This window comes from Nyctibius grandis, chromosome 19, assembly GCF_013368605.1.
Source record: "Nyctibius grandis isolate bNycGra1 chromosome 19, bNycGra1.pri, whole genome shotgun sequence".
Lineage (NCBI taxonomy): Eukaryota > Metazoa > Chordata > Aves > Nyctibiiformes > Nyctibiidae > Nyctibius > Nyctibius grandis.
This window is the reverse complement of record NC_090676.1, coordinates 3,442,479-3,725,843: the sequence shown is the minus strand read 5'-3', so window position 1 is coordinate 3,725,843 and position 283,365 is coordinate 3,442,479. Positions and strand designations below refer to the sequence as shown.

Sequence of the window (283,365 nt, the reverse complement as noted above, 5' to 3'; positions counted from 1 at the left end):
CACAAATAAGCATACGGATCCTCACCTAAAGGAGCCTCCCCCAGGTTCCTTCAGTTTATTCTTCTGAGCAGCAGCTACTTGTGTCGAAACAGTGGCAATAGCTTTGTTTCCAGGTAATACTGCTGGTTTTACCACAGGTACTGCAAGAAGAAAGACAAGATTTGCACTCCGTCAAATTTGTAGGAGACTTCAGATTTACAAGCCAGTCATGGGCAGGAATGGCAACAGGTCTGGTGCAAAGACTTTACCTTGGTAGTTTCTGTCAGCATTTCCCATCTAAAACAGGATCCTCCCACACAATTCCAGTACCCAAACAATTTATCTGACTGTAAATGCTGCCCTCGTGTATGTGTATCCCCAGCCATTACACACTGAAGCTTTTAGCAGTAGTACACAACCATCATACAGCTACAGGGCACTTAAGAACTGACATTCCTAAACCAGACTTCAGTTAATGCTATCAAATACAGCATATATCAAGTATCTTGACCTCTTACCTGTCTGAAGTTGATTCAGTTGAATTTGAGGAGTAGTGAGCATAATACGACTATGTGGTTGCCGCAATGCTACCATTGGTGTCTGTGTCAGCGTTACCTGTGGAGGCCTTATCAAAGTCCCTGCTTTTTGAGACTGCTGGATAACCTGCAAAAAAACAAGAAAAAAAGAACTGTAAACAATCTGAGAAATAACTAAGGCCAAGAATCAGGTGGGAAGAACAAACCCTAACAATCAACTTGTAAGTTGTGATCTTAACACATCTGTTCATTAATCTAGAATCAGCAGATTTTAAGGTATTTAAACATTTCTTTAGATAAATTATACCTTACAGGAAAACTAATATTCTACTTTCTGTGATACAAAAAAGAAATCAGTAACCTATTTCTATTTAAAAAACAAACAAAAAAAGAAAACCACCCAAAAAAACCCCCACACATCTATAATCACAAAGGTCCAGTTAAAAACTTTCTACATGTGGTTTCTACATTAGAGATAGAGAGGCAAACTGGATCTGCCTGAACAAACTCTAGAACTAAAAATAATAGAGACATGATAACAACGCAGCCAGTTCCACACATGCTGTTTTCATCCAGAACCAGCATAAGCTACAGCTGTGTAGCTTTGTACTATTGGATTGTCAGGTCAGACTGAGTCTCAAACAACTGCAGCCACACTGCTTCTGAAGGTGAGCTCATGAAAGCAGGGTTACGTCGCAGCTACCATCAGAGCCATTTTTGCAAACTCGTCTTCTGGCTTCAACTAGTTTCAGAAACGTACTTTCAAACTACCATAAAGAAATCTACCAACTGCCTATTTTGCAAGCTCCATTTCTATAACCCTGCGAGTCTGTCTTTTGCTACTTTTGCTACTATTTTATATATTCATTTAAGGTAAAGGCCAAATTATTTTCTTGTAAATCCAGCACTAATTAGCCGATGTTCAGTTTTACTCCTTTCCTAGGTTCCTAACCTCTTTCTATAATACCCAGGTTATAAAGGCAGTAAGACCTATATAATGACTAGTTTTTCTCTCAAGGTAAGTGAAAAATATTTGTGGATTGACAAGAGAGATCTCTGCTTTTCATTTTATGTGAAAATTTCTGGACAGAGCAGCTCGAATGAATGCTGAACATTCTACAGGGAACGCTGAAGTACTAAGTAGCAAAAAACCTCTAATAATTTAATAATGTATATTAATTAATACACATCCTAGAAAAAGTTTACATTCAGACACTGCTTTGCTATGCGAAGAGGAAAAAAAGGTGCTGCATGTTATACTGTTCTTATCTGCATGCCTGGGAAAGTTATTCTTTCTCCTCTTTTGGGGTAATCTGTTGTTAAGACTTAAGAAATGGGGCACGAAAGATCCTCCAGAACACTGCTCTCTCATGGATGTGCAGTGATTGAGAAAATCTGCCAATATTTCATGCTAAAATAGGAATAATATAATACTTTAATCAAGAATGGATTTTAAATTATACTTTTTTTTTCTTAGTAGCTAGCTTCTCTAAAGAGGTCAAAGATCTCTGATTGAGCTAAACCACCAATTTAAGAAGGAGAAGTCACCGTATTATCAAAAAACCCTGTGCAATAACAGATGATGCACTTCAGCTTACGTACCAGTGGTGTAGACTGCCCTTGTTTACTAACACCAACTTGTGTAGGCTGAGTTAGGCTGATTACAGGTTGTTGCAGAGTACTCGTTACAGTTGCAGTCGCCTTCCCTGCTGTGCGCTGCATCGAGGAGCTCAGAAGCACTGCCGCAGACGGAATCGTTGCTATCGTTGCTTGCGTTGTTGGCTGTTGCTGTTGACTTTGTTGAATGAAAGCTGCAGAGTCTGGTGTTAGTTGTCTCAAGGCAGGTAAACTCCTCTGAAAAGAGGAAAGGAAAGAATTTGCCTGAGTGTTTTAATCTTAGATCACACAAGAAAACATTAATTGTAAAAAGCAATGAGTTTCATTTCCATCCATTGTATCAGTCTGTGTGCACCCGAGAAAACACGACAGCAGGGCACACAGAAATACCATGCTACTTCACATTCAAAGCTAGATAGTGACAGTACCTTTAGCTGTGGAAGCTTGGATATCATGGGCATCTAGGTTATGCAAGCCTGTCTGGAACCCCTGGTACCTAGTTAACAATCCAAGCCCGTGCTGCCTTCCTCAATTGTGTTCGTACACACGTACCAAGCTAAAACATGTGACGGCTTAAAAGACATACTGCAACACTGGTGAAGATTTCAGAACAGCTCAGAGACCACAGTGTTTTACCAGATTCTTACATTAGTTGTTTTCTTATGGTAACAATTTTTGTCCTCATGAACAGCTCAAGTTTGAACAAGCATTTATGAACCCAGAAATGTCAAAACACACCTACAACTATATCCCTTAATCATACATTAGTCAAGCAGAGTTATACTCCCATACAGTGATGTTGTACTCTCTCTGATTTTCACATGATAAATGTTTCGGAATAAATGTTATTTTGAGATGTGTCCAATTACTATAAAATTTATGGCAAATGGGATTTATTATTGTGAGGTGACAAATTTCCTGTTCAACCATACAAACAGGTATATGGCACAGACAAAAGAGCAGGAGTTTGTCTAGAAGGTAGAGTATTCTGTATCATTCAATGCCTTGTTTTCTTTCTAAGACTAAAAAGAGGATAATAAATCAATTTATAGGTTTGGTGCTATGGAAAGAAACTGCTTATAAGTCATAGAAAGAAAACTTTTTGGATTTCTCAAAAGAGCTACAATGTGACACTATGGTAGAAATTGCATTATTGACTGTGCCAATGAATTATAATAACAAACTCTCAGAACCAAGGGAGCAAAAGTCTAACCAGGCACCATTGAAAACTTCCATTTACACCATTTTGGAATTCCACCCATACTGGTAAAAGACGTGCTCGTGTTCATTGCTGCTAATACATAAGCACAGAAATAGATAAGGACTAGTGAACACAAATTACCTTCAGGAAAGGCACAAGGTAAGGTTGAGGTGAAGAATTAAGTTCTCTGTACAGTCTACTGGTAAAGTCTTCTGGTTCAATTTTTCCATCCTTCAAAACAGAAAATCCAAATGAACAAACTTGTAGAAATTAACTTTTACGGATATTCAACAGCAAAAAAATGTTTAAGTCTTAACAATTTAGTGAAAATAAGTGGTTTACCATCCCTCACTATTTTTAGTTATCAATAGCTCTATGGTAGTAACTAATTTTACCACAAATTTCAACGAGTAAGACCTACAGTCCCATCTTTCATTTTCTTCTTCCCATCTTTTGGTCAATTTTAAGAAACATCTTCAGTTGTTCTCACCATTACAGGAATGTCCTAGCTGTAGATCAAAGAGCCGGGTGGAACCTACAGGAACACTTCATGTGACCTGCAATCAGGCACCTATCGATCGCTCAGAACAGCCGGGCAGCCCCATCTCTGCTCTTCTCTTTTCCAAAGGTACTACAGTTCCTCCATTTCAAATAACTAAAGCTGTACCCACCATATGCCCAAAGGGCCGACGTCTCTCACGAAACTAAATGTGCATCCCTCATGGGAAGATACACTTCGAACTTTGGTCTTGTGACAACCTCTCGTTATCAAGTGATAACATCTGGAATACACAGCTCTACCTTAACTTAAAGGTTGCTAACAACTAGGCTAAGCAATACTAGTACTCATTCTATAAATACTAAGTATGTCAAGCTTTTACATTACCTTCAGATAGTATCACTTTTTTTGTAAAAACTTGTGATTTATGACACTCAGCTACTGCACTAGCTGCAGTGTCTTCCCTCAAGTACATAACTCATCTTTTTATTCACTGTTTTACCAATAAAAAATGTAGAATTTAAAGTCACCATTTACATTACTCGCATTTCAATTTAACTCACGTTCTCATGCATGAATACAAGCAGTAATGTCTCATTTACAAGCTTAAAGGAAAATGTATGCATATATTTTAATTCAGAAGTGAAGTTTCAATTTGATTTATCTCAGTTTTTATAATGTCCCTCCTCTCCACAAAATCCCCTCCCTTTTGAGTCTGAATTTGCCCAGGTCCTGCTTCTTACAACTTTTAAAGAACTCCTCTTACCAGCAGGTTCTGTACCAACTCTTTCACATTAGCCGCAGTCTCTGTAGACTGTTTTCCAGATGATGCCAGTTTTATTAATGTGGACAGAAAGTTTTTGCATTTCTTCACATTTTCCATAGTTTCCTGTTATGGGAGGAGGAGGGGTAGAAGGGAAACAGTCAGAGAAGGGAAGATAAACTCTTTTCAATACATGATCTGACCACATACTCTGAGAAATAAACTCCTCCTTTAGTTCATCACTGCAGAATATTATTTATAGATTCGTGTCCCTCACCACTTAAGACATAATCAGACTGAAATTATTATTTTGCCTCATATGTACATATGTATTGTACATTTTTGTTATCAAAATTTAATAAATTATGATTCTTAACAAAGTTAGGGAACACCAAGTATTTTAAGAATGGCATGTTGTGTATGTGAAAATACGCGTTTTAGCAGGACAACAAACAGCAAAGCTCCTCCTTCCCAGGGCATAGCGTAGTGCACAGATTCTCCCTGTTGTGCAGCCCTGGAAACAGCATCTTGAACTAGTCTGTGCCAACTTCTTATCCCTTCTCATACCGATTCTACTCTGCAGTGCTGAACAATTCACTTTTCTATAAGATACAGCTAATACGTTTTAAAAAATGGAGTGCTTTACAAACCGTCATCACAATCCAAGTGACCTGTGTTCATACTTTTAAAATTATATGGTTCTACTAAAAGTTTATCTTTTCAAGACCAATCGTTCACAGAACTTTTGCATCTTTACTACTCTCCACTCTGATCTGTTGTGTGTGTATATATATATGCATGTACACATATACATACATGCACACATGTACATGTGAGTGAACAAAAAAGGATTCTAAATGCACTCTGGATCTTACTGTGGCAGCAGTGGAGGTTGCTGTTGTTCCTTGCACTGTTCTCTGAGGAGTTCCAGTTTGCACTGCTGTTGCTGTCCCCAAAGTAGTTGTTTGTGCAGTACCACCCAGAACAATCTGAGGCTGCAGAGAATACAAACAAAGATTATTTTACTTGGAACGTACCAAAACCTGTTTTCCTGAACCATCAAACAGAAAGTGAGCCACAGGACAGTAGAACATCTTTCACAGCTGCTATAAAAAGAAGTTACTAATCTGCCATCTGTTGCAGTGGAAAGAAAGAGCCACCAGATGGCACGAAACACTACACATTCAAAACCCAAATCCTAAAAGTTGATTAAGAATTGCATGATTTTTGGTTACTGAATAAAATGGCAAAATAATACCATAAATATACCCTCACACACTGTGGTTTCAAAACAGAACTAAAACGAGTACTAAATTTCTGTGAATGCAATAGCTTTTTTTTGCCTGTTCCCTTAAATGCCACTTTCAAAGGGAGGAATTTCTAAAAAGACATAACAGATAGAAAAACTCGGGTCTTATCCAGGTCTTTTTGATGAACAACGGGGCAAAACATTTTTCTAGTTTTGTAGACAAGTTGGTAATTCAAAGTAGGAATACCACCTTTAAAGAATCAACATTGTAAACAAGAACTTTTCATGTACACAGTTCATTCATGGACTTCCAACACAGTCTAATTTCTAATGACAACCGAATCAGAGAGACAATAATTTTTACCAAGCTAAAGCTAGCTCTCAGAATTATAACAAATCATTTGTAAACTTGCTCTTTATACAAAGATGCACAAGAAAAGAGGCTCCAGTGCTGCCAAAGCTAACTTCCATTGGTATTTTGGGATACAGAAAAGGAGACAAGGATTTAATTTGTCTCATTTTTTGAAATTAGGATAAATGAAGTCCATGGTATGCTCATTACAGCAAAAAATATGCAGATGGAATGATTTTTTTGTCCCATATAACAGCAGTGCAAATTAAAGAGATTCAGTTAGGTAAATTAACTCTTAGATCTGGAAAGATCACTAGCATCAGCAAAGGCTCTCTGAGGGGAAAAAGGTTAACTGGATGCATAGCAAAACCTTCATGTTTTAAATTAAAACGCTCTAATCCTGCTCACTCAAAGGATGAAGAAAGCACAATGAAACAGATTAGGCGACAGAAATCATATTGTATCATTGCTGCCTGGAAGTCATGTGGAGAATTTCACACTTTTGCTCTGTGTTTTAAACTCACACTACCACCCCTCAAAAAAAAAAACCCTACAAGAAAGTCTATCATTAATACAGGCCAGACTATTAGAAGAGAGCCCACATACTAAGACACCGCTATTTATCCTTGAGTTCTCAGAATCTCCCTAAGTACACGGACCAAAGCAGAGACTCGTGTAAGAGGGAGAAGGCCTGTGGAACAGAAGGCTACCAGTGCAGTCTTGTCTGTAATTGTAAATTCTGCCGCAGGATTCAGAGGACTACAGATCCATCACAGGAATAACATCACAGCTCCAAACCCAAGGGGAATTGGTGTCACTTTCTTGAGGCAGAAAGCATAAAGGTATTTTATTTTAGCCAGTTCTGTGATTATACAAACTAATAACAAGATAGCTTTAAATATATGCACATATAGGTATAATATGAGATAATAATAACATACATATAAAAATTATACATATACATCCAAAATATAAAGTAAATTGAGATCTGCAAATGTTTTAGAAAATATAATCCAGAAGATGTTTCTTCCATGCACATAGCAATTTTATTTCCTGTATTTCTGGCAGTCTCAAGCAGGTCTTCAGCTAATCTTAACAACTAATGTATCTCATGTATACGTTACTTTTCTACAAACTCACTTGCACAACAGGAGGACGCTGTAGCGTTGTTGTGGGTTGCACTGTTGTTTGAGCCTGAGACACTTGCTTGATAATAGTAGTTGGTGTCACTTGTCGTGCAATAATAGGCGTTCCTGGAGCCTGGGGAAGAGGAAAAAACCAAACACATTAGTTCCTATATTTAAATATAATCTACCTTATCTAGTATTTTGTCTCTGGACAGTTGCCATTATTACAGATACAGAAGAATGCATCTGGACCACTATAAAACTGTGAGAAGGATTTTTAGTCTTGAACGTCACGCAGCTGTGCTGATCTCTGTGTACATATACCCATATCCACTTTTTTCTTTTAGTCTTATAAAGAATAATGATTCTTTGGGGAAAAGACTTCTACACATTAACCATATATGGTCTTGAATGGTCTTCTTTATATCAAACAGTAACAGAATTAGGAACAAAACGCAGTGCCTATGCTCTGTGGAAAAGCCTGTACAGCACCAGTCTGGTCAATGGTTTCTTCACATCACTAACATCATACCTTACTTCCTGGTGTATTCTTTACAGGAAAAAAATCTTAAGAGTTTTTAACACCACAAACTACTGAACTAACCTGCACTGTCGATATCTGCACTGGAGGAGCATTAGTAGATGTGGCAGGACGAGGAGCCATAGTATTTTGAGGCTGCGACTGGGCATGTGCCTGTGCTTGCATCTGCGCCAAGGCTTGCTGAGGGATCATCAGCAACTGCCCATTCTCGCTACGTACAAGGACCATGCCTGTTGAAAAAGAAATTGGTCAAGAAACATACATCCTTTTCAAATACGAAAACATATTTTTCAGGTTCTTTATCCGAGTTGGATACATATGGAATTAATGTACTGTTAAAGGACTACACAGCTAACAAAAGTGGTTTAGAAGAAAAGCAAAATACCCAGCTGCATTATCACACTTTGTATAGAATAGCTTAATTACAGAAACACTCTTTCTCTAACCAAAATGCTCAGTATGGTGTGTAACAGAACACACAATGAGTTGTATTCGCTCCAACCAAAAAATTCCATGTGACTAGAGGTTAAAATTAGTAATCATGTAAAAATCCTACCTCTCCTACCTAAGAAATTTGTTTTATGAAACACTGCAAATAAAATAAAATCTTGCCATTAGACAAGATCCCTGTTACTTTTTCATTAGTGGGCGGGGGGGGGGGGGGAATAATCAAACATAGGCTTCACCATCAACACAATTGTCTAAGTTCTAAATTAATTTTCCATAACAAATTTAGTAATGAAAGTGGTTATAAAATCATCATCTTTCTCATGTGCATCTGCAACAGACTGCATTGTGCCATGTTACACCCCAAAGGAAAAATAAAATGGAGAGGGAAATGAGGCAGTCGTTCCCTGCTCAGTCACTCAGATCAATAGACTTAACCCCACTGCGTAGCTGTAGGGTACCAGATTTTAACAGGCAGATTGTCAGACACTAGTCTCTCTTTCTTGAAGGCACAAACAGGATCTGGACAACATGAACTGTTTCTCAAGAGCTCATTCATTCAGCACGCCTCAGTCAGTCCATGAGACCCTCAGGACCTCATCAGCTCTCAAAAAGCCACCTAAGGAAACAAACTGGGCACTCAGAATTAGTTAGTCTTTCTCAGCAACAAACTACAGGAGCAAACTTCACCATGAAAATCAAGAGGCACTACTAAAATCACAAAGTTTTTCTTAAGTGCTGTTGAGTGAATAAAAAGCCTATACATGTTCCCCAACAATATGTGGAGATCTGGTCTATGCCGTCTCAGAGCATGACTACTTCAAAAGAATCAGGCTTTTATTTGCTTTTCTATTCAGATGAAGTGCTGAAATGCTTATAGATGCCTTAGACAGTTTTCTTGGACCATTTGAAAATTAGGATTAAACTGCAAAAATCCATATACTGATTTCTACAAAAATGTGTTCAATAGAAAAACAGATGATATTAGTTGATTTGCCCCTAATTTTTTCCTTACATTCTCTACACTGACTTTCTGTTAATGAAGCAGAGTCACAGAGATGTTAAACTAATTTTCATTAAAAAAGTGACTTTCAATTGCAACTTATTTAGAAGTGTTAAGGTGGGACCACAATGTGCTATGGGCAAGAGTTATCCAGAAACAAATATTCTCAGACTGTTTTTCTGTAGGAAAGGAAGAGGGGGGGAAGCTTATTTATACTCTTGCAGACTGTAGAAATAAACACTCTCAGTTTAGCTGTCAAGTCCAAAAAAACATTTTCCAAGCCATCCCAAAAAGTAAGGTCTTTTCTCCTGTAACTTATGTAGGGAGAAGCATTTTCATTAAAACAGCAAAGCCATACACCACCACCACAGCTTACAAGAAATTTAAAAACCTCAATAGTGAATACAGAGCTTGATCCTGTCAGCAGCTCATTAGAACCACCACTACTTTCTCACCACCAGCTTCACGCTACAGGGAGGGGGCTACTGACAAAAAAAAACTGAGAAATTCAGTATTTTAAAGACTAGAGAGTGACCTACTACTACATCAAGCTCATTCTTGCACAAACAGAACTCGGCGTCCTCTTCCAATGTGCAAGCACAAAATCTCGGGAAATGAACTCATGTTGCCCATTTTTGTCATCCCTCATAATAATCAGCTGAAGAAACTAAACACTGAATCAGTGGAAATCTTCAATATTATTATAACTGAAAACATCAGTACAGTGGAAGTCTGAATAGAAGAGGAGCTGTTTTCAAGTCAATGTCAAATACTAAGCCTTGCTGATTTCCGTTTAGTTTCTAGCAATTGAAAAGCCCCAATGCAACTATATATGCCTGTGCTTTCAGAATCACAGAATGGGTTGGAAGCCCGTAAATGTCACAGCATTATACTGACATCCCATAAAAAACTTTTTTCTTAAAATTCACCATTTTTGGGCTTTCCTAGGGTATTCTAGGGCTAACATACCATCCAAATTCTTTAAGAGTTATATATTTTTTTCCTTACAGAAGCAACATAAGAGATACTAACTCTAGTTTGGGGTTTGGGGGGTGGGGGGGGTGTGGGGTGTGTTTGATTTTTTAAACTTCTCTCTCAGTGCAAAAGTGACTAAAGTTACTTGAAAGTGCCAACCCAAAGCAGCTCTGAGAACCTCCAGAGCATCAGGCACTGGTCCACAGCTCTACGCTACCTGTTCCAGTCTCCAGCTGAATGCACACATCAGGCTCAAGAAGGGGTCTGCACTACACATTAGTGTCCTGCAACAGCACAACCACCCCTCGGGACACCAGTACTGTCAACTCACCTTTTTGCTCCCCAAAATATGAACAAGAAGAGAGAAAAGAAGGGAGATAACCACAAAATGAAGGCTGGCTGCCCCTGAAGAGCAAGCGCAATATCTGAGCAATGACATATTCTCCCTGAGCTACAGGCAAAATTAGAACGTGCCCACACATAACACAGCACAACTGCTGGAACAGACAGTTGAAAAGCGTATTAACGTGAGCTTTAGAAAACATATCAAGAAAGTTCAATTTTTAGCAGCAGACATACAAAACAATCATGCGTAATTCAAACCCTGACTCTAAGCACTACCCTGCTAGATTTCTACCTACGGGAAGTCTGAACCTTCCCTGAAGTATTGAAGTCATAATAAAAAAGTAATTCATACAAAGCTACATTCATACCTGTCCCTATTTAAGTAGTTCTTTTATACTGCACTCATATTTGATACACAGTTATTTTCCATTTATACAGTTGCTAACACGTCTTGAAGTTAGTGTCTACCACTGATAGATAAATTGCTGTGCGCGCTTAATGGGCTATACACAAACATAAAGACAATTACACACATCAGACCAGTCTTGCATAAACTTTAATCATGGTATGAAGATATAAGACATTTTACCTGCTTGAAATTATATCTTATTAGTACATGGGTGATTTCCGAAAAGGTGTAAAAATTCAGACCGTGATGAACTTCGTTACAGAAATTTCTGTGCAGAAATTCACCAGTCACACAGGGTGCGGACAAGTAATTTTTGACTGAACACTTCACACCTCTCCAGCATTGCTGAGAATTCTTTAAAAAGGGAGATGGAGCTGCTCTCTCAGCTTCTCTTCCTCCAGCCCAACTACAGACTCTTTTCCAATCCAATTAGCTAAAAAAGAAACTCACTAACCCAAAACTATACCCAAGCTGGCATTAAGTGGATTTTCAGTGAAGTTCAGAAAGCTCATTGGAACTAACTTGATTAAGAATTAAAAAGAAAGTCCCATTTATTTTCCACTTCTAAACAAAATCAATGTAGGACTACAACAGCCCCCTCTCTCCACACATACATTAACCGTCTCTCAGTTGATTCATTCGTTGCAATGGAAAAAAGGAGGGGCTGACAGCCACATGTGTAAAAAAACAAACATGTCTTTCTCTTATGTTCCAAAGCTTATATTTTAAATATTTAAAATATAAGTACCATAACCTCAAACTCCAATGCATAAGGGTGCAAATGCCGTATGAACCAGATCAGAAATGAGTACCAGGTACTAGAGGACAGCTAGAATTGTACCAAGGTATCTCACTTCTCTAATTAAATTCAGCAACATATTTAAAGTAAGGATGAAAAATATCTTTCTGTTTCAAGTATACCATCCAGGTTTTTGTTCCACAAATGGATGAATTGCTATTTGAGACCAAACAGCTAGATCATTGGAAATGTTCAATTAAGAAAAGGTGACAACAAAACTTGGCCACTTTAAATATCTCTCTGCCTTCTTTTTCCTAGAAAGTCTGATCATGTGTACTCTAAAACCATACTCACTATTAAAAATGCAAACATTCAAGCATTCTTTCCAAGTCTCTCATTAAAAAACTAATTAAAATTAAAATTAATTACCATTTTTGTTAGAAGTTAGAGGCTTAAGAGAATCCTGAAAGAGGCTCATATTTTAGTTTGAATTTAACAATTCATCATAGCTCCAAATGAAGAATTAACAAAATTGAGTTGGATTGCTCCTTACGCCAAACAGACTAGTGCTCCTGACTAGCACCATGGTCATCTCACGTGTTCTTGTTTTGGAGACCTTCCCAGATCTCTCCTGTTTTCGAGAGTGTTTGGATGGAAAACTTCATTATTATATGATATAGCTGCATGATTCTACACTGTGTCGTCTTTGCCTCTTGCTATTTGCATTTCCATTTGCTAATGGCATTTCCATTTACTAAGTGTTGTGCTTTGGGGTTTTTGTTGTTTGTTTGGGTTTTTTTTTTTTAAATAAATAAAACTTGTAAAATCACGCACTGGAATAAAAAGTGAAGAGCTCTGGCCATATGACATGTCAGAAAAAGACAAACCAGGCTTTTCTTCTAATGCTTTCCTCTTCCTTCTTTCTTTGAAACATGGCTTGGCTTAGCAAAGACTAAAGAAAAAAGAATTATCAGAATAATAAAGAATAAAAAAATATTCTGCAACCTTTGCAGACCACTGATTTTGTGCATAACTCCTGAGACATACAGCTTTCTTGCTAGAGAACCTCTACATCCAAAAAACCCAAACCAAAACAGTTTCCTGTTTTGTTACCAGTTTTCCCTGGTAAACCTAGACTAACAATATTTATAGGAGGTGCACTTCCCAATGACAGAGTTAAAACTTTCTGCAGATATAGCAGGCATCTTCAGATTACTGTTCTGAGGAAACACACAGTCCAGTAAATTGTCACCTCTGACAACCACACCTAGCAGGTAGCCACTCAAACAGCAACACGTCCAGGTGTCACCCTCTCTCAGAATAAATGCTCCATTTCTCAGGGACTCCATTCACACGGTAGGTGACATACTGAGAGACTTCATCTACAGTTAGCAAGCACCTAACACAAGGACCATACAAAGGTATGCCCATGCTTGTCACTGGGCACACCATCATGCACGAAGGAAAACTCTCGTGTATCTGTGACAACACCTCTCTTTCTGATGCAGATACTGAACAGAAGGTTCAAGCTTACAGATTTTGTTCATGACCTGCAATGTAGCTCATGATCTAATCCAGATCAACTCAGAACCGTCATTGAGGAACCCAGACTTTTAATAAGTTCCTTTTTTTAGTAGCTGAGACATGACAGAAGAATTAATGGATGCGTGATCTTTAAATTGCACGGAGAATACCCTCTTCCAGTCTCCTGAGGAAATTCTCTTCTTAAAGTAAAAAAGTAACTGAACTTTATTTCCAGTTAGGGACAGGGAGAACTGTTAGGCACCAAAGAATCACCTTCAAGACACACACATGCTGATGTTCAGAAAGAATGTCCAAGCCTAAAAGAATAACTAGAGGATTGATGCTTCTGGTGTAGGAAATCAAAGTCCTTACAAACATCTCTAGAAAACAGGGTTATTGATCATTAAGTCCACTGACATCTGACAAATCTTCAAATCCTAACTAGATTTGCCAGGAAAGTTCACTAAGAGGTTACCTTAACGTCAAAGCAGTTTGTGCATTAAGCTCTCAAGCTCATACTCATTTGTGGCAAGATGCTGCAAACGTTTGACATGGCATAAAAAATGTGACAGTAATCATAAGCAAACTGTGCCATATTAGCAGAAGAAAGCTTTATAATAGTATCCCTTCTGTACTGTCAGAAGAGACATTGTTGCAACAAAAAGGAAAACAAGTGTCTGTGAGGTTATGCAAGTTGGTATCAAAAAAACCCCTACAAAGCAAAAGGGATGAGTCAACGCTCTGTAGGTGATTGGATCAGGCTATACAGAGACCCTGGCACGACAAAACCTTTATAAAAGGACAAAGTTTCCAAGATTTTCCCAATACAAAAAAGCTAGAAGAATACTGGAGAGACAGTTGGAGAAAAGGACAGCTGCCTATATAAACTACAGGAAGAACTTTCAGCAGAAGTGATACATACGACAGGGTCCCTTATTGCAGAAAAGGAAACGATAACCTAGTACTGACATCAACGCTGTCCAACAATCCACCATTCCTCCTCTTATGATAACTCACCCGCCTGGAAAAGTCCTCAACATATAGGAATGGGAGGCCAGGAAAAGAGGGAAGAACCTATCAAAGTCTACTAATCCACTGCAGCTCCATGAAAATCTGGGCAATTAAGGGAACCTCCTCTAACACAAGACAACTTTTAGCAGATTTAGAATTATTTACGTACGTCAAAGAGGAGGATCTGTAATAAACCAGCAGACGTGTAGCAGCTCACAAAGGACAATCTATACACCAACTCATTAGAAACAGTGATTACAAATTACGATGAACAGCACAGAACTTTAAACAGCAACACAGCTGTGGATTAGATGTTATCGAAGACACATTATTTTGTACCTGACGAGAGATGTGCACCACCCCATTAGATGCACTGTCTTAGTTTAGGTGCATAAACCTCAGGTGATCTGTGCTGAACAAAAAATCCTGAAAAAACTCTTACTTGAACTCTCTTGCCAAAGTCTTTCACACCATCAGCGATCCAGGCTCTTGGGTTTCATGAACAAATGTGGTTGGTTTGTGACTTCCATAAAGGTGTCTTAGCCCCACAAGGATAACAACAGTGCTTATGGAGAAGTCTACATAGTGCAGGCACCAGCTCCTGCAAACCAGCTAGCTGAGAAATAACCCACCACTATCTGTAACTTCACCTGCTCCAGAAAGCGCTTGCACTGCGCACTGGCACGGATGAGGTCAGCCTGTACAAACATGAGTTAGTAGTAGATACATTCCCTGCTGAGTTGCAGGTCTACAGGCTATAAAACTGCCAGGCGGTGATAGAGCTGTCCAGCACACTGGAGCAACCTGAGATCCTGTACCAGATTCCCTCACATCTTTTTTGAGAGTAACGGGCACCCTAACGCAGTGAATGCTGAGGTTTTGCACACAATTGTACTGAGAGCACACAGTGCACACCATGCTGAACACATCTGAAAGGTGCCTGTTAAACATTCAGCACCTGTTGTGCTTAAGGTGAGCTACAACTTGGCACAAAAAAACACGACTGTCAGGTGTTGCTTCAGAGCATCTCTAATACAAAACACTTGGGAGTCTCCCCTGACAGGCACTAAACATTACACCACCGTGAAGACTGGCATGGCACAGAGTTTTGGGCAAGAACTTACTACAGAGCTACAAAAGCACATCACTCCTTTCACTTTTCAACTCATGTCACTCTGGAATAAAGTCAAATTTTACCCACATACAATGCCTAAAAGTTTTGGTACAGCACTAGTTTACCACAGCACTCCACTCCATTTGCCTATCATCACTCTCCCCACATGCCCAATCTGCACACACAGATCATAACTAACGGTTATGGTCTGTGAAATGCTAATTCTTGAACAGCTGATTTACGATTATTGCCAATGTAGATGAAAGACACATTCTCAAAAATCATCAAGAATCCTGACTGCAGTGCTCAGAAAATGTATTTTGCACAGACCAAGTGCGCAAGTTCACAGTATGAAAAACTGTTTGTTTTTTCTTACTAAAGAGTCGAAAGACAAAAGAAACTCAACTTCATAGTAAAAGCTTTTGGTTACTCTTACTATGCAAGAACTCAGTTTCAAACTACAGATCTCAACTGTACTGCCTGAAAAGTGAAGAAGTGAATCATTTGTAAAGTATTGATTCACATGTCTTAAGAATATAGTTAAAGGAATAATGTCATGCTGGAGTGCCAAAAAGCCACTGTATTTAACAGTGATCCCATATGGAAAAAATCTTACCTGCTCAGTCGAAAAGGTGTGTAAGAAGTGTTTTGGGAAATATGTCATTTTATGTAGCAACAATTGACAAATGCTTCAACAACAATGTGATTTGAAACTATTCTGACTTTTCTGGAAAGCTATATTCCTTGAAAGTGTGTTAACACTCCTTTCAAGTCACGCATACAAAGCCAAAACACCAGAGTGCTCTGTCAAACTGCAACCCAATCATCACACAAATCTGTCTCTAGTACAATGCAGAAAGAACTAAGAAAAACCACTATCAAAAGCTAAACCAATTGCTTTAATTATTGACCTTAAAGCGATTCAGCTTTAGCTCTGCTATTAATTTCAATATACTTATATCAAACAACAATGCAATTATACCAAAATGGGATTTGTTTTTGAGAAAGGAAGACACAAAATAAAATGTCACTAATTATTTTGATGCGTTATTCTAAATAGGAGATTTTAAAACTCAACTACTCTTCGTTTCTGGCAAACAGTTTGTCTATACTGAGGCACATCAACACTAGTGCTGTTCAAGCACCTGATGAAATGGGAAGGGGCAAGCTACTTTGCATTTACCACAGTCTGCACACAAATACTTAATGAGGAATAATGCATTAAATCCATGTTATCTTCCTTCAAAAAGCAACACCCTAAACCAAGTCCATGAAAACCCAAAAAAAAACCGTATTTCTTTAATTTGTCCCCACTCTGAAGGCCCTACTCTAGGTATACACCCTGTGTAACTTTAGCAGTGACGAAATCCTTTGCTGATGCCACCTTTTCACCCAGAGCTGTGGGGACCCAACATTAGACAATTCCATGGACTGACAGCTACCCAGGGCAGCTCAGTGGAAACGTCCCCTTCAAACCCTCCTCTGCAGAAACAGCCTGCGATTTTGTGACTCTCTCACTGCCAATACAGAAGTTATTCTGCTTTGAGAATATGCCAAACACTGTGCCTGTGAGCTCAAATACAAGCTATCGATGTGGACATGATATTACATGTCATTTGGCTGATAGCAACATTTATTAAATAGCACTGCTTTTTCAGTTAGCCTGAACACAGAAATAAAAGTATTTTCACACCTGTAAGCTTGAATTCAGAAAGCTTTTAAACAAAATCAAGTCTAGTTTTGATTTTTACTAACCATCAAATGCACAGTCCTGAGTAATGACTAAGCTTAATGACTGGGTATGACTAACACTTATAAATAATTAGTGCCTTCCCTCCCCCTCCCCCATGGAGGAGAGTGAAGGAAAGAAAACCCGATGATACCCTGGAAAAAAGGAAGAATGAAAGGAAATAAGAAGCTGACGTTCATGGCATGAACACTTGTCTCTTCTTCCAGTCCACCCCTAATACTACTGCAAACATGACTGCACATACGTTTATTGAAAATTAACAGCTCCTCATGCTTTTCTATAAACTTCTGCACAGTTTAGCCACTCTCAGCCTTCCTACTCCCCCGACCTCCTCCACTGATCCCTCAGCAAACACTTTTCTGGTCACCTCCATTGACTCTTTTGCCACAGGTGCTGCAATTCCTCAGTGCTACTCCTTGGAGTTGGTACTTCTGACTCATGTGAGTACAACTGGTCCCACTCGCCCCACCACCACTTATGCTGAATGCACCTGATGTTATTATGTCCCAAGAGAGGCACTAAATCTAACCCTCCCCTACAGAAATATTAAATTAATAAACTGAAGGAAGGTGTGAAGACAGCTTACTGCAGCCTTGCTGCTCCCTCAAACCACTTAAAGAAAGACTAAAGCACGGCACCACACCTCATTGCTTAGTTTTTGTTTATACTCCGGTATCTAGAGCACACATTTTTCAACTGAATCTATACTGGTTGTCTGTACAGAGTCTATCCAGCATGTGCTTTATTCTGTACTAAAGTACTATGATGCCTTTTAACAGTTCAACTACTCTCAGAAGCATATATCAGTCAAGTTCTAATCATAAGTCAGACCATTTTTACTAGAGAGACTTACTTGATTCAATACACATCTTAGAACAGTCATGCTAGCCATGTAGAATAATATTACCTACAAGTTTTATGTTACTAGTTCTCTAGGTACTGGTTACAACATATTACTGAAAAAGATATTTTAGTAATACATTTTAAGGAAAAAAGCATCAAAATTAAAAGCTGCCTGGTGTTCATAATTTACAGTTCTAACTTATAAACAGAGCTCTACACTGACAAGAAGTTATTCAATTTTTATCAGTATAGTTTTTCAAATCCCACAAAAAGAGCTTGGCAACTGAGTCGAACCTTGCACTAAATCCTGTACAAATACACAGTAAAAGGACTGTCCTTGGGTAAAAGGATTTATAACCTATTTATGCACTTTGCTGAGAATCAGCCTTTTATGTTCAAAGTGTAACTTTCTGATCACTGGTAATACAAGTACAGAAATTCACCTTTTTAAAATGTTATTTCTAGTCTGACAACAGTTACAGAGCCAAAGATTATCTACATTTGTACAACGCCTTAAGACAGCTCTACTGCAGTGCTGAACTCTGCCTATACAGATCTCACTGCAGAAACAGGACGCAGCTGTGTCAATTCCTTATCATTATCACTTCTTCCTTGATTACTGATGATCTATACCATTATAGAGTGATGATAATCAAGGTTTTGTTCTCACAAAAAAATATTCTCTATTTAAAAAACCCTTAGTTAAAGGCATAAATAAGGCCTCAAGAACAACTATTTCAGTTTACATTAAATATTACACTAAAGACACATGAAGAAAATTACTCCAAGACGGGAGGCTTTGTGGTAAAAACTTGGCTCTCAATTCCTCGAGACACCCGTACCTCCAGAAGACGACCAGCATTTCTGGAAGGAAATTATCACAGAATAGAACGGGGGTAAACATTTCCAGATCAAGCTGAAGCAAAACTGTCCTAAAAGGTTAAAAAAACCCCAACCAACCATTTGCTCTGTTCCTGTGTCCATGGTCTCAATGAAAAAATGCCTCATCTAGTTTGAAATATGAGTGATCACACGGTCTTTATAGCTGTTTAATTACAGCCTGGCCTGTGTACAGTTTTTATGCTTCTCTCAACATTTGAGCTGGAAATGGGACACAACCTCCAGTGAGGACACAACCACATCGTTGTAGAAGATGCTTACTGTATAAGCTATCTTCCTTCTCTTACGAGGAAGCAGTATGCAAGCGGGCTGATACAGCAAAAACTGTATCCAGACAAGAAAGGTTTTACAACTTCCAAGAAACCTGTATCAGTATAAATACACAATGTGTTGCATTGAGGCAAGGCCTTAATTAGTTTAAAAACAAATTCAAGTTAATGCATTAACAACTTACAACAACACAAAAACAAAGCCTGAACATCCCCACAGCCACACCTCTCTAAAACAACTGTGTGCAACCTGTCAAAGGGACAGAGACGTACTGAGGCTTCGGGCCCAGAAGTGCATGAGGGAAACTTCGGCAACGTTCAGCGATCACAACTATTTGTGCACAGGAACATCCCTGTGGCCGTGCACAGAAAAAGCCCTTTGTAACTCGTGAGCACCACATACTCTCTCTAGAGTTTGGCCTTCCTTCACATACAGCTTTACAGTTCATAATACAACTGAGATAATGGTCTACTAAGTACGACTAAAAATTCCTATCATTGACTTCAGTTGTGAGAAACAATTTTCAAAATCATTTTTTTCATGCCGCTACCTCTTCAAATCTTCTTTCACAAGAGATAATATGCCTAACACAAAAAGGTTAAACTTGCTAATGCTTACTGTCTTCCAGCTGGCAGAAGCTGCCTTTTTAACATCAAGCAACAGCATCAAATTCAAGGAGCAGATTCAGACAGATAAATGGAGTTATAAACATTCATAAAGTTTCAGCACAGAGAACAAGCCTGACAAGAGTAGTTATTTTCAGGTAAAAATGCTGATTTCAAGTATTTCTGACAAAAACAGCATACAGTAACAAAGAAATGTTTAACATGTTGTGTTCACAAGTGACTTCTATGTCTAGTTCCTACCAAGCAGACTCTTAGTATTTGATCACACAGTTTTTATGAGAACAGAAAGCTAGAAAGCAAGCTTTCCACAAGCCAATCTCTTCTCTTTGCTAAAACCCGCTCAGGCTAATATCCATATTTTCAACTGCTTTCCTGAACTACTTCTCACACTTTTTTAGGATTCTGTTTACCTACAATTTCCCAAAACAGAGAAGACACACAATAGTAAGAGTTTTCATACACCAAACATTTCATTTGAAGGGAGTTTGTGATATCTGCTAATTTGTGTCTTATCACTGCCCAAAACTATTGCATTTTCATCTCAGATTGCTAACTTTGCTGCCGCATCCTCTGTTAGTAAATGATTCAAGTCCTGGGCAGCATCCAAATTTGTGGTCCTCAAACCAAGACACTGCATTTTAGAAGTAACCCACATAGATTTCCAGAGATGGAAAACTTGTTTAGCTCACCATGTAACTTTTGGAGTAGCAGAGTGCAAAATGGCTCAAAATAAATATCATTCACTTCTGGTCATTGACCAACAAGCTTGATCATAAGCCTAGTGACACACCAAAAAAAAAACCCTGAAAGACCACAGTTTGAAGTGTAGATAGGCATATGATATAAATCCATATGTGCTCTTGCGAAGGCTGTTGGGAACATCAGCATTTTCCACAACAGAACTGGACAATATGTAGTCAAAGTTAATAGTTTTCGTAGCTTAGTGGAATCACAACTACATTCCCATTAGATGCCACCACTTAAAGAGACACCCTTATCAGACATGTAGAATGAGGCATTGGTTTGCCTCATGACACTCATTTTGACAAAAACAAAAAAATCCTATCGTGCAGCCCTCTGACTTAAGTTCTTTGGGGTACAAAGCTAAGCATGCACGATTCCTCAGTTATGAAAGTTGCAGTAAGAACAAACACAACTTTCAGTCTGGCGACATATGGCAGATCTTATGTAGCAGATTTCAAATAAAGCAGAATGTTCCTTTTGCTGATGCATGATTTGAACATGAAATCCACCCCTCACCCAGAAGAGTTCTGCAGAAGAGATCCACAGTTATCTTTCAGAGAGAGAGATACCACTTTATGCGCCAAGTACAGGACTCCCGAGCTCTGATCTTGGCAAAATATCGATTCCCTCATGGCCTTGGGCAAGTCAGAACTTCTCTAATTTGTTCTTTCCCCCAGCTCTAACACAGAGTTCATACTACTGTATTTACCAACCACACAGGCATGCTGCAAGGATTAAGTTTTGTAAAATGCTTTGAAAATAAAACACACTCTAAGTACTATAAGAAGCTCCCATTATCATTGTGCATTACCGACATCATTTCTAACAAAATACAGCCATGCCAACACAGTTAACAGGCATAATATTGGCAGCACATGCAACACGCAGGGAAACTACCATCAGGATATGTTCGAACTCGCTTGCTAGTCAGTGAGAAATAGAAACAACCACATTCCACTACTTCATAGTATTTCTTCTGTTCCTTTCTATATTTCTTATATTATGGAAGTCTGTAGATTTCCTCATCTATTTATATTCCTAGTTACTTTAGGCACTTCTGGGGTAAATGCTTCAAGTACAAAGTAACCCAAAGAATGCCGCATTCAGTATGAAAAAGTAACAGAAACTGGTTTACAACGAAAAGATGGACTGATTCTTCCCAGCTTGCTGCCCTTCTCCTTCTTCTATCCACTCTCTTTTGCCTGACAGCCTAGCACCCCACCTCCTTATCGAAGGAAACTGAACTACTTCTGTGGCAGTTATTTGTCAGTGACTCCAACTCCAAAAAGTATGACTGCTCGAGCTAGAAGGACCTGAACCCATGCTTTAAATTAAGTATGTGTTCAGTAAGTTTTCCCATCCTAAAGCCACTATAATCAAGGCCTAAGTTAGAATCCTTCCTGGATAGCTAACACAAGCTAAAAATCATTGGTTTCTACAAAAGTTAAGTTTCCATTTAACACTAAATGAAGTTCCCGGCCTTTAAGTCCATGAACAAAACCTTGATACTGCGGATAGAAGTAGGCCATCCTGCAGGGTCTGAAGATGCACAGCACCCACGTTCGTCCATGTACCCCTTGCTTCTAGAAAGCACCAACGGAATGTTTCCACCAGCCGGCAGTTAGGTGGTAGTTAGGTTCGGAACTCCCGAACAGTCCGGTATGCAAAGGAGCCGCAGCAGTTTCAGTTGGGCAACGGCCCATCCTGCGGTCACCACGGAAACGGCACATGAGATGCCCTCCAGAAAGCAAGCAATGAAGAAGCCCAGCCTCATCCTCCATCATCAACTACTGGCAGATCCAACCGAGTTTTGTGAAAGTAATAAAGAAGTTTCATTATTAGATACAAAACAAAACGGTGACAGCAGTTGTACTGCACTACTGCGTTACCGATAATGAGAATAGTGGTCGTGATCGCAAAAGTAAAAACATTACATAAACTATAAAGACAACCTGTCCTGTCGGGGCAGGGGGGAAGTCTTTAGGATCAAGCTAGCAAATTTTCCTAAGTACTAACATTCACTCAGAAGGTAAAAGAAAAGAGGGGGACGGGGGGAAGTGAAGGTTTCTAGATTTCAGTTTCACCTAAGCTAGCAGAGAAAAACTGTCCAGACCTACCAGCTCTATATTGTTCTTATCGTGTACCTACAGCACTCTCCCTGACCTGCTCCTTTCTTTAAGCAGGCACCTTAAAAGCTTATTATGAGATGTTTGTACATAAAAATAAAGCAGAAGAGAGTAACAACATAAAGCATCTGCAAGAATAGAAAGCAAGTCTTTGAACCCTCAAGCTGACAATACTGCAAAAGTAAGCATGAGCTCATAGACACTGGTTTTGAAATTGTGTTATAGCATTGCTGGAGAAGACAGTACTTTGAAAAGTTATTTTCAAGTACACAAGGTTTGTCATTTTACAAGATGATTCTACCATGTGTCAGCGATGACCTCTAAACACTTGATGAACTCTTACATTGCAAAAGATTAATTTTAGGGCATAACCTCAGTTACGTTTTTCTGCAGACTCTTCTGAGCATCTGTAACAGCAGAACAGTGACTTAATGCTTTAACAAACTCACCAATTTCCTACCTCTTACCATATTATTGTACACAACACATTTCATATTATTGCTCGAAGTACTCCGAAACAAAGAACTTAATACAATTTATTTTCAGTCACAGTTTCAAAAGATGTTGCATCTTTAAAGTATCATTGTATAAAGAGAAATTTGCATTCCCGCTCCCTAGAAAATTATCTGACAATATTTTCTTGTCTTTGCTAAGAAGCTATAAATAAGGTTATTTTTGGACCTTCATTACCCAGATCTGTCCAACTGGATCACAAAGTTCCAAACACGGGCTCCTGAAGAAAAGACTAAGCACAATAGTCCTTTTCCTCAAAGATGTCTGTAGTGGAAAACCATTATTAACACACAGATGCTCTGAACAGTCCAGTTTCTTTGAGAAGCAACATACCAGAATCCAGTAAGGTCACAACAACTACAGCCCATTAGCTCTTCAAACATCTCTAATTTGGTCAACGTTGTTGCACAAGAACCTCGATGCAATACAAAGCATTATTCTAAAAGTAATGTATTTTAAAGAGTGTTGATCAAGCTTATTTTCAACATCCTCTTAAGAGAACATTTGAAACCTTTCGAGGTTTCTAATTTTCAAGTCTCAGGTTAATAACACTCACATTTTATATTCTGCTTTCCATACATGTGAAACTAACTGTATTTTGGAGAGCTAGAAACAGTAATTCAGGGTAAGAAAATAACTATAAAACATGTGCTGCTTATTGGTCAAACCTTCCATATGAGTTTTTTTCTAAGCATTTGTAAATCTTGTAAATCTAAGTCTTTGTAGACTTAGAGCTATTTCATGCACTAAGTCTTGCCACTTCTTATTACCACACACTATTAACTTTTAAAAACAAACTTGTGCATGCAAATTGGATGCACACAGTAGATCCACAGCATACAAGCACTACAGTTGCAGCTTCATTCTACCAAACTGCTTTTACAAATCTGGCCTATGATGCTGTAATTTGAAGCACAATTTCAAAAGCACAGTCATCTATTCTCCTCTCACTCTGAATGCATATGCACTCTACTAAAGATTAAAGCAGTTGCACGTGGCTAGACTTTCAGAGGTGCTTAGCCCTTGCACCTGTGAGACATTTGTAAGAGCTCAACATCCATCAGTTCTTAAGTGTTCTGGAAGAAATGCTTTATGCAAAACATTGTCAAAGTTGGCTACTTTCTCAAGGTATAAAAATGTAAACCAAAGTAATATAAAAAAAAAAAAATCTGTTCCACTGAAAAGAAACCTTTCCAATATTGTTTGTCTCATCATGCAAGAACCCAACTTCCAATTCCTACGTATTCAGTCATGTATACTTGCTTATTTTAAGAGTCACGCTATGCTTTTGTAGTTATAAATATTTTTTAAAGTGTAGGACAGACAAGAAAAGTGCTTAATAAAAAACCTCAAGTGTTTAGAACATACATTGTTTTACTTTGATCTATGGAGACCTCCAAAGGAGCAATTTATGGTCCAATTATGCTTAAGGACTGGCAACACTGCTTCTAAGAGTAACACATTTCAGTATGCTATGGCAGTTTGAAAACATCAGCTACCTGGAAAAAAGGTCCCACTGGACTCAACAGTAGCATTTTTCCCATAATCAGGTTTATAATGCAGTATTAGCGAAAACGTAGGTATACGTGGCAATAGACTGTAAACCTGAAAAATCCTTTGATACACTGTGGCAATAAATAAATAAATAAGTCTTTCCCAGTCTATCCATTTACAATTTCACATTAAGCACTGGGATTTCAACGTCTGAGTTTTACTGCTATTTTTTAAATCAGCAACATGTGTCATTCAAATTACTCATATAGGGAATAATCTACACAAAAAAAAGTGAGGAATATTTATGCCAGTTAGAACTCAGAGACACAGAATGTTTGACAGACTTCATCAAACTACACAGCATCACATACCATAAATAGCATATTACAGAAAAAGATGGTGTGTAGTAACACAGTATGGTTTCTGATCTACCTTCTGTGACAGGTGCAGTGCTTTAAGGTTGGTTCAGCGTTTCAATAGATGTATTTTTACTAAGACCAATTGAAATAGATGATACACAATCACCACCGATTTCATTCGGTACTAGTAGTAAAATTTAATTAGTTGTTCTTTGTATACTGCCCTGAAAACTGACTAGTAAGAATACAGCTATTACTATATATTATTAAAAAGACAGGAAACTATGTGTAGGTTCACACAAGTATTTTCAGTTAAAAATGAAACTGGATACAAGTACAAGCCTGGTTCAAAATAACAGCAAATATGTAACCCTAAATCTCCAAACCTAGGATATTTAAGGAGGGACAGAATAGTTCTCAGAAAATAAATGCTTCTCATCCTGCTTTTTACTCACCCACTGAGTTCAGGACTAGATTCCTTGTCCAGAGATGCTCAGCACTAAGCGTGAGACTAGCTACTACAAAAGCTGCAACCCTAGACACAACAGGGTGAGGTAAGGACATAGGAAGACTGCTTTTGTATCAGAACTCCAGTGACTAAAAAGACCATTATAAGCTTCAAAACTGTGAGTTTTTAAGTCAGACTTTGAAGGTATTTAAAGCAAAAGAAGGTAGTTTTCCTATGTTGCATCTGCTGCTTCTCTATTCACGAGTGCTCTGTGGTACTGGGGGCATGCAGGGACAGAGAGGGAAGTGAACACCACGTGAAGGTTAGACAAACTACTGACAAAACCGCCTTAAAAGTCAAAATGCCTTACGTGAAAATGAAATAGCAACATTTCATTTGACAATATTCCATTGTCACGCTCTGGCAGTTTGCAGCTTCATCTACACTCACATTGTAACAAGGATACCAGGCAGAATGATTTTCAAATTATTACTGTTGAAGTCACCCAAAAACGTACGCTAAGTAGTGAAATGCTACTATTCTACTACTCAAAACCAGACAATTCTCATTGTTAAATGTAATGCCTTTTCCACAATTAAACAGCAAGAAATCTTATTTGGATACCTTCCTTCCTGCAAGAAATACACCTCCAAAATAAAACTCCTCAATCCTCTTACTTACCTGGCGGTAACTGAAAATTCTGAATGTTAGTTGGATTCTGAGGTGGCTGAGGCAAACGAGGTGCTAAAACTGTAGGAGTCAAAGTTGCTCTGATTCCGCTCGTAGTTGCTGTTGGAGTCCTTGGCAGACTTTGTGCCACCGTATTGGCAGTGCCTTTAGCCATGCCCGTGGGGGTGCCAGGAGCTGCAGGAGGTATCCCACCAGGATTGGGAGCAACATTGGAGATCCCAGCTTGCATAGTTTGCCCAATAATCATGTTACCCCCTGTAGTACTGGGCTGGCCACCAGTAGCCAGCGTCTGCTGTTGGGATACTGCCTGGACAATAGTTTTAGGAGACTCAGATTTGATGACCTGTGTGGCGGGAGCTGCTGGCACAGTGGAACCAGACTGGCTGTTCACAAGCGATGTCTGAAGGGAAACTCCAGATCCCACAGTGGCTGTAGCAACAGCAGGAAAACTCCCCACACTGATGGTTGAATTGATCACAGTATTGCTCCCATTTTGAGTGGCTGCACCAGCTGCAGCTACTGTGGGTCCCGCTGTGTGAATCGGTGGCCTCACAAGCGTTACCGTAGGTGCCGCAGTTCCAACACTTGGTGGTGGCTGCGAGGAGATAACTGTGGGCGAGGAGGAAGATGCAGAGGACACAGCAGTATTAAGGAAAGAAGTCTGGATGACAGTGTTGGAAGCTGACGGCAAAACAGCGTTAACAGTATTATTTCCTTTCCCCACAGATCCGGGTCCATTGTTAACGAGAGGGGCAACAGCAGGTGCAGAAGCGGGGTTAGCAGTCACAGGAGTCCCAGAGAAAGCAGCACTTCCTGTATGGTGAGAGTTCATCACCACGTTACTCCCATTCAGAGTTTGCACTGTTGTGGTCCCAATCTTGCCATTCCTGGTGGACAAGGCAGTCGCCATGGTGCTGATAACCACTGATTTGCCCTGACTGAGGGTCCCTGGAGCAGCAGTGACTTCAGATCCTCCTGCTGCTGCAGTGGTGGTGCTGGTGCTCGTTGTGGTGGCTCCATCCAGAGCTGAAGTCTGGGACCTGGTGTTATGATTAATAACACCCCCTTGCACTCCTCCTGCTCCTGCAAAACAACAACAAGGTTAAACAGAGAAAATGAGCAAGAAGCGAAGCCCAGCGAAAAGAGAATGTTCTCCCTCATCACCAAGTCTTGTCCACCTCCCAGGCTGCCTGCCCGAAGCCAACAAAACGGGAGAGAGTACAAACTGAAGATGGCTTTGAAGACATTATCTTGAATCCCCCAATTTCCCACCCAAGACCAAGAGATTGAATATTAATTGTAACACCCCTGCTTTCAACACTACAGCAAGACAAAACAGGGAAAACAGATTTGATATGAACCAAGGGAAGGGAGAAGGAAGATCATCTTGGACCTCTTCCCCATCCTAGAGCCTGACATCACATTTAGCCACAGAACTGCAATTGCAGGGAGGGAAAAATGGCAATGGAAGACACGTTAATAAGACATATTACCTAGGCCCAGCACATGTTACCCTCTAATCCTTTCATCTCCTACAAAGTAAGTCAGTTTGATCAGGACGCTCAACAACAGCAAAATATGAAAAAGTGAAAGGAAAGAAAAATATCAAACTGGCAAGATAAGAAGTATTGCAAGGCCTGGAGTAGGTTACCAGAAGACCCCTCCACATTATTACAGAATTGTTCTCCTGGATCTGAAGTTCCCTCAGCCAGAGATAGGTAAAAATAAATAAATAAAAAGCAAAGCTGGTTTTGAGAAGGGACAAGATGATGTAGCTTCTTGTCCTGAATAATCCTCATGCCCCTTGATGAGGCCTGGTGTTATCTCAAGTACAGTCACACACAATCCGAGGTCCTGGCCCTAAGGAGACAGAAATGGGAAAAAAATAGTGACAGACAGATACCGAGATGCATGTTATAAAGGTTAAGGAGATCCTCCAGAAGAGCTTCATTGATCATGACAGAAGGTCTGTAATATCTTCTTACACTTTAGCAACAAGAAAGCAAGCAAAAAAAGAAAAAAATATGGGGGAGATGGGAGGAATTGCACAGAGATTCTGGGGAGACTTTTAATTCCCCTGAAAAACAGCTTCCCTCCATTCTCATGTAGTGAGCCCTCAGTCCCAGCCTTCACACTATCCCCCTACAATCTTCACAACACGAAGAGGGGGAATATTCTCAGGTAGCTACGGAGGAGGGGGGGGTGGGAGAAGACATTGTACAAGGTGGGGTGCTGTGGCCTGAATTCCCCCCCTTCCTGGGACCCGGTGTTGTGACAACACCCCCTTGAGGGCAGAGGAGGAAGGAGAGGTGTTGAATGCCCCCTCCAAGCCCCTGGAACAAGGGAGGGGGTGGGGTAGCAATATCCAGGCAGGCAGATATTGGGGGGGGAAGCATTTTGAGGGACTTCCTCCCCTCGATATCCCCCCTCGCTTCCTCCGCCACAGGAAATAGGTGTCATGATTAATAACACCCCCTTGCACTTCAGCAACAGAGAAGGGGGAGGGGAAGGAGCGTTTACACAGACAGCTAAGGCGGCATTATCGAGAGGGAATCCCCCCCATAACCTCCACCCCTGGAAAGGGAAGGGGAGCAGTCACAGACGGCATAGGAGGCACAGCCATTACCAAGGTGGTGGGCTCTGCCTCCCTCAGCCCCCTCGGATTTAAGAGAGCCCTTTTACACTCCACCAACAAGGGCAGGAAAAGAAGAGGGGACCGGCAGAGTCACAGACGGGCATTGCCGGCTCGTTCTGCGGGGACGCTGCCCCCACACATGATAAAACACCCTCTAGTAAGCAGAAGCGAGGAGGGAAAATAAAGGGGAGGGAGCAGAGGCGCGGATACACACCGAGGGGGCATGATGAGGGGAGGCTGTCCCCCATATGATCGATACCACCCTTTGCACTCCCGCTCCTGCCACAACGAGAAGGAGGAGAGAGGGAAAAGGGGGGAAAGCAGTGAGGGAAGGAGGCAGCCGGAGCTGGGGAGTGGGGGGAGGGGAGGGCCCCTCTCCCTCGGAGCCCCCCACCCCTGCCCATGTTACCTGCTTTTGTGATCTCTGGGGCACTCAGTCCCATCTTGCTGCCGCTGCTGCTCTCTGTTTGGGCATTAGCATTGCCTCCTACTACTACTCCTCCAGGGCTAGGGCTAGGGCTGCTGCTGCTACTGCTGCTGCTCACAACATGGTTCCCCAGCAGCCCCCCAGCGGCCCTCAGGGGCTCCTGCGCCTTGTGGTGCTGGTGGTGGTGGCCGGAGGCCGCCAGCTGGGACTCCAGGGAGCCCACCAGGTCGCTCACCACCTTCTCATCCACGTCCGTGTTCAGGAAAACCTCATCCAGCAGATCCGAGCCCGCCGCCATCTTTTTTTTGGAGGGTTCCTGTGAGCTGCTCCCTCCTCCCCCCCCTCCCCTTTCACTCCTCCCTCCCTCCCCCCACCCCACACACACACTCGGCCCCCGCCGACTGCGCAGGCGCGCGCGCCCAGCCTCACATCACCGGCCGGAGAGGGATTCCGCCCGCCGCTGATTGGCCGGCGGCCGCCTATAAAAGGCAGGGCAAATGGCTGCGAGCGCTTAGTTGGGGCCCGGGCGGCAGCGGCCCGGCCATGGCGCGGCGCGGCGGCCGGGCAAAGGGGGCGGGCGGCGCCGGCGGGCCGCGGCTGTAGGCGCGGGCGGGGCCGTGCGGGCGGCCGGCGGGGCAGCGGAGGCGGCCGACGGTTCTTTGTCTGCCTCGGCCCAAAATGGCTGCATGTTTCCCCGCTGCTCCCTGCGTCCGGGTCTCCCCCGCCGCCGCCAGTCTGAAGGGCGCCCCACACCTGTGCCAGCTGCGTGTAACTGATCCACCGCCGGCACGGCGGGGGGGGGGGGGGGAGGGAGGGCGGCCGAGCCCCACGCCCAGCCCCGGGCGGGGGCAGCGGGCAAGGAGGGGCGCGCCGACCCCCGCACCTCCCTCCGCCGCTGGCAGAGGCGGGCTGCCCCGGAGCGCTGCCAGCCCAGCCGGCCGGGGGCTGCCCCTCGGTGCGGCCGCGGTGGGTAGCAGCCCCGCCGGCCGGGCCGCGGGGGCGGGCGGACGCCGCCGCCGTGTGCCAGGCGCGGTCTCGGCAGGCTTCCCTCCGCGGCCTGAGCAGCCTGACTCAGCACGGCGGGGCCCGCGGCGGAGGGGCTGGGGCGAGCGCCGGGAAAGCGCGCCCGAGGAGGGAGGGCGGCTGCGATTTCAGCGCTGGGAAGGGAAAAGGGAGAGGGGAGGGGAGGGGATAAAAGCGAGGGAGATCCCAATTTTAAACGGTCCAGTCGCAGCTCCCAGCCCGGCACCGCGAGGCGGGGGCCCTGCCGCGCCGGGGACGATCCCCGCCTGTGTGTCAGCGTGCGTTACACCCCCGCTGCCGCTTAACCCTTGGGAGGGGAGAGCCGTGCGTCTGCAAAACGGCACTTAGCGGGGAGCCGTGCGCCCTGCCGCCTGCCCGAGGGCTGCTCCCGGCCGCAGGCAGGGCCGCGCCGCGCCGGGCCTCGGCTCGGAGCGCCGGAGCCGGCTGGGGGTGCGGTGGTGCTCAGCCAGGCGCTGGCTGCAGGTGGACATGTCTTGCAGAGCGGCGGCCTTACTGTAGGGAGCTGCACTTTGACCTTCTTGTGCAACCATCATAAAGGAAGTAAATATAGTTAAAGTAAAAATACAACCTGCCTTTTTAATAAACGCTCTCTTTTGCCAGGCACTGTTTCCCCAGAAAACTGAACTGTTGGAACAATATTAACTGAAAGATAAATCGTAACATGTGGTAAGTTTTAAGGGGTATCAAGCTTAAAATAGCACCTCTTATTTCAGTAGTATAAAATAAGCTTTGCTCTTACGTATTGGGAATGGGTGGAATTAGAGGCTGGAACCATGTTACAGTGGGACCGACTCAGCACCTGCTGACGCCCTGGCTGACAATGCCCAGAACTGACTGGCCTGATAGCAGACTGAAGGCTGCGAAGGTGGAGACTTGGAAGAATAAGAGCTATGAGTTATCTGCGAGAAGGGATTGCTTTAAATAGGTCAGAGACAGAGTATTCTCTACTTAAGGTTGCCCAAACATGGGTGTCAACGCTTCCTGCATTACATATTTGTGGTGATCACTTAACTTGTAGTACTGTAACATGAATTAAATTGCTCTGCTCACTAGCTGGCCCCAGGAGCTATGGGAACAGTGCTGAAGTACTGTCCCATGCCTTACCCTGCCCCCAAATATGCAAACGTGTCTACAAGGGAGAAGCTGTTTGCCAAAAGCTTGCAGGGGAAACATAAAAACTGATAGGTATTTGTTCTTAACATATAGGCCTCAAATAATAGGGTGAGTAAATGTCTTTAAATCAAAAGTCTTAGAAACACAGTTTATGGTAAAGGGATATTACTCTTCTAGTTTGTCATGTCCTCCTCTCACCTGCAGTAGACTTTGGCTGCTGAGTAAAAATTACAACACTGAGCCTTTCCTAAGGCTCCAATCACTTCACCAGGTGGCATCACTAGGAGGTACTGCCTAACTCCTCCGAGAAGTTTTACATTAATCTTTTATTGTTGCTCTCAAATGTTTTGTACTCTGCAGCTTTTCTCAGTCATCATTTGAAACAAGGGAGAGAAAGAAAACGCCCTTTCCTTCTCTCTGACTTTTAACTTCCATTTTATCAATTTTTGCCAACTGACAATGCTGCAAAGTAGCTGTGATATTACAGACATTGTTGTAGGTCATGTTGCCCATGTCTTACAAGGCAGGAATGCTGCTCGAAGCAGGGCTGTCCCGACCAGTTTGCTGCTGCCACAGTCGAACACATTGCTAGTTTTAGCTATGGTGAAATTCTATAAGCAACATACCAAGGAACTATCTAGAATAGAAGTCTGGTCACATTCCCTAAACAGTGGAAGAGTTAATCTACATCAGCTGCTCAAATGATTTATTAAGGGTAAAAAGCTAGACTTAAGCCAAAACAGCCTGAAGGTGCAGAGTGGCTGCACGTCTTTCTTCCATGGCATCTAACCAGGAGCGCAGCCCAGCGCTGGGCCGCAGCGCCAAAGAGAGAGTGACAGGAGAGACGGATGAAATTATCAGATGGCAGCAGCAGTCAGCATGAAGGGTCAGAGCAGCCTCTAGTCTTCTACTGCTTGCATTCTAGGACAGCTTGAATGTAGTTTACAGTTGCATACAAAACTAGAAATAAAAACCTAGAAATCTTCGTGTCCTTGTTATAACACTCTCTTTAGTGTACCATATGGCACACATACCATATTAGGGAAACAACTGTACAAAATTACAAGAGCCACTAAGATTCATTACAACTTGTTCATTAAGTGTGTAGGATTCATTACTGAATATTTTATCTTTTCATACTCTCTGCCTCTTTGACATCGGAAGTAACTTTCTAGACTGGATTCTTCATGACTGGGATTCCAGCTCCTCTCTACTGTACTGCTCACCTTCTGTTTTAAATGGTATAAAAGAGAAACTTGCATAAGAATTCTAGTATTGGATTACTGGTAATTACCAGTGTTGGTGTAGGAATAGTCAGACTCAACATACAGTGAATGCTATGTATTTCACCCATGAGCAATTACATCAAAAGGTCTTGAACATTACAGGTACGTATGGATTCTCTCTACTGTCAGAGTAGAAGCTAGCAGGAGCTGTACAGGAAAAATGGAGCGTAGCCTGCTGCTTTTAGTATATTATTATTTAAAATACTTATTTTTTTCCCCTAGAACTACCCTATGTAGATCATGGCACAAAGACTGTGTCTCAAGATACAAGTGTTAATGCAATTCTCTTTCTGTTTGTTTTCTAAAAATGTAGTTAGCCCAGAATTCATTACAGGAACATCGGACAGAGGTGACAGCAGTATGGATTATGGTGATAAGGGACATATCAGAGAAGGCTACAGATGGTTTGTGAGGAGAGTTGCTTTTGGTTGGCTCTATGCAGCTCCTATGAGTCTTAACTGACCAGTCAGAATCCTAAAGTCCCATCAATAAACAGATGAAAAACTGATAGTGATATTTTTGACTGGTGATTTTTTGCTCTCCTTTCCTGTCCCTGTCTCTGCTCCTTACCCAGCCACTGATCTTTTAAAATGCTGAAAGGTGGGGTTTAAGCAGTAATACCTTGATTCCACAAGTTCAGTCAAACAAGATGACAGAATCCACACAAATTTTGGTTTTATTCAGAAAGCTTCACTGGCCTCGTAGCCAGTATCCCACCCTGCCTTTCTGCCTTGTATCCCATTTCCAGTTTTTCTTGAGGAGCACAAGAGCTCACTGGACAATGTGACAAGTACACAGTGTCAGGAGGAGACAAAGGAACGGAGCCCTGGTTGAAGACGATGCAGTCCTATGCAGAAGCTCCCAGTTGGTAAACTTGGAAGTCTGTGTGCTGATTCCTCTGCAAATGGGTGTCAGTCTGCACTAACAAGCATACAGCAAAAACAGCAAGACTTCGTATGCGCCTGGAATACAAATGTTTGACAATCTGTAAGAAAAATATTCCTGTTTTAAATATTTTAATTTAGGGGTGAATGCAGTCTTACTACAGACATGCACATGGAGATAAATAAAACGATTTTAGTGCCTCTTTGCAGTCTATGCACTTTACTGTATTCTCCTTGGAGTCTCAAAATATTGTTAAAGTTTTGGTAAAATCATCCCGTGTACTTCGGCTGTCCTTAGGTGAATCCCTGAAGAGTCTAGTGCTGCTAATAGTCAGAGATTAATATTCAAAATTAAGTATGGTATGCTCCAGGAAAATGTCTTAATCCTGGCATTGTAAAATAAAGAGAGGTGAACAGTAGATTTGGAAAGCAACTGTACAGTCCCTTTTTATTTTATGATAATCATACCTACCTACACTCCTATTTCCACTTAACGACAGTGTCTCTCCTGATGCATACTAGACCATTTCTGCTAGCTACAGAAGCACCAGCCCTTTGACTGCAATTCAGTGTTCCAGACAGAACACCTAGCACAATGCTGCTATGAAAGAGGTATGGCAGAACCACCCACTTAAATAACTGTATATATCTGCATAACAGTTACTGGAACTCCAGAAGTGGAGCGGAAAAACAAACAACTCTTCATAAAATATATTTAATTATAGTGAGATATGATTGAATAAATACATTATGTGACAGCTTAAGGGATATCCTCTTTTTAGAAAGAAGGTATTTAACAATACCTAGTTATTAATTGGGAAATACATAGAAAATATCTGTTAGAGAGAGAGTACTTACAAGCTTGATGTTCAGAAAGAAAAGTTAGCTGAGCACACAACTGCCTTGGCAATCTTCTCTAGTTTTTGTGAGACAGAAGACTCTCTCACTAATACATGCTACATGCAATTCACATGGGGGTTATTTAAGTACGGCTGTGCTGAGGCATAGCAAAGTCCATGCAACTCAACATCCTGTGCCCAAAAGAAGATGCACAGAGAATATACTGTGGCATAAAGTATTATTGTTTAAAGGCTTTAAAGGCTTTACAGTATAACAGAGCTACGGAATAGTCTTTCCTTCCCAACTGCTCTTTAACTCGTCATGCTTGTTACCGCCTGCCAAGATAGGAAGTATCAAGACTCATCTGTAAAGGAAGAGCTAGGGAACTTTACTCAGAAAAAGGAGCACTCGTATAAGAAGATGAAAGTTTCCAACTACACACCCCAGCAGCTAGCAGATATTTTTTAAAGCAAATCTTCTGAATGGAGATTACTAGTAAATGTCCAGAGTTATGTCTGTGGAAGAGACAAGAAGCAGGCATGTCAACAAAGATTTGTGGTTTATCTGTTCTGAAAAATTTCTTGTGCAAGTCTACATGATTCATGGGAAAAACAAAATTATTAAAAGATTAGTGGTCCTTCTGGTCACTACAACTAGCATCAATAATTTCACATATTTTGAATTTAGCAAATTATTAGAACTGACTGGGCAAAATGAAAATGCTTTCCTCTAAGCAAATTAAAGTAACTTTGGAAAATTAAATCACTATTTCCAAGGGATACTCTGACACAGTATGTCAAGAAAATGTGTCTACTGATGGGTCTCATTACTGGAAATCCAATTTGCACATTTTACAGTCAGGATTTGTTATAATATGTTTGAAATATTTCTTTTTAGTGAGAGGTGACTTTGGCAGTTTTTGCTTCAATTGTTCTGGGATTCTTTGTGAGCAAAGTATTACCCTGCCAGGGATGTTTTCTCAACAATATACCCTCAGACAACCTAAGCAGGATACTAATACAATGGATATTCCAGTTCTAGACTCTTTTGTGCCCTCTTAATTCAGAGTTTTTCTAGTTCTTCCCTGAGCTTTCCAGCATCATTCAATATCTAACATTCTCTCCACCAGTCCTCACTGTTTATTTTTTGAGCAGTGCAGATCACTGGTCCTCTTCCTTCTTTATTCCTCTTCTAGATTCCAATTCTCTATCTCCCACCAATTTAAAAAACAATGGACAAATTGGTCTGTTGCCTCCAGACAAAGCTTGGTAGCTTGCTGCGGTCAGAAGGTAGCTTCTGTTCTACTTACAGCTCTGTCCAGCTTCACACATGACATACAGTAATGGTCACTCGGGTCACTCTTAAGAGGTTTAGTTAGAATGACTTAACTTGAGATGTAAAGGCCACAAAATTTCCGTGTCTATGTCAACATACTAACTGTTCTCTTGTCACTGATTATGCTGTATGTGCTGCTGGGCATTGCTTCCTCATCTCTCTAATACTCTTCTGTGTATTAGATTCTAGGGGAATAGTGATGCTATTACACTCTCCGTTCTGTGCATCGAGAGCAGAGCAGCATGCACTCTTAAAACTGGAACTCCTTAAAGAATTGAAGACTGCTTGATTTTTTTCCAGTCAATACCATGATACAGCAATCTTAGATCATTGCCTTTTTGCCCCATCAAAAAGAGCTTTTACTGGACACTTGTTTAACAATTGACCAGTTATGGCAATCAGTGTTATCCTCTTTCTTTATACGCTTCTCTCCGCTCACTCACCTTCAAAAATACATAAATAAAAATAAATGAAAGAACTGAAGATAATCTTCATCTCGTTTGTTCTTGGTCAGTGTCAAGAACAGGTACAGTTAATGCCACATCAGTCATGAAACAGCAGTTGCTGTAGATGAAAACATTTGTCCTATGGAATTTGATAGGCATTTGTTTTATCACAATGCCTAGAGACTGTAAGTTACAGGAACAGAGCCGGACACATTCTTTGTCCCTATGTCCCCATCTAAATCATTCAATAGCCCCATGGCACCCCTCTTTTAAAATAGAGGAGTTATTTAAAAAGAGGATTGTGTGTGTGCCTGAATATACACATTTTATACACAACATATAATGAATATGAATATACACAACAACAAGAAATGCCAAATGAAACTAACAGGCTGAAAAGTTGGTAAAACTTTCACCGTATGCACAATACATGTCAAAATCCAGATTCTTGTAGATTTGAACTGGAAGAATAATCACATGTGCAAGAACTTCTAAAAGTTGTCTTCGGATTACAGAAATGGCTAAATCATTTTCCCTGCTCCGCCTCTAGTTCGTAGTCTGCCAAATGCGCTTACCAAGCCTTATGGGACGATAGGATTCCTCAGAGCAACCTGACTAATCTTAGTGACATTATAAAGAAAACAGACACCAAAGACACAGAACTGGAAAGTGTAGACAGAAGAGGTATGGAAACACCATCATTTAGAGAAAAAAAATGAAAGAAATCTAGTAAAGGAGGTTTGTTTTGGTTGTAATGAAATGAGATTGTATCTAAACATTTTGTGGATTTGGAATGCAAAAAGTATGTAAGCAAGAGTTTGCCAAGTTTTTTTTTAATGACTTCTCTGTAATAACTGATTAAAATAAATCATGCTGTAGCTTCTTTATTGAGCTGCCTCAGACTTAATGAAAACACAGCACGAAAGGCTATTATACAAGTTGTTTTTTTTGAATTCTCCAGCAGTCATTTGAAATATCCAGCAGTTAGGGATATTATTCCAGACTATAGGTTACTTCCTTACACTACCTAAAATATACTCTCACTATCAGAGACAGAGTTCAAGGACTTGCCCCTATTCCTTTAATGAGCTTTTGCTCATTTTTGAAACTCCAAACAAATTCAGTAACTCAATTAAATATGGGATGTGTTCCCACACTTGACAGAAGAAACTAGTACGTGTTTAGAAGCAAGTCAGACAAATATTTTCTCTCTCAAAATACAAGATGGGAAAAACTTCCAATCCAAAGGAAATGACACACCCAGATGGAGGGCCAAGTTTTTTTATGTTAAGTTGTTTCTTATTGTCAGTTTTGTCTGTATGGAGTTACTTGCAATACTCTTCCATTACCACAGAAGTATAACAACATTGCCGTAACTATTACTTAATTTTCTAGCTAGGACAGTAAACCTATCCATCTGTGTAAACTAACCATTTATTAACGACCAGACAAAATGGCAGGCAACAAATATAACATCTTGTTTAGGAAAGATGATTAGTTAGGGAAGCAATAGACAATTTGTATGGTCTTGTGTAAGAAAGTCAAATTGTTTCTATGAAACCATAAAACTTGTTTCTCTTAATTATTTTCAGCAGAGCAAAGGAGGGAGCTAGTTTTGCTGCTCTGTACAGTTTAGTGGGCCAGTAAGTTTACTCACTCATTACTATTCCTTGACATGAAGCCGTTTAAGTAGAATTGTATGGCTTGGCAGCCTGAAGCCATCCCTGCTACACCCTCATTCCCAGCAAGAACCCATCAAATACAACATCCCTGTGACTTTAAAAGCTATGTGAAGTTGCATACTGGTACCTGTTGGTATGAGCATACAACATGCTAGCTCTTACTCCTGTACTATTAACAGCATTTCCACTAACTCAAAGAGAAAAAAAAAAAGCCTGTGCAGGGCCAAGTTGCCCCTTTCCTAAAGCTTTCCTGACATTAAAAAAGATTCACAGAAAACAGAACCCTTAAACCTTCTCTTGCAGTTTGATGTTTTTAGGTGTTCTAAATTCAACCTTTTTAATTCAGAAGGATCATCTCTCCTACAGGAGCCACATCGTGCTCTTTTATATCTGGGTGGAGTAGTGAGCCACCTGCATCACACAGAGACTGAATCACTAACCCTTGCCCTGTAACGACCAGAGTGCGTTATTATCCTATTACAGCTCAGATAGTTATTTGAAAATTTATTCAGTACTATGTCACTTTGGGCTTCCAGTTCATTCCCTTGCAGATGCAAATATCAGATTTCTTTCAGTTTAGAAGAAAAAAAGATACGTTTTTTTCTAACTCACAACCTCACCCTCAACTCTACTTGGGGTTCTTTCCACTTCATCAACAACAATTAAGATTCTTCAGACCAGTTTATGCTCTGAGTTATACTTGCTCAAACCTTTTGCCCTCAAAACATCTTACTAACAACTGTATGTCCCAGATAGACTTTAGAAATTTGTCACAGGTGATGTCATGGGCAGAGTAAATGCTGAGGATGCTGCTGAGTAAAATGCAGAGTCCAAGATGAAGCTGTGAGGCTCTCTGGAAAAAAACTAAGCATGTTAATATGCATTAAGTGAGAAAATTGAAATGCCAAATCTCAAATGTCATTATTAGGGTTACTTTACAGAACAAAAATGTGGTTTAAAAGTGCACTAGCTAATAAAACCTTTGTCATCCATCAAGTAATAGAGAAACGAGGTATGAAGTACAAAGAATGCAAAGGCTTTGGAACAGTAAAAGTCAGAATTTTCAGGTGTATGTGGAAAGTTTGCACGCAAACACTACAACAGTAAGGAGAAGCGCGAGTTAGAACGGACCAGCGAGAGAGATACTGCTGTCTTATGTGAAGATTGATTTACAGTTTAGCTTCTAAAATGTGAAGGAGATTAAGTGCCAGTTTATTGCCATACAAAAACAAATTACTTTCTGAAACTGCACTAACATCCTATTGCTATGAATTACCTTACCATTCTTGGTATCTTTAACCTAAACCTGAATGAAAACCTATAAATTCCAAAGCCTGTTTAGTCTTATTTTAAAAAGTAAAATAACAAACATAAATGAAGAACACCACCCTAGCAGATAAAACAATGACTAATAGTTCACATCCTAAAAGTCATTTCTGAAACATGCCTTTTAAAACAAGTCCAAGAACCATTCAAGCTATGAAAACTGCAGCAGATGTTCTGCAGGGAAAGAACAGCATACTGCCGAGTGTAGGTAAAATGATACGTTGCCTAGCTGAACAGAAAGCAGCAGAATCTACTAGTCGTTTGTAAAACAGGTAAGGAGAGGGAGATTCATTTCTTTGGCTCAAGAACAGAGTCCACTATAGAGAATTAATGCAAATGAGGTCTCTGAACAAACACATCTGATAAAGGAGCTCTTTCCTCTATGTTCTCAGCCCAATGATGTATGTTGTCCTATGATTTGATTTGCACTTTCAAGGACTGGACGGCAGGGTCTTGGTTCAACCCCATTCAAGCCCCAGTGCTGATGAAATAGTGCTCAATAATGATAGCCTGAAAGTGTTCAATAATTTGTAGAGAGAAAAAGAAGTGCAGAGAGAGAAGGAGGAGCTCTTAAAGGCACACTGCTATGGAGCCTTCTGGAATTATAGCCAAACCCAATCAGTAAAGATAGATTTCTGTACAGGGAATGGTGACATTTGCTAGTCTGCAACATCCAGGCATCTGAAGTTGCAGTGAATACAACTTGTACTCTCCAAAACATACAATTTTGTTCTGAAAAGACAGTCCACAGAGCGATGTATCAGGCTGTACTCCCATCTGCTCCTTAATCTCTCCACTGAGACTACTGTCAAGTGTACCAAGTAGGTCAGTTGTGATAGTCTAGTTGTAACTTGGACTCTTTTCAGCCTAGAAGTGGATTTAGATCATTGGTTATCACTGCAGCTCTTGAACCTCTTGGAAAGTTGGGCATGAAGCTAAATACACATCTATATAAATATATACATCTTATGCTCCCACTTAATGTATAAACCTGAAACCCTACAAAATCTTTATTTGCAGACTAATCCTCTGCAGCGTTTTATCCCACAAAGACAATTTTTTGCCTCCTTTCTCCATTTATTATCTCCTATTGGCCTTTCAGCACAGTCTTCACTCCACTTTTTGCTTACTTCATGCCTGAAAAACCTTTACGAAATCCCACTTTCATCCCATCCCCTCACACCAGTGCATCTGTGAGAAGGAAACAGAGGCTTGCAGTTCACTTCAGCACAACACTACCCAAGAAAAAGCAGCCTATGCAGCAAAAAAAAAAAAAAGGCAGCGATTTTTCCTAATGGAACTTTGTGTTTTAGGCTATGTTCAGTGCTCCCCACTGTCCTAGATAGACAACTATCTCTCTTTATGCCCTAATTATTTCTAAACTTAGGTCTGAATCCTCTTACTCATTTGAATGGGAGATAGATGCCTAAACACCTTTTTTAGAATCTAGGTCTGGCTTGTAAGACTTCATCCTTCAATTTTTGTGACCAAACTGCAAACTTCAGCTTCGTCAGCCTTTTTTGTATCACGTACATTATCCATTTACCTGTCTTCATGAAAGGTTCTCTTAAAATTATCTCCAGCTTCCACATCCGTGAATAAATCACCACCTAGTTAGCCAAGATAACTTCATCTTGCCATTTGTGATTCAAAAAGCCTCAGTATAAAAGGTATTTGCACTTCTCTAAATGCTCTGTCACCCCATGCTTCAACAATGAAATGAATCGCAACAGCAAACAGGATTTTGGGTTGTATTCTTGGTCTTATGTTAGTACTGAGTACGGTTTTTAGTCTCATTTTCACAGCTTGTAAAGTAGACACTGTAGTGTAGCGATGTGAGTGTGAAAAAAGTCTGGAATAGCAATTTGAGTTCATTCTAATAAAAGATGTTATGCACGTCCAAGATATTTCAGTTTTGTAAAAATAAGTAAATGTATGTTCCCTCCTTACTCTGTTGCATCAGAAGTGTCCCAATGACTTCTAACCGCCATAGGTTCAGGTAATCAAACACAACTTTTATAAGTAGGCCCTATAGATTCACGAGGTACAAACAGCAAAGACTGGGCAGGTCAGAACGGCATTGTTGGCTTACCCCATAAATCTAAGTGGATATATTGAACCTATCTTAAAAAACTGAAGAGTTTAGAAGTCAGACTGGTAATTTGAATCTTCCACATGGAAGTGCTACACAAATAGAAAAATTCTCCAGCATTTTTTTTAAATTTTACCATTGTATTTTCACAAATACAAAAAGAAATTATCATTTTGCATTATAGTAAAGAACTGTCTTTCCCTGTAAAAATGATTGATTTAGCAGGGAGAAGAGTAAACTGGCTACAGTATGAAAAGTGGTACTGAATGCATACATGGAACAAGAAAATAAAGATACACTATTTTAATGTGAGTGTATTTATAATAAAGCTGTTGAAAAAGTATAGATTAAGAGGCCGTGAAATCTAGTAGGTAATTCAAAATGCTACTTTTAAAATCTCTATAGGAAAAGCTTAATCTCAGATGCTGACACCATACCTTATAAAGTCTGTGTATCTGTACAAAATAATAAGTTTGTTTTCAGCCAAACTCATGCAAACATTTCCTCCTCTTATATTTGTGTTTCATACAGTTAGAGCATTGAAATAAACAGCAATGCCCAAACTGTGGTCTTGCTTTGACCCTTTTGTGGGTCTGGATAAGAACTTTAAGCTCTCTGCCATCGCATCCTTACTGGTAAAATATATTTTGTCTTGACTGTGCAACACACTTGGACTGCTGAGAAATGCAATGGAATGATGCAGATTTATGCTAGCTCCACTAAGTACGCAGCCGAGGTACTAATTAAGAGAGCCAATCCCACACAAGCCTAAAACTATGACATTTTATAAAATATTTCATTTAAATACAGGAGTTAAACTGATTTTAAGTGTGATATATGGGGGTGGAATGAAAGATGTCAAAATTGAAATGTCTGAGGCACAGACTCAAAACTGGGAAGACAAGAAAGAGAGGAAGGGGAGAGAGGACGAAACAGTATTACATGTATTACAATCTCTGTATTTATTTCTGGAATAAAAGAGAACACCACTTATTGTTATGATGGAATTCTTTTCAGAAGAGATATCGCTTTTCCTGAGATGTAAGACAAACTAATGTAATGAAACATTCTTTCCTACATACATCATTGTATCTCTTTTTCTTAGACTGTGGGAATGGAGAAACTAATTGTATGAAGCACACATTATCTACATAAAAGTTACCAAGTTACTTATTCATGTTTCTATTTTTTATTTTAATTTCCTGAGTTCCTTCTCCTTCCCTCTCCCTTTTATTCTAGGTTCCTTCAGTTGACTTTACATGGTTTCTCCTTTATTCTACTTTCTCTGCTTTTCTTTATTTAGAATAAAAACACTTACATAGATGGATCATTTTTTTTTTTCCTTCTCATCTGTCCTGCATCTTTTCAGTTCCTTCATCTTTTTCTAGTCCCTCCTTCATTCCTGGGCTCTTTTCTACTACCCATTCCCCGCACCACTACAGAATCATGTTCTGTACTTGATGACCTTACCTTCCTTCCCTGCAGCTACCACATTTTTCTTTGAAACTACTGGTATGTTTCTAACTTTTCTTCCTCTAGGGCTTACATGTTTATCCCTTCCTTTGTATCATTTGTTTTGTTTGCCACACCCAAATTCAAATCTCCGTTCCACTTTCACCTCCTCCATTTTCCATGCTAGTCTCTCTCTTCCTTTTGAGGCCCTAACCTTCCCTGTGCCACCTCTGGTTATTTTTTCCCCCAGCCAACTCCTAGAATTTCAATTCAACCACTGCAACCATTAGCTGCCATTTTCCTCAGCTGCTGCACATGTCCTAGTAATTCCTACTGCCACCAACTGCAAACATATCCCACTGTCCCCAACTGCAAGAGGTGATGCTTCAGCAGCCAGTGCCTGGCTCACTTGTTCCAGCAGCTGGAGCTTGTTACAGATGTCTTTCCAACAGCTGCCCTCTGTCATTAACTCTTCCAGATATCAGTTCATCTCACATTGCCATGGATGTGGCCACCAGCCACCACGTAAGTGCTCTCTCACCATCATACAGCCCACAATTTTCATCATTGCTGTAAGTCACAGGTTTCTCTTTTAGCTACTATGAAATGTCATTAGATATATCGGTGGTGACCATCCCAAATGCCACTACTTGCATTCCAACTGCCATGGGAGTCTACTTTGTTCTGGCAACAGAGGTTTTCTGTAAATGAACTAGCTATGTAGTTACATACTCTGACTGTACCGTACCTCCAGTCTCCAAAGACCACAGTTACCAGTGGTCCAAAATGCTGATCTATGAAAGTTGTGTCTGCTGCTATCATGAAGTGCAACTCTGCTAGGTTTCTTCCTAGTACCATGATGAACTGCAATTGCCTTCTTCATTTGAAGCCAAATATTCCCTCTTCACATGAGGGATGCCCAGAATCGCACACTTGTCATGAATTTACACAGTGAAAGATGCCCTTTCATTCCCCCTTTCAACACTTAATGGATGAAGAACTGTATATTTTAGCAGAGTAAATAACACTAACAGGGCACTTAAAATGTCAGGTGTCATATTACTTCTTGCTGATCACTTGTTATCTCTGACTGTTGTCAAACAAAAGATACTGAGGAAATTCATTACAATAAGAGTATCTTCCAGGGGCAGGTCGATTTATGGCCATGATGATTATAACTAAAATTCTATATGTTTGCATATCTCTCCTTACCATTGTATAATTCATGCCACTTTGGTCTATTCTTCTCTTTCCATATTGCTTGAATTATTCTTCCAGCAGGATCCACATTGCTGTATTGGTAGGTGCGATTGCCCCTTTCTCTTTCCTGGTATTTAAAAAAAGAAGTGAAAGGATAAAATAATCATAATACCTTTTGCTGAATACAGAACAAAACACTGGAGCTAGAGGTGCTTATGACTCAGTGACATTTTGGTGTGCATAAAGGAAAAAACGAGTTGAACTGAATAACCCGGAGGCCCATTTACCATTTCTAAAAAGTATTCTAAGAGGGGAAATAAGGAACATGAAGTTAAATATATTGTGGAGTTGGAGAATATAAACCAAAAGAGGGAGTACTGCTTCTCTACCTTTGGTTGCATTGCCTATACTGCCATCATTTTTCTCATTCAAAGTAATTATTTGTGACTGCCCTGGACTGAGCATTTTATTATTATTATTATTATTTCTTGCTCTATTTTTTCTTCATTTGAACTTTTCCACATTCTTAAACTAGACGCTCCTCATACAGGGGAGCTAGGTGAGTTTTTTCATCAGGGATGTTTCTAAGCAGTAATTTGCCCGCTAAAGGGCACTGTTCACTGCAGTAAAAAAGGAATCTTTTCTTGCTCTGTATAGGTTATACTTAAGACCTAAAAAGATTGACTTTAAGGGCTTCCTTATTCAAAAATACTATTTGCCCTATTAGTATATATTAAATATTTTTTTAGCAACTCTTTCCATGCTGGAACAATGAAAATTTAATGAGACTGCACGTGTGTCCATAAGGGAGAGTGAGGAGGAAAGCATCTTCCCTGTTCAGACAGGGAGATCTGCTCTCCAGGCTGTATAAACAGCATGAAGAGTAGCACCATAAAATACATAAGGTCACAGGGTGGACAGCTTGGGGCATTTGGAGAACAGCTCTCCAAGGCATGGTGTGCAAGGAAGCAGGTCGTTGTGACATGAGCATAAACCTGTGGACTGCATACTACTGTGTCACTGTTGTATCACTGATGGAAGACATGTAAGCAAGGCATGGGCGCACGCAGCTCCAGCAAACCTCTTTACACTTAGACAATGGCTCCTGCTGTATTGTCTCCAGCTGCTGGTTTTGAATCTTATTCATTTGTGTCACACAAATTAGTGAGATTTGTGCACTCTGACCTGCTGCCCCTAATGTAACTGCCCTGCCTGATCCCCATCCACCCTCACGTTGGTTAGTGACTTCACCTCCTGTGACTATGTTTGCCAGATGCTACCGGTTGTCTCTCACTGACCCGCAGATGGAGACGGGGAAATCCCGGGAGACGCTGCACTGAAAGAGTCATTCTCCAGCTGCGGCCTAGCATTGTGGTCCCTCTGTCAGGGCGTGACTTGCCGCCATCGGCTAACCGGGTGCCTCCCATCTCGCCTGCTGAACAAAGGCCTGACGGGGCAGGCTCCCGGCACCCAGCAAGGGCTCTTCCAGCACGCAACCGGGCTCTTCAACCGCCACGGCACTGGAAGGAGAAAAAGGGGCTCGGGCGGGAGAGCGTTCTCGTCAGGGCACTGCTGCAGCTTGAGGCAGCTGGCGTCCGCGGGGAGCCTTGGCGCAGCCTCTCCGCTACCGAACCCCCGGGGGCCTGGTGGGCAGCGGGGCGAGGCGAGGCGGCTCTCAGGGCGGGAAAAGCTGCCCTCAGTGCCCGGCTCAGCGTGGGGTGGGGGGGGGGCGATCCCCCCCGCTCTGCTTTATGTGACAAAATCGCAGCGACACGAGTGAGCGGGCAGCGACACACGGCCCGGCTCTGTCAGCGACCCGGCCCGGCCCGGCCCGGCCCGGCCCAGCGGTGCGGTTACCCGCCGCCTGGCCCCGCCCCCCGCTCTCCCCTCAGCCGCGGCTCAGCGCGGGAACGGCGCGAGCGCTCGCCCCGCCTCGCCCCGCCCCTCCCGCAGCGCACGTGGCACCCGCGCCTGGGCTGGTCACGTGACGCGGGCTTCCCCCTCACCCCCCTCCCTTCCCTCCGCGTCTGACCCCGTCTCCCGTCTGGTCAATAGCAGGCGGCGGCGGCGCATGCGCGGAGGGGCCGCAGCACGCCCCCGCCCGGCCCCCCCCCAGCCCGTCTCCCTCCGCCCTATATAAGGCGCGCGCGGCAGGGCTCCCGGCTCCGCAGTCTGCGTGGGCGGGCGCGGCGGCTCAGCGCGGCGGTGCGGCGACCCGCGCGGCCTCCTCGCTCCCCTCGGCCCGGCCCGGCGGCGCCATGAGCTCGGGGACCCCCTACATCGGCAGCAAGATCAGCCTGATCTCCAAGGCGCAGATCCGCTATGAGGGCATCCTCTACACCATCGACACCGAGAACTCCACCGTGGCGCTGGCCAAGGGTGAGGCGGCGCGGGGGGGGGGGGGGGTGGTGGTCGGGCCTAGGCTCGCTCTGGCGTCGCGGCCCGGCGCTCACTGAGGGGACGCGGCGGGTCCGCCCGCCTCGCCCGCCCCCTGCGTCCCCTGAACAATGAGCCCGGCCTGGGCGAGCGGCGGCCGGAGCCCGCCCGCCCTGAGGGGCCGCGACGGGGCCCGCGGCTGCTCCGCGCTTGCGGCCGAGGCGGGGTGCGGGGAGCCGGGGGGCGGCGGAGCTGGAGCCCCGTGCCTTCAGCGCTGCTGGCTTTCCGTGAGTCAGCATTTGGGAGGCCGCTCCGCGACGCGGGGATGGGCACGGGCCGTGGCGGGGGCTTGCGGTGCCTCCCGCGGGGGCGCTTGGAGCCGGCGGGCAGGGCCCGGGATGTTGAGGAGCCGCTGGTTTTCACGGGAAGTTACCAGTCCCCGAAAAGGAAGATGAGCTGCCAGCAATGCTGGCTCCTCGTACTATTGTCAGAGCCAGAAAGGTGCTGATCTGCATCACAGTTCGTTGTTTGGTTCCCCTCTCCTGTCTGTACGTGGATGCCTGGAGGTATCTCGGTGCTTGGCTTGAGCAGGGCCCCAGGGCAGTGCTGGTGAAAACAGTTGCTGTTGATGTGTCTTTGTTCCTTTCATAATCAATAACTGGACTCTGCTCAGGTGAAAAGGGTGAGAGCTCGCCTACAGAGTGCTGTGGGGTATCTGCACGTGCACCTTACAGGCTGCTCATCAAGGCTTTGCATCTTGTTTCCCTGTAGAAATAGTGATCTTTATCTTCTACTTAAATGGTGTAATTTGGGTTCAGTTGTCACCTGCGCTGGGAACTCCCATATTTACTCTCAGAAAAACCTGTCCTGTCTTGTTTAGTCTCTCAAACAAGACCTTATTTCTGTATTGCTTTTAATGTCCAGCTTGGGTACTCCAGCTAATGTGCCTCAGCTTTTTCTTTCTCTGTGTGTTGTCCTTTCCTGTTCTGGGAAGTTTACACCTTCATTGACTTCAGCAACCCATCAGGGTTGTCCACAAACCAAACATCTTTTGTTTTAAAAGACTATCTGCTGGCATGAGACACTGGCTTGCCTGATTCTCAACTATCCTCAAGGCAGCCTGTGCCAGAGTATTTATTCAGTATAATGATGTTCATGTGATGCTGGACATGAGTATTTTACACCTATTAATGTGTATTCTGAAGTTAAAAATGTGAGTTTTCACAAATTCGCTTCTTTTCTAGGGACAAAGCTATTTATGTTAGTGTTTCTCTCAAAGTAATTGAGAGGTTGCAGGAAGGATGCAATTCCTTTCCTGTATGTGCAGGAAGGTCTTTGCCTTTACCCAGCAGCAATGGGTAAATGGTTTCTTGTATAGTTCTGGCTTCCACATAGCACTTGCTACTTCAGAGCTCAAGTGGCGTGTTTCAAAGGCGTCTGTGATTAAAGTGCTTTATGGTGTGAGAAAGTACATGCTTTGTATAAGATTTCTGGCAGTTCTTGTATTTATTGGTCTCTTAGTGTTCAGTTTTGATGAACTGGAATGCCTAAGAAGTAGTTGTTACAATAGATGGAGAATACATTTTTCCCTACTTAAAGTGCTGCTCTATAAACTTTACACTACAAACCCTGCTTTTCATTTTAGCTCAGAGGGGTTTTTAAATTTAAAGACTTTATATCAAAATTGTTGATCTGTTCATAATTGTGACACTAATGTTGAAGTTGGTGACAGCAATATCAACCCTGTGCGTAGGGGGGACCAGCGGTTTAAAACACTTGATCTCTAAAGGGCTGGAAGAACCATGAATTACTGACAGGCAGTTGAAGTTGTGCAGATAGCTAGTAAATTATTATAGAGCCCTAGATGTCACTGTTCAGGGCTTGGACAACTTCAGTATGTAATGTAAGTGTTATTCTCTTGACTTTTATCATCAGAGTGATATAAACAAATGTTTAGGTTGAAAGAGACCTCAGGAAGGAATCTGGTTCAGCCTCTTACTCGAAGCAGGGCTAACTTCAATTGATTTGTATTTGGTTCCTGTTAAATCTCGACATATGCACAATATCTTAAACACTGGAGAAGGAGATTCCATGTGCTTAATTAAGCACTGTAAGAAAGTTGCTGTCTTGTTAGATGCTAAACTTAAATTACAAACAAAAGAAGCTTAAGCCCATTATTGTCCTGTTGGCAGCGAACAGCAGAAACTTACTCCCCCTTCTGTAGAAGTCTGAAGAAACTAGAGGTTTTGAGCAAGAAATATACACATAAGCTCTGCTTTCCAGGCATCCAGTCACCCTTGTTATGCTTCCTGACCCATTAGAGATCTAGCTCAACAGAGCCCTACGCACGAGTACAAACTGTGTGGTAGAACACTAGCTGCAGCGTGGTGTGGGATTGATTTTTGTGGTCATCTGTAAACAATAGTCACTGTAACTCTTCATGGGAGACAGCCCTTCAGACCTTCACAGAAACTTAAAGCTGTACTTTGTGATGTGCCAGAAACTGTTAAACACTTAAAATGCAGGGGCAGGCATGCTCAGCTCCTAGAGCCCTCCCAAATGCCCTCACTGCTGTTTTTTCTCCAACAAGGACATAGTTTTCCACGTTTTTAGTTAGAAGCCTTGGGACCAGCCAACTGGGAAGCTGCTTGGACAGCTTTGGGCTTTGCAGGTCATGTGTTTCTCTATGTGGAAGCTGACAGGCTGATCCTGGTGCTCAGAGAAGATGTGGTGCTTTCCAAGCTAGCCATGGGATTCTGCAGTAGTCCCCGGATAGCTTTGGTATGTCTTGCCATGAGCTATGTGCTGTAATAATCTAATCTTGAGCAGGGTTCTCAGTGGTACTAAAAGGCCACAAGTATTGCCTTCAGTTTATAATCTGTTTCTAGTTGACTGGGTTACAGCTGTAATGTGATCAAACAGCAGCTGGAGATCTGAACTTGGAGAGGTTATATACCCTAGGAACTAATGGAAGGCGGTCCTTCAAAGGAAGCGACTGACAGCTTGTCCTTGCACCAGTTAAGATTCCCTTCCAGTTAGGTGTGAGCTGAGGTGCTAAACAACATCAACATGATGGGGCCAAAGGTTGGCACTGACCCAGTGTACCTGAGCTTACTGCTCCTTGTGAGCTGACATATGTGTTGAACAGAGGTGAAGACTGCTTGTGGCACTAACTGCTGCTTGGTGGGGGAACCACCTGGACACAGCTTTTCATCTCTGAGAACAGGACTGTTGATGAGTAGTCCTGTCTACAACTGTCAATACTCCTAGGAAGTTAGTAACAGTATAGTATACCAGGGATGCTCAACACTGGGGTTGAGTGGAGCTACTTTTTGCTGCCCTTTTTCTGGGGAAGTTGTGGTGCTCCCTATCATCCAGGTGACAGGGCTGTCTGTGCTTATATCTTTCCAGCTGTGCAGTGGGAGTGGCAGCTGGCTGGCACATCACCACAAACTGACATGGCAGGTGCTTGTGAAAGGTCTGTTAAGGATGTAATTTGTAAAGGTACTGCAGGACTCATGGCATGTCCTGGCAGAGAGGTTGAGTACTTCTGTGGTAACCTGTTAGAAGCAATTGATGCAACTCCCATACAGAATTCTTCTATTGGCAGAAAGCATACATCAGACCAGTATGTGCTGGTGCTTATCTGAACATGAAAACAGAAAACAACTAGACTAGTAAACTTGATGAGCTTCTGTAACTTGTGGCTGAAATTTCAAGCTTTCATATGTCAGTGTCTGATGTAACTATACTAACCTGTTTTCCTGCACTAATAATTTAGTAAGTCTGAGTCTGACCTCTTCCTCTTTAATGGCTGAAATTAATTTATGCCTTTACATCGTAGCTGCCACACAGTCAGCTGCAGCTTTTTTCCACTCTGATGTATAACATCACTGGTTAGTACCTGCTCAAGTGTTCCGATAGCTGGGACTCAGTAAAGCCTCAGTAGGCACTGGGGTTTTGGATTTATCACTAAAAGCTTACTTTGTAATCAGTGGATGTTAAATCATAAAACCAGTGGCATGGAGTAGAGATAATTTTAATAAAAGCTCTTGTTATTGATAAAACTTTACCTCTATCTGTATAATAAATCTATGAAACCAAAGGTGCAAATTTGAGCTCTAAAGCCTTCTAAGATTTATTTTTTTTCCCCCTGCTGCTTCAGGGGCCTCTCCTGTGGTCTGTTGCAGTGGCAGTTGTCTCAAGTTGAATGCTTGCATAGGGCAGGGGCTGGGGAGGGAAGGGGAATATGGCAGTACAGCACTGCGGGGGAAGCCCTTGGTTTTGGAGTAGGATTCTTCACTCCAGCTGGTCTATGGTCTTTACCTTCACAGCTTGATGTAAACAAAACTGTTTATACAGGCTGCTGAAAGCGTTGCATTTGAGGGAACAGATGTGTGCAATAAGGAGACTCAGGGTTCTGGAGGTAACCTTATTTTTTGTTGTTACTTTTGGCAAGTACTACAAGAGTACGTTTTAATTGCGTAAATCTTAACTTACACAGTGCTGCAATGGTAATACTGGACTAATAGTAATCTTTCTAATGCTCAAGTGCGATCCTTTGGTACTGAAGACCGGCCCACAGACAGACCTGCTCCTCCAAGAGAAGAAATCTATGAGTACATTATTTTTCGAGGAAGTGACATCAAAGACATCACTGTCTGTGAACCTCCAAAAGCTCAACATACTCTGCCACAAGATCCTGCCATTGTTCAAGTAAGTTAGCCTGAAGTATTGATAGAAAGCTATGATAAAACGTTGATGATGAAAAACTTGATTTTGGTATAAAGTTAGAAAAATGAAGGCCAGTAAGTATCTCCAGGAATCTTCAGATTGAAGCATCCTGAATTTCATTGTAATGTTTAAAATAGCAGCAGCATTAAAGACTTCAGTCAACAAAAGCCAGAGCTAGTTTACCTAGCTGAGAATGCAGGAAAATCATAAAGAGGTAAACTAACCCTTCTCAGTATTTACTTAAACTTTAGTAATGCTGTACATGAAGTAGAGAATCACTGCCAAAGCAAGCTGACTTCTGGACACTGTAAATGGAAATGTGCTTTGTCTTGTTACAGTCTTCACTGGGCTCTGCCTCTACATCATCCTTTCAGCCACATGTGCCTTACAGCCCGTTTAGAGGTATGCCACCTTACAGCCAGCTTGCTGCCAGCTCTTTACTTAGCCAGCAGTATGCAGCTTCATTAGGTTTAGGTAAGTAAAAACTTTACTTGCTGGAGTAAAGGTACAGTCCTTGTATGCAGCTACTGTAAAACCAAATAACAGTAACTAATACCAAATTCCTTGCCAAGTGTCAGGCTGCAACAAACAGTGAATAACTAGTTAACAGCTTTGTGCAATGATCTTATTGCAAGGAGGTGTGCATTTCACTTACACACACAGACAAAAGAAACAAGCAAGCTAAATAGCTAAAGTTTCTTTCTGAAAGTAATGCGAATACCTAACAGTTGAGGCCAGTTCATTTCTTACCCAACATGCCTTACATATACATCACATGTAAAAAGAACTTGTATTGCCAGAGAGGACTGTAAATAAGCTGCTCTAATGCTGTTCTAGAGATTCTTGTATCTCTTTCCAAGTCCTTCAGATGTTTCACTACCTTGTATCTTATCCATATATCTTTGCTTTCTCTTCTTCCCTCTATCTCTTTAGAGAAATTGGTAAGCCCTCCAGCATCAGCAGCTGCTTCCAGCCCTAGTTCTTCTCCGTCTCCACAACCTGTTTCAGAGCCTGACATGTCTTCAGAGCCCCATCAGCTCTCTTCCAAGGGTAACAGCAGTTTGAGGACTCCAAATATTTGGAAGAACTGCATGGCACTTGCAAACACTCTGTTCTTGTTAACCCCTCCTAGAATGATAGTACTTATATGGGTAATGCTAGTAGAAATAGTTTGTTCTCAGCTGGTTTTGCCTTTCATTATGTGAAGTATTCCTCCTGTCCTAGAAGTATCAATTAGAGAGACAGGAGAAAGACAAAGTACAGGACAGCGGATCCTCTTGTGTAAGTATCAGGAGAGGGCTGAGGTTTAGGGATGTTGATGTGCTGCGTCCTATCCAGGAACATGTCTCACCATAGAGACTGGATGAGGAATTAATTTGTCTTTCCTGGAAAGACAAGCACACTTCTTAAATTGTGGGTGGCCTTGCTGTTAGAGACCTAGGTTAATAGAAAATTGAGGAGTATTGCTGTAATTGAGGAAATATTGGGATAGATTCCGTGCATAATGGGGCATAGTACCTTGTCAAGACTTCCCAATTAGTAAAGCATGACTAACAGTAAGCAATTTCTGAGTTGTGGTAAGCTGAGATAACATAGTTCTGGGTGCTTGCTTCTGTGTGTAAACACTTGTAAAGGAGGTTGAGTAGAGATACTAGACTGACCATCCTCAGAGCAGAGAGACCAGGTGCAGCCTGCATTTAATCATGGTAATTAGTTTCATCTGTTTTTAACTTAAGCATGTATGCTTGTGTTGGCATGAAATTATTTTTACTTATTCTCTGGTTTTGGCCATCTATCTGTACATACTTTCTCAACATCCTGGCTAAGCTTTGAAACTTTCTCATGTTAAACTTGCACAGCAGCTTTGTCCTACTGAATAATCCTTAGGATATGTCTGTCTTCCTTGCAAGTTTTCCAGGTGTACATTAACTGGGAACCTGCATGATGTTACCTACTGGGTATATCTCATGTGGACTTGTGTGACCCAGAAGTGTCAGTGGCTTGGTTTGTGTGTACTCTTCAGCTTTTCACTTTTCTTGCTCTTAAAGTATATTCAGTTAAATTTTGCTTCCAAGCAGTTCCTACGCATAACTACATAAGCCTGTAGTACTCCAAAACTTCTAATTAAATCTAGAATGCAGTGTTTCTTCTGAGTACTGAAGACTGTCACTTTTTAATATAATTGGTGTAAGGTATACCAAACCATGAAAAGTATTTACATGTTTTGTAGTGTGAATAAATAAGCCTGGATGGAAGAGCAACAGAAGTCTTGGTAACACTTTGGCCTTGACCAAGAAGGAATTTAAAAGGGTAACTTGGAGATCCTGGTCTGGTTTCAGGTTTTCTTTGTCTGAAAGCTAACAATAAGCAATGAAGTTGAAGGATTTCTAAAAGCATCTCACAAAATGGGATATAGTTGAGGTGGTTAAGCTTTGCAAAACTTTTTTGACAAAGTGGGGAAGCTTTCTTGGGCAGTTTCAAGATGGTGGATTGTTGCTTCAGATTTAAAGTATCATGTGAAGTAAAATCCTGCATAACCAAGGATACACCTAGAAATTAGAATTTGGTATAAACTGTCTAAGGGTCTGACCTGGCTTTCTTACCTAATGTGTGTCTAACTTGGTTTAAGAAATAAATGGGTAGATTTCCTGATTTTAAGGCTCTGGATTGAAGAGCCAAGACTCATATGGCAGCAGTACCTTACCTAGTGTATATGCCACTTAAACATAGTGTGTAATGATAAACACTCCAGGTTTTGAGTAATTCTTGACAGAACGGTTTCTCCATAGAAGTGGGTAGGGTTTGAACAGTGTTGGCACATTTTCTGAGAGGCACTTAGTCATTGGGATTTTTTCCAGGTGCTGGCTTTCCTTCTGTTCACCCAGTCCGCAAAAGCCCCATGGTAGAGCAGGCTGTTCAGACTGGCCCAGTTGACAACATGAATTCACAAAAGCCACCCCCAGTGAAAGTAACTCCAGGGGTTCAGCGCAACGGACGGCAGGTTCCACAGGGCACCAGTAAGACAAATGGTATGTGTGCACCACTTCATCCTTCAGTGCTGTTCTGAAGGATCATTCGAATGTGCATAGCAAGACTAAACTGTTTCAGTTTTGTTCTTATGCTCCTTTATTAAGTTTATCCTTCTTGTTCAGTAGATACAGTTCAGGCAGCACCTGTGCAAACCCAAGGACAGGTGAATGATGAAAACAGAAGGCCTCAAAGGAGAAGATCAGGTAGGTTAACCTGACACTAAACAGTCTCTTTAGCTTATAAAGGCGAATACTGTTAATTTCAGCGAAGGATTATCGGACAGAAGATTGAGAGCAAAATAAAGCTTGATAAGTCTTTGAGCATCTGGAGATGCTTCCCTATCAAAATAGGTTCTGGAGTCACAGAAGTTCAGAACATTCCAGTGACAGAGTTTTAGTGTCTTTTCTAGAAACCTGAAGGTATGTTACAAAAATTGATGCTATGAGTTGGCAGCAACAGCTAGATTTCTCTCAGTCCTGAAGTATTTTTACTGGGAAGGGCAGCCTGTTTAAGAACTTCCAGAGTTCTTACAACTGAGAGGAATATGGAGCCCTTGCTTCCATAGAGCAGAGTTCTTATCTCAAGACTGCAATTTAAGCACGGGTCAAAAGGCAGTGAAATTAAATTCAAACGAATATTTCTGCCCAAGCAAAACGAGAAAAGGCAGGAAACAAAACTCAGACTCTGAGGTCTACAAATCAGTTTGCCTGAGCGCAGCACTGTGGAAGGGGTTATGTTACAGCTTTTCCAAAAAGGAGTTGATAGCTTCTCAGTTGGAAACCAGAAGCTGTACGCAGTAGAAGCTCCTTTTGTGGGTAGATGAGTCTGGGGTGGACTTTCTGAAACCAGTGACCTGCTCCTTTTCGCCATCGTGACAGGTTTGCAGACTCATTACAATACCATGCTTGCAGAAGAATAGCAGACAGAAAAGATAGTTTTCCCCACTTGCCTCAGCTTTTCTTGGCATGGTGCTTGTTCTGATTTCCTCTGCTCACACTGGAAGGAAAGTTGGGTATGCTCTGTCTCAATGGTAAGACTGTCATCCAGGAATGCTCTTCAGAAAGTTAAAGTATTGCTGTAATATGTCTTCTACAGCCAAGTTCAGAAGTTACTTTCAAAGAGGTGTGGCCTAACCACAGGACTGGAAGCCAGAAACTCCTGAGTTCTACCCTTGGTTTCCTTTGGTCTTGAGCAAGTCATTTAACCTCCCTGCATGTTACCAAGTGTTTAAACTCTCCTACTTTCAGGAAACAGGAGAACCAGAAACCGTTCTAGAGGACAAAACAGACCAACTACTGTGAAGGAAAATACAATAAAGTTTGAAGGTGACTTTGACTTTGAAAGTGCAAATGCACAATTCAACAGAGAGGAGCTTGATAAAGAATTCAAGAAGAAACTAAACTTTAAAGGTTTGTGACTTTGTTAAATGTGAATTGCCGAGCTAGTAGTAAACACTGCATAGAGAAACCCGTTCTGAGAAACTGCATGATTACATGTGGCAGCATCTCAAATCTTGTTTGAGGGAGCAAGAGAACAGATGGCTCTTCACTATGCATCAAGGAAGTGTAATATGTTTTATTATCTTCAGATGACAAAGCAGAGACGGGGGAAGAAAAAGGGGACCCTGGAGTGGCAACTCAAAACAATGACGGTAATGCAGAGGAGGACCTCCTGGGACCCAACTGCTATTATGATAAATCCAAGTCTTTCTTTGACAACATTTCTTCAGAACTGAAATCTAGGTGAGTATTTTCTAAAAGCTTGCCTTTTTAAAATGCAATTTTAGGCATAGAATTCTAGAGATAACCTGTGTCACAGGGTTTCATTATTTAAAAATCTTAAGAGTGCAAGAAAGTCAACAAAAGAGTCTTTAGAAGGGAGTACTACCATACATTTGATGGCTCATGAGTGATATTAACCAAGCTTCATGCAGTGGGATCAAACAAAAAGCAAGGATTTCAGCTGATACTGATACACTTGCCTAAACTATGATATAGGAATTTCCAGTTCTGTTTCCCAGTACTGACTTTGAACCCATTGATTTTAAACAAACTTCTTATCTTGTTTGTGGGAGGAGGCATCAGGGTCATGCTGTGCTGAAGATGGTGCAACTTGCAGACAGGAGCGAGCTAAGCCTGGAGTCTGGGCAGAGAGGAGGTCAGGTCTGTCTGTGGAAATGCATTAAGTTAAACATTGGGAATATTACAAGAAAGCTTCATCTTTTGCTGCTGATGCTGATGTTACCAACTGCCTGGTGAAGTCAGACATCCCTTTAGTGTCAGTATGTGAAATCCCTTGGTAATGTTTGTGCTTCCCTTCAGCCAAGCTTTCTTCCCTGTGCTCGCTGTGCGGTGCTCAGGGCCAGGCAGGCTCTGAGGCAGGAGCACACCGGTGCTGGGGAGCTCCCTCAGTAGCAGCCTGACGAACCTCTGTTGTGACAGGGCTCCTGTGTTTCTGGAGAGGCTTCACTGGACTCAGGAGTTTGTAGTTTTCAAGAAACAAGACAGGGTTTGAAATGCTAGTAAGACAATGTTCAACTCTTTTCTAGGCCCATCTTTAGTTTTACGGTATGAAAGTAGCTTACAAAAGCCAACAGCTGTCACTTCTAAATCCATGCTTAGCAGAGGAATTGAGTCAGTGAGCATGTGTATGCTGCAGCTGGTTCTTGTTGCAGTCCAGTCCAACAAAACAGGGTGCTTGACGCTTCCTAGCTGAATGAGTTGGTGGCTATTTAATGTTTGTATTAAAGCTGAATGCAGTCTTGTTCAGTTCTAGGCGTACCACGTGGGCTGAAGAAAGGAAGCTCAATACAGAGACATTTGGAGTGTCTGGACGGTTCCTTCGTGGCCGCAGCTTTCGTGGTGGATTTCGAGGTGGAAGGGGTAGCGGGGCGGCGAGGCGAAACCAAACCACTCACAGAGCTGGTACTGGCAGAGTGTAACTTCAGAGGCAAGTGTTTTAGCAAGATAAATGTGGTCTCTGAGCCAGCTTGGTCTCCTATTCCTTGCCTGAACTGTCTGTGCAACCTCTTTTGCTCTCAAGCCTCATGGATATATCAAGAATTGTCACTTACTGTGTCTGATCGATCCTTCTAAGTGGTAGAAGGAAATAGGAGCAGTTTTAAGGTGTTCTTTAACATGCTGATTGTTCTGTTGATTTCTTGGGCTAGGCTTCTGTCTGAGAAAGCAAGAGCTGCTTGTCTGAGCTGAGGCTTTCTAGCTAAGTATTGCAGTTGATTACACGGGTGTGAACTTTGCTGCTTTTCTTTTTCTTGGGAGATGATCCCCATGGTATCAAATCTAATTCTACCTCTTTTTCTGAATAGGTTCTACCATCCCTCCTGAGAAGGTGAAACTGTATATAGAAAGAAAACAACCAACTGCTGCACTAATGTGGGAAAATGGTTCATATTGTTTACTGTCTCAGCTCAAGCGACAGAACTTCATGTACTACTGCTTATATTCTGGACTTGTTTTGGACCAGCCAACTGTCAGCTGGAATATTCTTTGGAAGAGGGAATGTGTTTGGGGTACCTTCTTCAGGGTGTCTTTTTTGTTTGTGTTTGTTTTTTTTTTAAGTGCAGACTAACTTACACAGTTCTTCTTTCTGGGTCTCTCAAAGGCTGCTATAGTCTAAGCTTAAAAGTAAGACTCCTTTTCTGAACCCTGAAGAAGAGAAATCATGCTATTTTAACATGGAACCAAAGCTCACGTGAAAATAAACCAGCTATAATTTGTTGGTTCTGAGTAACCAAATGGATTTTTCAGTGCTGCTGGTCTCACTGTTCTTGGCAGCAGGTGTGAAGTAGCACTTGGCATCTGGAAGAACGGATGCCTGGTGCTGAGGAGTTATGTGTATTGTCACTTGGGAATACTGGATTGTTGATCATGTAGTAGTGTAACTGACTGTACAACTGCTTGTCGGCTGGTACTAACGTGGAGGTACTGCAGGTTTACACAGAGCCGTGACTCTCCCTGGAGCTGAAGGGTGCTGGGTGCTCCTCAGGGGCTTGGGGATCCTTCCTGGGTCAGGGCATCAGGAGGGACAGCGTGCTGTGCCCTCGGCAGGACAGGAGCGGCCAGTGACTCCGCTCGGAATAAAGACGTTTTGGCTGTAGTTGCCTGTCTGGGAAGGAGACCCAAAGCTCTGACTTCTTGCCTGGGTTTGTACCTCGCTCCTAGGTAGTACCGAACGCCAGCAGTTCTCTGTACAGTAGTAGACTGTGGTGGAACACTATGGAATGTTTTCATTAAACTAGGGATGGGAGTCCATATAATGAAGCTTAACAGATGGGCGTGTTTCATTTGTTTCCTCTGTACCCCCCATACTGTAAATAGTTTAGTTGTTTTTCTTTTGTTTTTAAAAATCTGTATGTGGGGAGAGGGGCTGGGAGGGGGGTTATGTTTGTTTGCATGAATAAGTGGGTTAAATTGCTGTAGGCATGTGTCCCTTTTTTGGTTGGTAGGGAATTCTGTTGAAAAAGCACCTTGACGACCGAACCCCTTACATAGCTAGAACTTTTTAGTTACGCGTTGACCTAGGTTCCTGTAAAAGCTTGGATTTATTTTTGTAGGACTTTATTGCTAAGAATTAGAACATAGCAGTGGGGCTGCTCTTTGGAGTAATGTAAATTGTAATTATAATAAACATGTAAATGTTTCATGTTTCCCTCCTCCTTTGTTCTGCCCGTAGCTCGGTACCATCAGTCCGTACAGCTGGTCAGGTGCCTGTCCTAGCAGGGCTCCAATCTAAATCAGATAAAACCGTACTGTAGAGTTCTGGGAAGCTGCTGTGTGGTATTTGAAACGGGCTTAATGGAATGGTGCTGCGAGAGCCCAGGTGGCTGTGGTAAAAAGAGCAGTTGTTAACTTCTGTGTAATAATGCCTTACTTGTGTTCAAGGCAGCAGTTCCCTGTGGTTCTACAGTAAAGCCCCAGAACTAACCCATAGGACACAAGCGTGGTTGCTGTCCCTGCTGCAGTTACTGTGCTGTGGAGGCAGCCCAGCCTCTCCCAGCAGAGCGCTGTGCCTGGCTCATCCTGGTGCGAGGGGACTGATGGCTCAGCCCCTGGGCTAGTTCACTGCGTGCCCTTCACCCCCAGGAACGAGCCCTGTCAGCTTTCAGGTGACAGTTTCCCACATGAGGGAACAACGCTGGTAACTTGTGCAGGAAGCCAAACACAGCTCTTGTAAATTCAGTCCAAGGACTGATAAATGAAACAACACTCCTGAGCAGGGGAGCGCAGCGCTGCGGCTTTCCTGGCCTTGGCTCCTGGGCGCTGCCCTGCCCACACTTGGCAGCGTTCAGCTGTAAACAGCCGAGTTGTGGTGCGAGAGGCTGGGAGCACGTGAGCGTCACTGCCGGCGTGTGCCTGCTGCCTGGAGCTGCCTGGCTGAGGTCCCAGCACCTTCCTGGGGGCTCTGGGGTATCCTGGGGTGGGGGCTGCTGCAGCTGAGCTCCCTCTAGCTGGGGCCTGGCTGTGCCTCCTGCCATCTCTGCCTGGCTTTGTACCTGTAAAACCAGGTGTTGGCTGTCACCAACCCCCTGGAGAGCTGCTTTCAGGGGCTGTTCCCCTTCCACCCTTGCCTATAAACAGGGACACTTCTACAATGAAGTGGCACCTACTGCTGTTGGCAGCAGGTGCTGAGCCTGGGAGGGGAGAGCTCCGGAGGTGGAGAGGCCTGAGGCTTCTCTGGAAGGGGAAAGGGCAGCACGAAGCACTACAGCACAACTTGGGGAGGGTCTTGCCAGCTGCCTTATGGTGCTGGGATGGTGACAGCAGATCCATCTGCTGGAAAGAGCTTGTCAGTGGCCTGAACTGGAGAGCAGAGATGCCACAGTGTAAATACCTGCCTGAAATGAAACTCCCCATTCCTGGTCACAGCTCCTTTATAGGCTAGTTTTAAAGCATGTGAGTAGAGAGTTGTCACCTGACACCTTCCCATGTGTATATTTCTACATTTATTACATGATACATGTTAATGTCTGCAGTGAGTTGATGGCACAGAGCCGATCCTGCCTCTCAAGAGCAATGTGACTGCAGTGTGCAAGGCAGGTCTGTGTGTCCCTTACAGCACCTGAGCCATCGCCTGCTGCTGAGGGGAAGAGAGAACCAGCTCACGCTATTGCTGGGTTTAACCAAGTCAAACCCAGCTCCTGGGGTAATGAACAGAAGCAGCAGTGTCAGGGTAAGTACAAAAGGAGAACCTAGAGCAGAGCATTACAGTTTAACTGCGGTGGATGTAACATTCTTTATAAGTATTTTTAGCATTAGGAAGCGACTGGTCTGTAAAGCCCCCAGCAGGCGCTCACAACAGCAACGCTTTATTCTGAGCCAGATGAATCATGCAAGGTCTATGCGAGCACCACGCCATGCACCTCTGCTGTGACAACACGCCTGGGACCTCCCAACACAATCCCCCACCCCTGTCCTGTCCCTCAGAGGTAAACCCCACCCTGCTGCCCCCAGCTTGTGTCCAGACCCCAGCCCCTGAAAGGTGAAGATGCCAGTTAAGGAAGAAAAAGCATAATTCCATGTTAGTGATGTTGAGGCTGCAGCACAACCCTTGAGGTGGCCACTTAACCAAAAAACAGGGGGGGAGCAAACAGCTGAGTGTGGAAAAGAATCATTAAACAGAGTGAAGTGTCCAAGGAAAAAATGCAAAGTCTTTGTCCTTCAATGGGTCACTACTGCTGTTTGGTAGCCGACCACATTATCCCAGGTAATTAAAATCCAAGGAACAGACAGATTTTTTTTTTTTAAAATAACAGCTTTAAAAAAAAATCAGTAGGTTTATTGTAGGTCTCAAGAGGGGCACAGTATGAATAAGTAGAATGCCTACACGCTGTCTCTACAGAATAACCCATCACTGAATTAAAAAGAAGCAGCTAAGCAGTTGCATTTCATTCATCATGATGTTTTCTTCTGTTTTTTCTTTTCATTTTCTTCCTTTTCTTTTTCAATTTCAGCAACATACTTCTCAATTTCTTCAGGGTTTAGGATCTAAAACAAAAACACAGGTGACCCTCAAGATACCGATACAACTTCGAGGCTTTTATTGAAGCCATTCTAGTTCTGACATGGAAACAAAGCGAACCGGGATTTATCCAGACACAGGTACTCTGTGCAGACACAACAGCATTCCTTGGCCACCAATAACAAGCAGGAGTATTTGCCAGGGCAGAAGGCGAGATTAAGGGCTGGCAGCTACTGTGGATCACCAAGGACAGGAGGGGAGAAAAGCAAAACAAAGGCCTTACCTTCAGCGGCTGTTCTCGCCTCATCACTGCCAGCTCGATGTTCTTCCCACCAGACTGCACAACCTTAACCCGAGGTAGATGGAGGATTAGGAGCGTGTCACTTCATTAATTCCAACAACCCCCTTTGAGGCCTTCTTAGAAGGGGAACAGATACAGAGGGGGAGTATTTTGCTCATTAGCTCTAAGCTCCTGACTCCAGTAGCAGTGTAACTCCCCAGAAATAAGGGTCTTTATTCTGGCATCAGCACCCTCGGTGGCTGGTGAAGAACACCTCACTGCCACAATCTCACTGGAGGTATTTTCTGTATTTTGAACTTCAATACAGACGTAAAATATTCTGCGTATGGTTTAGCACATCTTCGGTGTGTTGGTTTCGATGCCCAGAACTGCCCTCTGTTTTCCTCCCCAGAGAACTGCTAGTAAAGTCTGTCTAAGCTGCAGAAACTGTTACCTGAAATATTCTGACCCTTGGATTTAACCCCACCCGTGGCTCACACTGAGCTGTTTCCAGACCCCTGTAGGGTACTTCCCTGGGACATGCAGGGAGATTGTCATGTACTCACATTTACAAAGTTAATCCAGACATACAGGGGGAAGTCACACAAGGGATCTGAGACAGACTCACCTCAAGAAGAGCCTTGATGACGAGTTTAATCGTTAGATCATCTGTTTCAATGGCTTCATCAGTATAGTTTTTCTCCAGGAATTCACGCACAGATTTGGCTCCTCTGCCAATGGCATTAGCCTGGAAACATTGAGGGAGGAGAGAGGATGAATGGAAGTTTAGGAAAGACTTCATTTACAGAATAAGCAAGGAATAAGAGTTGTGCAATTACATAATCTGAAAACATTTTGTGATCACTATGTGTTTTTCAGGAGACTGAACATGTTACTTCCCATGTGTCAAACACAGCTGTCAGGCACAGGGGGGATTGGGTTTTCTGGAAAACAGGACAAGATTTCACAAGTAAAGCTAAACTGCAGACTGCCATTCTCAGTAAATTTGATCATCAAGGGGTTTTGCAGCTGTGAGCCAGCACCACTGGCCAGTGAGGTCTCATTTCTACCCCAGTCTCTCTTTAAAGGTTTAAAGGAGACATTAACTCACCAGTATTTCATTACATCTCCACAAAAGAATGAACTCACCTTCCAAGCATGGTATGTACCGGAGGGATCAGTCTGGTACAGCCGCGGGGTTCCATCGAAGTCAAATCCCACGATAAGAGCAGAGATACCAAAAGGTCTGCGGCCGTTGCTCTGCGTGTACCTCTGATTGGGAAGAAGAAATAACACACACTTCAGAAGCAGTTCTAAAAATGTTTTTAGAGCGGAAAGCAACCACTGTAGAAGTTACAACCAGAAGAGCCACCAGAATACTTGTACAGTCAGGATTCTGTGTCTCACAGAGGGCCCTCAGCAAGGGCAGTGTCCAGCCCCTGTCCCTCACACCCACTGAAGCTCGCTGCGTGATTGCAGTTACCAGGAAGGATCTCTCTTGGCTGCTGGGCGGTGCTGAGGGCCAGGCAGCAGAGTCTGCAAGGCCGGCTGTAACGTTCTGCTCTGACACACGTGCTTGGGAAGCCAAAAAAGGGGATGATGACACCTGAACAGAGTCAGTTTTCACCCCTGATTTGCAACAGTTCCATCAGCAAGCACAGCACCCTCTGCAGCGATAAGCAGGCTACAGCACAGCCCGCGTGGCAGCCCTCCTGCTGACACCAGGTTAGCAAAGTCCTTGCCACATCGCAGGCCAGAAGCATCCACGAACAAGGAGGTCTGACACCACCAGCACCATTGCAGCAGGAACTGGGGAAGGTTTATGGTTTGTAACAGTTTTAGAGAAATCGTCAATGTGCCAGAATAAAAGACACAAAAGTGAGATGACTGTAAAGGAACCAAGTGAAGCTCTGGACAGTGGTATGCTGCTCCGGCAGGGCAGCGATTGTGACAAGTTACACTATTATCATCAACACTCTACTAACACGTGGCTCTGCGTAAGTAAATTAGACTTTTTCTAATCCCCCACTAGTTGCTGAAAATCAGTTTAATTCACTGGGAAATGAATAATTTTATCCCAGAATGCAGTTGGGCATATTTTGACACTGTAATTCATTTTAAACTGATGAATATCAAATGTAAAATATATTAAGCACTGATTTCTCCCCTCTTATCCATCCCTGCAACAGCTTAGTAGGAGGAAAAATGAACAGGAGCCATTTTGACAATAACACAGCACCATTGTTAGGAGAGTGAATTAGAGCTGGAGATTAGCAGAGCGTTCCTGATGATATCACACATGTAATTATGCAGTCCTTAAAAGCACTAATTAATTTCTTCATCTTTGGATTAAGAAAAACAAACAGTAATCAATCCTCCTGCTCTATTACTACGTCCCTATTTCCAATAAACACCTGCAAAGTGTTTTGTTACACTGATCTTTACCAGCTGAGCAGAACAAGGCCAGGGTGGACACTTCACATAGGGTGAAGGGCTGTTCATCAGGACGTGTTTTTAAGCATCTCTGTGCGGTCCAACGTACCTGTTTCAGACTAGCAATGTAACGCGTGATGTACTCCACGGTGACAGGATCCTCCACTGTAAGTCTGTGGCTCTGACACTCCACACGAGCTCTATTTATAACTATCCTGGCATCGGCTGTCAGCCCTAAAACAACAGCGTATGCTTAGACTCATGCTTCATACCCTACGCACAAGTAAAATGATGAGTCTTGTCCCAAGAGGCTCACAAGGTCTGTGTCAACAGCAATGAAAAAAGCAAAAGAGAGATCACACTTTTCCAGGGTTTGCTGAGCAAGGAAAGCATTTTTAAGGCAACAGAAAGAAGCCAATGTATCAAAATAAGCAGAGGATGTAGTTTACAGCTTTCATGTTTGTGAGTTAGATACCCAACACACGCAATTCTGAACCCGATAATCAGAGTATTACTGACAGGAGAACAGCATTCCATCCAACAGCAAATTAGCAAAGCAGTCCAATTCTCACACACGTGGGGTTTATGTTTTATGCAGTTCCCCCCCAGCTTTATCTGCACAGCAAACCTTGACCAGCTGATGAGGCTACAGCAGCACGGTGTTGACAAAAATGAGCGTGACCCTTTGAAAAACTTTTTTAATTTATTTTTTTATTTTACTATTTTAGCTAATGATGCCATTTTCAAATGACAGCCTTGCTTGTGTCCGAGAACTTCTCTACAAGCTTGTGAACCCACCTGCGTGTACCACAACCCTCAGCTAAGGAAGCAAGGCAGCAGACGGAGCTGAGCCTACCACTCCTTCACTCTACATCCAAACGCTATTATTTTTGCTGGTTAAATCAGATCTCCCCTTAAAGCATTACTAACACTGACACAAAGATTCTAAACTACTTGAAGAGAGAAGAAACCTCCTGAAATACATTTTTTTTTTCTCTCCCTTTACGTTTTTTTTTTTAACTTTCATGCCTCCTGTTTAAGCTCTGGACAATGGAAATTAAGGCATTTGGAACAGGAAGAATGTGGAACTAGAATAGTTACGCTTCAAATCCAGAGCTGTTCATACAGAAGGAGGCTTCTGAAACAGAACAGAGGAGATTTCTGTTTTATGCAAATTTAGCTTGTTTGGCTTGGTGCATGTGGGAAAAGGTCCCATAACTGACAAATGTCTCTTGTGGCTCCTGTAATATGTATTACTACTATATTAATAATAATATATAAAAATATAAATATTTAATTTTAAATATATAAAATACATTAAGTAAATATATATATAAATTTAAATATATCTATTTAAACAGCATATATCTGTATTTGTGCCAATGACACATCAGTTCTCAGTCTTCATCCTCACATTAAACCTAGAGGACCTCAGTAACTTTTACACGTATTTCCTCTCATTAGATCATCATCTCTCTCTCTCTCTCTATTTATCCATGCAGTGGGCTACTCTTATTTAAAAAAGAATAAGCAACTGTGGAAATACTCTCCTTCCCCACCGTCCTCAGCCAGTTACACTAAGTATTTTATCTTCTCAGAATCCATAAACATACCCAAAGGTGCTCCAATAACTGCCAAAAACCCTGAAGGGATCATGTACCTGCAAAAGCCATGCAGACATTGTCATCGAGAGCACAGATCTTCCGTACGGTTCTTTCATCCTGGAGTTTTGCCACAGACTTCTTTTCCACACCAAGAACAACAATATCCTTTCCTCTTACTCCAACCTTCAAGACATTAAAAGAAGAAAAAAAATAAGTTAAGCTAGGCCCAAACAAGATGTAGCTGCAGACTTCACTGAAATCGGTAGGGAAATAAACACAAAACCGCCACACTGTAAACATTATTTCAACTTGCAGTCAATATTTTATTTCCCATTGCCACAACCTGGAGAAAGGACTGATGTAACAAAAATTGCATTAGATTCCAGGGTGCAGTTTCATAATCACCTTATATCAATTTAAATCTGTGTGGCTCCCAAGAGATACATTCCCACTCCTCTTACCAACTGCATTTTCCCCAGCTCTCCCCAAAACCAGCATCTGTGGTTCCACAGCCACAGAAACAGGATCAACAAGGAAACTACCACTCCAACTGGCCCACTGGTATTGCTCAAGTCAGAACCCAAAACACTGAAGATTAGACCACGTAAAACCTATAAGCAGCCTGTCCATAGCTTGTTGTAATTCATACTTTGAATATACCTTTTCCAACATCAGGGAGGGAAAAAAAGAAGTTGCCCTTTCCCACTGATTCCCACTGCTTCTCATAGGGTGGTGGGAATAATTTTTTCTTACGGGGTGGCCCTGCTGTTAGTGTGTTATAGATGTTTCCAAAAACATTAAATTCAACCAGCTACTCAAGAGAGAAGACAGAGGTAGATTACGCTGCACGTTAGCTCCACTTTTACAGTGTTTTTAATTTATGAAAAAAATAAGAGCTTATTGGGCACTAAGTCTTGTCACATTTATTCCCATTCCAAAGGCAGTAAATTTTCTTCTGGGTATTTTGTTATTTGGATATTAATACTTTTTTTTTTTCCCTTTCCTCCCCCAAATTAAAAAACCCTTCATTGAGCAAAAGCTTGGGACAACTGCAAGCTAGGAGCCAGAAAGCTGCTTCTACGTGCCTTTACCGACACGTTTCCCAATCCACTGGGAATTTGCATCTGGCACTTACCGAATCACGGAGCAGAGGACCCGGACCCCCACCCTCCCGCAGGTCCGCGGCAGCTCCGCTCCCTCCGGAGCCGGCTCTGCTGACCGGCCTACCAGGGTGCGCAGCGGCTGTCAGCACCCGGACACCCACCCGTACTGGGCCTCACGCTCAATGCACAAAACCTCCAACACTCCCCCCCAAACCCCACAGCACGGGCCTGCGGCAGAGCCGAGCTCCACAGACAGCGCGCCAGCCGCGCTGAGGGACGCGGTGATTTTTAAGGCAGTTCCGAAGCCCGTGTATAGCCCGAAGGCTGCGGCGGCCTCAGGGCACCTCTCTGGAAGCAGGGCACGCCGTGCCGGACCGCCCTGCCCCGCAAGCCCGGCCACACTCGTGCCGTGGGCCCGGCAGGCCGGGGAGCGCGGCCGGGGGCAGGCCCCGCTCCGGGCCTTCCCTCAGCTCGGCCCGGCGCACCCGCGGCCGCTCCCCGCGCTCACTCACCGCCGTGGAGCCCTTCTTCACCGCCTCCTGGGCGTACTCCACCTGGAAGAGGTGCCCGTCCGGGGAGAAGACGGTGATGGCGCGGTCGTAGCTCATGGCTGCGGCCCGTGCGTCCCCACGGGGCCGGAACCAGCCGCCTCCCTCAAAACAGCACACTCATCCCCCCGCCCCCCGCGCGCCGCGCGCCGCTTCCGGAGCCGCGCGCCATGCCGGCCGCACGCCGACGGCGCCCCCTGCGCCAACTCCGTACGCTGCACACCCCAAAGCCCGGCGCGGAGAGGCGGGACCTCATCTACGCTCTTAGCGTACGGATCCCGCGTTACGCATCCGGCGTAGTAGGCGGCCGTCTCCCCGCGCTGGCGCACTTGGCGTACACGGTGGCGGCCGTACGCAGTTGGCGCAGCCGGCGGCTGCTGGCGGAGGCAGGGAGCTGCCGCTCGCCTGCGACAGGAAGCCCGGCGGCAGGGACGCACCATGTGCGTCTGCCGGGGAGGAGGCGGGGGGGGGGGACGAGGGCGGCCGCCTCCCGCCCCCTCCCCAAATCCCCGCCGCCCCCTCCCCGCCCCGAGCCGGCGGCGCGGGCGGCGGGGCCAGGGCGGTGCGCGGCGGCGGGCGGTGCGGCGCCCGGGGCTCCTTGCGGGGCGCAGATCGTACCATCTGCGCCGGCTCCCCTCCCCGCGCACTGCGGAGAATCTTTGCACGGCACTAGCAGCCAGATAATAACAATATTATTAGAGCCTGGAACCGATAATATTATAGACACATAAAAAAACCCCACCATGTCGGTTGCCTTTGCTTCTGCTCGCCCAAGAGGCAAAGGGGAGGTCACCCAGCAAACTATCCAGAAGGTAAAAAAGCATGCTTTTATACAGACCATTTTAGACATTTATTCCGTCCCTGCTCCTGCAGCTGAGGAGAGGCGGCTGATTTCTAGGGCGATCAGGAAAACTAGTGAATTTGCCAGAGCTGCAAAGATGGACAGCTGGAGAGAGAGGTGGGGGAAGGAGGAGGAGGAGGAGGTGGAACAAAGCAAAGGTGTTGAGATCACTGCAAGGAGAGAGCGAGAGAAGGACTTAGGGAATAAAATCGGGACGGCTGCTCGCAAAGGGGGAAAAAGCTGCCAATAATACCTTGGGAAATCGCAATAAAATCTGCAAATATATTATTGATTTCTGATGGTAGGTCAGCTTCTGGCCCCAAAAAACACCCAATCTCAAGAATGAATTAAGATTAAATACTGAATTTGCAAGGGTTTTCTTTTGTATTTGGATGCAGAATTTTAATGTCTCAGAAGACAGAGGGAGCACCGATCACTGGGATTATTCATGTGCTGTTATTATTACTTGTGATGTGTTTGTTGATGTTTAATGACAAATGAAGGCTTTGGAAGATTTTCTCTGGAGAGGAGATCTCCGCATAGCTCCCCTGTGGAGGCCAAAGCAGAGGGTGCCTAGTTGGGAAGTTATTGTTTCCTATTTCGCAGGATTGACAGCGGGGCTGCGCACACATGCCCGACAGCCCTTCCTCCTGCACACAGGAACGGTCGGGAAGGAAGAGCCTGGACATGTCCATAAAGAACATGCATGGTTTTACTTTGACCGCTATTTGTCATTTCTACTTCTGCCCTATTTTTGGCGCGTTCCCCACCGCAGAGGTGTTCTGTTTATGTTGTGTAGGGCGGTGGGAGAGAGGGGTGTATGTTCTACACGGTCCATTCGTAAATAGTGACCAGTGAAGGAGCACCATGGCTAATACGGCAGTGAAGCAGTGGATCATCAGTGGGTTTTGCAGCCAAACCATTATTTGGTGCCAATTGATGACTTCTAGGGGAAAAAACCTCAGTGGAAGACTGTGACAGAACAGAGAGTAACACACAACAAACCGCCGTAAGAGAGCCTGAAGAGATGACTTGAATCTCAGGAGACTCTTTGGAAACTAAACCCATCTTGTGTAGCTCTTGCAGCACATGTAGTATTGTCAACTGATTAATTTTAAACACTAAAATATTTCAGACTCAGTGGGTAAGTTTTTTTCTAACCTCCAGATTGGCTGGGGTCAGGACAGAATTCCATCATTCCGATAGTTTGTACTTAAAACCATGATGGTATCCACAGACAAAGGGCAGCCAAAGTATCTCCAGGTTGATTTTCAAGCCCTTTCCTTTTGCATGTTCATAAACTTTATGGTAGCTTCCAAATGTTATTTCTTTACCAATAATGTGTAAAAACATTTCCCATCTCAGGTACGTTTGCTGGCCTGTTACTTCAGGGCTGTTCATCAATGTCGGGTTGTTGGCAGTGATTTTCTGTTTGACAAGCAGTGATGCTGAGGAGACCTGCAGGCGCAGTGACTGGATGGGCTTTCTTGTCAAGTATAGAAAAGGGGCAGTGAGAGAAGGAGCAGGTGCTGGGTGAGGAACTCAAACAATCCTCATCAAAGTGAGCTTTGTAGAACACATACCAATTTCTTGAGAAAGAATATTATTAGTATTTGCATTTGTAACATATAAGCAGCTTATTTTTATTTATTAACTCAGTTTTGATAGTCTTCCAAAGCTGTTCCTATCCCAGTACCAACTATTCCTAAAGTAGATTTCACATGAAGGAAGTTAAGAGCTTTTGACAGGACAGCAGTGGTGCTGGTGCTTTAAAATAGTTCATCAAATAGCATTTACAGGGGAGTAAATTTCAGTTTCTTCTGTATAATGGAGACCAGAACTCAGTGCTTTTTTCCTAGTAAGTTAGGAAGAGCTATTCCCAATTCTTTTTCAGTAAGCAAAATGTTCTTCAGCTAATTGTAGAAGCACAGCCCTTTTCTGGCGAAGATACCTGTAACATTGCTTGGACTTTTGCTGCTGAATACGTATCTTAACTGAACGTGAAAATATTGTCAGTGGCATCTGTTGTGGAAACTGAAAAGGACAGCTTTATATTCTTTGCAAATTCTATATACAGGATCTCCACTGACACAGGTGAAAATTCCATACCACAATGAGTGGAGAGCATGAAACAAAGAGCTGCACAATGTGAATCAGGCAGGAGTATTTTCTCTTAAAATTATACGCTGCAGCTGGGTTGCCATGTGAGCATAGGCACGCGTGCAGGAGGAACATGGATTCTTGACTGATATGGTTCTGTCAGCGTTCGAGAGAGCAGCCGCCGACCTGCCATGGCAGGCCACAGCATCGCCTCCCTTCCTCAGACCCTCGCTGGCCTGAGCCGTGGGGGATCACTGCACGTTCCAGCAGTCAGAGCCTGTGGTGGACAAGGGTGTCCAGCAAAGTTCAGACCGACTTGCACGTGACAAGCAAGAAGCCGGACAAGCTGAGTTCTCTGAGGGAGTGCCTAGCTAGATTGCAAGTGCTTCAGAAAGACTCTTTGCTCATTTTCCTACAATCTAGCCCTTTGTTTGCATCTGAATGGGTCACGAATTTGTTCTGATCAGAACACATACCTATGCAGATTAATTCACGTTTAGCTCTTATGAAAACATTTTATTCTTTCCTCAAGAGTTCTTCTGTCCTGATGATACGGTGGTTCAAAGGACCAATCTTGCAAGCAGTTAATAGCAGTGGTACCTACAAACTGTATTACATAGTGAGTTTGTGCCAGAGACAAATATAAATTTGTAAATACTGTTGTTATTTTTCCACTCATTTCCCAGCAGGAAGCTTGCCACATTCACAAGAAAGCTGGGGGAAAGAGACCAACTATTGTATTTGAAATCTGAAAACAAATCAAAGGATATTTCAAGGTTTTAATTGTATTGTAAGTTCATTAAATAAAGGTCAGTGGTCATTTTGTCCAGCAGCTCTGATCTTCTTGGAACAAGTCAGTCACTAGAATTTGCTGAATGAAGCTAAGCTAGCAGCCACTGATACACATAAATTAACTGATATATAATTACTCTGTGTTTGCATTTTAATTCCTCCCTGTATTAGAACTGAACTACCCCGAAGGAGATATTGGGGTGTAATTCTCTTAAATGTGGTTCCAGTAGATCCAGTAACGCAAGTTTTATACTTCATCAAGTTCAGTCTGCACGTGCTAGTCCTGTGCAGGAAAACTAGTAGGTTTAAATTGTTTGAAAGTATGTTTCTTATTTGAAAGTAGGCAGGTTAGTAAAATCTGAAGTTTTGGAAAGGGTCGGGTGATATTTTAGAATGAGGCAGAGGTATTTCAGTGTGAAAGCATTTTCCTTCTTACAGCATAAAAATCTATCTGCCATTTAAGGAGCAAAAAAGGTAAGTCCATTAATTCTTCTGTGTTGGGTATTTCAACTGACTCCTCTAAAGATAACAGTTCATAAGTGAATGATTTGAAAAGCACAATCTTGTGGCTCAATAACGTCGTGTGTAGGTACTTTGTAATATCCCAAGGCAACAAAACTGCACGAAACACCATCCACTGCCTAGAAGGGTGAGTATGGAGTATCACAAAAACATGGGACTTTAATATGAGTCTCTTAGTAACGTGTTTTGATGGAATTTCTTTTACACAGATGCTAGATGAAAATCACCACCTAATACAATGTATTATGGATTATCAGAGCAAGGGGAAAACTGCAGAATGTACTCAGTGAGTATTATGAGTTTTAGAGTATGTTCGAAATTATTGGTGTACTTTTGCTCAAGAATGGTACTATGAACAGTTCTGTTCACTGAGAAAATAGTTGGACTATTCTTTTAGATTCAGTTGTATTAAGAAATGTATATTATTCTTGGAAGAGGTTTTTTTTCTGGAGTATTTGAATATTTAGTATTTACAATATTTTTAACAGATCATTTATTAAAATAATCATAAACAATCATGGTTATTGGACCACTTCCTCTACGCAGATTCATTAAATACAAGTATAATCAGGTACAAAGTTAATAACACGTTTTCCTCAGAAAGTAGCTAAATGTTAAGGATCAGCCATGTGGTTATCTATGGCTACAACAATATGCATGTAGACATACCAGTTTGTGTCACTGCTTACTATTCCTTATCTTGAAAGCAAAATACTTTTATAAACTGTAGGGGTTAAATCTCAGTCAGGAAGAAGAGCCAGTCTGCCCCATGAAAGGTCAAGTTACGGGGCCAAACCCAGAAAGCTGTAGTTTCAAAAAAAATGTCTAAAAAAAGATACCTTTGCTAAAGAAATCACATCACTGTTCTCTGGCTTTATTTTTGCCACTTTTCCCACTTCCCAGCCATTTTCCCCTTATCAGAAGAAAACTCATGCTAAAAAAGCATTTTCTCTTGCCTTCTTGGAACCCTCCCTGTTTCCAAAAGTTTGACTCTTCACTTTGCTCGGTGGCACAGCTGTTAGTTTGCTTTTAAATGCCCTCCTGTTCTTTATTATGAGCTTTTCCAGTTCATTGAGAACTGTGAAGAAGCATCAATGGTTCTGGTGGTGCTTACTTGAGTGAACACTCCAGTTAAGAGCACTCTTGAAAAAAACATTGTTCTTCTCAGCTTGCTGCCAGGGCAAACAGGTTTTGGGGTTTGGAGTTCTGGAATTTCATTGCTACCAGGACCCTTGTTAAACAGAGGAAGGAAAAGTGGCTAATTGTTAGAGCAGCTGACTGGGTGTCAGTACTCAAAGACTGAGGTCCCAGCTCCACAGTTCACTCAAAGTGCTTTCAAAGGAGAGTGTATTTTACCTCTCCCTTCCCCCAGGTTTACCCGTGTGTAAAAGAGGTGTTGAACACACTGATCCTTGATGAAAAGCATGACAGCACAGATATAGGTCATTACCATTGCTATTTATTACGACAGATGAAAAGTGGGCTAATGTAGTTTAACTAATCATTTGTAAAGAGCAAAAAAAAAAAAGAAAGGTTTGGAATTTTCTGTATTTTTAACCCTTTCCAAATAAGCTTTACTCCTTATTCTGTAGATACCAACAAATCTTGCACAGAAACCTGGTTTACTTGGCAACAATAGCAGATTCTAACCAGAATATGCAGTCCTTGCTTCCTGCTGTAAGTACCAGTGCTACCATCAGATACATTTACTATGCTGGAGGGAAATGTTGTTTGATTCTGTTACTGATCACCGTCAAAAAATATTCTTGCTAAATGGATTGATTTTGGAGGCATCACACGTAACACAAAATACAGCATAGCTTTATGCTTGACAAAGGTCAGTTTGTCAACGCACTTCTGTATTGTCTTTGCTAACGCGTATCCTCAGCAGCTACATTCTGACCAGCACAAAATGAAATTCATGTAAGTACAGAAGAATGGGCACAGAAGCCAGGCTCTATTATAAGCACAGTTTTAAGATCTTCACTGTGCTGCCTGCTGGTTTCTCTCTGTCATGCTGAACGTCATTCACACACAGTAGTCAAACGAAGAAAGGTTTACACAAGCAAGCCCTAAAAGTGAAGGAAGCGCACATTGAGTTGTGGTAGTTTTTAGTCACTCAGGCTAATGCGGGGGTTATTATTGTTCTAATTAAAACCTAACGAAAAGTTTGCTTCTCCTCCTTGTTATTTGCAGCCACCAACGCAAAACATAAACTTGGGCCCAGGAGGAATGACTCAGAGTGCATCCAACCAATCTCTCCATTCACAGAGCAATCTCAGTGATGCAATTGGGACGGGCCTTCCTCCTTCCTCCCTCATGCAGAGTCAGATTAGCAATGGTGAGCTTCGGTCCCCTTTGTGCTGCTTTGCTGTTGCTTGGCAACAAAATCATTAATGCAGAATATACTTACAGAGCTGTAAAAGACCTCTTCTAACTCACCTTTCAGGCATATGGGGATTTCAGGCACATGCTGAAATCATCACAAAATGGCTACAGTCAGTAATGATGTTGGCTTCTGCGAGGACTCCAATCTGCTTAGTATTTCTGTAGGGGAAATTAAAGACTTTTTTTTAAAAATGCGTAATGAAAATCACCAAGTAAAGCATCCAAGTTTTTAGTAAGAAAAATTATACATTGTGGTATTTTTCTCTTGAAAGTGGTGGGGTTGGCCAGGGTAAAATGGAATTGCTTGCATGAGTAACCGCACAACTAAGCCTTTAGATTGCAAAGACCTTCCAGGATACATGCCACCTTAAAAATAATTTGGTATTGCATCAGTCTTTGTCCTCTACAGAAGCTTGCAGAGATTGTACTACATAGCCAAAGAGTTTGCACAGACATTTCATATGAATAAGATAATATACTTTGTCATTTTTTTCTTTTGTTCATGCAACTGAAACTAATTGAAAGAGAAAAAAATATTTTTTTACTCTGTGCGTTTTATAGTATGAATAATCTGTTTATTTTGTAGTTCATAGTTATTTAGTCAGTTCTTGTTTCTGTGGGTCTTTCCTAGAGTGATAGACAGAGAAAACAGTTTATGTAAATAGAAATATCTGATTGTAAAATCACAGACCTACCTTGGCAGGGGGACTCAAGAGCAGATGCAAGCCATGAAATTACTTCTGACTTTTTAAAAATCTATTTGTGGTCACGCTGATAGTACCTTTTAAACTAATGGATGAGGTACCTACTTTAAACAGTTTCAGCTTGTAAAGTGAACTTACTAAATTTATCTGGGCCTTCTTTTTGCAAGATTTATTACCTAGTGTAAGTATTATAATAAGTCAGCCAAAACATTGTTTTGTGTTACTAAGGATCTACGTTTTCAGTGCTGTTGTTGCCGGTTTTTCTTATTTGCCCCCCATCCTCCAGTTCTTTGTAGTTATTTAGTGCTGATTGAAAGAACCAGACTGGCAGTCCTGGAGACTCGAGACATCCCTAGAACAGAAGCAGCCAGGGCAGTTTACCCCATGTTGCCCCAACCCAGTACTAAAACCCAGCCTGAGCTGTGGGGGTCTCAGGGTAGTTTACTCTCTGCCCAGACACTGAGACTCTGTCACCTGGGTAGTGCCAGGGATTTTATCATGAAAATCTCATTCCACTGGAAATCAGGCTGAGGACATAGCTACACTTCAAAATGAAGGTGTGACTGGGAAGGCAGTAGCTTGCCTCTTCTGAGTAGCCTCAAACAGCAGCAGTGACGGCATGTGCTCTGCTGCTAGTGCCTGCTGTGAGAACAGGACCCTCGCACCCGTGGGCTTGGGGACACTCCCCATGGTTGCCAGTCTCTACCGCTACTGTCTCTGTGCCAGCTAGAACCAAGTTAGCACAGCGATGCTATATGACACAGCAGTCTTGACATGCAGAGAGACTTTGAGACTGAGAAATTATTTCACATCGGTCAACAATCGTTGGAGTTTTTTGGGAAATTAGGAATAAATATGCACACACAATTCAAATATATGGGCTCTAGTACTTGTGAAAATTTCTCATCTAATGGCAATAGAGATGAAAGTCTGTAATGAACAGGTACAGCATGGTAAAAGGGGGAAGAACAGCAAAGAAGACATAGAAGCCACTACATTTTAGTCTTTATTGTCCTCAGTCAGGACTTTACAGGAGTCACCTCTGCAGGACAGTAACCAGGTGATTCCCTACATACATGATAACTCTCTGTAGTGGCAGCTAGGTCAAATGTAATGATAATTCTGTTGATGGGGACAAGTTAAAAACCAACCCACTGAGATTTCCCGTAACCCACCATTCACAAGTCAGTGATTCTTCACACCACAGCCCTGCAGGCAAAGCCAGTAGATTCAATAAACCAACCAGTGAAACTCAGCTGCCTCTGAACAGAATTGGGCCCAGCTGAGAATTTTAACTGTTCAGGAATCATGAGTGAGGCCTTTCAAAGAAAAACCCAACTGCCTTAGATTCATTAAAGTATGAAAGAGGTTCAATGCTTTGTATTTATCTTACTGTTTTAGTGTTTTTATTTAAAGACTTTTGGTCATGCTTTCATATTTTCCCTTACAATCACAAATTAGCCAAACCTTTTTTATATAATAATCTGCAGCAAATTTTCTAGTTTTGATGTCTATAAATATAATTAAGAGTAATTAATGAGGTTTGTACTAAGAGAATTAGACGTATTTTTCAGAGGCTGTAGATACACTTAATAACTGTGAATTAAAATATCGTTATCTAAACATTACAACATAATTCCGTCTCTTCTAGGGATTCTGCATGTTTTCCATTCTACCTAAATTAATTTAGATTGACAACAATACAGTTGAATTTGGATAGACAACAACAAATACTATCAAGATAGTAACAATACACAATGAGAACAACTTTCCAAAACTCATTCATAAAAGTATTTACAGCAACAAAAAATAAGGACCAGGTTCTCCCCAATTTTAGTTACCCAACAGCAATAGAGTTTTTAGAAATAAGCATACTGCCAGGTAAGCAGGATGATAAACTCAGGATATAATTGGAGCAGTCTGATAATTACATACTGTGATGTTGGAAGGGGAATACTGTAATAACAGGGATTATGATGGTGACTTGGAAAATTTATCTTCTGAAAGTCTGAGGTACTTTCAGTCAAACTTCAGGAAAGGGAGAGACAGGCTTGTCCTCTGAGGAGAGCGTCCCTTGGCACTGCCTAAGCCCCAGCGATGAAGGTTGGTCGGTTATAGAGGAACCGAATGGATGCAGCAATGTGCAAAGTGTTTCCCAGCCCCTACTGTGCCTTCCCATTGTCACCATTTGTGTGAAAGGGGGAGAGGAGCCAACAGCAGGACAGGAGGAAGGAAAGGACAAATTTCAGAAGACTGGGATGTTTCCAGAGTCCGTGTATTTTCTGAAGTATCTGAAATTACTGGCATTTGTTAATTCTGCTGCCTGGGAGGATCTGGTTGTAGGGCATTGCTGCTGGTTTTGTTCTTCCTGTCTGCAATTCTGTACAGCCTGGATTTGGCTGCCAGGAAGAGGAGGGTCACTCTAACTGTGCAGTAGGCAGTTTTAATTTGTCTGTAGATAACAGAGAATTTTAATAATGAGGATTTTTTTTTTGTTTTGTTTTGCCTTATCATAAGGTATTTTAGAAAGGCCGCGAGGGCTTTAATGCTCACTGTACGTTGCCAATAATAGCACAGATTTTCTTGTTGCTCTCTTTAATTTTTCTAGGTCCTAATCACGTGTCTATGCAGCAGTCAGGCCAGAACACTATGCCCACGACCTCTCTGAGTATGACTGTCAGCAGTCATGGAACTGGGCCTGGTTATAGCCATACAGTGCCTGCATCTCAGAATGTGCCAATGCAAGGCCAGGGGTCAATAGGCAATTATGTCTCTCGAACAAACATCAACATGCAGTCTAATCCAGGTAAACTCCCTCTTCCTCCTTCTGGGCCAACTTGACTTTTCAGTGACCTCAGAGGTTTACCACACATGAATTTGTTCTGTAAATATTTTCTGTAGACAGTGACAAACATACAAGAGGAAAAGGCAGCTTTAAGACATCTGAATTTCGAGGTGTCAGGCACCAGTGTAAGTCAGAACAGTTCCAGACTTGCTTTAACTTAGACCGACTTGCTATGGTTTGCAATGAGTTGGGGAAAAGAGGGTTAGCTAAAAGTGCAGTAGCACTATCTGATAGTAGCACTATCCCTGGCAGCAAATCCCACAACCGTGGGAGGGATCTGAGAAGCACCTTTGTCCTAGCTGAAAGAGCCTGCCAAAGAGTATTACAAGTTTACTGTTTGTACATTACTACCCCATTTTTGTAAATTTATTGATACTTCACAATGCTTTCAGGGCATAAAAAGACTAGCAGACAACTCAAGAATTAATCTCAACTTGTAAAAATGTTTACTACTGAGTATTGGATGGGATGTCCAATGCTTAAGAATTCTTTCTGACAATATGAAATTTAGGGATCAAATAAATCCTAGCATGTCTGTTTATTTAAACTGTATAATCATCAGGTATATAATAAGATGGAAGTAGAAGAAATAGTTGATTAGAAAAGAAATGCAGCAATGAATTAGTCAGGAGGTAGAGAGGAACAAGCATCACTTCTTATTTCTTTCTTTAATCCTACTCTAATAAGGATTACATTCTTTCAAATAAACTAATAATAATCAAGGCTAGATGCATTTTTAAATATCTGACTGAAGCAAATGGCAAGAACTGACCATGGAATAACATCCTTTCCAGATTACAGTGCAGAAGAGTTAAATATGTGCAGTAGGAAAACATCTCCCCCTGTGGAAAATCCACAGAATTATCAGGATGCACGTTAGTTGAAGGTTTTAACTTGTTTCCAAAGAGACTAGGGAGAAAACTGTCACATCCTTGTAGAAAACAGTATTTTCCATGTACATTGTAGTCTCCATGATGCACCAGCAAGCAGCAACATCACATTACAACTCAGCACAAGGAGGGAGCCAGCATTACCAGGGGCAGTCCTCCCTTGCCATGATGAGTCAGAGCAACCAAGGCAACAGCATGATGGGGCAGCGACCAATGGGTCCTTACAGAGCTTCACAGCAAGGTAAAATCTATTATTAGATTATTGATATAATACTTATTATTAGATCGATGATATTCGGTCCATCCGGTGGGGTAGGTAAGTCACAAAAATTTCCAAGTCACATTTATGAACAGGGAATCCCATGCGGGAACACAGGAGATCTCAAATGGTGGAAGTATCATGACAATCAGATGAACTTTAATCTGTTTTCAAGATTTATCTATTTAATTATTTCAGGTGTTTAGAAAAATAATTCTGTCTAAAAGGGATCATGTATCTCTAAAGAAAAGATGAACAATTTGATATACAGCTTACTCAAGCCACTGGGAATCTTTTCAGTTCTTTCAAATGGTATTGGATCAGCCGTAACATGGCACAGTTAACAAGGAACACATTTCTGCAAAGAAGATAATAGTTTGCCAGCAATTAGTACGAAAAATTAGGCCAAGGAAAGGAAAACACCAGAGGATAACTACCATGGTCTAAGACCTCTCTGGAAAAGTTCTAAGAGGTAATAAAGCTGCTAGACTGATTCTAACATAAACTGAATTTTGCTAAGAAAAAATGAATACATTAATTAAAATATATTTAATTCTGACAGTGTTATTGAGCATGGAATACATTCCTGTGCATTCTAATAACTCAGATTAGTATATGAAATGTAGCCATTACTTTCGGTATTGCCACAGAAGTAAGTGGTTTTAGGACATGTTACTGACCGCTGCGTAATTTCAATTTCAACCAGCTTTTTCTGAAAATACAAATTTATTTCCTTTCTCTAGTGAGCAAAACATCTTTGAAACTGCTCTCAACATACATAGCTTGTTTACTTGTCCAGATGTAAACACTCTTTTCTGAAAAAAAAATATAGGTAAGAAAAAACCCATCCCTTAGGAGTTCACAGGCTCAGTTTGCTCTCTCTTGTCTCTGCCTTGCAGGTTCCTCGCAGCAGTACATGGGTCAGGAAGAATATTACAGTGAACAGTACAGTCATGGACAAGGCTCCTCTGAACCTATGAATCAGCAATACTATCCAGATGGTAATTCCTCTGAGCTGTAGTCACTGTAATACTGATAAAGCGTAGATCAGCATGACTGCCACATTCAAGGACATGGCAAACCCATTACAATTCATTTCCAATTTAAATGATAGAAAATTCTAATCCCAGGGCATGGGAGCCTGCACACAACCATACGCGTCAGTGCATCCTGCTATCCAAACTGCCTCAAAAAGAGCACAAAGCCAAGTTTGGATTAGTGAATGCAAGAGATTTATCCGTAGGTGTGACTTTCCTTGTTATGTATTTGACCTCCTAAGTGGTCTGTGTTTCCTCTTACCTCATCTTTATGCATAAACAGCTTCATAATATATCATTCAACAATATATCTATAGTTATATTAACACTGTATCTGATAGATCTTTGCAATTCCTTGTAGGACATGGTGATTATGCCTATCAGCAGTCATCGTATACTGAGCAGAGCTATGACAGGTCATTTGATGACTCTACACAACACTATTATGAAGGAGGTAGGAAAATATATTGGCAATCTTTGTAAACCAAAGCTTTCATCCCCTAAAACACAAATGAAATGGTTATGAAAATGTAAATTATGACTTGCAATTTCTGCATCACTAACTGCTACTTAGCTATTACTCAAGGAGTGTCCAGGAAATAGAATTTAGCTATGTTTAGCATTTTTATACCATGACTGTATCAGACCATATACACAGTATCACGTCAGTAACTGTATTGTGAGGCAGTCATGCTGTGGAGCCTTGTGGGATCACTAACAACTTGTGCACAGCCTCACATTCGGTACAAAAATGATCCTCGGTTGTAGCTGAGCCAGGTGGAATTGTGGCTATGGATATTGAACTTCCTTTGCAGTAAGAGAAAAGACTTCCAGGATTATCAGTATCCTCCACTCTTACAAAACTGTTTAACAAACATTTTGTATAATGCAAATAAAAATGTCTGTATTGAAGTAAAAGATTAAGCTGACAAAGATAAATAACGTGCTGCAGTCAGAAATGGGGTTCAGAGCTGGAAAAAATTGGCAGCCATAAATGGAAATTTCTCTAAAGTAAGAAAGCCTACTGGTTAACTCCAGGACCAACTGTTTTTAATCTTACTTAATTCACCTTACAAATTGTGAAAAACAATGGCTTAAATGAAACTAATCTTTGAAAATCACCAATACTATGAGTTTACAATTCTACCACTAGAAAACTCTCTCAACAGTAGTATGTCAGTAAATTCAGTGATACTATATTAAGATATCTGAACTCTAAAGTAACTGCAAAATATTAACTTGATTATGATACAGCAAGGTGGCATTTAGGAAAAGCAATGTCATCTGTATAGTCCCTGTTCATTTTGTTGTTTCAGGATACTGCAAATGGAATTTCCATCATAGGTATTTAAAAAAATACCAGTAACAACTAGATAAGTGGTCTTTCTGGGGTATATGAATATTCATCACTATCTAGAAGAAAATACAGTGGGAGGTCTTCTTGAGAAACTGGCTATGTACCCTGGCACCCTTATCTTTGTGACTCTGTTTTTCTTCTGAAACACTTCTAGGGTAAAAAAAATCCTTTGGAGAACAGGTTGCTTGTTGGTTTGTTTGTTTAGTGATGTGTATAAATAAACAACTCTCTCCTGTTCAAAAGAACTAAAAATCACTGAATAAATAAACATCCTGATTGGCAAAATGCAATCATCTGTTTCTGAAAAGAGTCCTTGTCTATGAGTTCCAGACCAAGGCTCCTTACACCTTTGTTTTCCTTGTGATTCACATGCACAGTGAAATACCTGCCTCATCTGTAACCAGACTATTTCAATTTTTCCCTCTTTAGGAAATTCTCAGTACAGCCAGCAGCAGGCAGGATACCAACAGGGAGCTGCACAACAGCAAACATATTCCCAGCAGCAATACCCAAACCAACAAAGTTACCCAGGACAACAGCAAGGATACGGTAAGAAAACTGTCACTGACCAGTCAAGTGTTCGCAATGCTTCATCCTGGTGCCTCCATTCCTAAGCTAATTTCCTTGATTAACCTTGGACATCCATGTACCATTTCTGCTGCATCTCCCAAACGTGATGGTGCTTGACCTTGAACTGGCAATGTTAACCAAACTTGATAAATTGATGCTGATATGAACAGCAAATCCATTTTAGAAATGTAAGATCTCATGAAATAGAACCTACATGCCTAAAAAGTTAATTAAATTATTAACACCTGACTCTGCAGGACTAGTAGATAGTTTGGACTACTCAAACCAGATATAATCTGTGAAATTAAACCCAAAATTCAGTTTACGATATTAAAATCTGGCCTCCTCTTTTTAAAGGTTCTCCTTCATAAAAATCCACCAATATTGCTAAGAAGTAAGTGCACACAGCAGTCTGTACACAGAATATAGAATCCCAAATAAAAGGAAATCAATATCGCTAGAGGGCAGGTCTAGGCAGCGTTTACTCACAGTTCACACTCGCAGACCTTACTTTGTTACCATTATGTTTTACATTATGTTAACCATGAGAACTGCCCCTAGCAAATCAAGCCTTAGTAATAGATTTCTCTGTCTTCTTAGGTCCTGCACAAGGAGCCTCTTCACAGTATTCCAGCTACCAACAGGGACAGGGGCAGCAATATGGAAGTTACAGAGCTTCCCAGACAGGCCCATCCGCTCAGCAACAGAGGCCTTACGGCTATGAGCAGGTAAATTGTCTAAATCTCTGCTATGAAAAAGCAGATTTAGCTGTTAGCTCTGCGTATAAATCTAGCTGATAATTTGGTGCAGACTGGTGATACTTCAGTGGGTCTTTCAAAATTCATAGACCAAAAGAAATTGTCTAACTCACTGTTTGTAAACCTCTGATATATTATTCTCCAACTTTTTTATTTCTCTTTTTTATAGGGACAATATGGAAATTACCAGCAATAAAAGAATACAATCCTGTGTCAGATTCATTTCAATAGTATCTCCATCTTTTGAACTGGATGTACAGGCAGTTTTGATTAATTGTAATATGTTGGTTACCCCTTAGCACAAAGCAGCGTCTGTATGTGAACAGTGTTCATTTCATGCTGGATATGAAGCAGTGCACTACTGGTAACAAGACAATGCTTTAATGGTTTGATATTTGGTGCTGTGTATAGTACTGTATGTTGATACAACGCAGAAGTTTTTCATTTACCCCCCTCCGCCCCATTCTTGATGTTTCTAAATAGCTTTAGGATCATTTGATCACAGTTGTGCCCCGTTCTGAAAACAGACAGGTGGTTCTGCAGTCTGGCCCAATACAAAGCCATTCCGTCACATCTCGGTCCAGGGAAGTATCCTGGGGTAGGTTATTGATCTTTTTTTTAACTGAATGCGTTGAAGATTACCTGCCAGCCTCTGAAATCCATGGCTCAACTTCACTTCTTAAGAATAAGGGGATGGATACATTCCTTATGTGAAGACAGTTCTATGCTATGTGTTAAAAATAAAATTAACTTCAACTTCTGGCGTACCTACCAGGGCTAACTACCCAAGTCTTAGAATTCAATAATCTGCATAAGTCCACATTTCTGTCGCAAAAGGTACAGAAAGAGGATCAAAACCTATATTCAAGGAAATGTTAATCACTAGATTATATATCCGTGTAAACTAAGGTATTTCTATCATGGAAAGAAAAATAGAAGGGAGCTCTGAGATGTGCCGTATCAGCCTACTGGACGTCAATATTGCTTCCTGTTCTGCTTAGCTGAGAAAAGTATCTGGCAAAACTCCAGTCTTAAATACAGTACTCCAAATTTTATAACTTGCATATACATTTTCATGCCAAATTTTGCAAGCAGGTGGCTGGCATCCTTCTTTATTTCTGATTCTTCCATTGCCCTTGCTCAGATGTTCCAGCAAGCATTATAACCATAATATTGTCTGGTTTTTTGGTCTATTGTTCTTACAGCTCATCATCACTTTTATTTTTCTTTTGTAGCTTGACAGAAATAATCCAGAAGTAAAAGAAAAAAAAAAATCCATCTTTATTGCAGATAGGCAACTAAATTCAGCTTTAATTGTGAAACAATATTATGCATATGGAGAGGGGAACTATTAATGGGGTCAACCAGTGAGAGAATACCTATAGAGGGAGAATTTAGAAATAAAAACTAGTGTTATGTAAAAGCCAGTATGAACAATGTAAGTCACTTCTATTCAGTTTTATATGTTCCTAAAAAGTGTTGAAAAAAAGCACTTATAAAGTGCTTATATAAGTGTTGAATGAAATACCATGTCCAGACTTCTCTGAGGCAAAAGGCTAGGATGACTGTACTCCATGAGCATTTTTTAGTATGAGATTAACTGCAAATTTACAATACAGAGTAAATACACCCTCTGTAGGATTTTCTCCTTTTCTTTGTCTGAATTGGTGTATTTATGGGATTTCAAGTTCTAGTACTTTATATTTTGAAAAAGCAAGACAACAGGGAAAAGATCTCTCAATTCAGTACTTTTTTTCCTGTAGAGGAAAGCCTTTAACTGGACAACTAAAGGGTTTACTATTAAATGTTGTCCAAGCACTGCCCTTGCTACATTAATAATTTTAATTACTGATAAAATAGAAGAAATTTTTTTAGTCCTCATTTCTGTCATTTTTCCTGCTGGTGTTTTCATACAAATAAGTGCTCTCAAATAACAAGGAACAGAAAGGAAGTAAGATTGTTTTCTTTACAATATATTAATATTACAGGTAGCCAGAAGAATGCAGTATTGTTCTTTGCCAGCTTGGAAATATGCCTTTTCTGTGGTTTTTGAAAGTGCTGAAATACTTTTGAGAGAATATGAACAACACTTAAAATGAAACAGCAACATTACATCAATCTGAAATGTCTTACATTAAGAACTTCTTGAATGTTGTGTATATAATGTATTTGAAAGAGCACTTTGGAAATAGTTTGTACATTTATTTCCTAATTTATACATGATTTTTGGTGTTAATATTTCTAATTGTTAATAACAAAATGTTTATTTAATGTGTTGTCCATTTTTATGTATTAATGTGGAAACAAAGTGATGCCAGCATTTTGACTTCTTCCATTAATTGTATCATTTTCTGTTTTGTAATACAGAATGCTTGAAAATTGTTTAGGTTAAATATTATCTGAAAATGAAGTTGGTGGTATTTTTCTTACGACAGACTTTTGAATGGAAAGAACAGCTAAAGGGAGATTACTGAGGTGCACCTTCTCTCCTACTTCTCTGATACAATTCATAGATAATTATGTACGGCAAAAGCTTCTCCCAGCTTTCAAATTATATGCAAAGATCAAACGCTCTGTGTGTGCAGAGTGGATGTTAACACAGAGGCAGGTAGGACACACTGCGCGGCCCTGAGGGGAAGGGATCCCAAACCGGGCCCTCCCGGGCTCCTCGCCGCCTTGCCGCACCGCTCAGCCCCGGGCTGCGCAGGGCCGCTCCTTCACGGACTGATTTAACCCTCACGGGAGCGAGCTGTGTCCGGGAGATTCTAGGCTGGGACACAACAAGTACCACGGGCCTTTGTGGGCTACCCCGGTGCCCAGGCTCGACACCGTCCCTGGCGCGGCGGGCCGGGCGCCGGTGTGTGAGGGGCAGCGGCGCGCTGAGGGCAAGCGCGAGAGACACGGCCGGCGGCCGCGGAACGCGCCTGCCCGCGCTCCCTCCGCAGCGGCGCAGCTGCGCGTGCGCGCGGCGGGGAGCGGCCGGGGGCGGGCGGGTCCCAGCGGCGGGGCGGGGCGGGCCGCGGCTGCGCTGTCCGGCGGTCCCGGCGCCATGCTGCAGCGGTGCTGCGCACTGCTGGGTGGCCGGGCTGTCCCGGCGGCTGCCGGCCCTGTGCTGCCGCGGTGCTGGGCCCTGCTGGGCGGCGGGCCCCCGTGGAGGCCGGGCCTCCTCCTCCTGAGCCCGGTGCCGGCGGGAGGGCGGCAGCTGCCTTTCTCCACGACCTGCGCGAGGTGTTCAAAGAACAGGCGGCTGAGGCAAAAAAGAGCCATATCGGAAAGGAAACTGGTGAGTCCTAAAGTAAACCAGCTGTTGGTGGGCAGTGCAGTCACCTTGCTGGGCGGTCGCCCCCCAGGCAGGCGTCAGAAAACACCTCACCTGCTCCGTGCCGTTGTCTCCTCAGAGTGATCAAATATATACCCTTGATGTGAGGGACCGTCTTTGTAAAATCTCACCAACTTTCTGAATAGTGACGAAATTAGTCTGCCGTGTGACATTATCGGTGTTCGGGGGGGTGATAGTAGCGGTAAGTGTGCCTTGAGCCCCAGCACCTCTTGGGCTGAAAGCATCCATAGGTCGAGAAAGCAAAAAAAGCCTCACGTAGCTTTAAAGCTAAAATATTGTTTTATTTCTCACTGTCTTTATAGTCTTGCATAGTAGTCAGCTGCCAAATAGCATTTTATATCAGAAAAACTGCAGGGTCTTAGAACTTTTTCTTCATATTCTTTTTTAAATTATGCATCTATGGAAAATCTTTCTAGTGATCAATAAATCCTCCTACTTAAAGCAATAGTTTCCTTTCTCGCCGTGTGGTGGTGCCAAATACTTTTTAAAAGAGGCTTTTTAAGACATCACTGGTCATAGTGTAACTTTAATTATCAAGAGTTAGGGTGTTTTTTCATTGCTTATCTTGGTACCATAATACCAATAAGACTTTTTCTCCCTCACATACTGTTTGGGCTATTTAATTAAAGTGACTGGTGTTGCTCGTTCTCATTATGAAGTCCTTTAGTAATTGACAGAATTTGAATGTTACCACAGCCAAGGTCATGTTTTCTCTTTTCATCCCAATACGTAAACACCTTCACCTACTTACACAAATGTACTTCTCTAATATTTTCCCTTGGGCATCTAAGCCCACTTTCTGGAGACAGGTAAATACCATCAAACCTATTTTGCTGACAAAATACTGAAACATGGTGCAGCATAATTAGTTTGCCAGAAGCCAAATATTAAGTTAACATCAGAAATAGAGTCAAGATCTGGAATTCTCTTTACACTGTTTTTTTAGCCCTTGAACAGCTGGTTGTGGCATATATTAAGATTTCCTCTGCTTATTCTGTTTGCAAATACTTTCTATTCTTTGTCTTTAATACTTTTCTTAATTGTTAGAAGATTGGAAGTTTGCCTTAATTTCATCACCTGGTATAGAAAGTGTTAATCAGTATGAGAACATCCCTCCCACACATGCACTATGGCTTTTTTTTGCAAATTTCAGTTCACTTTAAAGAAGTAAAAAGTTTATGCATATCATGTTTTGAAATTTTGTTTTCTTGAACAGGAACACAGTTACTGAGGGATTTTGGCTTACAGTGTGGTAGTTCTCTTGAGCTACCTGTCAGCACTATATAACTGTATTAATAAGGTACTTTTCCTGTTATGAGTTCCCTTAATGTGAATTTTGCACTTTTGGTATCTCAGCTGCTGCATTAGGTTATATCCACGTAGCCTCAGGCATGTACTTTTAAGGGGGTTCTTAAAAATTCTTGAAAAATGAGATTTATCTTTACTGTTATGCTTAGTATGCTCTATTTAGTTAATCTGTGAATGACAGCAGAATTCTGAATTTTTTTTGCTGTTGAATGGAACTCATCATGACATAGCAGGTCTGCATATTACTAAGCTTTGCAGAGCAATCAGCTTGGGAAGATGACTCTGATAAACTGTACTTAAAGGGTACAAAACCCGTCCTTGTTACAGACACGCTATTTTGTGGATCACCGGAAGGTGCGTGTGGTTGGAGGACAAGGAGGAGGAGGGGGTCATTCTTTTTATAGTGAACCCAGAAAAATATTTGGAGGTCCTGATGGTGGAAATGGAGGTGATGGGGGTCATGTCATTTTGAAAGGTAAAACTCACTAAATTTGTTTTGTTTCATGTTGTCTTTGTTGCTTAACACCCCACCCCAATCCCCTCCCAGCAAAAAACAACCCTACAATATGTGTGTTTGGTGGGAGCTGGTAAATGTAAATGTCAAAAATGTTAAAATGGTTATTTTTGTATAAGATATCTTTGCTTTTTAAGCTTTGTCCTGAGCTGTGGTAACAGGGACATAAATGACACTGACAGCCTTAGAAAGCATTTTGAAAATCAAGATACTTTGCAGACATTTTAGTGGCTGGTGCCTGACTATGTTATGATAAGGCTGAGATCTGATCAAACTGTACTCTTAAGATGGATAAGATGCCACCACCCTGCTGCAAAATCTGCTAATCTAGCAAACGAATTTTCCAGAGTATTTTGTAATGGTTGATTTTGGAATGACCATGTAATAAAGTGCATGGTTAATAAACTTAAGTAAAGGCAGTTAAACTTCATCACAATTTACATTGATATTAGTTTTCCCTGATATTGTTGAGACAGTAAATAGGATATGAATTCATGCAATATTCAGAAAGGGAAAGAACAGTCAAAAGGTCGCTCTTCTCTGCCTGTCCTACTAACACAACGCATTTAAAATATGCATATTTTGCTCTACAGCTGACCAGCAAATGAAATCACTTTCTTCAGTCCTCTCCTTCTATCAGGGTTTTCATGGAGAGAAAGGAGGAACCAAAAACTGTTACGGAGCTAATGGTGCATCCGTGTATGTTAAAGTAAGTAAATGAAGGTTGCATGCTAGTGTGTTAGCCCTGTATTAACATCGCTGATTTTCAAGCTGGATGACCTTACTGTGAGAAAATCTCATGTGCTTTTTTCAGGGAGCCTTGTGTGCCGTCTCTGCTGAGACGGGGCTGCTTGGCACACAGGCAGATCAAGCTGCTTTGAATTGTTTGCAGAAATTAGACTTCTTTGGAAGGGACCTCTGGCCAAAACAAATACGATTCTGATTTGCTTTACTTCCTAGGGGTCATGTGCCTAGAGCAACCAGAACACAGAACTTCTTAAATAGGAGCAGACTTTTTTCCTTCATACTTTTTTTTTTTCCTTCAATGTGCCTGTGTTGGTGCACATCTACGATACGTTTCGTAGCTCGCTACTGTGATTAGGCTTCTTTGCATAAAAGGAGATAAAGAGGATTATGGTACTGTTAACATTTTAATGAAGTGTAAATGTCTGACTGTGCTGTTTGGGTTCAGAAAGTGAGCCTCATGAAGTACACTTCTCTTTTTGGATTCCTCAGCTTGAGAATACGGAGGAATGATTTTCAGCAAATCTGAAATCAGCTGGTAAAGGATCTGCTGAAGACAGCTCTGCTGCAGACTTTGAGCTTCAGTATAATGCTTGTATCTCTCTTCACTTTAAGGTCCCTGTAGGTACATTGGTTAAGGAGGATGGGGAAGTTGTGGCTGACCTCACTCAACACGGTGAAGAGTATGTTGCAGCTTATGGAGGAGCTGGAGGGAAAGGTAATCGCTTTTTTCTTTCCAATGAAAACCGAGCTCCAACATTATTCACTCCAGGAGAGCCAGGTCAGGAAAGGGTGCTCCATCTGGAACTCAAGACAACGGCTCATGCAGGATTGGTGAGTGTCGCCGTGGTTCTTCAACTTCCTTATCATCGTAGGGTGACACTTGACTGACTGAAGAAATAACGTTTGATAACATTTTTGTTAGCCTTTTGGCTTGCTTTTTAGAGATGCAACTTGATGCTTTCTTGCTGTTACTTGGTAGAAGGGTGTCCAAAGTGATTTGCAGAGCTGTCACTTTTTTGCTACTTGACGTCATCCTACTTTCACTAAAATCAACACTATGTAGAAAAGCAGTGTGCAAGATTCATCAGTGATTAACAGACTCACTGATGATGTACAGCAGGCCTTCTCTGCCAGTTCTGCAGATGAACAGGATGGAGAGTTCCTCTAAATTAATTTCTGTTTTCTTGGGTATTTTTGAAGAAGAAAATTGATAAAGTTCTAATAATCTTCTGTTTCATCCCTATATTTCTCTTTTTACAGATATTAAACATTTGACTTTGTTAGTTTAGCATCCTCTGAAATAAAAATACTATTTAGACATGAATGCTAAGTCAATTTAGGGCTGGTAAGCTGGTAAAGCAGTTAAAATTATGCTTTGCTGGAAAGAGTTCTTGCTGTAGTTCAACAACTGCAGAATAACTGTCTGGTCTAGCAGAATTTTGTGAATTTTTTTAAAGACTAAAAAAAGAGTTGGCATTGATGGATCAATACACTTAATTCTCTGACCAGCTGGAAACTCTGGTCCACTTCTCACGTATTTGGCACTAATTTGGAAATCTGAGATGAATCTGTTCTGTTCTTCACTTAGGAATTCAGTGTCTGACATCAGCAAATAGGAGAATTTAGGATTTGATCTGTTTTCTTCTGGGGATTATTTACCATCTCTGTAGCTATCATATATCAACTATAGGATATCCCAGAGTAACTTCATTTCCGGGATAGGTTGGTTTAAATTCTTGCCCTCTCCCCAGAAGGCCAAGTTTCAATTTAATTCTTTGATGTCGAGACTATGAAAATCCCAGACCTGTAGGCATTTTGGTTACTTGTTACTGAATTAGGGACAAAGCCAATTCTGAATTCTTTTGGAAAATAATAAATCGGTTAGAAATCACAGCTAAAGTGGGAAAAGTGTCATAACATTATTTCAGGGTAAAAGAGATCTTATGGTGTATACCCTTTTGGCTGTGAACAAAGTAAATACTTAAAATGGCACAAAAAAAGTTAAGGGGACCCTTGTATGTTTGATCTATTTAATGTTTTATTTATATGTGTATTTTCTCATAAACAGAGTTTAGGAGAGACAAAAAAGGGAAACCAGGAAGCTTTTCAGAACTCGGTACACAAAATCAGTCTTGTAATATTCATGCTGGATGACCCTTGCCACATTTGCAGAAGCTTACAGGTTTTTCTTGTTGGGATTGACCTAGAACTGTGGCTTTAAAGAGTGTTTGTGTTCCAGGTGGGCTTTCCCAATGCTGGCAAATCATCGCTTTTGAGAGCCATCTCCAGAGCGAAGCCAGCAGTGGCTGCCTACCCCTTCACAACCCTAAATCCCCATGTCGGCATTGTCCACTATCAAGACTATGAACAAATAGCAGGTGAGAATTGTAGCACGTTGCGTGTACCTTTCTAGCAATTTGTATCACCTGGGTTATTCTTTGAAATGCTGCAGGAGTAAGTTTAGCAGTTCTGTAGAATTCTTGCTAGTTCTGAAGAACTTTAAACCAAACAATACTGAAAGCCCATTTCACGTTCACTTATATATGCCCTTAATAGCAAACCAGCAATCTGTATTCTGCCTCTACTGGAATAATCTAAATTTAGGGGTTTTAAAAGATAACAGCAGCCAAACTTAACATGAGGTATGCTTTAATATTGATACATGGAGATGTAATTCTAAAAGTACTTGCACTGGCCAGTGGAAGACTGGGTTTGGTTTGGGTTTTTTTATTAGATGTGTTGGACTCACTGTGGAATTTCTCTCATTGTAGTTGCTGACATTCCTGGCCTAATAAAAGGTGCTCATCAAAACAGGGGCCTCGGCATGGCCTTCCTGAGGCATATCGAACGCTGCCGCTTTCTCTTGTATGTGGTGGATCTCTCTGTGTCTCAGCCATGGATTCAGCTGCAGGACTTAAAATACGAACTGGAACAATATAAAAAAGGATTGTCTGAGAGGCCTTGTGTTGTCATCGGGAATAAGATTGACCTTGCTCAGTCCAGGATCAATCTGCCACTCCTTAAAGAACAGATAAATGACCGGGTCATTGCATTGTCTGCATTGAGAGGAGACAACCTAGAGGAACTGTTCTTGCATTTGAGAGAACTGTATGACACTTACGTGAAGACTGAACAAGCACGAGGGCAAAGCCCGGTCAAATGGTAGGAACCAGAACTACTGTGAACTGTGCCAGAAAGAGGAAAAAAAAAATCTTAGTTTGATTAGATTGCATCTGTGTGGTTTTGGCTTTATGGGTTGTTTTTTTTGAAATGCAAAGGGCACAGCATGTGGATTTGTTCTGGACTGCTGCATTGGAAAAATTTTGTTTGTTTGTTCACCCTTGAGGTGTCTCAGGTGTTTTACAATAAAATTTGAAAATTGTAATCATGATGGGTCTTGAATTGGAAACCTGGATCTTGTTTGGCATTAGATAGTTAATTATGGAATGAAGAGAATGTTATCTAGTAGAAATGACTGAAATTCAGGATCTGCAGGGGATGCTGGCTTGCTTTCTTAATCAGAGTGAAGTGACTTCTCAGTTTTCACTAATCAAAAATTCTGAAAGAAAAATAAGGTGGTCCCATGTTTATCTGTTTTTATACCATAACCACTTTCAGTCATCTTCTCTTAAACTTTTCTCCTGTTTTGTTGGTGGGGTTTTTGTTTTTGTGTGGTGTTTTTTTTTTTTTTTTTGCAGAGGAGGCACAGCTGCTCAGTATTTTTAGGGAGGAGCAGCATGAAACAGCTTCAACTAATGATTGAAATTATTTCCTCGCTAGTATAAATAATTAACTATCCTTAAATGTTGGCAGCAGCTAAGTAGCTGTATAAACTAGCCAGGGAACAGTCATTTGAGACTCACTTCTGAGTTCTTCAGTTTCCTTGAGGAATCTCAGGCAATGTTCTGAGAAATCCTAGGCTTAGATACTCCAAACAAAAGAAAAATACTGTTCTTTGCCTTTTTTTTCTATGTCATTTTGTGGACAGTGTTCTTAAATTTTGTTCTTTAAGAATTCAGAAATCTTCATTTAGAACAGTGGGTCTATGGGCAAACCAGGTAATTACCTCTTGTAAATTCACATTCTGAGTATTTTTATTTGTGATCAGGTGTGGCAAGTAATCTATGCATTATAAGCAGTGATACTGGTATAAATATGATCAGGAAAAAATTAAAACAAATATTAAATCCCAAAGTCGCTCTCATGTTTTGTTTCATATTTGCTTCATCCCTGGGATTTACCAAACTGAATTACGTAAAGTTAATATTCAGTTCTGTCCTTCTGTTTGATTTTGTGCAGCATTTTTAGGCTTCACTGTTGTTTTTCCTTCTATTGCTACGTCTTTTTCAGCCACATTTAATAAAAGCAGGAGAAGATTGCCTGAACACAAAAGCTGGTGCTGCTTCTTTGCAGAACATTTGATACCTACAAATACTTTGCTCTCTCTCTGACTGTATTTTAGTATTTGGCAGTCTTTGAGAATGAAGGAAGCTGTTTAAAAGCGTCTGTACTCACAGGAGCTTTCACCCTTACTTCCTAGTGCTCATGCAACCTCAGTGCTTAGAGTGGAGAACGTTTGTGTACTGATGTGCAAAAAGCACAGCAGGTTGCTAGACAGCTTAGCAGAATGTCCTATTGATCATGTAATTGGTTTCTTTGTTCTTAACATTTCAGCCACCTGTTGTGAGATGACACTACCAAGTTCCTAACCACATGCTTACAGGGTTCAAAGAGGCTTTACAGGAGCACGTACTCCTTCATCTGTCGATGGAAAGTGCCAAATAGCTCCAGCTTTAGTGTTGGAACAACTGTTGTAGGAGCTTGAACTTACTATACTTAATACACATCTACACCAAATGAAGTAACCTCATGCTAGTGGTCCCTGTGTTAATGCCAGACACAAGGAGTGGCTGCACGCTGCAGAGCTCAATGCTGGGTTAATAGCTTGGGTAGCATTTCTCCATAGTGCTCCTTCAGATTTGGCGTGAAGGTCTCTTGCATCCCATTCTAATTACGAGGTACAGAACTGACGAGTAACCTCTGGTTCTGCTGAAAGTAAATTATATATAAAGGAAACTTTTTTTACATCTAGGAACACAGGAGAAAAAATCAGGTTAAGAGAGAGAAGGGTGAATTGTTTCAGAGAATGACGTGCTATAGGATTTCTTCCCACTTTTTTTTTTTTGGCTGGGGTTGGGATGGGTGGACTTGTTTTAGGTTTCAGAGGGGTTTTGGTGGCTTGCTTCTGCATGGCTTTCCTTAACTAGCTTTTGATTTCTTCTGCTGAAACTGATGTTGTCCTTGATTTTCAAGTTGACAAGATGGAAATAGATGGGGGATTTTATTTCTCATTCTGACAATAAGCCTCATTTTAGTGTGAACTGAAGTCCAGTCTATTTTATATTTCCTAAAGAAGCTTGAGCCAGAACTTTGTTTAGCACTTCACAGTTCTAGTACTCATCTTTTTGATGCTTTTTTTTAGTACATGATTACAACAGTATTTTAGTGCTAATTGTGTTTTTTTAATATTTATTTGCGATGTTCTCCCCCTTTGTAGGTTCTTGGAAAGTGTAGAAGGTATCAGTTGAACAGAAAAAGAAAATGAAATGTTGATGTAAAAACAAGCCTTAAAAAAGACCACACTTTTTAAACATATGGATATTGAGGACTCATTGCAGTATGCTAAATAAAACATTGAATCAGTGTGTTTAAGCGTGGTATTTTTTGCAATCTGCTTTACTTATATGGTTTTGTTAAGCATTTTTTTTTGTATTATGTAATATTTTTAAAGGTGCATCAGAATGTATTTCCAATGAATTGAACTGACAGCAATAAAAGTGAGACCCTCGCTGAACTTCTGCTCAGTGGTTCTGCTCTGCTGCGGCACCGTGCCAGGAGGAGAGCAAGGCTGGCCCCCACCCTGCTTCCAGTACTGGGGAGGCCAGGCAGGTAGCACTGCTCGGGGGCTCAGTGAGGGGCAGGAGATGCAGGACATGCCACGAGAGGCTGTGTAATGTCTGTAATTCATTTGGATAATATGTGTGCTTAGAGTCGTGATATTAAAGTAGCAGTAGGTCACCAGTTGCTTGAATGCAATGAAAAGTGAAGGCTGCCAGAAGTGTCAGATCTCACTTGGTTTCTTTTTCCATTGCAAGGAAAATTTCTTTCACTATTGTGTGTGTGTTTATTAAGCCTCTTCACAGTGATTTTTATTGGTAAGTGAGTTTGTGGTAACTGAATAGTTGCTCTGACTTGAAAATGTTTAAAAAGTCATAACCTGTTGCTGGAACTAGATGATCTTTGAGGTTCCTTCCAACCCAAACCATTCTATGATTCTATATGATTGATTGAAATTACGGAATTACAGGAACTGCTGTGAACCAGCGATGCTAGTGCTGGTAGAACGGGACCTTGCCGTAGTTGGCACAAGCTACTGGATACAGAACACCAGTTTAACTTCCTTGCCATCTTTTCTTCCACAGGATATTGCTAACTGGGCTCATTGGCCAACACCGGTAATGTGAGGTTGATGTTGGGACCAGAGGTTAGATGTGTTGCCAGTGTGCAGCTTAATGAGTTATAAATTGAATGGCAGGTGGTATATAAATAGGGAGCAGAAAGGCTGCTGGAATGCTAATGTATTGTTTGAACTGTTAACTCTGCAATGGAAATTAAAAGACAATGGATGTATGCTGCAGCTTAATCTTTCTACAAATGTCATTGTGTAAAAATGGATTTTTCCTAGTAGCAAGATTACCTTTACCTTGGGAGCTGTTATTTTTGGCGACACCCTAGCCCATAATCTGGAGACTGTTGTCTTGCATACAAATTATGAGAGGTGAGGCTTTTTGGGAGAGGTAGTACATTGTACAGTGTGTGTAGGGAGAACAGGTATGGTTGGAGCTCACCATCTCTTCAATAGATCTACAGCCGTATCATTCCTGTGAAAGTTATATTTTGGTTTTGGACCACTTCTGTTAATAATGAAGTTCATCACCATTTTGGAAATGGGTTTGATATAAATTAAAACTTCATCCTGATGTTGCTAAGCTTCATCCCGATATTGATGTGTGCCTGGCCTTTAAAGAACAGCTTTGTTTTCTTCTGTTCGTCTTCCATACTGCAGGTTCCAGTGCTGTTCCCCATTAACAAGTTTCCCCTTCTTGTTAAATAGGGATTAATTCAGCCGACACTACAGAGGTCTGGAAAGACTGAAGTTATTAATATTTGGAGGGGAGGTTATATATGTGTGCCAATAACGATAAGGGATGATTTTGCAACTCTTGATAAGAGAACAAAGCTGCCTTCAGGCTGCACTCTGCATTTTTCTCTGTGCAGTTCTAAAATTTATTATGTGGCATGTGCCCATTTTTCCGAGATATAAAACATAGCTGGTAGGACAAAGGAGAGAGATTTTTATCAACCTTGGTTTAATATTGAGGTTGTGTTTGTCCTTCTTTTTCCCACGGAGAGTAATTTTTCATCTCTTCTTTCCTGATTGAAATAGAATTGTCCAAGGAGGCCTTAACTGCGTCTGATTTCTTATCCACAGGGTTGTTTTTTTTATCCTCTGCCCTTGTTTATATGAAATATTGCTTTGACTCCTTGAAGTGTGCATTCCTTGGTTAGGCTCTATTCTTTGCTTATCGCTTTAGGCTCTATTCTTTGCTTATCGCTATACTGTTATGTCTTCAGGATGGAAGTATTTGTGTATCATGTATGTATTTCCTGAATGATGAGTGAAGACAAAAGACTAGCCATACTACTAAACCATAGAATTATGGTTTAATAACTAACTCATGTCTGCATGCTCAACTTCAGTAAGAGGTAATGGGTAAGGCTGGCTACTTTGTTACAATCCATTTTATGCTGATAACATTCCATTAATTTTAATTGGAGTCACTTTGGTTTACTGCAGTGGTGACCCAAGCCTAGGTGGTTGTTTTTGGTTTGGTTTGGTCTTTTTAACCTGAATGCAGCATTGCAGTAGCCTCAAATTCTGTTATTTTATGTTGTGGTTATTGGGTAAAATAAGACACAAAACATGAAGAGCCTTGTGCCTATTCACATATGCTGCAAATGTTTTATACAGACTAAATCACCTTTTAAAATGCACGCTTTAGAAATGCACTTAGATCCAGACTTAGCACTGATTGAAAAGCAGGATGAAAAACTAACTGCAGAACAAATTCTCTTTTGTTATTGAAATCCTCAGTGGGTGCCTTTTTGTCTTTGTAACTGGTAGCCAGTGTGTAGGTAAGAGTCAATATTTTAGAAAATGCCTAGGGGTTTGGATTGGTTTTGTTGTATGGAGAAGCTTGGTCATAGTTATGAAGGTTTTTCGTTTGAAACTTGACATTTGGTTCCTCAGTGCTTAATTACCATTGAGACTGGAACATCACTGTTTTCCAGAGATGTGAATCCCCACCCAGTGCTTCTTTCGTACACACACTAATCAACCATGGATAGAAGTTATCTATTCACTGTGTAAATGTAGATAAATTAATCTTCCCCTAGAAGTGGAAAATGCTTATGAAGAAAAATATTTGCATGTGGCAATGTAATAGCTAAAACTAGTTGTCAAGAAGACATCTGTGATATTATGGATTAAGTATCCATATTTTGATTATCTTATTCATGAAATCATACTGTTTTGTGGCTGTCCATTTCCTGTTGTTTTCCTCTGTTACAAATCAGGATGATGAGTTTGGGCAGCTGGTTTGCTTTGTCCAGACAGGACACACATTTATCACATTTAAAAATAAGCTGGTAAAAGGTCACTGTATTAAATCAACATTTTTTTACTGCATTATTTTAGAAAACGTTTATTTTCTTCATTTACCCACCCCCACACCAGACATGCAATGGAAGTTTAAAACAGTAGTTCAAGTCAACAATTATTGGGACAGTGAGTTCCATCTATAAAAACAAAACCTAGTAACATTTAGTAAGGGCAGTGCCAGAAGTTGTGGTTTTGAAGCTTGCCCATCCATGCAATGGGTTAAGTCCCATGCTGGCTGTGCAAGGTCCTTCTGGCCCCTGTAACTATAGATGTAAAAAATGTATTTTATTTTGGTAAGCTAACTCATCTCTGTTTCTACATCAACCGAAATTTTCTAGCTTCATTAACTAATTTATCGCCATTAGGAAAATGGCTTTGAGGGATGAAAAGTTCATGTGTTTGACATCCTATTTTATTTTTTTTTTTAATATTACAATACCTTACATTTGAGAGTGATTTATTAACCTTCTTTCACTGAGAGAAACTGAATCCCAGGAGGCTGAGGTCCAAATCAGGCCTGGCTGGGAAGAGCCTATGTCCCACTGAATTCTAGAAATTTTGAATTTAAGTATCTGTTTGGATTTGGACCCCAGTGACTCACACAGGAAATCTGTGGCAAGGCAGAGGACCTGGAATTGGGAAAAAATTGAGTGTTGTGCTAGTCCTGTAACACAACTATTTATTTTTATTCTAGATGCCTTGTACAAGCGTAACTTACAGCTAACCATGTATGTCATATTTGCATTTGTAGCCTCAAAGTGCTTCACCTAAATGTGTGCAGAGAAGCCCAGAAACACACAGCTCGCTGAAGAGCTGCCCAGTTCAGCATGCTGCTTCACATCTGCCCTCCCCAACAGTCTTCAGTTTCCATTTTACCCTCTTCATGGTCTTGCAGGCTGCTTTAGCATTAGGAGCTTCCTGTGAGCCAGCTCAAGATATGTCCTTGGTTTTTATTTTTTTTTGGAGTCATTCAGGATGTTTTTCACAGTAAATAAAACTTGATTTGTAGATGGATAGCAAAAATTGCCACGTCAATAATGTACAGCTTATTAACTGGTGCTGCTAATTAATGTAAATTACCACTAATTAAATGTTCTAAAGATAGTGATTTTTTAATGCGTATTAAATGTATTGAAGTGGCTTATGAAACTGATCAACACAGAACAGTTCTAGAATTGTATATTAAGTCTAAATTAAGTTAGTGCTACAGAAGTTAATTTCCTAACGTATTTAGGCTGGAACAAAACCACTAATACATTTAACTAACCAGGTCGCTTGATGAATGAGTGGACAGTTGGAAATCTGCTTTTAGTGAATATCCAAGCTAAAAAATAGCTATATTCCCACTTTCATGCTAGTAAAGCCTGAGTGCTTATATATTATTGGAGAAAATAATTGCAGAGGATCACAGATGTAATTGAATAAAGAAGGAACTTGCTCACATTTTCTCAGAAAATATTTTATGCTTGTTCTTGTCTTTGATAGTTAATATATGTGTTTTTCTAAGGCAGTGTGGTAGATCCAGTTGGCGCCCAAATGCCTCTCCAGAGATTGTTGTACAAGTTGCATTTAGGCTTGTACTAAGTTTGTGGTTTGTGTTGTTTTGGTGCAATTTGGAGGCAATTCTTCTGTTGTATTACTTGCTGATTTGATAACTTGTCATGCCACACTTGTAGGTGATTAATACTGATTAGAAATTTTTCCTATTTACAAATAGTGATTGAAAGGCACTTTACCAAAGAGATGCATAGTGATGGTACTCAGTGAATTAATTGCTGAGGTGAAAACATGGGTATTAAGGTGAGTTGATCATAATGACCTTAAATAGTTGATTTCCCAGTTCTTAGTGTTCTGTTCAGTACTTGAGCTGGGGCAACCTCTCAAGACATGAATGGAGGAAGGTTGTATTTCTAGTTTCTCAAAGGAAATTACTATAAACCCCATATTCTCAGAAACAATTTTTGAGATGGTGCCTTTGAAACAGAGGTCAGGAGCACATGGGATTTTTGAGGGGGAATTTCTAAGGGATTTCAGCTCTTTATCTTTCTGAAATAGATGAACTGTTCTGCATACTTCAGTCTGCATGAGTTCTTCCCAGTGAGAACTTCAGAAAGGGTATGTTGGGCATTTTGGTCCTCTGCTGAGGTTTTAATTTACCTTGTTGCTGTATACTTGCAATGACAGTCATCCGTGCATGTTTGACTTCAGTCTTTCCCTTACCCTAGAATTAGCTATATGTCAGCATTCTTCTGTCTGTATAGTTCTGTAAAGTACTTTGCAACCTTCATTTTGATTAAAAGTATTAACGGCAGCAACAAAGGATCTTCTTGCTCGTTACTTTCATGAAAGCTCTTGAATAGCATCTTAATTCCTAGTTCTCAGAGCGCTTAGCATAGGCTTCATGCAAGTATTTTACATATTATTTTTTCCCTGTATATTTTGAACACAGGCTGTATCAGAGATATTAAACAGTGCTTTAGCTGTAATGGTCTATTAAATTTGTGCTTCTCGGAGTGTAAATTATTTTGATAATAGAGGGTAATTGATGTGCTTTGTCAATCCGTCATCAATTCATGAACACTGCAGGGTGTACGTACAACCTCATGTTCAAGGAATTATATATGCAACTCCCATCATTGTTTGTTGTTCAATAAACAGCTTCTAGTGACTAAAGCTGTGTATTAGCTGTTACTTAACGGCTCAAACATTTGCCAGAACTGTCACTGCCCTTCTAGCAGAGAGCTTGTTGTTTGTGAATGCTCAGAGAGATCTTGAATGAAATTATTAACTACTTTGCAATCAGTTTTCCTTCAGCGTTAATTGTGCTGCTAAATCCTAGGATAGTGTTACAAACCATTCAAAAGTCAGTGTCCCATCTCGGGTGCATTTTTATGCTTAAAAGAACCAAAGGCCAAGTTGTGGGCACAGTCTGCCTTTAAAAGCTCTGGTTTTGCCATGAATTGTGCGTTTACATGCACCGGAGGGATACTTGTGATGTTTGTACACACACACCCCACAACTACCCACCTTCATACCCTTCCCTTGCAGTCTCTAATACATAAATCATTTTATGTTATGGCAGGGGGTCCTAGGAATTACTGACAGGTATTTGATGTGTAAGAAAAGCCTTTACAACATAACAAAAAAGTCCTGCTGGGTGCATCTGAGTCATTTAAATTGTTTCAGGTTGTAGAATGTTACAAATGGAAAAATAAGAGTCATGTTCTTCCCTCACAAATGTGCATGCATAGCTCTGCCTACAATGTTTGGTAATTGGATTAAATATTAGTTCCCTTTTGTACCCAGACCGTGCAAGCAGCTTGTAAATTATGGAGTAAAAATGTGGAGCTTGTAAATACCTAGTAATAAGTAATACTCATGCGTCCTGGACTGTAGCAATAAAAATGGTGTGGATTTAAGGAGTCATCAGCATTCCTGAGCTCACAACAAGAGATTTAGGGACAGACCTGGGTTTTCTTGCCTTTGAGGTGTGTACAAGTCTTTGTCTCCCAGGTAGCAGTTGGGCTTGTTGAAGTGAATGCCGGTGATAGTTTTATATCTCAATAAAATGATAGTACCAGGTTCTAGATAGTACCTTTCACCCTGCAGAATTCCTAGTTACTTTTCTAAACCCCATAATCCCTTAATCCTGCAAATACAACTATATTGGCAGAAAAGTATGTTGTGTGATGGTAAGGAGGAAAGGAGGGGATTTAAGTCAAGGTTAAGGGAATGCAGAAGCGCTGGGAGTTCCCTACTATCCCCCAGGACATCTGTGAAGTCTGGCATGAAAAGCTAGCTTTGTGGTGGTAGAAATGGAGAGCGCTTCTCCCTTTTGTGGCACTCATCCAGCGTGGCTAGCGAAGTGTTTTTATTCTTGCCTGCAATTCCCACAGCAGAAGTAAAGATAATAACACTCCATATTGTGTTCCATCTCTTTGCAGAATGAATTCTGTAGAGTGGAGGAGGTCTCTTTCAAGACCGCGTCTGTACTGCAAACTTGTGCTGTTATCACTGCGTGGGAGCTGGGATTATGAAAAATTAATCCTCCCTCATAGAAATCATGTTGTTAAACTTTATTTCTAGCAAGGACACTAACGTACTGTCTTTCCATCCTAGTTCTGCTATGAAAAGGGATGATCATTTAGGAACATGGAAGGAAAACCATTAGCATTCTTTCAAATCTGAATATAATCACATCTTCCTGATTGCAAAGCCCATCCCTCTCAGCAAATCTCATTAATTATCCCAGACAGGTGTTCTTCAACAAAAGCTCCTTGCGTTCCCTCCTCTTCTCTAGCCTCCTACTTGAGCTAATGAAGCTTCAGTGATGTCTCTGGAACAATGGAGCAATTTATATAACTGCAGGTTGGGGAGAACAAATAAGGAATGGTAATTGAGGAAGGGTGCTGAAAAGAGGCGGTGGGAGCAAAGTTCCTCTATCTGTGTAAAGAGATCTCTCATTACTGGTGATTAGGGAGGAAGCGTTACAGAGCCAAAAAGAAAGTAGCTGTGCTGAAAAATATTCGTTGATAGTTTCCTGATATGCAGACACTGCTCTGTGAAAGGACCACAGACCTCGTTACCGTGGCATTTACATCCTCAAGCTATGGAGTGTAGGTTTGCATTAAGAGAAGGGAACCGGCCTTACCTCTGCACAGGTCTTACGGGAAGCTCCTGAGTACAATTTACATCTGCATGAACGTTGTTTACTGACAGTCCATGCATAAATTGGATACTTCTCTCTGGAAATAGCTGGGTTTCTTTTCTGTACAGAAGCCTATGTGCTTCCACAAATATCTGATGCATATTCATGACAGCAAGTCTTCTGGGGTTTTTGAAAGCAGGTCCTGCCTGCTCAGTTTATGTCTAGACAATAGGAATGGGGCATTTTTGTTAGCAGGTATGGTAGCAAAATATGGATAGAGTTGTTTTGCCAGGCTAGTTGACAAGAAGCCCTACCTTGTCTAATGGTAATGTGTTTTCACTGTTCGTCATTTTCACTGTTTACCATAAAATATTTGGCAAACTTTGTATAAAAATACTTTATTGGGATCTTCAGAAGGTAGCAGACATGAGGAAAGGTACGAGCAGGCTCAACAGTACATACTGACAATTCTCAGTACACTCACTTCAAAGGATGTATTTTAACCCATATATAATGGTCTGACTGAACGTGTCACAAGACTGAGATATCATATACACAAAACAAGACATGTTTTTGTTTAAAACCCGACTTCAGACGACAATACAGATCTACTCAACAAATGTCACTGGCATAAAGTGGGATAGCATTTTCTTTTATTCCTAGCAGCAGCCAAAAAGCAGTTTGCTTAAGACAGTGCAGTGTAATTGGCAATCACAACATCATCAGCTTTTGAGTGCTACTTTACAGCATTTGGGTTTCTATTTGTAAATGTAGTTTTCAGACTTATGATCTTGAGCTTCCCAGTACAATACTGTCAAATACAAGCATTTACCATGGCAACTAATTATGTGTTTGTATTAGTCTATCACTGAGCAGTGCCAACAGAGATGGGCAGTTGAAGTGTTTCGCTTTATGGTTATATTACCTCTGTTCCCAACGAGGTTACACACTAAATGGGCAAGTATGATGAGCATGAGATGGGAAGCAGAGATAGAATGCCCAAGATCTCACGTTAAGATTGAGGATAGAGCCCTGGTCTCTTGAATCTGGTGCTTTATCTGTGGAATTAGTTGCCTGCTTAATAAATCAATAGATGTTTATGTTGCCTGGATCAGCTCAACCCAGGTCTCCATGCAAATTATGTATTTTAAAAGGAAGCATGCAAGAGTTCTGGAACTTGCTGAAATTAAGAGGTCTGAAACTAACTTAAAAAATGGAACACAAACTTCACTTCTCCCAGTGCTTGTCATTCTTGAACACGTTGCCAAGAGAGCTAGATGATCTCCAGAGGTCCCTTCCAACCCTTAACCATTCTGTGATTCTGTGAGAGTATTTTTAAGATCCTGCAAAAGAGATTTTAAAATGTCTTAGGGTCATCATGAGGGAGACTGTGAAGAAGCTGATACCCTGCAGGCACCTTTCACGTAGGCACACTTCGGGTCGGCCAGGGCTCCCACGTCCTGCAGGGCCAGGGGCTGGGCTTGCTCCTGGTCACAGTTCCGGGCAGGAGGGAAGCTCCCCTGTGCTGTGGGAGCACTGGTCGGTGTGTGGCTGGACGCAAAGGAAATCGGATCCGTTTTCAGCAGGGATGAGGGAATGCCAACAGGGTGCTTCAGGATGCTCAGCACCTCTGAGAATGGCTGCAAACTCCTTAGGGCAGAGATTTGTCCCTTCTTGGGGAGGGGAAGGGAAGGGACATCTATCACAACAGGGGTCTAGATGATGGCTGTAGCTGCTGTAGCAATAATGATAAATGAGGTTCGTTTTTCTTTCTGTATCATCACATACATGTAATATCTTAAGTGTAAGGAAAAAAAGCTCCCATTTACAGGAAAAATCAGGTCTGCAAACAGGTAAACTGTAGTTTAGTCCAGTAGTTTTAGGTTAGGTATTTATTTTTGTCAGCTTTTATTTTTCGGTTTTTATTTTTCTTTATTTTAGCAAAAGGCTGGTACCGCTCTGGCTGACTAGGTGGCAGCAGAGCTCTTTGTGGCACCTGCAAGTGGAGGACAGAGATTTCACTGCCTGTGGTTAATGTCAAAAAACCCTTACCCTTCTATTCTGCGTGATTTTATTGTTGATGGACTAGAATAAATTAAAGTGGACTCACTGCTACCTTCCTCACATGCCCCGGACCGGTGCTCCCAGGTTCTCCCAAGGAAGCTAGAGTACTTTTCCATAACACAGGAGTATTAAACCAAGGCTCTTCTCATCTGCACACAGGGCTGGCTTTACTTCCAGCGGTTCTGAAGGGGATCGTGAGGTTGAACCTTTAGCTTCTTGGGACAGAAGAGTTTAATAAAAGCTCTTCTGAAGCTGTAGTGGCAGAGAGGGTACAGAATAGGGTTGACAGCCGAGTTGATCCACAGCAGCCAAAAGGAAGTCTCATACCAGTAGTCAGAGATGCAGTGGCCATGGCAGCCAGCACGGATGATCATCAGGAGAGTGTACGGTGCCCAGCAAATCCCAAAAATGCCCACGATGATTGCCAGTGATTTAGCCACTTTCTTATCTCTAGAGAGCCTGAAGCGTTGAGTCATGCTCTGGGACACTATCTTCATCCGTTTCTCCAAGGACAGAGTGGATGCTGAATTTTTACAGCTCTTTTTGTTGCAACACTTGGGTTTCTCAGAGCTCTCAGAGCTTGTTGACAGCAGGTCTTTGGCACCCAGGCTGGCAGAGGAGGCTGCTGCTTGAGCTTTGCTCTTAGAGAGGTCGAGGGTTTCAGCTGGCTCCTTCTGCTCCCACTTACAGCATTTCAAAGCAAGCTTTTCATCTGGGCTCATTTCTATCTCTTCAGTGAAGGACTGGTCGTGCACTTCATGGAAAATATCCAGGCGTATTTTGGTACGCTTCTGTATGTTCAGGTAAATGCTCAGGTTGAAAAACATTACACTGATGAAAGGGGTGAAAAACTCCAGCGTAGAGGCTGTCATGAGAAAATACCAGTTGTAGAAAAATTCAGCGTAGCATTCCCCAGTGGGTATGATACTCTGGCCCGATATATACTCCCAGCTGATAATGGCAGGTCCGTAAAGCAGGAACGCTAATACCCAGACCATCACCATCTTCAGCACTGCTTGCTTGGTGTTGCCTTGCTGGGCTCTGTAGGCGACCTGCAATGAGGAAACCTGTTCTTAAGTATGGCCACACACCCCAACTGGCTGAGGCTCTTCACAAATGAACCATTAGCATTCCTGGGAAAGTTGCTAGGCAATATCCCAGCAGTCTAACAAATCCGTATGCCATAGCCAACAGGAACAATTGCTAGATAAATCACACTCCTGCAGGGAAGACTTAGAACCCTCATCTTGCAGCTCCAAAATCAGATGTGGCGTCTGCTTAGTGGAAATGTACTGCCTTGCTTGGAGCCCGGCAGTCTGCTGCACCCCACTACTTGCCTGAGTTGTCCCCAGCTACTCTCTGCAACTCATGGGGAGCAGCGTGCCTCAAACTCCTGGGCTAGGCAGGCATCTCACTCTGGCTCTCTCTGAGCCTCGTAGCTAATCCATGTTGGAGTCAGGGAACACGCAAACAGCAATGGATCTGATCCACCTGCGAATTCCTCGTTACCCCCAGCAAAAGGCTGAGTGTTTTCATCTCATCATGTACCCAGAGACCTCAGGGCAGTGCCCTGCCGAAGCTGGTACTGCAATCTACTGCCTCGGTAGCCAGGGAGAAGCTGGGAGTCTGACTGCAATCCGCTTGTTTGTCCTGGAGATAATAAGCCCCTGCAAGTTTGTAATAGGTCTGCTTACCTCGCTGACTCACTTGCACACTACTATCCAGTCATCTGGGAACACCTGCACAATGGGGTCTGAGCCTTAAATGATTTAATTATGCCAGAAATACTAATCTGAAACCACAGCTGAATTACGTATTTGTGGATAATTATTGCTTTCCATCACCAGGCTGAAAGATTCATAATTTCTGGGGGATTCAAAGAGCTTTTAATTATTGCAGAGAATCTGGAGACTAAAACAAGAGGAGAGTTATTCCCCCCGCAGCTGCCATGACAGGACTCACCGCTCTTGTCACCGAGAGGAACCTGTCGTAGCTAATCAGCACGATGTTGAAGACCGACGAGGTGCAGAGCAGGTAATCAACCACCAGCCAGAGTTTGCAGAGGCTTCTCCCGAAGATCCACCTCCCCGTCAGCACATAGGGCACGTACAAGGGAATGCAGAAGGCACCTGCGAGCAGAGGGCTCCGTTGGCATCCAGATGCTGGGGGGTCTGCAGGGTGGCTGCCCCCGGGGGGGGTCCTGCCCCCGCCCCGCAACAGCCCCGCACTGTCGGCAGCCGCTCGGCCGGAGGGAGCAGCCGGGGGGTGTCGGGAGGGGACCCCGGATCTGCGGGAGGTGTCGAGGGGACCCCAGGGCAGCCGGGAAGGGGGCAGCCCGGGTGGCCCTGCCCGCCCCGCTGAGTGCGGGCTGCCCGCTCCCCTCTGCTCGCTCCCTTCTCCCCGCTCCCCTCTGCCCCTCGCCTCTTCCCTCTGCCTCTCCCCGCTCCCGTCTCCCCGCCCCGCCGCGAAGTTGCTGCCGGGCCGTGCCGGGCTCGGCGGAGCCCCGCGGGGGCGGCACTTTACCCACTAGGAAATCCGAGATGGCCAGGTTGAGGAGGAAGAAGTTGTTCTGGGTGCGCAGGCTGGAGTCCGCCACGAAGGCCAGCATGACCAGCGCGTTGCCGGCCACGGTGACGGCGATGAGCAGGGCCATCAGCGCGCCCAGCGCGGCCGTGCCCGCGGCGGCGAAGCGCCCGGCGCCGCCGGAGCCGTTCACCGCCCCGCCGCCCTCCATGGCCCGCGCCGCGCCGCCGCCGCGGGGCTGCCGCCCCTCCCCGCCCGGCCCGCCCCGCCCCGCCGGGGGCCGCAGCCCCGTGCTGCCCTGCGGCCGGTGGGCCCGGCTCTCCAGCCCTCCGCATCCCTGCGCCCCCCCGGAGCACCCCTGGATCCCCCGGAGCATCCCTGCATCCCTCCGGAGCATCCCTCCATCCCCCCTTCCCCTCTCAACCCAGGAGCATCCCTGTATTACCCTAGAGCATCCCTACATCCCCCCCTTCCCCTTGAACTCCAGGAGCAGCCCTGCATTGCCCCCAGAGCATCCCTACATCCCCCCTTCCCCTTGAACTTCAGGAGCAGTCCTGCATTATCCCCAGAGCATCCCTCCATCCCCCCTTCCCCTCTCAACCCAGGAGCATCCCTGTATTACCCCAGAGCATCCCTACATCCCCCCCTTCCCCTTGAACTCCAGGAGCAGCCCTGAATTGCCCCCAGAGCATCCCTACATCCCCCCTTCCCCTCTCAACCCAGGAGCAGCCCTGCGTTACCCCCAGAGCATTCCTGAATTGCCCCCAGAGCATCCCTACATCCCCTCTTCCCCCCTCAACCCAGGAGCATCCCTGTATTACCCTAGAGCAGCCCTACATCCCCCCCTTCTCCTTGAACTCCAGGAGCATCCCTGCACTGCCCTCAGAGCATCCCTACATTCCTCCTTCCCCCTCAACCCAGGAGCATCCTTGAATCCTCCCAGAGTATCCTTGCATTCCCCACAGAAACATCCCTGCATCTCCTCGAAGATAAAGGCCATGGGAGTGCTTATGGTTCCTGCCTTGGGGTCTCTGCCTCAATGGAGAGGAGCGGAGATCAAGGCTTAGCTTGTCTTTTAATCAGAGGTGAGCCGGGAGTGCTCTCTGGGCAGGCGGAGGAAAGAGGGTGATGCCTTTGACCCTGCCCCTCACTGGCAGCAGGAGGAAGAGGTAAAGTTGCCTGGGAGCAGGCAACTCTTTACCAAGAGGCCATGCCACCTAGTCTGCAAACCAAGGAGCCCTTGCCCACAGTCCCCAGCTCCAGGGAGATGATTAATGCTCCCTCCTCCCTCCACTTGTTTAGCTTCTCATAGCTAAAGAGAATAACTTTTGTTTGAGTACTCTCTTCAGTTGGCACTACTCCAGGATGAAGGTACCTACCGCTGTAAAACCCCTGTGCACGGTGCCTGCTCCAGAGCACAGGAGTGGAAACGTCTTCATGGGTGTCGTGTCACTGGGGTAGGATCAGCTCACCATGATCACCGTGTCTGGAGAATGGCGTGGGGATGTGCAGGGCAGCAGCACTGCAAACCAGAGAAGGATACTGGCCAGAGACCCTGGCCAAGCGCATTTCTTTCTGGGGAAGCCTGATAAGTTGTGTACATTTTTGAAGAACAGAGATCAACAAAGCAGAGCAAGAAAATCGTGCAAACCCAGAAACATGCACGAAGCTAAGGCCCAGGGGGTTTGCTGCCTTCTGATTACTCCAAAAGCTATTTTCACATCAGGAACTGTCACAGCCTCGCAGAATTCCTCTTCAAACCCACTACCATGTCCACTATCTTGATAGCAGATGCCAGTCCTGCTGGGAGGAGGCTGAAGGGCTCTTTTAAACCACGGTAAATCATTTGCAGCCAGCAGAGCCGGGAGGTGAGAGCACCCCTCAGCGCAGGCACGGAGCCTGCCCAGTGCTCCCGCAGGGGTGGCCTTTAGTGGCACCCACCAAAGGATGGCCTCCAGCAAGGACCAGCCCTGTCCTGTCCCTTAACTTGCCCAGCACTGAGACAATATGCTGGCTCTGCGCTTAGCTCTGGGCTTTCTTTTTCCAGGTGCTGTGCAGGGGCAGTGCAGGCAGGTCATGCCAGACAGGCAGGCAGCCCTGATACGGTGTGTCCCCTTTGTCAGGGAGCCAAGTGTCCCCAAGTCACTCCACGAAGCAGAGGACTTGGTCCCTGCTGCTGCCCCGTCCCGATGGAGGATGTCACTGCGGGCGGGAGCCGCGGGTGGGAGAGCAGAGGATGCTGCGTGGGTGAGAAACTCCTGGCTGGTGGGGTAAGGGCTGGTGGGAGGCTTCGAGGAACTTTGTGCGTGGCTTCAGCGCTGCTTTGAGGAAGATCAGATTTAACAACACACCCGACTGAATTCCCACGGGGTGGTGAGCAGCCCGGCTGTGCAGCTGCAGCATGGCCGCAGTGGAGAGGACCTGAATTTTGTGCGTATCATCTCTGATGTGAAGGAGAAAGGGCTTCTTTTCCTGCTTAATGACCCCACAGACCACTTTCATTCTGTGACTGTTTGTGATCTGGTGTTATTTGTAATCTCTAGCTATTCAGACAATCGTTGGTATTCACTGAAATGTTTACACATTCCAAATGATTGTGTGCATGTTGCAGCGTTATCGCTGGGAGCTGTTTGTGTTTGTCAGCTGTCATCCATTATTCAGAGTTTTCCCTGTCCAGATAGAAGCAGGAACCATGCTCCGTACCTAAGGTACTTTGTCTTTGCAAAATGTAATGTGGACAAATCTCAATTATTGTTTATCTGGAGTAATTTGCCAGGAGCGTTAGAAAAACAAGAGATGACAGTGCTGAGCAGTTTTCCTGGTCCTGATGTTTCTCTCTTGCTTCAGCAGAAGGACAAATAGATTTCTAAGCTATTTCAGGAAACATGCTATCTTGGTAGTAAAACAAAGGAAATCGCCAAGCCTAGACAGGGTAGTTAAAGCAGATTACACACAGACATGCAAGCAGATGGTACGATAGCTAACGTTTATGCAGTATACATGCCACATATAGATATCCCATGTGTTCATAAGTGCTTATACATGTTCCTATAGGGTGTATGGTTCACCCTGCAGTCACACAATCACAGAATCACAGAATCAATCAGGTTGGAAGAGCCCTCTGGGATCATCGAGTCCAACCATTGCCCTGACACCACCATGTCGCTTTTTTCCTTTTCTTCTGCCTTTCATCATGGAAAATGTTTATTCAGTTTGGAAAATTCCCTTTTTTGAGATCCCCTCGCAAGTTACCAGCACACGTGGGTAAGGGTAAGGGCAAGTGTGGCAGAGAAAAGAGATCCTAGAGTGGCTGAGGATGAAATCTCCAGAGGAGCCCTTGAGCTCCTGCTTTGCCAGACCATCAAGCTACTGCACAAACAGGGAAGCCAACCCCCAATATGAAATTTTTACACAGACCATCAGAGGACGGGACACAGAAAATGCCAGGGGAGCATTTCCCATTCTAGAGATGCCTTTGCAGAGAAATGCTACTCTCTGATATATATTTCTCTTTTAAAAACAAAACCAATCGCAACGTGTCTGTCAAACTTGGGGAGTTATTAGGACTGAAAAATAGCATGGCAATCCAAACCTGGAAGGGACATCATGAAATCAGGTGTTAGGTGTGCTTCATCCTGCTGCTCAGGCAGACCTCAAAACGACTGCTGCTGGTGGAAGAAGGTCTTTTCCTTGCCATATTGCCAGGGACTTAACTAAGCAAGTTTAACATTGGATAAAGATGATGATGACAGGAACAGTCCTCAAAAACGCTAAGGAATACCCCGTGAACCAGCTTTCAGAAAGGTCAGAAGAGCACTGACATCTCTGTTCTCACAGCAGCCCATGCCGAGAGCCGTACTGTGCGACACCAACGGCAGCAAAGCCACCGTGTCTCCGAGAAGGACCACAAACGCCGGAGGTGAATTGCCCCCGACCTGGGCATGGTATGTGTCCATCTGTATTCAAAACAAGTCCAACACTTTTTCACTTCTTACTTTTCCTTCCTTCTTTCCCCTCCTTCCTTCCTTCTTTCCCTTTGTTCCCATCTGTAGCTGTAACATGCAAATCCAAACTCCCAAAGAGCCAAAAAACATCCTTTAGCGCAGGGAGACTAGTTAGACCTGTCCCAAACTGCCGTCACTGGTTTTGGCTTCTTGGGAACTAACTTCTTAAAATTACAAATCACCTTGTCATCAAAGAAAGGCATATTTCTAGTCTTGGCCAAACGAACTGCACTTTTGTGAGCATGAAAATGCTGAGTTTAACTTCTCTGGGGGAGGAAAACACAGCAGGGCAGGATGAGTAATGCAGTTAGTAATGAAGTAACTGTTTGATCAGAATTAACACCTCGTTCTTGTCAAGGCCAATTCAATATTGCATTTTTGAAATGAAAATTTCAGAGCACAAGGGGAATAAAAACAAAAGTCATGCTGCATCTGTCAGCTTGGACCGAGTTGACGGCGGCTGTTAAGACCAATAGATGTTTTCAGAGAGAGACAGCAGGGTCTGAATAACAAGACATGATATCCACACACAGCTGCTACCAACGGCGCTGGGAGCATTTTGCCACGTGGAGGAATAAACTTTAAAGCTCTGTTGAAAAAGTACCCGTTGAATTTGGTACGCCATCAGGGGATGGTTTAAGAAGCAGGGCTGGGCTTCGTTCCTCCTACTCTTAATGGCAGTAAGTGGTGTAGGTTAGGAGGGACGTGAGGACATTGGAGAAGGACTAAGCAACTTCTAATTGGAGCCAGTGCTGTTCCCAGGCAGATGGAAAAACAGAGTGGCTTAGAGAAATGAGCTGGGTTTCTCTGGGCTTTGGTGCGAGCTGCAGCACAGTATGCTCCTTAAGGTTTCATCAAACTTTATAAAACTTTGTGACATTCAGCAATTAGAGGGGTAGAGTTTAAGCCCACTTATGGAGTCCATGGTTTTCTTCAGAGCTACCACCAGGTTCTCATGGGAGAAGATCTACAAATGTCAGCTCCCTAGCTTCCCGCTGGCCCGCGGGGTCGGGAGGCAGGGAACTCGTTGGTAACCTCATGTAATATTTAACAGACTTCCTGGGCTAATTAAGTATATTACTTTATATAGTAACTAACATATCTCTAATATTATCAAAATTTAATTCAGTTTAATTCATTACTGTTGCTCAACGTGGGCCCAATTGTCTTCTCCCTTACAAAGATGCAATCGCGTTAGTTCATTGTATGCATCAGGGAGGACAACGTAGCCCTTGTTCTGCCATATCATCTCCAAGCACAAATGTAAAGACAATTTTGCTCTTGTCTCTGCATAATTTGACTGAACCAAGAGAGTTCCTTCAGAGGCACGCTGGCGTAGCTGAGAGCAGAAACTATCCCCAAACTCTCGATCAGGTGTTCAGTGTCTTTCAAGCTGGAGGGTCCTTCAGGCACAATATTTGAGGGGTTCTTCTGTAAGTCAAAGCTTGGATTCGCTCTCTGGTACTTACTACCCAAGCATATGATGTTGTAAAAGCAACACAGCACAGAAGGAAAGGTATTTCTCCGAAGAGCAGAAGGCAAACAAGATCTTTGTTACTGAGATCAGGAAAATCAGCAGTCTAGCCAGCTTTAACTTGTTTATTTGACCATTCGACTTTCTGCAAAGCCCCTGATAATGAAGCCTGGTATCTCCAGGCTGATGGACAGTGTCTAGCCAAGAGAGACTGAAGTTTGTTGTTATTCTCTCCCTCTCCAGTGACTCCTCTGAAATGATCCAGTGGTATCTGCCCAGGTCCTATATACAGCACTCTCATTCACCAAGGCATCCTCTTCAGGAGAAGTCCCTCTGCCATGCAGACAGGGCAATCTCCGCTGTTCCAGGCTGGGCTGCATCTCTTCTCCACTGTACCAGCCCTCATCAGCTCTGCTTGGTTCTCTGTCCCAGCCCCTGGGAGCCACCATGACCCTTCTTTTCTGTGTTTGAAGAGGCTGGATTCTGCTCAGCTCCCCATCACACATTTGCTAGCAGAGGGATGCTGCTCTCCCCGCCTGCCTGTTGCCTTCCAAAGCCCAACCCCCGGTCGCCTGCAGTCTCCAGATCAGTCTAATTTAGAAAGACCTTCATCTGTACATGGATTTTCCCTGACTCCTGGCTTTTCTCATAAAAACCCTTGTCTCAACCCCATCTCTTGCTGCTCATGACAAAGCCAAGCCTGCCCTTAGATCTGCCTAACAAAGGCAGACAGAAAATGTATTTCATATCGAGCCTTGGCGTGCTTATTGTATTCTCCTCTATTAGCTACTGCTCCAGGTCCTGATCTCTGGTTCCTCATCTTTTCAGGCTTCCTTTTGATGTTTCTTATAAGGCAGCAGAGACTAATAGAGAGTATGTCAGGCATCTGACTACAAAAGCACAGGGAAGAGGGATTAAAAGGGACACGGTGACAGGAGGACGACAAAGCGTTTAGGAAGCATCAGCTTTCTGCAGGCGAAGCCGCAACGATGCTCAGGATGGTTTTGCCTGTGCTGCGATCTACTGTCCTCCCCTTCCAAGCCCAAATCTACATTCCAGGAGCTGTTTTGGTCTCTAGACAAGACAGTCTCTTGGAGTCAGATTTGTGCAGAGAGAAATAGTCCAGGGCAAAGGAACCAGAGCTCTCCTGGGTCCGGAGAGGAGCTGAAACCCCCAGCAGGTCTGTTTATTGGGCTGGCTTGCAGAGAGCAGTGTTTTAGCAACAAAATCCAACTCCTCACCCAGCCTGGTGTTTGCTGAGCTTTCTGGGCTGTTCCTCTGTAAAAGGAGGGAGTTTCCTGCTGCTGTAAGTAACAGGATTCTCATTTTCTTGACTGCATTTACAATACTCCTCTTCTTGTGAAACCGCTCAGCTAAGCCATCTCGGGGGACGCCGAATGCTGCACAGCTGCCCCCGAACGTAACAGTCGCTGCGATCTTAGCAGAGTTCACAACATCCTGGAATGAACAGCAGGAAAAAATAGGAAAACCAAAAGTTCTCCTCTCTGCAATAAGTAATCGTGTCCTGCCAGCACTGACCTCTGCCTAACCAGGGTGCAGCTGCGCTGGAGGTGGGAGTTGGGGTGCTGGGAGAAGCCGAGGACAAGGAACAACGTTAGACGCCTCCGGTGTGAATTAAGAGACTGAATCACACAAGAGCTGTAGGAAAACAAGTTGTGCAGGAGCCAGGTCTTCCTTCTGGAGAGCATTTGCCGTCACCCGCCTGGTTGTTCTCTGGCTCAGCATGGCTGGTAATGCGCAGGGTCGCTGGGTGGATCCTGTACCTCCAGGGAGGGATCACAGAGCACGGCGATAAATAAATTGCATTTGCTCAGGTACAAGATTAATTGTCCAAATACTTTTTCAAACAATTGTGTGTAGAGGCACGGAACAGTTTTCTGAAATGCAGTTAATAATTCCAGTTGTTAATAATGCACCACAGGCAGCTGATGCTCTTCCCAGTGCCCACAGCCCGGCTCTGCAGATCCCACTTGTTTGCAGGCAGGTGGGGAAGGAGAGGGCAGTGATTCTGAATAACATTTCATGTGACACTTAACATTTAAGAATGTTACGGCATTGTTTTAAAGCGCTTCACCAGTTTCAAAGCAATCCCGTCCCAGCTTGCACGTACAAAAATGTGCTCGTTTGTTTGCACGTGTCAATGTTACACGTGTGATCTCCTCAGCCTGTCACAGCCCTTTTTTGAGCATCAGCACACACTGGCAGGCTTTTACATCCAAATTAATTGTGCAAAGTACCCAGTATTTTGAAAAGCAGTTCCTAAATAGATACTCGCTATTGAGCAAGAAATGAAAGCAATTGGGAAAGCACACGGGTTGCTATTTACAGCAGCTAGACTTCAAAAAATCTTAGCAAGTTACAGGCCCTCTTGAAAACAAGCAGGAAGTATTCCATGGTAGTCCTTTAATTCAATTATCATGATTAAGATTTTTTTTTTTAAATTATACTCATTTTGCAGCTCAGAGCAGCTGAAGTCATCCTCCCTCCGCTGCCCTGGCCATGCAGTCCTGCACGAGCAGGTCGTGAAGAGATGGTCAGGACTGATGGGGCTGCAGGGGGATGTGCTTCAAAAAGCTCTTCTATTGCTCTGCTCGTCATCTTCACAGCTCCGGCCCCTGCGTCAGGCTCAGGGCAAGTGCGTAGCAGTGGAAAAAGCAGCGCAAGGACAAGGAGGAGAGAGGATTGTGTCCGTAATTGCTGGCCTGTAATTATCTGTCATTGTGTATTCTGTTAGCTCTTCCTGCTTCTCATTAGCATAAAGCCAGGAAAATATTTAATTGCAACGCCGCTCTGTCTACGGCGTTATCTGCAAGCAGATCAGATCAAATCAGCCTGCCTCGTGGGGAGCGCTCAGCTTCCCCAGGGCAGCGGGGTACGGCTGACGAAGATCGAGAGGCAGAATACAAATCGCAGGGTGCTGTGCACCAGCCCGCAGTTACACAAGCGCTGCCTTGAGCAGGCTCTGCTCTGCTTTCTGCTGATCACTTGGTGGAGGCAGAGTGCCACATCCCAGGCAGGATCCCAAAGCATTTTCATAGAATCATAGAATCACAGAATCGTTTCGGTTGGAAAGGACCTTTAAGACCATCGAGTCCAACCGTTAACCCAGCACTGCCAAGGCCACCACCAACCCATGTCCCTCAGCACCATGTCTACATGGCTTTTAAATACCCCCAGGGATGGTGATTCCACGACTGCCCTGGGCAGCCTGTTCCAATGCTTGACAACCCTTTCCTTGAAGAAATTGTTCCTGATCTCCAACCTAACCCTCCCCTGGCACAACTTGAGGCCGTTCCATCTCGTCCTATCGCTTGTTACCTGGGAGAAGAGATTAACACCTGCCTCACTACAACCTCCTTTCAGGTAGTTGTAGACAGCAATAAGGTCTCCCCTGAGCCGCCTTTTCTCTAGACTAAACACCCCCAGTTCCTTCAGCTGCTCCTCATCAGACTTGTTCTCTTATTTTGCAACCTGAAGCTGATTCTCCAGAGTGAAACCGTGTGAATCTGAGCTGCTGCACGTGGAGTGACCAGCAGTGGAGGCAAAATTACCCAGACTTGACCTGAGATCTGGTTTCCAGTGCAGTGAGAGATGCAAAAGCTGCCCCTTCCTCAGTCCCTGCTCCTCTTGCCCAGGCTGGAAGCTCAGCTCAGGCCCAATTCAGCCAGGCTTGGACCAGCGGCGGCCCCCGAGGTGTGGGTTGCCCATGTGCGCAGGTCGTAGGTGAGTGTGGCTTCAAGCCTGCTGAGCTGGCTTTGTGCTGTGGGCAGACACCTTGGTACCAGGGGACTTTAGAGAGGGCTCTGGCAGCATTTTTCCCCACGGTTTGTGCCATGAAGTTGGGTTTCAAACCAATGCTCTCTGCTCCCATCTGCCCTCTTCCCTGCAGGTAAAGGAGTTTTTCCATGCCTTGGCCAGATCTGTGCTCACCAGCCGATCTGATCAGCGAGGGTGGTAATATTGACACTATTACTCTGGCATATGAGCCTGAATGTCTAAGCCATCACACATCTCCGCAGCCACCTGATCTCCTGCGCCGATTCCCACAGCCTCCGCGCTGCCGCCCTGAAACGCTGCCACCAGCGTTAGACATAACAGCGGACTTAATTAAAGGGTGGCAGCCTGCCAGCATCCAAGAGGCAGAGCTGAGCTGGCTGCGCTGCTCTCAAAGGGGCGTTTTTTTAAAAAACCACTGGGAAATAGCAGGGCAAGCCCTGCTGCGCCGATGCTGGCATGGGTCAAGCATCTGTTTTGCCTCAGGTCCGTCCCCTGGGAAGAAGCACCGTGTGGGGCCTTGGCCGGTCCCCAATCCTGTGGCTGACTCTGCTCCCGGGATGCTCACGGGGACCCTTCCCAGTGGGGTATGTGGCAGGGTGTTGCATCTCATCTCCATCCCGCCTGGCTGGAGGGGGAAATGGAAAAGTGGGGTCCCCCCATTTGTGCAGGCTGGGGTGGAGATCAGGGGAGCTCTGGGCTTTTCCTCCGCATCACTCTGTGTGCGACAAGGGGTTGCAGGTGGTGGGCCACAGCCTCGTGCTCTGGATGTGCGTGGGCAGCGAGCTGAACACACAGCCCTGCTTCCCTGCCCTTCCCGAGGCCACGTGCCGGCTGACAGCGTCGGGGCAATCTCGATGCTGGTGGATCCCCATGGATGGATGCTCTGGATGCTCGCTGCCCCTCCTCACAGGACAAAAGCACTTTTGCATCTAGAACTGAGGGCGAGCAGCTGCACAAAAGCAGGACGAACCAACTGTGGGAGGAGGAAGGTAAAATCCTCGGGTACCACTTTGAAGCAGGCAGATCCCAGTGGCACATGAGCTTGGCAGCTCTAGGCAGATAACAGACAATACCCTGATGATGGGAATGCATTTAGCTTTGTGCACCACATTGTGTGAATGCCTGGTTAAAGAATAGCTAATCCAACAAAAAAAAGAAGACCAGAGCAATAGAAATCAGCCTTTGGTTCCTGAGTCATCACTTTGCTTCTCACTCAGGATTTGGTCCACTCTGTGTCCAGAATAATTACTAAGCAAGTTCTGATGGAAGAATTTTATTTACCCAGCCTCAAAAAAGAAGAAAAGAATCCTTAATAGTTGATTAGATCAAAAAAGCATTATTTATTTTTCAATAAGTGCTTTAGATGTAAGATCAATGGCTTGAGGTTGATTGATAGGAGTTGTTTGCAAAGACCTTAGATCTAATTGTACTCAGGCAATCACATGGACTTTTTCTTTGACTAATACTAGACACCATCCTTCTTGTACAGATGGGGGAGGTACCAGAAAATAGCAATACTTTGCATTGGAGAGTTGCTCAGCAACTGCCCCATATTATTTTTGAGTTGTCCCTGAGTACAGCCTCCTTTCTCTTTGATGTGTGCATAATTTGTGTTGCTGCTCCTTCTCAAAAAAAGACAATATTTTAAAAGAATTGCATCTCTATTTGCCACAAGCTTTCTTTTTTTTTCCCCCAAGCACAACCAAAGCCTGATGACTTCAGGGAAAGCAGTGCACTTCTTTGCAGAGGGGAGGAAATTAAGGTCCATCTGCTCTGCTAGAGCCTTTCATGGGGTATTGGGGAACCTGGGCTCCTACAGACGTTTAGCATCTGTTTCTGTACATGGTCCACATACGATATTCAAAGGCAGAATAATGGTGCTTAGCTCTTGCCACTGAGCTGCCACACAGCTGGGTTTGGGCAGACGAGCTGGTACTAGCACTCCCATTTTGGCAGCCTCTGATTAAGAAATGGCGACAGGGTGATTTGTCTGGAGAAGAAAGTGCCAGGGCTGGGATTTCTCACCCTGCTGTAATCCCAGACAGAGCTTGGCAAGGAAGGCATTACTCTACAGTCCTGATTTGGAAGGAGCATCCCATCTTGCCAACCAGTTATTATCAGCCCAGCTGATAAATGCCTTTATGTGATGCAAAAAGTGATCCACCCCTGAGCTGCTCCTCCTGACCCAGTGCTTCATCCGTGCTCTGGATGACACAGACCCCTTGTGGGCCCAGCAGAAAGGAACTTCTGGTTGTTGTGGTGTATCTGATCCTTTTCTCTCTGTCTCATTTATTTTCTGATACTGCCATGCACAAGCAGGTAACAGGAGATTTGCACTGTGGTTTGGTCTCTCCTGGATACCACACACAGAAGAAGAGCAACAAGTAAAACACCAAGTCCCTGCAATATGAAAAAATCCTCAAAAAAAAAATAGAGAAGAAAATAACCCATGAATTTAAATGGCATTTGCAAATATGAGTCAGGAGCATCTTTCCTGAAATCTCTAGACAGCAGCGCTGTACAACTGCTGCCAGCTACACAGACTAAAATGGGAACAATTCGGCGAGGGCTAGCACAGCCCCTGCTCGAGGAGGACACGCACGGCTCCTGAGCCAGGTTACACCCCCGCCGGGGGATGTCATCAAGGGAAACAACCAATTTCATCATTTCTCTGTGGTCTCAGAGTAACCCCATTAGGCAATCAATTACCCAGGCACAGCTGCAGAGCCACGCGCAGGGGTTCCTTCTTGCACTCCTTCCCCAGTGACGGGTGGCAGAAAGTAGCTGGTTTGTTCTGCTGGTATTTGACCAGGTACCCCCCAAAAGTCTGAAAAACAAAACCCTGAAACTTTGAATGCAAATTAACACCCGAGGCAGCAGAAGGAAGAAAATTTCTGCACCTAGTAAAAATTTCAGCTTGAAAAGGTCTAAAAATAGACTTTTCTTGCCTCGGGAATTCTAGCCTTGCCTTGTAGCTCGTGGTGCTGCAGATTATTGCATTCATAATTTAAATGTTGGATGTGTATAAAATTATTCACGTGGGAGTTATTCAATTTCTGGTAAGTACATTCACATTAAATAGCGGCTGCACGTACAAAAGGTAGAAAAAAGCCCTTCCACTTCTGTTTGCCCGAAGTGGGGAGAACAAGTGCAGCCTCACAAGGCTGCTGTTGTGAGCAGATAATCTTTTTTTCCTACCGAGAACCGGACAAAGTTCACCACGGCTGAAAGGGCACTTGTGTCTCCTCCCTGACACTTGGCATGGGGCTGCTTTGGATGAATCCCTCCCTGGGATAGAAAAACACCCAGCGCTGATCCAAGCGCTGGCAGGGATGGCTGTTTGTCTAGTTGCCAACCGTTGCATTTTGTCACCTTGGTGCCTGCAAATCTGGAAAGCCCAATTTCACAGTGTCCCTCTCCGGAGAGCGTACCTATTCCCCTGTACAACTGGATAGAGGGTTGAGCTTGCTGGGCATCATCAGGTGGACCATGTATGGCACAACCCAAGTGACGGGTGGGTGGCTGCTCCTGTGCTCACACTTGGTGGGCTGAAATTTCTTCCCTGACTGTCCCCATCGCTTGCCTGGCTTTCCGGTTGCCTCTGTGTGTTTGGTTTTGCCTGTGCTCGTGCAGACGTGTGCAGGAGAACTTCCTCCGGTGCTGCCTGGTGAAGCAGTGGTGGGGTATCCACAGGACCACAGTCTGGGGCCATGCACCCAAATTTATGAATTTGTATTGAATAGATGGGAAGAGGAATAGACGGGAAAGTGATCCACCTCACAGCGGGTCCTGGATGAGTGGAGGGTTTTGCCAAGGCAGCGATGATGGTAAGTGACAACAAGCCTCACTCCAGCCTTTAATTTGGAGGCAGGAGTTGGGGTTCCCTTCAAGGTCCATCCTTCCCGCTGCCTGAAATCCTACTCTGTGCTTCTGGAGTGGATGCTCTGTGTTTACAGCAATTGAGAGCTGGGGTTGTTCAGCCTGGAGAAGAGAAGGCTCTGGGGATACCCTATTGCAGCCCTCCGATACTTAAAGGAGGCTTATAAGAAAGATGGGGACAGACTTTTTAGTAGGGCCTGTAGCAATAGGACAAGGGGGAATGTTTTTAAACTAAAAGAGGGTTGATTCTGACTAGATATAAGGAAGACATTTTTTACAATGAGGGTGGTGAAACACTGGCACAGGTTGCCCAGAGAGGTGGTAGATGCCCCATCCATGGAAACACTCAAGGTCAGGTTGGACGGGGTCCTGAGCAGGTCCAGACCTGTTTCTGGTCTGTGCAAAACCACTGACAAAAAACAAGTGGCTGCATCTGGAAGAGGCATCAAGGGAGGATGGTTCAGCTGGACCCATCTTGAGCTGCATCATGGGCAGAGCCCAGCTCTGCACCTGAGGGGCTGCAGCAGCTCCAGCACTGCAGCAGCCTGGCAAGAAGTCCTGGCCGTGCCCCACTAGCACGTTGGGGTTACTGGGACACTTGTTTGCCAGACAGCCTGGGGGTTTCAGTGGGTTGTTTTTTGTGATGCTGTTTTAATTCAGACAGCGCAAGCCTACTAATGAATCACGTCTTGGTCAATTAGAAGTTTCCTGTGAGTTGTGCCTTCTTGGATGTTATTCACACCAGTGTAAATGCCGTGCTTGGAGCCAAAATTGAGCTCCGCCAGCCAGGGAGAAACCCTCCCTAAGTGTGAAAATGAGGAGAATGCAAAATCAGCTTCCCAGTGACAGGGCTTCGATAACGCGAGTGTGCTTTGCAACCAGAGCGGCTGAGCGCAGGTGGAGCGGCTTCTCCTCCTGCCCTCCCAGCCAGGTCCTCTCCCCCCGGGTGACGAGGGATAAATGGAGCTGTGAGAGGGGCCCTGGGCAGTGAGGCAGGCAGAGCGGTTTCTCACTGCTGGGAACCCTTAGCAGGCAGCCAGCTGGCAGGGCTCCGTCCTGGAGCAGGGTTCTGGGGATGCGGGCGCTTGTGCTCAGTGCTTGGGAAACGCCACTGCCAACCCAGCCAGGCGGGCACCCGAGGACCGGTCCTCTCCTTACAAAGCTCGGGGGTTGGATTTTCACTCCCGGTGAACACCTACCCTCAGCTCCGCTCCCTGGGTTGTGCTCTGGGTTCAGGACATCATTTCTTTTGCATGGAAATGGGGACAAGGAGGGATTTTATCCTTCTTTCGCCATCAGGGTGAGGGAACTGCTACTTGCCAGCTGCAATTTCAATCAATCTGCCTTCATCATTAGAAGCTTCTAATTTGGCACTTAGCTTAGTTAAGGTAACAAACCTTGTTTTTCCACAGTGCCCAGACTGAGTCCACCTCACTTTTCTGTTACCAAATATACACACAGTAATCAAAATGATTCATGGTGCTTTAATAGACAGAGTAGGACAGCCCCTTCCTCCACAACAGGGTCCTTTCTTCACTCCTGACGGCCATTCTTCCACCTCATCACTTGTTTTCTCCCGTTTTCTGAAAGAGCTCCCTTGGACAAAAATAATGCTGGACATGTAAGACATCATTGTGAATATCAATGAAGGGTTTTTTTTTTTCTTTTCCTTCTGCTCCCAGTTCCTCCTCTGGGCTGAAAGTAAATCGAGTCAGCTGTAGCTGACACAGAAGCTGATGAGGGAGGCACATTAGTTTGTCTGCCTGTCGGGGATTTCTTTTATAGCAGACTTCAGATCCAGAGCCAAACTTTCCAACTCCATCTGGGACAGGATCTGGGACAGGATCTGACTTTCTTTTTTTGTTGTTCATGCTCAAATATCCTATCCATTTCATTCATTTTTTTTTCCTGGAATTTCATAATGAGATTCTTTTTATACTTATTTTTAAAGCCAGTCTGTAAATTAGTATCATTTGTTTTGGGCAAGTTTAGATGCTAATTTTCAAGCACAGAAAATACTGAGGCAACATAATATTAATCTGGATCTTATTTTGATGGATGTATGTGAATTTGTAGTTACTAATTAGTTTGTTCTAGTGGTTGCCTAGGGACCAGTGAATAGGACTTTGTTACATGAAGTACAGGAGACTGTCCCAGCAAGTAATATGTGCATATAAATATTTGCTGGATCAAAGGTGCTAATTTCACAAAGCTAAAGAAAACTACATGCTGAATTGATTTGGAACTGTCTATAGTGCATCAGTAAAAAAAGCTTACAGTCTGCTGCACCCAGTGGTTTTGGGGTTTTATTTTCTGTTTTCAGGTCTTGCTGGCAACCACAAGTGGTAAGGTTAAAATCCAGGGATTTTTTACAAAATTGCAGGGCTGAACTGGCCTGAGCCCATTCCCAGGGTCAGTAGATGCCTGAGCTCCACGCTGCATCGTGAGGAGGTGGTACCTCGGGTGCAGGAGCAGTTGTCTTCCTGCTGTGATCTCTGCCAGCCCCAGTGGCTCTTCCCCATGCTGTGGGGCATGGTGTAGGTGTGTCATCAGGAACACCTGAAAAATCCATGTTCACGCCACAGGAAACACTCCTCTGCTGTGTGTTCATCCACCAAGCTAGCAAAAGGGAGAGGGAACTGGTGCTGACTTGGGGAAATACCGTGTTACTGAATTAATAGTGTCTAATTCACTAAATAAATAACTTAATGAAATTAATTTACCCAACATCAGCAACACCTCCATATTACCTGGGCAGTAGAAATCTGTTCTGCTTTCTGACTTAGCATGGGGAGTATCTAAAAGAAAATATCGCTCGTACTGTGGGCTGTGAGGAGCATCCCTTCGCCCTGCCTCGTGCACACCCATCCCGCTGAGCCGCTTGTGACGGGTGAGATCCTGGAGACAGAGAGAAGTTACCAAGGAAGCACTCAGGTTAAATTTTACTCACACGTCAATTCTGATCTTGCATCAATAAGTATAATTAGCTTCTATTGACTTCAATTTCCAGAAAGAAAGCATCACACAAGGCACTGAATTAATCTCTGATGTAAGTACTGCCATCCAGAGATAGAAACGTAGACCAAAGAGTACAAGGGTAACTTGCCATGCTGCTGCACATGCAGCTAAAACCAGACATTGTAATTAATTCTAAATAAGATGCTCTTGTGGCTAAGTTTGACAAATAAACCTCTATTAGGATATAAAACATCATTGATCGTTGGCAGATCAACTGGCGGCAGCATGATGGCGCGTGGGCACTGGGAAAATAGAACATCTTCAGATCTGCTCCTGAAACAGAGATGGCTGAAGCTTCTGGGTACCCGGTGGGAGCACTGGGCTCCACGGGGGCTCTGGTATCCCCCTGCGGTGCTTCCCAAACCCTATACCAGTGTGCGGGGGATTGAAGCTGGGAGTCAAAGCTGGTCCATACCCATATTCGCTGCTATGGAGAAGCAAGAAAACCATGGACTTTCATCCCAGGGAAGGTGAGAAGGGATATGGAAGCAACCTAGTTTTGTCGAACTATTATTATCCCCAGCACAACCTCCTGTTCATCTCTACTTAGCTCCAGGAGCGGGAGATTCCAGGGCCAAAAGTCATATCTGGAATTAGAAGAATTCAGGATTCAGCAGAGGGTAACATCTAGACTTTGGGAGAAAGCATGGGTTTTCAAGAAGCTCTCTGTCTTATGGTGGAAAGCCCCTTGTACGCTCAGCATTGGGCTTTGAAGCTTTCACAGCTTTGACCACAGAGTTTTTCAAAACTTTATTTTATACCGAAGACAAGTGGCTCAGCCCCTGAGCTGCCCTCAGCTCAAAGGGTGCAGCTCCCAGGGAAATTATCACTGAAGCGGAGGATACAGGCTGGCGTGTCTTTTCCTTTCCATGCCGTTACAAAGAACACGCTTATTCAGCCTTTTAACAGACTGGCTATTTCTACCTATTCAGCTTTTGCCATGTTCCTCATTATTTATGGGTTCCTTTTTCTCTCGAATTGCTTTTCTTCAAGATTCTGGTTAAAATTGACGTGGTTTCAGCATTACCATGTTTTTCACTAAAGTCTTATCAGTGTTACCAGTGTCTGCTTTTTTAATGTCTTTTTTATATTAAATAAATTTATGTGACACTACCTCATTCACAATATCTTCCCTTTTTTAGTGCCAGCAACTAAAAACACATCATCGTCAACAGAAGTCGTAATGACTATCATGAGAGATGGGGCAGGCTATAGGAGGAAATCTTTATTATTCAGATTGTGGAAGATTTGGATGTTTCCCGTTTTGCAAAGTGGTGTCTGGTTTACTTGTATCTGGATGCAGCCTCCTTTCCCTTGGGAGGAGGGAGAGCCTGCCACTGCAAGCTCTTTAAGGCAGAAAGTTTCCTTCTATTCCATGTTTGCAAAGCCTCCAGCACGGCGTGACAGGGGTGTGCCATTTTATAATTATCACAATTAATAATTAACAAGAAAACTGCAGAGAACAGGATGTGAAAACCACCATCTCCACCTGGGCACCACGAGGTCGTCCAGGCTGGTACCTGCCCTGATCTGGCGAGCTCCTGCCCTGCAGCCAGTACCACCCGATGGGCCTTAACCAGATGTGGGCTGTGCTGTCCTGCTCATCCTCTTATGAGCTTTGCTCCTTCCCCACGTCCTGCTTCCACATCCACGTCTGCCTGTGGCTGGTGGTTGAGGGTGAACCCAAACCTGCCCTGTCCCTGTTGGTGCTTCGATGCACAACCTTCTTCTCCCTTGAGCACACTTATTTCCATTTCCTTTCTCCACTAATTTTGCAATTAGTGATGGTACATTTAATCAATTGTTTTGATACCTCAGGGCTTATCTGCCCAGAGATATTTTGGGATTCCTACTCTGCTTTTAGTTCACACCCTCCCTTAATCCAAATTAGCTTTCAAGCGTGGACAAGCCCCGCACTCCTCTGAGATGAAGATGTTGGTAAATAAGCACATCCAGCCCAGAACTATAAGGACAACGCTGTGTCTTTGAAACGCTGTGGAGGCACGGTGTGCTGGGAACCCCGGCCTCGCGCTGCAGATGGGCACGGCATGGAGGAGGGACCAAAGCAACACCAAGCAGAAGATGCTGGAGCACTCGCTGAATGAATGGGTTTGGTTTTGAAGCTCTCTGGCAAGGAGTCGTGGTCTGAAAAGAACTTCCCATGGCAGAGGCAAGCACTCGCCCACGCATGTTGGGACTGCAGTGGCTGCCTTTGGCCACTGGCTTCTTTGGAGGAGGAGAGAAGAGGCATTTGTCTCTGCCTACATACAACTGGTAAAAGACAATCAGTATTTTTGCTGTAACGTGCCACATTTCCTTGCATTATCTCCAGATCACAATGTGGTTTGTTTTTCCATTTTGCCCTTCCTTATTCTGTCGCAATCCAGGTTTTGTACCTCTGCCGCGGTGACAAGGTTTGCTTGGATCAGTTTTCCAAGCGGGTTGCGTTGCCCCGCAGGAGGGGAACAGTGGGGTTTATTATAGGTGGAGCTGATGGTTACACCTATGCCTGAGACAGTTGCTCAATACTTTCCACTGTAAACCCCTGTTTTAATTACTTTTAATGTTGCAAAACTTTTGCCAGGAAGGCAAAATTTTCCATGCCATCTCCTTTAAAAGGTAACTGCTCTCTCCCCTCATTGCCAACACAGTAGGGAGACAAATACAGAGCTAGATTCTTCTCCCTGTCCAATTTTGGGGTTTTGTGATTTTAGATTGCTAGCGATAGCCTGTGACTATTTAACAAAGCAAGGAATTGTCAATTAGCCTCGGTTTTGCTAAGCATGGGCATTTACCTCAAATGCCCACGAAATGCCTGGGAGAAGGATTTCTGTGGCAGGTTCAGGATGCCTTCAATGAAGACCTGAAAAAGTTACACAAATTCAGTATTCCTTGGTCATCTAATCAGTGGATTTCTCTGTCCATGATCCTTTTGGAGAGCTCTTCCAGATCAGCTGCTTAGTCATGACAAAGGCCTGTTCAGTCAGAAAATAATTTAAATTCATGTGTACTTTCTGTTTGTGGGCCTTTGCTTAAAAGCTGCAGTAGAAATACATCTGTGCTTAATGTTGAGTCTGTGATGTTGAGCAATCCAGAAGTGGGTTGCTGAATCAGGGCTCACTGGAAAAAAAATAATCACTTTTCTGGGCAAATCAGGAAAATCTTAAAAAACAGATTTGGAGTTATACAAATTATCCTCTGCTCCCAAAGATTTGTATTCCCTAAAGATGAGTCCAACAACACCTGCCTTGCAACTTCGCCTGGGTGAATGCAGGGGTGGAACAACATGTGGGTATGTACAGCAAGACTGGATCCAGAGAGACCGATAGACATCCTCAGAGCCAGCTGGGCCGACGCCAAAACACTCCTCAATCCCATCGTGTGTGGGAAATTCTCAGCGAGGATTTCATTTAAAATCTTACATTTGTGCCAGAGCAAGGCGCATTACCACTGTTAATTCGTGTCTCGGATATCGTCAGCGTGTGGCTGATGGCCAGGAGCTGCCAGCTCATTTAGGAGGGAGTAATAACTCCAGAATCAACAGTGTGGCAGGTAAAGTGCTGGGGGAAGGCAGGAGGGAGCCATGCAGCCAAGGAGTGGTTCGTGGTTTTGCTGCTGCACCTCTGCAAATACACTTTACACAAGTGCAGATGGAGGAATAAATCCCATCACAACGTGGGGCTCTGCTGCCATTCCTACCTCTGACCACCACCCTTCCTTGCAAGGTGCCTACAGCAGATAACCCTTCACGGTGCTACGTCTGCGGCCGGTCTCTGGCCAGCAGCAGGAGCTCTCACGTGGTGCCCAAACCCTGGTTTGCAGGGTTTGAGTATCAAAGGTAGGAGAAGATAATTTTGAGGATAAATATTTCTGTGACTCATCCCCCCCCTTCACTCCCTACTGTTCTTTATTCAGGCTCCAGCTTGTCATTCTCCAGTGGGTTTTGTTCACTCTTGTGCTGGACCCTCCTGACACACCCTATGATTTTCTAGGACAACAACGTCTCCCTCAGCAATTACATCAATGGGTCATTTTGTCTTGGTGATATGAGAAGTACTTCATCCAGACCAATTGGTTTCTAGCTCCTCACAATGGATGCTCGTTATCTCCGTGGCTGATCTCCTCAAGCACCTCACTCTGTGCATGCTTAGCAATCTTTTTAATTTTTTATTTTTTTCCTTTTAAAGTCGTGGTTGCTGGATCGAATGAGATTTAATTAGATTTTTTAGCTTGCAGGTATGAAATAGGAGGGAAGGAGACATTTTGATGGAAAAGAGTTTAAAATCTCCGATCATGGAAGGAACCTAAGCGTATGTGAAATGAAACACCTTGCAGACTCAGAAATGAGAAGGTGACTAAAAAGAGCAGAACAAGTGTTATCTGAGAGAAAGGAGTCAAATTAATTTTGAACTCTTGACTCACAGCTTTGATACTTACATCAACACCTACAAATAGTCTCATTTGCTTTAGCATGCCAGTAATGACTGAAGTGACAGGGACTATTACGAACCTGCCTCCAGACACCTGCTGTGTATGGAAAAGCATGAGTTCAGGGTGACACAAAGGCACCTGCCAGCTTCTCTCCTAGCAGGGTACAACCCTAACGTGTCAGCTACCAGCCCATGGCTTTGTTGACCATTTCTCTGGGGTTTCCAGATGTCCATTCACCTGCTCAGAGCAGCAGCGCTGGCTGCAGCTGCTTGTTGGATGGGCAGATGGGGGGAACTCAGGCTACTCAGAAGACACATGCTGGTCGGGAGGACAGGGAGGATGTTGGAGCTCACTAGCCAAGCCCCAAGGCCAGCAAAAACATTAAAAAAAGGACAAAACTAGTTAAAGTCATAGCGATCTAAAGCATCCTGGTCCACTCACATCCCTTCTAAGTGCCCCATAAAGCCCCACGGTGCTATACACGTCCTTGCAGACCATCATATCAGCCCACCCCAATAAACCAAACAATGAGTGACAAACACTGATGTCTTCTCCCACCCCTGAACGAGGATGACACTTTATCCTTCAAGGTTATGGTGAGCCGAGCTCACCGCCGCAGCTGGCGGACGATGGAAGCACCCACAAAGCACAACCAGCCGATGTCGGTACAGCACGACCGTGTGTCTCTGTGCCGCGGAGGCCGCGCCGCCCCCTCCGAAAAGCGCCCGGTGAGGCCGCCCTGCGCGGCGGGGGGTCCCGGTGCCGCTCTCATCTGCATAGACCCGCCCCCTCCGACGCGCCATTGGCCAGCGGCCTCCCCAGCGGTGGTGCGGCCCGGGACTGTAAGGCTCGACCCCTGATTAGCATTCTCCCCGCCTCCGGGCGGGTGACGAGAAACCTGGTTCGTCACTTCGGCGACGGCGGGGCGAGGCCGCGCTTTACGATTGGTGGACCGGCGCGTCACTCCTCCGCTGCGAGGGCCGCACTTCCGCCTCGGTGTCAGCGGTGCCGGGCGGGGGGGCGTGTTGCGGCGGGGCCGTCGCGGGAGCGCGGTGCCAGGTAATGCCGCCGTGCCTGCCCCGGGGCGCGCCGCCCCGCTCTGCCCTCCCCGCCCAGCCGCTCCCCTCAGGGGGGCTCTGCTCCCCCCACCTGCCGCAGCGGCGTCCCCGCTGAGGGAAGGGCGGGAGCGCCTCCCCCAGCCCCGCCCGGGCCTGGCGCGGCCCAGCCGGGCGCGGGGGTCCCCTCCCCGGGGGGCCGCTAGCGGCTCCCCTCAGCGCTCCCCTGTCAGTCTGGCCGAGGGCGGGGCGCGGGCCGGGGGAGCGTGGCCACCCCAGCGCTGCGCTCCCTTCCCCGGCGGACGCGGCATCCCTGACCCGCTCGGGTGTTTTCTCGGGGCGCTGCGAGCCGTAGGCCCCGTGCAGCGGGTCAGTGGCGTGTGGGACCGGGGCGATGTTCCCCTGCACGGTCCAGCGGAGGCGGCAGACCCCGGGTGCCCCGAGCTGCCGGCTGGGTGACGGGAGCGTTTCTCAACCGCGGGGCTCTGCTGCGGGGACAGGGGAGGCAGCGGGGGCTGAAGGACGTGCTGTGCAGAGCGCGGGGTGCAGGTCAGTGCAGCTCTCTCAGGCCTAGTGTAGGGATTTTTTTTCTAATTTTATTTTTTTTCCTTATTGCTTTTGGAGCTGGGTGGTTTAGCAAAGGAGTCTGCGACACCCAGTTGCCAAGATGAATGCGTTGAGCTCAGCTTCACCACGATACAGGAGCCTCAAGGGGCCTTTCAGGCCACAGCTGAAGCACAGCGAGTAGTTAGGATTTATTTGAGTTTGGTTTTTTTTTTTTTTTTTGTTCTTCAGTTACCTACTCCGTGTTTCTCTTACAGAGCTCCTGAAAGGGAGACAAGCAAGATGGGAAAAATAGCAGGAAAAAAGGCTTTTTTTTAAATAACATGCCACCAGAACTTCTGCATGGTAACAAAGGTATAAATTATGTTGCCATTTATTTAATTTGGATATTAATCATGTTTGTGCTATGTGTATGTTTGGATTCAGGACTCCTTTTGGAAGTGGTTTGTTACTCTGCAGCATTTGCAGGCCAGAATTTCAGATGTGGGTTCGAAATCGCTTTCTGTTTTTTATGTCTGCTGTAGCCTTGTGTTTCACCCTCAGAAGTATCTGCCAAAGCATGTTGAATGCAAGCAGATACTGCTTTCATTTACTGTGCATTTTCTCAATTAAAATGCATAGCCTTCATTTAAGCTTTCAAAAAGGGAAAGTAAAAAGGAGACTCTTTTGGATCTGCAGTGTAGATCAGCATTACCGTACACTTCTCACAGGGTTTCCTTTTTTAAAACTTCGGCAAGAAAAAATAAATTTGTTTCATTCCAACTTAACCTTCCAAAGTTCAGTAACTCTGTGTTCACATTGACATCTAGGGGCAACCGCATATGTGTCGTCTTAACCAACTTTAAACCAGTATGCTCTGGGACTTCTAAAACCTCAGGGTAATTTCTGGAAGCAGTGACTTGGGTAACTTCCAAATGGTGCCATGGGATGGAAGTAGGAGAACTGGCTAAACTAGCATGGAAGCAAGAAATTCCGAGCAGTGATTTTTTTCCCCTAAGTAACCCCCTGGGTTTTCAGTTACTGTAAACATAGCTTTTCTTAAAATAGTTGTCAAGTCATACAAATGTTTGACCACGTGACAGAAAGTTGAGGGCAGTCTAGGATAAGATCAGGAGTGATTCTTAATGTTGCTTTCCTAAACCAACAGCACCTCATAATGAACTTGTAACTTCAGGAAGTGCTTGAAAAGAAACACTGAGACATATGCTCTCTGGGAATAAATATGCATTTTTCTTCAAAAATAAAAACATATAACATTTTATAACGTTATAAACAGAAGACAAAAGTTCAAGATAGAAAATGATGATTAGACAACAAACTCTATGCCTGCAAGTAGTTGAAGACTAGAGAGATTAAAGCTTGCAGTTGATGCAATACTGAAAAACCCTGTGGTGCGCGTAGTTAATTGTTTGCTAACATCTATGTGATATACTTGATTTGGTAACTGATCACGGAGGGTAATTTTCACTGTTGGATGGTTTCTTTAAACCAATTTTAATACTGTTGCTGCTTTCTACGATATGTACTTGCTTAAGCTGACAGGTCTTATGATTGAAACTGGTATTTCTTTCAGTCTTTCTTGTTGTGAATTCTACTGTGTGAACTTCACACATGCTGACCTAGAACAAAGGTGGAAAGCTGAGCTTTCTGTTATTTTAGTGTTGGCTGGAAAACATACCAGTCAGGCTTTTTCCCTTTGATAAGGCTATATTTTTAAATCACTGTTTGTAGTGCCAGTCAGATGATTTTTTTTTTTTGCTGTTGTTTGAAAGCAAGAGTCACATGTAAGTACACTGAATTTTTAAGCATATAATTAATTAGCTTTGGTATTTGAAGTAACTTGTCCTTGAACAATGCAATGTTACATCATGCTACTTGGTAACTAGAACTTCCGTTTACAAGTTGGCATTTTTTCTAGTCCTTCACTCAGAATCAGTTTTGGCATCTGAGTCACGAAGATATCTAGGAGATGTCTGTCTTTGACGCTAATATAATGTTTTAAAATGCTTAATGTTTAGTCTGTTCTCTATGAAAGAAGTAAGATGTTTGGTTCTCGTACATTTTTGGGAAAAAATGTACAAAATCGGATGTGCAAAGAATAGGCATTAAATATGGAGTACTCGACATCTTGAATGTTCTTGCTGAGTTTGAATATGTAACTGATCACAGGGGCATCTTCACCTAGCTGAATAAATTGGAAAGTGAGAGCAATGAAAGAGTTGGTCACCTTGTATCTGCCACTGTGGAAGATATGGGACTTTGACATGTTTCGTGTTGCAAAAAAAATACAGGTTATGAGTTCTATCGATTCTTTTATGGTTTTTATTATTTTATGGTATAGAGCACTATAGAACTGGAATTAAAGAATACATGATCTCAGTCCTTGAATTCTTAATAATTACTATGCAGAAGAACGTATGATGATGTAATTATTTACTTTGTATTCTTAAAGGCTCGTAATAGCAAGTTGCATGAGAGCAGTAAGTAATTAGAATGTGTCAAATGTGGCTTAGCATTACTTTCAGTTACACTCTTCAAAAATTTGTTGTTGATTCAGTGCACAAAGATAATGTCTTAATTTTCAGGATCAATAAGTTACAAGAATAGACTGAGCTTACTTAAACTTTTTTTTTTTTGTTAATACAGTTACAATTGGAAATTCATTTTCTGGTCTAGACAGATCCTTTAGATTATTTCAGTATATTTTATTATGCACATAATTTAATGAGACAGATTTTTAGCAAATTACGGCAGCTCTCCATTCAGAAAATGCAGGAGGCTGGATAGCGTTGTCCTCCTGTGATTGTTTATAGAGTGTGCACAAAAGGTGAATTGTGCCTGCAGCTGCAGAAATACATCTGGACCTTTTAGTCTTGGCCCTCTTGGTTTTATGGTCCAAAACTTAAGCTGTATATTGCTGTGTTGGACACGTAAGGTCTGTGCCTGGCATTAGACTGAATGGAAACCTTGATCTGTGGCATGCTGGTTGAGTTCAGTTCCTCTGCGCTGCTTTGCAGAGTTCTAGATGCGATGAGGGTTGTGGCTGTTGGGATGCTGTGAACCTTTGGGGCAAATAACTTTATTTACACGGCCTTACTTTGTCTTAAACGTAGTCCTAAGTGCTGTGCAACCATTTTATTGTCCGAGTGGGTTAATGTTACCGAGCAGATAGCTAGGTGGGTTCTTTATTAAAACTGAACTCTAAATAGAGATATTTGTCCTGTCGTGGGAAGTCAAAGTTTATCCTTTTATTTTTAAAAATCTCTTGACAACAGCTGATAGAGTAACACCCTTATACTGGAATCCATTATCTACTATAAATGTAGCTTTAAAGGAAATTTAACCATAGTAGAAACTCTGACTTTCTAAAGCTTTTGCAAATTTGTGGTATCATCTTAAAACTCTTCAGCATATAGTCTGCTAGCTGTGAGTATGAGCTCGTGCTGCAGAATTTCAGTGCGTGAGGAGTTGTGGGTAGGCATAAAAATACAGGTTCTTGTGCTGTAAGTTTTGTACTAGGTTAGTCAGCTGTTGTCGTCCTGCTTTATTTGCAATATGATTGCTATCATAATTAAGAGTCTCCATGAAAATGATTTGTAAGATACATTGTAGAGAATAAATGTAAAACTACACCTACACAGAGAGAATGGGTCCACAGAGACAAAGCTTTAAAAGTGCCTTTTAGTAGGAAGACCTATAAACTAAACTTGTAACTATTTTTACTGTTCTAGGGGTTTTCTCCAGTGATGTTACATGCTGTAATTGTCTTCACATTCTTAAATTTCAGTGATCAGTTTGTAGGGGTGGTTACATTATGATGAGAAATACTCAAGCATATTTAATTTTACCTTCAAAATAAGTTTTGGTTCAAAGAGGAGTGTTCATAAATGATTAATTATACATCAATTAACACTTGTGACCAAAGCCAATGTGCTTGGAGTTATTGATTACTTTCCACCTTGTCTCTCTTACAAATAAGATGAACCAAATCTTTGAGAAAACTAGTGAGAAATAACTAGTTTTACAAGGCAGTGTTGAATTACTATTTTTTTTAACAGTGTGGCTAGAAATGAGCTAGTGTATCAGTCATGATCAACCCTGGCATTATGCATCATGGGTAGGGAAGGCTGTAAACCAGAATTTTGTGATCTTTTATAATTGTGGACAATGAAATAGTTTCCGAGGGAAGGCTACAAAATCCAAGGAATGCTGTACCAGATGCTTTCAGGTAGAAAAGTGTCTCAAATACTGATGTAGTGTTAAAAAAAGGAGAACGTTTATAGAATGCTGTGGGAATTCCAGTGAAGCGTTTTACATCAGAAGACATTAATCTGCTGGAATCAAGTTTCCTTGGGCTTTTTTTGTTTGTTAGGTTTGGTAGAAGCTCTGTGAGCTGGTGTCCTCAGCCAGAGAACAGAATTTTTGGCTGAAGTGAAACTGGGGATAGCTGTCAGTTCGGTAGGGGATTGAGCACTATACTGCTGGGGTATTTTCTGTCCAGTTTCCTCTGTACAATTTTTATGTTCAATAAATAATGCTTCAGATAGTGCTGTAGCTTTGTGCTGGGGGCAGTACTCAGTGTGTGGGACAATTATTGTGGTTTGTTCTGATGCAGAAACAAATTTTGTAGCCTGAACTCAGTTGCAAACCAGACTTCTAGCGTTTCAGTTGGCTCTCATTCTTGTGAAATATCACCAAAAAATCTGTATTCCTGAGAGAACAGAACCTGATTCTCTCTGCCATAAATCTGCTTGGCTCATATGTTCAAAGCTAAATTTTCAGATGTTCAGTTTGCTGCCACCATTGTTTCAAGTGCTTTAAAAATAAGTTCAGCTAAACTATCGGCTTAGGATGCTTCGCTGCTTTGGTTCTGTTGTGGGTTGACCCCACAGGCAGCTGAGCCCTGCACAGCTCCCCTCCCTGTGGGATGTCGGGGGGGATCGGAAGGGCAAAACTGAGAAAACTTGGGGTACAGACAAAGACACTTTAATAAAGGCTGAGGGAAGAGCCAAATAGAAATAAAGAAAAACAAGAGATGCAAAAGCAATCGCTCGCTATCGGCTGACACACGTCCAGTCAGTCCCTGAGCTACAACAACCCCTGCAAAACTCCCCTCCAGTTTTATTGCTGAGCGTGGCAGTATGTGGGAGGGAACATCCCTGTCGTCAGTTCGGGTCAGCTCTCCCAGCCTCTTGTCCACCCCCAGCCCAGACGCCGTGGAGGCAGAGCGAGAAAGGGAGAACGCCGTGGTGCTGTGTAAGTACTCTTTGGTAATAAAACATGGGTGTGTTATCACCACTGCTTGGGTCACACAGCCAAAGCACAGCACCATACTGGCTGCTAGGGAGGAAGTTAACTCCATCCCAGCAGGACCCAGTACAGGTCCTCAACTGTCCCCAGGGCATTTGATAACTCCCAGCTACATTAAGGCCTATAATAGGGATAGCTGCAACCTTCAAAGAAATGGAAGAGTGAGTGTGGGCCAGGTCTTCAGCTGATCCTCTTCACTCAACCTCTCTGCACTTTAACAGACTGCAGAAGGAGGTTGCCCTTCTCTTCCTGTGGATGTGGAGTGCATTTCATCTTGCCAAGACATCTTGATGGAAGATGCTATTACATTCAGACTTTGGAGTAAGAAACAGATTTAACTTGGTAAATAAAATCCTCTTCTGGATTCTGCCATCTGTGTAGCTGTTCTCTGGTTGAAGAGATTTTAAGTGCATAACAATTATGGCAGGTATCTAAATTGCCAATTAAATTGACTTCTTGGCTAATTTTTATAGATGCTTTAAATCCAGTGTTGTTGGTAACCTAATTTCATGAGTCAATTAAGATTCATCCTTACTGCAGCTTTCATTCAGAGATGAAACACTGCAGTTTGATGCTTTCAGGAGATGTGTATGAAGCAAAAACACATGAATATTTATCTTCTAGTTCAAGCTATTTATTTCTGTCCCTTGAAAACAGCTATGTTTTATTTCATCTGGCAACTCAAGAGAAGGTAGGGTTGGGTCTTATTGCACCAGACGTGTTGTACGACTGTTGGGTTTTTTGTTCTCCTTTTATTTATTATTTTTCAATGTCAGCATGAAGGATGTGTATATTTGATCTTCTGCTGGCTCTTCTGCATCTCTTTCTGGACAGAAGGTGCATCCTGAACCCAGGGTATCAAACTAATGAAAATGCTGCTCTTTAATCTACTTAACAGCATATCTTAATAAACAGGGCATGGAATGAGTGTTCCTTTGTATGAAGCTAATTTTAAAATCTGTCTATGTTATTTCTGTTAAATTGAGCTTGTGCCCTTTTGACCCATTAAAGCAAAGCAAAAACCTGAAAACTGAGTCTGTTTTCAGAGTTCATGGGATTTACCTCTTCTCTTCCTCCCCGCCCCGTGGCAATACTTGTGCAATATTTTTATCACATGAGATTTGACAGAAAGTTTCCCTTTTTTTTTGTTGTGAGGAAAGCCTGACTTTCTTTTTTCTCTTTTTTTTTTTTTTTTTTTTTTTTTTTTTTGTTCCCCTTTACTTGCAAGTATTCTATTTTCAAGTTAATAAACTTAATTTGTTTTAAAATTTGCTGTGGAAGCGCACATGCAGCAAAACCTTGCTAGGCATGTGAAAAAGCTGATGAATGTGCTAGTTCATTAGTTCTTTGGTGGCACTCTAATTCCAGTATACTGAACTTCTGACACCCTACCTGCTCATGCTGGTGAATGTGTTTATTTTCATGACTGCTTACTGTTTCCATACTTGGTTTTACTTAAATGCTCCTTGATCTCACAAGTAGATTCAGTGTCTGTATGACGAACATGACCTAGTGTTTTGTGTGTGTTTCATAGAGCTACAACATGTGCTTCAAGAGTGAAAAAACCAGGATTTGTAAAGGTAGTAGATGGTGTCAACGAAGCAGTGGCTTTCCAGAATTGCTGCATGATGTGAAATTTCAACTTCAGGTCTGGAGGAATAAGACACTGCAGCTCTAGTCAGCCAGCCAGACTTCAAAACTGACCTTGCTGAACTGCATTCCAGTCAAATTAGCTACTCCAGCTGTACATGCTTACCTTTCTATAGAAATGTAAATGTTTCTTTAAGGAGGAGTAGCTTTTGGTTAACCAGCTGGGTCTTTGGTGAGGATTAACATAGAAGAACAAGTTAGTATAGAGTAGCTAGTTTTGTTGAATTAACTAAGTCATAGTAATTGCATGTTTAAACTCTTACTGGTTGTTTTGAACAGGTACTAATGTCTGTTTTTTTTGGATTGATCTTAGCGACACAGGCACAAGGTGTTTTTTTTTCTGTTGAGAAATGGAATTTGAGAAGGAGCAAGCATAGTCAATGACACATTTGTGGCATCACTAACCTATCCAGATAAATGGCATAGGAGATTTCAACTTTTAGTACTTGATAGAGCTGTGAGCAAATGAAATGATGTTATGGACAACCATTACAGGTCATCTCCACAGCCTCACCTGGCATATAGGTGTGGAGAGTACAGGTGCCAGAGAGCAGCCTTTGGTGGCTCAGCAGGCAGTGGATCTCCACATCTTTGGTTTCAGAGAGAAGCTATGAAGGTAGAACCTCTCTTTCCAAGGAGAGCCTGCACCTCTCCTCATATAGACACTCACACGCATGTCACAGAATGCGTTGAGCAAATCAGATCCTTTATAAAGTGACTGCAAAGTCTTGCGCTTTTGTTGTCCTGGTTTAAAAAATAAATTCATGTGGGAGGAAACGGTTTAAAATAGGTGGGAACTGTGCAAAGTCTGGGGCTGATCTTATTGAGGCTGTACCTCTGGAAAAGAGTTCCCTGTGCCTTCTGCTGGGGACTGTGAGCTTGTAGAGGACCCTACGATCTGCGCAGAGTTAAGCTTTTGAAAGCAAAGCGTGTCACCTGAAGCCAGATCACCTGCTACAAGTTCCTGTGGAGTTACACCTTCAGCGCAGTGCTTGACAGAGCACCCTGACATTGTTCATAACCAGCTGATTGACAGGTACGGTCCGACTTTGTTCCTTCCTTCGTCGTGGGACATTAGCTGTCACCGTAGCGTGGGTGGTATGAACAGCTACATTCTCTGCATCAAGGCTGTAAAGATCACTGAGAGAAGCAGATTTTCTCCTGAGAGTGAGCCTCTCAGGATCCGTCTTAGTACGTGTTGTGACCATTGGTGTGCCATGCATGTTTAGGGACAGCCCTTTCTGTCTGTGACAGACGTACTTCTGGAAAGCAGTATGTCAATCTTGGTAATTCCCTCCTCTGTAGAACCTATCCCAAGGTGTGCTATGGACATGGTGCAGGTATTTCCTTGTGTTTCTGCAGTATTTATTGCAGCTGCATGCTTTGTTTCATCCTTTGCCTTTGCAAAACATCCTCATGTCCTTTAAGAAAAGGACTGTCAGTCATACAGGAACGCGTGAACCTTTTCTGATTAAATTGTGAGAATTTAAAGGAGTTTTAATGAGTAGCTTGCTTTTGACTAGTTGTGCAGCCCTAATGAGACCTTTTAATCACGAAAATACAAACCAGACTTTGTGTCCACGGGACTAATAGTTGTATTTCCATCCCTTACCTGTTCAGGTTTTGGGGTTACTTGTTTGGGACCAACATGGCATTCTTATTTCAGCATTGATGTCTGCATTTCTAAATTGCGTTACTGGACAGCACAATATCTTGTTTAACCTGTTTGCAGATGGCTTTACATCACCAAGGTGCAAAGCCTATTTCAGAGGAACCAAAATGTTAGTCCTTTGATTAGAAGTTACCAGAAGCTCTTACAGGTTGTTGACTTTGCATACTATGCTTAGCTTAACTCTTGCTAAGTCTGGTTTTGTATATTGTAGGCATTGGCATGCAAATAAGCAAAATGACTAGAAAAACTAGGTTCTCCCCAAATAACTTGTTCAACACTTGCTTCAGTAAATTATGTTAAACTTTGTTGTTTTCTGTTAATTGCTTTGGCACTCACTTTAGATGTCACCTCAAAGAGTAAAATTCTGTTGTGAATATTCCGGACAACCTAGTATGGAGAATTTCTCAGAGCAAAGTACAAGATAATACAGCCTGCAGAACAGATTTACCAACCAATTATGAAGTTGTGCTGTTGTGATGGGTATTATACTTTTTTTGGATATTTTTATCTGTTGTCCTTCACTTCATGCTTCAAAAATAGCATCTCTCCTGGAGGGAAATCAATCTTTTACAAAAATAAAAATAAATGTGGCAGTTTTTATTTTTGCACACAAATCTCATAGTAAAGCCAATTAGTATATACAAATCCATAGCCTTAAATATGAGGAAATAGATAAGCTTTGTCACTTATCTTGTAAACCACAAAATCTGGGCTGCTTGTGGTCAGGGTGTGTTGTCATCATTAAGCTAACGAATTTCCAGTTTGCTTAAGATGCCTCTACTTGCAGCTTTTTACTGTGGCAACGCAGCTGGGCTGCAGTCCTCAGGCCAAAGCACCTTTCTGGGTGTCCACACCTTGAGTACCCAGGCCCAGCCTGTTAGTGCTGGCTGTTAAAGTGAAGTCCACAAAGATCATTTTAACCTGTAAACCAGCAAACCCTGATTGCTGCAATAGTGCTCTCTACAACCAAGAGCGAGTGAAGTCCTGTATGGGAAACTGTTACATTCCTGATGATCACTATGTATATAAGAAAATATATAAATGTACTTTGTATTTCTTCTGTGCTGTAGGACTAAAAGATGTGAACATGATACGATGTTTATGCTTTATGAAGGATTTTCCAGGGTGGCAGTTAGTCCTAAGCTCCTGAAGGTCTGTCTGACGCGGGAGTGTTGCACCCTTCCTTGAACGGCAATTTTGATAAAAGCTGGTAACTACAGTTGCTAGTGTGTAAGTGGATTCTTTTGGGCACATGGTGGGCATGGAGGAGGAAATACAGATTACAAATGCTGAATATGAAGCAAACAGGATGTTTTTGTCTTCTGCCATTTCAACCTATTTGAAAGTAACTTTTTGCTGTTGCTTTTAGTAAGAGAAAAGGACTTAATCTTAGCTTTTTGGCTCATGAAAGCTAAATGCTGTTAACATTTTGTGGTCAGCTACATGGAAATTCACATTAATCTCTGCTAGGTAAAAGAACTGAATGTAAAAGAAGTGATATGAGCGTTAAGTTATTCCTAGTGTAACTGATGCAAAATACATTACTTTATCCTTTTAAAAATGCTCCTAGCACCTTAGGGGAATTTGCAACTATTATTTAAAGTGACTTCCATGAATATTTTGTTCTTTAGGTGATAGTTACAAAGCTTGTATATAACTCACAGGGATACGACTGACCTTTCATTTTCAAATAACAGTGAGCTTAAGGTGTGGCGTGAGGTGCATATCAGGAGAACACAGCATCGCTCTTGCTTTCGGTTAACTCAGGTCTTTGATTCCAGTTACTTCGTTTGTACTTGGTGAGTGTTTTTATAGGAAAGCTTCGTTGTCTTTGTAGTGAAACTGCATGTTGTGTGATGTAGTTCCACTTCACAAGTCCTTTTGTAATGTAATTATTATTGTGCAGGAGAGGGGAGATGAGAAACTGGCATTCATCTGTATGACCTTGTTTACTCTAAGGCTCTTAATGATAAGGTAACTGGCAATTTTTTAAGTCATAATTTTTATTTCTTAGTGCCTTCTATACAAGACTGTAGCATACTGGAGCTGCCGTTATGAAGCATCTCTGGAGCTTGCAAGCTGATATGTAATGTGGCTGTGTTTGGACAGGGACCCTGAGGCAGTGTGCTCTTTGCATTTGAACTGAACCGGGATGGGTTTTGAACTAGCTCTTTTTTTTTTTTTCCTTTTTATGTGTTGCAGATAGATAGAAGGCTGTTTCAGAACAGAATCCCATCACGTGAGCTGTAAGCAACAACAGGATAGTCCTGCTGCAAGAGCTGAAATAAAACAATAGAGACTAAACATAAAAAGGGAAGATGTAAGAAAACATGGAGAAAATGAGGGAATTGTAGTGCTGATCATGAGAGGGCTGTATCTTGTGCGTATACAAGTTTCCTTCTGGAAATATTGGCTGCTGTTTTGCTAGAAGGATGCAATACCTGCGGACAATTGAAACCATAAATGTCTTGCATGTTCATGGATGCAGTAGCTTGGAGGGTTAAAGAAGCCCTCTAATGTAGCTTCTTTTTTGGCAAACTAGTGGAGTCATTCCAGCGTGGTGATAATGGCATCTGGGTTGAAGAGTTGTCCCGAGATGTCGAGTTCCTGTTTTCTGTAGCAATAGTTTTCTTTGGATTCCTTCTTTCCACCCCCATTGAAAGGTTTACATAGTTGCATCCTCAAGGACAGATTTTCCACAAAGATACGACATATTTGGAGGCCTTGGAAGAGATACTTCCAGATATATTGCTGATGGGGCTGGAAAGTTTGGAGAAACTGTAAGACTGACAGCAGCTTTGGTATAAACAATAATTTTTTTTTTTTCAGAGTCAAGGACTGCCTCCTGCTAGGGGAGATAACGCAGGGACAGGTACACTGACTTGTACTTACAGTACAGATTTAGAACAATGTAATCAATCCTGCTGTTTAGTTCACCCAGAAATCTGAGCTAGCTGCTAATCCTGAACCAATTGTTAGTTAAGCAGGTTTCTCCCTTTCTTTGCTTCTGTGGCAGCATGGCTGCTGCTGGCCTGAACTGCCTGTTATCTTTTTGAAGTGAAGCTGCTGCTCCTTTGCCTTATGCAAGCAGAGTGCTTACTGACAGCCTTGCATTGGAAGGCTTCAGACATACATATCTGACTTAATGTTTTGACCTGTTGCATCCTTCCCTAGGAGAATGCAGCACTTTGACAGAAGTAAGTCAGAAACTCACTGGTGAGCAAGAAAGTTGAAGAAGGTTTAAAGGTCTGTGGCTGGAGAACAGCACAGGAAAAAGGGAAGGAAACTATCATCCAGCTGAGAGCAATTGCAACAGCACTGTAGCAACAGCCAAGCAGCTGCATAAAGTTTTGTCCTTGTGGAGGTGAGGACTTGTAAATAAGAAATTGCTGAAGATTATGTGGAAGCTCAGATACTCGCCATGATGCAGAGGTTGATATAAAATCCTATAGTGGCAAGCAAAAGAGGGAGTTCCGAAGGGAAAAGTGACAAACTGAGATATGTGGCCTTGACAGATGTGACACTTCAAGGCGAATGCTACTTTCATTAACTTAGATGAGTTCCAACATAGGCTATTTTAGCTCCTCCTTATGAATGGAGAATTGGAAGTACTGTATGTGTGTGAGACATTCAAATATCTTTTGTTCTGGGCAGTGAGGTAAAAAGACTTGAAATACAGGAGGAATAATGCAGTTTGATTTCTTGGAGAAAGGAAGAGAGAAGGAATTGGCTTCAAACATGGCAAGCTTCTACTAGGAATAGAGTGCGCTTCTGGCTTTGTTTCTCTTAATTGGAATGGAATTGTGCAAATTATAATTACTCTGGAAAAACTACTGTCACAAAAGCAGTGGGATCTTCGAGGATCATAAAAAAATTGAGACTGACAGATTGAGGTTATTTTGGAGGAGATATCGATAGCATTGCCATGCTGTCGTTTAGCATTGTGTACTTGGCTCGTCATTGGTACCTGATGAATATTTGTAAGAGTGCAAACTAAATTTTCTCATTATTCTCCTTTGACTAAAATTGGGTGAAGTAAAAATGTTTACGTTACACCATTGCCAACCATCTGGAAAAAATCTTATTTAGTCTATCCATAAAGTAGAGCTGGAATGCTTCATAAATCTGTAAGTTATTTGCAGTGTGCCTGGCTTTACTGAGAAAAATTTTGCTGTTTCTTTACACTCTCCCTCTAGAGGGAAAAGTCCCCAGTTGTCTCTTCAAGAGTTCATAGCAGTAGCCTGATAAAACTTCTCTAATGCTCACTAGATGCTGATTGCATGATGTACAATAAGGCCCCAACATTTTTATGCAACAGTGAGATTTTGAGGTATGAGGTTCTCTTTCTTATTCCCAACTTTGTGGGTTAAGGATGTGGTAAGGCGTATCCTCTTGCTGAAGAGGAGAAATTTTGTTTTGCCAGCTGTCTTCCTTCAGTTCTCTGCTCCTTATAGCTGTACGTGCCTGAAATTTAACTTGCAGTAAATAAGGTATATTTTACAGTAATGTATATGATGTATTTGCATATAGAGAAGTGTGGCATAGTACATCAGCTATTCTTATGGTAGGTAGTATTCATCTTCACAATGACTTTGGTATCAATGAAGGCTGTTTACTTACGAATGCAAGAATCCATCTTTTGCCATGGGAAGAAATAGGAAAATTAGTATTTGTCAGGTGTGGATGTTTGTGCCCATAAATGTGGAAGTTGCTAATTCTGTTTCCCTGTCTTGTCAAATAGATCATCTAAAGCAGCTGGGTATTTGCAGCAGAAGACTTCAACAGCACACAGATACTTGATCTCTAAATCAAGTTCAATGATGCGTTAGAGGAAGCTGGATTGGCTGTACAGAGATTTCATACTGAAGGATGAATAGTGAAGAAGAGTTTTATGATGCCGTTACGGGTGAGTGGTGGGCACAGTGCCAAAAAAAAAAGAAGAAGAAAAAAAAGCTCTAAACTGTATTGTGTGTGTGGTGAAGGGCTAGTAATATGCTGCTGTTAAGAAATAAATAAAAAATAAAATACTGTTGGTAAAACTTGTGCTATCTTCTGTAAAGAAGAAAGGAAGAATTATAATTGAGGTTCAGACTTGGAAATGAGGGGTTTTTTATTAAAGCTTAATGCTGGCTATTATTTGCCTTTAGTGGCAAAGTCTTGCTTTCATTTTCTGTAAAATGCAGATAATTTAATAGCAACTTGAGAAGTAATGCTTTTAACGCCCTTTGAAAGGTGAAATATCTTCTGTGGATTATTTTTATTGTTATTTTATTTATTTTAATGGAAAACTTATCCTAAAGAATTGAAGTGGAAAATGTTTTTCTAGTCAGAAACAAATTACTGTAAAAGTATGCTTTCAAGATAGGGAGCCAAAAGTCTTTGCAATCCAGTGTTGTTTCTAGAAAAGCAAACATGAATCACTTCACACTTGAGCAGTGTATCAAATAGTACTTTTCTTTGAACTAATAAGGATGAATGGTTATTTATAAGAGCCTTATATGGTTTTAGTGGTGAAATAAAACGCTTGGAAGTATTTTAATAGAAAAAAAAGAAATCCTTTCAAAGATTTCAAACAATTTTAAAGTCTTCCACTTAAATGTGGAAATCCTGTAAGAGGTGAAATGAGAAATGCTGGCAATGGTGAGTGCAGAGTGTTTAATGTAGAATCACAGGATTGAAAAGAGAATAATGGGACGCATGAAAGCTGAAGGAATGGAAGTAGCATGGTAGATACAAGTGGGTAAGGTAGACTTAGACATGGTTGGTTGGAAATTCCTATCAGGAATAAAGAGAGGGGACATCCACTTCTAGAATGTGAATCTGTCCTAAAGAGACCCCTGGTTTTTGTTGTAGTGGATTTCATTTCTCTGGCTTAGAAGTTTCCTGCTTCTGACGCTGTCCCCATCACATCCAAAAGACACGCTCATGTGATGGAATTGCATGCTGAATGGTTGGGAATCATCCTCCTGGCAGATGGTTTGACCCTGACTAGATGATGATTACGCTTGTAAACATGCAGGGTGGACTGTGTTATGTAGGTGATGAATCAAGTGAGTGACCAGTGAAGAGTTTCCATGGAGAGAAGTTTCTTTGCGTTCAGAGGTTATTAGCATTGCTGATTAGTTGGGCACTTGACATCCTTACTTCATGAATGAGTACTCCCCTTGGGAATCTCTTGGAAATGTTACCTGTGGTCTCAGTTCTTGACAGCAGAGCATCTGCTTTTTCTCAAGTACAGGACGTAGTCTTCTCTGAGACTGGATCAGGTAAAGTGGTCAGTCCTCTGGTGGATTTCAGATTCTTTGAAAGTTTGTGAGATGGGGAGCACAGAGCTTTGATCACCTGCCTCTAGCCTATGTCACCTCGTGTTTGTTCATCTCATCGCAGACTTGTTAAAGACTGTGTGCCGTCAGGTTCTGCTGTGTCAGAACTGTATCCTTCATTCATTCTATCAGGTATCTATATTTGCCAAAGTGTTTTGTGAAAGGATTGCCACAGAACAGGAAAATGCTGGACTAGTTACCAGGGTAATTTATTTTTGACAAACATGAATAGTTTAGTTTTGCTTTTTTAAATATTAACCCGCAGTTCTACGTGGAAATCCCCTGTTCTGTGCCCACGAGGTTAATGTGGCCCAGTGTATTTGTGAGGATATTGCCCTTCTGTTTCCTATTGCTTGGCGGCTGTTCACTGTAAACTATTGCTTTCACCTGGGGAGGAGGAAGTGAGGTATCTGCTGCTCAATTTATGTGTTTTCATAATGTCTGGATCGAACTAAATCAGCAGATTCTGCCATCATGTTTAAGTATTGTGGATGTTGTGAGAGGCCAGCCTGCCTCCTGTTGGAGCCCTGCGATACGGCTCCGTGCTGTGAAGATGGACTTGTTTTGAAAAGTGGAGAATGATAATTTCTGACAAAGGAAAAATTACCTCTCACTTCACTTGCTGTCTGCACTTTCAGCATGTTTATCCTTATTCTTCATGCCCTTGTTAGGTCTGAAGGTTCTCAGTACTATGCTGTTTGATTCCCCTTCTGTCTCGAGTGACAAGGCTTAATGAGTATGTAAGGAAGTTGCTGACTGTAAAAAGGGGTGGTTTTGTGTCTTTGTATATGACTCAGGGAACAGTGTGCCTCTTGGCTCCCTCACAGGTGGATGTATAGCGTAGTCTGAGTGGACTTCTTTCATTTGCAGGATGTGGAAGAAGAAGGCTAAGAAAACTAGAGTTACTGGCAAGTCACTTTTCTTTAAGCTCTTGAGATAGATTAATGTTGGCACCCAACTTAAGTATTTGATTTTGAAAATTTAAGACTTTTTAAAAGCTTTTGTTTCACCCTTAACACACATCAGTTGGGACTTTTAAGTTAATTTTTGATATTTTATTTCTGTTTGTAGTCCCCTATCCCCCTTTTAAAATCCCCATTTTTATCCTCACTCCCAGTGGCTCTTCACTATAAAAACTGTCCTGTAAGTAAAACTTACCTATTCGGTTTTCCAAGTTCAAGGCTTTAGTGGCAGCTGGAGAAAGACTCTCTTTGTAACTTAGAAAAACTACAAAAAATCGTTTCAGTAAACTGTTTTTATTCCAAATCAGTACTTCCTCTGTGAAGAACATTCTCTGGATAGTTCTTCACAGAACTGTAATACTTAGAACTTTTGAAACTTTCTCCATGGGCTTGTAGTAGACAAGCCAGCTGATACTCAAGATTGAAAGTACAGTTGAAAGTCTAGTGATTATCTAGCTGTGTACCCTGGTGGTTTTGTGTTGTTTTTTAAAGTGATTAGGTAGAGATGCACTCTAATAAAGCAGAATTTACACTTCTGACGTATCTTATTTTTCTGGAGCAGGGATTTAATTTTTGTTGTTTGTATGCAAGACACTTGTTTGAATTGGCATTTATTTACTTACCAGTGATATATTGTTCTCCATAAATAATATCTATACCTAAACCTAAATTCCTGTTGTGCTGTACAGGAACAGGGTAAAACAATTCTGAATCATGGAGAAACAGAAAGGCTGGTGTGGATAAAAACAAGGAACATTTGATAGGATTGGCAAGGTTTCAGGTACAACGTAAAGCTGTAATTCCAGTAACATTTTTCATAACTGTTCCTCTATAAGCCAGTTGACTATTCCTGTTATGAAGCTTTACTTTTACATTTAGGTGTGTTTATTTCATTGAAGTGCCCATTAAATGTGATGCTGTTCCTTATGTTGTGTGCGTGTGTGTGATCAGCTTTCCAGGTGAGGGCAAGTGTACCAGAAAGCTCATCTGTTTTTTCCAACTTCATGAGTCAAACTAATAAAAGTTGTTCCATTATGCCTTATGGTGCTTGCCTTTTCCATCTCCTTGTACTGTAACAGGCTCCAAAAAAGCTAATATGTGGTTAGAAATGCCATTTCTAAAGGATAAATATTTTGTTGTGCGTTGACTGAAGATAGGCCTGTGGCTTTTTAAGACAGGTGTTTCAGGGTAATCTTCATTTTAATGACCTGAACATATATATGACTATCATACTTCCTGATTAAGTACGAAGACTGCTAAGGTGTGGTTATTGCTATATAATTACAAGCTTGTGACATCAAAATGTAGGAGATGGTTTAATACATGACATCACCCATTACACTTGCTATTTACCAAATAAGATCATATTGGTGGTACTTCCACGTGCAGTTTTGAATGTTATTGTCATGGTCTTGATCAAAAAATGGTCTTGATTAAAAAATTAGACTAGTCATTAGACTAAAATCTTGGATTGTTGGCTTAGTCCAACTTGTACTTAAGGCTGCTTGATTACAGGAGCTTGTGTTCCTGTAGATTCCTGTTGGTTTAACTTTTTTATGGTTAAAGCTGTTCAAAGCACGTTGTTACTGGGGGTGCTGGCATTTAGTTACAACGGTGTTTCCAGTCGCTACCTACCGAAGTGAATGGAAATGGAGCCACTGACTGTAGGTCACGCTTTGGGTCGCTTGCAGAGCTCAAGGAATGATTCATCTTGGTGTCCACAGGTTCTTGCTGTAACCATTAGGGAAGTGTCATATGGTTTGCACATGTGGGTGGCAAAAAGAAGTCAGATATCCTACGTTTCTGTTGCTCTAGTAGTCTGGATGTTTGCTGCTGGATTGTGAAATGGCTGTTTTCTCTTGTTTTTTTTTGCTCCTTGCCTGTTAGCAGTATAAGTAGGCTAAGTTAAATTTTTTTTAAGGTCTTTGAGGAAAACTACATAACTGAACAAAATTACTGTAATCACACTGCAGCTCTGAAGAAGAGACAATACAACTAATCTCATTAGGAGCTACTGAAGAACTTGTAAGATTCTAAATGGGTTTTATATTCAGCAGTGTTGAGAATGCTTGATTCTAATGCAATATTTGGCTCTAAATACTCTTGGAAATTAGGTCACTTAATAAAGGGTTTTCACTCTGATGTTCTTGAAAATAACCTGGTATAAGTGTACTTAACGCTGTGAGGGTTACAAAATGTGAGTGGCACTTTGTGGCTCCTAAGAAAACTGTTGCCTTATGGTTTTTGTACAGGCTTTGATTCTGACAATTCTTCGGGAGACTTTTCAGAAGCAAATCATAAAGTTGCAGAAATGCTTGATCTAGATCCACACCAAAGCAATAGGACTGAAAAGCGTAACGGAGAGACAGAGATTCAAGAAAATGGACTTAAGAGACACAGGTAAATACGTAGTAAAAGAGAAGTGAGTACGTACTGGCTCACTGTCTTTTGGGGCATTACTGTTGTCATTGGAAGAGGCTGTTTCTCTGGAATTGAAAAGACATTTCACTTGTCTGCTTCCTATGTCAGCTCTAGACTTTGCTTCCTTTATAAATTAATTCAGTACCTACAAATGAAAATGTCTTGTTGTTTAAGGGGCTGATACTGAAAGTTGTTTCTTTTCCAATTACAGGACATCACTACCTGCCCCAATGTTTTCTAGAAGTGATTTTAGTGTATGGAGCATATTAAAAAAATGCATTGGACTGGTAAGTTAGCTTGGATGAAACGCCCTGATGTTAGGTCTCCTAACTTCAACTGGTTAATTTTATTGCTAAAATCACAGAATAAAACCTGGTGCATTTTGTGTTTTTTTTTCTTTAGGCAACATAATCTTAAACTGCAGCTCTCTAAATCTCAACATTCATTTACTAATGGTACTATTTGCTTACTTGCTTTAGCTGTTGGAGCATGTGGATTTGCATTTCTAATGCTGTCCTATAAGAACTAGACTAAAGCCATTAGAAATATAGTCAAATACAGTCTGTTTAACACAATGCTCTCTTCTCTGCTTTTTTATTCCTTACTTAGCAAAATGTGATTTAGGGCTTTATTTTGGTGTGTTTTGTGTTATCTTTTTTCTCCTCTGTAATTTAAGTGGTTTGTGCCAAAAAATTGCTTTCATCTGATTGACAGAATAGAAAAGTTTCAGATCTGTTGGAGTTTCTTAGAGAGCCAAGTGTAAGCTTGGGGTATTAACGGTGCGGCATAATTGTATCATAAGATTTACTCGTGGACTCAGAAACAGAAATTTTCCCCAGGTCTTCTACTATATCCAACCAAACTTGGCTGTTTAATTAAAAAGTTGCACTCATGACTGAGCACTAAAGCATCATTTAAGACCTGGGGAATTGGAAATCTCTGTGTGAACTTCATGTCTGTCTCGTATCCACATATGAAACATTCTGATGCAAATAACAGGTTGCTTAAGTAAAGCCACTAAACTTTTTGTTAGAGCAATCCAAATCCTATTCTTTATGTAACTGTTCCTTTTAAAAAATAATTTGTGGTTACTTCAGTAAATAGCTAGATTTTATGCAAATAGGTATGTGAGAATTTCAAAGGAATGTGTGGTACTTAAACATCAGTAATGAACTGGTTGGCACATTGTTGCTGTTATCTATGGAAATTTTAACCTCTTCTATTTTTTGTAGACCACAGGATAGAAGGTAACATTTTTCTTGAATTTACTAGGTTAGCTGGATGAGTTTTTGATGTTTATATTCTTTCAGATTGCTAATAGAGTTCTGCAGGGCTTCTAGCCCCTTTCAGCTGTAGCACTTAGAGGTCTGCTGTAGGCTTGCCAAATGTGTTTTGATTAGTGCTACAAATAAACTAACCCACAACTTATTTTCAAAATTCTTGTTGTTGTCAGTTGTTAACTTAGTGTTGCGTCTAAGAAATTAACTTATCCTTTTGTTACCTAGGAGCTGTCCAAGATTACGATGCCTATTGTCTTCAATGAGCCATTGAGTTTCCTTCAACGGATAACAGAATATATGGAACATGTATACCTCATTAATAAGGCTTGTAGTCATGCAGACCCTCTGGAAAGAATGCAGGTAACAGCTATCACCTTCTGGTTAGTTTAGAAGAAGTTTTTCTCTCCCAGAGTCTTTCATTTTAAGACAATTTCTCACTTGAGTGCATTTCTTTCTCTGGGGCTATCATAAGAATGCCCATATTTGCCTGTCTAGACAAGTTTCTTGTTTCATTTGGCTGTATCAGATATTTGTGACACTTTCATACTTGATGCTGTGCAGAGTTTGAACCAAAAGTCTAGCGCAGGAAAGTGCCACAACTGATGATGCCCAAGGACCCTCAGCCCTTTTCAGGGCTGCTTTAACTGTGACTCCTCTTGTGGCTTTGTGTTGTGAAGATGAAATCTTGGCTTTAAGTCACCCTAAATTGATTTGTTGAGCGGCTCCACAATTTTTAAGTTACTGGATGAAAAATTGTTTTGACAGAGACAAGCTTTACCACTCTCTTCTTCTCCAGAACTGGTTGTGGTTGGGAGTAGAATATAGTACCTGGTTGGTCTCACAACAGGGAACTGAATATGGTGAAACCAAGCCTGTGTACATTAGGTACTGGTATTGCTCATAGCTCTGGTTTTACCTAAATGAAACTGAAGTGTGTATCTTGTATTCTCTGTTTGTGTAGTACATAGCCCTACTTATCAGGCTGCAGGAGCTTCTAAGTGTCATTTATACCTGGTATGATTAAAAAAATCTCATCTATGTTAGAAATAATGCTTGCCTGACACTAGGAAAAGCAAGACTCTGTTTCCAACGAGCTGAGTGTGGAGTACAGTCAAAATAGAGGAGAAATAGATTTAAAAAACCAGGCTGTCCTCTTGGAGGTAGGTGCAGAAGCATGGGACAGAGTGTAACCTGACAAAATTTACTACAGAAAAGAATTCCTTTTGGAAATGAGATTCTTAGGAACTGCTTATATTTCCTTACTTCTATATCGCTTATCCTATGACTTACAAATGTTTTGGCTTTAAGCAATATATAGCGCTTTCTTTTTGGAAGAATAATGAAATACTGTAATGTGCAACAAATATATTAAACTTACAGTTTTAATGTATTGTTCTCATGACAATGTGTTCTTAATTTGCTTATAGGCTGTAGCTGCTTTTGCAGTTTCTGCTGTAGCTTCTCAGTGGGAGAGAACTGGCAAACCATTTAACCCGCTGTTAGGAGAAACCTATGAATTAACCAGGTAATAATTACTTTAAATTGGGAGCTGGGGCTATTTGTGTTCTTGAGTTAGCAGACTCTCATACTAGTTTGGTTGTTTATTCCGTGAAATAAAAAAAAAAGTCTGCTAAAATATATTTCTGAGGATAGCTAAAATTCTTTCACCCAAACTGTCTCAAAATCTTTGAGAAGTTGTTATAAAAGCTAATGATTTTATTTCTAGGTTTAGGCAGAATATTCTTTGAATTATGGAGAGAAAAAATGGTCTATGTTCTTCCACCACAGACATTTTCTGACCAGAGACTATTAATTAATTTAAATAGTGTTTTGCTGATCATATCAGAGGAGTTAGTTTGAAGAACTTTGGGCTTGCTTAAATAAATGGGTAATAAGTCTGCAGTGGAGAGAAGACTTTTCAGTCAGACCTTCTCCTGCTGCCCAAAGAGTTTTGGTATTTTCAAGAGTTAGTTCAGTGAAACTTCTTCAGATGCCTTTCTGGGTAGAAAGTCGTTTAGGTGTTTGAATGTGGGTTGATTTTGGTTATGAAGAGAAGGTGTTCAGAGTACAATTTCTTTCATTTCATTAATTGTAAATATGTCATGGAATTAGAAAAGGAAAAGTCTCACCTTCAGTTTAATCTAAAAATCCTTCAAACTTTTTTAAAGTATCAAGTAACTCTTTTCTCTTGTAACATTTAAAAAAAATTTCTGTTTAATGCTTTTTTTTTTGTTGTTGCTAGGGAGGATTTAGGATTTAGGTTTATATCTGAGCAAGTCAGCCACCACCCACCTATTAGTGCATTTTATTCTGAAGGCCTCAATAAGGACTTTATTTTTCATGGATCAATCTATCCCAAACTAAAATTCTGGGGAAAGAGTATAGAAGCGGAGCCTCGGGGAACAATTACTTTGGAGCTTTTGAAGTGAGTATAAGTACATACCTTTTTTTGTGTTGGTCTCCTTAACATTTACTTGAATAAAGAAGATAGGTGATAATCATCCTGTTGGCTCTTCATAGGTGATTATCTGAAAACCTCTTGCCAAAGAGGTTGTAAGAATTTATTTACAAGTTAATTTTCACTGCTTAATTTCAGGGCTTTGTTTTTTTAAGTTATGCCGTGCTTGTATAGCTGTAGCAATTTGATGCAGTTTTTCTGCTACGAAAATTAGCATTTCTTAATGGCATGCTACTGAAAGCTAGTTCTGTGAAGGCATGTAAAAACAGAGAAGTAAAATTCTATTACTGGGCTATTCAAGCTCTTCTCGCTTTTAAATATTGTTGTTGGTTTTGATTGTGTGCGTATGTTTGTGTGGAAGGAACTGTGTATTCAGAATAGCTGTTCTATGTGACAAGGGAACGTGAGAAACTTGTCAGGATTGCCTTGTCACCTATTTAACACTTCCTGTGTATGATCACCTTCCTGTTAAAATCAAGAATCTCCAGATTACTCCTAGGCTTGTCTCTAATTGTGCACATCTCTCATAAATTATGTGACTTTCCGTAAGCTGGTTTGTGCCCTGGTGGCACAAAGACTCTTGAGCTTTCCCAAGTAGGGCACAAGGATGCACTAGATAATAGTCGCAGAAGAAGCATTCTGCAATTGAATACTTAAAGGTGCTTTTATAAAAGCTTTCCTCAGGCCGAACTTTGAGGTTGTTTTGAAATATCTGCTTATGAAACTTCTAGACATTTGGTTTCAATAAAGAGTCAGCTTGCCTGCCATATCAAGCATTGACTTTTCCTGTGGTTTCTTTTGAAAGTATCGTTTATTTGTCGAGCTGCTGGCATCTAATATTCCAAAGCTTTTAAAAGTATGAACTGGTCTTGGTATAAATGGTGATGGAAATAGAGGAAATTTCTTCTGAATGTAGAAAGAACTCTATGGATGTTAGTGGAGAATGCAGATGTAAATAAAGTTTGTTGCTAGAGAGAGAGACTTTATTTAGAAGGCTATTAAAATTCTTGCTCTGCCTAATCAAATTACAGGGCACAGATTTAAACTGGAGTCTAAACGATTAAAGCATGCGTTGTAAATGATTGCTTCAAGTTAGCAGCAGAAGTTGAAATCAAATTTTGAGCCTCTCAGTGTTGATTCATACCATTCTGTTGGTTTGAGTAGTCTGGGAACTGCTCAGGGCTTGAGTGAACAAGGAACTGTTTAGGAAGCAAAACTGCAAGTCAGTGTTAAGTACTGCATTTACGTTAACCCTGACTATGTTTTCAAAACATACATTAGAAAACACACTTCTTCCTCACTTCTCCAGCACAAAGAAGTGTTTCAATTTATCAGCACTGTCCATGAGTGTCTTGTGTTTTGTCCTATGCTATACAGCTTTTGGTGTCAAGTAGTTCATGAATAAAAATGTGTGCTAAGGCTGGTGGGATGAATCTGGGGGTTGAAGAGTCGTCATTGTTCTAAAGTATGCTTGAAGACAATTTGCTGTGGAAAATAGTCAGACTTCAATGATCTGTTCTTTTCTGTCCTGGAAAATGACGGACTGGTTGGAAACAAACAGGAGTGTTCTCTGCGTACTTACTGGGAATAGAAGTACAAGGCATTTGGTACAAAGAGGACACTGCTTGTTTCTGTATTTTTTTGTATTTATTTTAATACAAAATTTGCAAACTTTCCTAAGACGGATTGATTGGCAACCAGGTAACTTCAGCATTTCTTTTACCAGCGTGGAAAGATGCGTGAGAACAGATGGCTTTGACTCTGCCCAGCTAGCGATAATAGGAATCCTGTTGTTTATAATTTTGGCTACTTTTAGAATAATGTCTTTTAAGGATTTAGAATTTGTTAATTCATCTTTGTAAAGCTTTTTACAAAACATTAGAAACAAAATGCAACTAAGTGGAAAATTCTTCAATTCTAGGACTTTTAACTCCTTCTCAGTAAATCTCTGGGAAAATGATGGAATTGAGTAATAAATTGGATTTTTAAATGTCATGTTTATGAAGCTTGAGTATAGTGCTATTGTGTCCCACTGGTGTTAAATAACCAACCAAAAAAACCCCAAACCACACACACACAATTGCCTTCAGTGCCACTGGAGCAGGCCTCGTATACCGACGCGGAAACTCGCGGCATATTTGTGGAAACCACTCATGCAGTTTGCTGCCTCGTTTTGCCCTCTATAGGTTCAAAGGTCTTTACCACCCAGTGTTTGTAAAAGGAAAAATTGTTTAAGTGGGTTAGTCTGACCAAGCCTCGAGGAGGAGTGTCTTCATATCAAGCCTTTGTCAGAACTGGTAGTGACTAACTCTCTGCTGGAAGGCTCAAATACTTATGCTCAGTGCTTTTTTATCACAAAAAGGTACTCTCCAGATTATGATAGAGACTTACAAGAAAGAGCTTTAGGGAGAAGTTTGCAGTGCTGCTGCAGTAGTTGAATAGAAGACACTGTTACGCATTAGTTTGTCAGTCTGGTTCTCCTGCAAGTATTATGTTTTATCACATACACCTTTAAAAGTGCAAAGGAAAAAGATTAATTCCTGAACTGCTGTTTATGTGGGCTGGAATTTGTAATCAAAAGCACAGCTTACTATTTCAACTCTGTGAGAAGGAAGAAGAATAAAGGGGATATCACTTTATTAACTTGCACTAATGTTTAGATACAACACATGGTTGGCTTATAAAGAAAAGTCTGTTTCTTTTCTGTTTTGAAGTTAACTGCTGGGTATTCATAGGAGTGCTAAATATTTAGCCCTGCCATGAACAGAATTGAAAACAGGCTTACATTCAATCTCAAACTCAAGAAAATTATTTATTTCTCTGTTTTCTTTACAGACATAATGAAGCTTACACATGGACAAATCCCACCTGTTGTGTACATAATGTAATTATTGGTAAACTGTGGTTAGAACAATACGGAACAGTAGAAATTGTAAATCACAGGTAATGCTAATCATGGAACTGAGGGTTGGCTTATAGGGACTGGTGCATGGTCACTTCTGTTACAAAGTGGAGAGTTTTGATTTTTGTCAGATTACACGGGAAGCTTTTGTTTTGTAGGTCCAAAGTCTTGCTCTCCCCCCAGCTTCTGACAAAAATTCATTGGACTGGGCTTAGTATCTTAATAATATTAATGAAAAGGCACAGGGCTAGATGGCTTATGGGATACAAAGATCTTATGTTTGTGAGTTACTCATTCAAATTCAGCCTTGTTGACAGAGAAGAGAAATTAAATTTAACTCCAGAACCATTAAATGGAATAATTGTTGGAGGCTTGCATGAAACTCAGAAGTATGGTCATGTTTTCGGTTGGCTTTCACAGGCTGATGTATTCATGTGCACATTGAATTCTTTTTTGTCATTTTTGTGGAATTTTAAAATTTCTGTGCTTTTTTTAATGTCCTGGTCAGATAATAAACCATAGGTAAAGAACAATAATCATATAAATAACTACCCCCCAGCTAACTGTAACTGTATGAAAAAAGCTAAATAAGGTAAAAAAGTAAACTTACTAATGTATTTAGGACCTTGCTTCTTTAAGCATGTACTTATTTCCTCTGCAGTACCGGAGATAAATGTGTCCTTAATTTTAAACCGTGCGGGCTGTTTGGGAAAGAGCTTCACAGAGTGGAGGGATACATTCAGGACAAAAAGTAAGCGATAAAAGCCTCTTGGCCTCTCTGTTTCTGAGCACTGTGGCATTTCTTTAGTGCTGGCGTAGCGACCACAACTGATGTGACTGCAAAGTTGTTAGCAATGCTAACTCATTTCTGTTCTCTGTGTCAGTATTAAACCCCTTGATTCTAGGATGATAATTTTAAGCATTATTAGAAAAATTCTCAGTCCAGTCTTTGGAAATAAAGATATCCAGGGAGAATGCAGAGTAGTTGCAACTGATTTCACTGTTGTACAGTCACAATTCCAGTCTTCAGTTTAAAATAATGAGAATATGGTTAGTAGAAATTTTTAATCAAACCCAAGTCTGTTTTGTGGTTCTGAGTCTCTATATTGTAAACTATTGGCTTTATTGCACCCACACTCATTGTAACAGTGGCAAAAGCATGCGACTAAGTCAGGAGGATGTGTTCTGCAGGACTGAATGCCAGAAAGACACGAATAAGCTGAAACCTTTTCTTTGTATTATCAAATATCCGACTTCCAAGAAATCTGCAAAGAAATGTAAAATACAACAAAGAAGGAAGCTGAGTATTTAATATAGATCAGAATCTGCATGACTTGGCTTAGAAAGCTTTAGAAGAAGCAAAAGCTAAGTCTCCTTTGCTTTCTCTGCAGCAGAAAGAAGCTGTGCGTGATCTATGGCAAGTGGACAGAATGCTTATGGTGCACTGATCCCACCACGTACGAGACTTACAAAAAGAATGAAAAGAGAGGTGGTGAGCAGAAGAAATTGAAGCCGGTAAGATTAAGGATTTTGTAGGGAGAAGAGATACTGAAATACGAGAAATGAAAGGAAAACATCATCTTTATGGAAATGGTCAAGTGGTGGTGAATGGAGGGTTAAAACAGTCTGTCTTTTGGTAGGGGTCGGATGGGAGCAGTGTTAGTCCCATGTGCAGGCATTGCACTGTGAACTTGTGCAGATTTCAGCGTGAGCTGCTGGTATTGAAGAGAGCTCATAGGAATGGCGTTTGCTTAGAGATTTGTCAAAGAGAAGTCGTCAAATAATCAACCCCCAAGCTGATGGTGTCCCGTCCTTGAATGAGAAAAGTGGCTCTACTGCCAAATCCAGATGTAAAAATACTAGGATTTGGGCATTAAAATATATATATATATATATATATATATATATATATATATATATATATATATAAAAATAAAACATGTTTTTAAAGTCAGTTCTGCAGCCTTTCAGAATTTATGATATAGACAGCCTTGACAACAAAGGGGTCTGGAAACATGCAGAGTTTTTTCATCACATGTAAGCAGTGTCAGGCAAGTTACCACCAAAGCCTCAGTATTATATGGAAAATGCAAAATGTTGTATGGTGCAGCAGAGGACTATTGGGTTTCCTGATATCAACAGGGTCTTGCAGACCCTGGTTGCTCTTTGGAAATCAAAATGATAAGTTAAACAGAAGCTAATCACTCTTAACGTTAAGAGGCTCAAACTTTTATTAAAAAGTATTCACATCAGAAGAATCTAGAGCAACAACAGGCCTTGGTTTTGGCTCTGGATTCCATCACGGTACAGGCTTATATTTTGAATTTTTTTTTAAATAAAGGTTCTGTTCATCTTATGAAAGTCGGCTCTTTCTTTCCTTCCTTCCTGTTGAATCTATATTTAGATGGGGAACTGTCTAAGAGTAAACCAGATGTTGACATGGAAAGTAGCCTAAAAAAGTGTTTTTAAATAACGAATACTTAAACCAAATGATTGAAATTAGACTCTTGACCATATGGAGCTGTTTTCTAGTGTATAAAACAGGCCCTGTTTAACTTAATAGGGTATTTTTGAATAAAATAAATGAGTCATGTCAGAGGGGGCAGAAAGGAAAAAGAAAGGGGGTGGGAGTGAGAGGCAGGAGGAAAACTGTGATACTGTCACTTGAGGATGTTATTGCCTCAAACTTCCCTTCTGGTTATTGTGGTTTTAAATGGTTTCTCATGGTGAAATCCTCTGAAATTCCATAATGTAGTGGCCTGTGTCCTACAACAGTCAGATTCTTTCAGATTCTGAGAGCAGCCTCGTGAAGAATACTGCATTGGATTTTATATATGCATTATAGCAGTGCATCTGGTAACAAAGGAACTTGGAAGGAAAGACACTGTATTTATAAACTTAAGTACGCAGTCTTCATAGTGAGAAAACTGGTAGTGATAATAGTTATTAGAATCTAGATCGATTAAAAATGAGAGGAACAGTATATGGAGTGAGGAAAAGCAAACATGAGGGCTGAGGCAGAAGTACAGGAGAGTGTTTAATATCTCAAATTTGAACAGATTCTTCAACAGTCACTGTGTAACTCTAGATGAAACTGTCCAATTTCCCTTTGTTCCCCTGCCAAATGTTATCTCTGTTTCAGAGTGAAGATGTTATTAAATCTGAAAATGATGAGGCTGATGATATGCCAGAGGTTCAAGACACGGTGCAGTTCATACCAGGCAGTAAATTGCTTTGGAGAATAAATTGTAGGCCACCAAACTCATCACAGGTAACTGTTCCAGTCAGTCTGTGTATTGCTATCGCTAGTGACTTATCCAAGGGAACGTGAGTAATGTTCTGAAGCAAAGAGTGCTTAAAAAATTAAAGCTGTGATTTCCATCCTCCTCTGCCATTCCTTGTCCCTCCCCTTCAACAAAAAAAAACCCTAGTTTTGTATGAACCTAACCTTGCCTTCAGGGTAGCCAGTGGGAGAAGGTTTGACTGAGTAGCTTCTCTTGGAAGTTCTATTATATCTATTCGACATAGGGAACCTAGTGCCACTTTGCCAAAAAATAACTTGTATGTTATCTTTAATTTGCTTTTAAGATGTACAATTTCACCAGTTTTGCTGTGAGTCTCAATGAGCTAGAAAAGGGCATGGAAGCAATATTGGCTCCTACTGACTGTCGGCTGCGTCCAGATATCAGAAATATGGAAAACGGAAACATGGGTATGTGTTTGCTGGAGGAAATGCTTTCACATTAGTAAGTTTTGAGAGGGATGACTGGAGGGAGGTTGGTTGCTACGGGAGCACTGTCTTCAGCTTTTCATTGCCAGAGCAGCCTGAACTCTTTTTCTTCTCATGTTAATGAATATGCTTTTGAACAATGTATGATGTCTGTCTTCTCCCAGAAGAGTCTGGGAGAGCTAACGTGTCCAAGGTGGATCCCAAGACTGCTGTCCTGTGTTACGGTGTATTTGCATGTTTGGTAATTTGGGGGCACTGGCAGACGTACTGTCTTGCTCTGGAGTCTGTCTGGAAAGACATGTGGTGAACAAACATGCTCTGTTGCTCTGGCGTTTATCAGAAAAAACACATGGCTAAATAGTGAAAAAATCACTCTTATGCCTAATCGAAGTCCTTTCCTGCTGTTTCGGTGCAGTGTTTGTGATAGATAAACCCTCAAAATTTCAGTGTCAACTCTGTGTCTGTAGTAGCAACTTTTCTGAAATGACAGGTTTAGTTTTTTGTTGCCTGAGGTTTTCATTGTTCAGTGAGATCGTGTACAGCAAATGTTTTCTCTTGCTTTAAATGAACTATATTTCATTTCTCTGCCGTCTTTTCTGTTTTCTGCATTTTTGTTTCTGTTTTGCTGAGTAACCAATTTCTCTTGAAATGTTTGTTAGATGTGGCTAGCAAAGAAAAAGAGAGACTAGAAGAGAAGCAAAGAGCTGCTCGCAAGGAGCGTGCAAAAGATGAAGTGGAGTGGCACACACGGTAAGGGGGAAGGAAGCTGGGCATTTGTTTAGTGCTCGGAGTGTTTGGTGTACTGCTTGAAGTGTTTTTATTCGAGGCCATGTGTGTTTGATTTCCTGCATGACAGCACAATTTGTAGAGTCACTTAAAGCATTTGCTGGGTCAACAATTAAATAGTGTAGCTGGAAGCAACATTGCTGATAACTTTGTCCTAGAGAAATTATCCAATAATAAATGCTGAAACCTGTCATAATTAACTATTGTGGTAATGCTGGATTTTTTGTTTTGTTTTATTTTTTTAAAACCTACAGAGGTCATATTTTTGTTAGAATGAATAAAAGGTTAAGTCTCATCTCTTCTTTAACCAATTCCTGTCCAGCTTTTGGCAGTTGAGTAAGACATTGTGGCCTTCGAGGGCCTTTTATTTTCATACTCTTAGGACTTCTTGGCTTGGATACTTCAGAAATTGCTTTTTTGATTGCATATTCAAGTGACTTCTCAGTCATAGAATGCACCACAGAGTAATGTGTGGTTTGGCTCCTGCCCCCACTGGTTGCTTTTTGCAGATGCCAATGCTGTGCAGTCAAGCGTACGCTCACAGCCAGTTACCCCAGGTGCTTCCTTCAAAGGCAAGAGCTTTGGGATGCTCCCATGATTTCATGAAATTCAGAAGAGAAGGCATTCTCTTCCCAGAGCCTGGAGGAGCAGCTACATAATTCCAGTTAATGCCTTTGAAAATCTCTTCCAGGGAACATAAAATTGTTTTCAGTCAACGTGGCTAAAAAGCGAGCATCTGTTCATGTTCTGTGCAGAGCACAGCTCCATAGAACAAGACTCTTTCCTGTTTGGACAGGCTTACAAAAAGGATCGTGCAACTGATTTTGCATTCTTTTAAAGTAAAAATTAATTTATATCATCAATATATAATCTAGAGCATCAATGTTATTTTTATTTGGAATAGGATAGCAATTTTATAATCCATTTCATACTCCTCCTTGATTTTATGTAAGAAAAATATAAAAGAAGGTGCTTTACAAGGTGGTAATAATTGTGTCGGAAGTCTAATGCCTTATTTTTCATGTTCAGAATATTTCCTGAGAATTTTTTTCCTGATAAGAAATACCAGTGTGTTTTTACAATGTTTTGTGAAAGAAGCAAAATGGGTTGTTTTCCCTTATTAATAACTGTTCACTCTCTTTGCTTTTTTCTTTTTTTCTTTCCTTTTTCTTTTTTCTTTTTTTTTTACAGATGGTTTCATCAAGGCACTAACCCATACACTGGGACTTCAGATTGGCTGTACTCAGGTGGCTATTTTGATAGAAATTTCTCAGACTGTCCAGACATATACTGAAGTTATGGAACCAATTGCTCATCTCATCTGGACATCTAGTTACTAGATTTCATTCCAAGCCAGTTACTCTGGTTTTGTTGATAGCAAAAACCAGCTTTTCTAAGTAAATTTTAACAAAAATTCTATCAGTCAACAATCAAGGATTTAATTATCACTAATGTTGGATTGCCAAATATTTAAATACTGTTGCATTCTTTCCATAAAGCTGCACCTGAAATCACCATGTTTTCACTAATTTTCAAAAGGACCTTTGGTTCTTCCTTTTTTTTTTTTTTCCCCTAGTTTCTTTGACAGGAAAGATACCGCTGTATCTGGTAGAGCACGTAACATCCTTGAAAACTACGTAACTTAAATAAAATAAGAGATAATATCCTTGTTACTTAGTACAGTAGTGAAGAATCTGAAGTTTTTGGAACTCGGAGCAGGGATGAAAAGTTAATACGGTACCAACAGGATCAAACCTAGTACTGTCGGTACTCCCCGTGAAGAGATGCATGTGAACCTTCGTACGGTATGTAGCACTACGTGGGGACTGGAGCTCCTGGCTCCTCTCTCTCAATACGATTCAGTAATTTCAGAGACTCGGGGAAACAAAAACCAACCTGAGCTTCTCAAACTGTAGTTGTCTGTTACAGAGTCTTCACAACTTTTGGACACTGTGAGCATTAAACTGTATACCTGTGATAAAATTACATAAAGCATACGTTAGGAGAAGGGAAGGGTGCATAAAAAGTGTGCTTTTTCTGAAGTCAAATGCTGTTCTTAAAATACGAGAAGCTTCGGAAGCAATTGTAGGAATGTGGAGGTGGTTACCATGTAAAATATATTGCTTGCTACCACTTGGAGGCTTAAATCTTCTGCACTACCTTTGGCAGCTTTGGCACTCTGTATGCTTCTAGACAAAACTTTTATTTGGAAGCACTTTGGTGTGTGTATCCACACAGGTTCATGTTTTGGGGAAGTTTTGGTTTGCATGTTTTTCATTATTAGGTCATGTCTGTTTTGTATGTTGTGAAAAAGCAGAATCAATTTAAAGCTTTGGCAGAGTTATACCTATTACAAGTTTTCTGTGAGCACGTGATGTCAAAAAGTGGGATTTTTTTTTTGTTCCATATCAAACCATCAAAGCCATATAATACTAGAAATAATCAATTACTGAATTGATGCATTCATTTTCTTTCAAGTGGTACAGTTCAGGAGTAAGGGGGGAGAGAGGCTTGAAAAATCAGGTCCAGTAATTAAAACTAATCCTAATGTTGCTGCTGCTTTTATGAAAGTTTTTAATTGAGTAACCAGGCAAAAATGGAGAGCTGCTGCACTGCTGTTGAGTTTGCAGTAATGCAGAAATTGCTGGTATTATGCACCAGCAACTTGAGGCGTTCATGGAAGAACCGGTCTGACTGATGTCCAAAACATCTGTGGTTTCACCCAGAGAGGAGATTTTTGAAGTGCTTCTCTCCCAGCCACAGGATTAAAAAGCAAAAGAAAATTAACATACTCATGGAGAAACATTTTTTTTATCAAATCATGCATCTAATGATTGAATCAACTTTAAATTTTTTGGGAGATTTAGTTGTTGTCTTCATTGGAAAAATAAGAGAAGCTGTAAAACTTCAAGGCAGTAGGTAAGGGCCTAATGTGCTTGTGGCAACTTTATTCCGTTGCCAGAAACCATACTTCGTGTTGATGGCAAGTCTGCAGGACTCGCAAGCTGGGCTTGGCAGTGCGGTGCAGAGAATGGGTCTGTATTCATTCCCAGTAAGTGCACAGACACTTGACTTTTTAAAAACATTGCTGAGCCATATGGGACAGCATAAAAATACTTTTATAAAGAAACTGAACTTTAATGACTGTGCCAAGCACTGTAACCCCCTTTGCAAACTCGCTGCAAGCAGCGTAGGGAACCCTTTGTCAGGTGAGGATTGAAAGGATTCACGTATTAAGCCAGTTTAACATCTCATGGGAGTTTAAAACTTGCTTAAACTAAATAGTATGTTTAATGCTGGAGTAGTGTTTTTAAAACAATACATAGAAATAGAAATTGCCTGGATGGAAAAACTGTAGAGTAATCGCTAAAGAAATACTCTATAGGAAGTGTACAGGTTAGCATCCCTCTCGTCTAAGTTAGGATTTAAATTCAGAGACCCAAAGCCGTCTCATTATGCGAAAGCATGAAAAAATTGTAACAACGTGTTTAATCCAAACTTCAGTATAGAATCTTCATGGGATTTGAAAAGAAACTGGGAAGATTTCTAAAGAACACTTCACTAGTTACGTCTTTACCCCTTTTCCCTCTTCCTTTAGTGTAAAGTTTTTAGTAAAATTTCAGATTAGTTCCAAATCTGTTTTTTTAATTTATTGTTCTTCATTGACAACACTTACAAAATACTTCCCCCTCACTGCCGACATGTCTGTGCTGGGCTAGCTGTGGGACTCCTAGTGCTCGGAAAGTGGAAAAGTTTTATTTTCAATGCAGATCTCACCTTTACGTGTCAAAACATTAATAACTTTGCACCTTTTGAAAGAACGTCACTTTTATAACTTGATTAAACACTGTATATAAGATAACTGTGTTAGTATATGTTAATACAGCTATGTAGAGAAACCATCTAGAAATTATAATACTTAACTCCCTTTGGGCCTCTAGATGGTGACAGAGATTTTGTTAAGCGAGGCTTTTGAACCAGGGCAGCTGCCTGGTAGGGCAGGAGGATGGCTGGGGGTGACTCTGCCTTTGTTCAGCCAGCACCGGGGCTGTACTTCTTATTTTTACCATGATGCTTATTAGATGAAGGTGATTTAAATCAGAGCTTTGACCACCCCTGCCCTGCCATCGAGGCTTTTCCCCCACCCTGGGTGGACTTGGTTCCGTAGCAGCCTGGTGCCCTGCGCTGCGTCGGGCCTGGGAAGCGTGGGGTAGTAGTGGCGAGAGCGAGGGGCATGCGGCGTGGAGGTCGGGTTGGAAACCTTCAAGGTGGCTGGCGTGAGTGATGGCAGGGAGGCCAGGGGTGAGCTGGGGCAGGGGAGCGGGTGGACTTGTACTGAAAAATGTAGTGGAAGTGAAAAAGTAACTTCATAGTTGCTGTATAGCGTCTGCCTTTGTGTCTTTGAGGCAATGTCATATTGTAAATTGGGAGCAGCTTTTTCAGACATCAAGCATTTATATAATTATCGGTACCCAGATTAATGAGGACAGGAAGCACGTACCCTAAATTACCCAGAAAAAAACAGAATTAGCTGTATGTATTCCTGTGTAATAACTAAAAAGAATGTCAGTAAATTTTTTGCCAGAAAATGTTTTTTAAAAACAAAATCAAGAAGGGGGGAGGCAGCTGCTCTGCACACTCCTGTTGGGAATAAACCTGCTGCCTTGCTGGGCCCTGCACCGACCGTGGGCGCTGGTGACACGCTGCAGCTCCAGCTCCTCCGAAACACCCGAGATTTGGGTCATCTGCACCACAAAGCAATACCTACAGTCGGTAGAGGTAAATCTGCCCCACGCCTGCTGTGACCCCGGGCAGGTCTGACAGTTCCCGTCCCGCCTGGTGAAGCCCCTTCATGCCCCGCACGTCGCAGCAGAGAGAGCCCTCAGTGAAATGGATTTATTTTTGTAATATTTAATAGCCGCCGCTCCCCCTCCCCGTTGCCAGCCCTGGTCTGTACAGGTCTGCGGACACAACTGTTACGCGGTAACGCTGTAAATGGCAATAAAGGTGGTTTTGGAGACGAGCCGGGCTGCGGCCTCTGCTTGGCGGGGGGGGCGGGGGCGCCGCCATCTTGCGCCGCCGTGACACAGCAGGGCGCGCGGGGCCACCGCCCCTGACTGACAGCCGCGCCGACCAACCGCGTGGGGCGACGGGAGCGCCCGCTGCCGCCCTGCCCCGCCCCGCGGCGGGCGGGGTTCCGGCGCGCGGGGCAGGAAGAGCGGAGCGGCGGGGCCTGCGGGCGGCGGCGGCAGGTACCGGCGCGGGGGGCGGCGGGGCGGGCCGGGCCCGGGCGGCTCCGCGGCTGCTCCTCGGCGGGCTCCTGGGGGCTCGGCCCGCCGCCTGCCTCGGCGCTCGCTGGGGGTCGGCTGCGCCCCGTGCGGGGACGCGGGGTCTCCTGCCGGGGGGCCCTGAGGGGACGCGGCTCGGCCGCCTCGGGGGGGGCCCGGCTGGAGATCGCGGCCTCTGGGCGGGCGGGGAGCGCCGGGGGCGGCCACGGCACGGCGGGCGGCCTGAGCGGCACCGGGCCGGGCAGTGCTGCCGGCCTGTCCCCGCGGCCCGGCGTGCCGCAGCCCCGCTCCCGGCTGGTGTGAGGGGCCCGGGCCGGGCTCCTTGCGGCGGGGCCGGGTCGGGCCGGCCGCTGCCGGCGGAGCGCTCGGATCGGGCAGCGCGGGGGGGCTCGAGCGGGCTGGCAAACGACTGCAGAGTCATGCAGGCCGCCCGCCCGGCCGGCCGGTAAATGCTCTCATCGGGAGACACGGAGCCGCCGCGGGTGAGGCCGGGCACGGCGGGTGCTGGGCTGTGAGGGGGCCCCCGCGCAGGGTTGCTCTGGCACGGCGCAGCCTGCGGTTCTCTGCTGAGATGCTGAAGCAGGAGTCTGAAGGTCAGCATTACAGTGGGGCTTCTGCCAATTAAAACGTCCCTGATCCCGTGAACCGTGATATGAACCGAACAGGGAAGCGTCAGGGGGAAGGTGGTTTCATTTTCAAGTACCTTAGCAGATACACTCCTCTTTACTAGTGGAGCGTCCTGTCTTCATCTGGAGTTCTGCTTTAGCTCTTGTGGATCACCCTGAAATCCCTCAGGCAATGAGACAGGTTCTTTTTGTGGAGCTGACTTGATAAAGACTGAAATTTGATATTGAGAAGAGAGAACATGGGAAGGTTTCTCATGGTGTCTGCTGCTCTTTCTCTCTTTCCAGGATGTCTTCAGGTGCATTATTTCCAAGCCTGGTGCCAGGTTCCCGTGGCTCTTCGAGCAAATACCTGGTGGAATTTCGGGCAGGGAAGATGTCCCTGAAAGGCAGCACTGTAACCCCGGACAAGAGAAAAGGTCTTGTGTACATCCAGCAAACTGATGACTCCCTCATTCACTTCTGCTGGAAGGACAGGACTTCAGGCAATGTCGAGGATGTGAGTATGGTTTTGTGTTCAGTGCTGAGGCATTGTCACGGTCTGTCTTGTTCTTGTTCCGCTGGCACTGCTGAAAGAGCTTCTCTGAGACAAATTAGGATGAGAATGCCACTGTGGCCTGACAGACCTGCACTTCCAAATCCTCTCTGCTCCTCAGAGCAGGTGGAAGAAGGTTTAGGGAGGAGGGCAGAGATCTTTGGGAGGCTAAAAGGAATATTCATGTATTTCCTCAAACCTTTGTTTCAGGATTTGATTATTTTTCCTGATGACTGTGAATTCAAGAGGGTACCTCAGTGCACTACCGGCCGTGTGTATGTATTGAAGTTCAAGGCAGGATCAAAACGACTCTTCTTCTGGATGCAGGTTTGTGGGAAGCCAATAATAAAGGTCTTGGAACAAAATACTTCCCATTTGCCTTGTACCAAGAGCAACTTTCTTGCAGGAGCCGAAGACGGACAAGGATGAAGAACACTGCCGTAAAGTGAACGAGTATCTCAACAATCCCCCAATGCCTGGTGCTTTGGGTGGAAATGCCAGCGGAGGCCACGAGCTCTCGGCGTTAGGAGGTACAGTCTATTCTCTGCTCCTTCACGTGAGAGGCTTTTTTAAAATTTATTTTTTAGAATGAACACTTAATAGTTCCCTAGGAAAAAATTCCTGATGACTGTGGAGGGTGAGTTGGGGACAATGTTAATACCAGAAGTGTAAATGTGCTTTTAGCGAAATAAACTGTGCTGTTATAATAGGTGGAGGCTGAAAGTTAAGACTGCCAGAAGAAATCTCTTTGTTCCCAGTAGATTCTCTGGAGTCTTACCTCTATGAAGCCAAGTTGCATTTATCTTTTATGAGCATCATGAATCAGTAAACACTTGAAACTGTTTTTTTCCGTACAGAATGTGATGCCAATTAATCTCCTGCTGTTTGAGCCGGAGTGCTGTGAAAAAAAAATATGTGAATATGTTGTGTTTCAGAATGTTTTTGTTTTTAGGTGAGGGTGGCTTGCAAAGCCTTCTTGGAAACATGAGCCATAACCAGCTCATGCAGCTGATCGGACCAACGGGCTTAGGAGGACTTGGTAAAATGCTTTAATATCTTTACGCCAAAATGGTATTTTCTCCTGCCAGGTTAAATCTTACCTGACGATATTTTCAAGTAGTGCTGTGGATTTGAATAGCGCTGCTTTCACATGAGAAAGCAAGGCCCTGCCTCAAAGATGAGCTAAGGGGCAAAAATAGGATGCAGGAAATGGAGGGTACCAGGTTCCACACAGCACTCATCTTAGGGCTTGATCTGCAAGGAACGTCAGTTCTGCTCCTTGCTCCACTGAATCTTCTGCTTTTCTTTTCCTGCTTTTTTCCACCCCTCCTCTTCCTCCTAAATATTCACTGGAGCAGGGACTGAAAACCAGGGACTCATCCCTGGTGAATGTCCCAGGTACCAAGCTGTGGAGTTGCTCACGTTGTCTCCGATCCAGTGAATATTTGTGTGCACAGTCAAAAGAGTTCAAGAGGAAGGCTGGAGCGTACCCACCCCACAGCACTCTCTAGGCAGAGGAGTAAGGCTCAGATTAGGGCTTTCTCTCCTGGGCACACTGGGGAGAGCTTGGATCACCACGCTGTTTTTCTGGAGGGGATGAGAGGTGTGTTGGAGTCCCTGCTTTGGTCTGTCCTTAACGCTGTCCGTGCTCCAAGCCCAACAGAGCATTTCCTGAGAAGTCAAACCCTCGAATGGATGTAGGCAAAGTAACACTTAGCAGGTGGCAGTGACTAAGGTTCTGTGCTTAAGCTCCAAAGTCCGTTTTTGTGGATCTGGCTCGTGTCATTTTAGCTTCAGATGCAAATCTCATGTTGGTGGGATGTTCAGATGCAAATCTAATGTTAGCGTTGGAAGATTCTGGATTTTTAGGATATGTTTGGAAAAGATCTTCCTTCTCGAAGCTTCACGTGACTCCTGAGACTGTCTTCCTCTTCGTCTCAACACTTTTTCTCAGCAGCTCTTCTTTGCCTTTATATCTAGCTATAAGACAGCTCGACACGAAGCTCACTACAGTGACGCAAAGAAAACCATCTGCTTGCCTCGGCAAACGGTGGTTGTGGTGAATCTGTGGATCTCTTCCCCCGGTAGCATCTTGTTCTTTTGCATCTGGTTTGCATCTCTCTCAGGACTCTGCCTTTATTGCAGAGCTCCTGCAACAAAGGAGCTTTCTTGCTCCTGGATAAACTTTCCTAGCAAGGACAAACTGAGTAGAGTAGCGTGTGGTACAGCCTGGTTAGCTTCACCCTGCTGTCCCTGTCTCTGTGGAAGCTCTGTGGCTAGTGAACATAAGTTATGGCTCCATGGGAGCGGGTCCTACACAAAGGAGGAGCTGGTGGCTGGTGCTCTCTGTGACCTCAGTGCTCGCAGCTTCAGTTAATCACGTGTTGGCTCATGGAGCGCTTTCATTCTGTCCTCTGCTTGCAGATAGTTCCCAGGAGGTGAGTGATGAATGCAGGTGCTTGCGTAGGGACGTGTATCTAATTAGATGTGGTACAAGGAACCGCTGGTGGGAAGCGTGTGGTAAATGGAGCGTTTGGCTGATGTGGCTCAAAGGAATTGTAGGGTGGCAGTTGGTCACTGACAGCTCCTGTAGACCTAGAAGCCAGGCCTTTCCCCAGCTCTTTTTAGCTGATGTTCTTGAAGCTGCGATAAGTCCTTGGTAGTTGGGATGTGTGGATGAAGGAGGCTGATTCTGATTTCTTTTACATATAGTTGGTTTCCTGGTGGCTGCTCTACTGGGAGCACTTTGTGCATGAGGTTGTCCTTACTTTGCTCTGCCTGCGAAGTGTTTCTGCTGCTGCATCTCTGCGTTAGGTTTGAAGCTGCAAACCCCAGGTGTATGGACAGTGGTGGTGACCCAAAGGCTGCCTCTGTACTTCTGTGAGGCCTTGGCTTTAAAGCTTAGAGAAAAGTTGGATTTTTGGGAACCAGTAGATAAGATAAGGGCTGTGTTACAATGATCGTGTGTATACGGCACAAACTAAACTGATTTTATCCTTGTGTACATCTAAAAATTGAGTAATTTCTAAAATGTGCAACTCTCTCTAAGGCAGTTTTCTAATAGGGATGCAAGATCAGAAAATGAGAGCTGTTTATTTACAGAAGGGGGTGGGGGGTTGGTCTGGGCTCTTTCACTCCCTCCTCCTTTATTTTAGCAAATAAAACATTTCAGGTACAAGAGTGACCTCTCTAGAGCAGAGAGGTACAAAAAACCCAAACACATTTCTAAACCTGTTCTTCTTTTATGTTTATGGAAGGTGGGCTGGGTGCACTGACGGGTCCTGGGCTGGCCAGTCTGCTTGGCAGTGGGGGACCCCCGACCAGCAGCTCATCATCAAGGTAGGATGCCCATCTGGTCTGGGTTTGTGGTATTTTTGTAACATAAAGTTGTCGCTTCTGTGGGAGGCGTCGTGGCCTATTGCAGAGGAAATGGGATGGGAATTAAGATTGTTTGTTACCTCTCTAAAATGAGGGTAGGAGCTCTTCATATTGTAAAGGCTTGAAAAGAAGCTTTTCAAAATACAAGAGGCAAAGCTGTTTTTTTGCAGGGAATTAATTGTCCGAATTCCCTCCTCCAGCTCTCGCAGTCAGTCAGCTGCTGTGACACCATCTTCCACAACTTCTTCTACCCGTGTAACGCCTGCCCCGTCCGTTCCCGCGGCTGCGGCTGTGACCAGTCCGAGCCCCGTACCCAGTTCGGGTAATGGAACCAGCTCAGCCACCAGCCCAACCCAGCCCATTCAATTGAGTGACCTTCAGAACATTTTAGCTACTATGAATGTGCCATCTGGAGCAGGAGGACAGCAAGGTAACGGTGTTCTGACCAGCTGTTGGATCCAGGAGTCCTTTGGAGCTGTTTTACTGTCCTATCCTGTTCCAAATTGGTTTGAAAGGTCTCTTAAATTTTTTGGGGTTCTTTTTTTTCATTTGAGTACTGTTCTTGACTGCTTCAAGAGCCTTATTCTTCAGAACTGAGAGGGGGAGAAGGGGTGCTAGCAGTGTGCTAACTATGTTTCAGTACTTCCCTGACTAATCATTTGATTTACATGACAAGATGTGGTGTTTTGTGCATTGTCTAACAGCCAACTGTTTATTTTTCTTCCTAGTTGACCTGGCAACTGTTCTGACTCCCGAGATAATGGCTCCCATCCTGGCCAACGCTGAAGTTCAAGAACGGTTGATGCCTTACCTTCCCTCAGGGGAATCCCTGCCGCAGACTGCAGAAGAGATTCAGAACACCCTGACATCTCCTCAGTTTCAGCAGGTGGGTGCCTGTCTGTCACGGGAAGGGCAGGTCTCCTTCCCTCTCTCCCCACGCATCACAATTCACCTTGCCCTGCTTTTCAGGTTCCTGACACTGTTCAGAGTAGGAAGTTGCTTGGTAGAAGTGGAAAGGAGGGACATGGTTGAATGGAGCACTAGTTCTTCCTTCCTGCAGTCACCCAAGGGCAGATCAGAATGGTGGTTTTTTTTTTTTCACTTTTTCTTTTGGAATTGGGCTTTACATTTCTCTTTACTATAAATGCTCTCTGGACAATGACAGGAGTAGAAGCAAACATTATTCCCTTGTCAGCAGTCTCCATTTCAAGTAACTGAACACATGGAAGGGAAGATAGATACGCTCACGTTTACAGCACGACATCCCTTGTTTCTCTTGAAACACTAGTACTTAATTCCAGGACCGTCTGTGTGTGATTAAAGCTGGTGTATTACAGGCCAGTTTGAACTAGTTACACTGATTGATTGAAATTGTCAATTTGCAAAATTTCAGTGGCTAAGATGACTGTGCTTAGTTTAAACTATGGCAGCTCCTTTGTGCAGACAAGGCTTGGAAGTGAGGGATGTTTTTAATTGGTGCTTTGATAAAGTATCTGCTAAGTTTTCCATGCACTGAACTGACTGGAGGTGATGTCGCTGTGGTTTGGGGTGTTGCTCAGTCTAGCGGGGCTGAGTTTGTGCTTGCTGGCATCTGGCTGGTTAAGAGCAGACATTGGTCCTCATTGCAGAAGCTGTGCAGGGCCTGTGGTGTAGCAGCATTTTTTTTTTTTTTTTTATAAAAGAGAGCAGCTGCTCCCAGGCTGGCCATACGGTTCCCGCACCGTAACAAGGCTGCTCTCCTCACGTGGGTGATGCTGGAGAAATATGTTGCAAACTTTTTTCCTTGACCCTGTTTACTCCAATTCACAGGCATTGAGCATGTTCAGTGCTGCCTTAGCTTCAGGACAGCTTGGCCCACTAATGAGTCAGTTTGGCTTACCTGCAGAGGCAGTAGATGCAGCAAATAAAGGAGGTAAGTCTTGGTGCTGTTGGGAACACGGTGAAGTGCTTTGGTGGGGTGGTGGGTGGTTTGGGTTTTTTTTTTGCACTGCACACAGCCATTGAATGTGGAATGTGATGATTAGCTCCTGAGTAAGTGTCAGAAGCCAACTCTTGCACTGTTCCTTTTCACAATGAAAAGGCAAGCGGTGCAGGGGCTCCCCAGCAGCCACGGCGTGATGTCAGACGTGCATTTAGAGAAGTCAGGGTTCTGCAGCCAGATGTGCTGAGCAGCCTTGGTGGTGTTTTCTGGATAGAGACGCACACACTCTGGAAACGTCATAGTCACTATGTTCAGGACTGCCTTTTGTTTTGTGGGAGTCTTTAATGAGTCGAATTAAGTGCACAGCTGTGGCCTGTAGCACTAGTGGGAAGGGGGGGTATCAGTTTTCTCTGGTGAGCTTTTAGCATCCATTCCATGACACAAGTAATTCTGGGCTTAGGCTGCCCCTGCAGAGAGTGAAGTGCAGAAAACGCTGGCTATGTCAGGGAGATCCACATGTGTGTTATGTATTAGAGGAGTGTAAGATTTTCTTCCCTGCTAATAGATTCTTACTAAAGCAACGACTGTTTGTTTTCCAAGTAATGAAGCTTAACCTTGTGTGGGCATCAAACTCCATCCCAGAAAGTGCAAAGCTAACTAACTAATGTGTTTAACTTCTAGATGTAGAAGCGTTTGCCAAAGCAATGCAGAACAGTGTCAAGTCAGACCAAAAGGAAGGAGACTCTAAGGACAAGAAAGACGAAGAGGAAGATATGAGTTTAGATTAAGTTATTTGCTCTTCCTTACAGATATTCCTAGATACTAACTTAAGCAACTGCAGTAGAATTACTAACTTCATATTATGCTTATATAAATCTACAAATAAAGGAATTTTCTTTATCTGCCATACTGTTCTTAGTCTATTTAACATGCACTTAAGCAGTACTTGCTCTATTTTCAGGGGAGTTGCTTCCTGTTCAGTTTTGATGCTTTTGACAGCAGAGTGCTCCCACCACAGCTGGCACACCAGGAACTGTGGCAGCAGCTCCTGGCGGTGCTGCCCGAGGGGGAACTGCTTGTGGCAAACACAACTCCACCATCCCTGCTGTGCCACTTCCTGAGGGCGATTATTCCTCTTCCAGTTCTGCATCAGTCTCACAGTTGCTCTTCACCAGTAATGTGAGAGTAACATAAAACTTTATTCGACTCCAAAGTATGTACCAGTTGATTTACAAAGACCTTCTTTAATACTACAACTTAAAAACAGGTCATAATTACATTGGTTGAAGACGGACACGTTAAAAACCCATTTTACAATATTTACCCCTCATAAAAAAACCCCACAATATAATGATATAAGTTATAAGTCCATTTCAGAAGCAAGATTTTGTCCCCAAGTGGCTAGATATATATATACACACACAAATATATATAGGACGTGTAAGTGCACAAGTGAACTAGGTGTGTCTTGGGAGAAAAAGGTTCTTTTTCAAGTGAAGACTGTACTACACCAGGCATGAGCGAGGCTGAGCAGAAGGCAACTGCTGGCCGGGTGGGTGAGGACCAAGTGGCCCCTCACACCCAGCCCGACTCGGAGGTAACCTTTATTTCTTCCCTTTCAAGCAACACCTTCTTGCTTCATGCAACAGGACTTTTGTCAGTGTATCTACTAGCGCTGAAAGCAACCGCAGAGTCAGAGTGGTATTTGTGTCTTTCTGCTTTCCCTCAGCAGCTCCCCTAGCCTATTTTGTTTGGGTTTTTTTTGATTCTTATAAATTAATCTGCTAAGAAGATGCTAATTCTGTGAACAGAATTTTGTCCAGGTTCCCCCTTGCAGAGCTCTTTGTGTAGCAGTGCCAGGTGAGCTGGGACTGCCCTTGGGAGGAGGTTAAATGTATCCCTTGCTTATAAAAAAACACATAAGTGATGGAATTAATCCAGTTTGTCCTAATTGCATTTATTATAAAACAGAAACTGCCTCCAGCCTTTAGCAGAAGACAGTCTGTGACCGATATTAATAGCTTCAAGTGTTCTGTGAACTATATCTATGTGCGTTTTAAGTGTGGGGTAAAGGGAACAGGATTTAGGACACGCTGCACAGCTGCTGGGCGCTTCAGCCCACGCTCTGCAGAGGACAGCTGCTCTTACCACGAGTCCTGTTGCAGATGCTTGACCACCAGGGAAGGACTCAGCCCCGTCTCCACACCCTGCTCCAACTTTTTGGTTATATTTGTGAAAGACGTCCCCGAAGTGCCCCCTTCTCCCCACCTTCCTCCCCTGCCCTCCTTCCCCTTGGATTCGTGGCCCCTCTCTGGTTTTGGCCCCAGACTTGCGCCCGCAGTCACTGGAGATCAAGGATGTCCGACCACAGTTAATGCTATCAAGTAGGTGAGGTCTGGGGCCCGGGGAGCAGTGCAGCTTGCCGTCGGTCAGGCTGGACATGGAGGTGCACTTACTTACAGCACAGGGCAACCCTGAAGGCCCACGGAGCCCCAGACAGTCCTGGCTCGCCGCAGGTCCACGTGGCTCCGGTTAATCACCAGGTTCCTTATACAGCCCACATAAGGAGGGAGGGCAGGTAGCGGTGATGCTGTGCTGGCCTTGTCTGCCTCTGAGGAAGGAACAAGTGAAAGCAAGCGTTAGTCTGGCTAAGGAGAGGGCAGGGGATGAAGTACCTCTGTCCTGCACCTGGAGTAGGATCTCTCTTGGCTTTGGGGTATTTTGTTCCAGGGTATTTTTGTGCGTCTTTCCCAACTCACCTGGCAGCCCTCCCACGGAGAAGGTCGCCCTTGCGCTGGGCGCAGGAGGCTGGCTGGGGCCCACGGTGTAGTTGCCTTCCGTGTCCACATCAACCTGGATTATGTTTTTCCATTTGGTAACTTCAAAAGAAAACAAAGGGTCAGTGCTGCCTCCTCACCCGAAGAGCAAGTCCAGCCCACCTCCTCTGGCACAGGCCAGTGCTGGAGCAGAGCAAAACTCCTGCGAGGGCCAGAGGACCTGGCCTGGCTCTTGGGAAACACCCTGTCCCCTCTGCCCGCCAGAACTGGCAGCATTAACATGATTAATGACTCTTAATGAGGAAATGACTTAACAGCAGCTACAATCTCCCAAATTAAGTGCACACAGGTGGGAGCTGGGGTATAAATACCCGAGGAAGGGCCCTGAGCTCTGCCCAGGAGACGTGGGCTGAGCAGCAGGAGTGGAGCCAAGCGCTGGCCCTCACTACACCCACGATGGTGTCACCTCACCTGCGATGCTGTGCCACTGCCCGTCGCATAGAGATGGGCACGTCACTGATGTGGAGAACTCATCAGCCCCAGCGTTTGCTCTCACAGTCACCTGGTGTGTGAGACAAACCAGTTAGAGCCCAGCGAGCTGAGCGGGACGGGCAGGAGATGGCCGCTGCCTCTGGAAACCTGTGGGGAAGCCACCCTCCCGCTACCTTCGTCTCCTCCAGGTACAGCAGGAGATGGTGGCTTCTCCTCGTGCCGATGTGGAAGATGAGGCCAGAGGCACTGCGGGGCCGGACCTCCAGTGTCACCTCCAAGTCCTGCTCGGTTGCCACTGCATCAGCTGGAAGAAAAATGCTCCTGGTGAGGAAGGGGACGAGGGACCTCCCATGAGACACGTCCCTCCCCACCCCAGGGCCATGGGAGCCAGCCCAGGCTGCTGTGGGGTACCTAGGACGACGGACCCGCCACCCGCAGCGAAGAAGACCCCGCTCTCCAGTGCGCCCTCGTAGCACGGCGTCACCCCGAAGGTGTGTGAGGGGGAACCCAGGGGCCTCCCGTCCAGCTGTGGGTTCCTCAGGCAGCCGTCGAAGCTGGAGGCTGATGCGACCTGTGGAGAGTGGCCACCAGAATGAGTGCGGAGGGGCCAGAAAAGGGCTGGCACAGGGCAATGCCATGGGACTGGGAACTGACTGAGACACAGCCATGCCATGGGACCACCAAGCCCTTACCGGTATGTGAGCCTTGGCTTTTCCAGCCGGGATCCCCCCCACATACAAGGGGGTCTGGGCCACAAAGAGCCCCGCAGTGGCCACTGCGGCATCCTGGGCTCGCAGCCCGTCAATGACCAGCTGGGCTCGGCTCTGGTCTCTGCTGAAGAAGACCTGCAGGGACCAAAGGTCAGTGCCAGGGCTGGGGGCTTCCTGGGTTGGGAGGAGCCCCAGGGCAGCACGACCTCAGCCCGGAGGTTCTGCCAGCCCTGGCTGTGTTTTTGCTGTCCCCTTCACTCCCGTGGGACTGTGGGTGTCCCCTGTGCCACTAGAAAGCGATGCCCAGAGCAGGGCTGCACCAAGCTAACCCCTGCATGGGCACCTGGTGATGAGGGGCTCAAGGAGGACCTGCTGAGCCCAGCCCTGAGCTCACCGTGTGCCACCGCCGGTCCCGGTACTTGTCTTTGCTGCGGATGCGCAGCCGGCGCCCGCCAACATCCACCAGGAAGACAAAGCGCCCGTTGGAGACAAAGAGAGCCATGAAGGTGCCCCGCTCGCCCGCCACGTAGAAGAGCAGCCCGCTGGAGGAGTTCAGCTTCACCTCCAGGGAGAAATGGGACCTGCAGGGACAGGGGGGTGACGGGAGCACCCTGCTCACCCACAGCTGCAAGGGACACCCGCTCTCCAAGCGATGGTCCCCGGGGCCAAGCATGTGTGGGGTGGGCATGGGGTGAGCCTCACCTCCGTCCAAAGGAGGCTGGGATCTCCTCGAACTCCCAGCGACTGCCTGGGGCACCCCCGAAGCGGAAGGTCCCCCCGGCTGCGCGGGGCTGTGGGTGCGGCTGGCAGAGCCCGTCCCGGTCGTGGCGGCGGTCCTTTGAGGCAGGCTTGCCCGGCCCCTGCATGAGATGCACCAAGGAATGGAGTGAGGGGAGCATCGGGGTGGAGGTGCTCAGCGCAGGGGCAATGGTGGCATCTGAGGAGGACAGGGAGGAGCACGGGGGGAGTTGTGGCAGCAGCTGGTACCTTGGGTTTCCGCCTGTCCTTCTTTGGAGTGACTCTGAGCTGCTGCGGCTGCTCGCCCCAGGGACAGCTCATGGTGACGTTGATGCTCTCCACGTTCTGCTGCAGGTCAATCACCATCTGTGGCTCTGCTGTCCTACACACAGGGAGAAGGGGTCCGCGTCACCGGCCAGCCAGGAAGGGGCTGAGCCCTGCTCTCTGCGAGGGGACACGGCAATGCTCACCGCTTGACGAAGACGTTCCCGATGCAGCCGGTGAGGTTGCTGAGGGCACCCGGCTCTGCCGAGCCCCCCAGCTGGAAGAGCGGCCGCCCGTTCTGCCGTCGCTGCCGCCGGCCGGCCCCGGTGCCTGCTGCGGGGTCCTGCAGCTCATCGTCCACGTAGAGCCGGACCCTGCGGGGGACGAGCAGCGTGGGCTGAGCGGGTCCCCGGGGCCATCAGCACGCCAGCTCCCACGCCCCGCCGGGACACGTACCCACGGGCATCGCTGTAGAAGGCCACGTAGTGAGTCCTGGCATCCGCGTAGGCATTCGCAGTGGTGACTTCACTTTCCAGCAGGTTCAAGGTCAGCTGGCCCCTCTGGAGGGACACTTGGCACGTCCCCTCCTGTAGAAAGCATCACCCCATGCTGCTCAGCAGCTGAACCCCAAGGAAGGGCCCATTTCCCCACCACCCTCTAGGAGCTCAGGGTGTAGGTTTCACTGTGGATTCGCCCCTGGCCCCACCAAACCCCCCCACCCCCTTTCCCAAGAGGGCCAGCACCATCCCCAGAGCAGAGGCAGATGTTCCTGCCCTGCTGCTGGGGTCCCCGGGGGCTGTGGGTGCCCACCTGGGTGGCATGGTGGTAGAGCAGCCCCTCGCGCTGGCTCGTCTGGAAGCTGAAGCCACTGTAGAAGTCCCGCAGCCCTGGCACGTCCTTCAGGGCCAGGGTCAGGTAGCCATGGCCGTGGACACTGACTGAGCGAGCCACCTGCAAGGGACACCGTGGAGGTGAGGCGAGCGCCTGGCCCTGGTGTTGCAGGGGTGCTGGGAGGGTGACTGAGGCGCTTGGGTCCTTGCTGGTCTGGCCGGGGTTATGGCCAGCCACGGGGAGCACCTCGCCACAACCCTCCCACACCGAGGACCTGGGGGTTTTGTGCTTGTTTCTGTGTGAACAAGGGGAGATCGGGCCTGTCCTGGGGGTCCTGTGTGCCCCTTCCCTCACAGACCCTCTCCCCAGGCTGCCAGGGCTCTGCGCTTACCAGGAGGTCCGAGGTGCACCCGTAGCTCACGCCGACAGTGCTCATGCGCTTCAGGTCGACGTATTTGCCGAGAGCCTTCAAGCCCTTCATGCAGCCCCGGATGGGCCCCCCCGTGGGGAAGAGCGCTTTCAAGCTGCAGGAGAAGCAAGCAGTGTTATGGGGACAGCCCCAGGCAGGACCCAGCCCTGGGCAGGATCTGGCCCTGCAGCCCTTCAAACAGTGCCTGGGAAGGACCCATGATGGCCATGGGTATCTCCAGTGGGTATCTCCAAGGCTGCTCCAAAGCACCCAGCATGGCAAAGGAGGACTCAGTGACACCCACCAGCACCTCATCCCTCACCAGAGATGATGACCCATCCTCAAAAGCTCACAGTGATGGACAGGAAACCTCCCCCCAGAGCTTCAGCAGGGCCCCAACAGCCCTGGATGTGGCTGAGAAAGGGCCAGGGCCACCACCAGGAACACTGGAGGGGCAGATGTGGACTGTCCCACCCCACCACGGGCTAGACCCACCTGGGGGGCAGCACAGCTGGGGGCACGCCACCCAGGTAGTAGGAGACAGCGTTCTCCAGGGAGTTCTCCTGCTCCACCATGAAGATGGTGAGGCGCTCCAGCCGCACCAGGATGCGCTTCTTGTTGTTCATTTTAAGGAGGAAAATCTGGATCTGGAGACAGAGGAGAAAAATGATCCGCCAGCCTGGGGCAACAAGGTCCATCACAGAGGGAAGCACGAGGTGTCCGGTTCATGGCTCTGAAGAACTTCTTGCAGCTCTCCCCCACCAAAACCAAGGGCCCGAGTGCCCCCTGACCCTCTGGACGAGGAGCCCTCCGAGCAGGCGGCCGTTCCCCCTTACCGCTTTGTTTGTGGTGCTGCTGATGGTGAGGGAGGAGGAGTTGCTGCTGGGTTTTGCCATCTCCAGGCCGGTGCTGAAGTCATAGTAAAGCACCAGCTTCCCGTCCCGGATGGCCAGACACAGGAACTGACCCTGGGGGAGGCAGGACGGACACTCAGCCCCACGTCCTGGTGTCCAGCACACAGCCATGGTGCTGAGCCCCACCTGCCCTTCAGCACCGGTGGGAGCAGGTCCCACTGCCGGTGCCTTGCTGCATCACTGGGACAATTGCTGGGGATTTATCTGCAAACAGCAGCCCTGTGCTGGGGCATAGGGGTGGCACCGCAGGCTGGACACGCTCCTCGCAGCACTGCCTGCTCCAGTGAACCCTGGCCCAGCTCGGAGGCTCTGTGCGTGGGCGCTCGTGGAGCTCAGGGGAGTCCCTCCAGCACCAGACAAGCAATTGCCTCTGCTGTGAGCTCTGGGTCCAGCCATCTCGTGGCTTTTAACAATAGTGCAGAAATGCTGCTCCAGGCAGCAGTGCCACCTCCAAAGCCCTCTTCTCCCCGAGGCCCTGAACTGGGAATGCCTGCAAGTGGGGCTGGGATTGTCCTAGCCCACTGGCTGAGGGGTGAAGGCTCCCCAGGGGAGCAGGCACCTGCCTGATTCTCCAGGAAGAAGAGGATGCCGTTGTAGGAGACCACCCGGATCTCCTGCTCGAAGCGCTTGGTCGTGCCAAACTGGCTTTCAAACTTGATCTCCGCGTAACCGGTGCCATCAAAGTAGGAGCCATCAGTCAACCAGGGGTCTCCTGTGGACTTGGACCTGAGCCACGCAAGGAGAGGCCCAAGGCATCACTCCAAAGCCAACTGCCATGCTTGGGGGCAGCCAAGGGTCAGGGTAAGTGCCACGGACCAGAGCTGCTCCTGGCCTGGGCACGGTGCCCTACCTTGCACAGGGCTTCTCAGCGGTGGTATCCACCTGGAAGGTGCGTTGGAAGTTGTACAGGCTCACCACCTCCTCGTTCAGGGTGTCCAGCTCCAGGCACCCACGGTAGTTGGGATAGTGCAAGGTGGGAGGAGGCTGGGGATGACAACAGACAGTTCAGGCAACTTTGATCCTGGTTTTCCCATGAAATCAAGGGGTTTCCACCCAAGAAGCTCCAAAGGTATCGCTGATACCTCCTAGAAAACCAAGCCTCCCTCCCAGCTGCCTGTCTCACCGTGAAGCTGGAAGGGTAGCCACCCACGTAGAAGACCACGTTGCGTGGGTCGAGGTTGAGCAGCCCTTGCTCCCCCTTGGCCACACTGTCTCCCTTGGTCTCGTGCACCGTCTGCCTCTCCACGATCACTGACATGTGCCCATACTGCAGGATCCTGCAGCAGGGAGGGATGGTCAAGACAAGGGGAGGCCCCCAAAGAGGAGCAAACACTGCCCTCCCTCAGCAAAGGGCCTCCCCACACAGCGAAGACACCAAAAAAGGGTGCTGTGGGAGCCCCCCAGCAGCAGTGCACTGAAAGGACCCCAGCAGCAGTGCACTGAAAGGAGTCAGCACTCGTGTTATCAGCACTGCCACAAGCCTGAATGGACCCTCCATGATGAGCTTCACCTTTTCTCTCCTGCAGGAACCCCCAAGACCCTCCATGCCCTGGTCAGACACCATCTCCCTGCTAGTTTTTTTGAGGTATCATCGTTTTGGGATGACTGGAGAATGGAGTCCACAGCACCTCTGCAAGCTCAGGGCCTGCCTGGGCCATCACTCTCCTACCTGTTGATGCTGATGGTGGCAAACTGCTCTCCAATCTCCTCGTCGACGGTGAGGGAGGCTGGCTCCTCCTTGCCCAGTCTGTAGATCCACTGCACTTTGCGGTCCTTGAGCACGATGCCCAGGTAGTCTCCAGTGGCCTGAATGCAGGGAGAGACAGGGCCACACGCTGGCACTGGGGACAGGCAGGAGCACCAAGCGATGCTCTCCCTGATGCTCCCAGGGCTGTGCTGGCCAAGCACCCCCCTTCGCACCGCTCTCCTCCTCCACCTCCAGCCAGGCCGACGGCTGCCCCCAGGGAGCAGGCAAAGGGAGAGGGGCTGATGTCCAGACGTGATCCCCCATTGATGGTACCGACACGGGCTCCCGCTGCCCTCCTCCTGCCCCCAGCCCTGTCTCACCTCCCGGCTGCCCAGGTACAACACGAACCGCCCCTCCTCTGTCCCGTCCTGCTGGCTCCTGGGCTCGGGGTTTTGGATGTAGAATTTGAGGGATGTATAGGCTGCCAAATCCTGCAGGTTGCTGGGCACCCGGACCTGCACACCTGAGCTGCCGTTGAACTTCATGGGGACTTTCACCTGGAGGGACACAGATCCAAACCCACGGCACTGAAACCGCTGCTGCTGCTGCCTCTCTTGTCACGGCCAGCCCTACCAAGCCTTGCCTGGTGGCCCTAGAGCTCTTCTAGACAGCCCTCCATTTTACATACCACCCTCAGGTAAGCCCTCCTTCACCCCAAGGCCCTCGCACCCCATGCACAGCCCTCACCCTCCCACGAGCCCACCTTGCTGGCAGCGTTCCTCGCCTGCGTGATGAGCTGCCGGATCCGCACGATGTTCTCTGACACGGTGGCGTTCTTGTTCCTCCTGTTCTCCAGGCTGCTCAGCTTCCCCAGCAGCAGCGGGATGGTGCTTTCCAGGCTGGACACTGGGGTTGGAGAGGAGCCAGGGGTTTTGAAGGTTAGTGAAGAAGGGAGATGTAAAGCTCGGGCAGTTTCGAGACTCAGCTGGGAGCAGAGTCACAGAATGATCCCCTAAATCCAGCAGCCTTGATCTGGGGCTGTGAAAATGCTCTAGTGCGTGCAATCTCCTGCAGTAAAGGTATAGGTGATATAGACACTGCAGGGAGAGGAAAAAAATGAAGGGACAGGACTTAAAGCACCCAGTATTGGCTGCTACCTCCCTCTGCTCTTGACCTGGAGCTGCAAAGCACAGCTTCCAAAAGCACAGAGCTCTCTGGGGACATCTGTCCGTGCCCTGGCTCCTGACAGACCCCGCCCTGGTAGCCCAGCAGGCTCAGTACTCACCGGATCTCCTGGCATCCTGGACTGCTTGGTTCAGGTCTTCATTTCGAAGGTCTCCATACTGGTCTTTCCACTCATCCAGATTCTTCTTCATGGTGCTCAGAGTATCCTCCACCCTCGCCGCTGTTTCATTGGCCTCGGCAGCTGCCGCTTTGGCGTTCTGGATTGTCTCCTTTGTGTCCTCTGGAAAGAAAGGAGAAAAATCCCTGGGATGGCGAGGAGAGGGGAGGAAGCACCCTTGGGTCACAGCCTGGGTGTGAGGAAGGGAGCAGAGAGAACCAGTCTAGCTACCCCAGGACAAACCTTGGTCCCTGCCCAGCGTGTCCTGCACAGATTGGAGCTGGTTCAGGAGCTGCTCCTTCTTCCCACGGAGGTCAGCCAGCTTGTCCTTTGCTGCCTGCAGAGTGCCTTTAATAGCTGCAGTTAAAGAAATGTGTATGTTGTGTGTTGGACCTCTGTCCAGCCTGAAGGACATCACACCCTGCAACGAGCCTCTCTCACCCTCGTTGAGCTTCCTCTGCTGTCTCCTCACAGCCTCCTCCAGGTTGCTGCTGTTCCTCTTCAGCTCTTTAGAGATGGCCCCGAGATTCTCTGATATGACACTCTGTAAAACAAACGTGCAGTGCCTGGGAGTCTGGAGGGGAATTCCAGCCTCCGGCCCTGACTACACACAAAAATGCTCATTCAGACAACTGCAGCGGGGTGTGATGGAGAGACCCAGCACCTGCCCCAGACATAGCAGAGGCTCTGCTCGCTGGCACAGAACCAAGTGCTCACGCTTCAGAGGGAAGGGGCAGCAGAGCCCCACATGTGGGTGTGAAAAGCTGGAGAACCCTTGAGGGAGCTTGGCTTTTGCTCATCTTGACGGGGCTCCCCACAGCACGTACCATCAAAGCCTTGCCCGCGGCCTCGTCAGCATCGTGGGCTGCTCGCTCGGCTTTTTTCACAGCTTCAATGATGCTGGCGTAGGCGTTGGAGGCATCGATCGCCCGCTGGATAAAGCCATCCTGGTTTGTGCCCTGGATAATGCTGCGTTGGAAGACAAAGCCATCAAGTCCACAGAGACTGCTCAGACTAGGCTCTTGCCCATGCCCCGACAGACAAACCCCTTTGGGTTCCTCATTGCACGTTCTCCAGGATAAAGTTTTGGAGATGGCACCGCGCTGCTCCCCTGCCACGGCGTGGGGCTGCAGTTTCCCATCCCCAGCTCTGGTAGGAGATGGCCTGACTACGGAGTGTCAGGACCGGTGCCTCACCTAGACAGGTTCCTTGCGAGCTCATCCAGGAGCCGGGCATGCTCCTCCGCCTGCTCCACGATGGGGATCTTGCTGCTGGCTGGGGAGAACTTCTTGACCCGCTCAGTCAGGGGCAGCTTTGCCCCATCCAGGTGGGCTGCCAGCTTCTCGTACGCCTGCAAAGGACACACATCACTCCTGAGGGCCGCCACCCCCTCGCACTCTGCCCATGCCTAACTATCTCCATCACTCACCTCCTTTGCATGCTCCATCTTCTGTAGGAACTCGGAGACCTGGGCCAGGGAGTCCTTGGCCATCCTCAGGGTCTCCTGCACCAGCGCATACTGCTTTTGGAGTTCACGGCTCTTTTGCTAGACACACAGACGCAGGGTTAGGCACTGGCAGGGCCGGGGTAGGTCCCCCCTCACCGCATGGCAGTACGGGACCACCTGGTGAAGGTCTACCTGACTCTCCTCCAGGTTGTTGCGGTTCAGGCTGTTCAAGTCCTCCGTCTGCCTGGTTTTGTTCACGGCCTCGTTGAGGGCGTCGCGGAGATCCATCAGCTGGGAGCTGTGCTGTGCCAGCCGGTCCCGGATGCTGCTCACCAGGTCCTGGTTGGAGTCCCAGCGGGCGTGCAGCTCGCTCTTCACCCGATGCAGCACTGAGGATGGAGGAGACGAGAACTGTTGCTAATTCACCCGCCTGTGTTCAAGGGCTCTTTCTGTGCTTGCCTGTGGAAAAGCCTGGTTCTGGTCTCACTTGGCAGGTATCAAGGCCAGAAGCAACCATCTTCCCTCCCTCTTTCAGCCTGGACAGCAAAGGATCTCATCCAAAATTGTCTCCAAACCCTTAGTGCTGGTGAAAGGGATGAGATCTCTTTCAGAAAGACACCCAGCCATCCCTGAAAGGGTCCAGATGGCGGAGAAACCTCACCTGAGACCTCTTCCAGTGCTTGATTACTCCCACTGTGAAAAATTAACTTATTTCTAGCAAGGGCCAGTTTATAATTCCCCTTTCAGCTGCCTGTTAACCAGCAGCGCTTGCTCCCCGCGGCACCAGCATGCCCAGCGATGCAGTGGGGCTTTGTGCGGGAGCCCGATCCAAGCCCTTGCTCCTACAAGGGATATCCTCAGTACGGCAGAGCTGCTGAGGGTGGGGGGCTGCTGGCTGTTACGCTGGGCCCCTTTCCTGGGACAGCGAATATGAAGAAACATGGGGTGACTTGTTTGCATCCACGAGGAACGGATACATGACGGTAACTCCTGGTTCTATGGGTTTGGTTATCAAACAGAACTACCAGCTAGGAAAATCTGCTCTGTAATTCACCTTAAGGGAATAGGAACCATCAATGCAGTGTCACAGGGACCCTAAAACTACTGTAAAACTTGTTGGGAGTGCCTGTTAACAGACCTCTCCAAACATGACTGTGACATGTGCCGTGTTCATGGGCTCCACACCAGGCTTCGAGGAACGGCCAGCCCCAGCCCTGTCCCCTGCCACTGAGCCAGACTCACACTTCTGAGCCTCTTCGTGCTCGCGCCTTGCCAGCTCCTCCTGGCTGCCCAGGCTCCGCTCCTTCATCTCCCTCAGCATTCTTTCCACCTCGGCCATCTTCTGCCGGAACTCCTCAGTGGAGGTGGTGCTGGCGTTGGCTGCCCCAAGCCTGGCCATCTGCCGCACCAAGTCTGCAGAGAAACCCAGACCCCCCGTTAGCACTGACCAGTCCAGGTCCTTCCTCATCCCCTGAGATCCTGCCTCTCTTACACCCCCCCCTCAGCAAGCTGCAGCCAGCTTTCACACAGCACTCGGGCACCCGAATTGCTCGAGGTCACTCCGCGGTACCGCCCCACATCTCTGTCCCCTTGGCTGTTACAGGAACGCACGCTACATCCCAAGCATCTTTTTGCAGCTTTACCTCCTCTCCTACATCCAGTCACTCCCTGTTTCGCTGAATCTCTCCTGAAGCAGCAGTGCAGATTGATCCAATTTTATACAGTTTAATAACATTTGTGCAAATTTAATGTGTCTTCTCCAAAGTTTGTGTTTAGCCAACCAGCTGGGACTCACAAGGAGCCTGGTCTACCTGAACAGCCAGAATTCTGGAGGCATCTCCGTTACATTTGTTTCTCCCCTTGTTTTCTCCACGGCTCGCTCTAAGTGACGCAGCACTGTTTGAAAGCAGGAGCATGGCACTCCCAGCAGGAAAACCCCACAAAGCAGAGACCCTCCTGTACCCACCTGCAATGCCTTTCTGAATGCTCTGGATATGCAGCAGGAGCTGCTCCCCCCTCTGGTGAGCCTCCCTCGTGTGCTGCTCGATCCGGGTTGCTTCTCTGTGAGTCATTGTCATCTACAACAAAAACCACCGGCTTAGCTGAAGTATGGGATTACATTTTATGTGATCTATCAGCAGGGAAGACGTTCCCAAAAGGCACGTAAGGCTTGGGAATGTGCAGCTTTTGAGGTCCTTGACCCATGTCTCCTCCAACGGCCTGCCCTGTGCTGCTCACCTATGATGCCTTTAGTGATGCTCTTATTTAGCACCTTCAGAGAAGCACAAGCAACAAACGCAGCTCCAATGCAACAGGCTCTGGAGCCTGAAACAGTCCTAAGACCACAGAGGACAGCACTGTCCTGCGGTCCTAACACGGGAGAAGCCCTAGAGCCTGGAGCCAGGCCCACCTGGGTCCTGACCAGGACACAAGAGATGGAGGGCTGCAGTTTGGCCATTCAGAGCGTAGACACACGTGGACGTACGTATACACAGAGGCAGTTTGTCCATGTAGCTGCCTGGGGACATACGTCATCAAATAGAGACCTTGCCCTCTCCCTTAGATTAAGAGCAGGCAGTTTATAAATCAAATCAAACCTTGCTCAGTTTATAAGTTCTCTGAAGACACAACTGATTTTTTTTCTACTTGCCAAAGGCGTTGCTGTACTGAGGCCTCCAAGGACTATTACAATAAAAAGGGTCGACTCATTTGACCCAGGCTCTTCCTGCCACAGCATGGATACATCCAGGATGGACCTGGATGTTTATGTTCCTTCCTCAAGTGCTTCTTCTATAAATGACATTTTATTGAATTTATTTTTACTGTTTAAAGTTGGAGTTGCCTCAAAAGCAAGTAATAAATCAAGAAACAACCATCAATATCATGAGATGTTTCACACTCCTCCAAGGGAGGAATGCAGGTAAGGTAGCTTGAGCATCTGAGAAACACCCTGACCCCTAAGCCTGGTGCTGCCTGGGCAGGAGACCCATCCTGCCTGAACTAGGCTCCTCACAGCCTTCAGAGCCCTCATTTTAGGTAAAAGGAGACTCATGCTCTGGCAAAAGAAGATGGAGAAATACCCTACTTTGTGCTGCAGCGCGTTCAGGTCCTGTGTGAGGTCCACGTTCTCATCCTCCAGCTCGTCAGCCCTTTGCCTGACCTTGTTCATGGCTCTCCGGTACTCACGCAGCTGGTTCTGGAAAAAAAGAGAGCCAAAATCAGGCAACGGGCCAGGAAACACGGGCAGAAAGCGATGTTAAACCTTCCACGTACAGCAACAGTCGCCATAGTGCTGTTGAGACCGTGGAGGCGAGCCCAGGCGACGGAGCTGGCGTTGAGGTTGACCAGCTGGCCACGAATGGAGGGGAAGGACGTCTCGATGCTCTGCAGATCCTCCAGCAGCAGCAGGACGCAGCTGTCGCACACTGCCAGGGCAACGGGGCGGTCAGCACAGGGCCCGTGCCCGGGGCTTCCCTCGCCTCCTGCCCCAGGACTGTGCGATACAGACCTTCACACCTCATGCTGTCCGGGCCGTTCGCCACGGGGATCTCGTAGTCGTGCGCGCAGACGTTGCACTGCTTCCCTGTCAGCCCGTTGGAGCACGTGCACTCCCCGGTGCGCGGGTCGCAGGAGCCCCCTCTGCACTCACACTCTGCCGAGGTTAATCACAGGGAAACACCCGCGGCATCATTTTGTGCTGTTGCCACCCCGGAGGGAAGGGAAGGGGTGGGTTTATTTCAGCTGTGCAATTGCATCCCTGCTCATCTATGCGCCGCTGCTGGGGGTTGCGCTGTGCAACCCAGCTACGTGCCCAGGAACTCAGACAGCACTCGGGTGTTTTCATAGAATCACAGAATGGTTTGGGTTGGGAGGGACCTTAAAGACCATCCAGTTCCAAGCCCCTGCCACGGGCAAGGACACCTTCCACCAGACCAGGTTGCTCAAAGCCCCATCCAACCTGGCCTTGAACACTGCCAGGGAGGGGGCACCCACAGCTTCTCTGGGCAACCTGGGCCAGGGTCTCACCACCCTCACAGCAAAGAATTCCTTCCTAATATCTAATCTAAATCTCTCCTCTTTCAGTTTAAAACCATCACCCCTCATCCTGTCACTCCATGCCCTTGTAAAAAGTCCCTCTCCCGCTTTCCTGTAGCCCCTTCAGGCACTGGAAGGTGCTAGAAGGTCTCCCTGGAGCCTTCTCTTCTCCAGGCTGAACAGCCCCAGCTCTCAGCCTGTCTCCATAGCAGAGGGGCTCCAGCCCTCTGAGCATCTCCGTGGCCTCCTCTGGACTCGCTCCAACAGCTCCGTGTCCTTCTGATGTTGGCGGCCCCAGAGCTGGATGCAGCACTGCAGGGGGGGTCTCCCGAGAGCGGGGCAGAGGGGCAGAATCCCCTCCCTCGCCCTGCTGGCCACGCTGCTGGGGGTGCAGCCCAGGACACGGTTGGCTCTCTGGGCTACAAGCGCACGTCGCCGCTTTAACATTTCCACCTTTAAAACTTCAATTACCACTCGTGCCACCAACACCTTGTCCCGCTCCTCCCCGCGCGGGACCCGCCGCCGGGGCCGCAGGACTCACTGGTGCAGCCGCTCTCGCCGAAGCCCCAGTAGCCCGGGGCGCAGTGCTGGCACCGTACGCCGCCGACGCCGGGCCGGCACCGGCACTGGCCGCTCTGCGTGTGGCAGCTGCTCCCCAGGGCGCCCACGTCGCAGTCGCACCGCCGGCAGCCGGAGCAGCCCTCGAAGCCGTAGTACCCCTCCTAGGGGAAAGCAGAGCAGTGGGTGCCCCGTTGGGCAGGAGGGCAGGCGTGTGTCCCTCCTGGGGCAGGCTGAGCCCGTGCGGGACCTCCCTCTTGCTTTCTAGGAGTGTTTTGATCAGCACAAAACTCGTATCAACATGGCAAAGACGTGGAGCCCAGACACACCCCAGCGTTGCCTTGCAAACCCGCCCTGGCCCTGCAATGCCCACGCTAGATGTGGGCAGGGAAACGGGGTTTATCGCAGCTACTGCCTGGGCTGCAGCTGAACGCTGACTCTACCATTCACTGCGGATCTTTAACAGGCTTTTGCCACGCTCGGGCACATCACGCAAATCCCAACGTAACCACCTGGCTGCCAGCACTGCTCTGCTCACAGGCCTGGGGCCGCCACACCGGGGCTGCCCCCCGTCCCTGTGCCCGGGGCAGGCCCTGTCCCCGCGCACGCGGCCCTCACCTCGCAGCGGTCGCAGTGCTGCCCTGTCACTCCGGTCTTGCAGAAGCACTGGCCCGTTTGTGGATGGCACGACTCCGTCCCACAAGGTGAACAGTTGCACTCTGCCAGGGAAAAATGCACCCAGTTACATGCCAAGGAGACTGCTCAGCCACTCACAAACCTTATTCCTGACAGGGAATCCTATTTCTTCCTTATCTTTCACCGTCAGAGCAAAGACAGAGCCTCTCTCCTCTTGGATTTAGAATCATAGGATCACAGAATGGTTTGGGTTGGAAGGGACTTTAAAGCTCATCTAGTTTCAACCCCCTGCCACAGGCAGGGACACCTTCCACTAGACCAGGTTGCTCCAAGCCCCATCCAGCCTGGCCTTGAACACTGTCAGGGAGGGGGCACCCACAGCTCCTCTGGGCAACCTGGGCCAGGGTCTCACCACCCTCACAGCAAAGAATTTCCTCCTTATATCTAATCTCAATCTCCCCTCTTTCAGTTTAAAACCATTCCTCTTCGTCCTATCACTCCTTGCCCTTGTAAAAAGCCCCTCTCCAGCTTTCCTGTAGCCCCTTCAGGTACTGGAAGGTGCTAGAAGGTCTCCCCGGAGCCTTCTCTTCTCCAGGCTGAACAGCCCCAGCTCTCTCAGCCTGTCTCCATAGCAGAGGTGCTCCAGCCCTCTGATCATCTTCGTGGCCTCCTCTGGACTCGCTCCAACAGCTCCGTGTCCTTCTGATGTTGGTGCCCCCAGAGCTGGATGCAGCACTGCAGGGGGGGTCTCACGAGAGCAGGGCAGAGGGGCAGAATCCCCTCCCTCGCCCTGCTGGTCATGCTGCTGGGGATGCAGCCCAGGACACGGTTGGCTTTCTGGGCTGCCAGCGCACGTTGCCGGCTCATGGTGAGCTTCTCGTCACCCATCACCCCCAAGTCCTTCTCCTCAGGGCTGCTCTCAATCCATTCCACACCCAGCCTCTATTTGCTCGTGCCAACAATTTATTCCCATGACACCTGCCCAGGGCAGACCCCCTTTTGTGAGCCTGCCCCTCCTCCCCGCCCAGTGCCTGCTGCCTGCCCCACTCACGTGTGCAGTTCTTGGCCACCACCGCGTCCCCGTAGTAGCCATGGGCACAGACCTCGCACCGCGCGCCGGCCGTGTGGTGCATGCATCCCGTGCAGGCGCCGGTCAGGGCGTCGCAGCTGCTGAACAGCATGTTGGGGTCCGTGTTGCCGCTGCAGTCGCAGGGCTGGCACGAGCTGCCGATCACCAAGGGATTGCCGTAGTACCCTGGGGCACACCTGGAGAAACAGGGGAGGTCAGAGCATGGCCACACACTGGGGGATCCGCATGGCTCACGCCTGCACCGTGCCTGAGCCTTGTGCGATCACAACAGTGCGAGCACCCAACACCTGCAACTGCTGCAGCCCTCGGGGATCTCAAAGCGCTTTGTGTTTTGCCTCACGCTACCCCAAAAGGTGCTTTACCACAGACTGCAAGTCAAGGCAAAGCACAGCTAAGTAATACACCCCCAGTAACCCACTACATCAGCAGTGGCAACAGCAACAGGGCATCTGCAGGCTGAAAAGGATTAAAGAAATCCTGCCAGAGCAAAGCACACTGCGGGCAGAGCCAACCGTTCCCTTTGCAGCCTCTATTAGGACAACTTTACTGCTGCCACAGCAGTGGCTGCACAGGACTCGGGTGTGCGTGGCCTCACAAACACGGGTGCCGTCACCCTTACCGCTCACAGCTGGGGCCAGCGTAGCCGGGCTTGCAGAGGCACTGCGTGTTGGAGCCCTTGTGCACACAACCGACGGCAAAGCTGAAACGACAAGGGGAGAGCAGGAAGGTGCAGTTACCCCTGACGTGGTGCCAGAGGAGCTGATCACTCGGTGTGGGCTGCTGGGGCCTTGGGTAAGAGGCCATGGATGTGGTTTGGGGCCATGGACAAGGCTGGCATTGGGGCACCCACCAGTGCCCTGATATGGCACAGCATGCTTCCCAGTGGTTAAACAGTGCAGCCAAACAGACAACCCCATCCAAGGGTGCTTACTTATTGGAGGCAACTGAGAGAGGGCACGGACATCCAACACACTGCAGGGGTTCTTCACCAGAGTGGCTGCCCACGTAGCCATCCTTGCATCGCTCACAGTGGTCCCCCTCCGTGTTGTGCTGGCAGTTCTGCAAGGAAAAGGCGGGCTGCGGGCTCAGCACTGACAGCAAGAAAGGGTGGGTTGCCCAAAGAATTCCCCACCAGGTATCTGGATGCTTCAGTCCTTCCCCTTTCCCAGAACTCTCTTTCACCCTAAGCTGACCCTGAGCAGGACCACCCCTGAAATGGCATGTGCAGCAAATGCTCCAACCCAGGCACAGTCCTGCCAGCTCAGTTACTATGTGAAGAGCTTTTTAATCACATGTTACAGACCTTATAACTCCAAAATACCACGCTATTTCACTGCTACTTACAAGGCATATCCCAGAGCCCGGCAGGCACTGATCCGAGTGGCCGTTGCAATGACATGGGATGCATTTTCCCAGAAAGAGCCCCTTGGTGTCCCTGTAGTAACCTGGAGCACACTCCTGAGCACAGAGGAAAAGACAGAAATCTGAAAAACAGCCCAATACATTCAGGCAAAGCAAAGAGACTCATGAGTTTCCAGGACAGAATTCCCACAGGGTTGTACTGATGGAGAAGAGATTAAAAGCAACAACAAAGGTTTTCCAGTGCAGTTCCTTCCTGCTTCTCGTCAATAGGAGATTAACTGGCCAGACAGAAGGACCTGCTCTCTGCACCACCTGAATGGTTTCTCCACCATGCCTCTTCCAAGAGGGCAGATGCAGCTAACAAACCTCTCCCAGGTGTACTGTGTTGTGGTGGGAGGGGAGCCAGGAGCAGGCTGCTGTGGAGGAGCCTAGGAGATGAAGTTCCTTCCCCTGGCACAACCCGAGCTGTCATTTCAACTGAAGCCCTCGGGGGTCAGCTTGGAAGCTGGTACTCTGGCACCACGGCTTTGCACACACATCCAGACCCCGTGGCTGCCACCTGCACCAAGCAGGAGGGATGGCCGGGACCCAGAACGTGACTGTTTGCCTCCCCCTCTGCCTGGAGCAGCCCGGCCGCTGCCACCCTTACCTGGCAGGAGTCCCCCTGGTAGTTAGCTGGGCAAAAGCACAGCTCCACATTGCTGGCGCGGACGCCTGGAGCTGTATCTGTTGCCACCTCCAGGACCACGCGGCGCAGGGACACGGACGAAGAGAGCTGGGAGAAAAGCGCCCGGATCTGCAGCTGCTCCAGGTTGGCCAGCACCATCATGAGCTCCTCTCTAGACACAGGGTTGTGCGTCTCCGTGTGCCTGAAGTTACCCTAGTGGGAGAGGACCTGGCATTACCGACCCCTGAACAGCCAGCCCAGCCTTCACCTCCCCGCTGTGGGGATGTCTCTCCTTTGCACAGATGAAACAGCCCTGGATCTTCACAGCCAGTTCTGCTGCAATAGGCAGCACCTAAAATACTGAGCTCAAAGCAATTGTCCCTTCTTGTATCAGCACTAGCGTGGCCAGCAGGACTAGGGCAGGGATCATCCCCCGTACCTGGCACTGGTGAGGCCGCACCTCGAATCCTGTGTTCAGTTTTGGGCCCCTCGCTACAAGAAAGACATTGAGGTGCTGGAGCGAGTCCAGAGAAGGGCAACGGAGCTGGTGAAGGGTCTGGAGCACAAGTCTCTGAGGAGCGGCTGAGGGACCTGGGGGTGTTTAGTCTGGAGAAAAGGAGGTTGAAGGGAGACCTTATCACTCTCTACAACTGCCTGAAAGGAGGGTATAGTGAGGTGGGTGTTGGTCTCTTCTCCCAAGTAACAAGCGATAGGACGAGAGGAAATGGCCTCAAGGGGAGGTTTAGATTGGATATCAGGAAAAATTTCTTCACTGAAAGGGTTATCAAGCATTGGAACAGGCTGCCCAGGGAAGTGGTGGAGTCACCATCCCTGGAGGTATCTAAAAGATGAGTAGATGTGGTGCTGAGGGACATGATTTAGTGGTGGACTTGGTAGTGTTAGGTTAATGGTTGGACTTGATGATCTTATAGGTCCTTTCCAACCAAAACGATTCTATGATTCTGTCTACACGCTAATCCTGCCCTTTCAATAGCATCTGAACACTTGGTACGCACTTGTGAGTGCAAACTCACCTCCACCAGCTGCAGCTGGCCTTCATGGGCCTCCCCTGGGGATGGGTAGGTGCCTTCCAGAAACATGATGCTCATCTGATTTCCCTGGGAAAAGTAAGGAAGGTGTCAGTGACCACCTCATCCTGCTCAGGCAGTAGCGGGGGGCACCAGGGAATTTCTCGGGCTGCACCTTCAGGATCACATCTGGGCGGGACTCCATGGGAATGAACACGTCCCCCCTCCGCGGGTTGGAGTGCAGCTCATAGCGCAGGTGCCCACCATAGGAGGAAACCTAAGGGAGAGACAAATTGCTGCAATGCTGACACCGAGATGGGTCAGAGCTGTCCATGTTCAACTGGAGCGTGAGCAACGCCGGCCTCTCGGTGGGCGTGCTGCTGGCCCACGCGTTGGTGGGGTCAGGGATGTGCATGAACGCTGGTCCAGCTGCCACCGGGCTCTTACCCGGTCCCCAAGGTAGGAGCTGGGTGCAACCCAGTAGAGCTCCTGGTAGGCATCTGGGAGGTTCTTGAGATCAGCGTGAAGGAGCTGCTCCCGCAGGCGCAGAGTCGTCGGCACTTCCTGGCGGTCGCTGCTCAACAAGAGCCACCCATTCATGTCAACGAACTGTGGGGGAAGAGCAACCGCAGATCTTCTAGGGGAGCTACAGAAAGTATTCGGGTGCTGATGCTCCAGAAGAGCAAGTCCCAGAGCAGCAGAAAGGATGATAACAGGCTCACAACCTCACACGCATCCTGATGAAGGCACTGGAAAGCTGAGCACCACCCCTGCCTCCTTCCTGGCACAGTCCCCCCACGCCATGACTTCCCACACCCTACGAGACCCAGAGACCAGGAGAATGGGCTAAAAGTGGGAGATGGGCACGGGGAGACAAAGATAACCTTCCTCACAGTGTGTCTTCCCGAGGGGTAGGACTAATGCAGGACAGAGACCCGAGGGCAGCCAGGAGCCAGGCGGATGAGGGGACAACTGAGCTGCAGGCTCTGGTGGCCCCGGCCCCCTCTCACCTCAGCTCGGTGCTTCTCCGCACTGCGGCAGCGATCGGTTGCACCAAAGCAGAAACACTTGGTGCAGCCCTTGGGGTTGCTGGCGTCCAAAGAAAACGTCCCCAGGCGGCACTGGTCACACCTCGGGCCCTCCACATTTTCCTGGAAGACAAGCAAAGCTCAACAGTGTCAGCAGCTTCTCATGAGGCCTTAGTGGAGGACAGAGACGGCCGTACAGAGTGATCAGAGCATAATGATGGGATGCTGAAAGACGATTAAGCAGTCCCTGAACAGGTTTTCTTGCATACCACCCATCAAACATTAAATTCACCTGGAGAAAGCACTTGTGAGCCCTGCAAAGGGGCTGGAGCAGGCAGCTCAGCAGCAGTTTGAGTTACTGCACGCCAGACACCCACAGCCAGGGCAGGAGAGTCAAGCTGATGAGAAAGTCACCGCGTGAAGGCATCGGAGGACTGACCTTGCAGTGACACTGCCCCGTGACCGGGTCGCACACGCTCGCTTCGGTGCCAGCCTGGTGGCAGTCACACCGCTGGCAGTTGGGGTAGTGGTAGTAGCCGGGGGCACAGAGGTCACACTGCCGCCCGATGACATTGGGCTTGCACCTGGATGGGACACAAGAGCCACAGCGTTAGAAACCTCTGCCCTGGGCTGCTGTGCAGGGAGCAGCCGGGCTTCCAGAGCGTCACCACACTGGCGCTGACACGATGTCGATGAGGGTTTCCCCATCCTGCCCGTTTCTCCCCTGCCGCCTGCCGACACGTCCCATCGCTCCGGCACGGACCAGGGATGCTGCCAGCCGTGCCCAGCGCCAGGACGGGGCTGCCTCACCTGCACTGCCCGCTGTCCACGTCACAGCCCGGCTCCGTCAGCTCCTGCACGCCGGGCCGCGAGCAGTTGCAGTCCTCGCAGCCGACAAGGGGGTGGCAACCGAAGGTCTGGGGCTCGCAGACAACACACTCCGGCTTCAGGGTGTGCGGAGGGCAGATGCACTGCCCCGTCACCTCGTCGCAGAGACGCGTCCCGCAGTCGCAGGCTGGAAGGGGCAGAAAAGGGGCTGTGTTTGGGGGAGCGAGACCTGGGCAGCCCAAGGAGAGCAGGAGGCAATGGATGCAGAGCTCAACCACTCTGCGGGCAGCTGGGCTGTTCTCATGCAAGTGGAGCCATCACAGGGCTGGAAAACACAGCCACCTCCCAAATCAGCCTCAGCCCTGGAAGAGGCAGAGCAGCAAGTGCTGGGAAAGCAGCGCAGGAGAGGGGACAACTCACGCCTGCAGTTGGGGAAGCCCCAGTAGCCGGTGGCACAGCGGGAGCACTCCCGCCCGATGACGTTGGACTTGCAGGGACACTGCCCGCCGAAGGGCTCGCACTGGCTGCCCCGCGCCCCGGCCTCGTGGCACCGGCACTGCTGTGCCCCGTTGTTGTAGAAGAGGGAGAGCGAGATGGCAGAGTCGCGGCAGAACCTCGATGACGTGCTGGGGCTGCAGGGGAAGGCAGGAGGAATCATCTTGCTGCACACCCTGACAGCCTCCCTACCACCCCAAAATCCAACAGGATCTCCTACAGCAACGGGTACTGAATCAGTGGGAGGGAGAACCTGTGACACTGAGATCTCCCAACCACCCACAGGTTTGGCCATTAGATAAAGAAACCCTTAACCAGATCCCTCCCCTGCCACACACGTTTTTGGGAAGGGAATGGGTTTTTGCTCCCTGAGGAGTGTGCAGCCTGCAGACAGCAGAGCAGCCACCCAAAGCCAAGGGTCTCACTTGATGTAGAAGCTGTTGATGCCACAGCTGCTGATGAAGTCGTAGGACTTGTCCAGGGGTTCCTCCTGCAGGTACTGAGAGCTGTAGCTGTCCTCAGGCACCACGAGGATGTAATCCTGCAAAGCAAGGACAAGATGGGTGAGGCAGACAGAAGTTCAGAAACTCAGTGATGGTGGGAAACATTCCTGTGGTCACACAGTGACAAAGATCCCCCAGGACAAACTCCATCCCTGCCGGAGCCACGTGGCTGGAGCCTGGTCCAGCATGGCCCAGGAGCTTCCTGGAGAGAGCCTCACCAGCCACAGCTGCTTGCCCTCTGGCACTCGAACAACCACAGTCAGGTCATTATCTGTAACATCCAGGATAATCTGGTCCTCGGAAACTACCAGGCTCCGGCACCCGTAACCATGTGGGCAGAAAGTAGCATTGGTCTGACCTGAAAAGACAACAAACCTCTTGGTCCCTCACTGCCCTTGCAGTCCCCATCACACCCTCCCGGGTTGGAACAGATGAGTCTCACGTTATCTTTGCACTCCTCAGTGAATCCACAGTTACCCTCTGGCATCAAAAACCTCCCAAGGCTTCTGCCTGCTAGCAGCTTGCCCCGGGTCCCCGCTCTCCTCACCTTGCCAGATGCGCCCACCGTTGATTAACACTTCCACGGGGAAGGTTGGATGGTTGGGCTGGTAGTAGTGCAGGATGAAGGCGTAGCGTCCGAGGGTCTGTATCCGGCTGTTGAACCCAACAGCAGCCTGGCCCGAAACAGGAGAACAAAGAGACAAAACCCCCACATCTGATGCCTGCACTCATGGCCAGCGTATTTATTATTATTGCTTAAATTTGTGCTCTCACTGCACAGCTGTCAGGTTACAGACCGCCAGGTCTTGAGACTTTTGGTGAATCGACCCCTCATGTCTCCGCACTCCCCCCTCTAATGGTGTCACCTGCAAAGCTTTTCCTGGGAGCCCAGAGAACCAAGCAGGGGCGGATGGAGATAAGACAGGAGAGTCCATGGGAATTACAGGTTCAGGAACAAGCTTAAAGTCCAAATTAAATTCTGAAAATGCTAATTGCCAACTTGCTAATTGTTAAAGCTACTCAACAGAGAAGGAAAACTTCTCCCTGCCCCAGGTGTCCAGTGTCACAGAGCCAGCAAACCAGCCCACCCCACACCCACGCCCCTACCTGCAGTGGCTGCAGGAGGATGAGCTCTGCAGCAGGGTCCAGCGCCGTGGGGGGCCGAGGCGCGGGCTCCACCGGGACCCCCGCGAGAGCCACGTGAACAGCCTGAGCCAGGGGGACGTCAGGGGCGATGGGCAGAGCCTGGGCCCCCTCCAACACGATCGACTGAGAAAGCTTCATGAACCTCGAGGGAACGCAGGAGCTGCTGCAAAACAAGGAGCAAATGGGATGTAAAGATCTCTGACGGAAAGAGAGAGGCTCCGGGGTGCTGGCAGCAGCAGCACGCCCTGTGACACCTGGCAGGTGACGAAGCACGTCTGCCGAGGGAGAGCTTTCTACCAGGACCTCCGGGGCTCTGGGACAAGGGCTCAGCAGGAAGAACAGGGACCTTGCACAGGCCAATTCCTGTGCAAATACTGATTCAAAGCAGCGTCAAGATTACGGGTACAGTGAGTGTCTCTTGCTGCATGTGAGCAAGCCCAGGGAAGCCTCTTCAGGATGACACCTGAGTGTGTCACAGGAGGCCGTGTGGTGGCCAGGTAAAGGACCAGCCTGCCTTCCCGTCCTCACTCCATTCCTGCCTGCTTGGTGGACAAGGGGCAAGGCGCTTCACCTCAGCCACACATTTCTGGGTCAAGAACTGAAAAGGCTCCAAACCCGAGGGGGAAGCAACTGCTTTGGGAAACAGCCACATTCATGCTAAAGCCCTGAGGGACCCGAGACTCTTACCTGTTGGATGAGAACATGCCATGGACGCTGATGCAATGCACCTTCGGCTCGATGAACTCCATGGTGAACTGCGCCATGGGGATGAGGTACACTTTGTGCTGCCGCACGCAGAAGAGAGAGAGGCCCGGTTACACGCCAGCCTCCCTGGGAGCCCACAGCAGTTCCTGTGCCCACCAGCGACCAGGCTGACCACGCTAAGCACCTCCTTAGCAGACACTTCACCTAACACACGGCAGGTCACACCTCTGTTTACTGCCCTTTCTTCCTTCCCACAAGCACTAAGGCATTCAGGAGCTCCAGATATTTATGGGATTCTTCTACCCTTGGCTAAGCGACTGTGAATGCCTTCAAGGTAGAACAGCAAGAGGCACTGCCACACTGCTGCAGAGCTCCCTCTGCAAAGAGCACCTGCTCCTCTCTGTCTTCTCCCAAATCCCAGCCCCATGATCTACTTCAAAACACACCACTGACCACATTTTCCACCTTGGACTGCTCACGACACAGACTAAGGTGTAGTATCCAGCCCAAACAGGACTAGAAAACCCTTCTACAGGCTTGGTACCACTCCTGCCTCTCTTCCTTGCAGCCTACCAACAGGGCTGCCCTCGCAGGGAGCCTTACCAGGAAGAAGTCAGCCAGATCAGACGTGAACCGAATGGTGGCCTCTGAGGTAAGTTCAAATGTTGCCATGCGGCTCTGGGCATCTACAGCGATCCCTCGACAAAGGAAACTGTAAGAGAAACACGTATTTTGAAGCCAGCCTTGAGCAGGGTCGTGACCCATTTCTTGTCTTGCCAGCTATATATCTTGAAGGTATTTATAGAAAGTCCCTGTAAAACTTTTGATGCCTTTTCTGGCAAATCACACGAGTGCAGTTTCCCAAGGACACCCCAGACATTTGTTTCCTCTCACAAAGGTTGCACTCAGAAGTCAGACACTTTTACAGCAAGGGACAGGGTTTGACCTGCACCAACACAAACCAGCCCATACGCCACCCCCTAAATCTGGGCCCCCACCAACGTACCCAGCTGCAAACGGGAGCAACAGATCATCTCCTGGCAGAGGCACCAGAGGACTACGTTGGCACAGGCAGTGTGCCAGGGATGCCATGTATTTCCCAGGGATGGACAGTCACTAAAACCCATGCCCAGCTAGAATGAGTTTGGACGTACACAGCTTAGACGTACAACGCTGAGGCACCGCTTTGTTTGTGTGATAAAGCAGCAAAATCTCAACGGGGGGAACCCGTCCTTGCCGTGTCAGAGGACTGAACCCTTCTCTGTCTCAGAGCTCACCATACCTGTAGACACACGGGTAGAAGATGAACGTGCCCTGCTGCATGGCTAAGTGCGGCGAGCTCACAGCGATGCCCACCGTCTGCAAGGCGTTGGTGTTGGCGTACTCCACCACCAGCACGTATTTCCCGGGGTGGGCAACAGGCAGGGACAGCTGGACTTCCACCTGGAGAACAGAGAGACGGCTGAGCAGGGGTCTCCTGTCTCACTCCCCATCGTGAGCATATGTAGGACGTCTGCACTACAAACCAGCCTCCCCTGCAGCTGAGGGGACAACGGGCCAACTTTTGCCATGTACCACGTGTGTCCTGGCAAGCCCTTTGCATGCAAGACCCTGCTTTTGGGTGCCTTGAACAACAAGGCACGCAAGCACACAGCTGCAAGACTGAGGGGGCAACAGTGGGGTGGACATGGGTGAAAAGCCCTTCAGGTAACCTGCCCAGGTGCGTGTAAAGCACCAGTCGGTGGGAGCAGAGGGATGAGTGCTGCAGTGCCCGCGCGAGGGACAGAACACAAGTGTCACTCACGTCGCTGCCGCTGCACATCGCCATGCGGGGATGGGAGGGGGTGAGCTGCTCCGTGGGACACACTCTGGGTAACCGGTTGTCCAGCCTGCACACGGCGTCCACCCCTGATGCCGCAGGGAATCCATCCACAGACAGGTACTTATACAAGAGGCAGCTAAAAACATTAAGAATTGCAAAGTATGGTTGTTACACCACGGCTGTAAGAGCCAAGAGCACCCATGCAGCCTGACCCCAGCTAGATGTGCAAAAGGCTTTGGTCCAACATGGAGGCTCCACTGCCCAAAGGAACATCTCTGGCTGGTGTGGAGCAAGAGACTGTCCATTACAGGACCCGTGATAGCAGCAACAACAAAAACCTTCTCCCCTTGCAATGTGCTTTATCCTGGGGACCACTGCTAGAGTAGAGGGGACAACTGGTGTCCAGAGCCCAACCAGCCTTCCTGCCAAGATGGACAGAGGTCCTGGGCAGCACAAGCAGAGGCACTGAGATGCTCTAAGCACTACCAGACTCTGCCCATTTGTTTTAAACAGTCCAGCAAGACCTAACTCATTGTAGCCACCTTGCAGGGCTGTTGACTGACATAAGACCTGGCACTGGGAACTCAGCCTAGCAAAGGAGAGGGCTGTGGTCTTACTGGTTGAGCTGGCCCTTCAGGGTCCATAAGAACACACACACTGCCTGCGCCATGGATGAGGAGATCTCTGTGTTGGTCTTCTGGCATAGCACAGGTTCAGCAGGCTTTACCAGCCACAGCAAAATGCTCCACTAAGTAGTTTTATTGCATCCAGACCCTCACAGAGCGTGGTCGGTATAACCCCAGGCCAAAAGGAGCTGAGTAGGTCCCACACAGCACGAAGACGTGGAGGCCCTTACTTCTGGGTGGCTTGTTCTGGGGCTGGCTGGTAGGTACATGGCTCCGTGACCTTTAGCTGCAGTATGGGAGCTTCATAGTACGAGCTGGGTAGCAAAACCAGATAGTCCTAGGAGGAGAGATGGGAGAGTCGGTTATGGTTGGGACACTTGCCCGCAGGGAGCTGCTGAAGCCCCCTGTGGTGGCTGGAGCATGGGGGCTGGTCCTTACCAGCAGCACACCCTCTGCTTCAACAACCAGAGACCAGGTGTTGGGGTTGAGTACGAAGGGCTCCCCAAAGCTGGTCTGGGGGACGGTGACAAAGGCTGGCTCCGTGCTGGGAGCAAAGACAATCTGCTTGGTCTGCTCTGTACCTGGAGCGGGAGGGATGAGAGGCTGTGAAGGGACTGGGATGGAAAACCTGGCGCTGCAAACTGGAGGCTACGCTCAGGGCAGCAGCTCTGCAGCGCAGCGGGGAGTCCCAGGCTCCTGCTCTCTCGTCGGCGCTGCCGTAGCAGATGCACCACAATCCCACACTGTCCCGGAACAAGACACATCCGCTCTGAACCTGCTCAGTAGCTTAATAGGAGCAAAAAAAAAATCAATCACTGCAATCCTTAATGCTAATCCACAGCTCTCGGTGTGCTCTGCATCCCTGGATTGCAAAGCATGGAGCGTTGCATGCCAAGGAGCGTTTTGCCAGCTAGAGAAGGAAGGAACTCATCTGTGAGGAATTTATTCTGAGACAGACAAAAAGAATTGCCCAGATACGCTCTTCCTCAGGGATATTCCGACCCCAGCTCCACAGGCAAGGCACCTGTCTTCTGGCAAGCTCTCAGACCCCCACGCTGTGCTCCTGTCTTTCTTGCCAGCCACGGACTCTGCGCCCCAGATTTAGACATTAATTTCAACTGACGGGACAGAACGGGTTTAAATTCTGATCCTGCTGCTGTCGAACAGCTCCTTGGCTCAGCTGACACAGTCCCATAACCTTTGAATTTATTAAATTTGATGCAATAACGATACAGCAGCTAGAAGCAGGCTGTCTGCCTGCCCAGCAGCCTTGGGAGCATTTTGAAGAGCACAGGTGAGAGTACGGCTGCACGGCGAGCAGATGAGATAAAGAAGGACGTGGGGAATGCGGCACGCTGACTATGCATGTGTGGTACAGACATCAAGGCATAATGCAGAGGGCCAGAAGCTAAAGCAAGGGCTTGTGCTACTGCTGGGATGGGTCAGCCCCTTCCCACGTGTGCCAGCTCCGTGACAGCCGAGCCCTCGCTTTCCCAGATGGGAAGCAGAGGTGAGGATGCAAGGAATGAAGAGATTTCCCTGAACAGGCAATGGGGTAGATTTCTTCACAAGCTGAAGTTTCACATCCCTTTGAGATGATACATGACACAAACTGAGATGGCTGCTGGAGATGGGGTGGGAGAACCTGGGGTGGGAGAAACTGGTCTGCAAATCATATACTCAGAAAAGGCTTCTGTTTTTGCAAGCCACATCTTCCAACTTATCTTCTTCCCAGGCTGTTTGTCCTTTACCATGTGAAGCCCATTCCACGCAGGCAGAACGTGGCTCAGTATCTCTGGAGCCAATCTGGCCCATCGAGGAAGCTGCCCTCCTGGATCCTGCTGCTGGTGCCTCAGGCTGGCAGCTTCCCTTCAGCACTAGGAAAATCAAATGTCGCTTCTGAGCAAGGAGGGAAGCACATTATAAGGCAAACGAGCTCTGCTGCTGGATAGGACAGATGAAATACTTCCTGAGCTTTCATGGAATCCTAAAGCACGAGCATGGCTCATGCTTCTCTTGTCTTTCTGCTGCATAATATGACTGGCCATAAAAGTAACCAGCTATTTATACCTTCAAAAACATAGTAAAAAAATAACATCTTGGCATTTCAAACCTTCCATATCACATCAAAGGCAAAACACCTTCTATGTCAACTGAAGACAGAGGAGAGCACTTCACTCACTGATAAATTATGTGGCTGGTGTCAACAGCCTTGTGCTGTGCACATACGGTCTGGAGGAAGAGCTTCAGCAGGACGATGCGGCTGTAGCATCACAAGGGGTAAAATCAATCAACCAGCCACCCATGGGGGCACTCGCACGGCCCCAGGGCTGTCCCCGTGCAGTCTTGCTCATATTGATTCCCAGAATGTTTGTTGTCCAGGTCTCTAGGCTTGTTGAGCCATCTTTTGGTGGCTCTTCTTCTCCAGCAGCTCATGGCTTGGTGAGAAGACATTGCACCAGAGTGCAACGCCTGTGTAACGTGCAGTTCCACTCTGCTTCCAAAGCCCACAGCATGTGTGAAGCCAGCAGCCTGGTCTGGGAGACGCACAAGGCAAGGGCAGGACTGCCAGAGTTTGGATCCAGTTCCCAGCACTTGGCCCATTCTGGTTTTGTGGAAACTCAGCTCAGTTCTGCCTGGGGCACTGGGGCGATCTTGTCCCATGCTGGAAAGGTTGCATCGAATTGTACAACAGCCTTATCTCACACCAGCCTGGCCAATAACGGGCCTCAGTACGGAGCCCCAGGCCTGGGGGCCAGCCTGCTGCTGCTTTGTTAAATAAAGGGGGCTGCAAACTCAGATCAGCCTTTCCATTGGAAGGGCAGGACTAACGGGTAAAGCCATATGGAACTGTCTTCTGGAAAGGATGATGCAGGAGGTTGCCTGGGATGGGGAGGAGGTGGCGATGGCGCAGGGGAGCAGAGCAGTCTGGGATCCTTACCTCTCCTTCGTGGCTGATAAGCTGTAATTTTGCCATACACAGTGGCCCCTCCTGAATTAATATACCTCAGGATGACATGGAACAGATAGAGCTCTGCCTCCTTCACGTCTACAGTGACTCTGATTTTATTCTGCAAAAAGCAAAAAAGCACACGGGGCACACGTCACTGGGGGGGCAGCTCCTGGCCGCTCACCCGCTCTGCGGGAGAGCCTTACCCGCCTGCCTACCTGCCTGCCTGCCTGCCTCTCTTCCCCCTCCCTTGCCATCCCATGGCACGGCTCTGGCCGGCCACCTGAGATGGGTACACTTGGGACTGGCACACCTGGGGCGGGCACACCTGGGGCGGGAGAAGGGGCAGAGGAGCAGTGTCGCAGCGTGGGATGCTCTGAGTTAGTCTAGAAGTGAAAAATGCACTTACAGTTGCCACAAACATTAAACTTTCCTTCCTCAACGACCGAGACCCTCCCTTGCACACTGGTGGGCCCCCGGCTGACGTAGCGGAAGACGAGGCGGAAGAGGTCGGGGGAGGTCACATTGAGAGTCACCACTACCTTGGGCTGGTGGGAGAGAGAAAGGGGAGAGAAGCAGAGCACACCTTCAATTACCTCCACCGCCGACAGCCAGCAGCCCAAGCGCAGCCGCTCGGCTCACTGCTCCCCAAAGCGACATGCCACAGCGCGAGGAGGGGACAAGCAGCACTGGCCCCGCTGCACAGCCACGGCGCGGGCGCCTCATGACGCCGTCCCTTTTGGGGCCAGCAACCTGCCTGCGGGGAGGGGGTGGAAAGGCTCTGGAAGATGCTCTGGGGCGGTTCGGCTATCCTAGGGCATACGCCAGGCCAGAGGAAAGGTTTTAAGAAGTTCTTGGTTATCGGCGTGTTGCTTTTGGGCTTAGCGTGCCGTAACCAGCCAGCAGGTACCGAAGGCCGAAGCGCCTGCCCTGCCGCTGGCAGGGCTCTGCCCAGATGCCTACAGAGGAGGCTGCAAACGGAGCCCGTGCCTCGTCCCCAGGAACCCGCAGAGCCAAGGACCGGCGGTGCCGAGGGAGTGTGCCACTGAGGGTGCGTCGGCCCCCCGCCTGCCTGGGTGAGGGTCAGGAAGGCTCCGGTCAGGAAGACTCCAGTTAAGCAGATGCTTAAAGTCCTACTCACTTCAGAGAGATCTAAGCGCCTGCTTAAATACCCTCCTGCCTACAGGGCAAAGCTGGGCTCTGCCCAGGGAGACTCCTCATGAGGGCTCGGTGTTCCTCCAAGCTCCACTTACACAAGTCTTCCCACTGGAAGGATCTTGCAGAGAGGAAACTACAGCTGAGACCTGCCAGCAGAGAGCCACGTGCCAGCCCTTCTGTCAAGGCCTAATTCTATCTCAAACGCCAACACGGGATGCAAAACAAAAGCCATCAGCTTCAGCATGAGCTCCATCTGCACGCTTTAAGGCTGGGAGCCTACAGGAGTTAGTCGCTTAGCTCCTACCTACGAATTCAATGGGAAATGGCTAACACATTTGGCCCCTCTGTTATTTTACCTACGCATGGAAAAGTGAAGGAAACTGAAAGTACACGCACCAGAACAAGGAACGTCTTACACAGGATGAGGCTGTCAGTGAACTGCTGCCCTGCACCCCACCCTCAAACGCACACACAGAGGCAACACTTCCGCAGGGGCCATGCAGAAAAAGAATCCACCGAGGAGAAAAGAGGGTCAACAGATAAAACAGCTTCACTTGTAGGGCTTAGGCAACTCCACGTTAGTGTAAACCATCGCTACAGCAAACCATCTAACAGCGAGAGCAGAGGCAGAATGGTAACGAGAGGTCCAAGCTGAACGTGGCAGCTAAGGAGGAGCCAATGTATTTTTGGGAAAGGGAGGGAAGGTTATGCCAAGAGTTGCAGGAAACAGCGGACTCAGATGAAAGAGCCACAAGGAAACCCAGAGACAGTGTTTATAGACATCCCTATAAGTAACCATCAAGCTACTACCTTTGTCTAACCGGATTAGGATGTCAGGGGATTCCCAGTTTAGGACCTTTCCCCTCATCAGTCTATGCCGTCCCCAGCACTACAGGAAGTATCTGCGCACACGGGCTATATATACACTGCGCTGTTTATGTTGGCCATCGTGTGACTTGGGGCGAAAGACGCGTGCCAACAGCACGTCAGTCCTCCAGTGGCCGCATCCTCCCAGGAGACCCCGGGCGTACCTGGATGGAGGACATCTGCGCATATCCTCGCCAACTGAAGCCCTCGAACTCCAAGGGGTTGTAGCCGAAGCGCACGGCCCGCCCAGCCGGCGTGGTGCCTTCCTCCAGCTCGAACTTCAAGTGGTGAAGATCAGGGAAATAATGGTCCCGCGCGGGTCTGGGGAAGAGAGGGAGCACCGTTACCTGCTGGGCTGCCTGGAGGGAGAGGCAGGAGGACACCTCCGCCAGGCACGCGGCTGACGGGGCAGCGAGGAGGTCCCCATCCTCGTGGTGGCCGAGGACACCGCTCCCGCAGCAGAAGGTGCAGCACCCCAAGGTGCATCCCCTGCCAGCAGCTTACTGGGTGCAGGTGGGGCCGCGTGTGCTGTGCCGGCAGCGACAGGCTCCGCTCTGCTCCTCGCAGGACGGCCCCAGGGCCCCGCCGACGTCGCACCGGCAGCCTGCGGGCAGGAAGCGCCTGTTTACATTCCCGCCGCGCTAACGAGCCCCAGTCACTAATCAAAGGCGCGGGGCCGCTATTTTTATTCCATTGTATCCACTTTCATATTGGCCCCGGCCCCACTTGGATCAGCTCCTCTTCCACCTCAGCACCGAGCTATTTCCAGACGGCTGCGGGAGGAACAAGGTCTGCAAACCCTCAGGGCCGGGTGCCGCAGCCCTGCCATAGCCAGCCAGCCTTGCTCCTTCTTCCAGCCCTGCCAGGACCACATGGGCCGGATCTCATCTTCCCCTGCTTCCCATGGGCATGATGGAGAGCAGCCAACCCCACACGTCCATGCCCACCTGCTCCCAACAGGAGGATGGGGTAGAGAGCTGCAAGGACGTGGCCAGTGGTTAAAGCACAACAGTTTCTGGCACCCAAGGGGGGCACCTTTCCTGGCCTTTCATTCCCCAACCTGACGGACCTGTGCCCAGCGGTGGCAAAAGCATGAACTTGGGTCTCCAAATCCACAGCAGGACACAGCCCCTGCTCTGGGCCATGGTCTGATCAAAAGCAAGAGGTGGGACATCTCCTGCCCCTTCCCTCCAAGGCCAACCGTCAGCTGGTATATGCAGAGCCACTTTCTCCAGGGTCAGCTCTTGTGGCCCCCCTCCTTCACCCAACACATCACGATGGGGGCTCACCTTGGCAGCCAAAGTAATTTGCGTTCTCCAGATTGAAGTAGCCATCTTTGCATGCCGAGCACAACTGGCCGCAGACGTTCGGTTTGCAGAAACACTGCCCGTCGCCCTAGAAGAGAAGCAGGCACGGAAGCTCGTTCCCCTCCACTGCTTGTCATGGCTAAAGCCGTTTCTCAGTTATTTGGGTCCTAGTCTGACACACTGGAGAAGCATTTTGAGTTTGATGCTCTACACCGCTTCCTGCGCGTGGGTGGGCCAGATAAGGGCCAGATAAGTTAAATGACCCAACAGTGCAGGCAAACAAAAATCCAGGCATCCTGGGCCAGACTCAGAAATATTTAGGTGCCTAATTTATGACAGGTCTTAATCTTATGTTCTCATGCAAAACCCAGACTGTGGTGCAACCTTTGAGAGCTCAGCGTCAGGACGGGCCTCTCCAGCAGCTGCTGCGAGAGACGGAGTTGGAACGCTCCCTGAGCACAGGCTCGGAGGTGCCTGGAGCAGCGAGGAGCAAACCCACCTGCTGGCACTCCGCGATTCCACTGGTGGTGCCCCTGGTATCACACTTGCAGCCTGGGGAGAGGAAGGTGAACAAGAGAGCCAGAAGATCAGTCAGCCCCTGAGCAGAAGCCTGATGGGGGACAGTACCCACCACACCAGAGGACATCAGCTGGGATAAGAGGAGCTGGGAAGTGGTCAAGCAGAGGGTAGCACTGCACAAGGGTTCTCTCTTCAGTTTGGACAGTTACTGTTGAAGATACAACTACCAAAGCCATTTGCCTTTTCTGCACGTTTGGCCATGAAAAATTAAGTGTGCAACGTCTGCAGGGAGGGCTGAGAATGGCACAACTCATTGCATGAGCTCTGTGTTTCATCCCAAGCAAAAAGCTCGAGGCTCCAGCCTTTCCCCTCTCCAAGCTGGGGTTAGCCAGACCGCTCCAGCTTTGACGTGCCACTTCAGGGTGAAGGAGGAAGGAAGGGCATCGCTTCCATCCAGCCATGATGGTTCCCACTGGCTTGGGTTTGGGTTTTGCACCATTACAGCACGGAGGGGACCTTTTGGGGCCATGCAAATGCCTTTTTTCCTTACTCATGCAGCCATAGGGGTTCTCTGGAGTCAGGTTCCAGTATAAGGGCTTGCATCTGTCGCAAGCTGGGCCTTCAACGTATGCCCGACACGCGCAGGAGCCCTGGGGAAAGGGAGGGGAGAAAAGAGCCGGTGAGAATTTGCAGCGCTGTGGCTGAACATGGTGTCTGCTTCTCTGACGTGGGGAATGGCTGCTTTCGGGCTGTGCTGAAGGAAGGACCTGGCCCAAAGTGACACAAAAATGACCTGGAGGGGTTGGTGGGTTCATTTGATACTCACCAGAGCCAGCGAGGGGTCTGCAGTCACCAATCCTGCTGGGTTACAGGAGCCCACTAGAAAAGAGAGGCACAAGGAGGTATTTATAAACAGAGCTCCCATCCTATTCCTGAAGGGGGTTATTTCTGCCCCTGCAAAGCTCTTGGGGGATGATAAGCCCATTCCAACCCAAACTATTCTACGATTTACCAGCCCCACACCGCTGTGTCCCAGGACACCGGTGTCCCCCCACCGGGGAGGGGGAGGGAGGTACCTTCGCAGTGCGGGAAGCCGTAGGCGCCCGGCTCACAGCTATCGCAGCGCAGACCCGTCACTCCGGGCCGGCAGCTGCACTGCCCCGTCTCCTGGTCGCAGGTGCTGTGCAGGGAGCCCTCCCGGGAGCACTGGCAGGCTGCAAGAGAGGGGACAGCAGCTGCTGGAGCCGCAGGGCACAGCGACTCCGGCATTCAAGGTTTCCCACCAGCAACCTTTTGTCTGCCTGACCTTCACCACCATCAAAGCAGCCAGAAACATGGGCTCTAAATAACGTACACACTCACTCTTTGCTTTTGCTTAAAAACACCCCATCTTTTACAGAAAACAAGAGAAGCTGCAGTGTTTATCACACCTATTCACATACACTGATGTGTGTTTTGGGAGTGGGGGGAGAAGTTCTGGTGAAGGACAAGGGAGGTGGTGGAGTCACCATCTCTGGAGGTGTTTAAGAAAAGACTGGACATGGCACTTAGTGCCATGGTCTAGTTGACAGGGTGGTGTCAGGGCAACGGTTGGACTTGATGACCCCAGAGGGCTCTTCCAACCTGACTTATTCTGTGTGATTCTGTGTGAATGTGTGATCTCATCCCCAAAAGGTCAGCACCCAGTGACAGATCAGACCCTACCAAAGCCACTTTGCACCCAACCCCCCCAGAGCAGCATTCAGCCACCAGGGGCTGTGCTGCGGACGTTGTGCAGGGGCAGCAGGCCAGCACTGCAGCCATGGCACTGCCGGCAGCCCAGGGCAACGGCTCTGCGGCTTCCTGCACGGCCTGCCCGGAGAGATCCTGCTGCCCTATCGCGGGAAAGGTCAGCGAGCTGCTGGGGAGCTGCCCGTGCCCTCGTGCCCCACCGGCACTCCTCAAATCCATGCCAAAGGGGATGTTTTAGGCTGACACCGCCAGACTGGCTAACAGGAAAACATTGTCCATAAAAGAACAGATGAAAAAAAAAATAATTAGGTTCTCCTCTTCTTTCCTTGCTGTGACTCCTCTACAGCTCTGCAGTTTGGACACTGCTTTAGGAGACAAAAAAAAAAAAAAAAGAAGTGACTACTGAACTCCTGTGAGACCGTTTCCTCCGTGCCTCCAGCCTCTTCAAAGGCATATTGCCGGCATCAGACTCTGCCAGCAGCGCTCTGCCAGCTGGCCGCGGCTCAGCGTCCGCATTCAGTGTGGTGCAAGAGGATGATGCTGCTCTTTTGTTGCTTCAGGGAAATCGTATCACAGATTATTTTTTAATGAGCAGTAAATTCTTGCTGGGAGACATAAGAGTACATCTGGCTTCCAGGCGGACTGCCGACACAGAGGGAGCTGGGGACACTCTGCCCAGAGCTGGGGAGGGCTGTTCAGAGTATCTGGGGCCACGGGTACCTGCCACAGGCACTGCTCAGCCCTGGCACCAGCAGCTCTGCTCCAGGGGAGATGCAGTGCCCGGGGAAGTGGATGCAAAGCTCTCCCCAAGCCACCAGGCACCTTGAATTTCGGGCTGACATGAAACCCCAAATCCTCATCCTCATTGTTCACCCTCTTGTACAACCACACTCCTGTTGTTTTCAGCACAGTTGCTCCTCCTGTGCATTGGCATGAACCAAGGTGGAGTAAGCCCTGAGGAGCCTGGATGTGCCACCCGAGCCACATCTGAGCATCTCATGGCACCAGGGTATAACCTGAACACGTGGTTTGAGACTTTCCTTACCCCACTCAGACCCTGCTCTCCCTGGCTGCAGGCACTAAGCCTGAGCACAGGCAGGTGCAATCCAGCACAGGTTTTATGTGCACTTGCACACAATGCTTTCGGAGAGAGAGTCTGAACCACAGCTGCTCCCCAAGCCATACTCTGTAGGTTTGTTTCTTAATAGGTGGCTGGGTTAGAGGCCATACATCCAGATTGGGTTTTATTTCCAAACCGAGCAGGCAGACCCTTCCTGGAAGGGGATACCTCCCCTCCCTCCCCAGAGATCCTACGGTCATTACTCACGTGTGCAGCTGGGGTACCCGTAGAAGCCCAGGGCGCACTGGTTGCAGGTGTGTCCCGCAAAATTCACGTGGCATCGGCACTGGCCCGCTGGGCTGCAGTTGTTGTCCACCGCACCCCGGGAATCGCAGGAGCAAGCTGTAAGAGCAGGACAGAGCAGGACTCTCAGCAGTCTGATGAAACGTGTGATCCGTGGCCAGTCACTGCTGGTCTGATTCAGCCTCACAGGAATTAGCCATTTCCATCAGAACTAAATTAATTTCTTAATCTCCTGGAAAGAATGCCAATACTTTCAAGCTAGAGTCATGGCCATACCAGGAAAATGCCACTGAGGGTTTTTTACAGCCCACTCAACGTTCCTCAGCAGTTTAGTAGGTTAATGCACTAAAAAGACAGACAAAAAAGGCATAAGCTGAGACACCAGGTCACAGCAGGGTTGTGATGAGGAAGCGTGACTGATAAAAACTGCTTTGTCTTCCAGGCTTTGGCATGATCCATGACCTCCAGAACAAGCCTGCCAAACTCACAGTGCAAACCCCAAGCGTTTTGATTTTGAGAAACACCAGTCTCGCAAAAAACAGGCACATTTTTCAGCAGGTGACAGACCAGCAGGAGCTGGACGGTGCTGCCCTTACCGTAGCAGTGGGGGTAGGAGTGGTGCCCGGGGCTGCACTGCTCGCACCGCGGCCCCGCAAACTCGGCCCTGCACAAACACGTCCCGCCGGAGTCGCAGCCTCCCGGCAGCGTCCCGACCGCGCTGCAGCCGCACACTGCAACGGAGAGAGACCGTCTGCCCCGCGCCAGGAGCATGGCACAAGCTCAGGGCAATATGTTTTTTTCCCTGAGTTTCTCAGATGGGCATTTAGGTGCTGCTCTAAGCATTCAAACCATCAATCCCTGCCCCTTCCATATATCCTCCAACACCCACAAAACCACTTCCCAGCCCTCCTTCAAAGCCCTGCCAGCAGACTCTGGCTTTGTGCCACCCACCCAGGCCCACGGGGGGACAGATACGCACGCTGGCACAGAGGGTAGTTGAAGTAGCCAGGAGCGCACTGGTCACACAAGTGCCCTTCAAATCCTGTTCGACACAGACACTGCCCTGTCTCGCTGTCACAGGTGCCATCGTACTGACCGGGGCCGGAGCACTGGCAGGCTGGAAAGCAACAAGGGCACTAGTAAATTAACAGCTTCTTAGTCTTTCCCCTTCCTAGGAAAGGAACCAGAACGCCTGTTCCTCTGGGGTAGAAATGCAGTCGCTGGAGAAGCCAGGGGGGACACAGCTGACAGCAAGCACGCCCAGCCCGCAGCTCACATCCATAGGGAACGTCTCAAGAGCCCCCCGAGGCTGGGAGGATGCTGGAGGGTCAGGGCTGGGTGGAAAATACCAGCAAAAGCCATGGGAATTTGTCACTTGGAAATCGGGCCGGAGAATTCCTCCTCTGGACAGGGAGAGGCACGCCGCTCCCCAGCAGCGAGGCGAGCAGGGCGAGCTTGGGGCCGCCGACCCTGAGGCACTCACGCTGGCAGCTGGGTCCGTAGTAGCCTGGAGCACACTGGTTGCACTGTGCTCCCTGGAAGTTGGGCTTGCACACGCACATCCCCACCCGAGGGTCTTTGCGACAGGCGTTGCCTTCCGTCCCACCGGCGTAGCAATCGCAGTCTGCAGCGGGGACACACAACATGCAACACCGCACACGGCTGTCAGTTATCCCCGCTGCTGGGCAGGGGAAGGAGTTGCCATGAGAAGCAACAGCTCAAGCATTTGCCTCCTAACAGCCTTCCTACCAGATGCAAAGGTTTTTGCCCTGCTCAGGCGACCAGCACGCCTGGCTCGTGGGGTCACAGGGTGGTTGGGAGACCTGAGCACGACACAGAGATGCACAGTGCTTGCACCAGCCCAGGCACGGCTGATTTTGTGCAGCACTGCCCAAGAGCTGTGTGGGAATAACCAAATAACCAGGGTGGGGGGTTTGGGGTTTCTCTCTGGTCACTCCATGCTCAGCTGCATCCGAGACCTTCCTGCTGCCAGGGCAGGTGGGTGCTCGGGGCCAGCCCTGCCTTCACTGACCGCACCGGTGTGGGGTGCTGGGCTGGGAGAGGGAAGGGCAAAAATAATCCCAGAACCAGAGGGAGGGGGAGGTGGGGAAATGAGAAGGGAAGTGAGAAATTCCAGCTCAGGAAAGAAAGCCCTGTCTGGAAGATACTTTTAAATATCAGAAGGAAGGAAAAGGTTATCTGGAGCGCAGCGGGGAGCATGAGACAGGGGAGGACTCGGTGGGAAAAGAGATGAAAAAAAAGCACAAGGGAGGAGATGAAGTGAGAAGAATGAGCATCGGGGAAGAGGGAGGCAGAGGGGATCAGGGGTGAGCTTTCAGAACAACAGAGAACAGGACACAGAGAGAGCAGCCACCCATGCACACTTCCCAGGCACGGACCCGCTGTGCTGCCCACCGCATGGCAAACGCAGGCACGGCAGGACAGGTTTGTATCTAAACCCAGAGGATGAGATTTGGGAGAACCCAGCTTTGGTTCCAGCTCAGACACAGCCCCTCTGTGGTCCTGGGGGCTCCTTAAAGGGAGGCCAGAAGGGACGTACCCACATGGCTTGGACCCCAGAAAAAAGCACACAATCACACGGTCACTCTGGGCTAGAGTTTCCCTGTCTATAAAAAGGGGATCATAAAACCTCCTTTCCCCCACGCCTCAGCTGCCTCCTCTCTCAGAACCACTCTGTGTCAGGGCTGTCTCTTACAACACATGTGCCCAGCGAGCTGAAGACCTGATCTTGCATTGGGTGGTGAGATATAACAGCAATAACAGCATAGTGATTGCCAAAGCAGCCAGGAAAATTGCACTACTTACTTATTATCTGTCCCGCAGGGAGCACTTGTTCTCCAGTATCGTTGTGAGCGAAAGCTGGAATGGCTGCGCAGAGAAAGAGACATTGCACTGGTCACCACACGTGCTCAAAGAAATCCTGTCGGGATATCAGTGAGGTGACAGTCCCAAAGCTGAACAGGCTGAATGAAAATGTGGAACAAAGTGCAGACATCCCACTAAACCAAGATCTGTTACAACCATTTTTAACCTGGGCTCTGGAAAGATGTCTTTCACAGAACATGAGAGATGAGACTCCAGCCAAGTGGGAAGCTCCTGTTGACTCCAGTAAGTCAGGTTCAGCCCAGCTCAGTTCTGGTCCAGGTTCCACCAAAGCCAAACATGGGCTTGTTCCCACCTGCAGGAACTCTTCCCGGCACAGGCATGCCATGTGGCTGGGGAAAAGGCCCCTGGAGAGCAGCCCTAACCAGGGCTGTTGGCCCCTCCCGCACCCGCTGGGTCTGTGGGTCCCACACCTGGCCACCCCACACCCCAGACTTACGGTAGCAGTGGGGGAAGTTGAGGTATCCCTCAGCACAGGCATCGCAGTGCTCCCCGGTGTAGTTGGGCTTGCAGTAACAGCGGCCCGTGAGGTCCTCGCAGGTGCCATCGGTGAAGTCAGACTCACAGTTACAGCCTGCAGAGAGGGACAAGCCAGCAGCAGTTGTCACTGACTGAGACCCTTGGCCAGCCATGAACACCACAGAAGCATCACTACAACACAGAGCCTCTGTGAGAGGCCTCACCATCTGCTGTCAATTCTCTCCAAAAAACCAAAAAGTGCAATTTTGCCTCTTCAAAAGGGATCTGGCTTAGAGGAACTGCTCCCACTGTGCTTGTCCCACTGCAGGATCCCAAGTGAAGCAGCACAGCCCCAACTTGATTCTCCAGGAGACCCCGGTGTCCCTGGAGAGGTGGTGGTGGCACAGTGCCGTGAGGACGCGGTGCAGAACAGCTGATGTGTCACAGCTACCAGAACGAGCTGGGCTCCCCAGCAAGAGGGATATAACCCACCGCTGCCCAGAAATCCCTGTCTTAAGGCACGGGGAGCAATGGTCTGCAAGGGCCAGCTGAAAGGGCACAGAGATGACAGCTAAGACTGGAGTGCCCTGCAGGCAACAGCAGGGGAAACAACACGTTTTTAGCTTGTTCCAGCCTTAGAACATGCCACCACTTCTGATTTCACGGATGCTGCAGACACACACACTGTCTGCACGTACACATGGCTGCATGCCCACGTACATTTATTTCCATGGGCAACACCAGCTGCAGCAGGAACCGCCCACACAGCCCCATCTCTTATGGTGCTGAGCTCCCTGCACCAGAAAAATCTCTCAGCCCAGTCCTTCAGACCACCTTCCCCAGAGTCATCAAGTCCAAGCAGGCATCTACAGCCTGCAGAGGAAACCACACTCACGATAGCAAATGTAGGGAGAGTCAATCGGGTGGTCAGGGGACCGGTAGTATCCTGGGATGCACCTCTCGCAGTTAATGCCAGTGGTGTGATGCTGAAAGACAGGGGGTTAGAGGGGCATCAGTTCCTCTGCCCGCAGGATTCATGTTCATCTGCCAGATTTACTAACAGTTTCCTCCCACCAAGAAAGCACAGCTGAAAGACACTCGTTTCATGCCACTGCATGACTTAACCAGCTCACAGTCACCTGGGGAGCAGAAGAGCTCCCTTCCCACTGTCACTGGGAAGCTCAGAGGCTAAGGAGATTGGCATTTTAATAGTCAGAGAGATGGCAGCACCTGAACACTGCACACTAGGCAAGGACTTTCCAATACGCTCAGCACCAACCTGTCCCCCCCAGTGCCTCAGCAGACCCAACCCTAAAGCATCAGAAAGGGAATGGCACTACCCAGGGGACAGCTAGGAACCCAAGTGCTGTTTCTGTTACTGCTACATGCTCCTTTAAACTATGGCAAAGAGACTAAATTTCCAGGGAGAGAGCTCATTAAGATAGCAGAGGGTATGGGATGGGGTTGGTGGAGCTGCCAGCATGGCTGAACTCCAGGGTGACAGCAGAAACAAACACAAGAATCTGCACCAGCCGTTTCCACGGGAGCCCTTCAGGTTTACCTGACAGTCGATGCAAACGCCTCCCCCTTCAAACTTGTCCTCGCGACTTCTGCTGGCTTTGTGGCGATCCACCTCCGGGTCGTAGTAGCAGTCGTAGGCATGGCCGTTGCAATTGCAAGCTGAAATACAAAGAGACGTTAGCTAAGCCGCAAGTCCACGGAGGTCCTTCAGCCACCAGCTGGATCTCAAGACATGAACTCCTCCTCGTGGGTTTGACATTGAGTTACACCTCAATGAGGAAAGATGCTCGAAGGCATCTGGGGGATTACACGATCACCCGAGCTCCCAGCAGTCTTCCAGTTCAAAAGCACAGAAGCAGCAACCCTCTTACATAGTCTGCAACCAAAAAAACGCAGCAGGCACAAAATCAGGAGTAAAATATGTGCAGGCGTGTAGAGACGAGACAGAGACATTACCCAACTCCGGGGCCTCACGCAGTCTGGTTTAGAGGGCAACGTTCTCGCCTCTTTTATCCCACCCGGGATGGAGATAAGCTGTAAAATTCAGCTCATGGCAAGGGTGCGCTTTATAAACCCCCAGGATTAAGACCCAACTCTCCTTTGCCACCCCACGTTTATAAGAGGCCGTGTGATGTAGCTACGCTCCGTGCTCTGCAGTCCCAGCACAGCACAAATTCCTCTGTCGGCATTCACCAAAGGTTTCTCTAGACAAATAAAGATGTCCTGTATGTAAACACATCCAAATGTAATTCATCTTGGAGACAGAATTGAGCAACGAGACTTGCCTGCACGAACCCTCGGACACAGAGGAGGAACTGGAACAGAAGCTGAATCAAAGTCCTGTACAGACCTACTGGGCCTCCCTCCGAGCACAATTAACCACCACACAAACCCTCCTCTCTGCAGCACCAGTGATCCCCATGTCACCCAGTGCCACCCACCACAAACCCAACCATTTCGGTGAGCAGCTCCGCTCCGCTGCAACACGGTCAGTCCGTGCTTTGCAAAACAGCCGGGCGAGGAAGGCAAGACCCAGCTCCAACTTACGCTGGCACTCGTTTGCGCTGTCAGCAGTGGCCGGCTTCCAGGGGAACTGGTTGTAGCCGGGGCAGCAGCGATCGCAGGACCCGCCGCAGGTGTTGTGCTGGCAGTCGCACTGCAGCCTGCAAGGAGAGGGACCACGTACAGCCAAGCCTGTGGCGACGACGGGGACACACCACGTAACCCTGCTGTACTTTACTGTCACTAGTCAGATACACCAACAAGTGACATTTGTTAATCCAAATATTCCTAAAAGAAAGGTCTCTAAGGTATTTTTTTTTAACTTTTCAATTGCTGATTATTTTTTTTCTGAGCCAAGCACAAAACTTTGCTCTTCCATTGCCATTCTCTTCCTTTTTTCTCCTCCACCATCACTCCTCTTTTCTTCACAGGGAGGCAAGAATTAGAGAACAATCCGTGTGCCACTGCCTAGCCAGCCCTACGGACAACACAATGTGAAATGGCTGGAGGTGGCAGTGGTAGAAACCTCAGCTGAAATAAATTATTTGAGAGGGAGCTGCATGGTGCAGGGACACAAAGATGTCCCCACCACTGCGCAGGGGCAGCGTGAAAGGAATAAACGGCAGCCCAGAGCTGGAGAGGGATGGGGCCACACGGGGCCCACTCGCCCCTCCCGGTATACCTGTGCCTGCAGAGAGGACGGCCATGAAGTTTGCATTAAGTCTTGGCCCCACATTCCCTGTGAAATGCACCTCCTGCATTCCCCAGCCGGCACAGGCAGGGCCGCGCTGGGCAAACAGGCGGCTCCGGAGGCGCCAGGCGAGAAATCTCATCGACATCGACCCACAGATCCACGTCCCTGCTCGACCGCAACGGTGATTCATTAACATCGGTGACATCATCTCCAAAACTTCCACTTAGCAGAAGGCGATCCCCATCCAACACAAACGCTTTCTGTTGTATTAGACTTATGGATAATACAACATGTTCCAGCTTTTATCTGTACAATTACTCATTTCCCCTCAGGGCCGGTCTGCCACTCCCATCTCTCCCTCCTCCAACGCTTTTCCATTTAAAAGCAGAGTTTAAAAATAAATGTAATTTTTTAAAACGTTAGAAACAAATGGAGCAGTCATTCTGGGGGAAATGCAGGGGTGCAGACACTCTTCCACAGCTGCAGTGAGGCAAGTGTCATGGTTTCCACTACATGTATTTTTAAGATGTGGAACCTGCAAGCGTATGTATAGTGAACAGCCAGAGGCAGGAGCATGGGGCAAGCAGACTCATTTTAATAAAATATGGGATGATCTGAAAGTTCGGGGGGATGCGGGCAGGACCCACACTCAGCATGTTGGCTTCAGCCGAAGGGGTTGAGAGGCAGAAGGTCCCAGCCCTGCCCCCAGCAGACATGAAACACTCTGCCACGGTCAGCCCTTTGAGCTCTCGTGATGCCCCGTCCCCACCCGCATACGCTGGCTGGGCTGTGGCTGGCAGAGTCCAGGCATGAAACCGAGCCCCTGAGAGGCTGGCTGGAGCCTAAGGGGCAGAAACGAGCCCCCAAACATCCACCAGGACGTTGTTGTGTTTTGCAGACCCAGGAGGGAGATACAATGCGAGACAAACCTTGGCCATGCCTTTGTAACAAAACCACCCGCAGAGCTCTCACCTGGCTCACTACCACCCAGCACTTCCAAGGAAACAACATTTAATGTTTTGGGTTTTTTTTCCATGGCAGCAGCTGGAGATCAAGATTAATGTCCATATACATAAGTGTGGAGAAAGACGGTCACTAAGTCAGGGAACTCATAAACCTGCTGAGCAGTGTTAATCTCCGCGGCTAGAGGACGTGGCTCCAGCCACACAACCAGTCTCTTTCATGTTCAAGATGTTTGAAAAGCACTGGTTCTGTTCCCAGAATGCAAAAAGATGGCACTCAATGAGTAAAGATGCACATTTCACATGGAGGAGCAGCTATTTATTTAGTCTCTGCTGTCCAGAGTTAGCAACAGCCCCTCGGAGAGCTCATTTATCACGGCAGCTTTACTGCACCTTGTGCCCAGGCCGTGCTGCTAATGAATTATGGACAAATGTGTGTAAGCTACAATATTTACATGTTTCATTGATTGAATATATACAAGGAAGAAGAGGGAGCGGCTGTGTTCACATAGCACATATTTCCTGTCGTCCTGCCGTATAAAATCAAACCACAGCCTTCCCACTGGAATTGATGCTCAATAACAGCGACTACAAACAGCTTCCAGCGAGCAGCTGTGTCAGGGCTGCGAGCAGCACACAACCGCTGCAGCATCTGCATTTGGCCTGGACATCTGAGCAGCACAATGAAGAAAAAACCAGCCCCTTCCTCTAACTGCTTCTGACTGTACTGAGGGAAAACCAGCTGCCAAAGGGACTCGTAGATGGCACAAATCTCCCAGCACACACGGTGCTCTCCCTTCCAAAACAAGAAAGGACAAGCTAGCATCCCCGACCTCCTCCCGCAGCCCTGCCTTCTGACCAGCCAGGCTGCTGTCGTCCTTAAACACCATCTCACTGGTTATCTTCAGCATCAGGCACAGAAGCAGCAGCTGGACTCTCCGGTTGTCTCCTCTCTTGGTTTGTGGCATCCGTGATGGGGCAGCGAACCCAGGGAAACAGCTGCTCTTATCAGACAGGCGCAGAGCACTTGCAGGGTCCTCCTGAGCTCACACCAACAGCAGCCGCATGTTAACACACGAACCCTGTCTGAGCTCACCGTTTTCAACATGCCAGGTCCTCGCTGATGCTTATCTCACTGCTCGCAGGGTTTGCCAGGAGAAAGGTTTGTGCCTGATCCTGCCAGCGTTCACCTTTAACCAGGAGAACTTTCCTTCCCTCTGCTGAATTCAGCCCATCTGATCTTGGGGCAAAGAGAGAAAGTGCCAAGGACCCTCGAGGAGGCTGTATCTGCCCACACGCTGTAGATCCTCGCACACACACATTCACACGGGGACCATACACACTGCCAACTGAACACAGCTGGATGTGCAGCCTCCGTAACTTGGCACTTCACAGGAACTTTCCGAAGCTGGATAAACATTATCATTTATGGCCAGGAAGTCAGCTCACGAACATGCTCCATCATGTCCTCAAGTCTTTGCCAAGATTTCTAGCTCACCTCACCTCTATCAAAGTGCTCATCCTGCCTTTCTGGGCAACAGGCACAAAAAACACAGGCATGTGTAGAAGGCAGAAGTTAAAATGAGAAGCAGAGACCTCCCAGACAGGCTGAGACATAACTGGGATTTTTAATAGGGCCAGTCCAGTCCACATTCCTTCTCTCCCTCTCTGCGTTTCCTTGCCCTGCTGCTATCACACAGCAGCAGCTGAAGAGGCAGGACACGTGCGGAGGGACACACCGCACTTCGTACTCAGGTGGGTGGCACAGATCGCTGCAGGAATGGTGTGTTTCTGACAGCCCATGACACGAAGGGACAGTGTGTCTGAGCCCCAGCTGCCTCTGCGATGCCTCTTGCCATGGCAGGTATCATCGTGCTGGCTCCGTGCTACATCAGGGCAGGAGCGGTGGGACGACTGCCCGCTTCAGCAGGACACAGCTGCTGCTGGAGCCTTGGAGAACAGCAGCATTTCACTAATTACTCACTTTCTCAACTGCAAGTATCATATTTCTGCCGCCTTCTCCGTGCTCCTGGGCTCGCTGACAGGGTACAGCAATGCCATGAGAAGTCCTTCCATTTACCCAGCATCTTTGTCCTGATGGATCCCAAAATGCTTTACAGATGTTAAGCACTGACTGTACAAAGCACCCAAGTAGGAAATGTTTTCTCCTCCCGGCAAGCGCAATCTGCTCCGGGTGAAATGCAACAGCTGCTTACGAACATGTGCTGCAACATTAGAGCATGGTTTGGGGCCAGGAGCGAAGATGCCAAATGCATCCAAATGAGAGCGGAGGAGGGGAATTCTGGGAAGCAGAGACAGTCGTCAGCAGAAGTGGCACTGAACAAGGATCCCAACACATCTCTCCTCCCTTCCTGGAGAGCCCTGAGCCATCAATATACCCAAGAAATGGCATTGCATTTCTGTGTTAAAGAATCACTTTGCACCATGAAGCCCTTCTGCCCTGGTACACGGGTGTACCGTGCTTACAGCAACATCAAAGCCTAAAACTAAACCAAGGAACTGTACATTCAAATATTTATGAACTTCCCTTTGTCAGAGAGTTTGGCACACGAAGGCAGACTTGCTCACCAATACATCTTTGTTTTAATACTTAGCAGCTTTAACCTTGGCTGGGACTCACTGGAATTTTATTTTAGGAGATCCAAAAGCTCTACATGATCCTGATGAGAAAGAAATATAAGCTTCCCTCATCCAGCTGAATCTACCCATCCCTTTCATAAAGGCAACATTCAAGCTGCAAACAGATGGCTAAAAAGCAACACTTTCGTGGTCTTTGGCATTTCAAGTTGCCAAGGCGGATGGGAAGAGTCCATGAGCCAAAACATAACTCTTCTGCAAAGAGTAGCTGTTTAGATACATACATAATCAATTTATGGTTCTTATGAGTGGAAGTGGACAGAAGAGTTTCTCGGGAGATCATTTATTTATGACAGCACTGCCCCGATTCTGAAGAAGCCACGTGGAAAGCAAAAACTTGTCTGAACAAGTTCAGAAACCAGCCCTGGGCTTTGACGAGAAACCTCCATGTTCAACAACAGTATCAGCTTTGTGTTCCCACCCTCCCATTCCCCAGCCCTGTGCTCCCATGGGGATGGCAAAGTTGTGGGCAGGGAAACCAGGGCAGGGAGCTGATCTGGCTGAAAAGCAGCCTGACAAAACATTTAATATTTGCTACCCAGTTTCTGATTTGTTCTCAGGGCACAGTCATGAACGGGAGTGTTGGCACAATTACGAGCTCAGGACAGGACACAACTCTCACTGGTATCTTCCATTCTTAGCACAAGAATTCAAATGTTTTTGCACAGAACTGGGACTTTGAAAAACGTACCTGTAAGGGTCGTTAGGGTCTTTGGCATCGCAGACATCTGCATGGCCGTGGCAGACACAGCGCCCTCCAATGCTGATGTCTTTGATGCTGTAGTAATACTGAAGAGCACAAGAAAAGTTGGTCATTAATATCTTTACAAATAAGCTTCATAACTGCTGTACGCAGGATTCAGCAGGATTTTATCCAGTAAAATTATGTGTTGGGATATTTCCCTTACAGTGACAAGGTGGACCTTGTAGGCTGCAATATCTGCCTATGGTAAGACCCAGCACCACTCACAAAGCCCATTAGCTACAAGTCGGGTCTCCCAGCACAGCCAGAAAGCCACACGTGACACCAAGAGGTGTTGCCCAGTTTCACATTGTTGGTGCTAAGCACAGCTCTTCCCAAGCAGCCTCCAGCTCCAGCCATGGCAGCAGTGGCAGCTGCTGCAGATGCCTGCAGCTTGGGGAGCACAAGGACAGAGAGACTAAATCCCCACGGGCAACATCCAGGGATGTCTTCTCCCCAGAGGTGGCACACACAGCCCTCGAACACCTCCACCTCATTAGCAAGAGGCATCAAGGCCGGCCTTACCCTCCTTGTCACCGTAGGGTCCCTTAAAGCTTTGCCCATCAGGTGTCCGAGCAGAGTGTTTGTCTGCAGGAAGCGCAGTCTGATGTTGGTGGCTTTCGTGAAATTCCGCAGAAGAGGAGAGTAGGAGAAGTTCATGGCTCCTGGGCGCCCATTTACCAGAGAGACAACAATCTGTGAACACAAGGAGGGAAAAGAAATCTGTGTGATCCTCCAAGATGGGAGGAAATTAATCCCTCCCTCAGCCGAACCCAATCTTCACCTCCCATCATGACAACTGAATCAGCTCCCTGCCAGCCTCATTGGATTTAACGGAGTAGTTTCAGTGGCATCCAGCAGTCAAGAGGGAACCAATTCATAGCAGTACCTACAGTCACTGAGAAACCCTGGAAGCTCCAGGGGATGAAAACGTGCAACTGCTCACCTCCCCGTTTTCTAAAGGCACGATCCGGGAGTACTCAGTAGTGCAGATGGCATGGTCGTCCCTGGTGATACGATCCACGGTTTGCAGCCCAAACTTCTCAATGCAGTCCCTCTTGGAAGCTGTTCATCCACCAGAGATGAGCAGGGGAAGAGAAAAGGAACAAGTCAGAGCCCTCTATTGATTTTCCCACACTGACCAGAGAAGGGTGTACACTCTTTGTTAAGCATTTACTACGTATAGATTGCATTGTCTCCTTAATTCTCTCATTGCTAACATACGTGTACTCCACTAAGGCAGGGAGTCACTATGAGAGTAACAGGCATGGACAGAAACCCCCCCAAATCACCTCACTGCAGTAAATGAGGAAAGTGAGAATGGCCATTGTACCTATTGCAACCACCTGCAGAGGAACCCACCCCTTCATTTTGGCATTAAGCTCCCAGTTTAACCAGCTTAGGCTCTAACCCTGGTCTGAAAACGCTGCCTTGCTGGCACTGGGTTTGCTAAGCTGCTTCCACTGAAGTGAGGAAGGGCTGTTTGCTGCTGGAGCTCTGCTCCTCATGTAGGAGGTTGTATCATCATGTTCACGGGGCTTCTTAACTTCTTGGGTAAGTCCTGAAGAGCGAGTCAGCACAGAACCACACAATGGGAGCAACCACAAGCCATGGCCATCGCTGTGGCATCTCCCACCAGGCAGAGTGGACACACGGGCATGGGGAGGGGACCTGCAGTGTTTGGGAGAGGCAGAGCAACTGCCTGCAGGATGTCTCCTTCTCCCACCTTACTCTGAACTCTGCAGTCACTGTTAAACCAACACTACAGAACAGAAATGCTAAAGCTGCCCAGAACCCTCCCTGGGGACAGCAATCGAGGGCTTCTGCCACTAAGTGGCAATGCAAGGCTGGCTAAAGCCAGGGAACAGGCACCACCAGGCAGTCACGCTGCTGGCCCTGCAACCTGCTTTGGGGACGCTGCACACCAAGACTCTCCTTGCAGCTGTAGGAATGTCCTGGCTTCCCTGCACAGCCACTCCTGCAAGCCCAGCATCCTCATCCCCAGGATGCCTGACACCCCTGTGCTCGCAGAGCCAACCAAACCACAGCGAACGTGCTGGGGCAGTTCAGGACCTGACTGTGCAGGGTGGTGAGAACCCACATCTACCCACGCAAAAACCTACGCGGTGCCACGCTCAGACCGCTCGCTGGGGCTGTTCCCCCAGTAAGAGCCAGGGACAAAGGTGGCTGCTCCTGTTTCACCTGCGCCAGGAGCTCCCAGCAGTGCCTGCCGAAGCACACGTCGCTGCAGCCCGAGGGTGTTTCCATGGGGAGAATCACAGAATCAATCAGGTTGGAAGAGCCCTCTGGGATCATCGAGTACAGCCATTGCCCTGACACCACCATGGCAACTAGACCACGGCACTAAGTGCCATGTCCAGTCTTTTCTTAAACACATCCAGAGATGGTGACTCCACCACCTCCCTGGGCAGCCCGCTCCAATGTCTAATGACCCTTTCTAAAAAGAAATTCTTCCTAATGTCCAACCTGAACCTCCCCTGGCAGAGCTTGAGGCTATGAGGAAAAGGCAGCCAACACAACCTGCCGCTCCTGCCAGCGCTGCTCAGCTCACGCAGGGAGTTGATAGGGAAACGTCACCCTAATTCGTGGGAATAATCCTCCAAAATCTGTTCCAACGTGCCTCCAGGAGGCATGTCCCTCACTCCACATGCTGCACTGGTGGGCTAAGCCAGGCAGGAGGAAGGAGCATGGAGAGCTTCTGCCTCCCCTGCCTTCACCCGCCCACACCTCACCTCCAGCAACGTGGCCTCGCTCCATGAAACACTGTTTTGGCAACAGCAGGAGCTCGGTTGCATCCACAGGAAGATGGTGTGGAAACTTTTAACATCAGGCCTCTGGCCACCAAAGCTTTGCTTCACCAGGTGCTTTTTTAAAGGCAATTTATTCTGAAGCCCCAGGCGAGGAGCCTGTCACCACGGGCTTGAGATAATTGATGTCCAGAGCGCTGCTACAGCCAGGCATGGAGACAGGATGCTCAGCAAGAGCAGCTACTCAGGAAAACCAAAAAATTCCTCCAGGTATTGCAAATCTACACAACCGTGTGAGCCAGAAGCCAGGCACTCCATCTCGGAGCTAAACCAGAGACATCCATCAGCCTTAAACCAGAGCAACGCCTTAAGGCAACAGCAGCCTGGAGAAGCCTTCCCCCAGAGGAGGAAAGGACAGAGCCTCCCTCGCCCTGTGCTGCGGCTGCCTTCCCCTCCGCAGCAGCACTGACCAGCAAAGAGAGGTGAAACGGGCTAATCCTGCACCCTGATCCTGTGCAACGCCATGAGCCGGGGCAGGCAAGGCTCCGTGGGCCAGGATGGACAGCTGGGACCGGGCGCCTTTCACGTCCTGTCCCCATTTGAAATGCTGTGCGGGGAACCCTTCACGCAGATAAACACCCCCATCAATCTCTCCCCAGAGCTCCTGCTTCTCCGTTGGTGGCCGAGGGAAGCACGGTTGATGCGCGGAGGATTCGCATTGCCACGGTCCCGCCAGCCCCCTCCCAAGACAGCCCATCAGCTGCACCGACAGATGCTCTCCACAACAGCCCTTTTCCCCTCCTTGCGCAGAGCTAAGCCCCAGAGCACTCCCGCAGCCTGGCTGGGGGGCACAGGGCAGCGCAGGGACCCGAACACATCCCACGGGGCTCGAGGGACAGAGCCGAGCTGGTGGGGATGGTGTCACCAAGCCTTGCTGGTGTCTCTGAAAAACGCTTACATTTTTGCAGGCTGCTTTTAACCCTCTTACTGAGCTGACCAGTGTGTTTATGAGGCCACCTACAGAATTCCCCATGCCAAAAATAAACCTCCGCAAAGGACTTCTTGTGCTAACAAATCTGGCAGGTTTTGGAGCAGCCACCTCCTTACTTCCATGGGATTTTTCCACTGGGCTGTGTCACTGCAGGTCACTTCTCTAGGGGGGTGGTAACAGGGCCCGATGTTGCGGGAGGGAAGAGGGCTCCAGACGTTACAGCACTGCCACGACTCGCAGGAACAAGCAAGCGGGGCAGGAGCTCCCGGCTCACCCCCAGATCGGGCAATAACGTGACTGTAACGGGCCCCAGGAGAGGCTTCAGAGCCGGAAGGGAAATTCTCAGAGAAGACAGAAAAATGCAAAGCAGGAATTTAACAGCGGTAATTCCCCACCAGCACACAGCAGAGGCGAAAACATCCGCACTGGAGAGCAGCTACCACACGAAGGCAACACAGCAGGTAAAAAATGGCTGCAGCTCTTTGCTGCACAAGAAAAGGCCAGCAAAGCTCAAGCATGGGCCAACAGGTCAGCCAGAAAGATGAGCCTTCAGGGGCAGCACAGAGCAAAGCCTCAGAGCGCTCAGAGGTCCTTCCTTGCCAGGTTTTAAGTTCTGGCTGTAGATCTTAACTCACACCTTCTCCCAACTACTGCTGCTGCTTCTGGGAGGGGTCAGTGGTTAACAAGTTCCTCAGCATCTGGCTACCCCATGGACCCTTTGGGAAGCGGGCTCTGTAGAACCAGCTGTTTCTAAAGGGACCAGGTTTTAATCTGAGAATTGGGAAGAAAGGATTTCATGTGCACAGACTGGATCTCTGCAGCCACCCGTTCCAGCTGGCTGTATCTGATCCCACCTTGCACAGCGGCAGGACCGGTTCCCTGCCCTGCACAGGCTGTATCCGACCTCCAGTAACCGGTAAGTGCAAGGGGACTCTTTTCTGCCTCCAGATTTTTCTGCTACAGCAGCCACTTGGAAGCGAGCCGCTGGTTTGCTTCTAGAGGAGCTTAAATACGCCAGTCTGAATACGGTACAGGGCAGATGGACAGAGTAGGGCAGGGAGGAGACGACAGGAAAACTCATGTTCCAGACCTAGACCTGCAATGCCCAACCCTTGACGCTGGTGCCAACTTTGGCATCCACAAAGACTTGGGTGGGCACCAATGACAATACTTAAAAAAACAAATACCTTTAGCCCCAAAGAGCAAAAAAGTTCTCCTGCCCTGAGGAGCACCACTAAGCCACAACTTTTGCAGCCTTATTGGGCAGAAGAAACAGAGGACATGTACCGCATCGCAGTGACGACATGGGAACAACTCCAAACCCAGCCCAGGACTTGCACAAAGAGCCCTCCTCGCTGTGCCCTCGCTACCTGGCACTAAGCTGCAGCTCTCTGGTAACGCTGCCATACTTACAGGCAAAATACTGCCAGGGCTCGTAGGTAAGGCCAAAGTCAGTAGATCGCTCCAGCACCCAGAGGTCAGGACGAGGGGAATTGGCAAATTTGATCAGGACATACGCCACGTGGAAGAGCTGAAAGAAAAGGAACACAAGAGTTAGCTGGCTGCTCAAGGCATCATGAAAACCAGGGCGAGCTCAGTGGGATCCAAGCCAAATAAAGGAGCTGGTGCTCTGCAGATCCTGCTGCTCACGAGCAGCCCACGGAGCAAAATCCTCCGTATCTAAAAGGATCGTGATACGATGCAGCTGCTGGAGAGAGCCAGATTAGGGAGCTCAGCTCCCACCAGTCCGAACGCAGACAAAACACAGACTTTGTGGCTACAGCCCAGACTCGGGAGGTTGTGCTGGGCAACACCTTAGACTTGGACTTGACCCGAGCAGGCGCCACTATAAACCAGTGCCACTGCCGTACCAAAGCCCTGCCGAGGGACTCTCATCCTGGCTTGGCGAGGCAAAGGCCTGGCCCCACCACCAAGCTCTGCAAGGTGACCATGAAAAGCTGCTCAGTGTTATGAAGCTGTTCTGGGGGACTTGGCTTTTGGGCTGTTCTTGGGGTAACAGGTGACACCCTGGACTGTTACACAGACGCCAGCCTAGGGACACCCAACTCAACTGCATCTGGCACAAAACATCACAAAACTTTTTTTGTTTTTTTTTGTTTTTTTTTTTTTAAGGTAGTTGCACAAAAGCCCCAGCACAGCTCCTCTTCCCCAGGAGCCACGGGGAGTGGAGGGCAGGAGACCCACTTGGCTTCAGCACAGCTCTAACACAGGGCTGCTCCCATCTGTCTGGACACTGACATGTGCACACACACCCTTGCCAAGAATAAAATAAATGTACTCTTTTACAAAAAGAGCTAAAATGTCAGTGCTAGAGAGAAACAAAAGCCCCAGCAGAATTTCCCTTCCCCGACTGGCACGGACTCACTCCAAGAAGCCCCACTCCATCATCCTGTCACAAAGTGATATTTAAAGGCAAATAAAGTTCTGTTATCAGAGAAAATTCCTAACGGCAAAAACAACCCAAAAGGGAGTTTAGTGCTTCAAAAGCAGAGATTTATAGCTCGGAGTCCCTCCTCATACAAAACTGATGCTGTACAAGCATACCACCCCCAAAGACTAACAGGTACCCAGAGGGATGCTTGGACAAGGAGAGGAAAGGACAGCTCTGTGCCCACCCCAGCCATAACCAGCTGCAGGAGGGCCAGAACAGCAGCCTGCACCTCGGCCCTGCCCCAGCCACACACATCGTCGAGTCACTGGGTGAGTATTAATAATAACAGGCCTCCAAAATAGCCCTGACAAGCAATAGGAGACTTTTTAAGGGGAAAGAGAGACAAGGAAGAGGCATTTAAATCTACCAAGTCATCCCTAAAGTGCATGTCTTGCTGTGGTCGTTCAGATGAGGGGGTCTGAGCGCTGCTGGGTGGGTACGGAGCAAGAAGATGGATGCAGCCCTGAGGACTGGCACCAGCTCAGTCTCCTCCTCGGCAGGACACACAGACAAAAAATTCCTCGGGCTCCTGCCGGACACCCCTCTGGCTCCGGGGCAGCCTCTCCTCCGCTGATCAGGGATTTCTCTGGTTCCCACCGCAGGCTGGCGGCATCTGAACTTACACCTGGGTGTAGGCTAAGGGGGCTCAACAGAGATGCTCGGGGAGGAATGACCTAGATGCATCTGGGAAATCTGTGTGATGCTGAAGCACGGCAGGTCAGAGGCCATCCTCCAGCTGTGAACAGGCAGGTGGGTGGGATCTGTCACCGCTCTCAGGGTTTGCAAGGTGCCATCCAGAACAAAAAAATCAAAGTGGTCACCCAGCACAGCTCCCTGCTGCCAAAGACCTGCGAGCTCAATCAAGGGGACAGCAGACATCCTTTTCAAGTTGCTAAAAACGGAGGAAAACCAGACCTAAGTGCTGCCTTAATTCCTCCAGGCAACTCACGTGTTGTCAAGGTATACAAGACCAAGACTTTTTGGAGGAGCAGCACTTTCTGCCCACTTACACTCTCAGTAGAGCTGTTATTTGTTAGTGAAGCCCAAGAGGCTTCAGCTCAGGCAGCTGTTTTCTCTGCAGGACCAGTTCTCACAGCCTAACATCTGTCCCCTGGCATGGGAACGGGGCTGAGTACCAGCCAGCGAAGTTACACCCTCCCTCCACTGTCAATCCTCCTCCAGCTTTATTCTACAGGGAATAAATTAATGCTCCTGCTGGAATCTGGCATAGCCTTTAGCTGGACAAAATTCACTGCAGCTCCAGGGTACCTGCACTTGTTCCAGGTACAGGGAGAGCCTCTGCTCTGAACGAACAGCAACCACAAACATAAAATTAAGAAACGTGAGGCAAATCCCTATCTTCTGCGTTTATCTTTTTGCAAAGCCAGCTCTGAGTTACAGTCAGTAAATCCCATGGGGTTTCTGGGCGATCCTCCTCGCTGTCCAGTTTCATGCTGGAAAGAAATGTTCCTAATTAAGTGTCCTCAAGCCCAAACTCCTCACGTGCTTCCAGCTCTCAGAAATCCCCTGCCTCTGCAGAGCACGAGTTACCATCCAGTCAAATTGGTGCATGGTGAGAGCCGGTTTTCTGCACAAACACTGAAACTTGATGCAAAACCAAGCCTAGGGATCAGGCTTTTTTCACTTTACAAAGTGAAAACAGCAGCCAAAAAAAGAAGCAGTGCTGCTGTTGCAAGCCCTGGTGTAAGCGCTCGCGGGACAGGGGAGCGGCAGGGTCGGGCAGCGTGCAGGCTCATGACCCGTACGAGCCCTCTCTAGCTGAGAGAAGAAAATGTAGCCCGTTTCAGCACATCTTAAGTCATTGGAGATGCGGGTTTGTGCATGTACATACACGTACACACACTGGGCACCAGGGAGAACTGTGTCCATGCTTGCTGGGAGCTCTCCGAAAGGCCAGTCCCAACCCCACTGGAAGGTGAAATACCCAAGCCCAAGGTTGGTGTGCGAACTTTTTATCTTTTATTGTTGCTTTTCACAGGAAAGAACAAGAACCTCTGGGTTCCTGCTGGATCAGCCACACTATCTCAGCTGAAGCCCCGTTCAGATATTCCTACCCTGCTCCCCTTCTCAAAGCCAAACACGATTCCTCTGCTCCATACCCAAGCCCAGCGTTAGCACTGGTGCACGCTGTTACGCTGCTGCTGTATTTTATTCCAGTCATGACTGCAATTTTGGGACACAAAGCAGCTAGCCCCTATCGCACACCCCCTCCCCTCCAGCACGTAAGGGTTAGGGTCATTCCTACATGGGGCACAGAAAATATTCAGGAGTCTGTGACCGCAGTGAACCCGCTCCTGGAACGGGACCTGCATCCTGGTATTCAGACGGATTTTTGTCAGATCTGGTGAGTGCCCTGCTCCTCCATCCAACATCCTTATCTTGCAGAATATCACAGCCTGCCGGAAAAAATAAAGGCAGATTGCCTGCTTCAAGTGCATATGCTGAGAAAATTCAGAGAGATGCAAAAATGGAGCAGTAGCTCTAAAAATAGAGCTGGCAGAAAAGCCAGACTTTTCATTCCATGTTTAGTTCCAGTACAGTTCTGCCCAACCAATACTGCAAGAGGAATGGGTTTTTTTTCCAAAGCCTTTATTTAGCTCCTATTATCAGTCAGATGAATAAAAACCTCTATGCTCCCAGCCTCTTTGGCAATTTTTTTTCCCTTCTCCATGGAGGAAGGAGGTGAAGGACCAGATCTGATGCACACTTACTTCCAGGCAAGCAGATCCCTTGCTCTCACCACCTCTGAAAGCACGCCAGGTACAACTCAACCCCTGACCATCACTTGGGATTTCATGAGATGAGTTTTCAGCCAGGAAATTCTGACTGGAATATTTTAATTATCAACGAACTTTCTTTGAAAATAGTAACATCCCTACATCTAGCTGATGTTGCTAGTCATGGTTTTGAAGCATGTTTCCTTAGTAACAATCACTTGTGGCTGCCCCAGTGCCTGGAAGAATGGAGCAAGTCCCGGAGCCAGGAGAGTAGGATGGAGGGCATTTCCTCTGTCTCCCACCTACTCCATCCCTTCGCATGTTTGGATGGTGGGTAGCTCTATCCAGCACCAAAATCCCATGAAAATATAATTCTGATTACTGCCCAGTGTGGCAGTGCAAAGACTTGAAGAGTAAAAGCAGGACCCAGAGAGGCAAGAGAAACTTGGCTGCTTTTGGAGCAGCACACTCTGTCCGTCCCTCCATCCATCCTGCTGCATAAGCAGCACGTGATGGCAAACCGGCTTATTTCTCCTCTTTTCCCTCCCTCGAGACACTGATTCCAGTTTTCCAGCTCTGGGATGCACATGTGAAAACAAGACAGCAAACTGGACCCTGCCACATCCCACGTTTCTTTGGTGAGGGATTTCTGGAGAAGTCTCACTCGTATTCCTCCAAGGTGCCACAAAGCTATACAGTAGCATTCAATGCGCAAACTAAACCCATCTACTTTTGGACAAACAGCAAGAGAGGCCCTTTTTTGGTCCCCTGACAAAAAGGTACTAGCAGGCTACGTTGGCCAGGAGCTGTGCGCAGCTCTACTCTCACCCCCGGCGTCCACAGGAGTAGTTTATACAGCAAACCACTCTCTCAGTTTCTTCAGGACAGATTTATTACCTTTGGCGTTGACTTATTCAAACAGCACCATGTAAAAACAAAGTGGTTCATCTCTTCCTAACCGCTGCTAAATATGCCCGTGGAGCGCACGTGTGGATAGCAGCCGCACTGCCGTGCTCCTGGCTGGGATCCCCTGGAAGGATCGGGATGGAGAGGGCGAGCAGGCGCAGCTCAACGGTGCAGGGCACGGGCAAGAAATCCCACTCTTCAGGGCGATTGCTGGATAGGCACAGGCTGGGATGGGTGGCCAGCCCAAAGGGCTTCAGCAGAGCTTCAGCGAGCCACCTGGCAGAGCCTGGATGGGGTTATCAATCCACAGCGCCAGGGAAAAGCAGCTCCCTGGGAGCACAGGTCACCTCTGCCCACAGCCCAGGCACCGGCGTTGAGGCGAGCGGCTGCCCAGCTCCCGTGGGCACAGTCAGTGCTCCTCAGGCTTGGAAACACTGGGCAGCGCTGGCACTGCATGTGCTCTTCCCAGCAGCAGCAGGAGCTAAAGCTAATAAGCAATCAAGCCTCTTTGTGCACCTTTTATCCCCACAAACAAGTATGTGGAAGGTGAGAAAGTCCTGGAAAGCCAGAGAGCTCCTGCCTCACTTTGAATTTCTCTAGGTTAGTGATCTGCCCCTTTTACCTATAATCATTTATTGCCATTGAAGGAATGGATTTACTCATTAACAGCCCGACTGTCCCCCTGCTGAGCTGCTGCTGTCCTGCAGCGGATTTATTTCTTCCTAGCCCATACATCAGAACCCTTTATTAAAATCTCTCACATTCAGCTGATGCTAAGTACGTGCCTACCTTTTATTTCCAATCACCCAAGAACTCTTTCAGCCCTTCTAGGCAGCAAAGAAAGGTGCTTCCCCTCCAAGCAGGCATGGCTTTTTATCCAGTCTTTTTTTATAAAGTGCTCAAGCCCCTGAGACCAAACAAACCCCGCACACAAAAAGCACAAAAGCCAGTGTTTGCAAGGTGGGTGTGTACTGCAGCACACACTTTGCTTCCATCTCCCTCTTTGCTCACAGCACCTCCTGCCTCCTTCTTCTGTCTGTTTCTCAAGTCCTCACTCATAAAACCAATGTTTTACAAATTATTCATGCAGGGTTACGGGGTTCTGAAATGAGAAGTTCCCATATGCTTGTATCCCAAGATTTTGATAGCCAAGTTTTAGAAACAACCGCCTTTCACTGTCTGCAGAGTCCGCTGCAACTCATCACACCCGTGCTCAGAAACCCTTCTGGGTGCCCCACGCCTCTCAGACAGAAACCAGAGCTGCCTCCCCCAGGGGGTAGGTCAGCTCTTACCTTCCTCCGGGAAGTCAGGGACAAGGCAGAGGCTTGGGGGCAGCAGCTGCTCCTGGAGGTGACAGCCAGCCCCTGCCTGGCCCAGGACACGTGCCAGGGAGCCAGAGCCCTGCACGGAGCCGAGCCCAAGGGGAGAGAGGATGGAGCTGCGAGGCTGCAGCTATTCCAACATCTCTGCAGGGCTGGAGAGAGAGGCGAGCGCTGAGACTCAGGGAAAGGGAAGGGACTGAGTTTTGCACCAACTCGATTTCAAATTTTTCTCTCAAAACTCCAGAGTTTTATTGAGAGAGATCAAAGAAAACACACTCCTGGAAACCACAGATTCGGAACTACCAGCCAGCGTGAAACCTGCTCAGCGTCATAACTAACAGCTACGGCAACCCAGCGCTCGATGATGTTATTTTCTAAACAGCGCCTGTTCCCTTTCTAAGCGGCTTGGCTTAGGTGAGCAGCTGATAGAGCACTTTCCACAAAGGATTTTTTTGTTAAACGCCACTTCTGAGAAGGATTTGGCTCGTTCACGGATTTCACACACAGCACTGCTTTATCCTCACAGCATCCTCCTGCACGAGCTGTCCCTCCCCAGCCAGCGCCACACACGCCTCCTGCCAAAAACCCTTGAGGGACCTTGAATTCACAATCAGCCCGTTCTGGGTTTGCCCAACAGCCACCCAAGTGTCACTGACTGGAGCCAGACGGGCCCAAGGCGGGTGTAGGTAACCGGAGGCGTCACAGCAGAGCAAAGCACGGCCAGGACAGAAGGGGATCGCTGGGATTCCTCGGGATGAGGCTTCAGTCACTTACAGATAAGGACTTCGCCCACACTCGGCTTTCACTGCGCATTAGGAGATACCCTGCGCTTGGCTGAGACGGCCTTTGCACTTCTGAGGTTGCTGGGAGAAGTGTAAAGTAACCCCTTGGAGACAAGACCTAAATATTTGTCTTTTAGCCCAACCTTGAACTAGCACAGCCTCAGGGAAGGGCTGAGCGGGCTCTCCTGCCACAACAGGGACAGCCTTGGGCTCCCCACAAAGGGCGACAGACAGCGAAGCAGCCAAACTGCCGTGAGCAGCTTCGTGTAGAGAGGTGAGCAATGAGCAGGTGCCCCAGAAAGACTTGGGATTGCAGAGGAATTTAGCTGGAAGTGACTCAAACCCAGACAGCTAAATAAATCCAGTCACATATATGATGATGGCTTTGAGCAGAAAAAAAATACCACATTGTTTTTCGGGCTGATTTTCAAAGGCCCTTGGTCCATCGCCTTAATTCTCTTCCCTTGAACTAACAGGAGTTTGCGACTAATCTTAGCAAAATAAAAACAATACCAGCAAAAACTCCAGTAATCCCAAAACATACAGGAAAAATATGCTTTTCAATAAATAGAAAAATCAGGGAGTTCCTGCTTGCTAATACTAACTGGTGTGCTTGCATCCTAAATCTGAAATTGCTAAGGAAAAGCACGACTTGAAGGATGCAATCTGGCAGCAGTGAGAGACAGCGAGAAGCAGCAGCCTCTTCAGGGAGCCGTCAGTTCACACGTAGGGAGAGTATTGGTTTTGGTAACTAATGGGAAAGAACAGACTCAGTTGTTAATGCCAGCTACACTTCAAGAGGCCGACGGAAAAAAAAAATCTCCCTACCATGGCAAATTTTAGACATGGAGCACATCTTTGGCCTGGGAAGACACGGCTGGTCCCCATGCCCAGGATGAAGGGCTCAGTGTCTCACGGTGAGCGCCAGCATGGCACTACTCTGCCAACAAAAACCTTTAAAGTCCACTTCACTCTGCATCCATCTGGGTCATTCTACAACTCTCCCTCAAGACAACCTCCCTCAAGAGCTTCTCACCCCAAAGCCGCCTTTGCTCAGGGAACAAATTACACTGACATTTCAAGAACATCACCCGGTGGGTTTGTGAAGAAGACCTGACCAACAGACAATACACACATATGAAGGAGAGGATGGCGCAGTATATTGGCACAACCTCTCTCCACATGGCTAAAAAAATCCATCTATCCATGACTTCTTGCCGTGCAGAGGGGAGAAGGTCCAACTTCAGAGAAAAACCTGTCCCTCTCTTCTTCCCCAGTGACTGCCCATCTCTGCACAGCAAGCACTAGCTTGGGAGGAGAGGCCAGCCCAGGCCGTACCTACTGCCAAACCATCCCACCAGCTGTAGATACACTCTGTAAGGCCTCCCCAGGCATCAGCTCCCAGGACACAGAGAGAGAATGGGCTTGAAGTCAAGAGCTGTAATACTTTTGGTAACAACAGCCCTGCCTGGTACCTCCTGTTTATCAACAAGCAATCTAACAGGGTAGAAACCACGACCCTGAGCACAAGGAAAAGGAAGAATCCCATTAAAAGACCATCATCATCCCTCTACCAGCCAAGGACAACATCGCCATGAGAGGAGTTCACCAAGAGCTTGCCAGTCAGAGCTCAGCGCTGCTCCCGATCTTCCTCATCTCCTCCGAGCAGAATTTAACAGCTCTCAGTTAATTTGGTTAGCGGTTCACCCAGCTGCGGGCGTGCTGAGATACACAGAATAAAGTGTCCGTGGTCACGGATTGTTTGCTTTTAAAACATATAGAAGGAATCCATGACGTTGGCAGCCATCGTGACAAAAGCAAGTCATTAAACCATGGCACGTTCCAGACCCAGATGGACGGGCACAGCTGTGAGAGAGCGTGGGTCCACGGCCCAGCACGGCTCCTCCGGTGCCCACTCTTGCAAGGCACCACCAGCCTGGGCAGGCACAACACAGCTTGCAAGATGCAAAGTGTTTGTGTCCGTATAAATAAAAGTCAAGGCGAAGCCTCAACGGATTTGTGAGTGGAGCTGCCTCCCCCAAGCCAAAGCTCCCACACAACCAAGCAGGAATTTCAGCTGTACTGGGCCAAAATTCCTCAACTTCCTCCAAACAGCAAACAGCTCCTCGCTAAGAAATCTGGTCTGACCTTTCATACCACTTCATTTCTTCTGCTCCGCAATTAAAAACCAGCAGCAGCACAGCAAGGCCATCAATTTTTGCACCATTTCTTTATGGAAATAGCATGGGCCACTGAAGATCAGCTTGGGGGTGCTGAAGTAAATTCCTGCGTGCCATAGTACGGGGCACCTACGTTGTACTGCAGATGTCTAAGCTCAGCAAACACCGTTTGTCATTAAATTACACCCCAATAAAGAGGGGCTACCTACCAATGCGGGACCCTTGATGGCATTTCAAGCCAAGCAAAGGACTGCAACCATGTAGCAGCTGATCCCTGCAGTTGTACTTGTGAGAGTGCACTGAGAAGTGTTTCTGAGGAGCTGGAGAAAACCACCTTCTCTGTCTGGCTGAGGAGACCACATCCCAGAGAAGACCTTTTCTATGGACAACACGCATTCGTGACTACTGGAAGAAATCTCCACGACTGTCAGACCAGCAGGACGGATCCCAGGTGCAGGCAGCCCTCTCCCTCAACAGCACAGCAGGATGCACAACAGCAGCAGTCAGGCACCAAGGAGATGCTTCAAAAGGCACCTGAGCTGCCCCACTCAGCAACAGGCATGACAACAAGCCCTGCAGCTCTTCTGTTTAAAAAAAAAAAAAAAAAAAAAAAAGAAACCAAAAAGCCCCAAACTCCCTGGTCCCACACAGGCCAGGGCTCATGAGTCACGGCCACAAGCAGAGCCCAGCCTGCCGCTACGGGATTTCTGCACAAGCCTGTATCTGCCCAGGAAGAGCACGGTTATGACACCAGAGGCTCCCTTTGAGACAAACGTAATCTCCTGAGATAAGGCTTGTCTGTGGTGAAAGGAAATTGGCTGCTTTGTTTCAAAGCAGACCTCTGTTGTAAGGACCTTTTTGCATACGCCTGCATCTCCTCGGCCCCGTGGGTCAGTGCTGGGGGCTTGTGCGACAGCAGAGCCCAAGAATAAATCCCAGCAGCGGGCTCCGAGCCAGTGGCCAGGGCTGTGGTCCTCTGTGACACAGCCCGCCCTGGGACTGACTGAATTGGGACCCTCTAGACTCGCTTCATGTTTCCAAAAGAGGCCACTGTCCCCCATCACTGTTTGCTCATTGCAAACTCAGGAGCCCCTTCCATCAAAGCCTGATGCTAACGAAGACCAGTAACCAATTAGCAATCCCCCAACTGCGTCATCAGGGGTTTCGGAAGCCTAGATGTGCTGCAGGGTGTTCACCTTCTCCGGCTACACTGCAAGACTCTTGTAAAGCAGCTTCGAGGTCATCCAGGCTATTCAAGTTTTGTGTTATTTTTAGGGCTCCAAATTACGCAGGGATATCCGGGAAGACTTCACAGATCTAGTCCAGTTCCCACAGAGATCAAGACCAAATTGCTCACAAACTCATTTTATCCTCAAGGGTTTTTTCTTAATGTTTGGCTTATGCCCTCCTGCTTCTATTGGTATTTTAATTCTTTAAAAAAAAAAAAAGTCATATTAAACATTATTTTAAAGGGGAAAATACGCTGCAGTCTTTGTGGGCAAAACATTTTAAAGCATTTCCCACATTGGGAATAAAGGTCTAGAACGTCTTCCAACCCAAACCATTCTATGGTCATCTACAGCATCAGCTGCTGCTGTTCTGCTCCAAGGGCTTATTCATGGATGCACCCCATTCACACCACTTTCATGAGCTGATTTAGATCATGGGTTGCTGTTCACCACCGATGACAGCCCTCTCTCTCCATCCCTCTGTCCTTCCAAGGAGATCCCCTCAGATGTAGACGCTGCCACTGCAGTCCCCAGCACCATCACCTCCGTGGGAGTCCCAGTTGGGTGCAGCAACTACAGACAGAAACTATTGCGGACGCCCGAGTTTACCTCCTCTGACTCCATGTATTCTTCACCAAAGAGGGAAACTACATGCCAAACTTCGTCAACATAATTACCCAAGATTAGCTGGAATAAGTGCAAGGTGGTGTCCTGTGACCCTCCTATTCGGGGAAGGGCCCCAGCCACGCTAGCCTGGCCAAGATCACTAGCAGCGTGCAAGCTGGAGCATCCCTCCTACGAGCAAAGCCAACGCTGGCAGGGGAGGGAACACTCCACAAAGCTGGAATTCACCCCTCCTCCTCTTAATCCAAAATAGCCCCATTGCTGGCTCATCGGGCTCTCTCCATAACTCAACCACTCTGGGGTCAGAGGATGAGAAAGGAGTTGTAGGCTGGAGATGTGCTGTGAAGGCAGCAGCGTGTTCGCTGAAAAGTGGTAGCACTGGAAGGTTAATGCAAAGGGACTGCTAAGGATTGCTAATGATTTCTGCTTCATTTGTTTTCTCTTTTTTTTCCTCTCTTTTTTTTTTTTTTTAACTAATGCAAAGCTGCTTGAAGGCAGAATGAGACACTTGGTTATTGAATATATATCCAAATAAAGTGACTGTGCAGTGCCTGGGGACAGCTGATGTATTACGGCAAGACCACAGCAACTCCCTGGCGCGTTCATCCCGCCGGCGCTCGCTCCCCACCGCAGCCAGCTCGGCTTGCTGCACGCTGCTGTGTGCAAAACAAATGATACTAACTCACTTGTCTACAGCACATTATGTTTTGAAATATTTATTGCCACCCCAATCGGAAGAAAGAAACATTTCTCTCTTGGACATAATGAAGAACACATTTCTAGTACTTAACAGCTGGAAGCTGGAAAGGTGGCCAAAGAAAATCCCTAACTACTTTTTCTTTTTTCCTTTAAAGTAAGCATCTGGAAAACTCGTTTGCTGGGGAAGAGGAACCCTCCCAAACCAACCAGGGAAAGAGTCAATTAAACTCAGTCACAATTCACAGGCAGGAGCTGATAAGATCATATCGTGAGTGTGATATCAACAATGTGTTTTCTGTCTGCCCCTGGCAGCTCAGCTCCCGTAGGATGGAAAGAGGCTGATTTATTTAATGAAATGCAGCAACTCCCCCAGGCAGAGATTTCCAGTATGGTTTTGATCAGCCACTGAAATATCAGGGAATTCTTCAGTCTCCACCCCATGTCTCTCCAGCTGATACACTCTGGGTGATGCTAACACATTCTTACCCCCCTGGGATGGCGAGCGAGCCCCCCTCCATTCCTCACCTTCAAGCTGTCCCTGGGACCAGCTCTCCAGCCCGGGTCGGCATGAATGCCACAGAGGGAATGACAAGTGGCACATATGCTTGCAAGCAAAATACGGCTTTGTCCAGGCCAGATCCTCACATATGACCAGGGAAGCCCTATTCCTTCTGCTGTGACACCATCACTCTGCACCGAGCGCACCCCAAGGTCTGGAGCCAGTCATTGATTACAAGTCACAGAGTAGCCAGAGGGAGCAGGGCTACCCGTTATCTGCTGATGCAGACCTGTGCCCTTCATCGTGTTTGAAATGCAGCAACTTAAAGCTGGTGCCGGGTTGCCCAAACCTTCCTCTGCTCCAGGGACCTCTGCTGGGGGGGCTACGGCCGGTCCTGCTGATGGGTGCTCCTGGGGACAGAGCTTCTCACCCCCATGTCCCCAGGACAAACCCCACTGTCAGACACACCAATTGCTATCCCGCACCCCCAGGACAAACCCCGCTGTCGGACACACCGATGGCTGTTCCCAGAAGCACAAGCAGCTGACGAGAACAGAAACGCTCTGCTTCGGACGGGCCGTCTGGGAAAATGTTTCTCCTCTGAATTTCATGACAGGTTCGAATTCTTTCGGAGGGAGGACTAACGTGGGGTTGTTTTTAAATACGCGCTGTGTTATTGTAACTAATAACAGGAAATTAATGGCTCGCTATGTGGTGGGACAGTCCCTCTGGGGCAGGCTGCTGACTGTCCCCACCGTGCCGGCTCTCGCTGCTGGCTGGGTAGCTGAGCACTGCCGAAAGCACTGGACACCCCTCAGAGGACCCGCAGGAGGTACAAGGGAAGAGGGAAGGCACAATCCAGAGTCAAAGCCCTCCTGGGCACCCCATCCGACACACTGTCTCCCATAGCTGCGGGGGAACTGAAGCCTCAAGCCTTTGTCTGTGTCCATTGCATCTACCCTGGACACCAAAGGCACTTCCAAAATGAAGCGTCACCTCCCCTGCCTTGGGGACAGGCAAAGATACTCCCCCCCTCCCCTTACTGGATCCCTGGCTGCCACGTACCCATCACTGGGACAAAAACGCTGTTTCTGGCAAATGCAAGACATTGCTTTTTGAGGAACCGAGTTCGCTCACGCTGTTTTCCAGCAGGCAGTTATCTATCTCGGCAGGCAACCAGGCTCGGCCAGAGCAAACAGGACACCAAATAAACAACGCGTTAAGACGAAGCACGCTGCGGACACGCGCGGTCATTCTGGTCCCGAGCCCCAGCAGCTCCCGTGGCTCAGCCATCTGCAGCTGCTTTGCTCTGCTCCCCTCAGAGCCCTGCTGTTCCCTGACCTGCCCCAGGGCTGCCTCGGAGGTACTTCGTCACAGAAAGCGGGTCTTGCTGCTGACAGACAAGCCCAGCTCAAACGCAGCAGCTTCACTCACCTGAGGACTGATGCTTTCAACACACCTCCAGCTACCCTGGTTAGAAACGTGTCAGCACAGAGTCCAACTGCAAACGTTACCCCTCCAAGTGCTCTGAGCCAGAGGCAGCACCAATCCACCTGCTCACATTTTTAACACCGGATTTCTGGCTCATGAGGCACGCGCAGGCCCCAGCAGCCAGGGACCGGAGGAAGAGGCGCAGCCCAAATCTTCCCAAGCCCAGCGCCGTGTTTCGGGTCATGCTTCTGACCCAGTTTCAAATCCGGGCGGTTTCTATTCGCAGAGCGCGGGGAGCTGCATTGTGGCGCCCGGCCGTGCCACCGGCGATGCACCTGTCAGCCCCCCTCCCTTTCGGCAACCTGACCCCGGGCAGTGACGCCAGGAATTTGCTTGCATCCTGTCCTGGCCCTGGGGACACTGAACCACACCGGGTCTCACCGCTGACGTGAGACGCAGACATCAGGACATGGGGAAAACAAACCCCGAAGCCTTTCCAAAACCAGCACCAAAGACAGTGTCCCAGGCTGCACGGCAGCCGTCTCACGTATCCTCCTTCCCTGGTGTAGGTACGGGGTAAGCGATTGGTCCCACCAGCGCAGAAATCCAAGCCCCTATCCCTGCTCCCTGCCCAGAAAACAGCATCACCGGGGGAATCTACTACCTCTCAACACAAGGAAAAAGGACAGCAATTCAAGTGCTAGTTATGGATACAGCGTAAGCACGGGAACACAAACTCAGCATGCCCCTAACACCCGGTGCGTACCCTCACTGGGGAGGTGTGGGACCGCAGCAACGCGGGCACCAGCAGCTCACCTCCACGGGGCTCCAGGATCTGCTCTGCCACCAGGGCAGGGGCGGTGGAAGGGGCAGCACGCAGCCGCCCGCTACCCCACACCGCTGCCCATCACCACCTGCGTCTGCGCTGCCCCTCTGAGCCACAGAGCAGGAGCAAAGGACACGAGGCTGCTATTTTGGAAGCAGCAGTAGCGTTGTTGTAGCATGTCATGCTATGAGATTAACAGAAAGCTTTTAATGACCTGGTGTGAACACCCCAGAACACCTTTAGAGCAGCTGCAGAGAGCAGCCATTTAACTGCTACCCTTTGCTGAACGCTCGCAGCTCTTCCCGAGGCAGGGACCTTCCTAGTGCAATTTAGCATTTGGTACAGCATCGTGTGTTACAGCGATATAAACACCATGGGGTCAATAACAAGTGGCTGGAGGGAAGCAGCAGCATCCCTCAGCAGGATGCACGCTAACCTGAGCGGGTTTGGCTCACAGCCGTGCTTTGCAGTCCAAGGGAGGCCACCGTGCTGCAAGGCTCTGCTCCCAAGGGGAGATTTATAAATATTTTACAGGATAAACATTTGTAAATAGTGTCTTTCAACTTGTCTGAGAGCAGATTCTTGATCTCCTCTTTTCAAAGGGAGTCATCATCTTCAAAGGAGGGGAGGCAAAGCCATTCATTCAAACAGGGCAGCTACAAGCAATCCACGCTGTTTGGCACCCACCTCCAAAGCCGTTGTGGTGGGTGTTTATAGGAGATGGCGTGTCTACCAGGCACAGCCAAAGCCTCCCCTGCGATGCCTCCCAGCACTGTTCCCAGGCACGGGGCACATCGCCCTGACGGCCTCCAGAAATCAGAGCTGCCTGGGGAAACGTGATCGCCTCCATGCCTCTGCTGCTGAGGGACAGGGGTCACATTCTGCTAAGATCACAGCAAAGCAGGCTGGCACCCGACTCGGAGCCTCACGGTCCATGAAATCAATATTCAGGCTGCAGTAGTAATTTCACCTCCTCTGCTCTTTGAAGAGTTCCCTCCCTTCCCCCTCTGCCTGGCCATGAAACCAGGCTCTGGGTGGTCCCTTCCAAGACTGTAAATTGGCTTGTTGAAAGCCTTAGCAAAAGAAAGGTCAGATGCCTTATAAACTGAGAAAGAAATGATAGTGCTATGCGACTGTTTCCATATTATTCAAAGGATAAGCACGTCCACACAGCTGCTTGCACCACTGCAGGCATCATACCTCATCCAGATTACACCCACGTTGCACAGGTTTCCCCCAAAACAGCACATGAAGACGCAACTCTTGGCGCCGTGCCCCAAACCTTCAGCTCTGGCTACAGAATGGGGCAAAGGTGGTGTTAGTTGTGGAGTTACTGCCCTTCAGTATGGATGGTGAACCCCCCCAGAGAAAACAAACCTGTTGGGAAGCAGAGCTGAGACTCTGTGCTCCCCAACTCAAATGGTCAACAAGCAAGTAAGATGTTCTTGGCAAGGAGGAGCCATAAAACCCAAGGGATCACTGAATGCTTACTATAAGAAAGGGAAAGAACACATGGAAGTGACTGCAATATTTCTCATCAGAAACAGTGATTTCATGAGCTGGGCAGAAGATCAGCTGCACTGCCCTTGTAGACAGTGTTACATGTGACCGAAAGGCACAGCCAAGTGCCTGGGGCTGCCCACCCCCGGCTTGGCTGGAGCCACTGACTGCACGGCCAGCAGAGCCCTGTCCCAGCACCCAGAGCACACCAGCCTGCAAGAGTGCAGATGCTTACTGGTCCCACAAATGCTTACTGGTCCCACTGTCTGCCTGGAATTACTGAAAGCACTTCCCAAGATTTCACAGTGTCCTTATTCTGATGGCTGGAAAGAAGGACAAGGCAGAAACAAGGGGACAGACTGGAAAGACAAGACCATACAAGACACTTGACTGCGACCTTCAAGCCAGTTTTCAGCCCCTTTCCATGAGCTGACACCCACAACAGAAATTCCAATTTTGTGCTGCACTAACATGCTGCAAACCCCACTGCCACAGACCCTAAACAAAAAAAAAACCAACCTAAAAAAACAAAAAAAAAACCAACCCAAAAAAGCAAACAAAAAAAACCCCAAAAAAACAAAACCAAAGAAAAAAAACAAACCCCAAAACCACAAAAAAAAAACCCCAAAAACCCCAACTGCCCAGCAATTTGGAAAACCCCAACTGCCCCCCAGGTGCTCCTGCTGCTCTCGGTCTCGCCATACAGCATCACTGCAGGGCAAACACGCTTTTACAGCTTGCTCAGCCCCTCCTGCTTCCCTGCTCCCACTGCCCAGCCCTGGGAAGGAACAGAGATAAGGGGAGTGCTACGGAAAACACAAGGGCTTAAGAAAGCTGTGATTTAGTGGAGATAAAAGGTCTGGGCGTGTAAGCACACACCATGGAAAGAAAGACCACTGCTGAAAGCAGGGAGGGCACGTGCGATGGCATGTGGTCAAGATGGGGGCATAGCACAGGTAGGTCATTTACTTGGGAGGTTAAAACCCAAGGTTTTAAGCAATAGCTGCATTGTCTCGTTCTCACGGCGCCAGTCTGATGAACCATGTCCCACTGGCCCTCCATAGCAGCGGCTCTCTGCAGATGGCTCGTGGATGCCCAAGCAGCCCAGTATGATGCAGAGAGGGACCCTATAGCTCAAATAAGTGCTCTACTCCTCTGCTCCATGGCCTGGGGTAACCACTGCAGCATTTTCAGCAAAAAGCAGCAAAGAGGGAAGCAAAGCCACACGGCTCTTGCCTGCAGCACCCATCTGACCTGCCTTCACCCTGGTTTGGGTGAGCAGCACATGCTGGAGAAGGCTGGATTTCCAGCTGCATTTGTCAGTGCAGGAGGCCCAGATCTGCCCTTCGCTCACATCAAAGGTGACACACAACTGACTCATGATTTCTTTGTGCAGTCCCACTACATTCAGGGAACAGTCTCCAGTGCTTGTGCTCACGGTGCGAATTTAAGCTGCACTCTGGATCACGAACATCATGGTAGAGACTGGGTGCTGGACTGGGGGAAGGAGAGCACTGGTGTGAAACAGAAGTTGTACAGCTCGTGCTGACGGTGTTATGAACCCAGACTCGCCAAAAGCTCCCAGCCTGCTGCTCTAACAGGCACCCCTCTGCAAAGACCCACTGCCAAAATTGTCTGAGGCAGCCTTCTTCAGCCAATGAGCCAAATTAACGACAGAGCCATGGGGGAATAACATAAGGAATTAGCTGCATAGAAAAATCACGTCTCCAAACAACATGGGACTTGCTGTATTGAGAGGCGATCCCATCTCTGTCCCAAGCTCAGAGAGACGGAGGGAGAGTGCTGGAAACAAAACTGCAACGACCAGGGCTCTGCAGAGCACAAACCAGCTCCAGTCTCCCACCCAGTAAATCTGAACCAAGCATTTCAGCTGCCAGCCCCAGGGATAACACAAGCCAGGAATAACATTTCGGTGTAGCCCTTACTCTGAGCACACAATTCCCCAGGCTCCTTAATAAGACATATTAATTTTTCACACCGTTAAGGGCAAAGCAAACAGCTTAGGCATTTCTGTTCCTACATTAGGCTCTCAAGCACATTTGCTGCATATCTTATCAGCACAGCTTAGCAGCCTTTCTAAGCTGTTTCAAAACTTTGGCCTTCAGAAAACCTGGCGAGGGGGGTGGAAAAACCCTCTCTTCATACTTAGCAAAGCATAGCACATTTTCAAGAGGACATTCCTACCATCCAGAGCAAACAAATGTGCCCAACTGTACATTTATGTGTTGTTTAAGTTACAGTAATACCAGTCCAGGTTCACTGTGCAAGACAATTTAAGTATTTTTAGGAGTTCCTGGGCCAGTTCACAACTGAAATGGAGAAGCCAGACAAAAGAATACTTGTCTCTGCTTTGGAGAGCTTGCAGGATGGTTTACACCCAGAACTTTACAAGCACGGCTACGTCAGGTAGGACCACAAGCTTGTTGGGATGGGCTCTCCAGAGCGTGCTGGGGCTGTACAAATGTGGGACCTGCTCCATGACCAAACATTCTAGGCCCTGCAGTACTAAAAATAAAAAAAAATATACTGTAAAAGAGCTACAGTAAGACCCTTTTCAGTACTGACAAAGCCTTGCTGATTTGCTAAGTTTATTCAGGAAGTTCTTGGCCAAATCATAGACTGAAAAAAGAAACGAGTCCCCTTCCATAGGATACAAATAGGATTTTGTGCTTTAGGCACTAGGTGAGACTTGTAACAGCTCCTGCTCTTTTTGTGGCCAACAGTGAATTAGATGTTTGAAGTTCCCAGAGCTTTCTGGGGGCCTGGGACAGCAATGTAAGGATCCCACCACAACACAGCATGCACACAGACAAATGCCACCTGATCTCCTATGACAAACAGAAGTCAAATCTTCTGTCTTGTGGGGCACAGTGGGCAGAGCCAGGTGTTGGAGCATCAGCCCAGCACCAGCCCACCGCACTACCCACTTCACCGAGGAAGAGTGGTCTCACCCTCTCTATACAGCCCATAACCCCATCACCCCAGAGCCCTGGACATCATTGCTTTGGAGTTAAAACCCAGACACTAATTCCCTACTTTTTTTTTTGCCACCATCATTACAGCTCTGAATTTGGTACAAAAAGGCCTTCTGCATTCATGGCAGGGCTTGGGTGTCACCAAGAAGAGCCTTCAGCTACAACTGCTGAATGGTGCAGGGGCAACTATCTTCTTAACCACGCAACTGAATTCGCCTAGAAAACCCAGGCTTGTCGCAAGGTCAGCTCTTAATTCACCTAAAAAAACCCTCAAGACCGATTTTAACCTTGACAAGGCACAACTTGTACAGCTGTGATGCAGCCATTTCCCATCAAAGACAGGATTTCAGACCCAGCCTGTCTGTAGCCCACCCAGGTTTTCTCTTTCCTTGCATTTATGGGATTAAAAAAAAACCCCAATGTCATGCATTTCACTTCCAGAGCTGCAGGAAACCCACTCCAAGTCGCACGCCAGCTTCAGCTCCAAGGGTTTCCTTGGGCCGTCCTTCCAGCGACAAGGAGAACAAAGCAACCTTGGCAAGTGGCCACGCTACAAGCAAGTATTTCCCCCATGCCCTTGAATGGAGTGGATATCCCGTCACAAACCTGCGCGCATGGGAAGGGTGAGGAGGGGAAGGAAACAGAACAGGATGAATTAGCTAAAAATTGGCACAAAGTGAGAGGTCTCAGCTTGCCACCAAAGCCATTGAAAGGCTTTTCATTTTAAATGGCCACATGCCAAAGATTAATGGCTCCCACAAACCTCAGGAGCCCCAAGCCCTCTGGCACCCAAGAGCAGTACATCTAAATCCTTCCTCCGTTGGATTTGGTAGAGGATATGGATGCCCCAGCTCTGACACCTTATTTCTGTCTGCTCCTGAACCCAGTTCTAGGAGGTGGCAAATGCCATTTCCTTTCTGCTCTCCATTCCCTGTCTTCCTTATTTCCACCTTGTCCACCATTCCCAGTGCCAAGCGGCTTTGGAAGCTCCCTTTCTGGACCACCATCAGACAGCAGCTCCAGGTCCCACAGATACAGAGAAGACTCAGTGGTTCCAACAGGAAAAGGGTCTCCCCTGCACCACGTAGTAGCTCCCTGCACCAAACCTAGCCAAACCAAGCTTCCAGCATTTCAGCAACATCGCTTTGCTGTAATTCTCCTGCACAGCTCCCACAAGCCTTGACAACGCTGGGTTTAAAGCTATAGTTAGCAGATTTCAACAAAGCCAAACCCAACACGTGCAAGCAGGTTTATTCTTCTAAAAAATCTGCGTTACAGCCGTGCACGACGTTAGCATCTGTCAGCACGTTTCCCCACCATGACACTGCCATTCAGAGCCGGGTTAGCTGACCCAACGGCAGCGCATACCAGGGCCACAGCGGGATTAACATTCCCAACGCCACCGCTAACACCAGCAGAGATCCGCAGCGACACGTTTGCGCAGCAGTTCTTGCTGCTGTTCGGACATACAAGGCTCACGAGAAGATGGGGTTTGTACTCAGAATCCCCCAAGAGCCCCCTTGTATTTACAGTCCCATTTACAGGGACTTGAAGCAATCCTACTCCAATGACGGGTAAAGAAAGAAAAAAAACCAAAAGCCATCCTGGAGTCCAGCCAAACTCTTCATGCCCACTAAGTTTGGGTGGATGCAGACTTTGCAAAAGCCTGGAAAAGGATTAAGGAACAGCTTTAGCAAACAGCCAGGACAACAACAGTGAAGTCATGATGAAGCCAGTGATACAGATCCCTGTTTGCAGTCATCAGTCTGTGTTTACAGTTTGCAACTATGTGCAAATACCAGAAAGCCATTCTTTTCAGCCTCCCATCAGGGCTTGGCATCACATGCATTTAGCTAGATCCAAGAGATGCCTACAGCAGCATGCCAACTGTTTTGTGGTCACAGGGCATGCTCCGATCCACAGTGACGGGAACTCGTAGGAGCCCATAAATAGAGCTGAGCTGAGTGTGTGTGTGTGTGAGGGAGAGCTCTGTATCAAAGCAGGCAAAGAAAGAAACGTGAAAGAGCAACTAAATACATGTGTGAAAAACTGTGGCAACTCTCAGGGTCTTGTCACTGCACAGGTTATGCAAACGATCGCTGAAAAGACTCAGGATGCCAAGCAGAAGGTGCAGAATTATTCTCAGGCAGAGCACACCAGCCAGAGCCAAGCTATACGCACCGGCTTTGCCAGTAAATCTGCTCCATCAAAGATGTGGCTTTCAGCACACATAGGTACAATGGTAAATCCATCACGATATGCAAATCTTCGAGGATAAAGGCAACTTATGCTAACAGAAACTGTTCTAACTTCCAGATAACCATGTACAGCACGCAACACAGACACACATCCCCGCAACAGGAGCTCAGATAATTTAACCCTGCTGACAGTCAGTCACAGCTTCTCAAGGTAGATGTGGCTGGGAACAAGAGGAGACTCACATTCCGTGAACATTTTGTTAGTCAATGGAGGGAAGGACAAAACAGTCAAAGTACCATCCTAACACTGTCCTCCAGAAGCTCTGACTGACAAGCCCCAGCAAGCCTTGTTGCAGCAGCAATTGCTGGTCCCCGTTACCTGCTCGTCCTCTCTGCCAGAGGCTGTCACCTCCGAGCAGACCATGCCCCCCTCCCTGCTGCTCCAGTGCTACCTGGCATCCCAGGAGTGGTACCACCGTGCTGGCAGGCAGTTTCCTACACACCCCTGCTGACATCGAGTAGGTGACATCCAGGCCCTCCTAGAAGACGACTGAGAAGGGAAGTGGATGCTGAGTCCCTGAACTCCACCAGCAGCTCCACCTCTGTTCTCCCTGTCTCTGGGGGGCTGCCCTTCCACAGCAGCATTCACAGAGCCAGGCTGGGGTGCTTGGAGGGAACAGGCACCATTGCTTCCTGTGCTGCACCAACAGGAGCTGCCACCATCCAGACCCACCTTCCATTAGCAGTGACCTCATGTTAACAAAGGCCTTTTTTATAGTCATGCTTGGCAAGTCCTTCTACAGAGCACAAACTAACAGTGTTCCACCCATCTTTGTCAGTCTCTGGTGACCAAGATAGCCCCAAACCACCACACTGTCCTCACCTTGTGCAGAGTCATCCATGTGCCACTCTCAAAGCCTCATCCTCCTCCCTGGACCTCCCTGTATGACAAATCCCTGTTCCAATCCTTCCTCTTTAACCATCCCCTCAGCATGCCTCCAGAAGCAAAAATGGGTCTGTGTTACCAGGTCTGTGTGAACAGGCCACATTTCCTTAATTTAGGTGCCACTGATCTTGAATCTCCTCATAAGCCGTTTAGAAAGACTCTCCCATCCCATCACACTGGGCATGCACCTCTCACCTTGCATCTTCCTACTGGTCTCCCTTTTATTTTCTATGAAACTGGAAGTAATGTACTATTTATTGCGCTGCTTGGCATCACACATAGGAGGGGAGGTCTGGAATTTGAAGAGCACCGAATCCAGAAAACAGGAAACGGCTGAGGATCAAGGCTGGGCACAGCCCGGGGGCCCACGTTTATGACTATAATAAAAGGATAAGGCAGAGATGAAAGCAGGGCTGAGCCAGGCTTGGTAAAGCATCAAAAGAAAGGTGCAGGGGGCTAGAACAGGCTTGAAAGAGCAAAGAAGCTGACTAGGCAGATGATCAGAAGCTGTTTAGCATCCTCCCTGCCAGCCCGGTGGATCTGAGCCAGGACATAGCTGTGCCAGAGCTGCGGAGGGTGAGGATGGCTCCTGGAAACCTGCCCCAGAAGCAGGAATAACCCACTTGAGGGTCTTCTCGTCATGATCAGGATGAGCGTCAAGAACTGAACTGACTGTGCAATGCCACAGGACCAGCGTGTCTCCCAGTTCACGCTGGGACCACATGAAGAGCAGGATGGGCAGCCCCCCCAGGCCCTAGCAGCTCCCAGCAGCCCCCCCCAGCTCCCAGCAGCGTGCACTCGGGTGTGTGTTCACGGCAGGAGCTCACAGACAGCCCAGCACCCCCGCAGCAGTGAGGGATGCTGGCACTTGCTGGAGGAAGATGACAGACAGAAGAGAAGGGCTGCACAAGGCCAAGCCAAGAGCCGTCCTGGGGGCTTGACTCAAGAAATTCTCTTCTGCAAACGATTTTGTCCTCACTGGTCTGGTGCTGTGCAGGCTCCAGCACACAGGCTGTGCACACCCATGGATGGCAATGGATGCAGCATTCCCATTTTGGAGACTGGACAAGCCAAAGCGCAGAAAACGCCGACCCACCTACGCGGGTGCCAGCACACTCCACATCAGAGCTATGAACCTCCCCGCTTCCCCTGGGTCCCTGACCATCACAAAATGTTCCCATCACGTCTGTCTGAAGTAGAACACAACTTGCCAGTGAGCAGGGCCTGACCTAGGTGGTTCTGCTCTGTTTTAACTTGCCCGCTACAATCACCGGCAGGCCGGACAGAGCTGCCCCGCGGAGCACGCATACCCGCACGCCTTCACACCCGACTCAAGGCACGCTCCTGTTCGCCAGCCAAGCACACACTTTCCGGTAGAACAGCAAGAAATTACAAGGCTTGCCTTCCAGCTATTCATTGCAAGCTAAAGCCTCCCCTACACCAGCGTGACCTCTCCCCAGCTCCTGCTTGCCCCGAGGCCTTCTCCTCATCCCAGGGAGCTGAGCAGGAGCTCTGCTGCAGGAGGCCTCACCGTCAGCCTCCTCGTTTCTCATCACGCCAAAATTAAAAACAGGCAACAATACCTAGGGAGAGGTTACAGTGGAAACCTTGCACGCGCTTTTTAGAAACAGAGTAATTATCCTTTCATCAGTCGTTACCCGGAGCTGTTCTTGAGGGGAGGCTGAGGCTTATTTTAACACCTGAATTCTCCAGAGCTGGCTCAGGTCTAGGCAGAGCAAGCGCAGCCTCTGGGAAGATTAAGCTGTTGAAGCATGAGGGTCAGTAGTACAAGCTGCAAAGGATGGGCAGAAACACCCTCCCTGGAGGGCACAAAAGGTGCCACAACACTGAGTGATCTGCCCAGAGCCTCCTGCTCCACTGGAAGCCCCTTCTCCGTGCTCACAGCCTGGCAGACGTGCAGCGTGGCAGGTCTTTTGGGAGTCAAACGTTACAAGTGGAATACCATCTACTCATAGAAAACTGAGCCAGTGCTGTAAGCAGTACTGGTGCATGACATAAGTAAACGTAACATACAATTAAAATTCACATGTCATCCATGATTTACCTAAAGTGATATTCTGCACACCTTCTCCCTTACAGCAACCACCACCAGCACCAACAAAGGGGAGAGAAATCTCAGCCTCGGCTGTTCTGGATCCCAGAGAGAGAAACTTGGCATGCGACTTGGCAAGGCTGTTTGAAAAGGAGAGGCTGGGTCAGCTCTTGCTGCTGGAGGAGACAGATCCCCACTTGATGAACAACCAGGCACTCCCTTCCCGCTCACCTGAGTGGCTCCCACGCAGCCGCTGGAGCCAGGAACGCGGTGGGAGCTGGCAGAAAGCACAGAAGGGTCGAGAAGGGCCAAGCAAAGGCAAAAATCAATCCAAAAAGAAAAAAAAGCTGCTGGTCTGGGTCAAGGGAATTGCAACTTTGAAGAAAACAGAACAGCCTTCACAAGCTAAGTTATTTCAAACAATAACAGGGAAAATATATTGGGAGAGAAGATGCACACAGCAGGCTCAGCGCCAGCTCCCAGCGCCGCACACTCTCTCACAGTCACACCTTGGCTGCTCTGCCCAGAGAAGCACTACAAACATGCACCCCACTTCCACTCGACAGGCGTATTAAACTACAGCCGCACTGAACAGGCTCTGTAGTTAAAGGGGAACCAGCCACAGGCCATTTCAGATTGGGGGAACCAGAATTCTGAAGCCTGTAAACGAACAAATAGAGATCTCTATCTACTTTGAGAGGATTTTATGGCAATTGCAGAGGACTCTCAGGAGAAGAAGCTGTAGCCTCAGCTGTTGAAAGCAAAAAGGATTTCTGCTCAGCCTGCTTAACATGCTTTATTTTTTAATACTGCTTTTGCTCCAAGAGCCGAAGAACAATTTGGAGAAAGAATGTCTTTGTTAGAGATTTTACGCCCCAGCCCTTTACTTAAGGTGCAAAAGCTCACAATAAATGTCACTAAGCCCTCCCGCCCCTTTCCCACAGTCGTGCCCCAGCACAGTGAACACCAAGTAGTCCTCACAATAAGAGAAATTAAGTACATACAAAAAATCTTAAATCTTCACCCATTCTTGCAATACTCTGTGAAAAACACGTGCCAGGCAGACAAGGCAGCCTGTGGCCCCAAGAGAAATGGAAGCTGTGCGTTTCCCAGCGATGTGTGCTGGGGGAAACGATGCAGAAGACATCCCCACCAAGGGGAAGGAAAGGAAGAGACTCCTTCCAGGTCTCCCCCTGTGTATAGTAGGAATGAATGAGGATGCCTCAGAGGGAAATGTAGGCAGCAGCTACAGCACCCAGCAGTGGTAAGAGCTCTCACAGCAACTGAAACAAAGGTGCAAAAGGAAGAAGGTGAAAGAAGGGAGAAAATGATCTAGTTTTCAGCTGAAAATTCTTCTTGGATAACCATTACCCCTATCCTACACCAAGCCCAGGGAAAGCAGCCACTAGGACAACAGCTCCATGCAAGAACAGCCATGAGCTTTCTCTTGGGATTTCATGAGTTTACTCATCAAGAAGGATTTTTCAATTAATTAAGCCAGAGAATAAACATCAGGTTCCTCCATGTGCTGAAGGCTTTTGCTGGGGACAGGGAGGTAAGCCTCAGGCCATTGGTTTGCAAGGCTTTCCTTCCAGCTGCCTTTCAAAGAGGGTTCCTGAAGATCTCCACCAGCAGCTTCCATTATTATTTCAACTAAATGAAAATAAATGGGAGGCTAGAAACTGAGGTGAAAGAAGATTTCAGAGCGCTGTGACACAGTAGGTACTCTGCTCTGGTTCAGTGCTGTTCCTTTAGCATTAGGCCAGGTGGCATTTTTACCTACAGATCCCAGCCCAGATCTACCAAGGATGAGTAGGAATTTAATATTCATTAACAAGAAATCAGTTTGCACAAAGAGGATGGACTTGTTCATGCAAGTCAGGCATCCAGCCGTGTACCCAGAACCTGCAAGCATCCCACACATCTAACCATTGTGTAAAGCAGGTCCTGAGGGCCCACGTTTGCAGTGCACAAGGGAAACTAAGTAGGTTTATGCTCTGGAAAACCACCACAGGAAAAAAACCCACCTCCTTTTGAGAGGAGTTTTACTCTGAAAGAACAGCAGCCTGTTGGCCAAGGGCTGCAGCGTCCAGTGTGTGTCGTGCCAATGAACACCTTTACCTTGGAGCTAGAAGAGCCTGGCAAGCACAAGTTAATCAGTTCAACAGAGGCCAGAAAAAATGGCAACTTGGGCAGATCCCATTGTAATTGCTAGAAAACTCAAGAGGTACTTAAGGCCCCCAGTAAGCTATCGATCTGCTCCCTTGCCTAGACACATCTCACAGTGACTACAAAACACACCTCCAGCCTGGCCCAGGAGCTCAGCTCACAATCCTCTTCATTTCCTTTCTATCTTCCTGAGTTACCAATGAATGCAACTTTTGTTGGTGTGTTTTTTTTTTTTTTCTTTTTAACCCCAAAGGGAGATGCACTTTAAGCAGTAACAGCCTGGAGCTCTCCAAAGCAGGAAGTTTCTCTCCTCGGTGGCAGAGGTGGATGGATGTAGGTGTTCCTTGCCAGTGACCAGTGTGTAGGGGAGGCTGTGTGTCCCCTGTACAGCAGTGCCATGAGGTTGGATCAGCGACCCCAGGCACCGCCAGACCTAATTTACCCCTTAAGTAGAGGCTTTCACACATAAATCCCATTCCTGACTAAAATGAGAATTACATACCTTTAGGGGTGTAAATCAAAACTCCCTGCAAAGCTTCAGCCTGAAACTCTGCTGTTCTCTAGTGTCACCGGGGCCAGCAGACTGTGGGGATGGCGGGGGGAGAGGGGGATGCTACCCAGCCACCTTCTCACCGCAGTCATTAACCTCAAGCAAGCACCGGCACGAAGCTCCTGCTCTCGCATGACTGCAAGCATTCCTCTCCACAGAGTTTATCATAAAGCACCGACTATCCATAAACGTCTCTGGGAAGGGCTGGCCTGGGTTCACCTCCATGCAAGGAAGATGTCAGGCCCTGGCAGGAAGCCAGCCATTCATGTTTCTTTAAACCTCCAGATTTTTGTCAGCTCTGACTCAAACGACCTTCTTGGAAAAAAAAAAAAGACAACTCTTCCATCACACCCTTTCCTCCCCTCCACCCACTGTGGCAGCAGGATCACAGGGGACAATTCCCATGGTGGCCATGAGTCACGGTCTCCTGTCCCCCCCGCCCCAGCACAGCCCCTTTGCAGCAGAGGCACTTTGCTGTTTCCAGCGGGTCCGAAGGCTCCAGGCAGGAGAGGAAAGAGCTCGGAGCTGAGCTGCAGTGGGGCAGTCTCAGGAGCCGCGGTCACAACATGGGCCTTTGCCCTCTGTGCCAGGCAGAACAGGATGGCCAGTGCCAGGGACAGATCGTCCAGCAATGCCACACCACACAGTGCTCTCCCAGAGCATGGCACCCTCCAATTCTTCCACCCTGCAAAACCCAGACCTTGCTTCATCACAGCACCACGATATTGCATTTTGCAGCAAACCCACGCAGTGGCCTGGCCATTCATCCTAAACATACTGAAGCTTTAAGCACAAGGTCATGATTGAAAGCAAGCAAGAAAAAAAACATTCCTTCTTCATACTCCGCTCCCCAGCATCTCCTAAAATCCATTTAACTTCCCTCCTTGAAGCCACCTGCCATATTTCTGGCTCCCTGACCTATGTCTGACATGGGAACCCTCAGCAATGTTTCCTCCCCTCCCAGCTTTTCACCCCATCTGTTCTGGAAAGAAACAACCATCCCTCCCCAGGGAGGCAGGAACAGACACGGCACCAGCAGAAGCAATTCAGATCTGACCCCCCAGCAGATAATCGGACACAACCTCTTCCCATGCTGTGGTGGGAGCTCTGATCCGATGAAGCCGTTAAGATTAGGCACTGCTGGCACTACGATGACACATTGCGAGTGTTTAATACCCTCACACCAGGCCTGAGCTGTTCTTTAACTTATTTTCTGGCTGTGAATTATATTCTTCCCTTTGTCCTTCCCATAGGATTTTAACATCCCCGTGAGGAGAGCAAGCTCCCAGGCAGCCAAAGCAAAGACCAACAGGCTGCTTAATTAACTGCCCCTCTCCCAGTTGCCACAGCCTTGCCAAATGCTGGGGAAACCTGATTCCGGCTGGTAATTAAGCACTGAGGGCTGGAGAGGGACAAAGCAGGGAAGCACAGCAGCGAAGGGAGGGGGCTGACACCATAACCTCCTGTCCCAGCACCACGCCATCAACACCAGAGCTCCATCCCCCCAAGGGACAAAAGCTTTTAGTGGCTGCCAGTCCCTTAAATTAAATCTTAATCGGTCCAAGAGCTCCCTAGAGGGTTACGTGGAGCAAGGAGAGGCCTTGTTTGCCAGCCCTGCTCTCGGACATGCCTCTGAGGGTGTTACCTGCGCTGCTCCACAGGTATCCAAGGAATGTGCAAAGCCTGGCTGCCAGGTACACCGGCCTCGTCCTGCACTCGCCCTGCAGACCTTGCTGGGTCCCAAGAATTCCTCTTTTCATCCTCCATCCTTTCAACCAAGCCTCAACTTCAAAAGGAGGAAATTAGCGATTCTGGAACATTTCATCTTGTTTCTATTGCCTGACCTACCGAAACAAAGGAGGGAAAAGCACAGAACTGACTCTCACCAGGAGCATAAACCCATTATTATACCAATTACATACAACAATGGCATGTATAAAGAGGAAGCCACTAAAAATGGGCTTAAGTTTTAGGTTTGTGCTCCTATTGAGACCAGCTGGGCAACCACTCACTCTGCAAAGGTGTGAGGTAAGCCGAGGGATCTGTAATTCCAGAGAAACCCCCCCACCACGTGAGGCAACTGCAAAACCAGCACCACACGTGCAAGTTCTGCCAACAACCTTGCAGCAATGATGGTGCAGCCTCATCTGCCAGGGTACTTAGAGCAAACAGAGGGGCTTGGAAGAGGAGGGCAGGAGAGAGAAGGTGGAGGCTTTGCCCACACAGCTGTAATGCGATGCTGTGCCCCGGGCGTTAGGAGGTACTTTGCTGGTGCTGTGTACAGTACAGCTTTAGAGAGCTGGTACACATGGGGGAGAACAAGTTTGTAGAGGTTGAGAGGCTCCAAGCGAGTGCTACAGCAGGACAGGGAGCGGATCAGAGACAACACCGGGGACTCAAATGTGTGTCTGAGGCATCTAACAGAAGGGTATCATCATCAATACATCCCAAGTATCTATAGCTGTAAATTTCAAGTCAGATGCCTTACAAACAGTGATGACAAATGAGCCTTTACTCCACCCAAGAGGGTGGAAAAGCCACCTGCAAGGTCAGTGCAAAGCTTCAGCGCCCGGCAAGGCTTGAAATCACTGCAGTTGGTGCAAACTCCCAAATAAAAGTGCAGCGCACTCAGCCCCTGAAAGGCTGCCCGAGCAATGGCAGCAGCCGCGTTTCCTATACGAGAGGTGAGCTGTCCACAGCTGCCCCATCTCACAGCCATCCAGCCAAGGAGGACCCAAACTGGCCCTGTGGTGCTGCAGGGCTGCTAGCAGAGCCTGGCCAAGTGCAGCAGAGGAGGTGAAAGCTCATCCCTACCTGCTCCTGGGGGCACTTCAGTAGTTAACTGCTGAACTGTCATGGAGTACAGAGCAAATGCCCCAAATCCTGAATTACAAGGGCTAACGGCTGCCAGCAAGGAGCTGGGGCTGCTCCCAGGGACAAGGCTGCACAGCACAGTGGAGGAAGGGGTGTCCAACAGCCGGAGCGATGGCCCCATACCAGAAAGCAGACCCACAGCCCTCCAGGTCTGCTGCAGCTTCAACCCAGGCATCGTTGCTGCTGCTTTCCTCTAAGCTGAGGCAAGCCTGGGAGAATAACCCATTTCCAGAGGGATGGTTTTGCGGATGAATAGGAGCAGCAGTGGGAGCTGGCAGCCAGAGCTATTACAATGTTAATTCCCTTTCACTTGCCAGCATTAAAGACCAAACATCCATTGTCATTCTTTGTCTTTTATAGGAAGATCTTCAGCACGGACTTGCTGTTTTGAGAGATTTAAACGCACCAGTTAAAGTTTTACAGCACGACCTTAAGTTCCTCAGGGCTGTATTTTCGTGTCCTGGGATGAAGCCTGGCTAACCATCCCTTTGGGAAGTCAGGTACCCTCTTTAGGGCAATGGCACCTGCATAGGGCACAGCAGGATCCCGTGAGTGACTCAGCTTTTAGGGATAATCTAAATACTAGCACCAAATAGCACAGACTGCAATTAATACCACAGACAGACAAGAGGTTTTCCCTTCCAAGTTTTAACCAGGGAGTCTCCTGCCCTGTCATTAAATGAGCAGGTTTTGTCTCACCCTGAAGGACTTCAGAAGCAGAGAGGCAGGTCCTTGCCATCAATGTCTACACCACAACCAAGCCAGAGTTGGGTTACCTGTCCAAGGTCCAAAGTGACGTTGACCTGGTTGAACTCCAGCCCCCGGGAGAGAGGGGGGCTCTGCCACCAGCGCTCTGTCCCGTCGATGGCGTTTGTTATGGGGTGGGCCTTGTTGCTGTTTGCAGAGGAGCAGATGTCGCAGTACTGGCCCTGTTGGAAAGTACAAAAATAACATTTAACTGTAGCCGGAAAAACATGGCACAAAGCAGACAGGTATCACAGCAATTCAGAAAATATAGGGTGTAAGCCTGTTACTGCAAATCAATACACAAACTTTTTGTTTGCACCAATTTAGGGCATGGATGGAAAAAGGAACACGACAATGCTCAAGGACCCCACAACAACAACCCAGTGTAGAATTTGGGCTGCTCTAAGAAGCATCTCTTCTGTATTTCAGATAGGCTGAGTGTTGGCAAAGGGAGCCAGACACAAAGAACTGGTCGTCAGATGCAGAGGAGTAGGCAGAGGGAGAAGCTGCGCTGCAACAGGGAGCAGTAGCTCAGGCTCCAGGGCCACCAGCTCCTCTGCTGCGGCTGCCACTCGCTCCCCAAGATCCTGACCCTGACCATTCAGTCACTCCTATGGACTCAGACCGGCAGTTCTTCTGCCCAACTCCCTGCAATCTGTTTCTTGTCAACCCATTCATCTCACAAGTACAGTCCTTTCAGCTACATTTTCAAGCTTAACAGTCCAGCAGCCAAGTTCCTTTTGCTGGTGATGCTGCAACGCGAGGCCAGCAAGGGACAGCCCCTGCTGTCAGCTGGCCAGGGACCGAGCTGCAATCACTTTTCTGCCTCACTTTTTGTGGTGCGGGTGGCTTTGTCAGCTCCATGGACACGCTGCCAGAGAAAACAGCTCTGCGACTTTAACAGCACCTCCTGAGCAGGATCAGACAAAGACCTGAGCTGTTAGGGGCCATTCTTTCCTTCCCATTTAATGCACAAATGAATCTGACCCGCTCTTAAGGAAACCTGCAAATAGCCCTGAAAATTGGCAAGTTATTTGTTTTGTGGAGCCACTGCTCTGTCACTTAAATTGCTGCTACAACAGCCTAGAAGGGAACTCTGTAACAGGCAGTTTTCCTTCCAAAGGCGCAGCTATCCCCAGGCAAGCACACTGCCCTCGCCTGTCCCAGCTGCAGCCATATTTAATATTATACCAGGTACACGATCTCACGACAGGCAACCTCCTTCCCACGTACTCCATGGGCATCCCCACAAGGGCTGAGCAAGACAGAGCTGTTTCAGAGGGTGTGATTTTCCAGATGCCCCAAACTCTGGGGGAAACTCAGTGCAAAGGAAACTCAGATTTCACAGCATTCTTCCCCACAGCCATGTGCTATGTTATTTGCAGGCAATTATGCAATGCAAATTGTCCTGAACAAGAACACAGTTTAATTAACTCCTCTAGAAATATGAAAATAGCAGATGGGCAACCATAACACCAAGGAAAGGGGCAGCTGAAACCACCCAGGTTGTCCTGACGCCCATGCAGGGAGCTCCCGGCGTACAGAGAGGTCAGGCCAAGGCTCGTTGGAACACGCACAGAGCGAGGAGGGAGAACAGACCAGATAAAACTGACCCAACTCTTCAGCTCAAACCTTTAACGGGAACCGGTGCAACAGGTTGTGTGGAAATTTCTGCTGCACAAAACACAACACTGAGGAGGGGGGAGAAGCGAGGCAAGGTTACAAAATAGGGAGAAATAACAAAAAAATTAAAGTTTTTTCATACTTTAAATTCTTGCCACAGATGTGAAAACCATTTGAACCCAAAGTTCACACTGACCGGCGACAGTCAATCCAAGTTTAATAAGAGGGGACTAAAAACGAGGATCAGCTGCTCCACATTTTTAATGCTGCTGTTATCCCTCTCCACTGCTGCACTGTCTGCACGCATTAGGGGCTGGTTAACACGCCAACAGCTGAACTAAGTTTGCTGTTAAAAGTGCAATTAGCCCCTCTGATGCACCAGTTGCTCATTAGTTGTTTCATTAGAGCCAGCCCTAAACCCGATGAGAATCATTTCCAGCTTTTCCTATTTTAGAGCAACTTGGGCTCCTATGCAGGTCTCTACAGGGAAGAGGGAAGTTCTGACATCAGCAGAGGATTTTAATTAAAAAGCATTTGTGAGCCACAGGCTTAGCAGAGACAGCAGGTTACAGAGCAGGAGAGGCGTGGACATCACCAAGGTACACCAAAGAGAGAACTTCAGCAATGCAAGAAGCTGCGAGGCAGCTCAGAGAACATAAAACTGCCACTATCAGAGCAAACTGCAACGGGAGAGAGATAAGGAGGAGGTCTGAATGGAGGGCAGCTTCCAGAGACCGCCAAGGCCTGATCCTGTTCCCGCTCAATGGGAACTTTGAAGTTTCCTTGAGCATAAAGACCAGGCTGGCACCCCGCTGCACGGCTCGCCTCGGGGAAAGCAGATGGCTTTGTCCTGGTTCATCTGGCCCTGCCATGACCCAACCTCTGCTCTCCTCACCTAATTTATCAGAAAACCGCAGGGAGCGTGACCCAGCCTGGGCCGCTGGGGATGAGGTACGGAAGGCAGGAAACAGGGGGCAAAAAGTAATATTTCAGACAAGGGAAGTGCATGTGTGCGAGCTGTTACCGGGGCTGTCCTTGCAGATAAGTAACTGCTCACACTGAGTTAAGCAGGTGCTGTCTCACCAGGTGTCCTTTCCACAGCCAACAGCAGCTTGTCCTAAAAACTACACATCTTCAGCTGCAGTTAAACCACTGAAGTCCAGTGCTTTCATATATGTAAACATAGAAGAGACACATACAGAGGGGTACCACACCAACCCGCAGAGAGCCCGGGGCCGAGCCAGCTCCCCCCCGCCACGCACAAGAGATGCCACGGGATGAAGCAGCACTGGGCCAGGCGGTCACTGATGACCACAGGGTATCAAAAGAGCGTGCCACTTCATTCAGAGACACCCAGGTGTGAAACAGCTTCAGACCTCATCTGTTACCAGCTCCTGGAGGAGCGAGAGGACGAGACCCCCGGTAAGCACCAACACTGCTCAGCGCTGCAATTCAGCGTGCAAACAGAGCAAAAGCAGCACTGACTGAAATCCACACGGTTTGCTGCACATTTTTAAATTCTAAGGTCTACAATTGCTTCAGTTAACCCTAGGAACTTCCCTTATTGTTATACAACTAATCTGAAATGAAGCAACCACCTACAACCCTGCCTCACTCTAGAGCAGGGTACAACCCCTGCCAGGTCTCTGGACAGCCCCCAGGCAGCTGGGTGGGATGGGGAACACGAGCACACGGCTATGCCTCTGCAGAGCTGTCTCTGGCTTGGAAAACAGTTACAAGCAGCTTCAGTAAAGCTTGATCAGAAAAATAAACCTATAATCTCTCTTTTGCCTCATCTTCAAGACATTATCATCAAGGTAGGATTGCCCACGCTGATTAGAGAGTGGGACAAGGGAAGCAACCCTCCACGGCGAGTCCCTTTCAGCACACCTCAGCATTGCTGTGCATCACATCCTTGCAGACTGAAGAGCCCCCCACAGTTAGAAATGCTGTCTTCTGCCAAAGAGCCCTGAATAAAGCAAAGGAAACTCCTTGAAAAGGTTTAGAGCCTTCCCACAAGCGGTGCCAAAACCACTGCAAGTGTCTTTAGGGCAGCATTATTTCAGAAAGCTTAATGATTATCGACATTTTAGGACAATCACATTTTAAAGTCAATGAACTCCTTTTCCTGAAAGTCTCCTACAACATCAAACGAAAACGAGCAGAAAACAGAGAACTGACAGAACTCATTGACTAGATGATGGTATTAATGTTTACTCTCGGTCTTTAGTCAAGCAAACATCCCTTCACCACCACAGCACGTGGAAGTCTCTTGAAGGGTCCCCAAGATGCATTCTTCCAGAATTCCTGACCAAAACCCCCTTTACACCACAGCCACACTGTGCACGAGCAGCACTGGGCAGGTGAACTAAGAAGAGAAGGGACGGGACTCTGGTGGGACACACGGGCAGCGAGGACGTGCACGTGGAGTGCATTATTGTCGTTTCAGTCTGCTCAAATTGAACACTTCCCTCCCACCTCCCTCATTGCTTTAGTCACCGGGGGGTGCCGAAACCCCTAAAGGGGATGAACTGGGAACTCTGACCTCCGCTCGGATGCCTCCTGTTTCCTCCCCTCTCTTTTAGGTGCTGCCTGTGGTCTTGGAAAGGAGCCACTACAAAAGGATTTTTCTAAAGCTTTCAGACTGACCGAAGAGCACTGGCCTGGGAAGTGGTGCTCAGATCAAAGCGACCCTGTGCCAGAGCTGCAGAGGGGACAGGAGGGGGTCACTGCACAAATCTGCGGCCGAGGAGCCCCGTTTGGCAGCGGGGGAAAGCCGGGAGGATGCACACACCCTGCGGTGCCCGAAAAGGGCTGTGCCTGAAGGATGAACCACAACTGCCCCCAAGGCTGGTACAGCCCAAAGGGTTTATTTTAGCCACGAGCATCCTTAGCACAGCGTGTGCTAAACAAGCAGCGTGGCCAGATGTAGAGCGATAAATGAACACCCACATTCACCAGCTTTTCTGAGCAGTTTTATCCTCCCGGTTTTGCTTGGCAGATCATACACACTTGTTTGCAAGTGCACACAGCAGCAGTTACTTCTTTACCTTTCCTTACTACCTTTGCCTCACTGTATGTGCAACAAGGTCCCTATAGTCTCCTGCAACTAGTACATAAAGCAAAACTTGTTCAAGTTACATTGTTTCACAGTGCAGCAAAATGAAACAGATCACTTCAAAAGGTGGCAGAACTCAGAGGAGGGTACGTCAGCTTCTTGCCATCCAGTAACATCTTCAACAATTTCTACTACATACAGAGCAAAATTCCACGTCGCAACCACACAAAAGCCAGAAAATTCCTAGTGCAGCACCAGCTTGGGAGAATGTGGCCAGAATGAGCAAAATGCTTCAGAGATCATCTTATAACAACACCCCCCCTACCAAAAGGCCAAGAAAGGCTCAAGTCAAGAAACTCACCGTTTTCCCTCGCTCTTCCTCGCTGTGAGGTACAACAGGGACAATCCTACTGCAACAGGTGAACTGGTGCTGTGGACCCCATAAGCAAGGAGCAGACAAGGCTGGCAAGCAGCAGCTGGCAGCTCCCTGGCTAGGCATTTCAAACCAGAGCTGCTCTGCCCAGCTTGGGCTGCCCTGAGGGGGGCAGCGGGTCTGGAGTTCCTGCAACTAAAACTAGTGTTTTACGAGCCTGTTTACAACCGTTCTTTCTTCAAGAGAACCACAGCTATTAAACTGCACAGCAGCTTTTACCATCTACATTCCCGGCTGCAAGCTCCCTCTGGTCTGCTTAAAATGGGACCCCTGAGATAAGTCACCTGACTTTTGCTCGTAAAATTCACCCTCTTATCTGTCTCCTCTGCTCATCCGAATGCCCCACTGAACACACAGGGAATGGCGGAGTGAAGACCCACAAAGGTAAATGTTATCACGTTTATCATACATCCATCCTCTGACCGGCAGAGGAATTTAGGAGCAGGTTTGCCCAGGATTTTGTAAACATAAAGAACAGACAACTTTAAAAATAATGCCATGGGAACTCTGCAAGCCGCATTTCACATGTGCGACTCCTGGTAAAGCTGGGAGAGAAAGAGCACATGTGCCTCATCGCCCCAGTGCTCCGGGGGGCTTCGGATGGGCTCCCGGCTCCGAGGCACGGGGGGATGCGCTGGGGACCAGCCCTGCCGGCCCTCCGCCCCCTCCCGGAGCACCCCACCGCTAACCCACCCCCTGCGCAAGGTCTGGCTGCGATGGCCGGGCAAGGGGGGATGTGTGGGAAAACACGAGTGGCGGGGGGGCCGTGGGGCCCCTCGCACCGCTTGCTCCCCCCGCTCCGAGCTGCCCCACTCTTCGCTGGGGCCTCTGCCCTCCCCGGCGACCCCGAGCTCTGCCTCTTCCCGCACCAACGCCCGCAAAGCAGGGGGGAGACGGGGGAGCACAAAGGGGGGCTCGGACCCTTCTGCACACACTCCCACCACCCCCGAGAGGGTCTGTGCGTGCCCCCCCCCATGCCCCGGCCGTACCTGGATGGTCTGGTTGGGGTCTCCCCCCGCCACCGGCCCCCCGACCAGCTTGCAGTAGAGATCCTCCACGGCTCGGCGGCTGCCGGCGCCCGCCGCCTCCTCGCCGCAGGTGGCGGTGGCGGAGATGCGGGTGCCCTCGGCCAGGTTGAAGTAGGGCGGGTGGAGGCTGTGCCCGTTCACATCGCCGGGGAAGGAGGCGGGCGGCCGGGCGGCGGCGGCGGGCAGCGCCAGCAGCACCAGCACCAGCACCACCAGCAGCCGCGCACCGCCCCGCTCCGCCGCCCTCGCCATCTTCACCGGGGGGCGGGCAGCGGCACCGACCTCCCCCCGCTCCGCTCCCGTCCCGTCCCGGCACTGCCCGCCGCGCCGCCGCGGACGCGCTTCTTGTGGCCCGGCGGCGGGGAGGGGCCGCCCGCCCCCTGCGCGGCCCCGCCGCCCTTAACCCTTTCGCTCGCCTCCGCCACGGGGGTCCTCTGCACTCCCCCCGAGCCCCGCGGGAGAAGAGGCCAAGTGGGGTGAAGTGATGCCCCCCCCCAATAAAGGGGGTTGGATCCCCAGGGGAACAATGTGCCCATTGTATCTGCGGGGCTGCGCTGCCTCCGCCGCTTTCGCTGGGGTTTTACTACGTTAAACTCCCATTAACCGATAGATCGGTTTATCTCCAGGAAAAACTCTATTACTAATTAACAAAAGGCTCCACAAAAATCCAGTTCACTCTCCTTGCGGTATGCTGTTGGGTCTCATTAAATTTGGACAGTGAAAATTCACTTCCACTTTCCCCGGAAAGGCCGGCTGTTGGGGAAAGGCTTTGCCTCCTCACCCGAGGGGGAAGGAGGCAGCTCAGCAATAACCCAGCCTTCTCCCATCCCTCTGCTGCCCACCGACAGTCCCTCCACGGCGTGACTTACAAGGACACACATGCTGTCAGGTCTTTATATACTACTGGGGGGAAGACACCTTACAGATAAGAAACTGAACGCATTACAAGAAGTTGTATATAACAATACATAAATTAACTCATCAAAACACTACTTGATTTTCTAGCACAGACAGACTTTCTAAATCCAAGAATTAAACGGTACACACAAAATGTTGTGCCTGAACTGGCCAATACTGTTTCTTTAAACTAAGAAGACCCAGAGCAGACCGACAGAGATCAGCTCTGGACTCCATACAGTTGGATTCCTCCGGTATTTGAACCCCACAGGAAGCAAAACAAGCTCTTAAGCGTGTCCAGGTCTTCACAGGCTGCTGCTGGGCATTTGCTTGGTGCCTCATCATCCTCTTTGTTTCTCTTTTGTGAACAGCCTAGCAGGAACCAGCCCTCTTGCAAAAGTTACTGTCTTAAATATGAAAAGCTCTTTAAAAAAAAAGCATTGTGGTGCGTGCAGTTCAAACACGTCACCCCACAGACTGCATTCACATATGGCGTGTACCTGGCAGGCTGTGCAATTACACCCATTGCAGCGCTTTCAAGGGCCTCTGAAAGATCCCTTTTACTGTATCTCAAGCACTGTACGTGGCCTATCATATCACGATATATTGTAAGATTACCGTACGGCAAGAGTGGAGCCCTGGTCACGGCAATGCCCTGTGCTGCAGGCAGTCGGACACTCACAGCCCTCCGGCCAGGTGCTGCTCAGGAAAGCTGGTGGGTCCCAGCATGGGGAGGTAGAGGACTGCAGCCCCACATGCCCTCACACCCAGGGAGCCATCCAGTGCCAGCGGTTTCTCTTCTGGCACCGCGCAGTGGGAGATGGTGTTAGCGTGACATCAGGACTTGTGAACGCAGGGTGGTGAGCGGTGCCTGGTTCCACATGGCGAGGAAGCACTGGAGCACGGCCGACAAGCCCATTCAGTTAGAAAGACTTCCTAAAGGGCTTTCAGGCATCTTTTAACTCCTTCCTGCTTGTCAGTCTCTTCGGAGATTTTTCCCCTGGTTTCTCCACTTAATGCAAGATCTTATCACTCAGCAGATGAATGTATCCTTTAAGAGCTAAACAGAACCTTTGAAAGCAAATTCTCATCAAGAGAACGGGTAGTCTTTGCCCTGTAAACCGTGCTTGAAAATGGGTAGCTTGCCCTGGGGGAAGTGGAACAGCCATCTCTGAGTACACGGGTGCTCTGCAGTAATCGTTAACTCACATGGTTATGTATGGGAGACCAATACTCCACAGGACAGGAATTAAAACTTCCTTAAACTTCATCAAATGCCATATTTAATTAGCTGCTCGTGCACCATGGCTCCTGTGAATATGTAAAAAGAGTTAACAAGGAAAGCAGGGCACAGATTAGGAAAATCGCTTTCTCCCACCCCCACAAGAGAGTTACAAGGCAAACCGCTTGGGCCCCGTCTAATACCTGTAATCCCTCTAGTGGTAACGTAATTAATCACCCCTCCAAATTGTAATTAAGGGAAGTGAACAATCCATCCAGAGTGAAATCCCAGTTAGCATGTGGGTTTTGTGGCACGGACTCAGGAGCACCATGCAGAAAAAATGACCCTTCTGCAGCCTGAACCGGCCTCCAGTCAGCCGCAGAGCTGCTTCGCAAGGGCAGGTTGAAGACTGAACACGTACTGAGGCTACCTATACTGAGGGGGTCTGAGGTTTTCCCAGAAGGAATGGAAATGGCTTAAAGAAAGAGGATTCTGAGGGTTTTTTTTCCAGCACAGAAAGAAAGGGGTTTATAACATAGCTAAATAACCAATTTAGAGGTCAACCAAAAAGTTGAGGTTAACAGCTTGAACTCCTATCCTGATGCCATCTCTGGTCAGCCACACTCGGGAAAACAAGACATATTTGCTAATCTGGACCGGACACAAGTCCCATCTAGTCCAACATCTCATCTGAGAGTGACCAGCAGCAAACATTTCAGGTGAAAACCCCCATGGGTGGGCAAGGAATACTCTGCTCCCAAAAAAGATGTCCCCTGATCTGTAACAGCTAGAACTTAGCTTAAATAGTGAAGCCTTTCTTCCATTTAAGAAGCTTTTCTAAGCATTTACTTCAACAGCCCTGGACATTTACCATTCATCTTATTATCTGCTCTGATCCTTCTTTGAATTTTACTAGTTTCTTGAGCTTAGCAATGATGCTTCTTGGCTCGGCTTCACAAAGCTGCTGGTCATAGTGACACACTCTCAAATAGGAGGTGTTGAAGCAGAAGAGACTTTTCTGTTTAAAACCAACCCGCTACCAGTGAATGCAGAAAGAACTGAAAAAAAAATCCAGCCTGTAGCAATCCTGCTCCAATCTTCTCTGAACCTACATGTCGCAACACGACTTCAGCCATGCTGCTATCCATCTGCAACCGTTAAAGGCACCTGAGTTCCACTGAAGTTTTTACTTTTGCCTCCCAAAACACTGCAGGACCATGACCCAGAAGCTGGCACCAGTGACCGCAAGGTCTTTCTTCAAGCAAGCTGTAGAATGACAGCGGGGTTTGGGGCGTGTGGAGGGACAGGAAGAGCTTAAAAGAGATGCGAGAACAAATTCAATGTTTGGGCTCCCAACAGCTTACCTTGATGAGGGAACGCAGTTCCTAAATCTGAACAAAGATTCAGCAAATTCCAAGCAAGAGTGTTCCTGTCTACCCAGACCCTTTTAACCTATTGCAGAAGTGCAGGGAGGTGTCCCACAGACAGAACCGGGGCTTGTTGAGTGATTCAGTGGCAATGCAGCCGCATTCCGCCTGCTGTGAATAAATTCTCTGGTTTAGTACTGTCTATTACATAGAGAAATGAAAGAAGTGCTCCTCATGCTGGGAAAACCAACATATGGCCAACGGAAAAAGGAGCCGCTGCCTTCACGTGCAGTATTCCCTAGCAGGGTACCACCGCAGTCAGAGCCGTCAGTAAAAGCAGTGTCTGAGCCAAGAGAAATAAGTGAGCATATGGTTCTTGTACCGTGTCTTGTATAGGGTCAGGAACATGTTATCTTACGGAAGATTTAATTACTTTTCTACTACCCCGCTGCAAGCAGTGCGAAGGAACGTGTTTCCTGAGCTTTGCTCTGTGGTGACCTAAGAACATTATACCAAGATCACCATTTTCATAAGCGTGTCGTGTCTTGACACAAGTGGGTCAAGAACAGCTACTAGAAGGTAAGAACTAATTCCGCTTGAGCTGGAATTGAACCAACACAAGCCAGAAGAGCAATCAATATCCTTCAAGCACATCTCCAGCTTTATAATTTTACAAGCTTCACGGGCTGTACCTGAGAAGACTGTGAAACAAAATAAGAAAGACATAGGCAGGTCTCAAGGGAGGCTTGCGCTGAGTTTGCTCAGTTCACAGAGGCACGGAAAGGGGTTCCCTCCTGCTCACACAGACCCCTGCACACACAGACAGTTCTGCAAACAGCCCGCAGAGACCCAAAGTACATTTCTCCTGTTTGTTCTTCAAGCTGACAGCTCAATTACAGCTTTTTAAGCCCTTCTGCATAGGGGGAGGTAGGGCACAGCTGGAATCTACAGTGGGAAATGACTGAAGGGTTTTGGTGAAGGCATGAGGAATTTGACCAGGATCTGCCTCGCTTTCTCAGGCTGGTTCTTAGGAACACATAAAGCCAAGGGCCAGAAGGGACGATCTGACTCATCATAATCTATCTACTACAGGCCATAAACTGGTACCCCACAGTGTTCTAGCCAGCACAGCTCTGCTTTTATTACAATATCCCTGATGCTGGTTTTGCAATGTTAACAGAAATAGCTAAAACTGGACAAACCAGAGCAGACTGATAAGGTGATGCAACGGGAAGCAACTCTAGGAAAGACAGCATCCTTTGTGTCTTTTCAGAATTGAATTACATTGTGTGAAAATACAAACCCCTAAAACTGACAAGCACCAAACGAGCACTAGCAAGAGCTGAATTAGGACACATCTGGAACTAACAGTTATTTCCTCCCCTCTGTAAAATTACTTTAATGTGTCTTATCTTTATAGTGTTCCCCCTTTAACATTTATTCAAATTTGAAACAGACTATTTTGATACACATTTGGTCAATTTGCCATGCCCCGGCAGCACCTCTTAGTTAAAACCAAGAGAAGGCACAGATCTGTGTTTTGTCTGCTGTGGACATTTTCACAAGAGATCAAGAAGTTTCACAACGTAGCAGGACATGTTACTCTACACCAGAGAATTCAATTCACTTTAAGGTCAGCCTGTACCTTCCCTGTAATCAAATGGTTCTAAAGCCCTCCCAATGCCAGAACAGGTGTTTCATTCATACTGTCTGTCTACCTGGCAAGGACCCAAATACTTTCTTTTAAAGCCTAACCTCTGTATTATTCTGGGGTGCACTGAAAACATGCATATGTGCTGTCTCCTAGGCATGCTTCAGGCTTGGTCATCATTAGCTACATGCTTTTCTTTGCACAAACCAGACAGGAACACAGCTGCTTTTCTGTTAATAACTAAATCATGCTTTAAATTTATGCCACGCAGCTCTCCCTTCAGCCAGAAGGGCCCTGCAGATTTAACGAGCTGACATGTCAACAGAGATCAGTTCACCCACCAGAAAAGTGCAGCTACTTCTAGGGTGAGACGTGGTGGCTGTTCAGCACCGCAGGAGAAGGAAGGCTGCTCTGTGAAGTTGCAGCCACAGAGGAAGCAGGGGGATGAGCGAACGTGCTCGGGATGAAAACTAGTGCAAGGATGGGAGTTAATGCACCCGCTTGAGTGTGGCAGAGCAGTGGGGACAAGCTAGAGACACCGAGAACATGCTTCTGCTTCTTGTCTGAAAGGTGGGACATACCCAGCACTGCAAATGGAGGACTGACTCAAGCCTGACTCAGAGAATAGGATTTTTCCAACTATGTCATCATAACTTCTTTGAATACCAGGAGGTTCATTCTCCCACCGATTACTTCACCCGGGTTTGTTTCTGTACCCTGTGGCTATGTGCACAAATACTCTTCAGGCATGGGGCCATGGCAGACCCTTGCTGGCTTCCACAAACATCACATCACATCCGATTTTTCAACATCTAGGTGGAAATATTAGTGGCAAGGAACTTCAGGGATTTCAGGAAAAACAGTTAGCACTTCTAACTCAAATACACACATTTCTTTGAAGGAGGGGAAGGAATGATTCACGCCAATAAGGATTGCTTGGATTACATCATCCACTGCATTTCCATTCAAGGGGGTTCTTTTCTCCTTGCCATTCTTGAGAGCTGGTGGTAATGCCACAAATAACTCTGAAAACAATAGGTCCTGGAGAACTGTGACTGTGTGTCCATTAACTGCGTGTCTGGTCTGCTGGAAAGCTGTGGGCTTGCTTAGATCGGGGACATGCTCTGATTTCATTAACGATGCTAAACCAGCTCAAAACGGAGCTTGCGTGCTGTGTTTGGTGGGTAACACAGCACTGATACAGATATACCTGCCCCCGCCGGCAAGCACAGAGCTCCTACTATGACAACAACTTCTGCCTTCAAACTGCTCTTCTGTCAGTAACTTTCGTCACTTACGCTTAGGGACTCCATGGTCAGACTTCTCCTTTCCTATAATCAGATTGATCCAAATCTACACTTCTGGTTTTGCATGGGAAATCTTTCTACTTATAATCTAGATTTAACTAGTGTCATGAAGTGGTGAGGCACCCACTCAAAGACCCAGTAAGAAAGTAAATGGTTCCTGTTAGGGTTAATTACACTGCCCTATCATAGAGAGCCAATCTCCCCAGGACTGACGAGACCTAAATCATGCCTTAAAGCCCCTCCACTATCAACTTCTAGTACACAGACTTCACGAAGAGACTACCTTCTCTGCCATGCAAGATAGTAGTCTTGGCATTTTCCTATTAAGTCCTGCTTCTTTAATGAGAAATAATACATAGTTAATGAAAAGTGCAGTTAGGAACAAGCAACAGACCCCAGCAATATAACAAATGCCAAGCTGGCCCCAGAGGAAGGATCACCTCAACAAATACCCCACACCAGCAGATGCCCTTTGGTTTTCACGTGTGTTTTGCCAGCTGAAGGGGATGCCCAGCCCAACACACCATGGCTGTGGCTCCCCAAAGGAACCAGCAACTGCTCTCGGGTCAGTCACAAGGAATACTGTTAGAGGGAGGTGCACAGACCCAGCAACCCAACGGACTTGGACTTCAAAGAGCAAACATTTAAATTTAGAATTTCCTCGTTACCTCCAAGCTGCAGTTTGGCTTGATATTTAAAAATGCACAAAACTGAATGAAGCAGCGGAGACGCATTCCAGCCATAAAGCTCCAGTTTTTGCTGCTCACCAGCAGCTTTTCTAATTGTGCTGCACATGTTTTCCCAGACGAAATGAGAACTGTGGGTCTTATAAAGAGTGCCAGCTGGTAAAGACGTTAGATGCAAAGTTTGAAAAAAAAAAAAAAGTTTCTTCCCTCATCCCTTTCAAAGCAGTTTTTCAACGTGGGAAATAATAACCTCCTTCCCCATGTCCAGGAAGCTGAATGGCCAATACCAGCAGCGCTGGTATAATGAGTACGTGGGGCCTCTGCCACTCAGGCAGGCTGTGCTGGGGTCGGCAAGCAGCCACGGGGCTTTGGCTACAAGACGGGAAGCAAAGACCAGCCATCCACCACCCTGCCTCATGCGTTACTTGTCAGAATTATGGGTTGACACCACCACTGGAACCGTCTGCATAAAAGCTGCCAAGGCAAAAACCAGTCTCAGCGCACAGGTTTTGTGTTTTCTTCTCACTTTAGACAGGGCAAGGGCAACAAAAGGCGAGGGAGAGGATCGCTCCTCCGGAGTAACAAAGATCAGCGCGGACCAAGAGAAGGAGCTGGTACTTTTTCCACTTATTTCAAAGCTGGAAAGAGGGAGATTAGTTACTTCCCCAGACTCTCCACAAGGCCCAAGGCAGTGCTGGATGACAGAGTTTAGCTCCAGCTGCGCATTGTGGGCTCTGCCTATGGGAAATGCTTTAATTTTTTTTTTTTTCTCTAGGATACACTCAATCCAAGCACAATATTGACAATAAACTCTTCTTTCTGAGATTCCCAGTCCTAATCCGTGGGACATGCAGAGGGCGAAAGCATTGTAATGAAATATTAGCAAGAGTTGCCTTGGTAACTGCCCAGATGAAGCCCTCTTATATTCACTGAAGTCCTCCCAGCGTGACTAATGCCTCCTGGGCTGTGTTACACCACTCGGACCGTCCTGAATGCATGACCAAGACAGCAGAGCAAACACACTCAAGCCCCATTTATACAGTTATAGCTTAATCTGATTATTTTGTAGTTTGACCGAGTGCAAGAGAAATTTGTGGAGCTTCGCTCTGCAATCATTAGCTCCTCGCTTTCATCTTGCCCCTCTCGCTAATTCCAGCTAGGATTTCCTATTCTGCATTTCCTAAGACAGAAAAACCAGCAGCCTAACAGCTGGGTGCAAATTGCAGTCATCTGTTAAAATGCGTTTGGTAACATTTTCTTTATCCTGTTAACCTTATCAGTGAGCGTGACACGTGGGGACTGTGAGGGCAAGGCAAAGCAAGAAGCACTTCATGTACCGGCCCCGCCAACCCCTCTGCCACAAAATCCAGATCACAATGTTCAGCAACTTAAAACCGTTGGTGTGAGAGAAAACCAGCAGAACCATGGGACACGGAAAGGCCCTGGCAGAGATCCTCGCCTGGCCTGAACAAGCCTTCTCCCTCCATCACATCACTCCCGGCACTGCACGCACACCCTTCCCCTTCTGCTGGGTGGGATCTGAATTGCTCAGGTACATGCACTTGACCATGTACAGCCTAAGACTTGCACAGGAGAGAAATTTTCTTCTGCTTGAGCAGGGGCCTGCAAAGAAAGCCCTGGGCTGCAGCCCTGCTGTCCCCAGGAGGGCTGGCACCATCCCACCCACAGCACTGTGGCAGCGGGGGAACACAAGTGGGGCCTTTGTCAGCTGCAGCTGACGGCAGCAGGGTACTGTCATCACTCCAAACTGGGGCTCACTCCTTGTGCTGGCTCCCTCCATCCCAGCTGTCCACTCAACCCTTAATTTTCCTTTTGCAAAGCTCCTTTCACTGCCAGGACTGAGGATTTATAGGTGCCAGAGAGAACAGCTCAGTGCCCTGATCCTCCCTGCTTCTCGCTCTTATTTCTAGGAGTACAATTTATTTCCCTGAGTGGGATCAGGGGCAGAGCGCCCGCAAGAGAGGAAACCTTGCAAGATCAAGAGTTCTCATCTATTTAAAACTTGTGATATCTTCTCTTCAGTTGAATGAGGGAGGATGTTAGTAGCTGTCCAAGCTGAAGGACCGCGCTCAGCTCAGTGAGCGCTGTGTAGCTCCTACAAGGTACCCACTGAGCTGTACCTTACTGCGGCTACAAGATCACTTGGTTCTCCACACCTGCCTGTGGGCTTTCATCTCTGAGTGGGACATGAGCCATGACCACATCCTCTGCAGCGATTAGCCTCACCCACCTAAGGCCTTGCTTTCCTGGTGAAAGCAAAAGCTCACAGAAGTTTTGGATCTCCTTCCTACAGCTCCAGGTGCACAGCAAAGGGCTGCTGCAAGGCTGCGGCCGTGGGTCCTGCAGATGAACCTGGCTTAGCTCTGAGACAAGCGGCACCAGATTTGCCAGCAGAACAGCTGCTGCAGGGCAGAGCTCCCTTCAGCTGCGATATTTTCCTGACCAGCTGGTAAAAACTAGGACAACTGCGCTGTGTGGGGTACTCGAACCTCCCGGTGCCTGCCCCGGACCCTGATCAGCACAGCTGATTCCTGAAAAGAGGCTTCTTTAACAACAAGAGGAAAATAAACACAGCAGCACAATCTCTCCTGGCACGAGGGACTCATGATCTGGTTTTGTGCTGCACTAAGTTGCATATGAACCAGATTTAAGAGTCAATTTATAATGGATACAGGAAAACTTATTATTGCCCACTGTTAAGCTATTGCCCAGTACCAGCTGACTTACCCTCTAGATCACAGAATCACAGAATCAATCAGGTTGGAAGAGACCTCTGGGATCATCGAGTCCGGCCATTGCCCTGACACCACCATGTCAACTAGACCATGGCACTAAGTGCCATGTCCAGTCTTTTCTTAAACACCTCCAGAGATGGTGACTCCACCACCTCCCTGGGCAGCCCCTTCCAATGGCTAATGACCCTTGCTGAGAAGAAATGCTTCCTAATGTCCAACCTGAACCTCCCCTGGCGAAGATTGAGGCTGTGTCCTCTTGTCCTATCACTAGTTGCCTGGGAGAAGAGGCCAACTCCCACTCCACTACAACCTCCCTTCAGGTAGTTGTAGACTGCTATAAGGTCACCTCTGAGCCTCCTCTTCTCCAGGCTAAACACCCCCAGCTCCCTCAGCCGTTCCTCGTAGGTCAGACCCTCCAGACCCTTCACCAGCTTGGTCACCCTCCTCTGGAGTCGCTCCAACAGCCTGGCACGCTGCAGGAACGGGGATATTTATGCCTTTCATGAGCATTTGTCCCTTGCATGCAGCACAAGGGAGTTTTCACACCTGTGTCCACCATAGATAAGAGCCAGCCGTGGTGTGGGCTCCATGTCAGGAAAAGATTATACATATTTCCATTGTCACAGCCATTAATCTGAAATCTAAATTACTTCCTATTTGGGAAAGCATCTGATTTTTTTCCATGCGGATTATTCCTACAGTAGCTTAATAGAAACAGCCAGCTATTTTGCACTTAAAAATAATTCCCCCCCCCCCCCCCAGCAGGAAGAGATAGCAAATAGAAAAATAGGTGCCTTCTCCAAAACAGAAGAGCTGTGAGCCCGTTTCTAACATCACAGAGAAAGATGGTGCCACAGCCAAGAACCTACCGCTGAGGCTCAAATCCTCTACTAGTTCCCTGCATGATCTTGGACACATCACTTAACTTTCTCTTTGTCTCTCTTCACCAAATGAGTGTGGTTTTCCAGCTATAACCCTTCAAATAAGGTAGCTGGAAACATAACAGAGTAGTCCGTTCTCTGACTACTGGTTTTCAGCATGAGATTTTCCTCCCTTGCAATAACCTCCCATTTCCTCAGCACTTTAAGGAAGGTTTGTGTTGTGCACAACCTTTGTACAGCCATCCAGGTAACCAAAGAAACCTTCTTAAACTCCGAATGGCTGGTTTGCTGGGACAGATCCTGGTACTGCTTTTAAACAGTTCACATTAATATCGAGGATAATATTTTAAATAAAGAAAAAAGAAACCTCATAACCACAGCTGGGCTATTTGTGGGAGGTTTCTCCTCAGTTTTCAAAGATCCTTGAAAAACTGGCAAGGAAGCCAAAAGCTATTTTATTTTCTTTAGGAACACTAAAGGGAAAAAGGTACTTTGTGGATTAGGAGATTAAAATTACAAATACACTGCCTGGTAATTTTATAGTAATTAAAGTCATTAACTTGATTGTATGCTGCCATTTCAGCTGGTTTGGGCTTTTAGAATTTTATTTAAAGGAGCAACATTATTAAAGAGCTTCAGATGTGGAATTACTGCTGAAAGGTATCCATTCTGGGTTGATCCATAGCGCTGAACTTTGAAGGACTCCCGAGATGAAAGCCGTTGGGAAACTCCTCATGTGATTTATTCATATAGCACCTGCCATCCTCATCTTGGTGCTGCGGGATTTATCCCTTCCCTGGTGAGGTGGAGGTCAGGCATGCCACGCTCATCTGGGAAACGCAGAGGATATGGGCGTGTGCCCAGGGGCGTCCTGGTCTTGAGCTCTGCGCTTCGAGCGTGAGGTTTGAATAAAGGAATTTAATTAGTTCTTGCCTGCTTCTATGAAACCGCTCTAGAGGGAGGGATGCAGAGACAGTGCAATAAAGCGGGTATGTGATTTGCATGCTAATAAAAGCACATACACTTTCTCTGGACAAGCCTTGACTTGATACCAAGGTTAGAACTTGCCCTAAGCCCAGCTTTGTTCCGAAGCGAGCCTGCCACACACAGCCGTGTGGGTTTCACTGGGTTTTAACCTTAATTACTATCTCTTCTGCCTTTGCTGTTTAGTGTCTCTCTGGCTGTTCCCTGGCCTGCAGCTCACTCAAAAAGCAGATTAAGTGCTTTGGGGTGTTTATCAAATCCTTATTATTACAGGCACTCGCTGGCTTTGGGAGAGGAAGCGTCAGATTCTCTTTTGGTGTTTGTTGATCGTGTTTAGGGCTGGAGAAAATGGAGAAGACCTGCTACCCGCAGAGGAGGGACCGGGGCTGTGGGCTGACAACATGTTGTTGTTGGCAGCAGTGTTGACCTGATCTGCTCCTGCCCTCCTTCCCCTTCTGGTGGTGCCAATGGAACCGTTTGTGGAACCAGGCTGCGAACCAGCACAGGGAACTGACCCAGCTATAAAAAGGGGTGTAAACCATTTTTTTACAGTTTATTTTTTTTTTAAGCTATCTTAAGCCATTTAAGAAATATCCCTCCCCGTGAGACTGCACAAGTCAGACATCTGGAAGCACAACTATTTCTGTACAAGGCTGTTAACACAGGTAAGCACTAGAAGCTGTTGAAGGGACATCCAGCTCTTGCTGATTTAAGACAGCAATTCCTCATATTAAGAGCAATGATGTGTAGCAAAGTGGAGTGTCACTAGGCCAGAACTGAAAGTGATCCATCCGTTTCGTGTGAGAGTAAGACAGGTCAATGCACTTACAGCAGAGTTTTTAGTTCTTGGAGCACGCATTAAATTGTGCTGTCTCAGCTAGAGATCTTGTTAGGGCAAAATCTCAAATGTTTTGCTGAAGTAGTCTCCAGCCAAATCCAGATTTGCAATAGGGATAGCAGAGTTAGTCAGGAAAGATAAATCAGCTGCAGCAATCAGCAGCAAAAGAGAAAAAAAACCAAAAATATTTTAAGTGCTTATCTGGGTGCTGGATTGAGTCCTTGATTTTCATGAGTTTCCTACATGGTCTTGGAAGAATTGCTTGCCTGCACCCCAGTTTCCCAGCTGTAAGACAGATGCAATAGAACAGCAGACACAGCAGATGAGACACTAGACACTGGGGAAAACACTCTCTGAGGATTACTGAAAAAAGAGACTCTCATAACAGCACATGGCATCAGCAGAGGACTGGCAGCTTGTGCCACTGCGGGGACACGATGGCAATGGGATCTCCTGACAGGAGTCTCGGAGCACAGCCATGTTCATAGGGAGAGATATGGGTGGTCTCCGATGCAGCTTGCACTGGTAATTTGCAATAAAACATCATCTTGGCAACGTACCACAAACACCTTCCTACTAAATGAAAGCCCAACCGGGTCCCTGGAGCGCACTGTTCAACCTGACACAGCTGCTCTGAACGCAGTCCAAAGGCCCTGCGGAGGGTGGGAGGTACAGGAGAAAACCCTGCAGCAGCGTGGGTGAAACAACCTCCCCATTTCCCCACATCCCTCCACTTACAGCCCAGGCATTGCTTCTGTAGCGGGGCTTTACCCCCAGCACAGCTGCTCGACGCGTGCGTTCCCAGCAGATCTTCCCTGCCCCACTGACCCACCTGCACCAGCTGGGCTGGGGACCTTCACCTCCCATCCCAGCCCAAAGGATGGGAACACCTTTCTCGTTGAACTGCATCCCAAGCCTCCCCAAAGCGGAGCTCCGTGACGTGACAAGCTTGGTGAGCTGCTGCTGGCAACTCGCCGAGGACCCCCCTTGAGCTCAGCGCTTCACACCCAGCAAACAGGGAGCAGGAGCCAGGCAGAGGTTTAGCTCTGCTGCTTTACCGCCTGCTGTGCATTAGCAATCAATCATTAACCTCCTCCAATCCATCACAAACCTCCCGATACACCGTTACACATGGATCTCAAGACCAACAATATCCTAGGTGTGGGTAAAGACTAATGTGAATGCATTTTCCTTCTCCTCAAATCACATTACTCTCAGCAGTTAGCAAAGACCTATTTCAAATCCAGCAAATCCCCCATATGTGCAATGAGCTGGATTTTTCAAAGGCTGCAGCTGTCATAACCCAGTTCCCAACTATTCACTTTTTGGGAAGATCCACCTTCACACTTTTTAACGCTAGAGTATTTCACCAGGTGTACTAAATGACCGAGATTGGTTTTTTTTGAGAGAGATGTGACCTGCAATCCAAATTTGTACACTGTAAAACGGTTACATTTTAAGGTAAACCATGAACTTCTGAAAATCAGGCACTCAACATCAATAGCTGTGTTCAGAAGTGCTGCCCTGCACTAGAAGACTAGGTTCCCCCATGAATACGCTGTACAGAATGACAGAGTGTTGCTGTTCTGCCGTCTAACAGCGATGCTTCACGGACAAAACTCCTTCCCTGCGCACACCACAGCACCATCCGAGCCAGCAGTAAATCCCCAAATTCTCTGACAAGTACATACATCCTGTTACCCTGCTTTACAACTGCAGAAATTAAGGCAAACAACAGCCATGTCATTTACACAAGGTCACAGTGAATCCATGCCAGATTTCTTTAAAAATAGTTGAAAATCCTCTACAAACATCTCCATGGCAAGTTTGAAAGGGGACGAGCTGGGGAACAGCACAAGCTCCACCAGAGAAAAGGAATCCCTGCAGAATTCCTCAGGAATGCAGAAAAACCTTACGACTCTTCCCAATGTTTTTTTCTACTCTCTTGGTGATTACTAATCTTTATGGCGTTTACATTCCATCTATCATTTTTATAACCAGAGATCAGAAAGGGATTACGACCGGGGGCTGCAAGTTATTCACACAGGGACCCTGTTTATCTAAGCAAAGAGAGCAGCTCTTCTACTTTAACCATTTATGTGGTGGCAGAAACATCACCACGGGGGACATGGGCAAAGCTAATCCGCTGTCCTACACCCGTAATTGGTGCCATTTACATCAGCAGAAGCATCTCTAAATACGTAGCAGTCACAAATAACAAGCAGATTGTCATTTTTACACCCAGTTTACATCCAGCTTTTTTTGTGAAATTAATATCAACAATCACATCCCTTCTCCCACACTGTGGGGAGCGTGCTGGGAGCTGGGAGTGCTCTGACGATGGAGCGCTGTGACCCGCAGACCCCTGGCAAGCGTAATTTAGAAAAGTCACCGCGCCGATCTAAATTCATATTAAAGGTCAAATCATCCTCTCGGGACTCGCTGTGGCCAAAGCTCAGCTACAAGAGCTGGGCTGCCCAAATTGGCCAGAAAGGACCTGAATTCCAGCCCACGCTGCTGGATTTAGCGTATCTCAATCAGCAATGCCTTCTCCCTCGGATGAAAAGGTTGGTGATTTAAGATGCGGCTGCCACCTCTGAACGGTAACAAACAATGATGTTTGAAAAGGTGCCTTTGATCCTCAGCAAACAGTACAGCCCTGATATCAGAAATACTGTAGCTTTTGTTTTGAAGCAATAAGTGGTATCACTTGGCTTCCGCTTCCTTTTGAGCTGGAAGGTTAAAAGAAAAAATTTAAAACCCCCCTAAAACAAACAAAAAAAAGGAGGAAGGTCTTAAAAAAAAAGGCAATAAAATATCTGTAAATATTCAGTGGCTACGAAATGAAATTGATTCCTTTATGCATAAAAGCATCTTCCTAAATATCAGGAAGAACAAAGTCTGCTCTAATCTACAAACTTATCTGTAATAAGAACAAAGCAACTGATGAAGGGAAGGAAAAGGGACCTCAGGAGACCTGTGGGAGCAGGGAGGTGTTCCAGGTTACGGGAAAAAGGGAGAGTTGGGGATTTAACGCGTGTAAGGTCATATTGCAGACATGCTGGGGAGTGGATTCTCCCCTAGTATTTGCCTGCAGAGTGCCTCGATACCTTTGAAGTACTATATAAACTATATAATAACCAAGAATAGTGGGACTTACTGGCCTGATAGGCTTTTACCCTGGTTTAAAGACCGCTCCCTCTATACAGATACTCGCATGTTACTTCAAAAAAAAGCTGGCATCCACTCGTTTTTCCTACCAGGTGTGTTTTTCATCTCCTGCCTCGCTATTGTCTCTGCTGGCAATTGCAGCTCGTATCCCCAGCAAACACAACGCCCGTACAGCCCACCGTGGGCTGGAGAGCAGCTGTCCTGCCTGGGCACAGCCGGGGAACGGGCACGGGACGACTCTTCTGTGCCCTGCCCAGGATAAGCCACACAGACTAAGCTGCTGTAGCATCTGGAAAGAGCATCAAAAAGAAAACCTGAATGTGCATGCCCAGGTTTTTAGGTGATGGGGAGAGGAAGAGTTCCTTCAGAACAAAACCGGACAGCCCCAGCCTTTAGACAGGAGCTGGCTGCTTGCAGTAAGTCAGGTCTGGGAGGTGCTCTGCATCCCAGAAAGGCCACCAGCAACCTCCTGAAGCAGCTCTCAACCACCCTCAGCATGAGCCAATCCAGCACTCAGCATCCCTCCCCAGAAATGAACCTTCTTTGGGTTTGGGTTCAGCCAACACTGGGACTCCTGGGGCAGACAGAGATGGGCTGTGCTGCTGCCCTCTGTAACGGAGCATGGCCCTTGGGCTGCAGGACACCCTTGCAAGAGAGGGGCTGAGGCTCCCCAGGGCTCCCCTGCCATGGGTATGGGCACCCACCAAAACCCACAGCCCCTCCCCACGTCCCCCACACCCCATTGTTGTATTTGCAGTGCAAAGCCAGCCTTGGGGACAGTCGCAGACAACTCTGGGAGGCCAAGGTTACAGGTGTGCCCCGTGCTCCCTCCTGGGTGAACCCACAGCAGCAGAATGATCTCCAGGCCCCGGGGTGACAGCTTGATGAACGACGTGCCACATCAAGGCTGGCAGCTTCTTTGCCTGGGAGGAGCAGAGAGGTTCAGGAACATTTTTCTCCTCTGAAATCATTCCCCTGCCTGACTGCCATTTCTAGCCCCTGTAGCTCACTTTTTCCCTAATAAACTGTTTTAAAGACAAAAGGCATCAGGAGAAGATCCCCTCACTGAGATGAAGACAGTCAGCACGCCAGGGATCTCCATGCTTCGTGGCTGGTGGTTTTCCCAGTCACCTCCCGGCACGACAAGGTGGCTGTGGCAAAGGGGACAACTGGCACAGGGGACCTGGCACCATCTTCTCACGCCTTTCACAGCTGTGCAACGTGGAGAGATAAGACAGATCCTCATCCCACAGGTCACTCCTGGTTCTTCAGGGCACTGTAGTTAGTAGGTGTCTGCCTTGTCTTCTTCCCAGCTTGGACACTGGCTCTTTTAGCTCTGAAAAGCAGCCTCAGGAGCTGTTCTGGAGGCTGGTGCCTGCCCTTCAATTTCCAGAACCAGTGGGAACAGAAATCACTGAAGCACAAGCCATTAACTGCAGTCACTCTCTTACTTCAGGCCAAGCAGAGAGATGCTGCGTTATTAAAATATAACCCTTCAGAGCCCCTTTGCTGTAGACAGAGGTGCTCTAATGTCAGCAGGAGACTCCCCAACCACACCAGCAGCGATGGATCAAACCCAGAGATCCGTTCTTCAGCCCATACTGCAGCTCTATCAGTGTCGGATCCCACCCTGAGTGCAGTCTGGTGCCATCCCAAGTACCCCCCAGCACCATCGGGCAGCCTCACAGTTCCTCACCTCGGCTCCCCTGCTCAATAAAAAACTTGCAGAAAAAGCCAAGTCCATGTAGAAAAATATCTCGATATACCACCGCCACGGCTCGAGCTGCTGCTGCCTTCGCTCACGCACAAGAACAGGCATCTCCATCACCCTGCGAGCCTTGGTAGGGCTGTTTCACAGCAGAGCTCCACTCCAAGACCTGGCCTGGACAAAGGTTTAGTGTTCGATACGTCCCCTTGTGCAGTTTAACATGCACCATCTACCCCGCTGACAAAGATTAAATGAGTCATCCTTGAGCAAGTGTTCAGCTGGCCAAGCTCAGTCTCGTGGGGATCTTTGACTGTAACTCAAGCTACTTAAATCTGTTCTACATTAGACTCCCGTCAGCCAAAATGGCTTAATTTAAAACGTATGTTGGGGTGTAATTACTCCTTTCAAATCAGACTCGATAAAACCCAAAGGTGCTTCAAAACCCAACGCGGTACAAATGGCTTTTCATGAAAGCCTCCTAAATACGTAAGCCAAGAGTCTGGTCTTCTGAGAGAGCAGGAATCTGACTCAAACTGCACCTCGGTTAGATCATGTCTCTGTCTGATACCGATCCATGGGAAAAAGTTGGTGTTAGTACAAGACACAGTAGCAAAGAGTTTAAATTGTCCATGTCTGGGGACTGTTCTTTGAGTTTGCAGTGAACGCCTGCTATTAAAATCCTCCTGCTGTAAGTAAGCCAAAATCAACTATAATTTTAGCCTGTGACTCAAGCAGAATTTGAAAAATATTATCAAAGCAGAACAAAAGATGCTTCACTTTCATTTCTGAGTTACAAACCAGACGGGTTTGGATTGGGGTTGGGGACACTACTTCACCTACAGAAATACTGAATGAGGCAGTGGGTTGTATTTCACAGAGTTTTAAACATGTTGGCCACGAAACTCCAGAGAATACAATGTCCCACGCATCCTGCTATTTTCCATCAGAAACTCTAGCCTAACATTTAAAAATTAGAGGTTGGAAGAGCCCTCTGGGATCATTGAGTCCAACCATTGCTCTGACACCACCATGTCAACTAGACCATGGCACTAAGTGCCATGTCCAGGCTTTTCTTAAACATATCCAGAGATGGTGACTCCACCACCTCCCTGGGCAGCCCCTTCCAATGGCTAATGACCCTTGCTGAGAAGAAATGCTTCCTAATGTCCAACCTGAACCTCCCCTGACGAAGCTTGAGGCTGTGTCCTCTTGTCCTATCGCTAGTTGCCTGGGAGAAGAGGCCAACTCCCACTCCACTACAACCTCCCTTCAGGCAGTTGTAGACTGCAACTGTAGATGTAGCAATCATCTCAGCTAAGACACAGCCATAGCAGGACGAGGTGGAGAAGATTTTGGACCCTAGTATTTCTGCGTGGTGTCCCCTAGACCAGTTCCTGCAGCTGGCATGAAGTCCTGTGGGCATCTCTCCATTCAGTTCAAAGCCACCACACTTGTCTGAGCACAAGTTAGTCTTTCAGAACACTTGGGGAAAAAAAAACCTCACCACAGATGGTACAAAAGGGACTTTCTCGCTTGCCTCCATACCAAGCACTGCAGCAAAAACATGGAAACACATGAATAGAGGGGAGGCAGCATACGCAGGCAGTCGCTGTCTGTCAGCAGCAGAGCAAATGGCCCCTACAATTAAGAGCACAGGCTCTGTCTGGTTTTGGCATCATTCATTTCTACTGGCTGCTGCCGTACAACATACAGATGCTGTAGGTGAAATTAAACCTGGAACACCACCACAATATATCATTTTTATCCCAGTATCTGAAGGGAAAGGTATGCTTATGCTGGAATGCAACAATTTAAGTGTTGTTCCTGTCAATCTTCAAAAGCATTTGCAGTCAAACTGAGCTGCCCAAACTGCTTTACTCCGTGTGAAAAACTATGAGTAATAAAAATAGTGTTAGATGATGAGCAGAGGAGACAGGGGATGCTGAAATGGATTAGCATGTAAAGTCTTGGGGACTTATCTGTATCTCCTCATCCTGCAAGAAGCTGATCCTTGTAATATTTTGATATATGTGGTCTTGGTTCAGGAGAGCAGAGGCAAGTGGAAACAGTAGGAAAAAAGTGGTGTCTGAGCAAGTCTGTGTCTAAACAGTGGGAAACACTGGGGTGGAGGCAGGGAAGAGAAGAGTTTTTCTACTGGAGAACCTGCTCCCTGGGGGGTTTTCCTGATGGGTGATATGCAGAACTGCTCCTCCACGGTGGTAGTTGAACAATTCCTGTTTCACAGGCGAGTGACTTTGACTTTTCCTTCCCCCACCGTTGCCCCGACGGGCCTGGGCGATGCCAGCAGCAGCGAGCACGCTGTGTTCACAGCCGTGGGCGCTCCCAGCCCCACACACCCTTTTTCCACGTGGGAAGCCTGAGGGAGGCCAAACAAAGGGATTTTTTTCAAATTTCACATACTATAAGTACCACAGCTACAAACAGGCTAAAACCAGGACCCAGCCCCTCTCTCCACTCCAAAAACACTACTGCAGAGGCACTGCCTGTGCCGGCACAGTGGCACGTCCTCTATCTATCTTCACAAACAGCATCCTCAGCTCCCCGTTCAGCCTGTTACATCCAACGCAGGAGTTAGTTAATCATACACTGCAGGAACACAGCCCTCTTTGTCAGAGCCCCGCCAGCGGAAAAGACTATTCAGGCAACGGGTTGGCATCACTTGAAATTATGACACTAATGAGGGTCAAACACTCCTTGTTTCCCTTCCATTAGTCACGTCGGGCCTGTGTGACACAGCAGAAGACCTGTCTCTGCCCACCTCCACGCACTGAGCAGGGCAGTGCCAGCAGAGGGGTACCTGCCAAGGCCAGGGCTGGTCTGCAGATGTGGGCAGGCTGGAAGCAGAGGGGTGTGGATGAGCACGTGGTGACTACAGCTCTCTTCCCCAGCAAGAGACACCTGCGCATGGCACTGGGAGGCTTGGAGAGGGCTACTGGCCCATCAGTCACTCCAGCACAGAGTAGATGGAGCAATTTGGATTCCTATCACAAGCTGTCATGCAAACTGCGGTAAGTTATTTCATCCCTCGCCTTCCCACTGCGTACATGGCCTCCCTGCTTTTGGGGTGAGGCTTGAATGCTTCAGTAACATAAACTGGGGTTTGATGTAAACTCCACCAACCTCCTCTCAACCAACTACATCATGACATCTCAGCTCCTTAGCGTAATCTCTGCTTGAAAACTTAATGGATTTGGTCTGCTAGAGCGGCAGCAACTCAATCAGCAGTTTCTAGAAGTGCCTCTGTTGGGACTGAACCTCAAAACGGCCAAAACCGCTCCACAGATGCACCTCACACCCACTTGTGTTCAACCACAAAGCTTATGGGGAAAGCCCAAGTCATGATTGCCTGAGGTAAGCCCAAAGTGGACATGGTGACTCAAAAGTTCTGTTCCCTACACTCCCATAATGGTGTTTTCAAAATAAAAAAAATTAGGAATAAGCTTACGTTGGCTTGGGCTGGTAAATGGCCACAGGCTGCCCTGCGTGGGCCGACCTACTGTCATCCCAGGACCTACAACAGCCAGAAGAAATGTGCGTGGGCAGAGTTCCCGAGTCCACAACTGGCCTCAAAAATCAGATAATACCATGGGAAAACACAGGGATGACCCTTGGGGGAAGCAATCCTGTATCCCCAACAGCCTTCTTGAGAGGGACTCTAAAGCTGTCTTCACTGCACATAACACCATTAGTTTCTGTAACTGCAGTAAACGCCTCGTTGTTTGAGAGCTGACTGCCAAACACTCTGCCTAGAGCTGAGCAATTAAAAAAAAAAAATATATTCTACCAGCCAACTGTTTAATTATCAAGGGCATTAAGCACAAATAATAGAAAACCTTTAGATTTTCAGAACAAGCTATTCTCTCTGCTCCGTTTATTGGAAAGCATCAGAGCACGTAACAGGACGTGGGCACGATTCTTTCCCATTGGCACCACCCATGCTGTGGGCTGCGGTGGAGATGCCGCAGGTATTGGCATGGGTACACGCTCTTTGGTGTGCTCCCAGGGGAAAAACTGGACCGAACTCCTTTTAGAATCTGGCAAGATGCCCATTATGGAGTAGGTTTGTACTACCTTGTTACTGTAGTTGGCTTTATCTCAGCCCCCTGATCTGCAGAGGGGAGTTTTCGGTGGTCTGGAAGGGCAGTGCCGAGCCCTGCCAGCTCTGGGGGATCTCACACTCCTCTGGCACTGGAAGCTCTCCAGGCAGATAATGCTGTCACTGAGCGATGAGCCCACCAGCACTGCTGACACAGCATTTCTTTTCAAATGTAAACAGTTGTTCATGGTCCAAGAAAGCATTTCACACAGCCCAGCCCAAATGTTTAAAAAACCCCTCCTTTCCCTGAGTCTTGTTTAAGAATCTCGATTTAATTTTCATTAAGTTAATGAACTCTGGTGTTTTTCATCTGCTTTTTGGTTTCTGGACTATCTTTGGGGTGTACTTCGAGTTTCTCCCTACAGACTTCATGAGTAGAAATGCAGTTTTAAAAAAAAAAAATGCAAGAAGAAAAGGGAGCTGCGAGTAAAACATCTGATATTGCAAGACATGATAAAATCACAGGAGCTGGCAGGACTGGCAGGCTGCCCTCTCCTCCTCCATCCATGGCCTGTGTCCCTTTGTGAATTGGCCTTTGTTTGCTACAGATTCACTCCAGCAGTTTCTCACACCAGAAATTAAGCCCTATTTTATCCAAACCTGGCCCAGAGGGCCTTTGGCTCCTGGCCAGAACATACATAGCATTTCTTTTTGTTTGCTCTTCCTTTCTCAATCTCTCTCCCTTCAGGGTCCTGTTATTATTTAAAAAAAAAAAAATCCTGGATTTTACTGATTAAAGTGCTTACTTTCATGTTGATACATTTGTTTTGTACTGCCTTTGGGGTCATAAGGAAGTACAAATTATTTTGGATTTAAAGGGCGAAAGCTGAGGAGAAAAAGGGATATTAGCAAACATTCCTTTGGTAGTGACACACCGGCACTGCTATCAGCCTGGTGATGATCCAGGGCTGGGGAGGGAAATTGTATGTGGATAAAATGAGATATCCTGCAATGTGCCTGCAGTGGGCTGAGGGAACGCGCTGTTATCAGCAGGGCCATGGCCAAAGGACGTGCTCCCAGCGTGGTGGGACATCGGGCCCAGGTCTCGGCACAAGCCTTATGTTCCAGGAGGGAGGCAGATGCCTGACACTGGGGACGGTCACTCCAGACCATGCCTCTGCCAGATGTTGTTGCCTGCATCTGGCACGCACGTGCAGCCAGCCTGGGCCAGACTCCTTGTCCTACCTAGACGTGTCAGTGCTGCAAGCTGCTTCCCACAGGGCTGCTCCTCTCCTCCTGCAGAACGTTGCTGTCTTGGCTTTGCTCCCAGCGAACACCACCACAGAGGAGTCCTTGGCTGTTTTGCTGCTGCCCTGAGAGTTAAGAAAATATCAGGTGAGGAATCTCTAAATGGAGATTGAGCAAAGCTAAACCTGCCCTCTCAGCTGGGTATAGATGTAAGTGGCTTCACAGTGGGATGGAAATCTGCATCCGAGAGCCCACAAATTCTTCCCCTCTTCCAAGTGCGGAGGTCTGAGATCAGAGACCTTTCTGGTGCGTAGCTCACAGGCGCTACCACCTTCCTCATTCCCAAGGTTTGGGGAACACGGTGCCAGTGGAGCCATGAGCATCCCAGAAGGCACTTACTGTCCCCTGCACACTCACCCCATGAGAGCATCTGTGCTCCTCAGGGATGCCAGCACCTTGCACTGACTCTGGCCTGTCTTTCTGGCTCTGGTTGTTCTCAG

The 283,365-nt window shown here is 46.7% G+C and overlaps 9 protein-coding genes and 1 long non-coding RNA gene across 16 annotated transcripts in view; 6 read left to right on the top strand and 4 right to left on the bottom strand.

Annotated features, from left to right (window-relative positions):
- TAF4 (TATA-box binding protein associated factor 4) overlaps positions 1–29,554 on the bottom strand; it is a 38,929-nt gene extending 9,375 nt beyond the window's left edge. Inside the window, exons 1-10 of the mRNA XM_068416145.1 lie at positions 29,239–29,554; positions 26,186–27,277; positions 7,928–8,094; positions 7,337–7,456; positions 5,471–5,590; positions 4,599–4,721; positions 3,475–3,564; positions 2,118–2,369; positions 498–642; positions 26–140 (exon numbers count right to left, since the gene is read on the bottom strand). Coding sequence (XP_068272246.1) covers positions 26–140; positions 498–642; positions 2,118–2,369; positions 3,475–3,564; positions 4,599–4,721; positions 5,471–5,590; positions 7,337–7,456; positions 7,928–8,094; positions 26,186–27,277; positions 29,239–29,554 — 2,540 coding nt within the window. The remainder of the gene's footprint in view (positions 1–25; positions 141–497; positions 643–2,117; positions 2,370–3,474; positions 3,565–4,598; positions 4,722–5,470; positions 5,591–7,336; positions 7,457–7,927; positions 8,095–26,185; positions 27,278–29,238) is intronic.
- A 538-nt stretch (positions 29,555–30,092) lies between these two features.
- LOC137672269 (uncharacterized) lies at positions 30,093–33,801 on the top strand. Its single transcript, XR_011049554.1, has 3 exons — positions 30,093–30,222; positions 30,901–30,966; positions 33,448–33,801. It is a non-coding gene; the product is annotated as an uncharacterized lncRNA (long non-coding RNA).
- Positions 33,802–46,143: 12,342 nt separating this feature from the next.
- LSM14B (LSM family member 14B) lies at positions 46,144–58,755 on the top strand. 4 transcript variants are annotated; one of them, XM_068416284.1, is made up of 10 exons: positions 46,144–46,335; positions 50,885–51,048; positions 51,405–51,540; positions 52,000–52,116; positions 53,925–54,095; positions 54,222–54,299; positions 55,344–55,505; positions 55,685–55,838; positions 56,866–57,045; positions 57,422–58,755. In XM_068416284.1, the coding sequence occupies exons 1-9, from the start codon at positions 46,215–46,217 to the stop codon at positions 57,035–57,037; spliced, it is 1,275 nt and encodes a 424-aa protein (XP_068272385.1). In that variant the 5' UTR covers positions 46,144–46,214; the 3' UTR covers positions 57,038–57,045; positions 57,422–58,755. The 4 variants fall into 4 exon arrangements, with proteins under 4 accessions (XP_068272385.1, XP_068272384.1, XP_068272383.1 ...); XM_068416283.1 differs by having other exon boundaries at positions 54,219–54,299; XM_068416282.1 differs by lacking the exons at positions 56,866–57,045; positions 57,422–58,755 and adding an exon at positions 56,174–56,369.
- Positions 58,756–60,869: 2,114 nt separating this feature from the next.
- On the bottom strand, positions 60,870–67,196 carry PSMA7 (proteasome 20S subunit alpha 7). Its single transcript, XM_068416127.1, has 7 exons — positions 67,007–67,196; positions 65,448–65,574; positions 63,897–64,021; positions 62,504–62,626; positions 61,983–62,102; positions 61,358–61,420; positions 60,870–61,100 (listed from the first exon to the last, which is right to left on the bottom strand). The coding sequence occupies exons 1-7, from the start codon at positions 67,100–67,102 to the stop codon at positions 61,008–61,010; spliced, it is 747 nt and encodes a 248-aa protein (XP_068272228.1). The 5' UTR covers positions 67,103–67,196; the 3' UTR covers positions 60,870–61,007.
- Positions 67,197–67,693: 497 nt separating this feature from the next.
- SS18L1 (SS18L1 subunit of BAF chromatin remodeling complex) lies at positions 67,694–84,279 on the top strand. Its single transcript, XM_068416177.1, has 11 exons — positions 67,694–67,854; positions 71,507–71,583; positions 72,890–72,974; positions 73,494–73,638; positions 76,998–77,195; positions 78,201–78,365; positions 79,283–79,384; positions 79,782–79,874; positions 81,207–81,326; positions 81,948–82,075; positions 82,275–84,279. Exons 1-11 carry the CDS (start codon positions 67,786–67,788, stop codon positions 82,299–82,301), a joined length of 1,209 nt encoding a protein of 402 aa, XP_068272278.1. The 5' UTR covers positions 67,694–67,785; the 3' UTR covers positions 82,302–84,279.
- Positions 84,280–85,149: 870 nt separating this feature from the next.
- MTG2 (mitochondrial ribosome associated GTPase 2) lies at positions 85,150–93,868 on the top strand. Its single transcript, XM_068416361.1, has 6 exons — positions 85,150–85,388; positions 87,081–87,228; positions 87,861–87,976; positions 88,627–88,845; positions 90,254–90,392; positions 90,786–93,868. Exons 1-6 carry the CDS (start codon positions 85,155–85,157, stop codon positions 91,178–91,180), a joined length of 1,251 nt encoding a protein of 416 aa, XP_068272462.1. The 5' UTR covers positions 85,150–85,154; the 3' UTR covers positions 91,181–93,868.
- A 9,807-nt stretch (positions 93,869–103,675) lies between these two features.
- Positions 103,676–106,295, bottom strand: HRH3 (histamine receptor H3). Its single transcript, XM_068416309.1, has 3 exons — positions 106,032–106,295; positions 105,471–105,637; positions 103,676–104,560 (listed from the first exon to the last, which is right to left on the bottom strand). Exons 1-3 carry the CDS (start codon positions 106,240–106,242, stop codon positions 103,676–103,678), a joined length of 1,263 nt encoding a protein of 420 aa, XP_068272410.1. The 5' UTR covers positions 106,243–106,295.
- A 21,318-nt stretch (positions 106,296–127,613) lies between these two features.
- Positions 127,614–162,771, top strand: OSBPL2 (oxysterol binding protein like 2). 2 transcript variants are annotated; one of them, XM_068416310.1, is made up of 15 exons: positions 127,614–127,694; positions 128,512–128,608; positions 141,628–141,792; positions 146,424–146,571; positions 146,804–146,879; positions 148,098–148,232; positions 149,300–149,397; positions 150,115–150,297; positions 153,166–153,273; positions 153,894–153,983; positions 154,624–154,747; positions 156,375–156,503; positions 156,821–156,944; positions 157,622–157,712; positions 158,940–162,771. In XM_068416310.1, the coding sequence occupies exons 3-15, from the start codon at positions 141,756–141,758 to the stop codon at positions 159,040–159,042; spliced, it is 1,446 nt and encodes a 481-aa protein (XP_068272411.1). In that variant the 5' UTR covers positions 127,614–127,694; positions 128,512–128,608; positions 141,628–141,755; the 3' UTR covers positions 159,043–162,771. The 2 variants fall into 2 exon arrangements, with proteins under 2 accessions (XP_068272411.1, XP_068272412.1); XM_068416311.1 differs by lacking the exon at positions 128,512–128,608 and having other exon boundaries at positions 127,653–127,694.
- A 154-nt stretch (positions 162,772–162,925) lies between these two features.
- Positions 162,926–170,400, top strand: ADRM1 (ADRM1 26S proteasome ubiquitin receptor). 3 transcript variants are annotated; one of them, XM_068416372.1, is made up of 10 exons: positions 162,926–163,000; positions 163,948–164,158; positions 164,405–164,521; positions 164,601–164,724; positions 165,147–165,233; positions 167,452–167,533; positions 167,773–168,002; positions 168,301–168,458; positions 169,382–169,484; positions 170,175–170,400. In XM_068416372.1, exons 2-10 carry the CDS (start codon positions 163,949–163,951, stop codon positions 170,279–170,281), a joined length of 1,218 nt encoding a protein of 405 aa, XP_068272473.1. In that variant the 5' UTR covers positions 162,926–163,000; position 163,948; the 3' UTR covers positions 170,282–170,400. The 3 variants fall into 3 exon arrangements, with proteins under 3 accessions (XP_068272473.1, XP_068272475.1, XP_068272474.1); XM_068416373.1 differs by lacking the exon at positions 162,926–163,000 and adding an exon at positions 163,369–163,629; XM_068416374.1 differs by lacking the exon at positions 165,147–165,233.
- Positions 170,401–170,700: 300 nt separating this feature from the next.
- Positions 170,701–260,344, bottom strand: LAMA5 (laminin subunit alpha 5). Its single transcript, XM_068416017.1, has 80 exons — positions 260,054–260,344; positions 253,980–254,132; positions 223,643–223,760; positions 219,417–219,535; positions 218,996–219,166; positions 218,420–218,517; positions 213,460–213,575; positions 212,453–212,571; positions 211,787–211,877; positions 210,872–211,006; positions 210,355–210,417; positions 209,012–209,152; positions 208,508–208,645; positions 208,125–208,259; positions 207,493–207,627; positions 205,511–205,648; positions 205,261–205,313; positions 204,985–205,084; positions 204,415–204,467; positions 203,898–204,003; positions 203,113–203,212; positions 202,773–202,929; positions 200,993–201,131; positions 198,072–198,214; positions 197,864–197,970; positions 196,990–197,143; positions 196,468–196,628; positions 195,789–195,897; positions 195,168–195,265; positions 194,442–194,643; positions 193,882–194,008; positions 193,553–193,692; positions 193,257–193,372; positions 192,757–192,968; positions 192,319–192,523; positions 191,948–192,092; positions 191,491–191,631; positions 190,928–191,089; positions 190,656–190,757; positions 190,487–190,570; positions 189,435–189,665; positions 188,768–188,881; positions 188,355–188,482; positions 188,043–188,123; positions 187,385–187,599; positions 186,316–186,416; positions 185,681–185,861; positions 184,613–184,756; positions 184,378–184,529; positions 184,190–184,300; positions 183,071–183,182; positions 182,347–182,517; positions 181,297–181,493; positions 181,087–181,203; positions 180,854–181,008; positions 180,485–180,626; positions 180,099–180,201; positions 179,901–180,014; positions 179,601–179,780; positions 179,079–179,221; positions 178,696–178,872; positions 178,298–178,434; positions 177,752–177,905; positions 177,479–177,612; positions 177,192–177,354; positions 176,551–176,682; positions 176,210–176,361; positions 175,697–175,829; positions 175,285–175,425; positions 174,931–175,061; positions 174,681–174,848; positions 174,460–174,592; positions 174,175–174,332; positions 173,867–174,053; positions 173,455–173,607; positions 173,174–173,333; positions 172,936–173,066; positions 172,742–172,832; positions 172,253–172,372; positions 170,701–172,104 (listed from the first exon to the last, which is right to left on the bottom strand). Exons 1-80 carry the CDS (start codon positions 260,342–260,344, stop codon positions 171,950–171,952), a joined length of 11,079 nt encoding a protein of 3,692 aa, XP_068272118.1. The 3' UTR covers positions 170,701–171,949.
- Between the last annotated feature and the right edge of the window lie 23,021 nt (positions 260,345–283,365).

Excerpts from the sequence above, each read along its gene's own strand:
- HRH3 (XM_068416309.1), bottom strand. The coding sequence starts at position 106,242 with ATGGAGGGCGGCGGGGCGGTGAACGGCTCCGGCGGCGCCGGGCGCTTC. Across the intron at positions 105,638-106,031 it reads CATCTCGGATTTCCTAGTGG|GTGCCTTCTGCATTCCCTTG; the intron begins GTAAAGTGCCGC and ends CTCTGCTCGCAG. Across the intron at positions 104,561-105,470 it reads TCCTCTCGGTGACAAGAGCG|GTCGCCTACAGAGCCCAGCA; the intron begins GTGAGTCCTGTC and ends TCCTCATTGCAG.
- LSM14B (XM_068416281.1), top strand. The coding sequence starts at position 46,215 with ATGAGCTCGGGGACCCCCTACATCGGCAGCAAGATCAGCCTGATCTCC. Across the intron at positions 46,336-50,884 it reads CACCGTGGCGCTGGCCAAGG|TGCGATCCTTTGGTACTGAA; the intron begins GTGAGGCGGCGC and ends CTAATGCTCAAG. Across the intron at positions 51,049-51,404 it reads AAGATCCTGCCATTGTTCAA|TCTTCACTGGGCTCTGCCTC; the intron begins GTAAGTTAGCCT and ends GTCTTGTTACAG.
- MTG2 (XM_068416361.1), top strand. The coding sequence starts at position 85,155 with ATGCTGCAGCGGTGCTGCGCACTGCTGGGTGGCCGGGCTGTCCCGGCG. Across the intron at positions 87,977-88,626 it reads GTGCATCCGTGTATGTTAAA|GTCCCTGTAGGTACATTGGT; the intron begins GTAAGTAAATGA and ends CTTCACTTTAAG. Across the intron at positions 88,846-90,253 it reads CAACGGCTCATGCAGGATTG|GTGGGCTTTCCCAATGCTGG; the intron begins GTGAGTGTCGCC and ends TTTGTGTTCCAG.
- PSMA7 (XM_068416127.1), bottom strand. The coding sequence starts at position 67,102 with ATGAGCTACGACCGCGCCATCACCGTCTTCTCCCCGGACGGGCACCTC. Across the intron at positions 64,022-65,447 it reads TGTCTGCATGGCTTTTGCAG|GGCTGACAGCCGATGCCAGG; the intron begins GTACATGATCCC and ends CTGTTGTTTTAG. Across the intron at positions 62,627-63,896 it reads ACATTGCTAGTCTGAAACAG|AGGTACACGCAGAGCAACGG; the intron begins GTACGTTGGACC and ends CTTCCCAATCAG.
- OSBPL2 (XM_068416310.1), top strand. The coding sequence starts at position 141,756 with ATGAATAGTGAAGAAGAGTTTTATGATGCCGTTACGG. Across the intron at positions 148,233-149,299 it reads ACCCTCTGGAAAGAATGCAG|GCTGTAGCTGCTTTTGCAGT; the intron begins GTAACAGCTATC and ends ATTTGCTTATAG. Across the intron at positions 149,398-150,114 it reads GAAACCTATGAATTAACCAG|GGAGGATTTAGGATTTAGGT; the intron begins GTAATAATTACT and ends TGTTGTTGCTAG.
- LAMA5 (XM_068416017.1), bottom strand. The coding sequence starts at position 260,344 with ATGGCGAGGGCGGCGGAGCGGGGCGGTGCGCGGCTGCTGGTGGTGCTG. Across the intron at positions 189,666-190,486 it reads GCCAGCTGCAGCTGGTGGAG|GGTAACTTCAGGCACACGGA; the intron begins GTGAGTTTGCAC and ends CTCTCCCACTAG. Across the intron at positions 172,373-172,741 it reads GCAGTGGCACAGCATCGCAG|TTACCAAATGGAAAAACATA; the intron begins GTGAGGTGACAC and ends TTTCTTTTGAAG.
- SS18L1 (XM_068416177.1), top strand. The coding sequence starts at position 67,786 with ATGTCGGTTGCCTTTGCTTCTGCTCGCCCAAGAGGCAAAGGGGAGGTC. Across the intron at positions 78,366-79,282 it reads TTACAGAGCTTCACAGCAAG|GTTCCTCGCAGCAGTACATG; the intron begins GTAAAATCTATT and ends TCTGCCTTGCAG. Across the intron at positions 81,327-81,947 it reads AGGACAACAGCAAGGATACG|GTCCTGCACAAGGAGCCTCT; the intron begins GTAAGAAAACTG and ends CTGTCTTCTTAG.
- ADRM1 (XM_068416372.1), top strand. The coding sequence starts at position 163,949 with ATGTCTTCAGGTGCATTATTTCCAAGCCTGGTGCCAGGTTCCCGTGGC. Across the intron at positions 167,534-167,772 it reads ACCAGCAGCTCATCATCAAG|CTCTCGCAGTCAGTCAGCTG; the intron begins GTAGGATGCCCA and ends TCCCTCCTCCAG. Across the intron at positions 168,003-168,300 it reads TGGAGCAGGAGGACAGCAAG|TTGACCTGGCAACTGTTCTG; the intron begins GTAACGGTGTTC and ends TTTTCTTCCTAG.